General features: G+C 39.9%; 4 protein-coding genes across 10 annotated transcripts; 2 read left to right on the forward strand and 2 right to left on the reverse strand.

Moving 5' to 3' along the window:
• Nucleotides 1–10368: 10368 nt before the first annotated feature.
• Nucleotides 10369–15474, reverse strand: LOC138739210 (4-galactosyl-N-acetylglucosaminide 3-alpha-L-fucosyltransferase 9-like). The gene has a single exon (XM_069890807.1). It carries the CDS (start codon nucleotides 15403–15405, stop codon nucleotides 14134–14136), a length of 1272 nt encoding a protein of 423 aa, XP_069746908.1. The 5' UTR covers nucleotides 15406–15474; the 3' UTR covers nucleotides 10369–14133.
• Nucleotides 15475–38526: 23052 nt separating this feature from the next.
• Nucleotides 38527–50162, reverse strand: ankrd49 (ankyrin repeat domain 49). Of its 5 annotated transcripts, none has more exons than XM_069890811.1 (4): nucleotides 50124–50162; nucleotides 46951–47072; nucleotides 44709–45061; nucleotides 38527–39891 (listed from the first exon to the last, which is right to left on the reverse strand). In XM_069890811.1, the coding sequence occupies exons 3-4, from the start codon at nucleotides 45030–45032 to the stop codon at nucleotides 39427–39429; spliced, it is 789 nt and encodes a 262-aa protein (XP_069746912.1). In that variant the 5' UTR covers nucleotides 45033–45061; nucleotides 46951–47072; nucleotides 50124–50162; the 3' UTR covers nucleotides 38527–39426. The 5 variants fall into 5 exon arrangements, 4 of the variants coding, with proteins under 4 accessions (XP_069746912.1, XP_069746914.1, XP_069746915.1 ...); XM_069890813.1 differs by lacking the exon at nucleotides 50124–50162 and adding an exon at nucleotides 48959–50116; XM_069890814.1 differs by lacking the exon at nucleotides 50124–50162 and adding an exon at nucleotides 47190–48209.
• A 25-nt stretch (nucleotides 50163–50187) lies between these two features.
• Nucleotides 50188–140679, forward strand: mre11a (MRE11 homolog A, double strand break repair nuclease). Of its 3 annotated transcripts, none has more exons than XM_069890808.1 (19): nucleotides 50188–50426; nucleotides 50871–51003; nucleotides 55366–55526; nucleotides 87970–88057; nucleotides 88908–89049; nucleotides 91802–91916; nucleotides 94838–95023; nucleotides 96308–96479; nucleotides 100196–100276; nucleotides 101547–101673; nucleotides 105143–105243; nucleotides 114468–114641; nucleotides 123030–123092; nucleotides 124167–124380; nucleotides 126087–126191; nucleotides 126862–126908; nucleotides 132208–132272; nucleotides 134321–134405; nucleotides 140331–140679. In XM_069890808.1, exons 1-19 carry the CDS (start codon nucleotides 50407–50409, stop codon nucleotides 140382–140384), a joined length of 2133 nt encoding a protein of 710 aa, XP_069746909.1. In that variant the 5' UTR covers nucleotides 50188–50406; the 3' UTR covers nucleotides 140385–140679. The 3 variants fall into 3 exon arrangements, with proteins under 3 accessions (XP_069746909.1, XP_069746910.1, XP_069746911.1); XM_069890809.1 differs by lacking the exon at nucleotides 140331–140679 and adding an exon at nucleotides 137214–137445; XM_069890810.1 differs by lacking the exons at nucleotides 50188–50426; nucleotides 50871–51003 and adding an exon at nucleotides 55164–55259.
• Nucleotides 140680–172020: 31341 nt separating this feature from the next.
• Nucleotides 172021–180672, forward strand: LOC138740001 (G-protein coupled receptor 83-like). The gene is made up of 4 exons (XM_069892453.1): nucleotides 172021–172680; nucleotides 174162–174287; nucleotides 176210–176343; nucleotides 179776–180672. Exons 1-4 carry the CDS (start codon nucleotides 172099–172101, stop codon nucleotides 180398–180400), a joined length of 1467 nt encoding a protein of 488 aa, XP_069748554.1. The 5' UTR covers nucleotides 172021–172098; the 3' UTR covers nucleotides 180401–180672.
• Nucleotides 180673–288358: the final 107686 nt, after the last annotated feature.

Genomic DNA, 288358 nt, shown 5'->3' on the forward strand with positions numbered 1-288358 from the left:
TGACACAATTTTTTTCTGTTGTGTTTTTCTATTGTTTATTTTTTCTTCTTTCTCTCTTTCATTTTTTGTTTCAAGTTATAGGGAGTGGGGAGGGTGGGGGAAGGGGGGAAAATGAAAATATCACTGTGTATATTTTAATGCTGAATATTTGTATATATTGTTATTAACATGGTTCATGATAAAGTATTAAATAAAAAATATTCTCATAATTTTGCATGCATTTATTTCAATTAGAACTGTCAAAATATTATTTAATCAAAACTTTGTTTAATTTGAAGATTTACAAGGCCAAAATTACTTTAGCTAAAAACAATTTCAGCATTTTGTCTGTGACTATGCAGATTATCCTGATGTGAACAGTTAAATACATTAATCTTTTCCAAATAAAACTCTGAGCAACACTTTTGGAAGAAATGCAAACCTTTTGCAGAACATTCTGTACAGGATACACACCCGTTGATTAAACTGTCAATATTAATCTAAGAATTTCAAGTTTCAATATTTTTGCTCAAAGTTTGCTTTGTGCTTTCTTAAAGTTTTATAGCTCATTTGTTTGTTGAATTTTTATCAGAGTAAAGTAATTAACTTATTCACTTACATAATATTGACAACATTGTATAATAGGTGCAAATCAGAATTGTTGGATTTGTATGTTATTATGACAGAAGATTGGCCAATATAATCAATCTTTACTCTGTGAAAATGGAATGTCGAACTCCACCTTCCAGATGACCACAACTTCTATGTTGGGCAGTTGGCTGGAAGTAATTCATATCATGTTGTCTCTTTTTATTGCAACCAGGAAAGTTTTATTTCAACATCTTGTTCTAAAAGCAGAAGTGGTTTCCTCAAAAGACAATTTTAAAGTTGTTATAATAAGATTACATAGCTTTATCGTAGGGAGTCCTTTGGCCCTATCCCAATATATTTTCCAGCATTTTCTTGGTCACGTTTCAACATTCATTAACTATGACAGAATTGTCTGAATGTTCTATGTCATGTTCCATTGCAAGTGGTTTTTCTTTGGCAAATAAGTCTCAACTTCAGCCAGGTTTCCAGGGTATCTAATAACTCCTAGTGTTGCAATGTAATCCTCTGAAGCTTGGACCTTTAAACTGAACACAGTTCATATGTTACTTTCTCTTCAAGCTGGGGCCAGTGACATCATGTCCAACTGTATTATTAATTACACAATTGTGATTAGTGATTAAGCATATGAAGACTCGGCTACCCTTTTCCCTCATATATGGATGATGTTAATCCAGTATCCACTGTATTGGGCCAGATTAAGGGCCAATGCAGTTTTGGGAAAACTCTCCTGTTCCTGATAAGTCAGAGGTAATTTCACATTTCAAAACATCTGAAATTAAAGAAAAAAACATCATTTTTGGTGTTGAAAGGAAATAAACTATATAAAATAGTTTTGCCATACAAAGTAGGATGAGATAGAATAAGGAATCAGAAAGTGGATGCGAGTTTGGAAGCACTTTTAATACTCTTTGTATGTGTATGGCTGGCCCACTCCTTGATTCCCCTAATAAAGGTGGCAATGCCATAACTCCTCCCCCAGAACAAGCTCTGATCTCAGGTCAGCAACATGAGATGACCCTTCTGTTTATTGTAATAAAAGACTATCAGTCAGGTAACTTCTAGTCTGTTGTTATTGATAGCACATCAATGGTATTACCTTAATTTGTTTTTTGGAGTGAACAAGTTGCTGAGACCAGAGAGGCTGGAAATCGACCCGCGATCACCAGAGCATCTGACAAGTTCGAACTCTGGCTAGTCTGCTTCAATGTGTTTCTGCAGGCCTCCACCATGATCGTTGAATCTGGTGCAGACAAGCTGCTCTTACTGTTCTCACGGGTCAGGCACCACGTTTTCTCAATGGTCAGAGATTGCAAAACATTCACCAAAGCAATGGATATTCTGAAAGGCCAGTAACTGGCCCGGGTAAATGGAGTCTATGCTAGGCACATCCTAGCCACGCCTACGCAGCATCCTGGGGAGTCAATCGATGATTACCTTCGGGTCCAGCGAGACCTTGGATGGGCCTGTGCCTGCAAGGCCGTATCAGCAGAAGAGTACACGGAGGAGCTGATCCGAGATGCCTGTCCAGCAGGCATCAGATCAGATTATATTCACCAGTGACTGCTAGAACAGGGTGAGGTGAAGCTGCAGAAAACCATAGAACTGGTTATAACTCTGGAAGTAGTCCTCTGCAACATGGATTCTTTCTCGACTGATAACACGACTGCATGGGGAATGTGGCTGCTGCCATCTTGGGACATGGGATTGCATGTCCCATGCCCTGTGTCCCAATCAAACTACTGCTGCCGTCACGCTAGCGAGCACCTGAAGAAGCATCCCAGGAGGCCTTGCCTGGCAAAGGATGTGGTATGTTCCGGCTGTGGGAAGAAGGGACACTACGTAAAGGTAAGCAAATCAAAGCAACCTTCTAATCCAAGCAGTGGGGGCTGCTGTCATCTTGGATGATGTCACTTCTGATGAAGAACAACAGCACCGCATGCGTGCCATAGGGTGCATCATCTTGGATGCCACCATCTTACCAGACCATGAGGCAGTCCAGCGAATCAGCCAGCAATGCTTCTCTGGCTTCAGTAATGCTCGACCAAAGCAGCCCTCATCAGCTCGCCAGGTCAATGATGGACATAGAGGTAAATGGGTGCAAGACAAGCTGCCTGTTCGATAGCGGGAGCACAGAGAGCTTCATCCACCCCGACATGGTGCAGTGTTACTCCCTCTTGGTGAAACCAGTGAATTACAGAGTCTCCATGGCCTCTAAGTCCCACCCGACAGAGATCCGCAGCAGCTCCTTAGTGACACAGATTGTTTGTGGCGCAGAGTGCAAAAACTTTAAACTCCTTGTGATGCTACAGTATTATACACCTGTACTACTAGGGTTGGACTTTTAGCATTGCCTTAAGAGCATCTCCATGGAATATGATGGGCCCCATTCTCCTCCCCCCCACCCCGCCATGGTCTACAACCAACAGTTTTTTTTAAACTGCCAGTCCTTCCCTCCGAATGTGTCCAACCAGCAATCCATGATCCATCCATTGTGTGCAACCAGCGGGCACTCCACCTTCCGGATTTTCTCCCACCTCTGTTCACCAACCTCACCCCTGACTGTAAGCCCATCGCCACCAAGAACAGGCATTACAGTGCAGGGAACAGGACATTTATCAAATCAGAGGTGAGACGGCTTCTGACCGAGGGAATCATTGAAGAGCCAGCACCAATCACCACTACCTGAGGTCTCCAGGGACTAAGAGTGGGGACAAACACCAAATGGTTATCGACTACAGTCAGACCATTAACAGGTTTAAGCAACTTGACGCTACCTCTTCCCCCAAAAATCACCCAATATCGGGTATTTTCCACCATTGATTTAAATTCAGCATACCAGCAGCTCCCTATCTCCCTGGGGGACTGCCAGTATACTGCGTTCGAGGCAGGTGGCTGCCTCTACCACTTTCTGAGGGACCCCTCAGAGTCACCAGTGGAGTCTCTGTCTTCCAGAGGAAGATAGACTGAATTGTGGATGAACACAGGCTACTGGCCACATTCCCCTACTCGAAAATGTCACTATCTGTGGCCGTGATCTGCAGGACCATGATACCAACCTCCAGAAATTCCTCTAGACAGCCAAAAGCCTTAACCTCACCTACAACAAAGATAAATGTGTCTTCCACACATAATGCCTGGTTATACTCAGCTGCGTCGTGGAGTTATTGGCAATGATCCTGACCACATGCACCCCTGTTGGACCTCCCACTTCCCCACAGCCTCAAGGCCCTGAAAAGGTGCCTGGGGTTTTTCTCCTATTATGCCCAATAAGTCCCCAACTATGTGGTTAAGGCCTGCCTCTCGTAAAAGCCACCTCCTTTCCTTTGTCAGCAGAGGCTCATAAGGCCTTCAGCCACATCAAAGGTGATATTGCCAAGGTTGTCATCCACGCTGTGGACAAATCCACCCCATTCCAGGTGGGGAGTGATGCATCTGACTTTTCCCTGGCCGCCATACTTAACCAGTATTTTTCTCCTGCACCCTCCGGCACTCCTCCATCAAGAAAGAGGCCCAGGCCAACGATGAGGCGGTACAGCACTGAAGCCACTATTTTACTGGCAAACGATTTACCCTGCTGACTGGCCAACGTGCAGTCGCTTTCATGTTCAATAACAAGCAGTGGTGTAAAATCAAGAACAACAAGATTAAGAGCTGGACATAAACTGTTTACAAGCCTTCCATTATGATCTCTTCCACCCCAGGGTCACCAGGTTCTTCCATTTTGTCAAAGCCCACAACCTCCCCATTCAGTTGAAGATATCAGAACGATGACCAGAAACTGCCAGGTCTGTGCGGAGTGCAAACCATTCTTCTACCAGCCACTCAAGTCACACCTGATTAAGGCCAGCCACACCTCTGAGCACCTGAGCATGGATTTCAAGGGGCTCCTGGCCTCTTTGAACCACAACGTGTACTTCGTCGACATTATTGATGTGTACTCACGTTTCCCCCTTGCCATTCCCCGCCTGAACATGACCACTGCCACCGTCATTAAGGCCTTGTGCAACCTCTTCACCCTGTTTGGATACCCCTGCTATATTCAAAGCAACCAGGGTTCCTCCTTCATGAGTGATAAGCTGTACCAATATCTGCTAGGAGCAGGACCACCAGCTACAACCCCCGAGGGAATGACCAGGTGGAAAGGAGAATGCTATCATCAGGAAGAGGTCCTCCCTGAAGCGGTCCACATAATCTGGTCCCTCCTGAGCATCATCACCAATGCCACCCCACATGAATGGTTGTTTGCCTTACACAGGAAGTCCGCATCAGGGACCACATTGCCATCCTGGTTGATGTCCCTAGGGCCAGTCTTTCTCTGAAAGCATGTGAGAAGCCATAAGTCCAACCCACTGGTTGAATGGCAGACATGGTGTGCGCAGGAGACCTGGAACTCCGGCTGACTAACCAGTACATCCACCCACCATGATCATCCACTTTATTTCATGTGACCCTACCCCTGCCCCAACTGTCTCAGTTCAGTTGCCAGGCACCCCACCCACCGACCACGACCAGACCATTCAGGAGTCAACAGCTGAGCCACAGACAGAGCTACGATGGTCACAATGGTGAACAAGACCACCGGACAGACTGAATTTGTTATGGACATGGAACTCACTACCCCACTGGACTTCTTTTCAAATAGTGGATGAATGTGGTGAAACCATTGTTAATACTGTTTGTATGTGTATGGTTGGATCACCATAACCCCTCCCCCAGAACAAGCTCGGGTCTTGGGTCAACAACATGAGACATGCCTTCTGTTTATGGTAATAAAAGCCAGGTAACTTCTAATCTTTGGAGCTATTGATTGAGCCTCAAAGAGATCTTGTCCTTATACCCTTGTTCTTTTCCTTTCACAGAACAGAAAAAAATGTTTGGTGATTTTCATGACACTCCTGCCATTTTCTTGCAATTTACAGCTGGCAAACAAGGTTTGTAATAAGGACCCATCACAATCCTCATTTAATCTCTGGGATGAGATGGCACACTTGTTACCAATTTTCAAGCATTCTGCAATTTTGGACCCGTTTTTTCCAGCCACTGAGATTAATGAATTATTAACACAATTGTATTCAAGAACACAATGAATTTGAAATGGGATTTTAGTTTTTTGCAATCAAACCTTCTATCAGTTACAGCGCAATTCTAAGTGTAAAATCTGTAATCACTTGTCCTCAACACTAGGAAACTATGTTAGCCACATCAGTCAGCATTAAATAATCTTTTGTAACATTAGCATCTAGTATCTAGAAATTATAACTGATGGTAGTAACAGAATTAAATTAAAATGCATTAAATTTCAATGGAATACAAAACCCAAAGCAGATGAAGCTTGAGGCTTTTTTTAAATATTTGCACTTGCATTATTAATTTTGTGAGTCGTGTGCAATTACATCTGTTGACTGTGTGGGTGTGCTAATTTTGAATATTATGATGTACTGTATATTTGAGCCCTCTTATCCAAACAAGATCAAGAACATCACTTGGGTGTTGAGGATATCTTTTGTCATGGTGTTCAGCAATGTAAGCAAACAGATTAAGAATATCTGGAACAGAAGCATTCTCTCACTCTCTAATTAACTTCATACCAGCAGATCAATTCTAGTTGGATATAGAAAACAGAAACAGGCATACCTGAATCGAACAAACCTACTTTAGGCATCTGTTCTTGCAATAATATGTATACAATTGAAATAAACTTTTTAATCATTTCACCAATCATAATTTTTTCCAATTTTTTAAAAATTTTTTTAAATTTTTCACACCATAAACCACATTAACCATGATACACACTTTTTCCTTTTCAAACATATACAGTGCCATTTTCTCCCCCCCTCCCTCCTCCCATCCCACCCTCCCTACCTCCCCTCTCCCGTCCATTTAAAGTACAAAATCTAGGATACATTAAACCAGTCAAACAATGTTGTCATTCAATAAAAATACACAAGAAATTCCACTGAGTCAATTCTTTTCATTTCCTTCTCCTTCCGTTAATTTAGGTAGTGAATGTCCCCGGTAGGTTTTCGCTATTGTGTTTCATGTAAGGCTCCCATATTTGTTCAAATATTTCAATATTATTTCTTAAACTATATGTTATTTTTTCTAATGGAATACATTTATTCATTTCTATATACCATTGTTGTATTTTCAAATGATCTTCCAATTTCCAGGTTGACATAATACATTTTTTTGCTACGGCTAGAGCTATCTTAACAAATCTTTTTTGTGCATCCTCCAAATCAATTCCAAATTCTTTGTTTTTTATGTTACTTAGGAGGAAGATCTCTGGATTCTTTCTTTCTTTTTCAATCTTTTTATTATTATTATAATTTATAAACACATACAGTTCAAAGAGATATAAAAAAATACATAGTAAGGAATGAATTAATACAGAGATATTAAACAATAATATTACAGAATAAAAATATATCATAAAAAAATTTTTTTTGATCAGTTTAGGGTGTGAACTATCTCTAAAAAAAAGATATAATTAATAACAATATATGAAAAAAGAGAAAAAAAACCCCAAAAAAGAAGAAAAAACAAATCTGAATTAAAAAAAACTTTTAAAAAAACTTTTAAAAAAACTTACAGATATAGCTAAACCATGCCGATCACTCCGATCTCATCTTACAGCCCAATTATCATACATAATCATAGAAAGAAAACAGAGCCAGATCAACTCACCACAAATGAAAATATTGAATAAATGGTCGCCAGGTTAACTCAAACTTAGAAGGGGATTCATAGACAGAGTTTCTAATTTTCTCTAAATTTAAACATAGTATAGTTTGGGTAAACCATTGGAAAGCAGTGGGAGGATTTACCTCTTTCCAATTTAATAGTATAGATCTTCTAGCCATTAGTGTAAGAAAAGCAATCATACGATCCGCAGGAAGAGATAAATAAGTCAAATCTATCATAGGTAATCCAAAAATTGCAGTAATGGGATGTGGTTGTAAATCAATATTCAAAACAGTAGATATAATGGAAAAAATTTCCTTCCAATAATTCTGTAAAGAGGGACAGGACCAAAACATATGTGTAAGGGAAGCTATTTCCAATTGACATTTATCACATATAGGATTGATATGAGAATAAAAGCGATGGAGTTTATCTTTAGACATATGAGCTCTATGAACAACTTTAAACTGTATTAGTGAATGTTTTGCACATAGAGAAGAAGAGTTTACCAGTCACAGAATTTTATTCCAATTTTCATTAGAAATATGAAGGTTGAGTTCTCTTTCCCAATCATTTTTAAACTTTTCAAAAGTCCCAGAATTTATTTTTGTAATTATATTATATAATTTAGATATCACACCTTTTGGAGGGAATTTTGAATATAGTATATCCTCTAAAACAGTCGTAGTCTCCCGATTGGGAAAAGAGGGTAAAGTCGAAACTAAGAAACTCCTAATCTGCAAATATCGAAAGAAATGAGATCGAGGTAAATCATATTTCATGGATAATTGTTCAAATGACATGAAAGAGTTATCCAAGAATAAATCTGAAAAGCATGTTATACCTTTAACTTTCCAGAGTAAATAAGCTTGATCAATTAGAGAGGGATGAAAAAGGAAATTTAGTACAATAGGAGTTTCCAAGATAAAATGACTTAGGCCAAAAAATCTCCGGAATTGAAACCATATACGTAGTGTATGTTTAGCCATTGGATTATCAATTTGTTTATATAATTTAGTAAGAGTAAAAGGGAGAGCAGCTCCCAAAATAGAGCTAATTGAAAAATTTTGTATCGGTTTAATTTCTAAATTTACCCAATGGGGATTTAGAGATGATTCTGAATAATTCAACCAATACCTTAAGTAACTAATATTAATTGCCCAGTAATAAATTCTAAAGTTGGGTAATGCCAACCCTCCCTCTAGTTTAGATTTCTGTAAATATTTTTTCCCCAATCTAGGATTCTTGTTTTGCCAGATATACGAGGACAATTTAGAATCGACCTTATCAAAAAAAGATTTAGGAACAAAAATAGGTATAGCTTGGAATATATATAAAAATTTAGGTAAGATCATCATCTTAATAGCATTAATTCGGCCTATCATGGATAGGGATAATGGTGACCAATTGGTAAGTAAACTGCCGATCAGGTCCAATAGAGGGAAAAAATTAGTCCTAAACAAATCTTTATGTTTTTTAGTAATCTTAATCCCTATGGATTCTTTGGTATATTGTTTTCTGTAATTTTATTTAATATCTGATTTAGATCTTCCCAAAATTTTTCTACTTTCTCACATGTCCAGATTGCATGAATTGTTGTTCCCATTTCTTTTTTACATCGAAAACATCTATCAGATACTGTTGGGTCCCATTTATTTAACTTTTGAGGTGTAATGTATAGCCTGTGTATCCAGTTATATTGTATCATACGTAACCTCGTATTTATTGTATTTCTCATCGTTCCAGAACATAACTTCTACCATGTTTCCTTTTTTATCTTTATATTTAAATCTTGTTCCCATTTTTGTTTAGTTTTACCATTTGTTTCCTCATTCTCCTTAATATACATATTTGTTATAAATCTTTTGATTATCATTGTATCTGTAATCACATATTCAAAGTTACTTCCCTCTGGCAAACTCAGACTGCTTCCCAATTTGTCCTTCAAGTAGGATCTCAAATTTGATAAATCTTTTTCATGTAAAGTGACACTAATGAAAATGAGCTTTTATATAGCCTATTTATAATGGAAATATCAAAACCATAACACAGAGACAGAGGTACTTGTTCTCAAATTAGGGCAAACCTCTATTGCTCTGTCTATTACATTCAGGTAATGGTACAAGTATGAAGTTAAGACTCTTGAAGGAATAGTTACCACATATCTGATGCACACAGCTTCAAATTAATTAATTTGGAGGGATTTGTACTTCTAATACTCAATTATCACCATCAGTGATTTCTGGTGACTACAGGCAGTATAATCAGAAGCAAAAAACAAACTATTGGAGGACCTCAGTATCAGGCACCATCTGTGGAAGCAGAAGGATGGTCAAAATTTTAGATCATGACCCTGCATTTAATTATTGTGACTGCAGTATGTGCTATTAAGGCTCTACACCATAGCAGTTTAATACTGCCACCCATCAATATTCAGGTCAACGGTGGCTGCCGGCCTTTGTTGGCCTCTGGGGTTCTACATGCTGGGCTGCTTGTTGCAGTTACTGGGGTACCCTTCTCCACCCCTGAAATACCACCACTGAAAAAGCCAAAGGTATATCCTCATGAGAATACCATCTCCAGGTTAGTAACCATTATGTTGCAGACAAGCATCATCCTTCAACCATCATTACCAGGTTAAAATCCTGGAACATATATTGTGGGAACTCCATAATCAGGATCAGAATTCTTATAGCAAATTCAAAAAAAACTTTATTTATTTGTATGTGAGCCTGGAGAATGTGCTCAATCAAGGTAATCAACCATATGGTCTCTGGATTGAATTTCACTGTTGAACTCGATCTTTGCTTTATCCAGATGCGCAAATCTGTTGGTCTGAGCCTGTGGGATGTGCAGTGAGAAATTAGCCCACCCAATCTGTATACATGGGTTAATTCAGTTAGTGATTGGATGGTTAGCAATTTATATTATCTTTACCCTGCCTTCACTGAATGTGAAAGCATTTCTTTTGGTTCATTTTTTTCTTTATCCCGCTCCATCACTGAAATTAGTCAATTCCGAACAATTTGTCTTTTCCGCAGTGGATCACAATTTAAGTAAATTAAAACAAAGAAAACCTCAAAAAATACAATGTCTTTGGGAAAGGTGTTTATTTGATAGTTAAAACCATGAAAAAAGTACAAAAGTATGAATTCTTACATCAAAATATCTTGCAATGACACAGAACATTCAATCCATCAATTCCATGCTGGCTCCCAAGGAGGAAATCCTATTCGTCAATATCACCTCACCTTATTTCGCTTTACTCCAAATCTCTATCGCACATGCCCATCAACTGCACTTTGATAATTTTTTTTTACAATAATGTATCATCACATCTTTGGAAACCAGAGCACACAGAGAAAATTACCCAGTTACTGAGAGAACTCTGTGTAGATAACACCTGAGGTTCAGAATGAACAGAGACAAAAGTAAGCTTCAGCTAAAATGTTAATAAATATTTATTTTCTAAATTAACTAGGTGGCTTCACAAACATTACCATTTCATTTTTTAGCTACTTTCTCTACAGTAATCCTCTTTAACTATTTACTTTATTTTGAAGCTTGTAAATATATTCTGCAGCATTCAAGATATCCTAACAAATGCTGTAAGATCTGCAGGCAGTTTAAAGGAATTTTTTTCTTAGTATTCTACAGTGGGTAAACAACACTGAGTATAATTAATAAAGCATTACTTCCATTTAGCATGGTAAGAAAATGACCATAGCATATTCAATGGGATAACTCTCATCACAAATATTTTCATGGAACTTTTCTTGACCCTCAAATTATACGTAATTTTCTCTAATGGAGTTTGCGGAGGAGCTAGTGGAGTTGTTCAAGTGAACCGATACAGACTTGAAGGACCGACATGGCCTGTTTCTGTGCTGTAAACGGTTATATGGTTATAAATGGAATACAACTTTGAACTTCAGCATGCCACCTTTCTAAAGTTAGTGAGATGTTAGATTGCCTTGTTACAGTGACATATTTCCCTGCTATTACTAAAGCCAACTTAACAAATTTAAATTCAGAATATGATAACCACAATTCAGGGGGCGACACTTTCAAAGTTACCAAACAAGAATAATTCAGGATTTAGAGGAAAATCCAATCCCCATTATCTGTTGTAAAAGTTTCTGAATAGAAACGCCAAAATAGATTGACCATTGTACAAGACCACGTAGAATTTTAAAAAGTTCCGATTTCTGTTCCACATCTAAAACATTGATCTGATAAATTCGATTTCCAACTATTTAATTTCTGAGGAGTAATATACAATTGACGCAAACAATTATAATGAAGTATCTATATTGTACGTTAATAGTATTTGTCATAACTTCTTTACACAAATTTTGCCTATCTTGTTGTTTTATGGTGATATCTAAATCTCGTTCCCATTCTTCTTTTGAATTGAACAAACCTACTTTAGGCATCTGTTCTTGCAGATAATATGTATACAATTGAAATAAACTTTTTAATCATTTCACCAATCATAATTTTTTCCAAATTTGATAACTCTTTTAAAATCATTTTTCTGGTCCTAATTTCTCTCTTAAATAAGCCCTCAACTGAAAATAACAAAATAATGTATTAATTAAGCATTAATTGATCAATCTATTATTGTCATAATGATCTCCCAATTTGGAAATTCCCTTATGATACCATATTTTTTTTTTAAAAAAGCATTGTATTCCATTAGAGAAAAATACATATAATTTGAGGAACAAATATTTTTATTTTTCCAAATTTGGGGTCTGTAAACTGGATTTATGAAATTAAAATTATAAAATTTATTTTCATATTGTTCCTATTCCATGGTTTTCCCTGAAGAAATAATATAATGATTTTGTGATGTCTTTGAGGTCTCTGAGTATCAGCTGATCCAATCCAAATTAATTAATTGTGATTTTTTAAAAATGAAATATTTTGTATTTTAGTTCTGAGATTATAATAGGTTTTTTTTGGGGGGAGAGGGTGGAAGAGGTTTTAGTTTTAGTTTTTTTTTAGTTTTTAGATTTTTTATATCGTTTCAAAATATATTTGTTAACATTCTGTTATGTAATTTTGTATATTATTCTCAATTATTTGATCTTATATATGTTGATTAAATAAAATATTTTTTAAAAACTTTTTTTGAATTACCAGTCTGTGTTTTAAGTGCCAGGTCAACTGTTTATTCAGCTTTCAGCAATGAATGGAACAAGTAACACCTAGATTTTAGAACGTTCAAGTGGTCAGTCACAATTTCATTTACAAAATTCTATGTCTAACATTTTAGTTTTTTAAATTGTCTATACTGCCACAAATAAAAAGGGCATTTCTTTCAAGGATGGTTAGCAAATTCTAGATTTTACTTCATCATAAGAAATGAAAACTATGTAGGAATGATATAAAGGCAACATTCTTTTTATTACAAGAACTAAATGCATTATAAAACCAAAATGCTAAACTCTAATCAAATTAACATTTGATTTAAAAACATTTTATAGGGAGGGACATCTTTGAAAAAGAAACATTACAAACATGTGAGCTAGTAAAACTGCATTGAAATCAGGCCTCAAAAGTCTCAAGGGTGTAATAAATAACTGTTTATATTAGTATTTCTACAAGGGATGAAATCTATTCTTAGTGCAACTCTACTTAAAAATCTTGTTCAGACCAATTGTCCCAATACAATATTAATCTGAAACTGTTTTCCCAGTGACTGGCACAGGTTACCTAATCTAAAGTAGACTGCAATTCATTTACTTCACAACATGAAATGCCGATAAATATCCTAATGTTATAAAATAACAGAAAGCAGTATGTTTTTTTAGCACCAGTAATCAAAACACTTTTATAATATTATCATTTTATAATAATCACCGGAGTGTCATTAAGCCAACAGATATAATTAATTTGAAGAGTAGTTTTTTTTTTCTTCACGCACTTGCTCAAGTTGGAAAGCAACACTTTTTACAATGCAAAGCTGTCGCACCCTCAATAATTGGTGAAAATAGTAAAAGGATGTCGCCTTTGGATGTTTTAATTGTCTTGACAAAATAAATAACTAACATGATCTGTAATTACATGAATTACTTCCCAGCTTTAAGTGGCTGAAATGGAATAATTCTATTAATTTCATGATTTACTAAGTTCAATCCAGAATCACAGGAAAAAAAAATACTGGATGAAGCATGATTTGTGGCAAAGCTGCACATATCATCTTGTAATTTGCAGAAACCCATGGGGCAGTGTATGTAAACCACAAGTTCCTATTTTATAAATTAATAATAGAGAATACAGTTGGTGCAGTACCTTTATGACACATATGTCAAACAATATCCATGAGGATAGAAATTGTAGCAAAATGCAAGCTTCTACAGCTCCTGGCTGTATATGAAATTCAGAAATGCTCCCAAGTTTATTTTTAAACAAAATTAGTGTCCGGCAGCAGCAATGCATGGCAACACAATACTTGCAGCTTGCATTTGAGCTGCACCCTGCCAAACCTGTGGCAAATGGAGGGGTGGGAAGAAATTCCCGAAATTTTCCTCTGCAGTGAACTAGACAGACCTGCTCACGCCAATTCATTTCATCAAGGACCTTACTGGATATTAACAACATGATGTATCTTCGTTGTGAAGTCAATATTTTGTGGTCATTTTTCAGCAATCATTTCTAGTTTTAAAAAAAAAATAAACGTTGGCCTTAACTTCAGTACTTCATTAGTCTTCTTCATAATTAAATAATGTGAACTGAAAGAACTATGGTCTTTGGGAAGAAACATCCATAAGTTTGGTTCAGCAATACCAGTGCATATTGACAATGAACAGTACTACCCGCCATCAGAAAGATGCCACCTGCCCAGCACAATCACTGAAACCAAGCGTCCAGATTTGAGATGACCTTGTGTTGCTTCCCAGCCCTTTGGACCGCCTCGCAGACTTTGCAGTACTGCTCGCCCCAAAACTTTGTCAGGTGCACATTGTAGTGCCTTTTCCACTGGAAATATTGTTCATATCGTGCCCTGTTTTCATCCAAATACATCAAATACTTGGCCAGCTTCCTGGGAGTGGAAAAATCCTCGACATGAATGAAAGAATCGGCCGGGATGAACAGCTCATAGTTGGCTCTGCTGGGTCCCAAAACCACGGGCACGGCGCCGGATAAAAAAGCGTTCCTCCAGAGTTTTTCGGTAATGTAATCCACATGCTGCGAATTTTCGAAAGCCAGATAAAACTTATACGGCGAGACGGTTTGGACCACGTTGTCGTTTTTCAGATCCAGCCCAGACCTTCCATACACGTCAATGTCCACATACTTCTTGAGCTGGTTGTAATATTTAACCCGTGCGTGCTCATCATTCCAGTTGCTCAGGACCCAGGCGACCAGTTTCGTTTTCTTGGGCACCACGACCCTGCGGCTCTTCTCTCTGGGATAGAGGTACCCGTAAGGAATGAAGAGGTCAGACCCACGTCTGTAAGTCATGGTCCAGTTGAAGATGCCGTCCAGTCCCTCGAGCCGGGAAGAGTGAGTGGGAGACTCGAAATTCATCCACACCCATCTCTGAGAAAGAAGTCTCCGTCCCGAGGGCAGGGCATGGAGGTTACGTTCCAAATCTCGGTGATGGATGATCACCGCCTGCGAAACCGGGTACAGCCGCCGGTCTGTGGTCAAGTGGCAGCCGTTGATGTTGGAGAGAGCCTCGCAATTGGCGAACTTGGGTTCCCTGCCGAACGGAGGCCACCAGATGAGCACCGTCACCCTCGGCGCAGAGCTTCGAGCCCCGACTCCTTCCTGCCAGCCGTACGTCCGACTCACTCGAAAGAACTCCCGCACAGTCAAGTACGTGGTGAACATGACACTAACGGAAGCAGCTAAGGAGAGCCGTCGGCACCAACTTCGGCGCATCGTGTGGCCGCATAATCTAAACCTTGGGGCGACAGCAAATCTCAAACGCGCTCCGTCAAAGAATGGGGAAAGCAGGTCCTCTTGGAAGGGCTGCGATCCGCAGCGCCGGGGGAATCGGCCTGCCCGGCGCCCTCGCCAACCGTTCGGTTCACATAGGAGATAAAGGTCGCAGTTTCCCCGACAAGTTCCTGACGTGGCACCACCCATCGGAGAAGAGGGAGGTGGTGTTGACATTCACTCACAGGTTTAGGATTACTTCAAGGTGGCTGCGAGGAGTAAATGCGTCCAGGATGCATTCCCCGACCCCCCTCCCTCCCACAATAAAACCGGGAGCGCTTTACTGTCTCGATGCGATTCTCCTGAGATATTTAAGGGACACCAATGAATGTTACAATGTGGCCAGTGCTTTGGTAGCGGACTTTTGGGAGGCGGGCGCTGGGAAGCCGTCGAATTCGTTGCAGCTCCTGACCGAGAGACGTGATAATAAAATGCTCTTTTCGTCTATTTATCAGAAAGTGTTGCCATTTCTTCTGCTCAGAAAGTGGGTGGGTGCAACCCTCAAATTGGGACGCCTTTTAAAAACGCCTACATTCCGAATGCTCATTTCTGCCTCAGGCCGACTTCCAACAATAAAACGGCAAGCGCTGGAATCTGAAACAAAGTCCGTGACTCCCTAGTCCTCGCCTTCCTTCCCACCAATTGCCCCCTTGATACCTCCCCCTGTAACCACAAGAAATGCTACACTTTTGCCCACACCCCCTCCCTCACTGCCACTCCTCCCTCAGTTATTCCAAGTGAAGCAACACTTCACTTGTGAATCTGCAGGAGTCATCTTCTGCATCCAGTGCTCCCTTCTACATCGGAGACACTGGTGGTGGACTCGGAGATCGCTTCATTGAGCACCTTGGCTACATCTGCTGCAATAGTGGAGATCTCCCTGTAAAGGTTTAAAACCTTGTGTTTTTACTTCTTTGTTAATTTTATGTCTGTCCCTTTAAGAAAAATTGTTCATTGTACTGTAATCATAGTTACTATGACCTCATATGTTGTAATATCTGGGCATATGGGGCATTTGCTTTCATTCTTCGAAGAACCATGCCATCAAAATACTTTGAATTCATCTTAATTATCTATTAATTATATCTTATTATCATTTTATATCATTATGTCTTTAAATATATTTAAATGCTTTGTTTATTCATCGTTATGAAAAATCTTGATACAAAGTTATGGAAAATGTTTATCCATTTATAATCAACAAATTAAAGCTACTTAGAGCTGTAATTATGAAGTTTGTTTTATTGGATTAATAAGATAGTAATTTAGAATATTGTCACTTACATTTCTGTGAAGATGATATGTTTTGAAATGAGAGAGATTGTAAAGTGTCGTCTACATTCTTATTCAAAGAAATGTAAAATTGTGAACTTTGTTTGGAAAAAAAGAAATGTAGAAATTTGCTGAGAGAATTTACAACCAGATTTAAAATTGAGTAGTCTGTAAGAAAATGTCTACCAGCTGATGTCTGACTGCAGACACCTGTGGCCTTGGGAAGATAAGATAGGACCAAAGCCATTGCTCAGAGCCAGAGAATTGGCAGGAAGCGCAGAAAATGTTTTGAAAACAACCAGAGATATGGAAGCCAGTTTTGGAAGAATGCAAAGACTTCAGTGAGAGAAATCCTCTTAAAGGGACCACACAAGATACAAATTTGTTTACAGTTCCGAGGAATCAGGAAAAGACAGGCTGCAGTGTGAAGAGCTGAAAATGGATAAGACGTCTCATTGGGCTAGAGACCTCAAACAAACAGCTCCTCTCAAAAAACTGTTTGATCGTGAGTTGAGCCAGAATGACGGATTGACAAGGCTTGGCAGGAGATTGGAGCCAGCCACCACTGAAGAAGTGGCTTCAACTACCAAGCAAGAAGAAGACTCCAATAAGGCACTGCAGACCTTATTAGCTGGTTTACAGGTTAGTGGAACTGAAACAGATGAACGTACATTGCAAAGCCACATTGGTGCTGTAATGAGCAAAATGCTGAAAACAGAGACTCAATCAGTGGTATCTGAAAGTTCAGATGTTAATCCTGATGATCGTATTTCTAAGGTTATGAGCACAGAAGATCATCAAAGGTATCTAGAGTAAGTACAGCTTCGCGTGCTTCAAGCTTATCAGCAATGCATGCTAAGACACAAGCAGACTTGGCTAATATGTGCACAATGTAAGTGGTTTCAGAAAAGACATGCTTTAGAAGATAAGGAAGCTGAAATGATGAATCAGCAAATGAAGCTAGAGAAGAACAAAAAAGATTATTGAATACACAAAAGAAAAGACGAGAGCTTGAACAACAAGGCCAAAGTAAAAGCATTATCTTAGGCTTCTGCAAAATCTATCACTCAAAGTGAAATACCCAAAGGGGAATTGTGTAACATTCCAGCAGGTCAATGGGTACCGCGGCCACAAGAATCAAGTCTACTCGAGCAAGGAACCGTGGGTTGAGCAGCTAGTGCTCGAATGTCAATGACAAACCCGATGGAAACGGCTACCGACATTCAATCTTTTCCAAGCGCACAATTTATGAATCTTCCTGAAAGGAGAGCATTTCAACCAAGTTCAACCATGTGAGTTGATCATACTCAACAACTGATGTCTCTTCGTGTTGCTGAAGAACCAGCGAGAAGTCAAAAATCTCCACCAATGCCATCATTTACATACCAAGGAACCCCATCAATGCCATCCCTTACATATCACGGTGCAACACCTATGACATCAGTTCAAGTTCAGCCAGCTCCATCCACAACAAGATGACCAGTCCAAAGCCATGGTGGACAAGATTAATATATTATCACTCAAAGCAAAACAAAATTAAATTTCTACTATGTTAGCACAGCAACAAGAGGGAAATTCCAGTTTTTAAATGGAGATCCATTACAATATCTTACGTTCATAAATTCCTTTGAATATCACTTTGAAAGTAATACTAAAAATGCCAAAGATCATTTGTATTACCTGGAACAGTATACTGGAGGACAGGCGAAGGAATTCGTCAAAAGTTGCCAATATATGGATCCAGACCAAGGTTTTAAAAGGGCAAAGAAATGATTGCATCATCATTATGGCGACAAACATAAAATCGCAAGGGTCCACATCGACAAGATTCTTTCTTGGTCATCAATAAAATCAGAGGATGCAAAGGATTTACAAGTATTTGCACTTTTTCTGAGAGGATGTTGTAACACAATGGGAAGTAGGGTATATTTGCAAGAGCTGAATTTGCTTGCTAATTTATCAATTATTGTCAACAAATTATCTTATAAGCTGAAGGACTTATGGAGGACCAAAGTTGCAGAACTTAAAATGTTTCTGGAAGGGATGCCACTTTTGAGGATGTTGTACAATTTTTGGAATGGCATATGTATGTTTACGTCATACCAGCAGATAGAAGTATTAAAGATGATTCAATAGCTCCTAAAGATGTAAAGAAGTCTAAATCATCATCTCAACAGAAACCAAAGTACCTTTGTTAGCACAAGAAAGAAGAAGGAAACAATGGAAAAAGATCAGACTGTTCAAGAAAGTAGTTTATTTTGCAAAGATAAACACGCTTTAGAAAAATGTTCCCGATTGGAGAAAAAGTTGTATGGTGATAAATTAACCTTTTTAACGTAGAATGGAATATGTTTCAGTTGCTTGTGTAAAGGACACATTAGTAAAACTTGTAATAAGTGACTCGGTTGTGATATATGCAGTTTAAAACATCCCAAGTTACAGCATACTCAACGAAGTAAAGTTGAGAAGGATGTCAAACTATCTGAATTCAAGACTAAAGACACAGTCAAAGAGGATGCTTCAGCTTTGGTTCAGACAAACTGTCTTACTGCAGCTGGTGACAAAGCTCTCTCAATAGTTTCTGTACAGGCCAAAGCTAAAAAAGGAAGCTTCATACGGAAGACTTATGCAATCCTTGATCCAGGAAGTACCGCATCATTTTGTGCTGTTGAATTGATAAACAAAATTAATCTTCATGATAAAAGATCACAGATCTTGTTGAAGACAATGAATGATGAAAAGAAAATTGAAACTAATATAGTTTCTGGTTTACAGATTGGTGGATTGAATAGCAATGAATTTTGCGATCTTCCAAGTGTATATACTTAGAAGACTATGCCTGTGAATAAGGAAAATATTCCATATCAGTATGATATCAAACAGTGGGATCATCTAAAAGATGTTTGCTTACCCAAGATTGATGCTAAGATTAAGATGTTAATTTGATTAGATGTACCAGAAGCTCTCGAACCTCTAGAAGTAATAAGGAGTTAAAATGATGGAACTTATGCCGTGAGAATGTTGCTTGAATGGACAATTAATGGACCATTAAGATGAAAAATGAATAATGATCAGGAGTTATCCAATGTAAATTTCAACAGAATTTCAGTTGTGAAACTAATGATCTGTGGGAACAACAGTTTTCCCTGAATGTCGCAAAGATATTCAAAAACCTTCGAAGGAGGACAAACAGTTTCTGGATTTAGTTTCAATTCTGTTAAACATGTTGATGGTCATACTGTATAGCATTAGCTTTGAAGAAAAATGAAATTTGTATGCCAGACACTAAAATAATTGCAGAATAAGTGCATGCTGACTTTGAAAAGAAAATTCAAGAGAAATTCTTCCTTTCATTTGGAATATACCAATGTCATGTCAGATAATGATAACCAAGGGTTATGTGGAAAAGGTATCAGAAGAGGTATCATGGAGTTAAACATTCACAAAAGGAAAAAAAAACTACGTGATTGTAGAGCATCATTTCAAGGAGTTTCATTGAATTCTCAACTTTTACAAGGTCCAGACTTAACCAGTACTTCAATAGGCATTCTGATAAGAGTTTGTAAAGAGCCTATTTCAATTGCTGCAGATATTGAAGCGATGTTTCATCAAGTGAAAGTACTATCAGAAGATCGTGATTTTCTACAATTGTTATAGTGGCCTAATGGCAATTACAGTAATTTTATTCAATATTCTAAACAATAATCGATAACATTGTTAACTTTATGAATCAATATAAAACTGCGGGAGGAACTCAGGAGGTAGTTTGTCTTTTGATCGAGATTTCAGCATCCGCAATCTTATGGCTCCATTCAACTTCCTTATTTTCTTGCAGGATCAGGCATCCTAGTCTTTTGTACATCAAGCACTAACATGTATAGATCCCAAAGATTTACATTTTCTTAATGCTTAGTTAATTGTTCAACACCATTATTCCCTGAGTATTGGTCAACAAGCTCCAAACCCTGGATTTCTGCATCTGACATGCTCACGTCACTTCCGGTAGGTGGCGGATATGTCAATAGATAAATAATAAAGTCAGTTTTTGGTTCACCCTCAAACTGTGTGGACGTCTCATCATTTTGTAGCTGCGCGGCAGTCGCTACAGTGGTGACCCTGACAGTTCCAATGTCTTGGAACCCGCATCAAAAGCATCAGAATGCAAGAATCCTCTACTACTATAATCACAACAGCTGCAGCCGGGGGCGTGGCAAGATGGCGTAGAGTCTAGACGTGTAATCTTGACCTCTCTGGCCAGACTTTTAAGAACCCGTTTTTAACTCTGTTTCCAAATTTAAACTTTTTTAAAAACTTAGTTTAAAGTATTAAGGAACCGTTATGGCCACTAATGGTAAAAACCTCAAGTGCAGAAGAAACTACATTTTCGGAGTGTTGAAGATTTAGGGTCTAAACAGCCTGCTACAGCTTCAGGTTTAATTTCTTCCGTGCCTAGATTGCCTGTGGGAGCTGGAAAATAAATGACTACTACTCACCAGGAGAAGGATATCGCTGGAATTACTTGTTCTCAGGAGGAAGGTGCGTGTTCCCAAGAAGTGGACCCTGATTCTGGCAGCCTGCCAACTCTAACAGAGGGAGCACGTAGGAAAATGACTCTATTATTTGAAACCACTCAGGCAGTACTCCAACCTGAAGAGCTCAGTCTTATCCGTGAGTTCTTGAAACAACAGCGAGTTGTGGGGGGAGACCAGCATCAATCTCCTGAGGAGGTCAGGGTGCCGTCGCTGGGAGTTCAGACTCGCAGTAAGACTGTTAAAATGCCTGCTGTTGAGCTGCAGCAGGAGCTGCAGTTACCTGGTTCTGTCACTACGTTAAAGAAAGCAGGGTTGAGTCTTTCTGAATTACAATTTAATCTGTTAAATACTGTCACTCAGCCGATAATGCAAGAGTTACCTCAAATGAAAGATAGTATGAGGTCAGAATTCACTACAGTTAATGCATGTGTGGAAGCATTTTCTGAAGATTTAAAAAAATTTCAGTCTGCTTTTTTGGAATGTAAACAGCAAGTGGCCTCTAATACAGAAAAAGTGATGGAGGTGGAAAAATCCGTTAAAGAATTGTGAGAATGTGAGAAGAAGTTAGAGAGGAAAGTAGACTATTTGGAGAATCAAAGCAGAAGGAATAATGTGAAGATTGTTGGTTTTCCGGAAGGTATGGAAGAACAAGATCCTCTTTGTTTTTTTACAGAATGGATCCCACAAATATTGGGGAAAGAATTTTTCTCTGGAGGCTTGGTATTGGAAAGAGCTCATAGAGCCTTAAGAAGAAGACCTCTGCCTGGTCAATCACTAAGACCCGTGATAATTCGATGCTTGAATTATTTGGACAGAGAAACAATACTTCGTCTAGCAGTGCAAAATGCGAGACAACGACAAGCTCCGTTAAAGATTCAGAATAGTAGAGTTTTTTTTAATCCCGATTTGAGTCAAGAGGTTATTCAGCATCGGCATCGATTTAATCCAGTTAAAGAAGTTTTGTGGCGTAAAAGCTATAAGTTTACTTTTTGTTATCCGGCAGTGTTGAAGGTGTTTTGTGGACACTTTCAATCTCGTTTTTTTAAGAATGAGCGTGAAGCAATGATTTTTGCTGATTCGTTGCCAGATGTAAGAGGACAAAGATGTAGTCCACCATTGTCTCCTAAAGAAAAATCTGGTTGTTCTGGAAATGGGAGAAATGGGAGAAATGGGAATGGAAAGAGTCCAACTTCTCTTGAAATGGGGTCGCTGAGTTTGGAATCTCTTGGATGAATAGAAGAACTTTCTTATTCTTACTTTATTTTTATGTCATTATGATATCTTGTTGTTATTCTTTGTTTGGCTGGGGAGGGAAAGATTTGCTCTATCCTCTATTAGGCATCAGCCACTGGTGGGTGATCCACACTCAAGTTTGGTTTAGGGATTACTACCTTTTGGTAGTTTTTTGGGGTTTTTTTTTTACTTTATCTTTTTTTCTATTTTTTTCATTTTCATTTTATTTAGTCTTTAATTTGTGGTTTCTTTTTCTCCTATTGGAGGGCCTATTTGCGTTGATTTGAGTTTTTATATATCAATATTATTAGTTCTTAGTAATATTAGTAGATATGTCAAAGTTGAGGTTTGCTACTTTTAATGTTCGAGGTTTAAACAGTCCGATTAAGCGTAAACACATTTTGGCATATATTAAGAAAATGAAAATTGATGTCACTTTTTTTACAAGAAACACATCTGAATGTCAAGGAAAGTATGAAATTGAAGAGGGATTGGGTAGAGCATGTATATTCTTCTTCATTTAACTCTAGAGCTAAAAGTGTAGCAATTTTGAGACATAAGAATTTATCTTTTGAATTACAATCAATGGAGGAAAAGGCAGGATGTATTCTTAAATTAAATTGTAAGATTTTTAGTGAACTTTGGACTTTGCTTAATATTTATGCCCCAAATGAAGATGATGAAACATTTATTTCTGATGCATTTTTATATCTGGGTCAGGCTAATGAGAATGTTTTAGTAAAGGTCTGGGATTACATAAATTTCAACTTGCTTTTGTATATTTAGCATTATCTGTAGCGAAAAAATGCATTGCTAGTACTTGGAAAGATACGAATATGATTGATATTAATATATGGCATAAGATGAACTATTGTTTAATAATGGAAAAAAATCACATATGTTTCGCATGATAACTATAGTTTTTTTATTAATAAGTGTTATATTCAGAATATTTACATTTTGATTTACATTGATTAGATCTTAATATGTATGCTTAATTTTTCTTTAATTTTTTTTCTCTTTATGGCTCTCCTTAGGAGAGTTGGCTGAAAGGGGGGGGGGGGGGTTCCTTTTTGTTCTCTTTTTTTCTTTCTTTTTTCTTTTATATATATAAAATATATCATTCATGCTTAGTTTATTGTTATATATGTTACTTATTATCTGTATTTTGAACGAATAAATAAAGTTTAAAAAAAAAACAACAGCTGCGGCCAACGCGGTGGGCATGTATTTAGTGCCCTTCTGGGCAAACCAACCCAGGAACTGGCCGAGTCCCAGTTCCAAATCAAGGGAATGGTCTCAGACAACACCAAGTTCTGGCACGTCGGCAGTGCTCTGGACACCACCACTGCTGCCAAAGTATACTCCTTCGTGGAGAACCCACCAATGGAGCATAAGTACAAGCAGTTCCGGCTGCTCCTCCCCGACTCCCTAGAACTCAGTCAGCATGAGCGTGCCGATTGGATCTTAAATATGTAGGGCCTGGGCAACAGGAATCCCTCCAAGCTCATGCATGAGATGGTGGCCAGAGCAGATGGGCGTACAGACGGTTTCCTCTTCAAGCCGCTGGTACACGTTTCCTTGTCAGTTTCGGATATGGATTTCAGCGGCTCGCACCCCACAGCAGAGCTTCCTCCATGTGCAGCCATCTACAATGCCGGCGGCACCATCGTGACCAGCCTGCCAGAAACCACAACAGTGGCTGTGGCACAGCAGCAACGTGACGGGCACACAGAGAAGCACCATATGGAGTGGGGATGCCCGCAGGCTGTTTGAATAGCGGACGATCCATATGTGAATACTTTCTGCCACTGCCAATGGGGCCAGAACGCCCGGTGGTGCACCCCCCCCCCCCATGCTCATACCCCACTACCAAACCTAACATGGCGATGGGAAATGAGCAAGCTGGCTGCCGATAGTGGCCTCAGTGGTTGGCACTCTGAAAGGCGTACTCTACCTCAGAGACCAACGGACGAAGAGGGTCTTCCTAGTTGACACGGGCGCAGATATCAGCCTCATCCCACTGACGTATTTCGAGGCCAAACACAACCCCAAGGGCCTTCCCCTGCAAATGGCTAAAGGATCCTCCATCCTGAGCTATGGAACCCGTCTGGTCACCATCCATGTCGTAGACCCAGTCTTCGAGTGGGAGTGCACAATCACGGCCATGGGACAGGCACTACTCGGAGTGGACTTCCTATGGGCACACAAACTGCTGGTGGACATAACGAGATGCTGGTTAGTGAATGCTACCACGTTCCAGTCTTTTCTCCCTCACCTTGCGGCAACATTCTTTCCTGCTGTTAGGGATCCATGCCCTGGACTGAGATGAGTACGTCTGCCTACTGGCCAGCTACCCAGCTTTACTGGCCCCAATCTTCCATGACTCTAACCTGTCACATGGCGTGGAGCACCACATAGAGTCTGCCGGGCCCCCAGTGCATGCACGGGCCCGGCTTCTGCTGCAAGACAAGCTCCTACAAGCCAAGGTCGAGTTTGCCACCATGGAGGAGCTGGGGATCGTCCGCTATTCAAACAGCCTGCGGGCCTCCCCACTCCATATGGTGCAGAAGAGCTCTGGCGGTTGGCACCCAGAAAGATACCCCATCCCACACGTCCAGGACCGCCATGAGGCCCTAAGGCTGTAGAGTTTTCTCCGAGGTGGACCTCATCAAAGGATACCACCAGATCCCGGTACACCCCAGCGACATTCCGAAAACGGAAATCGTCACACCCTTCATCCTCCAAGTTCCTGCGGATGCCCTTCGGACTAAAAAACGTGGCCCAGTCATACCAGTGATTAATGGACGTGGTCAGCAGGGAAGTCGATTTCATCTTCATCAACTTAGACAACATTTTCATTGCCAGCCCCATCGCCAGCACTCACAGGATGCATCTGACCCTGCTGTTCAACAGACTGCAGCAGTTCAAGCACACGGTGAACCTGGCCAAGTGCCAATTTGGCTTAGAGACAATAGACTTTTTGGGGCATCGCATCACCCCAGAGGAAGCCATGCCACTGCCCGACAAGGCAGAGGCCATTCAAAATTTCCCCAAACTCTCCAGGAGTTCCTGGGGATGATTAACCTCTACCATCACTTCCTACTGGGAACGGCCACCTTCATGAAGCCCCTGTTCGACCTTGTCAAGCTCGGCAACAAGATGCTCCAGTGGATGTTGGACGCCACAGAAGCCTTCCACGCCACAAAAACAGCACTGGCAAAGGCCACAGTGCTGGCGCACTCAGATTCGACCCCCCCCCCCCCGGCACTGACAACAGATGCGTCAGACAGAGCAGTGGGCGCAGTGCTGGAACGATAGGTCAATGAGCACTGGCGCCCCTTTGCTTTCTTCATTAAGCACCTCCGGATGCCAGAGCTAAAATACAGTGCGCTCGACCACAAACTGTTGGCCCTGTAGAGGGAGGGGGTTTTCACTGCCTACACAGGCCACAAGCCACTAACCTACGCACTCAGCAAGGTCTTGGACCCGTGGTTGGTGAGACAACAGCGGCACCTCTCCTACATCTCAGAGTATACCATGGACATTCACCACAGCGCAGGCAAGTCTAACATGGTGGGTGACGCAATGTCCAGACCCACGACCGCCGCAACCTCAGAAGGGCTCAACATCGCCATCTTGCCAAGGACCAGACGGAGGATGCAGACCTCCAGGTCTACTGGACGGCCATCACTAGCCTTAAGGTCAGTGATTTCTGCCCTTCACCAGGAGGCCTGCCCCTGCTGTGCGACATCGCCACAGGTTTTCCCAGACCTATCCTACCTGCAACCTGGCAACAGCAGGTTTTTGACCAGATCCATGGCCTAACCCATCCTCCTCTCTAACAAGTTCATGTAGCATGGCCTCCACCAAGATGTGACCCTGTGGGCCCGAACCTGCTTACAGTGCCAGCGCCCAAAGGTAAAAGCCCCACTCCAGATCTACGAGCCAGCACAACGTTGGTTTGAGCATATCCACGTCAGCCCGCTCCCTGTGAGCCAGAGAATGCAGCATTTGTTCACAATGATTGACTATTTTACCCGCTGGACGGATGCAAAACCTGTGCCTGCATGCGACACGGAGGCATATACCAGGGCTTTCCTATCCACCTGGTTACCAAGCGAGACCATGTGAAAAGACTTGCTGAAGTTCATGTGAATTTTTGTCCAATAGTTTCCTACTGCTGACGGAAGGTACACTGGCCTGTAGTTTACTGGCTTATGCCTACTGCCCTTCTTGAATAGGAAAACAATTTTTTTCCCCTCAGAGATCCTCCAATTTTCTCCCTTGTTTCCCATACAACAGTTTTCAAGAGATGCTGGGGACTTCATCACTTTGTGCTTCAATATTTCTAATGCTCTTTCCTGATAAAATATGTTAAAAAAAATTGCATAAACTTCCCTTAGCTCTCCATCCTTCTCCCTGGTAAATATTGACGTAAAATATTAATTTAGGAAACTGGCCAGGGCCATTTTATGATTAAACCACATGCTATTTTTTTTTTTAACTTTCAAGATTGGAAGTAGCGTGCAGCAAAGAGATAGTAGTTCTGGAGGGATTGGAGATGAGGAGAAAAAAAAAGCACTGTCAGGATTTGTTAGCAATACTGAACAAATAACATGACAAGCAAATTAATGATAAGATGTCATGTATGCACTTATACAATGAGAACTCGGAGACATGGTACTTTTCTCATTCTTTAATACCTTCAGACTAACATGGCTACTGACATACAGAGATATATATATGGAGGGGTGACATCATGACGTGGACATCATGATGGACAGCAGGGCGGGCTTATACACAACACTCTCCTTCCCCCCCCCCCCCCCCACTCCCCACCATGCGATAAATGCTGTTTGGGCCCATGACTACTAGTGAGAATTAGGGTATATATACTAAGTGATTATAATATGGAAAGGAACTTAATAATAATTATAGAACATAGTCGTTAAAGTGCTCAGGTGGTCTCCTTTCTCTTTTGGAACGCCTCAGTGTGGTATTTGTTCAGGGCTGTTCTGGATGGGACCCCTAGATATTCAGGTTGATGATGACTGCCGGCCTTCGCTGGCCTCCGGGGTTCTATGTGCTGGGCTGCTTGTCGCAGTTACTGGGCTACCCATCTCTGCCCCTCTTTCACTCGGCCCAAGGGGTTGGATTGACGTAGCAAACCACAGCAGGTCTGTTTCTACCTCCTCCAGGTCGTGAGGTAGTTTGTGGACTTTGGTGTCAGACAATGGTCGCAATTGGTCAATGTGTCATTTCATAGTCTGTCTCCCACTAGAACAGATTATGAGCAGGGATTCAACTTTTGTAGGATCACCCCTACCACCCATGGGTCTTTGTATTGTCTGTAATCTTGTGTCAGTACTCTCTCGCCCACCTCCAGTACTCTAGGTAAATGTGGTGATGTGTATTTTTCTAAACGGAGGCACAGGTCAGGGTAAACTGTGGATAGTCTCATCCGCAGGTTGTAGCCAAACATCATTTCTGCTGGGATGTGTTCTGTGGTAGAATGCAATGTGTTTCTGTACCCGAGTAGGAAATCTGCAATTTTGTAAGTCCAGGAGGCATTTAGAAGTTTCTTAGTTTTCATCGCCTTTTTGAATGTTTGAACAAAGCGTTCTGCCTCCCCATTAATATTTGGGTGATAGGGTGCTGACAAAATATGTTTGGTATTGTTGTGGCACACAAATGTCTTAAAAGGTTCTGATGTAAACTGGGGTCCATTGTCCGTGACCAATTTGTGAGGTAATCCATATGTGACAAACATGGCCCGTAGACATTCAATTGTAGAATCGGTTTTGGTGTTTTTTCATATGTGACACAACTGGCCATTTGGAATGTGGAAGACTGTGGAAAGTCTCTCCCATGAATGGCCCCGCGAAGTCTACGTAAATCCGATACCAGGGTCTGGAAGGCCATTTCCATGAGTTGGCCTCGGCCCTGTGGCATTTTTGGCTGCATTGACTGACATATTTTGCATTCTCCCACAGTTGTTTCAATGTCTCTGTGTATTGATGGCCATCAAGCATACATCCGGGCCAGCACTTTAATTCGTACTATTCCTGGATGGCTGTGGTACAGCTCTGATAATATGGTAGTTTGCCATTTGGCCGGGATAATTGCACAAGTACCCCTAAATATCCTTCTTCAACTGATAGTTCATGGCGGTTTGTGAAGTAAGTTTTCAGGTCTTCTGGTATGACCTCAGATTCGGGTCATCCATTAAGGGTGAAGTATAAGACCTTGCTTTATGTTGCCTCCTTTTGGGTTTCTTTGCCGATCATCTGAGCTGTAATGGGCAGTTGTGTAGTTGATTTTGGTTGATAGCTGCTGCTTCTGATGTCCATTTAATAATTTCTTCTTTTTGTTCAGTTTCAGGTAGTGGTAAGCGTGATAAGGCATCCACATAGCTGTTGAGTATTCCCGGTTTATAATTTAACTTGTATGTGGCTAGTAGCATGGCCCATCTTTGAATGCTGGCTGCAGCTAATAATGGTATCTCTTTGTAGGGGCCCAGAAGCAAACTTTGAAGCTTGTTGTCAGTGATGAGGGTGAAATTTCTTCCGCAGAGATATTGGTGGAGTATTTTTACACCAAAAATTATTGCTAATCCTTCCTTTTCCAGTTGTGTGTAATTGTATTTATTCACTTGCAGTTAATGCGCACAAAGCGTACGCCATTTGTTGTTCACCCTTCTCTGTGATTTTGGACAATATTGCTCCCAGCTTTACTGGTGAAGCATCAACGGCTGGAGTCACTTCCTTGATTTGGTCGTAGTGGAACAGAACCTCATTTGTTGACGCTACTATTTCCTTTAGTTGATCGACTGTGTTTTTAGTTTCCGTATCCCAGTACCATTTTTGATCTTTCTTGAGTAAGCGGTTTAGGGGGCTGCATAGTATAGACATGTTAGGGATATATTTCTCGTAGTGATCTATGTGCCCTACAAAGGACTGTAATTCTGACTTGTTGGTTGGACATGGGGCTTTGTGAACAGCTTCTGCGGCTCCATTCAAACCCCATCCTTGTCGATTGTAAATTCCAAGCATGTCACCGAAGGCAGCATGAAGACCACTTTTCCCGTCGTAATCATACTTTGGCCTGTTTAGTCTGCTTAGGACCTTTTCAAGGTTTTGTAAGTGTTCCTTGTTGTTTTGGTTATGATGATGATATCATAAAGGTAACATTGTAGCTTGAATAATCACAGATGCTATTGAAATTCCGTATTGCATGCATGTATAGGTGAACAGTCCCAGGTGGGTATTGATTGTTACATATTTTCTTGATTCTTTGTCCAACTCTATTTGTTGGTATGCCTGTGACAAATCCAATTTTGTGTGCTTGGAATAGTTTTTCTGCTTTGGGCATGGGGTGTTCGGGTATTTGAATGATGGATTGATGGTAACTTTGTAATCGCCGCAAATGCAAATCTCATCGTTTGCTTTGCATACAGGTACGATGGGTGCTGCCGAATCATTGTATTCATTTAGTTCTAATATGCCTTCATCTTTTAATCTATTTAACTCAGCTTCAATTTTACCTTTCATTGCAAATGGAACTGTTCTGACTTTGATGAACTTTGGCTCCACATTCTCTTTTAATTGCAGTTTGGCTTGAACCCCTTTGATCTTTCCCAACCCTGTTGGAAGACCATGGCATGGCCATTGAGGATCTGGTTGAGTTCTGGCTGGGTGTTGTCTTCATGGTTTACGGTCAGTATTTAACCGATCTCCAACCAGTCTAGGGGAATGTGTTGTAGCCAGTTTCTTCTGAAAAGTGCTGGTCCCTGGGTATCTACGATGTAGAGAGGAAATGATTTTGGTTGTTGTTGCTTGTATTGTACCTTGACTGTACATTTTCCAAACACTTTGATTTTTGTCTCCCGTAACAGATCTCATTGTTTTCACTGGAAGGTGTAGGAGCAAATGTTACTTTAAATGTAATGGCATTAGAGTCACTGCAGCCTCTATGTCGAGCTCCAGTTTCAGAGGTACATTTTTTTTTATTTTCAACTAAACACAAAATGCTGTGCCTTTTTCGGATGTGTAAGACTGCAGCTATTGTTTTGTCATCTTCAGAGCTGTTGCTATGCTCATTGCTAGGGCTGCTCTCTCTCTCCCGCTCTCTCTTAGTGATTTGACCTCAGTTGGGTGGTTATCAGCATTTTAACATTTTGAATCCAGCAGCATTTTACTGGTTCTTTAATTGGACATCACGCTTTGATATGTCCTTTTTTTTGTTGCAATGGTGGAATTTGGAATTTTTGAAGAAACAGCTTTCTGGGTGATGGTTGCATTTTCCACAATGGAAGCACTGTTGGCAGGAAAAAACTCCTGACCAGAAGGTCTTGTTGGCCCAATCCAAACTTTTGTCTGCCATTTCTGAGCTGCAGGCAGTTCTATAAGGGATCTTGTGAGTTACTTCATCGTCCATTGCCAGTAATTTCTGCTTTTCATGGCGATCTGCCAACCCCATCACTAATCTATCTCGAAGTGACAGTGCTAGGACAGTTTATGCAATGCTGGCAGGCATTCACTTACTGCTGTCTCCCCCTGCATTTGTCTCCTTTCATAAAATCATTGCCTTTCTGCCATAACTGGTGGTCTGGGGCTTAAGTAGTTCCCCAGTGCTGTGCATAACTCAATGTATGTCTGAGTCCCGGGTCTTCTGGGGACAGCAAAATTTTAAGGAGATCACATGTTTTGCTGCCCATTATACTGAGGAATAAGGCATGTTTTCAGCTTACCAGGGTTTCATTAATATTATGGGTTATGCAACAGTAGTTAAATTGTTCTACATAATTACCCCAATTTTCATCTGCTTCGTTGAATTCTCCAAACATTCCCTCCCAACATCTTGGCGCACTTTCGCTTTGATTTGATGGCGGGAACTCGTGGAGTTTGTTAGGAAGTCACCTTTTACTTTTATCCTTGTGCTTCCTTCCCCCAGTTGGTGCATGGAGCACGCGTAGGGTTCGCTTTGTTCCTCATCGCCGCTGTTGTGTATGCACCTACACAATGAGGATTCGGAGACGTGGTACTTTTTTCATTCTTTAATACCATCAGATTAACATGGCTACTGACTATACCGATATATATACATATATGGATGGAGGGGTGACATCATGATGTGGGCATCATGATGGACAGCAGGTCGGGCTTATACACAACAAAGAGAGCAAACTTTAAAATTATGGAAACTTCCAGCACAAAGAAACTAAATTGCAGTACAGTCTCAACAACTCAATAAAGTATCATGACCAATCCTTTGCTTGATAAACATATACCCAGAGATACCTTAGAGGAGAAGAGTTCAACCTTCCAAATAATTCACTGAACTAATGTCATCAGCTAACGTTCCCATTTTTAAATTTTTTTTTTAATGTCTTTCCCATTCATGGTATTCCTCTAAGAGCACTGGAAACTGATCAGTCTTGGTATCCTCGTGTGCTGTGTAGAAATACAACAGAGAACGAGGCTGCTTGTTGCTGAATTTCTGCATTGGCAGGATCTCATTTAATCCAGCAAAATCAAAAATGTGCAAACTGCGTATATGATGGCGCTGACTGGAGAAACACAGTCCATTCAAACTGGCTATCGGCAGATTCGCTAATAGCTTCCGCACACTAGCATTAGAATAAAGGCAGAGGCACCGTCAGTTCATATCCTGGTCATAACCTTGATGTTCTCCATGCCCTTCAGCTTGGGCCTGGCATCAACCCAATGGATAACCGTTCTTTGGCTACTCACTGGATGCACCATGCCCACACAATTTCTGCCTTGATGTCGACTCTTCATCCTCAGCTTCATATGCCATTGCACATATGGCTGCCTCCCCATCCTGTTGCCATGGCGATGCATAAAGCAAGCAACAGTCTCCATAGCATCCAGAGAGAATGTCATACTCCATCCAGCGTGGAAGAAGCCTGATTGCTACATGAACGCAGCCTCCAATGCGGGATTTATCAAATAGATCTAATGCAGCGGTCAGGTGGAAGATACTAAAGTGGAAGCTGGTGCCGACTGGCACCCAACAAACCTACACCACATATAGGGAGCATTTACTTAAATATTTAGTATACTCAGATGGCCCACAATAACCAAATGTGTTCTCCTCCCTAAGGAGTTTCTCAGGATTGGGAAGGGCAGTTACATTCCAGTCACTGGATGAGCCTACTGCATTAAAACCCTTAATAAAAGCCTTATACATGTCCACCACTCTGTCTTCGTTTTGTCACCTCCTGGAAAAACTTGAGACTAGTGAGCTGCCTCTTATAAATCCATGCTGGATTTATATTCCAAATAAGACTATGCTTCTTCTAAACAATCTCCATATTTCTGCTGTGCATTTCCCTGAGAACATCTGTTCCCAATTAACATTCCCAAGTTCCTGCCTAATACAATTATAATTAGTCCTCCACCAATTAGTTTTCCATATGCACATGGCTATGCTAAAGGTCGGGTAGTTGTACTTACTATCTCCGAAATGCTTCCTTACCGAGAGGTCTGTCACTTGACCATTGGCTAGTACAGTTCCAGTATGACTCTCTCATCTACATATTGTGTCAGGAATCCTTCTTGGATACACTTCATAAATTCTGGCCCATCTAACCATTTTACACTAATCAATACTAGGGAAGCTGAAGTCACCAATGACGACAAGCTTGCTATTTTTGCTTCTTTCCAAAATCTGTCTACTTATCTGCTCCTCAGTGAGCTGGTGGCTATTTGGGTGGGTGGGTGGGTGGGTGGGGAGGGGGGGTAGGGTGGCTACAGATTACTCCCAGTAAAGTGATTGCTCCTTTATTTTCTGATTTCCATCTACACTAATTTAGTGGACAATCTCTCCACAACATTCTCCCTTTCTGCAGTTGTGATGGTATTCCTGATTAGCAATGCCACTCCCTCTTTTAGCTTCCTATCCCTTCTGAAACATCTAAATCCCAGAACATCAAACAGGCAATCCTGCCTTTATGATAGGCAAGTCTGTGTAATGGTCACAAAATTGTAATTCCATGCACTGATCTATGTTATAGTTCATCACCTTTATTTTTTTAATACTTTATTTTGGATTTTTTATATAAATTCAAACAAACAATACAATCTATTTCAACCCCAACATGACAGAGTCCGATTTTATTCCCTTTACCCAATCCCCCCCCACCACCCTTGCCACAATACAACTGAGAATAAAGTCATATAAATTATACAGATACAAGAAAAAACACAAATACTGGTTGGGTCAACAACCCTACAGAAACCTAGGAAAAAACAATCTTGGTACATCCCCCTTATTTTTAATACTTCTCACAATAAACAGAGTTCAACCATCCAAAAGCATTTATGCCCTAACTACTGCCTGTCCTTCCTCCCTGTCTCATTGCATATTATACCTACCTTTACACTAACTGCTCCATCACCTGATCTAATACTCTGGTTTCCAACCCTGTCACCTAGTTTAAACCCTTTCCAACAGCTAACTAAACCTACCTGAAAGGATATTCTCTCTAAAGTTTAGGGTTAACTACTCCCTTTTGAACAGTTCATACCTTCTGCAGAATAAATCCCAATGATACACAAATTTTAAACCATGCCTCTTGCCATCAGCTCTGCAGTCACACATTCATCTTCCATATTATCCTATTCTCACTCTCATTGGCATGTGGTGGAGGGAGCAGTGATTATTATCATTAAGGAGCTGCTTTTTAGCTTACTTCCTAACTCCCAATATTCACTCTTCAGGACCTCATACATTTTCTAATCCAGACAGCCAGCACCATTTTTTTCCCCATGGTGGGAGTATCAAACACCAGAGGACATCTGAACAAAGTGAAGAGAGGAAGTTTTAGGGGAGCCTTCAAGGGCAAGTTTTTTTGTTTTTTTTACACAAAGTTGTGGGTGCCTGGAATGCATTGCCAGGGTTGGTGGTGGAGGCTGGAACAATAGGAGCATTTAAGAGACACTTAGACAGGCAAATGGATGAAAGAAAAAGAGGGTTAAGGGATGGTTTTGATTTATTTTAAAGCACAATATTGTGGGCCAAAGGGCTTGTACTGTGGTGTAATGTTCTATATACATTGTTGGTACCAATGTGTAGCGTGACTTCCATCTGCACACCTTCTGTTGTGTGTGGAGGAGGCATGGCCTCCCTGACTGTAGTTGGTCATGTGTTCTCCCAATTAAAACTTATTTGGAAGTCACATCACCCGTCGGTATGTTGTGAACTTTCTGTTTCTTTCAAAGTTAAAATTTATAGATTCAAAGTTATGGCTGGCAGGTGGAGTATCAATTAAGGCCACTAATTTGTAAACACCTTGCCATTGGTTAATTCAAATCACCTAGTATGGTCTCTGCCTCATGGTGATAGCCCTGGACTCTATTCCATGCCAGGTCGAGAACACAAAAAACAACTACCACAAATTCATATATGGGTTCCAGACCTTAACAAAAAAAAGGATAATTATGACGTAAGTTATACATTATCTTTTCCAAAGGGATACAGGACTGAATTTCCAAATGCCACCCCTAAATACTTAAATCAGTTTCATTTTTCCAAGTAATTGCCAAACATTTTCTTGACACAGTTAACGCCGATCTCAAAAAAGTTATTTGAAATTTCTAATTTCAATTCCAAACTCAATTATTTAATAATAACCATACAAAAATACCAAGGGATTGAACGCAATTTTAATTTTAAATAAACCCTCCAAAAATTCCTGAATCCAATTCCAAAAAGGTTTCACTGTCTCACACAACCAAGTAGAATGTAAAAAAGAGCCAACTTGTTTGTGGCATCTAAAACATAAATAAGAAGAGATAAATTTATATTTCTTTAGCTTCTCAGGAGTTAAGTATAACTGATATATAAAATTATAATGAACTAATCTATATCTTACTTTCACTAATTTAGCCATACATATAGTCATCCAATCATCCTGAGAAATAAATATAGACAAATCTTTTTCCCCACATAGACTTAGATTTATAAAGATCTGGTTTAAGCATATTATACTGTAGCAAAGCAAACATCTCAGATATAAATCCCTTCTTACTCCCTTCAGTAAGTAAACTTTCAAATCTAGACTACACGGGCAACCATAACATACGTCCAAAATGATCTAATAATGCTCGAATCCGATAATGTAAACAAGTTGTTCGACAAAGTCCCATATTTTTCCTTCATTCTCTGAAACAAAATGAAATACCCTGCTTCATAACAATCCTCCACCAACTTAATACCTTTCTGTTCCCACACTTTCAAAAGCTGATTAGACAATGAAAAAGAAAAAAAGTTTATTCTGATACAAAGGAGTTTTAGCTGAAAATTTACATTCGGTACCTATAATTAAATTTTTCTTACTCCATAAATCCATTAAATGTTTCAACACTGGTAAATTATAACTCTGTAGAAGCTGAGAATTCCATTTATAAATAAAATGATCCATTTTCTTCTCATTAATCTGAGAATTCAATCTTAGCCCAAACTAAGGGTTTATCTACTTCAAACATTCAGTTAATAAACTTCAACTGTGCAGATTCATAATAATGTTGAAAATCAGGAAGTTATAACCCTCTCAAAGCATATTTCCAAGTCAATTTTTGTAACCACACCCTTTCCATTTTGCCTTTCCATAAAAAAATCCTCACCAAAGCATTCAAATCTTTAAAATCTTCTGTTAATTGTTGTGTAAATAAGTTTTGTGATTACAAACCCTTGTGTCCAAACTCCTCTCTCTGTGAACCCACCAAACCAGTGACACTCTTCGCAACACAACAGCTTACCTCTCAAAAATTCTGGGATTCAATCAGAGACATCTCAGTCTCAGCACCTATCAGACAACAGTCTCCAGGAATCTCAATCTCTTGCCTGGTCCCCTAACAAATTCCCTATCACTAATGTTCTCCACTTCTTTCTCTTATCTTCTGAACCTCAAAGCCAGACTTAGTGCCAGAAAAGGTTGTGCAGCTTTCCCGATAGGTCCTGTCCCCAAAGCAACACCCTACTGACTGCCTATTTCATTTCTTTTTCCTATTAGTAACCCAGCTAACTGTCTCCTGCATCCTAATTTTGACTGCCTCTCTGTAATTCCTTTTCTGAACCTCTCAGCCTCCCAAATTAACTGGTGTTCATCCAGCTCGAATTTCCTTATGCAGGCTGTGAGGAGCTGCAACCAGATGCACTTCTCTGGAGAAGTGATGAGGAGATATTCCTGATTTCTCATATCCTGCAAGTGGAACATACCATCACCCTGAATGACATTCCCACTACTTGATTGTACAATAAGAAAGAGACCTTACCTAACCTCACTTTAATCTCCATTCACCATAGAGTCCCAAACCAAAGCCTCAACACTTCTCTCCCCCAGGGCCCCTGGTTCCCAGTCAGTTTCATGGTCAGTGAAACTTACCAACAGTTCCCAAGATCTAACTCCTTTGTATTTGTGGTTTTTTTCCTGCATAATTTACAGAATTCATTCAGGCTAGACTTCAAGACTTCATCTACTTTTCCTTAGGCTTTTAGGCTAGCACATAGAAGATAGGAGCAGGAGTAGGTCATTCGACCCTTCGAGCCTGCTCCGCCATTCAACGAGATCATGGCTGATCTTAAAGTTCAGTATCCCGTCCCCACCTTCTCTCCGTATACCCTTATACTGAAGAAATATATCTAATTCCCTCTTAAATATATTTAATGAATTAAATATATTTAATTCCCTCTTAAATATATTTAATGAACCTGCCTCTACTGCCCTCTGTGGCAGTGAATTCCACAGATTCACCACTCTCTGGGTAAAGAAATTCCTCCTCAAATCATGTACTAGAATTCTCTAGTAAGTGCAGGCATTCATAGATTGCTCTCTTGTGGTAGTATACCTTTCAAATATGATGCTAGCACCTGCTTGCACAGATATTTATCTACCTCTAGTCTCAAAGGCCAACTTTCCCCTTCTGGAAAATACTAGTGACCAACTTCATTTAGTTTCATTTGACCTTCCTACTGTAAGCATTCTGCCTCTCCTTGCACTTCATGGCAAAACCCATTCTTAAAGTCGTCAAGTCACCTTTTTTTTGTCATTCATACTGTGCATTGCATGTTAAAAAATGAAATGGTGTTTCTCCAGGACCACAGAGCAGATTTGCATGTTAAAGTATTAAGGCCTATACAATAGCAGCACTGTTCTGGAGCTGGACAAGTGTTATGTGCATTGTGCCTACAATGCTGACTCCTGCTGTTACAGCTGTCCAGTTGAATGCCAGCAGTTATAAGATTTTGCAGTAATTCAAAAGAATAGAACTTTTTGTAGTACTGCGCAGGAAATCTTCACAATGTTTTTCTGGGAACCTTGCATTAAAAGATCATAAAGTTTCTGAGAGTTTAATGAAAAAGTGTTTGGTAAAACTTAATGATGTATGAGTGGCAGTAAACAAGAGGAATCACCTCTGATTTTAATGCTTTTGGTCAAAATACCAAAATATCCAGATTAAAGTTTCTATTTTGGCAAAGAACAAAGTGCTGGAGAAACTCAGCTGTTTGATCAGCAGTTGTTGGGGGAAACAGAATTGTTGATGTCCCGGGCTGAAGCCCTTCATCCACCCTTTTGATCCGAGACAGTGACAAGTTATTTTTTCTGATGTGCTGTTCAACTTGCCAGGTTCCTCCAGCACATTTTTTTGGCTCCAGATTAAAGCAGTTGAAATCTCGTCTTCTTGTATCATAGCAAACAGGCTTGTGAGCAAATTGTTTCAGTACAGTAATGAACAATGCACCACTTATTCATAGAATTTTCTTTGGATATTAGAGACTCAAAGGGATAGGAAAAGGGCAGGCAAATGGCCTGAACTGAAAGATCAACCATGTTCTTAGTAAAAACACAAGGCTGGAGCAACTCAGCAGGTCAAACAGTGCTCTTTATATGGCAAAGATGAAAATACAAAACTGGCATTTTGGTCTTGAATCGTCCAAGGTATGAAAAATGTCAGCCAATCTTCTTAAAAAGACAAAGCTGTGATGATGGGGCAAATGGTTTTACTATTGTTGCTTTTTAAAAAATGTTATTAGATACAATGACTAAGAAATTCTTTCCCACACCACTGAAAGAAGTGCTGTGCATTTGAAAACAGACCTAATCTGCAGGAGAGCAAAATCACACCCATTTGTGAACCTCTTTCGTTAACATTGGAACATTTGATTAATGGCTTTCAACAACTATTTTGAAGAGTTGAGAAAATGATATGGCATAACAATGCAACAATAAATATTTGTCTCAAATGTAATTTTATTATATTCTCATGTCCAATGTATCTTATTAGGTATGCAATAAAAACAAACAATTTTTCTTATTACTTTACCAGGAAAAAGAGAAATTCCCAGCTGTCAACAATGTCAGAACATAGAAATTAAGATCAGTAAATCTGCAATGGCAACTTAATGTTTTGTAAAGCAGATGGAGGGTCTAATACCTCAGTATGAAGCCAAGGATTCAGATCAGAGTAATATTCAAGATAATATAAAGTATTGAGTTCATTTTCCTCCACTCTTTAGAGCAAAAAAAAATACTGAATGCAAAAAGGAATATTTACAGTTTTTCCACCAAGAATAATGACACGTTTTCAATAATAAGTAAAAATACCAAAATGTTAGAAAACTCAGCAAGTCTCACTGTGTCCATAAGGTAAAGATATATAACCAATGTTTTGGGCTTGAGCCCTTCTTCAAGGTATGAGCAAAAGATAGAGCAGGCATCTGAATAAAAAGGCTGGGGGAGAAAGGAAGAAAGAGCAGGGGAGGAGCACAGGCCAACAGGTGATAATTGGACATGGATAGGAGGACAGGAAAAGTGAGAACTGATCGGGGGAGGGTTGACTCTGTGCATTCACAGAGTCAGCAGAGAGGGAGTGAGAGAGAATGGGAGAGAAAGGGAAAAAGGCATAGGGAAAGGGGAGAGGTGGCTAACAGAAACAGGAGAAGTTGATATTAACATGTTTTTGAGAACTGATTAACAAAACCAATGTTTAGGTAAATTAAGTACCTGATTCTTTTTATATTAACAATGAAACAGTTTATAAATAGATATTTAACTTTAGAAGGTGTACCTAACTTCCACCCAATAAAAATGACCATAGGTTTGGTGTTTAGGCAACTACTACATAAAAGTAAATCATTTTGGTTCAGGTACTGAATTTGTGGAGTGTTCTGTAATTTCAAAGAGATAATAGTGAACATTCGTTCGACAAGCAATATCGTATGCTGTCTCACCCAAGTTATTTTTTAGATCTGATTTGATGTAGCGATTCATTAACAACAATTCAATGGCTTCCTTGGTGTCTTTACTTCCTGAAGCAAGATGTAATGCTGTATGCAGACCATTAGTCTGGGCATTGATGTCTGCATCATGCTGGAGAAGAAATGAAGCTATTTCTGCATTGTTCCACTTACAAGCACTGTGCAAAGGTGTCCAACCATCTATGGTACGAGCGTGCACATCTGCTCCTTGAGCTATCAGCTTGCGAACAATTGCAATATGACCACTGTAGGCAGCCCTATGGAGTGGTGTGTAGTGGTCCTCATCTTTAACATTAACAAGACCTGGGTCTTCTGAGAGAAGTCTACATACAATTGAAACCTACAGCATGAAAATAAGAAAAAGTCAATAATACAATTATTAATACACATGGATAAACTAGATAATAATGGCAACACGAGGGAGTGGTCCCTACAGAAGACCGAGAGGGGTGGAGAGGGGAAGATGTGCGGTGGGATTATGTTGTAGATGGCAGAAATTGTGGAAGATAATACGTTGGATGTAGAAGCTGGTTGGGTGGCTGGCAAGGACTAGGGAATCTTGAACTTGATGCAATTAGGAGTAGAGAGGGCCAGGGCAGCTGTGTGGGAAATAAAAGAGATGCTGGTCAGGGCTGAGTTGAATGCAGTAGAGGAGAAGCCATGCTTTTTGAAGACAGAGGACATCTCAGATGATCTGCAATGGAAGACCTCATCCTGGGAGTAGATGTGATGGAGACGGAATTTCGAGAAAGCAACAGAATCCTTACAGGGGATAGGGGTGAACATTGTCTATTAAAATATTAATTAAAAATGAAAATAGCAGGGGGAAACTGGGGGAAAAAAAAACAACAAAATCCTCCCACAATACAACTTTTACTCTATTGATAAGCCTGATTATTAATATTCATATCAAGAAATGCCTGGCAAAGGTTTCTGGACAACATTAAGACGCGAGAATCCTAATTTATATTTATTTGTATTGTTGTTCATAGTCTATAAAAACAATTAGATTACTTTAGTTAAGGGGTAGATGTACGATTAACTGTCAAAGTAAGAGCTGTTGTCACATACAAAATGAAATACCTTTCACAAATATCTTTACTGGAATAAATGGTGTTGCTGCCAGTCTCTCTTTTGTTTCTCATTCTCTTATTGTTAGGGGTGCTGGGCAATGCTCATGGCAACTCTGTTTGCCTTCTGACAAATAAAAGTTGAAGTATATCATATATATTACATTTTTGTGTATGATTACATGACAATAATAGGAACCTTAATCTTGAATGCTCTAATGAATGTCAGAAAATTTCTAGACTTCTATCATAGTCTACACTTGCTAAATATATGTGGGACTAGAACAAAGTCTCCGAAGTGGTTGATAATGAACCCTGGGGGGGGTCAATAAATGCCAGGAGATCAGGGGGTGGGGGTGGTCAATAAACAGTGGTTGTGGTCCAAAGCAGGGGCGTGTCTACAGAAAATAGCGCCAAAGGTAGGGTGGCTAACCTCTCGCGAGAGCTGGCCTTGGTGGTCGCCATGTTGTATTTGGTTTCTGGTTTTGGCCTCTTAATAAGTAGAGAGCAAAGGACTAATGGAGTGAAGGAGGTATGTGTCCAACACCTCCCCTACCCCAATCTGCCGCCACCCTCTTCCCCCCATCCAGTCTGGCGCCACCACCCTCTCTCCCTTCCCTCCCCACCCGGCGCCGCCAAACACCCAGGGATTCCATGCCTTGGGGTCAGGGGTCGATGAGGGATCAAGGATTCCATGAAGGAGTCAATGATCTAAAAAGTTTGGGGACCCCGGACTCTAAGATAAAAACCTTTTAATCTAGTGTTAATTATCATCAATCTATGCCTTTGGTGGCAGAGCGTGTAGCATCCCATGTCTTAAATCTAACTCCCTTCATTCTCCCCACTCATTCCACTGACCACTGCTTCAAACCCTGCTAAGTCTACACTATCCCCTCCGACCTTCCCCTCTCTGAAATTGAATACTCTCATCAGTAGAAACCTTGTCTTTGTCTCCTTTTGCCCACATCTCAACAACTTCTGCATTTGCCAGGTCTCCACCTTCTTTGTGCTTGCTTCTTCAACTAGGACTCTCCAGCCACCCACTGAGGACCCCTTTTCCCACCTTTAGCCTTCTTCCTCTCGGTCATCTTGTTCTGGCCTTCTGCCCATTCTGGACCTTTTCATTTCCATCTGCTGCCAAAACATTAAACATCTTGACTTCACCACTCCACTCAGCTATTTTAATCTTACACTCCTCAGAACACATTACCCGACAGGTAGATGGATGGGAGGGGTATGGAGGGCAATGGACTGGGTGCAGGTCATTGAGACTAGGCAGTTTGGTTTGTCACAGATTAGAAGGGCCAAAGGGCCTGTTTCTGTGCTGTAATGTTCTATGGTTATACAATTCTAGCTCCTAAGATTTACAAACCCAATTTCCCCAGTAGACCCACTGTTTTCATGTGTTCCTGCCCCACAAAACATCATACCTCGACCCCATTTTGTCCCCCTTGGTCCAGTCCCTTACCTGTTACATCTGGGATACATCACATGAATTATTTCAACAACCTTCAGTTCCTTGGGCTGGACCACCTCATTTTCACCATGGATATCAAGTCCCTTTACACTTCGATTCTCTATAAAGAAAGACTCCAGGCTCTCCATTGCCTTAATTACTGAGTAACCAGTTTCCCTCCACCACCATATTCCTCCTCTCAATAACTCCTCCTTCAGCTCATCCCATTTTTTTCCAAGTCCAAGGAGTAGTCATGGGTTCTCGCATGAGTCCCCACTATGCCTGCTATTTTTTGTTGGGTATGTGGAGTATTCCATGCTGCAAGCCTACACAAGTAAGGCTCCTCAATTCTTTGTCCACCTCATTGATGACTACATTGTTGCTGCCTCCTGCACCCATAATGAGCTGGTTAACATTATACACTTTGCTGCCAACTTTCACCTTGACCTCAACTTCACTTGGTCCATTTCCAGCAGCGCTCCCCCCTTTCTCAAACTCTGTCTCCTTCACAGGAGATAAACTATCTACACACATCTTCTATAAGCCTACTAACTCCCACAGTTCTACCTCTTTCCATCCTATCTCCTGTTAGCATTCTATTCCTTTCTCTCAATTCCTCATCTCCACTGGATCTGCTACCAGGATGAAGTCATCCAGTTTAGGACATCTGAGATGTCACATTTTAGAAAACGTGGCCACCCACTCTTCTGCCATTAACTCAGCCCTCACCTGCACTTATTCTATTTCCCATTCCAGCATTGGCCCCTACCCCTCCAAGATGTAACAAGAAGAGTGTTCCCCTTGTCCTCACCTACCAGCCCAACAGTTTCTGCATCCAACATATTTTCTTTCATAATATTCACCACCTACAATAGGATCCCACCACCAGACATACCTTCCCCTCTCTGTAGGGATCGTTCTCTCCGTGACACCCTCGTTCACCTATTTCCCCCCCCCCCCACAGTAATCACCCCCTTGGCACCTATTCCTGTAACCGCAAGAAGCACTACACTCGCACTTCCTCCCTCACTACTATTCTGGGCCCTAAACAAAACTTCACTTGTGACTCTGTAGGGATCAATTGTTGTATCTGGGCCTTCCAAAATGGATGCAGGCAAGAAAATTGTTTTGTTGAGCACCTTTGCTCTGTCTGCTGCAATAGCAAAGGACCTCTCACTGGCCAAATATTTTAATGCCACACACAACTGTCATACTGACATGCCTCATATACTGCCAAACTGAGCCCACCTACTAATTGGAGGAACATTCTCCAACAAAGACAGGTTCAATATCAATCTCTAATGTCCATGAACTCTCTTCCCCCTAGTGTCTCTCTTTCCCAGCTCCTGTCTTCTTTCCAGCTCTCCACCCCTTCCCTTCCTTCACCTATCATTCAACTACCCTTCTTAGCCTTTTCCCCTCTACCCTATTACTTCTTAGCTTCTTCCTTTGCTATCCTCATACCTGTATCCACCTATCTTACCTGTTAGTCTGTGCTGCTCTCCTTCCTCCCCTCCCCCTTTTATATTCAGGTGCCTACCTAATTTTCCAGATTCCTGACAAAGGGCTCAGGCCTTTCTTCCTATGAATGCTGCATGACGTGCTGAGTCTCTCCAGCATTTTTTTGTATTGTACTCAAGCCAAGCATCTACAGATTTATTGTTTAACTCTAGCATTTGAACAATGTTTTGGAAGATTTTAAAGAAAATCAATTTAAAAAAAAAAACAATATTTTTTTCTTGTTCTTTTAAAATATCCATTATTTCTGGTCCTTTTACCATTTACTTGTTTAATTTAATCATTATTTTCCTTCCAGTGCAGTACTTACTTTACAATCCTAGATTATTTGATTCATTTAATTTCCTAGCACCATTATCATATTGTACTCTTCAGCAATTTGGTGGAGAATATTTTTTGAGACCAAGGGTACAAAAAACAGCTTAAATAAAGACAAGTGGTTAATTGAATTGTTACTGCCAAAACCATTCTTGTAAATTAAGTTGAAAACCCACAGCAAGCATCTCTGGAAAGAAACATAGAAGACCCTTGAAACAGATTTAGCAAAGTTAAAAGCCAAGATATTCCTGCTAAGCATCAAAAGAATAATTTGCATACTGAGCCATTTAAAAACCAAATGGAATATAAACCATTGTTCCATCATGGAGAGGAGCAGAAATGAAATATATGTAAAGAACTGTTCTTCTAACTTAACCAGGGAATTAGTTTTAATGATACTGGAGATGCTACCTAACTCCTGCAGCCACCTGGGTTCAATCCTAATCTCTTTTGCTATCTTTGTGGTGTTTGCAGTTTCTCCACATGATCATATGGGTTTCCTTTTGATGCTCCAGTTTTCTCCAGCACCCCAAAGTCAAGATAATTAGACACTATCAATTGCCACAGGTGCAAGGTGGATCTGGGGAGAGTCAATAGGAACACGAGGAGAACGAAATGGGGTCAGAGTAGGATTAATGTAAATGGGCGCTTCATGATTAATGTTGATTTGAAAGGCTGAAGGGCCTGTTTCCATGGTGTAAAACTACACCAAGTGATTATTATTGAAATATTTGGATCCGATGATTCCAAATATTTCAAAAATGATGCACATGGACAATCCAGTCATGAACCTACCTGGTTTTTCTCTGATGCCCAAAGTAATAGATTTGCTGGGTCATTTTCCAACTCTTTCTCTTTCATTTTAAAATAAGCATCATTTTCAGCTTCTTCTTCATCATCAGACTCTGTCTGCCACATACTGTGCGTCCCCACAGGTATAAGATGCCCATGTGTCTCCAATAAATCAAGTTGATTGAAGTAGTTTGTGAGATGGGCAATTCCTTCACTGTTGCATGCTCCATTCTCATGTTCTTCAGGTATTTGATTTTCATCGGAAGAATTTGCAACCAGTGATACTTCTTTTTTCACCCTGGGGCTGTTTTTCACTTGCCCATTCATCTTCCTCTGAATTACCTAGATTTTCATTACTTGAAAGCACAAATTCAGATTCAACATTGTGGCTGAACAAGATACACTGTGAAGAAAGTTTAAAAAAAATACAATCTGCCCTGAGATTGTGCCAAATTCTATACAAACCAGTAAAATGTCTCATGGGAAGGATACTTAACCATTTTAAAGATGCTTATATATTGGAGAATACAACATATAATACAAAACGAAACTAGTTTTTTGTAAGTTGTGCTTAAAGATGATAGAAGTTGGTCAGGAGTGGAAATTACAACTTTTTAATGCATTCAAGATGGGTAAAATGGATTATGTATCAATATAATATGCATATAGCATGCAGTAGCTGGCATTTATAACAATAATGAATTCATACACTTAAAGACAATGTAAATATGCACCAAAATTATATGTATTAAATGACTCCAGTATGGAAGGAAATAATATAAAAGAAAGCTCAATGTTCCAAGCTTCCATTGCTATAGACGAGATAGAACAGGGGGGATGAAAGGGGGAGGAGTGGTATTACTCGTCAAGGTAAATATCATAGCTGTGCTCAGGCAGGACAGTCTATGGGGCTCATCTATGGAGGCAATATGGGTGAGATGTGGAACGGGAAAGGTATGATGACACTTATGTATTATAGACCACCAATAGTCAACGAGAATAGGAAACATAAACTTTTCATAGTAGGGGATTTTAATTTTTCCACATATTGACTGGGACATCCATACTGTAAAAGGGCTGGATGGCTTGGAGTTCATCAAATGTGTTCAAGAAAGTTTTCTAAATCAATATATAGAGGTACCACTTAGAGAGAATGGAATACTGGATCTTCTTTTAGGAAACAAGTCAGGACAAGTGACAGAAGTATGTGTCGGAGAACATTTTGAGTCCAGTGATCATAATGCCATTAGTTTCAGAATAGGATAGGTCTGGGCCTCGGACTGAGATTCTAAATTGGAGAAAGGCTAATTTTGAGGAAATGAGAAAGGATCTAGAAGTCTGAATTAGGATAAGTTGTTTTTGTTGGGTATAAGCCCGCCCTCTGCTGGACATCATGAAGCCCATGTCATGATGTCACCCTTCCATACATAGGAAACCTGAAAAGAGGCAACATTAAGCAAGATCCAAAACTTCATTCTTCATGGGAGGCCTGAATCTGAAGTCATCCCAGAGATCTAAAACCTTACCATGCACGTCGCCATGAACTAACAGTTGAAGAAGGATGTATACTATGGGGCACCCAATACAATTATTCCAGCCAAATGGCCAACTACCATGTTATCAGAACTGCACCACAACCATCCGGGAATAGTATGAATGAAGGCACTGGCCCAGATGTATGTCTGGTGGCCTTCCATACACAGAGACATTGAAATGACAGTAAGAGAATTCAAAATATGTCAGTCAATGCAGCCAAAATTGCCACAGATTTCCTATTGGGGTACAGAAATATGCCAAATTCTACCACAAAACACATCCCACCAGAACTAATGTTTGGCCGCAATCTGCGGATGAGGCTGTCCACAGTTCATCCAGATCTGGGTCTCAGATTGCAAAAACCAGCATTGCCACAAACCTCACCTAGAACATTGGAAGTGGGTGAGAGAGTTCTGGTACAAGATTATAGACAGTATAAAGACCCATGGGTGGTAGGAATAATCTTACAAAAATTGAGCCCATGCTCATACTCTGTTCTAGTGGGGTACAGATTGTGGAAGCGACACATTGACCAATTACAACCATTGACTGACACTAAAGTCCATGAACTGTCTCATGAACTGGAAGACGTTGAACCAGACCTGCTGTCGCCTTCCCCGACCATCCCACCTCTCAGGCTAAATGAGGTTGGGGGGGGGGGGGGGGGGAGGGCAGGCAGATATGGTCATGGAGCCGAGGAGTCCAGTACCTGAGATGCGCAGCCAGGAGGGCAGCGAAGACGGGCAATCGCCACCAAAGGTCAGCTAAGGTGGGCCAACCTGACCATCTACAGGTCCCGAGCAAAGACAGGCACAGCAAACCACGCCAAGGCTGTCCAAAAGAGAAAGAAGACCATCTGAACACTTAAAGGATTATGTGTCTTGATTATTATTAAATACATTCCCTTTTATAATTATAATTACTCATGAGATATATTCTAATTCTCACTTGTAGTCCTGGGCCCTACAGCCACTCCGGAGCTGAGCACAGGAGCAGGGTGTCTGGAGAACTGCAAACGCATTGCTTTTAACTGCCGTTACACCGGTGGTGACTGGATGCTGCCCCTCTCGCACTAAGGCTGGGCCAAAGCGGCCTGTCTGCAGAGCCATGAAGAGCAGCCTATACCTGAACTTCCTTTCTCAACATGGAATAATTCTGCCTGGCTTCAGTGTGAAACAGAACATGAAATTCTGACTCTGACTCTCCCCTTATTTTGCAAGAGTCCACTGCAGGTCATGTATTACACAAGGGGTCTCCCGGTGAAGATAAACAATGGGCAAGTCAGGTGCAGGTTTTTTTTTGTCCCCCCACTCCTCGCACATCTCTCCCCTTGTACTTTGCAGGATTAGAACATAAACGTTGCTGCCACTTTAGGTGAAATAAAGTCTTATCTGCGATGTTCTAAGGGTCACCAGCACCCCCTCTGAGATCTGGTTCACCTAAAGGTAGCACTTGCTGCTTTGGCACCTCACTGGGCCAGCATCTCATTGGGCTGCTCTAGCACCTTGCTCAATGTGGGATCAATGGGCAAAATGGTCATCTTCCTCACCCATAATCCCCCGCACAGCTGGAACCACTATGTTTCCCTGGTATTAGCAGAACAGTTCCAGAGCAAGGAGCCCGAGTTGCCCTAAAGCAGCTCACTGGAGTGGCCTGCTGAGGTGCCAGAGCAGCACTCTGGGCTCTCAAGTGAGCCCTGGCAGCTCTGGAATCCTGGGATGGAGATTCATTGTTGGGCTAGGGACTCGAATATTGGGAAGGCAATGCGAGGACAATGGTGCCTTTCCCCCCCCACCCTGTAAGTGGCATCCAGGGCATGTGCCCTAGATGCCATACCCTTGATATGCCTATGTATTTGGCATGTCACCAGCATCCCTTAATGACTTTGGCAGATGCATCATTGAAAGCATCTTATGAGGATGCATCATTGCACGGTATGGGCACTACACCATCCAAAACCACAAGAAACTGCAGAGGGCTGTGAATATGGCTCAAGTCATCAAACGTATCCCTCATATCCTTCTCCCCCCCCCCCCCCCCCACCCCACACACACTTCCACTGACTCTATCTATAACCCCTGCTGCCTTGGAAAAGCAAGCAACATGGACCATCCTCTTTCCCCACTCCCATCAGGAATGAAGATTCATGAGTATGAGATCATTATACCACAAGATTCAATGAGTTTCTATCCTGTTATTATCAGACTCATGAATGTACCCAAAAAGAGTAAAATTATGTTGTTTTGCTCTGTGGCAACTGATCTCTCCGCAAGTTAAAAATTAGCTTGTGTTCCTAGACCCTGTATATAAATCTGATGATAAATATCAGTATGGGATGAGATTTAGACTGAAAGGCGAGCCCCATCTTATCCTGACAACAAACGACCTGCCAAAAACTTTGATAACAATGTCACCACTGATTTAGTGGTGCTCGACTTCTCCAAAGCATTCAATGTCATTCCCCAACAAAGATTACTTAAGAAGCTCGACTACTACTGTATTCGCTCCAACACTAAAAGATGGATTTCCAAATTTTTGACGAAACGTCTCCTGCGGGTACGCATGAATGGAAAAAAAGGTCTGAATGGTGTCCAGTGTTAAGTGGTACAACCCAAGACACAGTGTTAGGCCCACATTTGTTTTTACTCTACATCAATGACATTCACGGAAAAGTCACAAGCACCACGAGACTATTCACAGATGACTGTTTGGTTTACCTTCCAATTAAGTCAGCTGATGATAAGGATGCTCTCCAAAAAGATCTTCAGAGCTTAGTCACAAAAAAATGTGCCATGCAGTTTAATCCTTCCAAATACAAAACTATGCATGTCACCAGGAACAGAAAACCAGACAAAATGTATTACAAAATCCTGGGTGTCACCCTTGATGAAACCAAACAGACCAAATACCTTGGCATCAAAATCTAGAACAACCTGCATTGGAATCATAAGGCAACAGGAGTCCTAAATTTTCTGAGACAAAACTTCCATCACTGTTTAACTTGTGTCAAGGAGAAATTGTACCTCAGCCTCGTCAGACTACATTTGGAATACGCAGTAGCTGCATGGGACTCATACACAAACAAAAGCTCTACTACCATCAAACGAGTCCAGAGACAGGCAGTCCGATTTGTCACCTATAAATATGTAAGAGAAGCGAGTGTTACAAAGCTCTTGGATTCATTAAAGTGGAGCTCTCTCCAAGACAGACACGAAGCACACTGCCTGATCTGTTTTTACAAAATGCTAAATTGCCATCTTGATATAGACTACCAATTCTACACCAAATCCAAACCTGCTAGGACCAGACAAGGGCACCTAATCCATCTTCCAAGACTGATGTGTACAATTCCTTCTTTCCCTGTACAATTAAAGCATGGAATAACCTTCACCCTACCGTACTCACACAACCAGACCCAATTAAATTGAAGACAGCCTTTCTTCAAAAATCTCCTCCTTAAACGCACCCTCCCTCTCCTCCAGTTTAAATTCCATATGGAATATTCTGGAGGATCAAGAACAACATTCAACGAACTTGAACAATTTTATTTTGAACTCTTTTGTATGAAAAAAAAAGTCTTATTTAACTTGGAACCAGAATTGGACGCTCTGGATAAAGGAAAAGGTAAAAGAGTAGTTATATCTGCATTTGACGTAGAAAAAGAGCTGATGTAGGGCACTATTGAATAGGGGAAGCAAAATGCTGCAGAAAGCTGTCTGGTGGTGGCATCAGGGAGGAACTGATGGCCAGCTGAATAAAGAGACTGATGCAAGGGAACATTAGGACAAGTTGAACACCGTCGTGGAAGAGGGTTGAAAACAAAAATGCAACTGGCAAATTTGAGGTGTCAGCCATTCGCCCGAATGACAGTTCATTACTCACTGCGCCCGCTCCCCATCCCTTCGCTTGGGTTTCCGGTTTGAACCGGAAGTTCAGGTCCAGGCGCAGTTGATCGTGAGTCTGGCGGTTCGTGTGCAGCAGTTTTACGAGTCCGGGCATTTCAACCCCTCGGATCTCAGAGCAGGCCAGGTGAGGCTGCAGTCGTTGCGGGCTGCGCCGTAGTTGGATGAAGCCTGTTGATGTGGACCAGCACATCATCCCAACCCCACGCCAGGTTTCCAAGCCGAAGTGAACCTGTGGAAGTCGAGCTGAACCGTCTGTGGAGATGAGTGCTGGAAACACCCCGTAAGTTATATACAAGGCCCGCTGAAGGAAGTTACTGGGTCCGAATGAGGTTTGATCAATATTTTTCCAAAATGGTAATGAATACTGTATAATCGCTCTAATACCTTCGGAAACAAACTCTCACCCTATTACAAATATTCCCTTTGAAATATCCATCCCTCCTGCCACCTTCTCTGAAATAAAATAAACTTTTTTTTACGTTCTTTCCAGATTCTCTCCCTTGAAATTGTAAATGTCTTTCTGTGCACTTTTTGAGCATTTGTAGCATTTTCTGTTTTAATTTCAGATTTCCGGTATCTGCAGTTTTATTATTTTCGAAAAAAATAACTTTTTGTGTACTGCATGCTGAATTGTTCTCAATAGCAGACGAGTTAAGTGAACTATTTAGTTAAAGTATCCTTGTTCTCAAATGTTAACTGTCTGAATGTTTAATAATTATTACAGAGATGAGAAGGACACGTTGAAAATTTTGATTGCAACTGACATTCATCTTGGTTATTTGGAAAAGGATGCCATCAGGGGAGGTGATACGCTTGTAACTTTTGATGAGATTTTAAGATGTGCACAAGATAATGCGGTGAGTTACCAATAGCAGCAGTAAAGTCGCAGATGTGTGGTTTGCTTTGATTCTTGCTCTATAAATGAATGCAATACTCTGTATAAAAAAAAATTATTTTATTGTGTTGCCATATTTCAATCTCACTGCTGCAGTCAGAGGTTTAACCGACTTCAAAGGACATCGCCGTGTCCAGGAAGAACAGACTGAGCTGTCTCATCAACTATCACTATGTCGCACTCACATCTACTGTGACAAAATGCTTTGAGAGGTTGGTCATGGCCAGAATTACACATAGTTAAGTAAAACTCTGGACCCATTGCAATTCAACCACCACAACAATTGCTCCATAGCAGATGCAATATCACTGGCTCTCCACTCAGCTCTGGATCATATAAACAATAGCAACTTGTACATACTTTTCATCAACTACAGTTCAGCTTTCAACACCATAATCCCCTCTATGCTGGTGAATATGTGGTTTGACCATGACCACTTTTTTGCATCGTCCTCTTGTTTCAGGGTGCCATAATGTTTGGAACATTTGACTTCACAGATGTTTGTGAGTACTCAGGTAGGTTTAATTGCTTCACTGGTGCAGGAATAAGAGAGCTTGGCTTACTTTGGAGTCTGTAGTTGCCATTTTTTTAAACGTGAGGACCAGAGTTGTGCCAATGAAAGTCAAATAAGCAAAAAACAAGAATAAAACAGAAGAGTCCTCACCCAAACTGTAGGATTTCCAAAATTAACAGTTGGGAATATCATTAAGAAAGAGCGTACTGGTGAGCTCAATAATCACAAATGGACTGATATTCCAAGGAAGATCTCCACTGCTGATGAAAGAAGAATTCACATAATGAAGAAAAATCCCCAAACATATGTCCAACTGCTCAGAAGCACTCTTCAGGAGGCCAGTGTGGATATGTCAATGACTACTGTCCACAGGAGATTTCTTGAATAGAAATTCGGAGGCTACGCTGCAAGATGCAAACCATGGCAAAGGTAGTATGCTTTGATTCTGGGCAGTTCCTTTACACCTCCACACTTTGCTTTTGCCATCACTGTGATACAGGTTAATCTTGGTCTCATTTGTCCCGAGACCTTTTTCCAGAACTTTGCAGCCTCTTAAATTCTGTGGGCAAACCATAACCTGGCCATCCTTTCCATGGCTAACTAGTGGCTTGCATCTTATAGTGTACCCTATGTATTTCTGTCCATGAAGTCTTGTTGTGAGCAGTGGTCATTGGCATATCCACACCTGCCTCCTGAAGAGTTTCTGATCTGTCAGACATACGTTTGGGGATTTTTCTTCATTATGCTGAGAATTCTGTCTTCAGCGGTGGAGGTCTTCTTTAGGATACCAGTCCTTCAGCAATTACTGAGCTCACCAGTACGCTCTTTCTTCTTAATTATGTTCCAAACTGTTGAGCTTGGTAATCCTGAAGTTTGGCTGATGTTTCTTACTGTTTTATTCTTGTTTTTCAGCCTCATAATGGCTTTTTTGACTTTCATTGGTATAACTCTGGTCCTTGTAGAAAAATGACAATTAAAAGCTTATAAGTAAGCTTAGCTCTCTTAAACCTGCATCAATGAAGCAATTAAACATATCTGAATAATCACAAATATCTGTGAAGTCAAATGTTCCAACCATCATGATGTCCTGAAATGAGGGGACAATGTATAAAAAGTGCTGTAATTTCAACATTGTCAAACCAAAATGTATGCAAATAACATTGAATAAACTCAGGGATGTGCTCTTTAATTATGTGATTTATTTGATTACAAATTTAAAACTATGGAGCATTGGGGCCAAATAGAGGAAAAAAATGCCTTTGTCCCAAACATTATGGAGGGAACTGTATAAAGGTGATGCCGCAAAACAATGGATTTTGAGACAATAAATTCTAATTCTACTTATGGTAAATTATACATGCAATTTTATATGTAAAATATGGATGAAATAATTGGATATTGGCTTTATCACCTGATGCCACTCTTACAGGAAAGTTGAAATGTACCAGAACTAAGCCATTCCATCCCCATTTGTGTGAATTTTTATTAAAAAAACAGAAACTAATCTCACTCTGCAGCATTAGGCCTATTGCTTGAAGGTCAGAATTCTTCATAAATATAAGATAAAACTTTATAAATGTGAGCAGAATTTCTGATTATATCATGCTTTCATGAGATCCAGACTATTATTACTCTTTGAATTTTCTCCCATATTCATTTTAATCATAATTCCAGTTTTGTCTCTGGAATTTTGATGTCTTTACTAAGGTATCTAAGTCCTCATTCGCTGTATCCCTTCACCATTGTATGCACCCATTAAGTCTCTCCTCGTTCTCCATTTATTTTAAAAAAATCCAATCTTACATAACATTTCCAGTTAGCCATATCTCTAAATCTGCACCTGCTCCAGTTTAGTCACATTTTTTTGCAGAACTACCGGTATATGCAACTTTGAAACTGTAATCAAACCGGGGTTGTGATTCAGCTGTAACAGTCTCTGCTCTTAGATTCAACTCTTCAAGCTAACAAAAGAAAGTAATTTTAACCACTTTATTAACCTGCCTCACTTCCTTTAAGGATCTGTTGTTGTGACAGAATTGTGTTATCAATCTTTAATTTTATATATTTTTTTTAGTATAGTTATTTTTGTGGGTTTGTGAACACAGGGACACACAGACACACAATTACACACTTAAAGAATCTTTTGAAATGGCAGCTGGCAGATCTCAGAGACCCTTTATCTCCTTAGTCATTGTTCTGCTGGAGAAGCCTGTTTGCTTGAAGAGACAGTGTGACTACTAATTCAAAGCTGTAAACAGTCACAAATGTCTTGTGACTGTTCTCCATTGAAAACTCAAAACAATGGGTGTACATGCACAGCCATTCTGCTGGCTGGTCTCGGCAAACAATTTGGAGTCCTATCCACTCATACCTTTAGAAGAGAAAACTTCAAAAGACAACAATGATGTCATGCCACATCGTTAAAGACATTTTCAGAGAACACGTTACTGAAACAGACGTTTTGAAGCCAGAAGAAGGTGCTTAACCATCCTATAAGTCAGACAGGATTGAAATGCAGTAGCAATCCTTTAGAGAAGGAAGGCTGCTTGTGTTCTCCTTATGAAAAGGAAGAACGCCATAAAAGTAGCTTTGAAAAAATTAGCCACTTCACCTGTCTCTTTGAAAAGAGGACAAATTCAATGTGACCATTTCTACATGGTCACTTCATGAAACCCGTGCCTGGGTTTGTGAAATTATTATGGAAGCAAAACGAGTTCTGAAATTTCCATGCAAGAAAGGAAATCATTCGTATGAAGAAACAATTCTTTGAAAACAACTCTACAAGAAATTCATGAGTTTTGAGAAGTCTGATGCCTCACACTTACTGCATATTGCTGTTGAACAGCAGTAAAGACTGAGTTTCAACACAAAATCTTTCTGAGAGTGAACTGTAATGGTTTGAGTTTTGTCCACACACACACACACACACACACACACACACACACACACACACACACACACACACACACACACACACACACTTGGGTTAAGTTAGAGTTAAGTAAAAAATGTTGTTAATAAAAAAAAATTGATTTTGAAAATACCATTGTCCTGGCAAATTCCTATTGCTGCTGGTCTAGTTCGTAACATGGCATCCATTCCAATCCCACCTCAACATAACTCACAATCCAGCCAAAGTGCATTTATCTTGCACTTCTCTGGATTAAATTCAATCTACTACTTTTCTGCACAGTTGACAAGATTGCCAAAATCTTCCAGCAGTCTAAAGCTTTTCACTGTCATCCAGATTGGTAAATTTTGTGTATTGTAAACTTTGCTGTCATGCTCTCGACATTTAGATTTAAATCACTGATAAATGTTACACTGTATACTGTACCTGGAAGAATCCTAGAAAGTGAATTTGCCATGATGCAGTACAAACAAGCTTTAATAACCTTCATGCTTAATTATACAGATACAACAAATTTTAATCTGCCAAAACTGGATGGTTGTAATGAGAAGCTATTTTGTTTTCTTTGATTGCTATCAGGGAATAATTGTTTATCCTCACAGGTATTGCTTTGAAATTAACTGTCAAATGCAGCTATGCAAACTTGGTTTTAAAATTCTACTCTGAAAATCCATAGATCCATACTCAGATGTTGAAATGGAAAATCACGTTGTCATGGCACAGTTTGGGAATTGGGGACAAAAAGTGATTGCCCTGTGCAACTGATGCATCTCTGTTATTTAACTGATTTTTAGTAAGATTTAACTTCATATTAGCTCTGAAAAAGTGGATTTTATTTGCTTTTGAGTGTGGTTGATAGAAGATTAAACAAAATTATTTTTTTAATTTCCTTCTCTTAGGTTGATTTTATACTCTTGGGTGGTGATCTGTTTCATGATAACAAACCTTCCCGAAAGACTTTACATACCTGTCTGGAGTTGATGAGGAAATACTGCATGGGTGACACTCCAATACAGTTTGAAATATTAAGTGACCAGTCAGTTAATTTTGGTTTTAGTAAGTAAGTACAATTTTAAATATGACTATTTACTACAGATTATTTTTATAATATTTAAAGTCCAGTAAACTCTCAGCAAAGGGATGATGGAGGGAGATTCTGAGTCACAAACAGAAAAACGTTGCTATTCAATGAACGTTTTAAATATGCATGATAATTTTATTACTTAATTGAATCTCAAATTTCAGGAGATGGAATGAATGAGTTTGTTTGAAATAGGAAACAAAACTTGCATGAATACTATTGTTTTTCATAGCCATGGATCTTTATTATAGCATCCTGCAGTCAATTAATTTTGATGCATAGCCAAATAATATAGAATATTCAATATCTTTGCATACAATAAGGTCCCATGGTGCAATAATTCTTTAAAAAAAAATTATACCTACAACATGGTAACAGGCCTTTCTGATCCACAAACCTGTGCTGCCCAAATACCCCTGTACGCATTTGGAAGGTAGGAAGAAACTGAGCACCGAAAGGAAACCTATGCAGACATTGGGAGAGCGTACAAATTCCTTACAGACAAAACTAGATTTGAACTCAGGTTGCTGGTGCTATAGTACTGTTGCACTAGCCACTAAGGTAACCATGCCACTCTAATGACAAGGAAATCTGTTTTGCGATGTTGATAGAACCATAGAACACAACACAAAAACAGGCCAAATTATTTATTATGCCCAGTCCCATCAACTTGCACCTGCATCATAGCCCTTCATACATATATCTGTCTAAACTTTTAAATGTTGAAATAGACCCTTTCATGGCAGCTCATTCCGCACTCTTTTCACCCTTAACTCGTGCAATCTAGTTGTTGTTTCACACAACCTCAATGGAAATAGCTAGTTTGCATTGACCCTATTTCTAACCCTCATAATTTTGTAGACCTCTATCAATCCTCCACTCGTTCTCCAGGGAATGAGGTCCTCACCTATTCAACCTTTCCCTGTAACTCAGTTATTCAAGTTCCAGCAACATCCTTGTAAATATTCTCTATATTCTTTCAAACTTGTTGATATGTTTCCTCAAGGAAGGTGACCAAAACTGCAGACAATACCCCATATTTGGCCTCAGCAATTGCTTGTACAACTTCAACCTAAACAACCCAACTCCTACACTCGATACTTTGATTTATGTAGAGTTTGTAGCCTAACGTGCACAAAAGCTTTCATTACAACCCTATCTTCCTGTGACACTTCTTTCAATGAATTGTTATCTGTATTCCAAGATCCTTCTGTTTTACATTTTGCAATTCCTCACCATTTACCATGCAAGTCCTACAATAATTCATCCTCCCAAAGAGTAACACCCCATGCATTAAATTAAATCTGCCATTTTACAGCATTTGTTTGGAGCTGGTCTAGATCCCACGAAGTGGATTGAAAGCCTTCCTCGCTGTCCACCACAACTTCAAACTTAGTATCTTACAAATTTGCTGATCCAATTTACTTGCCTAATTAGAATTTATTGTCATTATGAAATTTGTTGTTTTTCTTTACAGGTGAAAATATTGCTATAGATCACATTTTTAATAAATAAATAATTTCAAATTGAAGAGAAAGTGAAGTAGTGTTCTGTGGTTCATTGTCTATTCAGAAATGTGATGGCAGAGGGGAATAAGCTGTTTTTGTAATACTGGATGTTCATCAGGGTTCTGTACCTCCTTCCCGATAGTAGTAATGTTAACAGGGCATGGCCTGAGTGGTGAGGGTCCTTGAGGATAGAGGCAGCTTTCTTGTTGATGTCTTCGATGGAGTGAAGACTGATGCCCATGATGCTTCTGGCTGAGTTTGCAACTGTAGTCTTTTCTTGGCACCTCCATACCAGACAGTGATGCAACCAGTGAGAATGCTCTCCACAGTACACATGGAGAAATTTGCAAGAGTCTTTGGTGATGTGCCAAATCTCCTCAAACTCCTCACAAAGTATAACTGCTGGCACACTTTCTTTGTGATTGCATTGACATAGAGGCTCCAAGACATCTTACAGGGATGTTGATACCCAGGAATTTGAAGTTCTTTTATCTTTCCACTGCTGACCCCTCAATGAGGACTGGCTCGTGTTCTCCTGGTTTTCCCCTTCCTGAATTACACAAATCTTTTCCTTAGTTTTGCTAAAGTTGAATGACACCAATCTATCTCCCTTCTGTATGCTTCCTCAATGCCATCTGCTTCTGCCAACGACCGTGGTGTCATCGGCAAATTTGTAGATGGCATTTGAATTTTGCCTAGCCACACACTCATAGGGCTAAGAACACATCCTTGAGATGCACCTGTGTTGATTGTAAATGAGGAGATGTTTATGATTCACACTGACTGTGGTATTCCAATGAGGAAGTCGAGGATCCAGTTGTAGAGGCACAAGTTTTGGAGCTTGTTGAGCAGTTCAGAGGAGATGCTGATTCTGAAAGCTGACCTGTAGTTGATGACAAGTGGTCTGTCATAAATGTGGTTGTTTGGATGATCCAGGGATGAGTGGAGAGCCAGAGAGATTGCAACTGCTGTGGAGAAATTGTGACAGTACACGAATTGATGTGGGTCTAGATCTTGGGTACGAGTTAATTCTGGCCATGACCAACCTTTAAAAGCATTTCATCACAGTAGATGTGAATGATCCTAAGCGATAATCATTGAAGCAGTTCATTCTGCTCTTCTTGGGCACTGTTATGATTAATTCCCTTTTGAAGCAGGTGGGAACCTCTGACTGCAGCAATGAAAGACTGAAAATGTCCGTGAACACCGGTTAGTTGGATGGCACAGATTTTCAGTACCCTGCCAGGAACACTATCAGGGCCTGACAAGAGGGTTCATCCTCTTGAAGGGTTCATCCTCTTGAAGGGTTCATCCTCTTGAAGGGTTCATCCTCTTGAAGGGTTCATCCTCTTGAAGGGTTCATCCTCTTGAAGGGTTCATCCTCTTGAAGGGTTCATCCTCTTGAAGGGTTCATCCTCTTGAAGGGTTCATCCTCTTGAAGGGTTCATCCTCTTGAAGGGTTCATCCTCTTGAAGGGTTCATCCTCTTGAAGGGTTCATCCTCTTGAAGGGTTCATCCTCTTGAAGGGTTCATCCTCTTGAAGGGTTCATCCTCTTGAAGGGTTCATCCTCTTGAAGGGTTCATCCTCTTGAAGGGTTCATCCTCTTGAAGGGTTCATCCTCTTGAAGGGTTCATCCTCTTGAAGGGTTCATCCTCTTGAAGGGTTCATCCTCTTGAAGGGTTCATCCTCTTGAAGGGTTCATCCTCTTGAAGGGTTCATCCTCTTGAAGGGTTCATCCTCTTGAAGGGTTCATCCTCTTGAAGGGTTCATCCTCTTGAAGGGTTCATCCTCTTGAAGGGTTCATCCTCTTGAAGGGTTCATCCTCTTGAAGGGTTCATCCTCTTGAAGGGTTCATCCTCTTGAAGGGTTCATCCTCTTGAAGGGTTCATCCTCTTGAAGGGTTCATCCTCTTGAAGGGTTCATCCTCTTGAAGGGTTCATCCTCTTGAAGGGTTCATCCTCTTGAAGGGTTCATCCTCTTGAAGGGTTCATCCTCTTGAAGGGTTCATCCTCTTGAAGGGTTCATCCTCTTGAAGGGTTCATCCTCTTGAAGGGTTCATCCTCTTGAAGGGTTCATCCTCTTGAAGGGTTCATCCTCTTGAAGGGTTCATCCTCTTGAAGGGTTCATCCTCTTGAAGGGTTCATCCTCTTGAAGGGTTCATCCTCTTGAAGGGTTCATCCTCTTGAAGGGTTCATCCTCTTGAAGGGTTCATCCTCTTGAAGGGTTCATCCTCTTGAAGGGTTCATCCTCTTGAAGGGTTCATCCTCTTGAAGGGTTCATCCTCTTGAAGGGTTCATCCTCTTGAAGGGTTCATCCTCTTGAAGGGTTCATCCTCTTGAAGGGTTCATCCTCTTGAAGGGTTCATCCTCTTGAAGGGTTCATCCTCTTGAAGGGTTCATCCTCTTGAAGGGTTCATCCTCTTGAAGGGTTCATCCTCTTGAAGGGTTCATCCTCTTGAAGGGTTCATCCTCTTGAAGGGTTCATCCTCTTGAAGGGTTCATCCTCTTGAAGGGTTCATCCTCTTGAAGGGTTCATCCTCTTGAAGGGTTCATCCTCTTGAAGGGTTCATCCTCTTGAAGGGTTCATCCTCTTGAAGGGTTCATCCTCTTGAAGGGTTCATCCTCTTGAAGGGTTCATCCTCTTGAAGGGTTCATCCTCTTGAAGGGTGTTCTGATATAGGCCTCAGAGACATATCATGGGGTCGCCAGCATCTTCAAGGATTTTCATTGGTACCATTGAATTATCCTTTTCAAAATGAGCCTGAAAGGTGTTCAGCTCATCAGAACATGATGCATTACAGCCATTTATGATGGTCGGGTATGCCTTGTCGGATGTGATAGCCTGCAATCCCTGCCATCGTTGGGGAGTGTCGAGCAAAATTAAAGCTCTCACAACTGGAGGGAGAACAAACACTTTTAATAGCTTATAACTGTGGGTAGGGTTTCACAGTAGTCTTTGGAAAAGATCTGGGTTTAGGTGGGAAACCAGGGTTATATGATGGGTGTAGAGCCGGGAGGTGGAGCCAGCCATCAGCACAAAATACTACCAGTGAATGTTATTTCACTGCATTCACACCTTCCTATTGAATTTGGGGTCTGTGAATAAAGACACAGAATATGGGTTCAGAAAAAAGAAAGAAAAATATACACTTATTTACACATTTAAACAGTCTGAGGGTCTGGAGATCCTGGTGGAGTGCCTTAGCACTGGGGGGCCTTAGACTCCTTGCGTTTCCTGGTCCCTTTGTGAGGGAGGAGAGGCAGGCTGGGTCTCCAGTTCAACAGTGGATGGGGATGCACTTTCCTCTTAAACCAGATCCCTTGAGGCCTTGACTGGGGATGGTGAGAATAAGCTCCTTGGGTCACAAGGCACATGGCAATGGACCCTCTGGTTCTGGTGGGTGCTAGGTCCCTGATGAAGATAGTGTCCTTCTGCCACCCGAGTACTCTCGATAGGTATATGTGGGATTGGCATGGAGCAATTTCACCCTTTACACCAGCGGGTCGGTCTTGCTTCTCCTCAAGTGCTTCCTGAGAAGGACTGGACCAGGAGTGATGAGTCAGATTGGGAATGTAGTTCCTGATGCTGACCTTCTTTCAAAATTGTACAGCAGCTCGTGAGGAGTAGCGACCGGATGGAATGGAGTGCCATAGGGAGGACTTCCTGCCAGCGTGAGTATGGAAGGCCTTTTGACTTTATGGCCAGTTTGATCACCTTCCAGACCCTGGTGTTCTTTTCAACCTGCCCATTCCCCCGGGAGTTGTAACTAGTAGTCCTGCTGGATGTGATGCCCCTCACCAGCAGGTACTGATGTAGCTCATCACTCATAAAGGATGAGCCTTGGTCACTATAAATATAGCTGGAGATACCCAAACAGGGCAAAAATGGAATCTTGGGCCTTTATGACTGACAAAGTGGACGTGTCTGGACATGAATGGCAAATGGGAGGCGGGAGTATTCATCAGTGATAGAGAGGAAGAAAGTGTTCCTGTTCATGGAGGGGAGGGGAGAGGTCCCTTAAAATCAACACAGCGTTTTGAAGTGCCTTTGTGAGGTGGTAGAAGTGCAGCTTGCACTCTGCACAGACCTGGAAGATGTGGTCATTTCCCTGACGTCTTCCATGGAGTAGGGCAGATTGCGAGCCTTGACAAAATGAGCCATGCAGGTAACCCCTGGATGGCAGAGCTCCTTATGCTGAGACCACAGTTGGCTAGTGTGTGCTTCCTCTGGATATTAAGAGCTCCTGGCCAATAGGCAATGTCATAATTGTAGGTGGAGAGCTTGATCCTCCACCTAACAATCTTGTCATTCTTGATTTTTCCCCTCTCAACATTATTAAACATTAATGTGACTGAGCGCTGATCAGTGAGGAGTGTAAATTTCCTACCAGCCAGGTAGTGTCTCCAGTGCCTCGTGGCTTCTACAATGGCTTGAGCTTCCTTTTCCACAGATACTTTCCGGAGCCTGTGGCCTTGTAATGTCCGAGGGGTGGTGGGGGGATTGCAACTGGCCTGCCCACCTGATTGAGGGTGGTGGCCATGACTACATCTGAAGCATCACTTTCCACTTGGAAAGGTACATTCTCATCCACCGTGTGCATGGCGTCTTTCGCAATGTGATTTTGGAGGTAGTCACCAGCTGTTTGGGCTTCAGCCGAGAGGGGGATATTAATGGCTTTTAAGAGAGGGCGAACCTTATCAGCGTATTGAGGGATCCACCTGGTGTAATATGAAAATACCCCAGGCATCTCCTAAAAGCCTTTGTGGTCCTAGGAACAGGAAGCTCTAACAGGGGGAGCATCTTATCAGGATCGGAGCCAATGATGCCATTCTCCACCAAGTAGCTAAGGATAGCCAGACGTTTAGTCCTGAACACACATTTGTTAGTTATATGCGAGGTTCAGGGCTTTTGCCGCATGGAGAAAACTCTGGAGGTTGGTGTCATGGTCTTCCAAGGTGTGGCCACAAATGGTGACATTATCGAGGTAGGGGAAGGTCGCCTTCAACCCATACTCGTCCACTATTCTGTCCATCTGCCTCTGGAAGATAGAAACCCTGTTAGTGATACTGAAAGGGACCCTCTGGAATTGATAGAAATGACCATTAACGTTAAATGCTGTATATGGACGGTCCTCGGAACAGATTGACAGCTTCCAGGTCGATGGTCAAATAGACCTGATACTGCGCAATATCATTCACCATGTTCGAAATTCGAGGGAGGGGGTATGCATCCAAGAGTGTGTACTGATTAATAGCTTGGCTATAGTCAATTACTACCCTGGAGTTGTTTTTCCCTTTTACCACTATCACTTGCACTCTCCATGTGCTGGTCCTAAGTTCGATGATAACTTTGTTGAGCGGACGTTGTGTCTCAGACTTTATGAACTCGGTCTGCTGTGCTGTACCTCCTGCTCTTGGTAGCAGTAGGTTTGCAGTCAGAGGACAGATTCGGATAAAGGGTGGGTGGGATCGGTAAAGGGGGGGGGGAGATTGCTATTCAGTGTTGAGAGGCTGCATGTGGGTTCTGATTTTAGGGGCCCTCCGTTTTGAAGCGTTACAGGGAGGAGGGGACCAGAATACTCCAAGGTCACGCTTTTAAGGTGACACAGGAAGTCCAGACCCAACAACACCGGAGCACACAATTTATCAAGTATATACAAGTAAAATCTACAGAATTCTTCCCCCCCCCCCCCGCCCCCCAACTTCAAACAACAGATGTACTATGCAATGTTGCTGAATATGCGTAGAATGTGAATGGGATGCAAGGAATGTGTGATAATTGGAAGGATACATCTTTAGGTTGTACTCTTGCACAGTCTGAGTCTATGAAGCTTTCAGTAGAGCATGTGTCGATCAGACATTTAGTGGAATGTCCGTTTACCTTCACAGTCACTATGGAGTTGTTGAGCTGGTGAGGTCTGTCCTAGTCTAGGACCATTGAGGTTAGGACCCCAGACACTTTATACTCCTCTGTCGACTGGCCCCCACCGCCCTGGGTTGCCTTGCATAGGTAAGATGGTGTCGACCTCATGGCGTGGCAAGATGGCTGCCTTCATTCCTCCTATGACAATGATGGTGCCGAGTTTGAATTCGGGTCGTAGCAAGATGGCCGCCAAGCCTTTTTTGCGCCATTTCCTCACTGCCACTGCCACCCTCTGTCGGCGTGTAGTGCAGCAAGTGGGCTCAGGTGAATTCGGGGAGGATGGCTTGTGGCTAGAATCGGATCCAGGAGCGGTGCAGGCCGCAGACTTCCCCAGGCTTCTCCTCGTGTGAAAAACCCTCACCCAATGCCCTTTCTTGCCACAGCTGGAACACACTGAGTCTTTAACCAGGCATTGAGATTGGTGATGCTGGCTCTTGCCGCAGAAAAAGCACTCCCTAGAATGGGAAGCAACAGCTGTTAGGCCTGGGGTAGCAGGAACAGCCTGTCCTTGGAAGGGGTCACCTGGGTGAGCAAGCTCACTGGCTTCGTGGTCGTTGTTCTCAAACTTTGCCTGTTCCAACTATTTGGCCAATTCATTGTGGCTAGCCAGATCCTTCTTTCCTGACTCGAGCAGTCATTGCCTCATGTACCTTGAGTGGACCCCAGCGACTAGAGAGTCCTGGATCTGTTCTTCCTTACAAACGTGGCCTGTAGCCGCTTCATACCTACATTTCTTGGCAAGCATCCACAGATCCAGCAGGTAGTCATCGATGGTCCCTCTTGGCTGTTTGCAATGTAGAGTGAGTCATTGCCTCGCTAGGATCATGTTTTGCGACTTCAGGTACCTAGCCTTCAGCGCCTTGATGGCAATGTCATATGTAGCACAGTCCCTGATGACTACGTACCCCTTCGTTCCTACCCTTGAAATGAATGTGGACCTCCTGAGTTCATCTGTGTCGATGACGTCTCTGGTCGTGTTCAGGTAGGTCTGGCAGCAGTCTAGCCAGTGTGTGAACTCCTCAACCATGTCAAGGGACAGAGGGTCTATCAGCTGCTTACCAGGCTTGAGAAGTGGTTCCATCGTTTAAGGAATAAGCTAATAAAATTGTAGCACGAATAAAAGCTCTCACAACTGGAGGGAGAACAAACAATTTTATTTGCTTATAACTATGGGTAGGGTTTCACAGTATCCTTCAGAAGGATTCTGGGTTTAGGTGAGAAACCAAGGTTATATGTGAGCAGATAAGGGTGGAGCCAGCCATCAGCATAACACACTACCAGTGAATCCCAGTGCAGGGAGTATCTGACTCCATTTCTTGTTTCCCTCAGAATTGCTTCTTTGCTGTTCAGGTATCCTTCCCTAGACTGTACTTGTGCTTCCTGTAGAGATCGGAATCACTGGTGTTAAAAACCATCACTCTCAGCAGGTTGCAAACCTTTTGATTCAACTAAGGCTTTTGGATAGGGTTCTGACGGTTGTGGACATGGGCATACATTCATCCACGCACGTCTTGATGATGTCGGTGACAGGCATGGCATATTCATTCAAGTTTGAAGATGTCCATATAACCATATAACAATTACAGCACGGAAACAGGCCAATTTGGCCCTTCTAGTCCTCACTGATCCAAGTACCCTCCACTTACCAGCACTCTGCCCATATCCCTCCATCCCCCTCCCATCCATATACCCATCCAACTCTTTCTTAAATGACAAAATTGACTCTGCCTCCACCACCTTTCCCAGAAGCCCATTCCACACAGTAACCACTCTCTGAGTAAAGAATTTCCCCCTCATGTTACTCCTGAACCTTTGCCTGTCAACTCTCAACCCATGACCTCTTGTATCCATCTCTCTCCTACTCTTAATGGGAAAAGCCTTTCCACATCAACTCTATCTATCTCTCTCATTATCTTAAACACCTCTATCAAACCCCCTCTCAGCCTTCTATGTTCTAAGGAATAAAGACCTAATTTGCTCAATCTCTCCTTGTATTCCAGATGCTGAAACCCAGGCAACATTTTTGTAAATCTTCTCTGTACTCTCTCTCTCTATCTTGTTAATATCCTTCCGATAAATCGGTGACCAGAACTGCACACAGTACTCTAAATTTGGCCTCACCAATGCCTTGTACAGTTTCATCATTACTTCCCAATTCCTATATTCTATGCACTGATTTATATAGGCAAGCATACTAGAGGCCGCCTTCACCACCCTATCCACATATGCTCCTACCTTCAGGGAACAATGCACCATTATTCCTAGATCTTTCTGCTCCACTACATTCTTCAATGCACTCCCATTTACCACATGTCTTGCTTTGATTATTCTTTCCAAAATGAAGCACCCCACACTTATCAACATTAAACTCCATCTGTCATCTTTCTGCCCACTCCTCTAAGCAGTTTAAATTCCTCTGCGATCTTTGAAAACCCTCTTCAGCATCCACAATTCCCCCTATTTTAGTATCATCTGCATATTTACTAATCCAATTTACTGCCCCATCCTCCAGATCATTAATATATATGACAAACAGCAACGGTCCCTATACCGAACCTTGAGGTACACCACTTGTTACTGGCCTCCATCCTGACAAACATTTATCTACTACTATTCTCTGGCACCTTCCTTCTAGCCACTGTTGAATCCATTTGACTATCTCCAAATTAATACCCAAGAACTTAGCCTTCCTACTAACCTCCCTTGCGGAACCTTATCAAAGGCCTTACTGAAGTCCATATAGACAACATCCACTGCTCTACCCTCATCAACATTCCTAGTCACCTTTTCAAAAAATTCAGCAAGGTTGGTCAAACACGACCTTCCACGCACAAATCCGTGTTGAGTGTCCCTGATCAGACCCTGTCCCTCCATATACTTATATACTATCTCTAAGAATCCTTTCCATCAATTTACCTACCACAGACGTCAAATTTGCAGGCCGATAATTGCTAGGCTTGCTCCTCAAACCCTTTTTAAACAAAGGAACCACACGCGCAACATGCCAATCCTCCGGCACTATACCTGTCTCTAATGACATTTGAAAAATCACTGCCAGAGCCTCCACTATTTCCTCACTAACTTCTCTCAAGGTCCTGGGGAAAATGCTGTCAGGACCTGGAGACTTATCCACCTTTATATGTTTCAAAAGCTCCAGTACTACCTTTTTCTTAATCACTATAGTCTCCATATTTACCCCTTTGCTTCCTTTACCACACACAGTTCAATATCCTTCTCAATAAATACTGAGGAAAATAAATTGTTCAAGACCTCCCCCATTTCTTTTGGCTCCACACACATTTGTCCTTTCTGATTCTCTATTGGATCAATTTTGTCTCTCACTTTCCTTTTGCTATTTACATATTTGTAGAAACCCTTTGGATGTATTTTCACCCTGCTTGCTATAGCCACCTCATACCTTTTAGTTTTTCTAATTTCTTTATTAAGATTCTTTTTACATTCAATATAGTACCCAAACATCTTTTTTTCCCTGTTTCTTATATTTATTGTAGTACTCACTCTTTTTTCAAACCAAGTTTCCAATATCCCTAGAGAACCATGACTCTCTCAAACTTTTGACCTGACCATTCAACCTAACAGGTTTATAAAGATTTTGTACTCTTAAAACCTCTCCTTTAAAAGACCCTCCATTTCTCTATTACATCCTTCCCAGAAAACAAATTGTCCCAATCCACCCCTTGTAAATCCTTTTGCATCTCCTCAAACCTAGCTTTTCCCGACTCAAAATCCTCAACTCTGGGCCCAGATCTATCCTTTTCCATAATTACCTTGAAGCCAATGGCACTATCATCACGGGATCCGAAGTGCTCCCCCACACATACCTCTGTCACCTGACCCATCTCATTCCCCAACGTAAATCCAACATAGCTCCCTCTCTAGTTGGTACCTCCACGTATTGATGTAAAAAGCTATCCACACATTTTACAAACTCCAATCCATCCAGTCCTTTCACGGAATGGGTTTCCCAATCAATATTCAGAAAATTAAAATCCCTCACTATCACTACCCTGTGCTTATTACAAATATCTGCTATCTCCCTACTGATTTGTTCCTCTAATTCGCATTCCCCATTCGGTGGTCTATAATACACCCCTATATTTGTAACTTCCCCTTTCCCATTCCTCAATTCCACCCAAATAGCCTCCCTGGATGAGCCTTCTATTCTATCGCACCCAAGAACCACTGTAATATTTTCTCTAACAAGTCGTGCAACCCCACCCTCCCTTGCGCCCCCCCCCCCCCCCCACCCGGTTCTATCGCACCTAGAGCAACTAAATTCAGGAATATTTAGCTGCCAGTCACATCCCTCCTGTAACTATGTTTCACTAATCACTACCACGTCATATTTCCAAGTGTACTAACTATTAATTCTTCACTAACTATTAATTCTTCACTCTTTATTATGGGGGTGGGGAGGGGGGGGTTTAGGGGTTAAAAATAGTTTCTTTTCTTTTAGTCTTAGTTTTTAGTTGTCGGGAGATTTTGAGATTGGTATTGTATTAATTATGTTACTTTGTATTTGTATTACTTCGTTTTGTATTTTTTTTGTATGTGAATTACTGACTTTTTTTATATGTTAAAATTAATAAACAAAGTTTAAAAAAAAATACTTCCAAGTGTCAATCCATACTTTCAGCTCATCCACCTTCCTTACAATGCTCCTAGCATTAAAATAAATGCATTTTAGAGATTTCCCACTTTTTACTTCCTGTAGGCCCCGATCTTTACCAACAGCTCTCTTATGATCTTTTGCACTCAACCTCTGTCCATCTTCGTATAGAGCATCCCCCTTTTCTATCACCTGCCATTCCCCCCCTCAAACACTGTCTACAAGCTTTCTCTGATTGCACTCTAACCTTTTCCTTGCTGTTCTCCTTCATTTGGTTCCCTCCCTCCCCCAGCCATTCTAGTTTAAAGTCTCCCGAGTAACCCTAGCAAAAGTCCCTGCCTGAATCCTGGTTCCCCCTGGGGTTCAAATGCAACCTGTCCTTTTTGTACAGGTCACACCTACCCCAAAAATGGTCCCAGTGATCCACAAACTTGAATTCCTTCCCTTTGCTCCACCCCTTCAGCCACATGTCCTCCAATATGGTCCGGTTCACCAATTTTTAATGCAGTCCTGCTGGTGCTCCTCAGCCTCCCTGGACCAGACCTTCTTCATCTTTATCACTGGTGCTGTAGTTCTCAAACTTGAAATGTCGGGTTGGAATGGTGTTCTTGATGGTGGTATGGCAATGGTCAAATGCGTTGGCTTTTCTTGTTGTGCAGGTAATGTGATGGTTTGTTAGAGACTTTTTCAGGTTGGCCTGGTTGAAGTCCCCTACAATGATCATCTACATTGTTGATATCGATGACAAACAACGATAAACTCATCACTGAGGTACATAATTAGTCACAGCCCTCTGTCCGGTTAGAGAGGCAGTCCTCTATTACACTCTGACTTCTCCCACAAAGCTGATGTCTTATCCAATTTATTACCTCATCCTGGAAGCAACTGAACCTTGACTAAGTTCCCCTGCAGGACCTTGTCAAAGACCTCACTAAAATCCATGTAAGCAACTTTCACAGCATTTTTTTCCTGGTAACCTTAAAAAACAAATTCTATAAGATTGGTTAGACATGATATTTTACATACAAAACCATCATGACTATCCTAATCAGCCCCTGTCTATCCTAGTACAGGTATCCCATATCTGAAACTAGACATTGTTCAGTTTTTGGGTGTTTTCAGAACAAAACCGATAAAACCCAAAAACAGCACAGTAGCATCAACGGAATACTTGTATCAGCGGTTAAACAAGTGGATGCTACAAGTGGAAAATTCACATGAAATAATGTTTAATATGTATCAGTGTCATCTGCCTCATTAACAATTTTTTTTCTTGTGCCTGTCACCTCACCGTTGCAGTCGGTACCTGACACCTCCACACCACTGCCGCCCACTGGTCCCTGCTCCTGCCTGGGTGCCCGAGGTGATTTCTTTGCAGACGGCACCGCACCCGATATAAATAGTTAGTTTATTCATCTTAATTTGGAAAACTTTCTTGATTGCCATTCTTCCATTGGTGAGATCATGTCATAGACTCTGCTTCTTATGGTGATTAAATAAACCAATTCTTAAAACTTTAGTGCAAAGATGCTTAAATCACAGATTATCATGATGTCACAATGCTGGGGGAAAAAATCTGGGCAGGCTGACCAAGGAGAACAACAGAATTTCCGTCACAAGAATTATTTCGCACATTTATGTGAAAGCATGGTCTCAACAAGAATTTCAACTGGTACTCTCTCATGTTCCATAGCTATATATAATTCAGAAGGGAAACACATTTTCCGCCACTAGTCCTTGACTACAGTTCCTGCTCCTGCCCGGGACCCCAGGCCACCTCTTCGATGTGAATGGCACTGCATCCAATGTAAATGGAGTAGGTTCATTTATCTTAATCTGGAAAACTTGGTTATTTGGCATTTTTCCATTGACAGGATGATAGATAGCCACTCATCAGACTTTGGTGAGATCATGTCATAGAATGTGTTCTGCCTGTGACTAAATAAGCCAATTTGGGAATGGAGCCCCTGACTCTGGCTGCAGGCAATGCTTCAGACCTGGACCCAGCTCCGTTTGGCATCTACCTGGCCAGAAGCAAAGATTTTGTTTTTATTTTACTGTTGTTGTAATCAAACTGGCAACAACAAAGTGTCAGAGCCCCACATGGGCAAGCTAGATATTTAACTTTTTTTCCCCCACTTGTGATGTCATGTTGGCACTAAAAAAAGTTTGGTTTTTAGATCTTTTCAGAACTTCATATACAGGGTACTTGACCTTTACTTGTATATCTGGTCTCTTTGGATACCTTCCAACAATTTTTGATGTTCATTCATTATACAATTATAAAGAACAACTAGATGAGATGGAGTTCTTTAGTCCTCATTGTAAAAATAAACCATGGAAACATCAACATAGCACATACATTTACAAGCAACTTACAGTGTATGCAGTACATATACAAAAAGCAATAAATATTGTTAAATAATAGTAGATTCTCAGAGGGATTGTATGAGTGGTTCATCAGATCTTCAGCAGTCTCACTGCCTGTGGGAAGAAGCTGATTCTCAGCTTGGTGGTTCTGGCTCTGGTACTTCTGAATCTCTTTCCTATGGGAGTAGCTGGAAAATGTTTGGGATAGTAGCGGTCCTTAACTATTGCAAACCCTCTTAAGACAAGGATTCTGATAGATCCATCACTGAAGGGGAGGGAGATCCCTGTGATCCTTATCTGCCACTCTCATGGTCCTCCGATTAATTTCCAATCCAATGCTCTACATTAACCGTACTACGCTGTTATGTAGCCAGCCAGGATGCTCTCGATAGAGCTCCTGTAGAAAGTTCTCAGGATGGTGGCCTTCCCTGCCTCAGTCTTTCAGGAAGTGAAGTTGAGGTTTCGCCTTCCTGACAAGTGAGGAGATGTGTCACTGCTTGAGTGGGTTCCATGGAAATTGGTGCTCTCTACTCTCTTCGCTACTAAGTCATTAATGTATAGTGGAGTGTGGTCATCCCTAGACCTCATGAAATCCACAATGATCTCATTTGTCTTATCCACATTGAGATTCAGATTGATATTCTCACAGCATAATTCTAGATTTTTTACCTCTTCTCTGTCGTGCAGCTTGTTGCTGATGAGGCCAACTACTATAGTGCCATCTACAAACTGGATGACTGTTGGAGCTGGATCTGGTGGTATAGTCGCAGGTCAGTGAACAGGAGCAGGCTGAGCACATATCCTGGAACAGCACCAGTGCTCAATATAACAGTGTTCGATATTCTGCAACCGACCTGGTCTCTTTATTGGCAAGTTCAGAATCCAGTTATATTGAGAGAGCTGTTGAGTCCCAATGAGGACAGCTTCTTCACCATCCTCCAGAGAATGATCGTATTAAATGCTGAGCTGAATTCGATGAATAACAGCCTGGCGTATGAGGCATCTTTCTCCAGGTGGATCAAGACAGAGTGGAGGGACAAGGCTTTAGCATCATCAGTGGAATGGTACCCTCTGAAGGAAAATTGAAATGGGTCCAGTGTCTCTGGGAGGTGTGCTATGATGCATTCCATCGCCAGACACCTGAAACATTTCATAATGGTGGAGGTCAATGCACAGGCTAATAGTCACTGAGGCCTGTTTCTGTTGCCCTCTGGTACCGGGATGATGGTGGCTGTCTTGAAACCCATGGGGACGATGGACTACTGTAGTGACATGTTGAAGATGTCTTTAAGGACCTCTGTCAGTTGGTCTGCACACTCATTCAGTACCCAACCAGGTTTGTTGTCTGTTCCCGCTGTCTTGTGTGGGTTTATCAAGTATACTACCAGGTACATAATCTGGTCTTGTGTGGATGTCAGACTCATCAAGGGAATATCTTGTCAAACCCTGGGTATTTATCCATCCCTATTTGTATTGACAACAAGCATCTCCTCCTTTTGAATCTGTATTGGGTACATGCCTCATTTCTATAGACTTTGTCTATCTGTGGAAAAGCAGATGCAAAAAAAAAACTAATTTAAGATCTCCCATATCTTTTTTTGGCTCTGTACAGAGCTGAGTTTCAAAAGGACCAATTTTGGACCTGGTTTTTTTTATAGTCCTTGAGATTTTCTTTCTCCTTTACTGCCAGATTGTCCATGTGCCTTCTTGGTCCTCGTGTCTTTTTATTTAGCCCTCCTGATCTTGTGTGTTTTCTTGAATTTCTTTTACCTCTTGTTTGTTCCTTGCTATCTATACTTGCTATGCACCACCTACTTATCCAGGGCTTCAATATCTTTTGAAAACCAAGTTTCCTTACCCCTGTCAGTTTTGATTTTAATTCTAAAAGGAGCATGCACACTCTGTACTCTCAAGATTTCTTTTTGAATGCCCCCCACTTACCAAGCACACCTTTCCAAGAAAACAACCTGTCTAAATCCACACTTGCCTGAAACTTAAATTGGCATTTCTCCATTTTAAAATCTCAACTCGAAGATCAGATGTATCACTTTCCAAATTATCTTAAAACTAATGGTGTTATGATCACTAGATCTAAAGTGTTTCCTTAACCGTACTTGTATCACCTGTCGTGTCTCATTTGCTTTTAGGAGATTCAGTATTGCATTCTCTCTTTCTTGAACTGATTTCACAAATTAACCCATCCAGCTCTTTTGCAGTATGAGAGTTGCATTCACTATGTAGGAAATTAAAATGACCTATGATCATAACCTCTGTTTCTTGCACCTATCTTCAATCTCTCTGTAAATATACTCTTCATATTCCTGCTAACTATTTGATGGTCTACGTATCCCATTAAAATGATCATTCCTTTCTCATTCTTCAACTTCAGCCATATAGCATCTGTAGATGAGTGAAAGATAAAATTGGTTGGGAAACTGGAAACAGCTTCCTTGTATTTTTTTTTCAAAATGCCCTCTGGGACCAATTCTATCTATGAGAGAAATGTAATATCTATTCTGAAAGATGGCACCTTCACCTGTGCAGTACTGGATCTTGAAATATTTTTTCTGGTTTGGGGATTGCTGTAAATTGACTGCTGGCTAATTCCAGTGATTCAGAATAGTGATCAATTTCTGCACTTCACATTATTTTGGGGAATAAATCATAATTCATGCATTGAGCAAAGTTATGCACTTAAAATCAACTCCTCCAAAGTTTATTCGCAGAATTGCTGAAAAGGCAAACAGTTCAGTGGATTTCTCTCACCTCTTTGGCACATATTGGTGATCCAGTGCTATTAGTTACTGGATATTTTGAACTATAATCTTGATATACTTTGAAGTTTATTTGTCACATTACCTTGTACATGAAAGAGATTCTTCCATGAGCAGTCCAACAGGTCAATTCTAACATTTGTACAGCCATAGAAAGTAGAAGATCAAGAGCAGAATTACAAAGCATGGATATAATGGAAAAAAAAACAATTAGTACAAAGCATGGGCAGCACTAGTGTACGGTTCATTCAGTCTGATAACTGTGGGGAAGAAACTGTCTTTCCGTCTGTTGGTGTGCACTTGCACTCTCCTCACCTTTCTCCCCAATGGGAGAAGAGCATGTGACTGGGGTGTAATGGGTCCTTCAGTATGTTGGGAGCCTTTCCTAGATAGTAGGAGATGGAGTTCATAGGGAGTGAAATCTAAATGATGTTCTGAGCTGTATTTACTGCCTTCTCCAGCTTCTTACAATCTTGAGTAGAGCAGCTTCCATAACATGCTGAGATGCATTCAGCAAGTAGATTTTCCATGGTGCACTTGTAGAAGTTGATGAAAGGCATATTGATCTTCCTTTATCTTCTAAGAAAGTAGAGGTGTTGATGTGTTTTCTTGACCATTGAGTCAGCATGGTTGGTTTGCGTCAGGTAACTGGAACTGTTTAGCCTTTAAGAACTTCAAGCTATCTGCTCATTCACTTTCGAGCCATTGATGTGGACTTGGATGTGTCTCTGCTGCCCATCCTGAAGTCATTGATTATTTCTCTCCTTTTATTGTGCAGTATTTTAATTTCAGACCATTTAAAATTTATTTTGGGAAGAGTTCAGTTTCGATTTCCATTTTGCACTGTTTTAGCCACAGGTATTATCACAGTGGACACGACAAAATAACCACACAAGGCATTTTTAGAGTGAATCAAATGGATTTACTCTTCATAACTCATGCAACCTTTTAAAAGCCAGAATCATGCGCTGATATCATCATGCCTGACGCGTCACACAACCATTTTGATGCCTTCTTGGAGTTTTAGTGCTGCCAGAGCGCCACTACTTGGTGCCCCCCCCACCTCCACCCCAGAACTTGCAGAAAGGTTTGTCTGTCTTTTAGGTGGTCAACCTCTGCGACGGACTGTTGGCTTCTGCAGTGGGGAAAGACTTGTCCACATGAGCTAGTTTAAGCCTGTCAATAGTGAAAGACTGTGGCTTCCCTCCAATGTCCAAAATACAGGTCAACCTAGTTTGTCTGAGTATCTTAAGGTCCATCATACGGACAAAGACATATTCACAATTTATGATGTCTTCAGTTACAAAAGAAGAGTGTTCTTCATGCGAAGATGGTGGTATAGGGGTCAAATTTTCTACAGTTTCCCTTAGCCTGCTCAACAGTTCCTTAGGATCATCACTGGTGTTGGAATGGTAGGGGATGAACTCTCCTGGGGCCACCAACAGTGCGCAGTACACGAGCTCTGCAGATAAAGCTTGGAGGTTCTCCTTTGGAGTTGTTCTAATGCCCATCAATACCCAGGGCAGCTCATCAACCCAGTTCAGGCCCTCTAACCTAGCCATCAAGGCCCACATGAGATGTCTATGAAATCTTTCCACTATTCCATTAACCTGAGGATGATAGGCATTCATATAATGAATTGTTGCACTGAGTAAGTGAGACAAGGCTGTCCACAGCATGGAAGTAAATTGTAGTCCTCTATCTGAAGTAACATGCCCTGGTAAACCAAAACGAGACACCCAGGAACTGAGGAATGCCTGAGGACAAGTGTCTGCAGTAGCATCTACCATATGCTCGACCTCGGGCCATCACGTAAACTCTTCTGTTACTAAAAGAAGATAATGGTATCCTCTTGAAACAGGAAGTGGACCAACAATGTCCATGTGTATATGAGCAAAATGACAAATAACTGCTGGGAAAGACTTCAGTGGTGCCTTAGTATGCCGCTGAACCTTTACTTTCCTGCAGGCAATGAAGGACCTCGCCATTTGTGTAGCATCTTTTTTTTAAGACCGTGCCACACAAACCTGTCGGAAACCAACAAATGGTTGAGCTAATCAATGGATGTGAGGGACCATGGACTGAGTTAAATACTCAACATTTCCATGATGCCGGAACTACTGGGCGTGGGTGTCCTGTTGATATATCACATAGGAGTAGTTTGCCACGAACTCCAAAATGGACATCCTTCGATTGCAGGTTTGTGATTGCAGACCGATAACCATTCGTTTCATGGCCATGTTCTTAGGCCGTGGCCAAAGCTGTGTAGTCAATACAATACAGTCGAAACCTTCAGTGGAGCAGAGCAGGTCAGTGCATTAGCTACTGCATTGTCTTTTCTGGAAATATGTAGTATTTTTGTGGAAATTTCTGAAATGATTGATAATTGGCATTGTTGTCGCGCTGACCAGGGTTCTACGACCTTGAAAAATGCAAATATTAAAGGCTTGTGGTCGGTGTACGTAGTAAAATCTCTACCTTCCAAAAAATAACAGAAATGTCGAATAGACAAGTAAATGGCCAAAAGCTCCTTGTCAAAAGCACTGTATTTCTTCTCTGCTTCACAAAGATGGCGGCTGAAGAATGCTAACGGCTTCCATTTCATGTTGACATATTGATGAAGTGCGCCTCCTACAGGCATACTGGAAGCATCTGTAGAAAGGGCAGTGGCTGCATTTAAAACTGGGTAGCTGAACACAGTGGCATGAGTCAGCAAATATTTCATCTTCAAGAAGGCATTCTTTCCCTCTTCAGTCCAATGGATGGTTCTGGCATTTCCGGACAGTAAATCTAAAAGAGGCTTCATGGTATGAGTTGCTTCTGGAAGAAAATGTCGGTAAAAATGTACCATTCCCAAGAATTTCTACAGGCTTTTAACTGTAGCAAGTTTTGAATATTTGGTAATGGCCTCAACTTTGGATGGCAGTGGGGTCACACCTTCCTGAGTAATCCTGTGCCCCAAGAATCAATCATTTCTTGTACCAAAATGCATTTATCTGGATTGATGGTCAGTCCAGATTCTTGAAGACGAATAAGATGTGTACAAAGATGTTCCAAATGTTCTTCTTTGTTCGCACTCGCCACTAAAATGTTATACCACATTCTAAAGCATCCATCACCCATTGAAAAGATTGAGCAGCATTCTTTAATTTAAATAGTATTCATAAAAATGTGATAAACCCAAACAGGGTAATTATTGCTGTTTAAGAATCCATTCTGACTCTACCAGTACTTGGTGATAGCGATGCACCAAGTTTATTTTCGAGAAGATCTTTGCTCCATGCATATTAGCCGAGAAAGCCTGAATATGAGGTATCAGATAACAATCCAGAATGGTGGTGTCATTAACCCATCTGTAATCTCCACGTGGTCACTAACCTCCATTGTGTTTCGGAACTACATGTAATGGAGATGCCCAGTAACTGTCGGACTTGCGAATTATGCCTATTCTTTCATCTTGACAAATTCATCCTTAGCTAAATGCAGCTTCACTGGAGACAAACAATGGGGGTTTAGCAGGATAAGCATGCCCTTAGTACAAATGCGGTGAGTAATACCAAGCTTTGTATTGGAGGCAGAAAATTGTGAGCAATAATCTCAGGAAAATCTTCCAACATCTTGGAGAATTCATCTACTGGTTTACTTAATGTTTGGAGGTGCAGAGCAGGGGTATAGGCATCTGCCAGAGGAATGGTCTGAAATGTAGTTCCATCTATTAGCCAATGCTGTTTTAAGTCAATGAGGAATGAATGATCCTGAAGAAAATCTGCATCAAGCAAAGGTCGGTGTAAAGGTTAAACCCTTGTGTTTTTTTAACTCTGTTAATTTTGTGACTCTCTTTCAGAGAACTATTGTTTGTAGTGTTACCATAGTGACTGATGTAATATGCTGTAATATCCACCCTGGCAGACTAATGGCTTGTTCATTATTCAACCAGGTATGAAGGAAGCATGGGCACGAGAAAATTTTCTTTGAATTTTTCTGTGTACTCATTAAATATTATGTATCTTTTAAAATTTGAGCTTCTTTATATACTTTTTATATATATATATATATATATATATAGTACAGTAAATACTTTGTTATTCATCGTTATGAAAGTTTTCATGTGAAGCTATGCAAAATGTTTATCTGTTTTATCAACAAATTAAAGCTACATAAAGTAACAGCCACAGAGATTGATTTGTTGGATTAAAGAGATTGAAATTCAGAATATTATAGCTCATGCTTTTGGAAGATAATACTTTGAAATTAAGATTTATTAGAATAAAGTTTTGTCTATATTTTGAATCAAAGAAAAATGTAATTGTGAACTTTGGAAGAAAGGCTCGTAAAATTTGTCTAAAAGAATTAACAGCTTGATTTAAAGTCAAGAGACATCTATGCTGTAATAATAGAATATTCCAGAAATCATGAGAACCTGTCTTTGAATTGTGCAGTTTCAAATTGAGCCAAAAGCTGGCCAGGCACTTGTGTCTTTGAAAAGATAAACCAGAGCTTCAGCAGCAGAATTAGCAGGAGGCCCAGAATGTCATCTTATAAACTGTAAATATAAGATAAGAAAGCTTGTGTGCAGCCAAACAGAGACAATTCAGCCAGCCAGCAGCAACTCTCTTAAAGGGGCCAATATACAACATTTGTTTACAGTTCCTAGGAACCAGGAGAAGCCAGATTGCAGTGTGAAGAACCCAAGATGGAAAAGAAGTCTCGTTGGGCTGAAGACCTCGAGCAAACAGCTTCTCTCAACGTACTGTTTGGTTGTGAGTTGAGCCAGCAAGGTGGACTGACAATGCTTGGCAGGAAGTTGGAGCCCGTAGCCAAAGAAGAAATGGTTTCAACTACCAAACAAGAAGAGGACTCTGTCAAGGCACTGCAGGCCTCATTAGCTGGCTTAAAGCTTATTGGAACTAGAACAGATGTATGCTGCAAAGTCCCACTCGTGTTGTACCAAGCAAAACACTCAATCAGTGGTATCTGAAAGTTCAGATGTGAATCCTGATGATAGTATTTCCAAGGTTATGAGCACAAGAAGATCTTCAGAGTTTTCAAAGGCATCTAGAGCAAGATTAGCTTTGCGTGCTTCAAGCATATCAGCTATACATGCTAAGGTACAAGCAGACTTCGCTACTGTCTGTGCACAACAACAGTGGTTGGAGAAAATATATTTTCTAGATGATGGGGAGGTTCAAATTAAGAATCAGCAACTGAAGTTACAAATGGCTAGTGAAGAACAAAATAGATTACTGAATAGAGAAAAGAAAAAAAACTAGAGCTTGAGGAACAACATGCTATGATTGTGGCCAAAGTGAAAGCATTGGCTCAGGCTTCTGCAAGATTTGTCACTCAAAGTGACATACCCAGAGGACTAGCACCTAACCTTCCAGCAGAGCAATGGGTAATGCAGTCACAAGAAACAAATATACTCGAGCAAGGAGCCACTGGTGTTACTATTAGTGCTCAAATGCCAATGACGAATCCTATGGAAAGAACTCGCGACATTCAGTCTCTCCAAAGCGCAAAATAGAAGGATCTTCCCAAAAGGAGCGTATTTCAAAAAAATGTTCAACCATACGAGTTGATCATACTCAACTATTGATGTCTCTTCATGTTGCTGGAGAACCAGCTACAAGTCGAGGATCTCCACCAATGCAATCGCTTACATCCCAAGGATTCCCATCAATGCCATCAGTTACAACTCAAGTTCCATTTGCTTCAGTCACAAGACAACCAGTCACAAACTATGGAGGACAAGACAAAATAATATCACTCATAACAAAACAAAATAAAATTTCTGCTATGTTAGTGCAGCAATAAGGTTCATATTGTTGACCTAAGAAGGAAATTCCATTTTTTAATGGAGATCCATTACAATATCTGATGTTCATTAAATCTTTTGAACATCGCATTGAAAGTAATACTAAAAATGCTAAAGATTGTCTGTATTACTTGGAACAGTATACTGGAGGACAGGTGAAGCAGTAGGTCAGAAGTTGCCAATATATGAATCCAGACCAAGGTTTGAAAAGGGCAAAAGAATTATTGCATCATCATTGAACATAAAATCGCAAGGACCCACATAGACAAGATTCTTTCTTGGTCACCAATGAAATCAGAGGACAAAGGCATGACAAGCATATACACTCTTCCTGAGAGGATGTTGTAACACATTGGGAAATAGTGTATATTTGCAAGAGCAGAATTTGCTTGTCAATTTGTCGATTATTATTTTAAAAATTGCCTTATAAGCTGAAAGATTTATGGAGAACCAAAGTTGCAGAGCTTAAGATTCTTCCTGGAAGGGATGCCACTTTTGAGGGCGTTGTGTAGCCAACCGCTACGAAGAAACACGCATGCACGCACACATCACCCCCCCCCCCCCCCCACCCGCCAGCTGGAAAGGATGCTTTTATACTGTTCAAGTTCCTACCGTTTTTACTGATTGCCTGAGTCAGCCATATGAATATCAATAGCGGGCGGGAACATCCATGCATATGAATGCCCTTCTTCTCCAGCCCGTTTCTGCTGAGTTAGCTGAGCAGCTTGACCAATGCCATTTTAGGGCTGCTGGTCTGATGCTGCCCCAGCTTCTACCCCTGCTGGTTAGTTGACCTGGGAGTTGCTTTAGCGATCTCTGTCCGCGCCTGCTACCGCACAATGTGCCGGCCCGATTTCTGCAATTGCGGGCCGCCACATGACGTCCCAGAACCGGCATTACAGTCTATAGTGTCCATAGGTATAGTCCCCAAAGTCTTTTGTGGTCTGCCTCTGGGTTGAGGTGTTGGTGTCTTCACGGGTTCTGCTGGGTCTGTGTGGGCAGGCTTGAGTCTATCTGTAGAGAAGACCTTTGGTTTACCACCGATCTCCAGCTCGAAGGTGGCTCCGTTCTTCTGGATAACTTGAAAGGGACCTTCGTATGTCTTCTGCAGTGGTGAACGGTGGGGTCCTCTGCGTACTCACAGTCCTTGAGTTCTTTGGGGATGTTGGACTTGGCTTGTCCGTGTCTGGAGGGTGGAATCAGAGCCAGTTTACCAACCCTATTCGTGCAGCCTATCCAGGAAGGTGGTTGTCTCCTCCTGCTGTCCTCTGGCCTGTGGAATGAAATCCCTGGGAGCCGTGAGTGGGGCTCCGTAGACAAGTTCAGCGGAGGATGTGTGGAGGTCTTATTTTGCCGTTGTTCGGATGCCCATTAGTGCCCATGGTAGCTCATCCACCCAGTTGGGGCCCTTGAGTCTGGTCATGAGAGCGGTCTTGAGGTGCCTGTAGAAAAGCTTCACCATGCCTTTGGCTTGCGGGTGGTATGCTGTCATATGGTGTAGCTGAGCGCCCCACAGGTTGGCAATATCAGTCCACAAACTGGAGGTGAACTGTGTGCCTCGGTCAGAAGTGATGTGCTGTGGCAGTTCAAATCTTGCAATCCAGGACGAGAGGAGTACTTTGGCACAGGACCTGATGGATGTGTCGGCCAGGGGTATTGCTTCTGGCCACCTGGTGAAGCAATCGACCACTAAACGGGTAACGGAAACCCTGAGAGACTGTGAATGTGGTCAAACCTGCGTTCTGTTTCCTCGAAAGGCTGTGGGGGGACCTTGGTGTGTGGCTGCACTTTGACTATTTGGCACTGCGTACACGCCTTGGCCCACCCCTGGACTTGTTTCTTCAATCCATGCCAAACGTACATGCTGGCCACCAACCGGACCGTTGTCCTGATGGATGAGTGTGCCAGCCTGTGGATGGAGTCAAAAACTCGTCGCTTCCATGCCTTTGGGACAATAGGTTGAACCTGCCCAGTTGCCACGTCGCACAGGAGGGTGGTAGTACCTGTGCCGACAGGAATGACCTGTAGCTGAAGGCCTGCAACAGTGGTCCTGAACTGCGGGATCTTGTTGTCCTGCTGCTGTGCCTTGCTTGGAACTGCTTTGGTCTGATAGTGGGACTTTTCGAGCCCCACGGTAGCCGAGCACTTCTGTTGCTGCGACTTTCTGGGGCTCGGTGAAATTCGCATCTGCCAGGAGCAGTTGGATGTCTTTAGGCATCTGTTCCAGGAAAGCCTACTCGAACATGATGCCGGGCTGCTCATCTCCCATGAGGGCCAGCATCTCGTTTATGAGTGCCGACGGAGATCTGTCTCCTAGCTCATCTATGGAGCAAGTGTGCTCCTCACTCTCGCCACGAGTGTCCGAACGTCTCTGTTAATGGCTCTTTGAAGTCATTGCAAGTGCCTTCCGATGATGGTCTGTGGATTTGGCCACTCTGTCTGCAGTCTGCGGATCCAGGGCACTGACCACATGGTAGTACCGGTCTGCTATGATGACCCGAATCTGGAACTGAGCCTCCACTTGGTCGAACCACGCGCCGGGTCGAACCGTCTAGAAGGTCGGGAGCTTCAGGCTGACTGTTGCTTCATTCTCCATCGCTAGGTTTAGATTCCTTCTAAACCATCGGGGTCACCAATTATAGGCGACCGCTACAAAGAAACACATACATACAGTGTGGCAGGTTAAGCTCACACACAGGTTAAGCTGGAAGGGCTGCTTTTATACTGTTCGCTGTTTTTGCTGATTGCCTGAGTCAGCCGTATGAATAACAATAGCGGGTGGGAACATCCATGCATATGAATGCCCTTCTTCCCCAGCCTGTTTCTGCTGAGTTAGCTGGGCAGCTTGACCAATGCCATTTTAGGGCTGTTGGTCTGATGCTACCCCAGCTTCTACCCCCGCTGGTTCATTGTCCTGGGAGTCGCTTTAGCGATCTCTCTCCACGCCTGCTGTCAGGCAATGTGCCAGCCAGAACTCTGCAATTGCGGGCCGCCACAGTTGTATAATTTTTGGAATGGCACATGCATGTGAACACTGCACCAGTTTTTGGAAATATTAGGGATACTTCAATAGTTCCTAAAGATGTGAAGAATTCTAAGTCATTGTCACAACAGAAACCAAAGGGAAGCGCCTTTGTTACTGCTGTGTCAGATACAAGCACAGGAAAGAACAAAGAAACAAAAAGAAGAAAGATCAGACTGCTCAGGAAAGCTGTTTGTATTGCAAAGATGAGCATGCTTTAGAAAGATGTTCATGATAGTGGGGAAAAAAAGTTGCATGTTGAGAAATTAACCTTTTTAAAGAAGAATGGAATATGTTTTGGTTGCTTGTGAGAAGGACACCAGTAAAACTTGTAATAAGTGACTCAGTTGTGATATATGTAGTTTAAAACATCCCAAGTTACTGCATACTCAACGAAGCAAAGTTGAGAAGTAAGTCAAATGATCTGAATCCAAGACTAAAGACACAGTCAGCTTCAGTTCATACAAACAGTCTTACTGCGGCTGGTGACAATAGTTCCTGTGCAGGTTAAAGGTAAAAGGGGAGATTCATACTGAAGACTTACACATTTCTTGATCCAGGAAGTACCGCATCATTTTGAATAAACTTAATCTTAATGGTAAAAGATCACAGATCTTATTAAAGACAATGAATGATGAAAAGAACATTGAAATTAATATTGTTTTGGGTTTACAGATTGCTGGGTTGAATAGCGTTCTTCCAAGTGCATATACTCAGAAGACTATGCCTGTGAATAAGGAAAATATTCCATATTAGGATGATATCAGACAGTAGACTCATCTAAAAGATGTTTGTTGACCTAAGATTGATGCCAAGATCAAGATGTTAATTGGATTAGATGTACCAAAATGACAGACCTTATGCTGTGGGACCATTGCTTGGATGGACAATTAGGAGGAATAATCTATAATGATCAGGAGACGTTGAAAGTGAATGTCAACAGAATTTCAGTTGTGAAACTTGATCTGTGGGAACAACAGTTTAAAATTGATTTTATGTATGTCTCAAATATATTCAAGAATCTTCAAAGGATGTTTCTGGATTTAGTTTCAAATTCGTTTAAACATGTTGATGGTCATGACTATATAGCATTACCTTTGAAGATAAAGGAAATTTGTATATCAGATAATAAAATAATTGCAGAACAGTGCATGCTGAATTTGAAAAGAAAATTCAAGAGAAATTCTTCCTTTCATTTGGAATATACAAATATGTTGGACATGATAGCCAAGGGTTATGTGGAAAAGGTATCAGAAGATGTCTTGGAACATGAAGATGGTAAAAAATGTAATTTATCTCATCATGGAGTTATACATCCACAAAAGAAACTACGCGTAGTATTTGATTGTGGAACATCATTTCAAGGAGTTTCATTAAATTCTTAACTTTTACAAGGTCCAGGCTTAACCAGTACTTTAATAGGTGTTCTGAGAAGATTTTGTAAAGAGCCTATTGTAATTGCTGCAGATATTGAAGCGATGCTTCATCAAGTAAACATACCAACAGAAGATCATGATTTTTTTTTACAATTGTAATGGTGGCATAATGGAGATTACAGTAAAGACTTGATTGAATACAGAATGACAGTTCATCTATTTGGAGCAACTTCATCACCAAGTTGTGCAAATTTTGCTCTCAGGAAACGTGCTGAAGATAATGAAGAGGAATTTAGATCTCAACCTATAAGCTTCATAAGAAATAATTTCTGTGTTGATGATTGTCTTACTTCCATGGTTTCAGAAAAAGAACCAATAGATCTTTATCAAGAGTTAAAGGAGATCTGTAATAAAGGAGGTTTCTTCCTTATGAAATGGATTAGCAACAGTCGAGATGTGTTGGCTATTATTCCGAAGGCAGAAAGAGCAAAGGAGTTAAAACATCTTGATTTGGATTGTGATGTTCTACTTGTTTAAAGAATTCTAGGAGTACAAAGGTATGTTCAATCTGACGTTATCAAATTCAAAATTGTTTTGAAAGAATAGCCCTTAACAAGAAGAGGTATTCGGTAGATTGTAAGTTCAATATACAATCCTTTGGGAATATTGGCACCAGTATTATTAATAACCAAGAAAATTCTGCAAGAATTTTGCATAAGAAAATTTGGATGGGATAAAACTATACCAGATTCCATTGCACAAGATTGGATGAATTGGATTGAGAGTTTTAACATGTTAGAAAATTTTGAAGTCTACAGATGTTTTAAACCAACAGACTTTGGAAGTGCCATATTTGCTCAGTTACACTACTTTGTTGATGCAAGGGAAGGTGGTTTTGGTACCGTCAGTTATTTAGTACTATGAAATAACCAAGAGCGAGTATATTGTGGATTTGTAATGGGAAAATCCAGAGTGGCTCCATTAAAGCCAGTCACCATACCTTGAATGGACTTGACTGCTGCTACTAAGGCAAGCAAAATGGACACTGTTAAGAGAATTACAGATGGAGTTAGTAGACTCTATGTTTTGGACTAATAGTACATCAGTGCTTAAGTACATTAATAACAAAACCACAAGGTGTTGTACTTTTACGACCAACAGAGTTAATGAAATTGAGAAGGTTTTGCATGCTAATCAATGGAGATAAGTTAAAACGGTGGATAATCCAGCTGATATGGCTTCATGTGGATCAAAAGTTCAATCTTTTCTGAAAAGAACCAACACATGGGTGTCCAGTCCTCAATTTCTTTTGCGATCTCAAGATTGACCTCAAAATCTAGAAGAGTTAAAAGAAATTTTAATGGAGGATCCTGAAATCCAAAACACTAATGTAAATACTATTCAAATATCTAATGAAAATGATCCAATCACTCAATTAACTTGCTATCACTCTTTATGGTTTCATTTGAAAAAGGCTGTAGCATGGATTCTTAAGTTTAAAAGCTATGCTTTTAAATCATATCAAGAAAGAGAATCTGAAGACTCAAAAGAGCTGTTGCCTTACAGTTAGTGAGTTGGTGAATGCTGAATTGGAAATAATTTGTTTTTGTCAGAAAACAGTGTTTGATAATGAGATATCAAAATTGAAGAAGAAATCTGAATGTTACAACCTGAAATTTCTTGTCAATGATGTATTGAAAGTAGGAGGAAGATTGAAAAAAGCAATAATGTCAAAAGAATATTAGCTAAGATAAAAAGCAAGAATGTCAGAAGAAGAATATTAGCTAAGGAATTTCATTTTTCTGATTTGATTATTCGACATATGCATGAGAAAACAGGTCATGGTTATAATTAAGTGTTATCAGAACTGCGCCAGAAATATTGGATACTTGGTGTTTCAACATTGATCAAAAGAATTATATCAAAATGAGTTAATTGTCGATGTGCAAATGCTAAACCTGGACAACAAGAAATGGCAGATTTGCCACAGTACAGAGTTTCACCTGATGAACCCATGTTTGCAGATTTATTTTGGAGAAGATGAATTAAAGAATATATTTGATTATTACAAGAACAACAAAAATGGTCTTAAGCTAAATGCAGTTTTGTATGCAGAGACATTGTGATTATCATGGACGATTCTGCAAGAAATTCTTGGTTGCTGCGGAAAATTGTGGATACAGTTCCAATCAAGTAGGGTTTTGTTTGGCAAGTGCGGATTAAAACCAAGACTGGTTACTTAAGTTACTTAAGAAGACCTATTACTACAATCTGTCTTTTACAAGAAGCTGAAAGTTTTGATTTTTAATCTTATACTTACTATATTTACATTGTGTATCTGTAATAGTAATTATTATATATTAGCCATTAATATCTATTATAATAATTAGGGACCAGAATGTAAAGGTTAAAACCTTGTTTTTTAACTCTTAGTTAATTTTGTGCCTGTCTCTTTAAGATAACTATTGTTTGTAGTGTTACCACAGTGGCTATGATGTAATATCTCATAATATCCACCCAGGTAGACTAACAGCTTGCTCATTATTCAACCAGATCTGAAAGGATCGTAAGCATGAGAAATTTTTCTGTGTATCTCTTTAAATATCATTATGTATCTCTTTAAAGTTTGAGCTTTATATATGTTCCTCTACCGGCATCACCTACGGCTCCTAGAACGCTTCCACCAGCGTTGTCTCCGCTCCATCCTCAACATTCATTGGAGCGCCTTCATCCCTAACATCGAAGTACTCGAGATGGCAGAGGCCAACAGCATCGAGTCCACGCTGCTGAAGATCCAGCTGCGCTGGGTGGGTCACGTCTCCAGAATGGAGGACCATCGCCTTCCCAAGATTGTGTTATATGGCGAGCTCTCCACTGGCCACCGTGACAGAGGTGCACCAAAGAAGAGGTACAAGGACTGCCTAAAGAAATCTCTTGGTGCCTGCCACATTGACCACCGCCAGTGGGCTGATATCGCCTCAAACCGTACATCTTGGCGCCTCACAGTTCGGCGGGCAGCAACCTCCTTTGAAGACCGCAGAGCCCACCTGACTGACAAAAGACAAAGGAGGAAAAACCCAACACCCAACCCCAACCCACTAATTTTCCCCTGCAACCGCTGCAACCATGTCTGCCTGTCCCGCATCGGACTTGTCAGCCACAAACGAGCCTGCAGCTGACGTGGACATTTACCCCTCCATAAATCTTTGTCTGCGAAGCCAAGCCAAAGAGAAGATATCTTTATCATACAGTAAATACTGTTATTCATCGTTATGAAAGTCTTAATGAGAAGCTATGCAAAATATTTATCCATTTTATCAACGAATTAAAGTTACATAAATTAACAGCCACAGAATTTGATTTAATGGATTAAAGAGATTGAAATTTGAAATATCATAGCTTATGCCTTTGGAAGATGATACTTTGAAATTAGTCTATATTAGAATAAGGAAAATGGCGACTATAGTTGGGATACTGCTGCTATAATAAATGGCCAAGTGTAAAAATGATTCTTGAACTTGCCATTCATCTTCCTGGTGCCAAAGGTCAGAATGTTGGAACTGTTAACTGCTTGTAGTTGCAGGTCCGGGTAGGATGGCGTGTGTCAAAACCGATGGGTGGAAATAAACTAACTTCCGAACCAGTGTTCACCAGAAATTTTTGCTGGAACAACTGGTTCCATACGTACAATAAGCTTGCATGTTTCTGGCCATATGCCGCAGCCCTTACTGGTGGTTGGCCTGGGCGTTTCCCGCAAATGAGCAGAGTGGAAGGCACTTGCGTGCATTTACTCCCCAATGCCAGTGATAATAACACCAAGATGAGTTGTCCACTAGCTGGTTGCTTGTTTTGGGTGTTGCCTTCTTATAGGGAGTGATGTGCTAAGAGCACTAGAGTGTGACACGGGGTCAATATCGGAGGGGTTGGTTGCACAGACTTGTCTTTCCTTGCATTGCTTTTTAGCCAGCCATGGAATGTCTGCCTCTGCCACTACAGCCCTTTGGTCTTCAAATGAACACTGATAACAAGATACTAATATCTGGCATTCACTCTAAAAAGAACTGCTCGAATAACATATTGAGACTTTCGCCGGATGCCAGGAACAGCATTTCATCCATTAGTTCAGAAGGGGTGTGATCTCCCAGCCCATTGAGATGTAGTAGTTTGGCTGCTTTTCCCTGTGGAAAATGTATATCTGTAATAAAAGTGCTTTTAAAGCGTCATACTTGCTGATACATGGTGGATCCCGTAGAAAGTCACTGACTCTCTTAGTGACGGCCTGGTCCAAGGCATGACAAGTTGGTAATAACGAGTTGTGTCCAATTCGACTTTGCGGAGGTGAAATTGTGCTTCAGCCTTTTAGAACCACAGTTCAGGCTCAGTCGTCCAGAAAGGTGGCAGCTTCACACCAACAACTGCAGCTTCTATGTCCAAAAATACGTTTTTGGACTCATCAGGATCACAATTGTGGCCACTGGAGTCACACTGGACATGACAAAATAATCACACAGTGTTTTTAGAGTGAATCAAACAGATTTACTCTTCATAACCCATGCAACCTTTTAAAAGCCAGAATCATGTTCTTGACATGTGCTGAATTCATTACGCACTGATTTCACATAGCTGGTGTGATGCCTTCTGGGAGTTGTAGTGCCGCCATAGCGCTGCTACACGATGTTAACTAATCTCTAGCTGGACTGTTCAATGAACTACAGTTGAGTTTAATGTTCTGGACTGCTTATAACATTTCTATTAGAAATGCTTTTGTATGGAAGAATTAGGTGAGTTTAGAGTTGTGTTTACTTGTGATATTTTTATGTTTAAATATTTTCTAACTAGTCTCAGTCACTAATGGAAATTGACTGAAATGCTGGGAAAAGTCTTGTTAGAATACCATTGAGGCACAAATAGTTTGAGTAAGGGAGGGGAATAGACTTCTTGAATATAAAACTGCAGCATTGTATTTCTCAAATTATAATCCTTGGTCTTTGTATTTTTCTTCAGGTTTCCCTGGGTAAACTATCAAGATGGAAATTTAAACATCTCTATTCCTGTTTTCAGTATTCATGGCAACCACGATGACCCTACAGGAGTAAGATTTGTATTTTTAATTATTGTACACATTAATGTTTAAATATCCAACCAGTTCTTGTGAGTGACCTTACTTCATTAAATTTGTACATCAGGTGCAACCTACCAGCACATAGTTAAATTACTTCTATTAGTGGGCCTGTCCAATAAAAAAGGGCTAGATTACATCATCAGTTGGTAGCAGCAAATAAGAGTCATTTCATCTTTTAAAATCTTGGAAGGATAAACCAAATGTTCTGTGAATAGAATTGCAGAAGAATTTGTTCTTGGCATATGTAATACATTAGTAGTACCTAGTGAATGGGCTTCAGCTAAGGTTGCAAGGAATTAAAGGAAATAATTGTTCAAATGAAAAGTTATCTAAGCAGGTGCTACAGAACCTACTGAGCATTTCCAGCTTCTTGTTTTTTTTTAAATTATAGACTGTTAGTCTCATGAGCATTTTTTAAAATGCCAATCAACATGCTGGGAATAGATATCCTGCCATCCACTTCCACTTGGAAGATTAGAACAAGATACCTTATACATTTATAAGTTCTGTTGATTTGGCATTCCTTCCCACCTCCCTCCTTCTCAATCTACCCTACCAATACAATTTCAGAATTCCTATGCCATGCATTTTGAATGAATAATCACAAAGTTTGAGGAGGCAGACTTAGATTTCTTCTTTAAACATACTTTTAAACTCTGAATTTTGTTTTATTAAACTTCTGGAACATTTAACCTAACGATGGGATTCATAGAAATTAAAACAGGAAAGAGATTATTTGTCTTTCATTTTTTTTTTGCTAAGGCTTATATTTGCTGTTTGTGTACTGTTTTAATTTTGCTGTATTTCATTTCTGTTATAGGCTGATGCGCTGTGTGCATTGGATCTTTTGAGCTGTGCTGGGTTAATAAACCATTTTGGTCGCTCTATGTCAGTTGAGAAGATTGACATTAGCCCTATTCTGATTCAAAAAGGAGATACTAGACTGGCCCTCTATGGGTTAGGTAAGTCTCGAGCTATTGACCTATTTAAATGGGTGTATTTGTTTTAATGTATTATGGACTGAAAGTTTGCTCTTGTACTCTGCAAGTAGAAAGTACTTTAGAGTTTCATAATGGTCCACCAGGAATTATTTTTGAAGTATAGACCAACAGAGCAGCCAGTTTACCATAAATGGTAAATGAGATAAAGAACATGCAAGCATAACTCTAAATGTGTTGCAGTGAAAATGATAGGCAGTGGAACAACTTTTCATTCTCTTCAGAAGAAGCAGTGGAAATGAGTGTTAAATATTAATCTTATTTGTATTGCACACAATCATAATTTTTTTTAAAGTTTCCCATGATTAAAATCAGGCAGAATTTTTAATCCTTTTATAATGATGAAGAAAAAGGGAACACATCTTTCTTTTTGACTTTAACCACTGTAAAGATGCCCCCCCCCCCCCACCATATCAATTCCTTTTGCTGTTGACCAGAGGTTTAAAAAGAACATCTTTTCAACACAATGGTTATTGGACCACGGCTGAAACTTGTTTAAGTGAAAAGAATAGAAGCTGAAGTTTGTAACACTAGATGCAAGCTTGGAGCCCTACAATGCACTTTCAATGTAGTAACTTCACAAATGCACCTTCCTCTTGGGACCTCCTGCATCAAGAATTTTTTTAAAAAGCACAATGGACAATCTTAAGAATCCTTCATGCCCATTATCTCATTCCATCATCATTAAGTCAATATTTTTATATTATTAACAAAATAGCTGGAACACCTTTACCACATAAATTCAAAGAGAAAACCCGTCACCATTTTTTTTTGATGTCTCTCGAATTGCCTCCATCCTGCATACAATTAGTAATTTTGCAAGCTGGATTACATATACTGGAGATGGTGCAGAGCGGGATATTGTGAGGGGTAGAGAATTTGATTGTGGCAATTAGTACAGGAATGAAGCTCTATTTTAAACAAAGATATTAAACTAGAATAGATAAACTGCAGATGCTGAAATTCTGAAACAAAACCAAAAATGCTGCAAACATGTAGCAGGTCACTCAGCTATTGTTCAAATAAAAGTAATTGATGTTTCAGATAATAAACTTGTTTATTTCTCCCTGAACTGCAAACCTTGTAGTTGAGAGGAGATCTCCTGGGTCAGTCATTGTCACTTTGGCCAGAGTTCTCAATGGAATGTGACTGTGATTCCAGATGACTTTCTCCTCATTGAATGTCCTTTCCCAACCACTTCATCAGCATGACTGAATTTGGAAATTAGTATGAAGAAAAAGGTGATTATCCTCATTCAACATGGTGGCTAATTTTGAAACTTTCTGTCCCACTGTTCAAAATGTGTTTACTACTAATTTTGAGGTAACAAAATTTTAAAATTGGAGGCAAATTTTAATTTACTTTTTCAGTGCAAGTTCTGAATATGATTGAGGTTGAATGATATGCTTATTGGAAAATATTAGAATAGCATACTGTGACAGATTTTAGATACGTTTTTGGGAGATAGATTGAGGCAGTTTTTTAAGTGTAGGTAACATTCAAACACTTCAAAACTGATCTCATATAAAATACTGGAGCTCTGTTCAAGCTAGATGGTCTAGCTGCAAGAGCCTTTGCAAAGGTTTTGGCGAGTGCCCAAGAGATTTCACTAATGGATTTTTGTTTTGAAAAGCAATAGATGAAAGAACTCGGAGGAGTAGGTTCGGAGCTGCAGGCTGTCTGGGAGTGCTGTTTGCTGTTTAAGAAGGTCATGTGTTTTTTTTTACAAGCAGAGCGGGAGTCAAACAGGCTTTTCTCTGAGAGAGAGATCAGTTCTGCAGTTTTACAGTCAGCAGCAATGACTGGAACAGGATAAGCTGGCAAGCTTGTGGAAAAACCCCATTTGGAAGATGGGTTGTGAGTGCTTAGTTCAGCCTGGTCAAAGCCCTTGTGGTTCATACAAGAGGAGAGAACTGGCTGTCTAATGTTTCACTTGAAATAAAAGAAACAAAAAGGAACTCTGTGTTGATCGAAAAGAAAGAGGTTATCATCTGGAAAACCCTGATGGGGCAAGTTTCTTTGGCAAGTTACTGAAGTGGCTGATTAAAAGGAATCAGTTGTGGGTGTTCAACAAACAACAAATCTCTCTTTGAAAACCATTAAGAACCTTTCTGAGCAATAACCATTTACATTTCAAGCACCAAAGCTATGTGAACTTCATAAATGTTAAATTCTGTGCATAGTATAAGAATTGCCTGCAACCAGTAAACTTGGAGGTATGAGAAGTGAGATTAGACTGTGAATCAAATAACTTTTCGAAACTTGCATACACTTTACATGTGTGCTAAAAATTAGAAGGGGATTAAGTTAGGTTAGTTAAGTTAATAGTGATAAGATAAAGTTTGATCCTGTTTTCATGTTTAAAGATAATTAAAAGCAACTTTTGTTTAAGTAACCATTTGTCTTGTGTTTTGGCGTCCTCTGGGCTCGTAACACTGCCAATTTAAGATGAGAATTGGGACAAATTATCAATATTTAGCAACAAGGTTTTAAAAAAAAAGCATATACCAGCAACAAAAATGTTATTTGTGATTTCATCCTTTTGAGACTTGTATAACTTAAGATGTTAAGGATAATATTTAATAATGCATTATATGGAAAGAAGGCTTGTCATGCCAGTGAAATTCTTGAGATTGTCATTTAGTAAAATACCCAAGATTGAACAGGAAATCTGTTGGCAGTTTGGTGAAGTACTTTGTGCTTTAATAATTCACAGGAGCCATTCCAGATGAACGTCTCTATCGAATGTTTATAAATAAACAAGTCACAATGCTGAGACCTAAGGAAGAAGAAGACAGCTGGTTTAACATGTTTGTCATTCATCAAAATAGGCAAGAAAGCAATTAATTATTCTGATTGGTGGAAAGTAACATTTTAAGTATATAACCAAATAATTAGATGCAGAGGGCAGCCAGTAAATAGATGGATAAATACCAAGAGAGGGAAGGAGAGAAGATAGACAAAACGGGTTCTCCTGTGGCCGTTCCCCTCATGAACAGGTATACTGCCAGGAGGAATGACCCTTCAGGACCTAGCAGCAGCAGTCAGGTCAATGACACTGACTAGCTCTGAGGCTTGGAAGATAAAGTTGCAGGCAGGCCGATGGTGATAGGAGACTTGCTAGTCAGGGGGATAGACAGAAGATTCCACAACTGCAGTGGGGCAGACGGGAGGTTCTCTGGCCGCAGAAGAATCGTTGGGATTGTGTGTTGCCTTCCGAATCAACAATGGCACTGAGTGGCTAGAAGACATTCTTGAGGGGGTGGGTGATCAGCTAAAAGTTACTGAACACATCGATACAGATAACATAGGTGGAGAAAGGGATGAGATTCTTAACAATGACCATCAGCAGATGGGTAAGAGATTGAGAAGCAGGATCTTGAGGGGAATGACCTCACAGTTGCTACTATTGTAACCCTGAGATCATTCCCTTTAAAAGCTCAGAAATGGGAGGAGAGGCCAGATGAATTTGTGGCTGAGGGACTGGGGAAAGGATTAATGTTTTTGGATCATTGGAATCGCTTTTGGGGAGAAGCAACCTGTTCTTAAACCAGAGAGGGGCCAGCATCCTGGCAGGCAGTTCTGCTAGTGCTACATGGGTGGGTTTAAACTAAATTGGCATTGGAGTGAGATCCTATGCAAGACAAAGGTTATATGGAGAGTGATGAGAGTAAATTTAATGGGCAGGAGAATGGTTGAGATCAAGGAAGGAATGTTGGTTTAAATTGCACCTCTTTTAATGGTAGAGGTTTGTCGGGCAAGGCGGATAAACTTGAGGGATATATAAACGTGTGATTGGGACATGATATCTATTATAGAAACCTGGTTAAGAGAGGGGCAGGACTGGCAGTTCAACATTCCAGGGTCAGATGCTTCAGGTGAGGGGGAAAGAGAAGGGGGGGAGGGGTTGCATTGTTGGTTAAGGTGGATGTCATGATAATGGTCAGAGGAGACATGTGTCTGGAGTTGAGGAACAAGAAACCTCTGATCATGTCGGGATTGTATCACAGGACCCCAAATAGTCAACAGGAATAAGAGGAGCAAATATGCCAGATTGCTGCCATCTGTAGGTCAAATTTGATTGTCATAGTAGAGGATTTTAAGTACAGGCAGTCCCCAATTTGCGCATGTGCATAATTGTGCCCCAATTTGCATATGCGTATAAATGCACATTGTGCGGCTAATTGGCACGTGCGCATAATATTACTTCACGAACGCTAAATAAGAACTACAAGTACCTGTTCCGTTCCGCCTTGCTTACAAATTCGGCTTATGGACAGACCCAGATAGCAGAACTCGCTTTTAACCGAGGGACTGAATACAGATATTGACTGGGAAAGTCATAGTGTGAAAAGTTTAGATGGGTGGAATTTGTCAAATGTGTTCAGGAAAATTTCCTCCAGCAATATGGTCCCATATGGGAGAGGGCAACACTTGATCTAGTCTTGGGAAATTGGGAAGGACAGGTGTATGAGGTGATTGTGGAATGGATTGGTGTTTGGAGACCAATGACCATTGTTCTATTAGGTTTAAGATAGTTATGGAGAGAGACAGGGAAAAACTATGAGTTAAAATTCAGAATTGGGGCAAGGTTGAATTTGAAGGAACAAGACAAGAAGTAGCTCGTTAATTGGAAAAGATTGAAGGAAATGGGATGTTTTTAAAAGTGTGTTGACAAGCGTGCAGGGCTGTACAACCCTATTAGACTGAAGGGTCAGATATGCAAGAGTAGGGAAGTTTAGATGACTAGAAAAATTGAACCTCTGATCAAGATAAAGTAGGAAATATTGGCAGGTATAAGCAAATGTATTGAGGAGAGTTTCAGGAACAGATGAGCAAATTTTAAAAACAAAGAAATCGGAGGGCAAAAAGGGGACAAGAGAGATTAAGAGGAACTTGAACTTGAGGGGTAACTTTTTTTAAGCAGAGACTGGTAAGTGTATGGAACAGGCTGCCGGAGGAGGTGGTCTGTGATTAGTAAGGAATTACTTAAGGTGGTATGAAAGTTAGGGGGGGGTTGGGGGGAGGTTGAGAACCACAGTTTAGAGTGATATGGGCCAAACTGTAGCAAAATGGGACTAGCATGGATGGGATATTTTTGTTGGTGTGGGCAAGTTGGGTAGAATGGCCTGTTTTCATGTTGTATGACTCCAACTGAATAAATGTTTTTTTTTCTTTAATGAAGATTCATTTATGTGCAGAATATGAAATCCAAAATACTGTTTGTATTGAGATTTTCAGTAAAATTGTCAACCAAAAGAATTCAATCCCTGAATTGTTCCATACATGTAATAATATACAAAATATTGAATGGAATTTATTCAATGGGTCCATCTTCTATATGAATGTGTACCTTGGGAATTTTTGAGGTACCTTATATGGGTAAGATTTGGAGATGTGGAGTAGCATTTAATACAGAGGATTATACTGTATTATGAAATATGATGCAAAAAATTTTTGAATCCTTTTACTACTACTCTTGTTGATACAATTTCAAACTTAGTTTCTTAATTGTTTGAAAGGAAGCTGTCTCTGTGATGAAATTCATAATGAAGTCTTCTTAAATTCTACAATGGCCAGTCATTATTTGTTATTTTTAAAGTTGTAGAATCATTTTACTTCTATCAATAGTTATCTTTGATTCTAAAGAAGTGAATTAGTTTAATGTTTAAATTGAGGTGAGCATTGTGCTTTGAAATCTCTCCATAACTGAATCTAATATAATTTAATTTATTGTGTTTTTTACAAACAGGAGCAAGCATGGAGCTACCAATTACATTCCAGAGCAATTTTTGGATGACTTCCTAGACCTGGTCATTTGGGGACATGAACATGAATGTAAAATAGCTCCAACAAGAAATGAACAGCAGCTGTTCTATGTTTCACAGCCCGGAAGCTCTGTTGTCACTTCCCTTTCTCTAGGAGAAGCTGTAAAAAAGTGTGCATTTTGTTTTGACTTGCTGTATTTTTTCTAGTATAGAGTGAAGAGTTAATTACTGCTAGTTATTTCCTCCAGTTTAACAATCTTTTTAAGAATTTGATTTGGAATTGTCATTTTTATAGCTCATTCCTAATTGCTTTAAAATGAAGTTTCAAGCTGTCATCTTCTCCTGCAGAGCTTGTGTTGATACAGTTAAGTGAGATATTCCAGGATGTTTAGTTGACACCAATGAAGGAATAGCATGGAGATGATATTTCCATGGCCTGATTAATTCCTATCTTATCTGAATGTATGCCAATGAGATATTGGTAAATTAGCTTGGGTAGCAACCTATTATATTATTAGGAAAAATTGACAAATAACATTTAAATATATACTGTGGACCATTTGCAATGCAAAATGTCTCCCATAATAATTATAATTCTTATCAAACTCTGAGTTATGAATAAACCTTGGTTCATTAAAAATATTGTAAATTCAATGAATGAATGAATAAAATAAACTAAGGCAGTTCCTCAAGATCAGGAATAACTTGCTTCCATTTCAATTCTGTGGATTCTAAGGTTGTTGTTTAGGCCTGTTTGGAAAATGCAAAATCTTGCTAAGATGGGCAAAAGATGGCTGAAAAAGCAGGTGGATGGGTAGTTTATTTGCTACACTCCCTCTAATACTTCTGCAGAGGTTCTCTCTGTTCTTCATGCATGGACTTGAAGCTGACGATACCATCTCTGAGCAGTCATGGGCCAGAGTTCCCAGAACCACTGGAGACGTTCTTTTTCTCCAGCTGCAGTCAAGGAAGCTGTTTGTGGGCAACTTGAACCTAGTATTACTGAGGAAATAACCACCTATGAATTCCATTCCTGATTCATTTTCATTGTCTGTGTCTTCATATTATTGGGTTCATCCACTGGTTACAAAATACTTATCTGGGATACTGCAAATTTCCCCATCTTAAACATCCAATTGTTACCCAAGACCAAAATTCATGTTGAATCTGGAGTCAATAAATTTTCTTAAATTTGGTGTAGATGTAATTTGGCTGCAAAAGTCATCATGCCAAATCCAATCACATGCATTGACTTTTTTTGCTAAATTATTGTTATCCATACCAGCTGTATAGTTTGTATTAACTCTAATATTGTAATGACTCTAACTGTGTAATATTTAAGGCCAGTCATCAGGTTACTTTGATATGGAATAATATTTGGCTGTCAGTAAAATTGTTACTATTTCTGAACATTTTGCTATTGATAATTATGACAGTTTATTCCTCTCATATAGACATATTGGATTGCTCCGAATCAAAGGAAAGAAAATGAATATGCAGAAAATTCCCTTGCAAACAGTTCGTCAGTTCTTTATTGAGGATATTGTTCTAGCAGATCATCCTGATATATTTAACTCTGATCACCCCAAAGTCACACTGAAAATAGAGGCCTTTTGTAAAGAAAAGGTAAGTCAGTGGAATAGAGCGGAAGTTGCTTAATCTTTGCCATTCATTAGATCAGGCGCATGCACCAAAAATGGTGCATTGGATGATTAGAAGTGGTGCTTTGCACCCCAGTTATAAATATATAAAAGTAAGCCTACTCATGCAAAAAGTATTAACAGTTAATAGTTTTTAACAACACTATCTGATATCTAGTATATGGGATACTGTAGTGTACCTGTAAACTTTTCATTTGTAAGTAAGGATCAAGTGTGGGGACTGACGTGGGACTGTGGGGAGAGAACAGGTCATTGTGGGGACCAACACAGGGCTGGAGGGAGGGAGTGGGGCAGTGGGATCAGTGTGGAGACTGACACAGGGCTGTGGGGAGAGAGCAGGTATTATAGACCTTGGACAATTTTTTTTTGACTGAGGAGAGGACTGAATCTACTGTGGGGGAATTGACAACTGCTAGGTGTTATAGTAGCGCTGGGCTACTGCTAGGAAACTTTGACAGGTGTCAGGACTGAACCTACTGCAGGGGATTTGATAGCTGCTAGGAACTATAATGTGCGCTACTACTAAGGAACTTTGTCAGCAGTCAAAGCACGGGAACCACGCACTGGAAGTCCATGGGCTCGCAGAGGATCGAGATTGCGGCTGTTAACTTCTCTCCACTAATGGGGAGAGCTGGAGGCACACGTTGGGCAGTTTAAAAAGCTCAGCATGCTCGTTTGGAAAAGGTTAGTCGGTGGATTGGATTGCAGACAGACAGTCTGTCTGACTGCATGCTTATCTGCCAGGTTTGGCAAGCTACACGGCTGAGTTGCTTTGTTCACAGGTGCTAGCACTGCCGTCTGGAGCTGTACATCAGTGTGCTCACCCAGTAGTTTCAGGGGGAAAAGGAAGACTGAGCTACTTTGTCCATGGGTGCCAGCACTGTCGTTCTACAGCAGTTTGGGGAGCTCTGATAACCAGAGTGTGTGTGGGACTGACCAGTACCTCTCCTGTCCCCTTTAAAGAGGAGAACTTTGTGTGACAGGAGTCACAGGACCACTCAAGCCAGGCTGTCCAAAGGAGAGGACTTGCATGACAGAAGGTCACTTGTTAACCCTAAAGATGGCTTTGAAAGACTTGTGTGACAGAGGTCACTTAGTAACTCTAAAGAGGACTTTGGAGGAGTGAACCTCATGTGGTGACCAGGGGGTCACTGTAAATTCCCAGGTGGTCTGTGATTAGTAAGGAATTACTTAAGGTGGTATGAAAGTTAGGGGGGGTTGGGGGGAGGTTGAGAACCACAGTTTAGAGTGATATGGGCCAAACTGTAGCAAAATGGGACTAGCATGGATGGGATATTTTTGTTGGTGTGGGCAAGTTGGGTAGAATGGCCTGTTTTCATGTTGTATGACTCCAACTAGCAGGGCAGTGAGATCAGTGTGGGCACTGATAAAGGGCTGTGGGGAGAGAGCAGGATAGTCGGATCAGTTTGGATATACCAAATCCAATTTCCTATAGCTAGCGATTGCTTTTTTCTAAATTGCTGCAGACTTGTTTGTGGTAACTGAATAATTATGGAACCATGGAACCATGGACATGTATGCGGTTGGACATTAGCGGCGCATACCTGTATATGCATCTGAACTTGTGCTTGAAAAAAGAAATTGATGCATGGAATGTAAAAGGTTGGCCACCCCTGCATTTGAGGATGAAGAATTTGTACCAAAAACTTCCCAAGACTAAATTGAGGGGGAGATGAAGTTCTTTGCACAGTTGCTGCATACAATATGTCTTGGTTTAGGCTTTTTTTTAACATGGAGAGAGTAAATCAACTTGAAAAGTCCACTATCATGAGAAATGAACTGGAAAGGTTAGCAAGCCACCTTCCAAAAGAATAGCAAGCATTGAGTGGGGTGCAGGTTCTGTTTCAGAAATGTGTTTATCTTGCAAACTTGAAGCTTTTCTGTTTAAAGAATTTGAGTAACAATGTACAAATAGAAATGTCAGGTTTTTTTGTTATCTATTCATTTATTTTGTGGCATACAATTTTGATCACAAAATAAGGGGAAGATTTTAACAATTTTAATAACTTTTTTTGAATACTTTATTACATTCAAGTAAGATAAATCATATAAAAGATACATGTGATGTGTTTATATTTTATATATACATAATTCCCCCAAACCCCCACCCCCTTTCCCACCCTACTACCCCTCCTCCCACTCCATACTAACCCAAACCCCGAAGAAAGAAGGAGATTCAAACCATCAATAACTTAACTAAATGTCACGGATTAGAGTAACACCACCACAACGTGCCTAGAAAGTTCAAATTTTTAAACCCATATAATCCAAATAAGGGCTCCAGACTTTCTGATTGGAAAAAAAAGATCACGTAGATTAAAAATACGTTATTTTTTCAATGGAATACATGATCTCAATTCCATATGCCATCTTTGAAAACTTAAATCAATCTCATTTTTCCAAGCAATTGCTATACATTTTCTTGCTACAGCCAATGCTAATCTTAAAAACACAATTTGGTACCCATTTAATTTCATTTTCAAACTCAACATTTTAATATTACCCAAATAAAAATATTGTTGGAACCATTGACAATTTAATCTTAAAAAATTTCTCTATAAATTCCTTAAATTGTATCCAAAAAAGTTTGACAATATCACATAACCAAGTAAATTATAAAAAAGAACCTACTTCCTTATGACATCTAAAACATAAATCTGAAGAAATTAAGTCATATCTAATTTTTCAGAAGTTAAATATAACTGATGTATAAAATAATAACTGAAACCAAGTGTATCTCGTGGCATACATAAAGTGGTGAATTAATTAACACTCTGGGAATAGTGCAAGGAAAGACATTAAGCTACCAGGAGGGAAGTATTATGATAGCACAAACCAAAAACAGATGTTATGCTATCACTGAGAGTCACAAAAAATTCCAGATGCAGAATTTAATTCCTTAAAATGGAAAGGATTGCCTAGTTCCCAGCTATCATGTTGCATTAGTGGAGGGAATGGATGTTTATTGCTGAGGAACCAATCGATGAGGCTTCTTTGACCTGGATGGTGTCATGGTTCTGGAGAACTGTGGGCATTGCAGTTATCTGGGCAAATGGGTGCCATTCCATCACACTTCTGACTTGTAGATGGTGAAGAGGTCTCTGAGTGCCTCATCCAGGATACTGAGCTTCCGACTGGTCTTGGGCAGTGGTGACTCCTGGGATATGGTGATGGTAATACAGCGTGGCTCTGTTATAACGTGATCATTTGGCTCCATAAAGTCTCATCGCGATAAAAGCAGGATTGTGCTAAATTGGGGTTTCAGTAAATCGTTGTTGTTGCAGTTGAAATTAAAACACAAATTAGTTTTTAGTAAACCAGAAATGGCAGTTTCACTGACAGGAAACAAATAAAGTGTGTGACGCTGAATGCTCACAGTTTAATGCCTCTGTTCTTGCTGGGAGCCTGAGGTCCCTGCTTCAGCCCAGGAGCATGATGCTCGAGTCCAATCAATCATTGTGTTATATCCAAATTAATGTTAAATCGCGGCACATAAAATCAGGGTTTCACTGCAACATTGTACTTGAAGGATAAATGGTTAGGCTTGTGTGTAAGTATTTAGAGAATATGTTAAATGGTTAGAAGTTATTTAATCTGAATCTTTTATTTTGGATCAGTAATCAGTCTTCATTTTGTCCATCTGTTGTATTTATTCTTTAGGTGGAAGAATTGTTGGAAATTGCTGAAAGAGAACGTATTGGAAATCCACGTCAGCCAGAAAAGCCTCTAATAAGATTAAGGGTCAGTTTGTTTTACTGGTTTAGTTTTATTCAAAATATAATTTGAAAATAGTCATAAAGACTTCTGAAGAGTTAAGGTACTAAAGGATTCTTCACCTTTGATAAAATATTAAGTGAAGGAGATGCCCAATAAATGCTGTAACACATAAATGCTCACCACTCATCTAAACCTTAATTGAAGGCAACTGGGAGTTAGAGTTCATATTGTCATGAAATTTCTATAGCAGCTTTCTGACACTAATGGAAATGAGCCTGGGAAAGGAAATGTGAATGTTATTCCCACAAGGCCTGTTTTATTATTATGATCATTTCAAATTCTGTTTTCATGAGAAACTAAGTCAGAGTAAAGGTATAGAGGATGCCCACCACCTAAAGGGCATCAATTTACCAGGATGAGGGATTTGGGGCTTTAAATTTAGTGCATGTTGCATAAAGTGTGAAGAGATTTGCCAAAAAGAAATAAAATGGATTTGAATGGGTCAACTTCTTTAGACAAGTTAATCTAGATATATGGAGCAGGGAACACAAGCACAAATTAGAGAGTCCAAAATAAGATTTGGTGCTAAAAGGTTCTTCATTCTGTGTGTTGAGAAGAATTTGAAAGCCTTTCCTAGATCAATTAATTTTGATAATCTTTAGATCAACCATGATCTTAATGATTGGGAGACTAGACTCACGTGGTCCGTTCTTCTGACATTTTTTTCATAGTAAAATGAAGGAGAATACTGGTGCAGAACTTGCATCTTGTCAGAGTAGGACAGAATTGATCTTGTACATGTCAGCCAAATTAGTCGATATTTTTCTACATTTCAACAATGATTGTACTTCGTGTTTTTTGTAATTATATAATTTTTTGTCGTATCTTCAGGTGATTAAAAAGCAGCATTTAATTGCACATCTTTTCTAAAGCTTGGTCCGTTTGAAAATTAATGAATTATAATGGTTTATAATAAAATGTCATTTTAATGTTAGGATTTGTAATAAAATAATCAGTGCTCTGTTTCTCTGAATAGAGTTTGATTGAAAATTCGAATTCATAATTTTGTTTTGTACAAAATGTACAGATGTTGTCACAGTATTGGTTGACAAACACATATTGGCAGAGCTGTAGTATGCAACATCCAATATTTAGTTTGTTCTAAGCAATTATTGAAATTCTAAACAAACCTATATAAAACTCAGAATACAAAATAATGACTATTCAAAATGTTCTAAACAGTTCATCAGATAAGATGCTGAATTTTGCAATTCTTTGTTTCGATGTGGTTTAGGTGGATTACAGTGGTGGATTTGAACCCTTCAATACTCTTCGATTTAGTCAGCGATTTGTTGAGCAAGTGGCAAACCCCAAAGATATCATTCATTTTTTCCGACATAGAGCACATAAAGAGAAAAGAGGTAAGCCTGCATTCTGTAGTTAATTTAATGACAAACATTTTTACATATGTGTATAAATGTAATATGTATGTTACCGTGCATCTTGGCGCCTCACAGTTCGGCGGGCAGCAACCTCCTTTGAAGAAGACCGCAGAGCCCACCTCACTGACAAAAGACAAAGGAGGAAAAACCCAACCCCAACCCACCAATTTTCCCCTGCAACCGCTGCAACCGTGTCTGCCTGTCCCGCATCAGACTTGTCAGCCACAAACGAGCCTGCAGCTGACATGGACATTACCCCTCCATTAATCTTCGTCCGCGATGCCAAGCCAAAGAAACAATAATGGAGAGGACTTGCATGATCAAGATAAGCAATCTCGTCAGATTCCAGAATACTCACTGAGATATTTAGGAGTAGCTTTGATGTATGTGAATGGAGGAGTTTGGAAATAGAGTTTTAAATGATATAAAAGAATCATTATTATTGCAAAATTGTCATCAATCTGCTGACACTATTTAACCCAAATGAATTGGGTTTTGTGTCATAATCTCTTTTTGGCAATGTCAGTTGTTCACTAAAACAATATTAAAAGGATTTTTTATGATTTCATTGAGGAGTTGGTTTTCTTGACTTTTTTTGATCACTGCAATAAAACTAAGGTGACAACAATGGCATTTTACTGGGAGTGATGACATGATGGACAAATGTGGCAACAAATAGAGACACAAGAGATTGCAGTTGCTGGAATCTTTAAAAATTCTAGAAGTACTCAGCCGGTCAAGCAGCTTCTATAGTACAAAAAGAATTGTCGACATTTTAGATCAAGATGCTGTATCAATACCAAGAGTGTAGAAGAAAGATAGCTAGTATAAAGAAAGAAGGGGTGAGACTTGAGCCAGTAGGTAATAAATGAACCAAGGAGGGGTAAAGGATGCTGGGCAGGTGGAGCCAGGTCAGAGTGGGATGGAGTTGGGAATCTGAGGCAAGTAGGTTACAGGTAGAAAGGAGAAAAAAGCCAGTGTCAAGTGGTGTGAGGGGAAGTTGAAGGTGGAGACCACTGGTTGGAGCTAAGTGGTGACATAAATGTGCTGGGATCTGATAAAGGAAATCAAAAAGGGCAGATAGAGCCAGATGGTGGGAGGGATCTGATGGGGAAATGTATGAGTGCTGGGTGAATGGAACCAGCAGTGGAATGAAAATGGGTGATGTGGTATATGAAAAGGGACAAAAATTGGAGGACTGGAGAAAAGAGAAAGAGCTCCATCTGCCACTTTCCACAATTCTGCATCCTATCTGTATCCTATTGTAACCTACAACTACTTTCTACACTATTCACAACTCATGTCATCTGCAAACATATTGACTCATCCCTCTACCTTTTCATTTAGGTTATTTATAAAATTCACAGGAGTCCCAGAATAGATGCCTGTGGAATTCTACTAGTCACTGACCTCTAGGCAGAATACGTTCCATCTACTACTATTACTACTGCTGTCTGCTATTTGCAGGCAAGTAAATTCTGAATCCACGTAGCCAAGGTTCCATGGATTCCATGCCTCATGATTTTCTCAATGAGTCTGCCATGCCTTACTAAAATCCATATACTCCACATCTATTGCCCAATTTTCCTCAATTTCTTCCTCAAAAAACTCAATTAGGCTTGTGAGGGACAACCTGTCCCTCACAAAGCCATATTGACTATCACTGAGAAGACAATACTTCTCTAAATTCTCATAAATCCTGTACCTGAGAATCCTCTCCAGTAGTGTGCCCACCACTGATGAAAGACTCACTGCTCTATAATTTCCAGGATTCTCCCTAATATCACATTTAAACAAGGAGAGCACATTTTCAATTTTTCAATCCTGTACTTCCCCTGTAGTCATGGAGGACGCAAAGATCATTGCCAACATCCCAACAGTTTTTTCCCTCACTTCCTGCAGTAACCTGGGGTACATCTCATCTTGACCTGGGGACTTGTAAATCCTAATATTTTTAAGAAGATCTAGCACTTTCTCTTTCTTAACCTCAACAATAGACGCTTGTTCTATTCTGACCTTGCACTGATGAACATTGAAGCAAAGTACTCATTTAGAACCTTGCCTGTTTCCTCTGCCTACAGGCACATGTTGCCTCCTTCATCCTTAAGCAGCCCTACCTCACCTTCGTCCTTCTGACTTTCACATATGCATAGAATGCCTTAGGGTTTTCCTTCATCCAATTTACTAAGGCTTTCTCATGTTCTGTTCTAGTTCTCCTAAGTAATTTCTTAAGTTCCTTCCTGGTTACCACATAATTCTCATGAGCCTTTCCTGTCTTTTGCTTCCTAAACCTTATATATGCTTCACCTACTTTGTCAACTATGGTTCCCTTATCCTACCATCATTTTCTTGTCTTCATGGGGAAAACTCTGCGTGTGGTCTCCGAACATCCTCCATATTATGCTTTCAACCCCCCCCCCCCAGAACATCTGTTCCTAATTTACTCTCCCCAGTTCCTGCTTAATCCCAACATAATTAGCCCTTCCCTACTTAAACACATTACCATTTTATCCACTCCTATCCTTGTCCATAGCTATGCTAAAGGTCACCTAAATGCTCCCCCAGCCAAGAGATCTGTCACCTGACTAGAATCTTTATCCAGTACCAGATCCAGTATGACCTCTCCTCGTGCTGTGTCAGGAATCTTCTTGGACACACCTGACAAATTCTGCCCCATTGATCCTTCTTGCAGTGTGTAGATGCCAGACGATATTTGGGAAGTTGAAGTTCCCTTTAACAACCCCTGTTATTTCTGCAGCACTCCAAAATTTCCCTACTATTTGCTCCTCAGTGGCCTGAAGGCTATTTGTGAGCCTATAGCCGACTCCTAATACATTGATCGCTCCCTTCCTGTGGCTGACTTCCATAATGTCCTGCCTTTCTGCGGCTGTTATACAATCCTTCAGAGAGTAGCAGCAATCATCAAGGATCCGTGCCACATAGGACATGCTCTGCTCTTGTTGCTTCTATCAGGAAGGAGGTACAGGTGCCTCAGGACTCGTACCTACAGGTTTAGGAATAGTTGCTACCCCTCAACCATTCAGATTCTTGAACCACAGACTCATTCAGAGTCTAATTTAAGGACTTATTTTGCTCATTTTTTATTACTGAATACTTACTGTTTATTTCTTTACTTGCACAGTCAGTTCATTACATTTCTTTCATTTATATACATTTCTTTCTTGTGTACAGATTACAGTTACTGGTAATTTAGAAATTCTGCCTGGCTTGTAGGGAAAAAAGCATCTCAGGATTGTATGTGATGTCGTGTATGTACTCTGACAGTAAATTTGAACTTTCAATGTTTAACTAATCTTGATAAAGAGTTTTGGCTTAAAATGTAGACCATTTTTTCTCCCACTGATGCTACTTGACCTGTTTAGTCCCTACTGCTGATTGTGTTTAATTAATGCAGTGTTTCACAGTCTTTCTTTTGACCTTGTTGCAGATACAGATATTAATTTTGAAAAAATTGAAAATAGATCTTCAGAAGGGTTCACATTAAGGGTGGAGGATCTTGTCAAAGAATATTTTGAGACAGCAGAGAAAGTAAGTTGATCCCTCTTTGATTACTATAAAGCAAAATTTATAATTAATGATTGTAAAATACCAAATGAAACATTTTTGATTTTTTTTTTAGTGAATCCTTTGGGCTTGGTTTTCCTCATTGGCTTGAAAATATTGGTCTAGTTTAAAATCAATCAAATTAATCCTAATATTAAATTAATAATTTGTGTTGGTTTCCTTTTGTGGTTAATGCCATAGAAATTGGTTTTGCTTAATTTCTTTCAAATGCATTTAAAAATGATAAAGAATTGACTGAAAAGAAAAAGAATAATGTAAATACAACTACTATAGGCTGCTTTCTATCAGATTCTTCTAATTCTATTAGCATGTAGGCTCCACTATACAGAATTTTCCCCCATGTAGCAGAAATGTCAATGTTGCTATCAGCGATTTAGCATATTTTCACGGGATACAATTTGCCACTTTTTCTACCTTCAGCAATCAAGTTAATATTAGTAGAATTGTCTTGACTTTTGGACATTTATGAATTGTTTGCTGTAAAATATCCTAAGGATCTTAGTTTTTGTTATATGTTCCATTGGTCAGCATTTGAAATCGTCCCCTTTGGCTTTGTGGATTCAGAATTGACATACACAGAAGGTTGGGTAGTAGTAAAGAAGCATAATCTGACTGGAGAACAAGGATCTTTTTGGGAACTCCTATTCTTTATCATTTTTATAAATGACTTGGTCAAAAAAGTGAAAGAGTAGGTCAGTAAGTTTGCATATGACACAAAGGTTGGAAAAGTTGTAGTTAGTGTAGAAGTTTGTCATGGGTTACAATGGAATCTAGGTAGGATTTAGAGTTGGGAAGAGAAGTGGCAGATGGAGTTCAGTCTGGTAGTAGTGTGGAGGAACAGAAAGATCTTAGGGTCCATAGATCACTTGACGTTGCCACATAATTTGATTGGGTAGTTAAAGAGTATGGTGTACTGGCCTTCATTAGTCAGGGAATTATGTTGAGCTATTACATCAGCCATTGAAGGCGTCAAGTTTTGGTTTCTTTGTTACTTCTCTCCTATGGACTACATAAAAATATAAAATATTTTTGTTACATGAGGTGAAAAGAAAGCAAGGCTTTTACTTAAATATGCTGTATCTTCCGGGGGCCATAGGGCCCCCATTGAGAAAGGCTGGGTTATACCACGCTTAGAATATTGTGTTCCGTTCTGGCTGCCTCAGTATGGGAAGAAAGTGGAAGCTTTAGAGAGGGTACAAAGGAGATACACCAGAATACTGTTCAGATTGGAGAACGTCTTGTGATGGAAGGTTGAGTGAGCTGGGTTTTTTCTCTTTGGAGCACCAGAAGATGAAAGGCAAATTAATAGAGCTATATAAGATTTAGAAAGGCAGAGTTAGCACCTTTTCACATAGTGTGGCAATGGGCAAAACCAGAGTAGTATTTTTACACAGATATAGGTGCCAGGAATGCATTGCTGGGGTGGTGGTAGATGCTTGTCCAGTAAGGATATTGGATCGGTTCATGGATGTGAGGAAAATGGAAGGTTATGGACTATGAGGAAGGTTATGGACTATGAGGAAGGTTATGGACTATGAGGAAGGTTATGGACTATGAGGAAGGTTATGGACTATGAGGAAGGTTATGGACTATGAGGAAGGTTATGGACTATGAGGAAGGTTATGGACTATGAGGAAGGTTATGGACTATGAGGAAGGTTATGGACTATGAGGAAGGTTATGGACTATGAGGAAGGTTATGGACTATGAGGAAGGTTATGGACTATGAGGAAGGTTATGGACTATGAGGAAGGTTATGGACTATGAGGAAGGTTATGGACTATGAGGAAGGTTATGGACTATGAGGAAGGTTATGGACTATGAGGAAGGTTATGGACTATGAGGAAGGTTATGGACTATGAGGAAGGTTATGGACTATGAGGAAGGTTATGGACTATGAGGAAGGTTATGGACTATGAGGAAGGTTATGGACTATGAGGAAGGTTATGGACTATGAGGAAGGTTATGGACTATGAGGAAGGTTATGGACTATGAGGAAGGTTATGGACTATGAGGAAGGTTATGGACTATGAGGAAGGTTATGGACTATGAGGAAGGTTATGGACTATGAGGAAGGTTATGGACTATGAGGAAGGTTATGGACTATGAGGAAGGTTATGGACTATGAGGAAGGTTATGGACTATGAGGAAGGTTATGGACTATGAGGAAGGTTATGGACTATGAGGAAGGGACCGGTTAGATTGATGTGGAGTAGGTTCATGTAGCTCAGCTTAACATCATCAGCCAAAGGGTCCATACTATTTTGGTTTCTTTTGGTGGTAAACCAAGCAATTATTACAATTTATAATGTTGTCCTCAAAAGCTCATTTTATGTATGTGCATCATATTTTTTTGCACATTAATACTGTATTAAAAAAAGTTTTACATATTTTAAACTTTTAACATGTATGTTCCTCATTATTAAATTATTATAAGAGTAGTAACCATCATGTCCTTTCCATGGGCATAATTTTTTTTAGAATAATGGGAATGTTGCCACCTCTTCCCAGACACCCCAACCCCATTGTCTTTAATGATGGTAATTTTGGTGGGGAGAAAAAATGAGTCAAAGCATTTGGGCTACAAATTTTGGTGTTAAAAAGACCTCTAGCATTCTAGGGAGCTCTCATTTTCCCTCAGTTCTAGTCATGTGATTGGGTATGACCAGAATCACCCGTGCATTCATAGCTTAAACGTATGCATGTCAATCGGTAAAAGAGATGAGCAACTCAAAATGAATCAGATCAATTTACTGAATACAGAAGCTTTACTTCAGCTGCCTTGACAAACATATGATCTGCAATTTTACATTTCTCTTATTTAATAGAAATTTTTAACAGTTCAACATCATATCAATTTTGTCTGCTAAGTTGCAGTCGTACATCAAATCTTTAACAAAAGCACAAAAATTTAATTTCCTTCAGCAATATTTTTGTATGCAATGCAATGAGGTACTTGGTATGGTTGCAGCTCGTATGTCTAAGGGGGATATTGATCCTTTTATTGATAAGGTATGTGGGTATGCTTATTAATGTGGGTATCCAGTACGTCAATTTGTGCACAATACATGTTTTGACTTGTGTAAATTGCAATGTGCAATCAATACACAAAAAATGGCATGGGATTTGCACACAGAAGTGTGCTTTAGTAGGCTGAGGACTGCATCGGCATTATTTAAAGGTACTCTTTCTTCTGGACCACTGCTGGAGAGTTTGAAATATCCATCACTGTTCCACCATTTACTCCATGACTGATTCCTTCTTGCTTCACTTCATCCCTTTTCGTTCTTGCCCTCATTCATCCACCTGATATCCCTACACCTCTTATACTCTGTTCATCATGATTGTTTCTGGGTCATGCACCTATGGTCTTCTAGCTTTTTCCTATTTACTTTTTTCCTCCCTTTTTAGTTATGTCTGTCTTTCCTTTTCCCCATCTCTTTGCCCTACCCCCATGATCCACTTGTTCCCCTTGTGTCCCTTATCTTCACCTACCACCACCCTTACATTTCTAATGCATATAATGTAGACGAAGGCTATTCAATGTTCTAACTACCTAGCAAAAGAATATCATTAATCTCATTTGCTCTCTTCAGATTTCCCTGTAATCTTACAGTTTATTTGCTCTCTTGTGTCCATCAGATCCTCCATTCTTTTTGCCTCGAATCTACATTAATTGTTAACTTGGAGTAGACGGTCTACAAGCATATTTTTAGAAAATGGGAGGAAAATAGAGTACCTGACAGGTTCTCTCAGTCACAGGAACAACTTACAAACTCTATAGCTATCACAAAGGTCAGAATTGAACTTGGGTTCTGAGACCTTTGAGGTAATAAACTTGATCTGCTGCACAAGAGTGTCTGTGGTATCCCTTATCTGCAGTGGTTCAAGATTATGGATGAAAGAGCAAATTTCTTCAAGACTTGTTTTGCTGCAAGTAACAACCTGGGACTCTTTATTAGAATATCATTGTGGAACGCTCACAAAACTGCCTCAGACACAGTACACTGAGAAGTTAATTTGTTGACTTTTGTTTCTCAAAAAAGCCATAAGATGAAGAATGTGACACTTCTATTGAAACTATTGAAGACAAATATGATAATTTTCAGTAATGCTGGTTTCATTCAACCTCCTAGCTTGTATTTCCCTGACTGAAGGTGATATTTGTGGCTCCGGCTTCTCCTTGCCTGCATAACCACAAGCTGGTAGAATACGTCTTATTGCAGTCCTCTAAGACAGGCACAAAGTCATGAGCATTGCTGGGAAAAGACCATTTCTGGAAGCGGTGTTAACTTGAGCATTCAAGGCTTCTCTGAATTTTTGTTGCCACCTTTATCAACAGGAGAGCCTGACTATCTCCAAGACTTTTTTTTATATGCTTTGCTATTCAGTATTTGGAGCAGACTTTCTTCTTCAACTCCTGAAGTATTTGTGCTGCTTGGTCCATGGAGTACAATCTTGCTGATTTCTGTGAGTTTAAGATAAGTAATGCTAAACACTTTGTGGCTTCTTTCCCATTCTTTAATCTTTCACCTCTTTTGGTGTATTTCCAGAAGTTCACACATTTTGTGCACTTTCATTTGTATGTGCAGTATTTCCCTCTATCTCATTTCAGCAATCCTTTGGACCAAGAACAAGACCTAAGCAGACTGGCAGAATGACCCATCATCTGTCTCAAAGAAAGACAAGTTTAAACATATGCAGTCCAACGTACAGGTGAAACTGCGAGAAATGAGGGACAAGTGGTGGCAGAGAAAGGCTGAGCAAGTGGAACACAATGCAGACATCCACGCAAACAGAGTTTTTCAATGCCATAAAAATCAGTTTATGATCCTTCTAAATCAGGATGCTCCCCATTGCTGTCATCTGACAGGTCAAGCCTGATTAAAGTCCAGGAAGGAGTGAAAAACTGCTGGGCTGAACACTTTTCCAACTTACTCAGTAGGCTATCCACAGTTGACACTGTTCCCTCAGCAGCCAGCCCTGGATGACCTAGACTTGTCACTCTCTACTCTGTGATTTGCAGATAAATTCAAATAAAGCAAAAGGGCAGGATGGCATTCCTGCCAAGATCTACAAAGCTCTAAGCCCAAATGCATGACAGCGTTTCAAGACACCCTGGAAGACCCAAGGAGATGCCTGACAATTTCAGTGATGCCCTCATCGTGGCTCTCTACAAAAATAAGGGCAGCAAATCAAACTGTGGATACTACAGGGGTACCTCACTGCTGTCCATCTGAGGCAAGATTTCCACCCGCATCCTCCTGATTTCCGCCCACATCCTCCTGAACAGACTTGTCACTGTCTCGGAAAGGAATCTTCTGGAGGTGCAGTGTGGCTTTTGGCCAGAATGGAGTACAGTGGACATGATCATTGCCTTGAGGCAAGTTCAGGAGAAGTGCATCGAGCAGAATAAGCATCTTTACTCTGTCTTCATTGACCTGTCAAAGACATTTGACACTAAATAGGGAGGTTCTCTGGATCACCCTGAGACATTACAGATGCCCAAGGGAATTCATAAAGTTGGTTCAGCCACACCATGACGGGATGATAGGACAGATCCTTCTGCAGTTGTCACATGCTGTCCAAAGTCTGGAGGAGGGAGTGTACATCAGGTACTGACTGTACGTCTTTCTCTTTGACCTTCACTGCTTGAACACACGGATGAAGTGCCTCTACACAGTCATTCAAGAAACCCTTTTTGCTGATGACCATGCACTCTTGGCATACAAAGACAATGATTTACAGTTAATGGTGAACATATTCTCAGATGCTGCTGCGCTCTTTGGCCTGACCATCAACCTGAACAAGACTGAAGTACTCCATCAGTCCATGCCAAACACCAAGCTGACAAATGTAAACAGCTTCAAATACTTGGGGAGCATCATCTCGAGTGATGGGTCTTTAGTCAAAGAAATTGACTCTAGGATCAGCAAAGCCAGCCAGGCTCTGGAGAGGCTGCATATCAAAGTGCTCAATCAACACAACGACAGCATCTCCACAAAGCTGAAAGTCTACAGAGCTGTGGTCATCCTTTCTCTCTTGTATGGATGTGAGACCTGGACTCCATACCAATGTCACATCAAACAACTGGAGAAATTCCACATGTGTGCTACCTGTTCCATCCTTGGCATCCGTTGGCAAGACAGTGTCTCCAATGTGGGGGTCTTAGGTCACGCAAAGTCCACCAACATTGAATCTCTGATCATCAGAGCCCAGATGCGGTGGGTGGGTGGGACACGTCAGCTGTTCTGTGGTGAACTGGAGACCGGAACGAGACCTCAAGGTCTTCCACACAAGCGCTATAATGACATTGCAAAGGAAATCCTATGCTACTGTGACATCCAGCTAAAAGAACTAGAAGCTGCAGCTGCTGACTGAACTGACTGGCAAGCTCTATGCTATGAAGCCAACTCCAGTTTTGAAGCCAGGCATGGAAAACCATGAATGGCGTCACAAAGCAGCGGCCACCGTTGTTACAACAACAGACTTCCAGTGCCCCCATTGTGCTAGACTCTGTTTCCACACCGGGACTACAGAGACACCTTCATGTCCACAATGTGTCTCCTTCGATTTGAATGACTACTAATAAATTTCCCTATCTTAGTACTAATTCTATTAACGGCAATATTGTCACAAACGTATCCTTGTATAAGTGTTTTCCCCAACAAATGCAGCAGGTTGGAGGAGGAGTCACGTGATGGAGTAGTGGCCGGACGGTGAACTCCAGCCCTCTCCAGAAAAGTCGGGAAAAACAAAGAAAAACACAAAGGCACAGAAATAAAAGTTACAGAAAAGTGAGTATAAAGGTGGAAAGAAGATGGCGACAAAAAAAGAAAAATCAAAAGCAACGGTAAGAAGAGAGGAAGAGAAGACAAAGGAGGAAAAAGGTGAAGGCCTTACCTGTCCGAAGAGGCCCGCTGCGGAGAGAGAAACCCGCTCCCTCAGGTCGGTAAATAATGGACTACAAAAATGGCTCGCTGAGCCGAGTAAAAGTGCGCAACCGCGCGTGCGCGATGCGAATGAAAAAAAACACACCGACGGGAGGGGGGACCAGCTGGGGAGTCGATCTCCACAGCCGGCAACGACAGCTGCAGAACACCTGCAGCAAGAAGAGACCACAGAAGACAATAGAAACAAGAAAGAAGAGGAGGAAAGGGCACCAAAGAAACAACAGATGGCCAACCCAGAGGAAGAAGAAGAGGAAGAGTACAGAGAAATAGAAGAAGAAAAGAAAGGCAAGGTAAAGGATATACTTGCTCTTATTAAAGGATACATGGAGTCATTTAAAGAATGGCAAACACAGGAATTTAAGGATTTAAGAAAAAGAATAAACAACACAGAAGAGAAAATAAATAAAATGGAGATGACCTTAACAGAAATGGGAAAGAAAATGGACAAGATGGAAGAGCGGGCAGTAGCAGCAGAAATGGAGGTAGAAGACTTAAAAAAGAAATTGGAGAAATCTAATAAAAAAACTAAAGAGACACAAGAACTACTAGCTCAAAAAATAGATACAATGAAAAACCATAACAGAAGAAATAACATAAAGATAGTGGGCCTTAAGGAAGATGAAGAAGGCAAGAATATGAGGGAGTTTATAAAAGAGTGGATCCCTAAGACCCTAGGATGTCCAGAACTACAGCATGAAATGGAAATAGAATGGGCACGTAGAGTATTGGCCTCTAAACCACAACCACAACAAAAACCAAGATCTATTGTAGTAAAATTCCTAAGATATACTACAAGAGAAAAGGTACTGGAGAAGACAATGGAAAAAGTAAGAGAGGGCAACAAACCACTGGAGTATAAAGGGCAAAAAATCTTCATTTATCCAGATATAAGTTTTGAACTCCTAAAGAAGAGAAAAGAGTTCAATACAGCAAAGGCGATTTTATGGAAGAAAGGGTATAAATTTATACTAAAGCATCCAGCGGTATTGAAAATATTTATTCCAGGACAACAAAACAGACTATTCTCGGATCCAGAAGAAGCACGAAAATTTGCAGAACAATTACAAAAATAGACTGAGGGAGGAAGACGGGTAATGAGAGTTAAAATGATCACGATTGATATGTATGTGGGTAAAGACAAAAATAGACTGAGGGATGAAGACGGGTAATGAGAGTAAAAATGATCACGATTGATATGTATGCGGGTAAAGAGGTATAAGAGTGAATAGAGACAATGAGCATACATAAATGTATCTGTACTTAGAGGAAAATATAGATAGTATAGACAAGAATTAATAAGGGAAGGTAATGGAATAGAGAGAATAAGGAGGGAATTAAAAGAGTGTGACATATGAAAAGTGAAATCTTTTCTGGGGGAGGCGGGGTGGGGGGAAATAGCGGTCACTGCAAAATCAGTTGACGCTTGCGAGTGGATTCGCAAATCCAAATGGAGAGGGGAGATGTGGTTGTCCGACAAGGGATAAAGGACAACTCAGGAGGTGAAGGGGAGATTGGGGATAAATAAGATAGAAATAGGAGAATAAGGAAAATGTTGGATGTTGTAGGAATGTTGTCTTATAAAGAGTTGAAAATAAGAAAACAGAAATGGAAAAGGAGGAAAGGTAATGATGGAAAAACAGAAAGAGAAGATAAACAAAATATAAAAGGGCTACGCTGAACTATATGTCTTTAAATATTAATGGAATACATAACCAAATTAAAAGGAAGAAACTACTAAATTTAAATGAATAAATGTATTCCATTAGAAAAAATAACAGATAGGTTAAGAAATAATATTGAAATATTCGAGCAAGTATAGGAGCCTTACATTAAATACAATAGCGAAAACCTACCGGGGACAAACAGTACCTAAGTTGATGGAAGGAGAAGGAAAGAAAAGAATGGACTCAGTAGAATTTCTGGTGTAATTTTGTTGAATGACAACATTGTCTGACTGGCTTAATGCAACCTAGATTGTATACCTAAAATGGATGAGGGGGGGGGGGGGGTGGGGGGGTGGTTTGGGAGGAAAGTGGGGGGGAGAAAAAGTCACTGTATATGTGTGAAAAAGAAATAGTGTATATCATGGCTAATGTGATTTATGGTGTGAAAAATAAAAAATTTTAAAAAAAAACAAATGCAGCAGGTTTACACCATGAATAGATGTCCCATCCTGTGCTGTTTTTAATGTGAAATATATTTAGATTAAATTAACAAAAATGTTTTTTCTCTTCAGAGTATCCAATTGTCACTGCTGACTGAAAGGGGGATGGGAGAAGCTGTGCAAGAATTCGTTGACAAAGAAGAAAAAGATGCCATTGATGAACTGGTAAAATTTCAATTGGAAAAGACACAGCAGTTTTTGAAAGAGAAACACATTGATAGCATTGAGGACAAGATTGACGAAGAGGTAAGTAATCCCGATGGTTATCTTTTTCAGGAAATTCTATCTTGCATTGGTTTTTGCAACTAATTTAACTGAGAAAAATACCTGTTTAAATGACCACTTGTATTTTGGTTTCAATAGAGTAGCTCCTCAATGCAATTATTAAATTATGTATTAATTGACAGGAAAAACTGCCAAATAATTTCATCCAGTTGAATTTGTACTGAAAATTCCAGCAGATTGTTAAATGTGTGTCTTTCTCTGGCTAACCTTACTCCAGATGCCTATTCACTGTCTTGGTAAGAGTCAATTTATGTAAGGATATTGCACAATCTCCTTCAGTGATTAATCATCACATGAGTTTCGAGAGTGCTGCTAAGTTTTTGATGACAGTGTTGTGAGCAAGCTGACTGAGTGAATGAATGAGACCAGCAGTTGGTGGGCTTGTCAGAACTAGCGAACTTTATTATGGCTAGCGCTGCCATTTCAAGGCATTCCAAGCTCCCGCCACCCCACCCCTCCCCACCCCGACGCACCGGAAATCGTGACATAAGTGTGCTGCATGCGGGCCCTGAGTTTCTGCTGGAAAAAAAGACCGCGCAGCGCCATCTCTGATGCAGCTGCTCTGCTGACACATACATAACACATGGAGCCGGTTTGCCTGTTCATCAATTATGTGCGTCACCACATAACATCCCCCCTCCAAGAACTGGCGCTAGTCTGCATTGTGCAAGGTTTGCAGAGTCTTCATTTTAGCAAGTTTAACCCTGCGCTAGACCGGCTGTAGTGAAGCCAGCTGGTTTAGGTCCAGGTGTGCCAGTTTCAAACCGTTATTGGTGAAAAGCTCCTCCTTTTCCCCCAATGTCCAGAGTGAAAGTAAAGCTGTTATTGTATATTACTTTGTAAGGGCCCTCGTAAGGTTGTTGGAGGGACGACTGATACATGCCCCTGCGAACGAACACAAACTTGGAGTGCTTCAAGTCTTTGGGGATGGAGGAGGAGGATTGTCCATGATGGGTCTGTGGTTTTGGTGTAAGGTTACTTAGTTTCTCACTGAGTTGCTGTAGCACTATGGTATTTTTGGGCACCTGGTTGCATGTGGCCAGCAGAAACTTGCCAAGAACATTCAGGGGTGCGCTGTATACCATCTCAGCTAATAGTGCCTGTAGGTCTTCCTTCGGGGCCATGCAGATCCCGAGAAGGACCCAAGGTAGCTCATCCACCCAGTTGGGGCTAGTCAACCTGGCCAGGAGAGCTAATTTGAGTGCCTGTGAAAGCGTTCAACCAGACCGTTGGATTGGGGATGCTAGGCGGCTGTGGTGTGATGTAGCTGTGTGCCGAGTAAGCTGGCTCATTCTGACCAAAGGGCAGAAGTGAACTGGGCACCTCTGTCTGTGGTTAAATGTGCTGGGATGCCGAAATGGAATACCCACATGGACAGCAGGGCTCTGGCACAGGAGTAAGCTGTGGGTTTAGTGATTGGAACAGCCATGGGCCAACTGGTGAACCAGTTGACGATGATGAGGAGGTAACGGTAGCCTCGCAAGATTGGTAGGGGCTTCATAATGTCAGCGTGTATATTGGCAAATCTGCGGGTTGGAGTTTCGAACTGCTGAAGGGGAATTTAGTGTGCCTGTGGGCTTGGCAGTCTGACAGTGCATATCCGTGCCGGTTCACTGATCTGTTTTTGCAAGTCGTGCCATATGAAACAAGAGGAAAGCATGTGGACTGTGGTTCTGATGGACGGTGTGAAAGGCTGTGAATTGAGTTGAATGCCCTCCTCCACAGAGCAGGAATGACGGGTCGGGGGTGGCCTATGGACATGATATAGAGCAGTGTCCTGTCACCTTGGCCAAGTGTTATGTCCTGCAGCTGTAAGCCAGTGATCACGGTGCAGAAGGTGCGAGTCTTGGCATCCACCTGTTGGGCCTGTGCAAGCTCTGAGTCATCGAGACCCTGTGACAACATCTGAAGTGTGGGCCTAGAAAGGGCATTTGCCACTACATTGTCTCTCCCTGAGAGGTGTCGGATGGTCGTTGTGAACTCGGAGATGTAGGCGAGGTGCCGTTGTTGATGGGCTGACCAGGGTTCTGAAACTTTTGAAAAACCGAAAGTTAAAGGCTTATGGTCCGTGAAAACTGTGAATGGCCTCCCCTCCGGGAAGTATCAAAAATGCCGTATTGCAAGGGAAAGTGCTAACAGCTCCCCGTTGAAAGAGCTGTATTTCAGCTCTGGTGGTCATAAGTGTCTGCTGAAAAATGCCAGGGGTCTCCAGTGGCCATCCACGAGTTGCTCAAGTACTCCCCCAATTGTGGTGCTCGAAGCATCGACGGTTAGGGCAGTGGGAACATCTGTCCTCAGGTGTTCAAGCAACGTGGTATTGGCTAGGGCATCTTTGGTATGTTGGAAAGCTGCTACAGTGTCGTCATCCCATGCCAGGTCTGTCTTCATTGCGGTCACCATGGTGAAAAACAGGCGCATGATGCTGGCCGTCGCTGGGATGAAACAGTTGTAAAAATTAACCATACCCACGAATTTATCCAGACTTTTTACTCAATTGCAAGGGCATATAGTATCTGCTGAATATAAAAGTAGAGCATTGTCAGATCATTCCCTTTTGTTAATATCACATATAGGTTCTGAAAAAAATGGATATTACATTGCCAATATTTTATGGGTTCTCTCCCTAATTCATAATATTTTTGTATGGCTCTTTGTAATAACTTCTCCATTTTACGTCTGTAATGAATTATAATGCAATTTTTATTTATTAATTGTATCTTTTTGATCTCCATTAAATCCTTTTATATATCTTTTTCTAAATTCTCTATCTCTTTCTCTAATATATCAACTTCACTACAGTACTGTTTCTTAATTTTAGTTGAAAAGCTATTAATTTGTCCTCTTAAATATGCTTTTAATGCATCCCACAAAATAAATTTACTATCAACCAAATCTGTATTTATTTTCAAATATCAAGAAAAATAGAGATCTGTTAAATACCGAATCTTATAGATCCATTTCTTTGTTAAATGTTGATTCTAAAATTGTAGCTAAGGTTTTAGCAAATAGATCGAAGAAATATTTACCAAAGTTGATTCATTTGGACAAGGCTGGATTTAATAAAAATCTTTACTCTGCGGATAATATTGCAAAATTAATTAGTTTGATTCATATTTCTCAGAAGAAATCCAACTCACCAATGGTCTTATCATTAGATGCTGAAAAGGCATTCAATAGGTTAAAGTGGAGTTTTTTATTTAAAATATTGGAAAAATTTAGGTTCCAATCAATATTTATTAGTTGGATTGAATCTTTATATAAAAATCCTTCTGCCAGAGTGGTGACAAACGGCTAAATATAATCATGGTTTTTATTAAAGAGATCTACTAGACAAGGATGCCCTTTGTCCCCAGCATTATTTGCATTAGCTATTGAACGTTTAGCACAATTGATAAGACAGGACAGTAAAGGTATTAGAATTAATTCTGAAGAATTTAAGATTAATTTATTTGCCAATGATGTTTTGGTTTATTTAACAGAATCACAAAATGCATTAAAAATCATTATATGAAAGATTGAAACAATATGGAGAAATATCAGGTTATAAAATTAATGGGATAAAAGTGAGATTGTGCCATATATTGATGGTGATCATACTCATGGTTAGAAAATTGTTCAATTTAAATAGATCAAATTAAATATTTAGATATTAGAATTGATAAGGATTTAGATCATTTATATTAATTAAATTATTTACCTTTATTTCATAAAATGAAAGAAGACTTAAATAGATGGAAAGAGTTACCTATAACATTAATAGATAGAGTTAATTGTATTAAGATGAATTTTTTTTTCTAGAATTCAATATCGTTTTCAATATTTCTTGTAAAGTTCCTCAAAATTTTTCAAAAGATTTAAATTCTATAATTGGGAAATTTTTGTGGAAAGGTAAAATGGTTAGAGTATCCTTACAATAATTAATTTGGAAGTATGAATTGGGAGGTCTACAACTCCAGAACTTTCAAAATTATTATAAAGCAGCACAACTGAGGTATATTATTGGAATATTTGATTTGGATAATTTGTTAATATAGGCTAATATTGAATTAATTAAAATTGAGGAAAATATGGCACAATTTATTTATAAATGGAATACAAAGCTAATAATTATTAATAAATAATCCACCTATTTTGAGGCATTTAATTGAATTATGGAATAGGATAAATGATGAGATAAATACACAGGGGAAATTTTCAAGTTAAAAACACCCTTCTATCAGAATAAACTTTTTCCCTTTACTTTTAATAATCATTTTTTTTTTAATATGGAACCAGAAAGGAATTAAAACTGTACAAGATTGTTATGAGGCTGGTTATTTTATTTCTTTTCAAAGAATGAATGGAAAAGAAGAAATTCCACACAATACTTTTTTTGTTATTATCAAGTTAAGGTTTTATTATTGGATAATTTTGGACATAGTTTAAGATTACGAAGACGATCAAAATTTTGAAATGTTGCTTATGGAAGGTGGTAAAAAAATTGTCTCTGAAATTATTATTGCAGAGTAAGATGCCCAAATTAGATATTCGTAAGTCAAGATTAAAATGGGGAAAGGATTTGAGAATATCAATTGATCAAGATGATTGGTGAACTCTATGTAAGGATAGTATGACTAAGATTGTTAATGTGAGATATAGGTTAGTTCATTATAATTTTATACATCAGTTGTATTTAACCATATAACCATTACAATATGGAAACAGGCCATCTTGGCCCCTCAAAAATTAGAGATATAATTTAATCTCTTCAGATATATGCTTTAGATGTTGTAAGGAAGTAGGTTATTTTTTACATTCGATTTAGCTAGGTGATAGTGTTAAATCCTTTTGCATATGACTTAAGGAATTTTTAGAGAAAATTTTAAAATTTCAATCACTGATGGATCCAACATTATTTTTATTAGGCAATGTTGAGGTTGACTATATATCAAATTGTGGTTTTTAAGACCAGCAATGGCTAGAGCAAGAAAGTTTTTAGCCATTACTTGGAAAAATAAGATTGATTTGGGTTTGCAAAGATGGCATATGTAATTGAAATCATGTATTCCTTTGGAGAAAATAACGTATCATTTAAGTGATAATTATCTTTTTTTTCACAAAATATGGAACCCTTGGATTATATGGGTTTAAAATGTTGAATTCCCTGTGCCGTGTGGTGGTGGTATCACTCTGATCCATGGTGTTTGATTGTGTTAGTGATGTTTTAAATCTCCCGCTTTCTTCTTTCTTTGGGGTTTTTTGGGTGTGGAGGGAGGGGGATGGAGGGGGGATTAGGTTATATTACCTCATGTATTTTATATATAATACATTATTAATTGACTCTATTGTGGCTTTAAAATTTTTAATTTTTTTTTAAACTATGATTGTCCAGTATACACCAGTCTCTAAGATTTTGTATGTAATTACAGCCCTGAGGTTTGCCTCGGGTAAAATTCTGAACCAACCAAACATGGTTTCTGGTTGTTGGTAAATATGTAAGCTATTAAGTTACAGTGAGAATGTCTGCACATCTAATAAAAGTAGATGTGCAGCAACATATTTAAGGTTCAGTTCAATAGATTTTTACATAAAAAGGAACTTGGGGGTTATGGGAAAAAGGCAGGTAGTGCCAATGATTGATCAGCCATGATCTTATTGAATGGCTGGATAGCCTACTCCTGCTTTTCCTTATGTTAACCCCTGCTGCATTTTAACATGCGCAGACATTAGGTGATGATATGGCCTCATTTGATTTGAAATTCTTTGCAATTTAGTTTGTCAGTCTGCTTTCAGAATCTAGCCATCCAAGTGAAAAATGACTCTTCTGCCAAATGCTGAAGATGCCACGCTGGTAGATTTCATATGTGATGTGTGGTTGACATTGGAGTTCTTAACAGGGAAAATTGTGGGGGGTGGGTGGTGGTGGGGGAAAAGTTTTATGGTTTTTCTTTTTCTCATGATTTGAAAGGCTGCCAATTTTGTTTATGTAAACATCATTCCTACCCCTCATCTTCTGGAATTGGTCTCCACTCTATGAAAGAATAAGTTATATGAACATGCTTAATAAAGGGTTAATGGATTAGATAAGGATACAGTAGCTGTTTGTGCAAACCAGGGACTATAATTGCCTTAACATCTGTGCCATGGTAAGATGATAGTTATCTCCACAAGTATGTCAATAAACCTTGAGTTCAAGATGCTCTGACTTTCACAGAACATTTATAGACATTACAAGGTAACGTGTAATAGTAAACAAAATGTAGGTGCGTGAAACTTGTAAGGGTCTTGTGCAGACCCCTGCCCAAATTGTGTATAAATATATGTTGAACATTCCGATGATTTCATTGTATGGGGCTCAGTGTAGAGAATAAGCCACTGAACTCTTTCTTGAATCCCCTCACTCCTGCTAGCATTACCAAGGGTTAAATAAAGAAGCTGTACTTTCATTTCGTTCTGCTGTTTGTTTTCTTACACCACGGGCTGACTTTAACATTCTGACTGATGTACCCTTTCTTAGGTTTCTCATTATCTTCCCCTCCTACAAACTATTCCTTGATCCTCCTAATCTTTTCATTAGTCCCTTTCAAATTGCAACTCTTGGGTAGCCCTCCTGGCACACTGGTGCGATTACTGGGGCAAAGGTGCTGGGGATCTACCCATTAAATTGCCAATCCGGCAATTTAAGGGGACCCTGCCACTGTGTTGATGCGGTAAGTGACACATCATACACTCACAGGAACTATCGCCCATCAGTCTTTCTCTCCCCCTCCCCCTCTGGACGTCAGTAGCCCCACCAGCCGTCGGTAGCCCACCCCCCCCCCCCCCACCGGTCGGTTGCCCTCTCCATATCGTCAATCACCACCCACCGCATCAGTCGTTTCACCACCACTCACCCTCAAGTGATGTGCTGCTGGGAACTGGGGTGGGGGGTGGTTGCTGCCACAATGTGCTGCTCCGGTTCACGGTGATGGCTCAATGCAGGAGCAATGGCCATCTTCTTTACCCATAATCCCCCACTCTGCTAGAACCACACTGCCGCGAACTGGAGTGGCATTCACAGCAGCAGAACATCGCGGTTCCCCCCCCCCCCCCAATTTTTGGCAGCGACCTCTTCCCCACCTCCAATTCTGGTACCCTATTCTCGCCCCAATCGCCAAGGTTTCCCTGTGATGAAAGCTCTGATGTCACCAGACTAACTGGGTCAGCTATTTCCCCTTTCAAACCACTGGACCAGGACGACTAGGTAAGTTTTATTGTGTTCCCTGAAAGGGCCTTCTAACAACCTGATCTTGTCACCATAGCTGAAGAATGGATTTTGGTTTCAAGTGCTGATTGCATTCCATGCTCCTGTTATAATAGAGCTTTAAGGACCACTAAACTGGTATGAACAAATGTGCAGTGCCTCTTCAGTGAGTGAGAACATCTGTATTTGGTGTGATAGTTTAGAAATGTATTAAGATAACTAGTTTGTTGTCATACATGTAAATACAATGTATAGAAGCACCAAAATTCTTGCATGCTGCAGCCAAACAGGTATTTTTGTAAAACAAAAGTACTATAATAGTATACATTAAATTACTCCACTACAGAAAAATGATCAATATAGGTAAATAAGTATTTACAGTTACAGCTATTGCAAGAAAAAAATAGTTGCACCATTTGTGCAAATGGCTATTTTTGGGTGCTCGAGTAGTTTAAGGTTAGGCAAATAAGGGGAGGTTCAAGAGATTGATAACCATTGGATATAAACTGTTCTTGAACTTAGAGATGCTGGATTTCAGTAGGTTATGACCAGAATAATGGGGTATATAATGATGTTGGCTGCCTTCTTGAGGCAGTGCCTCACAGAGATGTCTTTAATAGATTGGAGGTCTGAGCCCATGATGGACTTAGTCTGTTACTTTCTGCAGCCTTCTGCATTCCTGGGCATTCATTCTTATCACATAGGTCGTGATGCAACCAGTTTGTAATATGTTCCAAAGTAAATTTGTTGAAGTTCAATAGAGTATTCAATATGCCAAAACTTAAACTCTTAGAAAGTAAAAGCATTCATGTGTCTTCCTCATAATTGCATCAGTGAGCTGGGTCCAATGTGTAGGACTAACGTACTAAGCTGCTTCTCCACCACCATCCTATCAGTACATGCTTAGTCCCTTGGCCTCCCCTTTTTATACTCCAGAATAGGCTCCTTGGTCTTTTTCATGTTGTGAAAATTGTGTTTTCTCAGAAATTACAAGATTAAGATGACCTTCTCTTAACTGTCTGGTTAATGTTTGACTGGTATAATGATGAGAGAACATCATAGACAGAAATTAGTTCACTTTTGGAACGTTACCCTGACTGATGATCTCTGATCATTTTAACTTTCAGGTACGGCAATTTCGTGAAATGCGGGAAAAAAACCGAGCAGAAGAAGATGAAGAGGTTAATGAAGTATGTATTTTTTTTGTTTTACATATTTTAAATTATTATAAACTTCCTCTGGCCTTTAAATAACAAAATTCGGGCACTACTTTCATGCCTGCTTCTGAACATGAGCAGTGATGTGACTGCACACACCGGAGTGATTTTTCTCTTTATAAGCTGCAACATGTGATCAGATTTTACAATGATGACATTTAGCTGCCCTATGAACCTATGGGTGCATGTCTAATCTCTGTAGACCCAAAGCTTTCTATAGTAATTCATTTTATTGTAAGATGAGATGATTGTTCATGCTACCTGAATTTTCAGTGGTGCATATACATATATTATTCCTTGGGCCTAGAGTACAGCATTGAAATGTGCTGTCCATTGTACTTATGGCCATCTTCATTTGTGCACATAGGTTCAGTCTTTTATGCCTGGGCAATTTGAGTACTTGTCTGGGATGTTTCTAAAGTGTCGTGAGAATATATGCCTCCACCACCTCTTCAGGCAGCGCATTCCAGACCACCTCTATGGGGGAAAAATTCACCTTCTACCTCTCACCTTTAACATAGCCCCTCTTTTTTTTTAGACACCCCCACTTCTTTTGCATTGCATAAACATTTCTATATTCTTCAGTCAACAGATTTTTAAAATGAGTGAATCTTCAGTGCACCATTCAAATGTTTTGTGTTCTTTGTTGGATTTATAATGTCATCATTTTTTTTGCTGAAACTGCTTATTTTGGAAATACTGTATAATATGTTTTTGAAACATAAGGCAGCAATCTCTTTTGAGTGTCTTGGGATACTTTCTAAATCAAGGCAGTAATAACTATAAGAATTTATTTGACTTTCTGTAACTTAATCACTTGGGTTAAATTTATTACAATGTTAAAAATTATTTAAATGGTGATAAAGATTGATTTTACATTAATTGGAAATGTCCTATGATCGCATTGATATGTTAGACCTTTTAAGCTATTTTTAAATTGAATTAAATGCAAAATGAATGGTCATTGTATACTTGATCACTAGTTGCTTTATGTAACTGCAAACAATATTTTTTCTGACCAACTGTTTTTGTTTCCATTAATGAAAGGCGATAACTCGAGCCAGGGCACATAGGGCTGAAGGAAAAGGAATTTCATCATTCATTAGTGATGATGAGATGGATTATATGGATAGTATCGAAGGAAAAGTTACAGACTCTGATGAAAATGCATCACTACCTACCAAGGGGCGAGGAAGAGGCTGTAGAAGGGGCAACCTTTCCACTTTTTCCACTGGAAGAGGAGGATCCAGAAGAGGGAGCAGTAAGAATGGTTTATATTTCTGCAAATTGACAGAATAAGCTAGCTGGTTCATCGAGACAGACCCAACAGTACGTTGGCGGAGCCATCACTGTCAACACTATCCCTGCAGTCATATTAGTGAAAATATACTGAGAAAGTGCTTTCCTCATCCAGATACCGCCCTCCTGTTGGCATTGGGGGGGAACACAAGAAACTGAAGGTGCCGGAGTCTTTAGCAAGCTGGAGGATCTCCGTGGGCGAGGCAGCCAGTGGGGAGAGATGGACAGTCAGTGTTAACAACCTTTTCCGAGGCATCCTGAAACGTTGACCAACCTCCTCTCCCCCCCGGTGCCGCTTCGCCCGCTGAGTCCCTCCAGCTACTCCATCTCATCCTTTGGCCAATGGCCTGCATCGAGGCTGGATTGCCCCCACTCCGGGTTGAGGGATGGGATTTGCCCGAGTTCCAAATGTGGGGTAAGAATCGACCCAAGGAACTCCTCACACAAACCATCTGAGACTCTCATATTCATGAATCAATATTTTTTTGTATAGATAATATACTTTTATTGCATTGCATCATTTGTCTATTTGTTTGTTATGTTTTTGGCACAGACTAGAAGGGCCAAAGGGGCCTGTTTCTGTGCTGTAATGCTCTCACCTGATTCGATCTTGAAACCAAAATCACTCCAGGTAATCAACTGGACTAACTATTATTTATTTTAAAAAAGAGAAAAATTTTACACTTTCATGCCATAAAGTAGCACAACCGACTTTCTGTCTTCCTTACGGTAGACAAAAATACTACATTCTAAATGCAGTATTATGTGAGAATAATTGAATCTTTACCTTTACTATATGCCTGTACACCAGAGAAAAATACTTGTCCAAATATAAACCACATTGCAAATTTAAGAATTAAGAATAAAATTCCACGGCAGCTCAGATAACCAGGAATGGGTTGAATATGGTTCGACAATTAATTGGATAGTTGAACAGATTTGTATCTGCATAGTTTTTAGAATTGTAGGGGAATCCTACTTTCTCAGTGGTGATTTGATCCATATATTATTTGAAGGCCAGCAGTGTGTTGGTATACATTGTACATTACCATTGGTGTTAGCTCTTACCTTATTAGCTTCAAATGGTGCCTAGATCTGAAATCTACCATTCTTTCCTCCTCCTTCTCCTCTGCCTCCCCCTTGTTACCTTCAATTAAATTATCCAATTTTTATAGTACATCCTTAAGAGTGTGAATGATCACTAATAAAGAATATTATCTATTTCATTTCTTTATAATATAAATAGATTTATTTCTACCCCTTAAAAGCACTGTGAGTAATATTCTATAGAGACTGCACACTATCCTGTGGCAAAAGTGCTGTAGATATCCCAGGTAAACAGTAATTCCTGAAACAAACATCTGACAACCTCCTCTCCCATGTAGCACTATCGATCTCAGGCTCCCTGCCTTGAAATGTAATCCTTGATGTGTTTTGTATTTTCTAATATCTATATTTTTTCAATGAGTTAGCAAAGCAATTTGTTCACGTTTTAAAAAAAAAGCTTGATTCAGATATAATTTGATATAATAATGCCACTAAATATTTCTTGCAATCATTTTGCAGGTGGTGTTAAATAATTTGGGGATACTCTGAGGTTATCACATTTTTTGTGAATATGCTATAATGGTCTGACATATAAGCTCAAATCTTTTTTTGATTCATGAGGGAGCAGTGGAAGAGAAACTGGCAAAGAGCCAAAGGCTCCCAGCAGCACCAGGGCATACAAGACTCCAGTAGTTACACAAGTAAAGAATAAATCAATCATGGAAGGTAAGCCAATCTGCATGTCAGACAAGTAAAGACCTCAAACATAAAACATTTATTTGCAGTAAAAATAATGAATTACTTTATGCCTTTTTTTGATTTTCATTGTTTTTCAATGCAATTATTTTTATTGTGCAATATTTGATTAAATGAAAGTAAAATTTAGTAAAGATAAGTTTCTTCCTCTTTGGGTTCCACTCTTTCTCACACAAGATCAATTTTTCTGCTCTACTAAAGTTTTGAGTTGTCTTGTGCTTTAATACAGTATATTCCCCATTAATCTATATGAATTTAACTTTTTGTGTCAATGGCAACTCTGTTGTCTGCATGATGTTGGAGAATATCTATTTAATGTCTTCCTCCCAATTCAGCCACTATCATCAATTATTGTGCCTGATGTGCTTTGAATGAGTGCCAATTCTACCTGTGAAGTTATTTGGACAACTACTGAATGGACACTTTATTTTTAATATTTTAATAAACATTGTAATAACATTTATTTATTTAAATCTGATCATTTTGAGTAGTCCCACAGAAGTAATTCTAAACTATACATTTTAGTTTTGTTTAAATAATTGTTTTGGAACTGTTTGTTTACTCATTGCTATTCCAAAATACAGTTTTCACCTTTCTAATTATCAAAAACATGACTGATAACCTAATTTTATTTTACCAGCTTTTAAAGCACCAAGCCAGCAGCAAACAGAAAACTCATGCATAGAGGTATAATTAGTTCTTTATTAAACATTCAGTATCATTATTTTCCATATAATTTTGTACATTATGGCTGGGAAACAAGACAATGAACAGCAATTCTAGTCAGAGGGATAACAGCAGTGATTCATCTGGAATCAGCCAGGCAAAGGAATGGAGTGAAGCAGAATACAAAATGAAGACAGAGTGGGAAGAGGGATCATGGGGGAAAATGTGTTGATTCAATTCAGCTATCTATACTGAAGCTCAGCCCTGTTATTTACCTGCAGTCTTAGATTTTTCTCTTTATGTGGATGACTCCTCCAATTCTGCAATTCTCATCTTTAATGTAATTTGTGGGAAGGAATGAAGTCAAAAGAGTATATCGCTTCACGTTCTTAGGAGTAAATATCTCCTGTGACCTGGGACAAGAACATTGATGCAGCCATCAAGAAAGTGCACCTATGCCTCTACTTCCTTAGAAGACAAAGGAAGTTCAACGTATGTCTCCTGATCTTGATAACTTTTATAGGTGCACCATTGAAAGCATACTTTCTGTATGCATCATGGAGTAGTTAATTTATTTTTGTTAACTTTAGAAATTCAGCATGGTAACAGGCCCTTCTGGGCCTTGATGCCCAAATACACCCAATTAACCTACTAAACCTATACTTTTGAATGTGGGATAAAACCAGAGCACCCAGAGGAAATCCATGTAGAAACATGGAGAACATATAAACACTTTGCAGATAGCACCAGATTTGAACCCCAGGTCGCTGGTGGTATAATAGTATTGTGATAACCACTGCGCCAACTGTGCTGCCGTGGTATGGGAACTACTCTGCCTAAGGTCAGAAGAAGCTACAGATGTAGTGAATGCAGCTCAGAGCATAATGCAAACTTACCTCCCTCCATGAATTCCATCTATATCTCCTGTGACAGACTATATAGAAGTGTTTGGGAGATAAATTAGGAAAGGTTTGTTAGAGCAAGTCACACACACACTTTAAAACAGAATTTTTGCAGGAGCTTTTGCAAGTGTCTTCAGACTCGTGATGGACTGTTTGTAAAGTAACAAATGTAACAACAGGCAGTAGCTGCTTTGTCTGGAAAACAGAACTTACTGTCTGGAGGGTCATGTGATCTTTGCAGGCAGAGAGCAGGAAAAAAAGCAGGCTTTGCTCTCATTGAGGAGGGAGTGAGAGAGAGAGGAGAGAGACACAGACATCAGTTCCAAAGGGACAAGCTGGCAAGCTTTGGAAAGCAGCCTGGTCAAAGGCGAGGACTGGCTGTCCGGTGTTTCCCTTGGACTAGGAGAAACAGAAAAGAACTGTGGTGACCTGAAACAAGAAAAACTTTCTCTCTCTGAAAACCTACAAGAACCTTTCTGAGTGGTAACCATTTACCTGTTAAGCACCAAAGCCTGGTGAACTTTATTAATGTTAACTTCTGTGCAACAGTACAAGAATTGCCTGCAACCAGTGAGATTGGACTTGGAACCAAAGAACTTTGCTGAACTTACATACACATTACATGCACATATGCTTAGCATTAGAAGGGGGTTAAGTGAGTCAATAGAGATAAGTTAAAGTGTGATTCTGTTTTCATGTTTAAAGATAATTAAAAGCAACTTTTGTTTAAGTAACCCTTTGTCATGGTGCAAATCTATTGCTGCTGGGTGTTGCGGTCCTCTGGACTCGTAACACTCCTGCTGCTTGACAAAGCACCAACATACTGAAAAATCATCACATCCCAGATGCACTCTCTTCTCCCTCCTTAAGGGAGCCATCAGGCTCCTGAATGAACCCCGTAACAGTACTTTAACACTGCTCTTGCTTGGTGTTAATTGATCTTCCTTTTCATTGGATCCTATGCTTCGTAAATTGTGCTCTGCATGACAATACAAATGTAAGAGATAATCTGTTCATGTATTTGCAGAGGAACCCTTCTCTCTACGCTAGGTATTTTGTGACAAATAAACTTTTGATTTCTTGTTTATTTATTTAAATCTGATCATTTTGAGTAGTCCCACAGAAGTAATTCTAAACCCACATGCTGGTGGGTTAAATGAACTTCTTGGATAGGTGGACAAATGTAGAAGAGTTCGATTCGTTCCATTCTCTATTTGACAGCTGTAAAAAGATTTAAGTTATAGAGCCTTGCTGGAATATTATGTGTAAGATTTCTTCCCATGCTTATTAAACAATATGTTGGCAATGGAGGGAGTGCATCCTCACCAGATTAGTTCCTGAAACAGGAGAATTGACCAATGGGGATAAATGAAGCAGACGGGGTCTTTGAGATCAACTCTTACTTTCCATTGAAAAGTATAGGGTTTGACAAGTAAATACTGAAATATTGTTTTTCATGTCTGGGAAGTCAAGAACAAGAGTTCACAGGCTCAAAATAAAGCCTCAAGAAGAGGCTTTGTTACTGAGAAGAGAATATTTTTTTTACATCAGGAAGAAATTATTCTTTAGAATTCTCTACCCAAATTGGTTATGAAAACTTGGTTGCATGTTCAAGGCTGGCAGATTTTGAGGTATTTGAAGGAATGGGCCAAGATAGAAGATGAGCAAAGAGGCAAATGAGCACGCTGGAAAGGAAAAAGAGGGGAAAGGTGAAGAAAATTAGAATCGGGATTTATTGTCATGAAATTTGGTGTTTTGTGACAGCATCATAGTGCAAGCATACATATTATAACCATCTTATGACATTACTATAAAAAGTAATGCACAAAATGTAAGGCAGTGTCTTTGGTTCATTGATTATTCAGGAATCTGATGGCAGTGGGGAAGAAGCTGTCCTTGTGCCACTGAGTGATCATCTTTATGTTTCTGTACATTTTTTGTGATGGTAGCAGAGTGAAGAGGGCATGGTCTGTGTGGTGGGGGTGTTTGAGAATCGAGGCTGCTTTTTTTTTTTAAGACTCAGCCTCATGTAGATGTCCCCAATGGAGTGAAGTCTGATGCCTGTAATGTCGCAGGCCAAGTTAACAACCCCCTCTGGAGTTTATTCTTGTCTTGAGAGTTGATACCTCCATACCAGGCAGTGATGCAACCAGCCAGAATGCTCTCCATGATACATCTGTAGAGGTTTACACCAGTCTTTGAAGACATACTGAATGGCCTCAGATACCTCACAAAGTATAGCCGGTGGAAAGCCTTATTTGTGATTACATCAACATGGAGGCTCCAGGATAGATCCTCGGAGATGTTGATACCCAGGAATTTGAAGTTCTTGATTCTCTCCACTACTGAGCATATGATGAGGACTGGGTCATGTTCCTCTGACCCTCCTGAAGTCCACAATCTTTGTTTTGCTGGCTTTAAGCGCAATGTTGTTGTCATTATACCATTCAATGAGCTGAACTATCTCTTCCCATACGCTTCCTCATTGCCTTCTGTGATTTTTGCCCACAATTGTGGTGTCATCAGCAAACTTTTAGATCGTATTGGAATTGTGCCTGGCCACACAGTCAAAGGTGTATAATGAGTAAAGCAGTGGACTAAGCACACATCCTTGGAGTGTGCCTTGGATCATGTTCAGTGAGGAGGAGTCATTGCTTGCAATTTGTACTGACTGTGGTCTTCCAATGAGAAAGTCAAGGATCCAGTTGCAGAGTTTGTCGCTTCTTGACCAGCACTGAGGGAATAATGGTATTGAAGGCTGAGCTGTAGTCTCTGAAGAGCAGCCAAATGTATGAAATGCTGTTTTCAAGGTGATCCAGAGCTGAGTGGAGAGCCAGCGATACTGCATTTGCTGCGGAGTGATTGTGAGGATAGGCAAATTGCAGTGGGTCCAGATCTTAGGTACGTGTTAATCCTGGCCAGGACCAGCCTCTTGAAGCATTCATCGCATGAGAAGTTGAGGCAGCCCACGCTAATTTTCTGGGGAACCGGGATGATTGATACCGTTTTGAAGCTGGTGGGATCCTCTGACTGCCACAGTGAGAGGTTAAAAATGTCTGTGAACACTCCAGCGAGTTGGTTGACACAGATTTTCAGTACCCTGCCAGGAACACCATCAGGGCCTGACACCTTGCGAGGGTTCACCCTCTTGAATGATGTTCTGATGTCGCCCTCAGAGACAGGTATCACAGGGTCCTCAGCCTTTTCTGGTTGGCATTGTTTGGTTCTTTTTCAAAGCAGGCATAGGTGTTCAGCTCATTAGGTGGTGAAGCATCGCTTTGTAGGCTGTAATGGCCTGCACTCCCTGCCATAACTGGAGTGTACCTGTCTAGTTTCCTCCGGAATTGCCACTTTGCTTCGGAGATGGCCTTCCGCAGGTTGTATTTCTTGTAAAAATCTTGATCCCCAACCTTAAACGTCCTTGTTCTTGTCTTCAGCAGGTTGCAAATTCTCTGATTCACAAAGGGCTTCTAGTTCAGAACACTAGGCATTTGTGTGTGGGCACACACTTATCCTCGCAGGTCTTGAAGTTGGCGACACCTGTTGCAAATTCATTCAAGTCAATGGATGAGTTCTTGAATATGTTTTAGTCCACTGATCCAAAGCTGTCCTGCAAATGCTCCTCCGGCTCCCTCAACCATCGCCGTCTTCACCACTGGTGCAGTGGTCTTCAGTCTTTGCTTGTACACCAGGATTAGAAGTACAGCCAAGTGATCAGTCTTGCCGAAGTGGTTTGGTATGCATTTTTCATGGTGGTGCAGCTGTGGTCTAGTGTGTTGGTTCCCCTGGTCTCGCATGTGGCGTGTTGGTGGTAGTTTGTCAGAGATTTCTTCAGGTTGGCCTGATTAGTGAAGTCTCCCACAATGATTGAGAATTCATCTGAATGTGTGGTCCCATGGCTGTTTATCACAGTGCTCAGTGAAATTATCATTCAAGATTGAGAAAGGTGAAGTACACATGGAGAAAAGTGTGAAGAAAGGCTAGAAAACAATTTCAAAGACTGGTTTCTTAGGAATATCACAGGAATAATAACTTGGCTGACATGGAAATTAAAAGCAACGTAAGGGTTTGAAAATCCTGGCTATAATTTCATTTATCTCAGCTGAGGAATTCTCCTTAGTTGTGATGGGTAATGTTAACCACAGGTTTCTTAAGTATTGCCATAGTATCACCAGTTTCCTTGTGAAGTGAAATTGCATAATAATTCATTATAAGGGTAACATTCTATAATATTCAACTTTGAATTTTGCAATCTAATCAGATTTTATTAGAATTATGTCTTAAGGCAAATGTTCTGAAAAAGCATTTTGGCCACGAAAATTAGACTTCAAATCAAATGTAAATTATGTCAGGAGTACTAATTATATTAAAAAATAATTTATTTAGTTATATGGTATTTTTAATTTTGCACATTACAGATTATAAGTAGTGATGATTCGGATATAGAAGGAAGTTTATCCAGTTCTGCAAAACGTTATCAAAGGTATGTATGTGTTGCAAGTCAGCAAAAAATTTGGGAACGTACTCTTATTAAATATATCACTGGATGTGATATAGTAGCTTTGAATACTGATTTGGGTATATTAAAATTGTAATATTGACATAAGAACAATTGTCAAATTCTGCAGGAAGAATTAATGCTGAATTAGTAAATACAAAATATTCTATGCAATTTAGATGTTGCATATTTATTACTAGAGACTTTCTTGTATGAACACAAGAAGTAGGAGCCTTCTGAACTATCAAAACTTCTGCCTTAAATAAGATCATAGCTGATCTGGCCAATCAACTCCACCTACCTGTCTTTCCCCCAAAATACTTAATTCTCCTATGCAAAAATTTATCCAACTGTGTCTTAAGTAGAGAATGAGGCATTTTCTACTGTTTACTTGGGCAGAGAATTCCACAGATTCACTGCTCTTGGAAAACCAGTTCCTCTTCATTTCTGCCCTCAATCACGAGGCCATATATCCAAATTCAAGTCTTGCCTACCAATGGAAACAATTTGCCTGTCTCTTTCCCCTCTACCCCTTCCTTAATTTTATGTTGCTATAAGATCCCCTCATTATTTTGAATTCTGAGTATAGTCCCAGCCGACTAACTCATAGGTTAGCACCTCATCTCCAGAGTCAAGCTGGTGAACCTCGTCTGCACGACTTCAAGACCAGTTTATCTCTTTCTTAATTATAGAGACCAGAACTGCACCCAGTACTCCAGGTGTAGCCTCACCAGTACCCTGTACATTTACAGCAGAATGTCCCTGCTCTTGAACTCAATCCCTCTACCAATGAAGGCCAACATTCTATTTGCCTTCTTGATTGCTTGATGGGCAGCACAGTTAGAATAGGAATTTGTTTGACGCTGTTCCAGCCAGCGACCCAGGTTTGAATCTGGCACTGTCTGGAAGGAGTTTGTACGTTCTCCTTCCTGTTGCTCTGGTTTCCTCTCACCATTCAAAATATACGGGATTGTTGGTTAATTTGGGTGTAATTGGATGGCACAGGTTTAAATAGGTGGAATTGGCTTTTACTGTGCTGTAAATAAAATTTTACAAATTTTTTAATTTAAAAATGTAATTTAAATTTACCTGTTGCACTGGCAAACTTAACTTCTGCAATTCATGCACAAGCACTCCCAAGTTCCTCTGTGCAACAGTGTGCTGCAAACATTTACCATGTAAATAATAACTGATCTACTATTTTTTCTTCCAAAATGGATGACCTTTCATTTGCAAGGATTATAATCCATCTGGCAGACCCTTGCCCACTCACTCTATCTACATTTCTCTGCATCCTCTGCAGGGATTTTTTATTTATTTTTGCTCTAGTGGCTTCCAAAAATTCCAATAAATTTCTGTATTTCCCTTGAGCTGAATTCTGTCATTTTTTTAACATATTACAAAATGGTATCATGTTTTTACATATCAAAAACTGAAAATCTGTCATCCTGTTGTTTAAAATGCTTGAAAATTGGGTTATGAATCTGCTCCAGTTTCAAACGTGATTCATGATACACTGGTCTTTTTCACAGAAACTTGAGTAGAAATGATAGAACTAATTATTCTGTTAAATACCTCCATTCTCATGCAACTCTTGTGCTTCACTGACGGAAGCTGGACTAATTTTTCATGAGATCACAAGGACATTTAGAAGCAATTTTTTGTTAAATTTCCTATAATAACACAAAACTTGTATTTCTTGACTGTTTTCATTCTTGCAGCTTTTTTCACTTGTTAATTTATCACCAGTGTATTTCTACAGACTAATGGAATTGGTCAGTAGTCAGTTTGTGTTTTGACAGCAACAAACAGCATTTTTTTTTTTAAAAGTAAAATCTGCCTCGGGCGCATTTATTGAAAGCATGCAGTTATATCCAATTAGGTCTTTATTCTGTTCTATATGGCTGGTAGTTAAAACTAACATTCAAGCCCTGATGGATATCTAAGTTGATAAGCAGCCTCTTTTGAATGAAATGTTTAGGAAATTTAATTGCGGTTGGTAACTTGTGTTCTTATTTTCTTTATTTGAAAAGGACTAGTAGTGCCTCGGCATCTTTCAGTAAGAGAGCGCCCCAAAGCTATTCCAAAGGAGTGTCATTTTTTGATGATGATGATGAGGTAATTTTATTTATCTTGTCTGTAAACTAACCGGGGTGGGGGGCTGAGTATATAACCAAGGGGATGGGTGGATGTGGATGTGAATGTATACACACACATTTTTATCCTTCTTTTGCATCTAATTGGAAGTCAGTGTCTTCCATCCTAAAAATTCCAAAAAACCTTTGCCTTCTCTGCTCGCATCTGACCTACAGACCTGTCTTTAGCCTCTCTTTTCATCGCCAAATCCTTTAAATTCTAGTGAACCTCTTTGAATCCTCTTCAACGTTGGCACATAATTTCTTAAATTAGGAGCTCAAACTGCTCACAGTACTCTGTGAGATCTCACCAGCAACTTGTAAAGCCTCAACATCACATCCCTGCTCTGGTATTCTATTCCTCTTGAAATGAATACCAGCATTACATTTGCCTTCTTCACCACCATCTTAACATGCAAGTGTACCTTCAACCTATCCTGCACAAGAATTCCCAAGTCTCTTCACATCTGGGTATTTTTGATTTTCTCCTCACGTAAAAAATAGTCTGCCCATTTATTTTTTTTCTTCTACCAAAGTGCATGACTCTACACTTTCTGTCATTCAGTCACATGGTTGAAATAAAAATAGGAGGTTATAATTATGAGATAGGAAGGATTTAGACTTTTTTGATGGGAATATATATATTAACCCATCATCGAGGGCCATATGGCCTGTACTGTACTGTGTTCTATTATTTAATTTCCTACTTCTCTGCCCATTCTCATCTGTCCAAGTCCTTTTGTAGTCTCTCTATTTTCTTTTCATTTGTTTTTAATTCAGACTTGCAGCACAGTAACAGGCCATTTCGGCCCACAAGCTCATGCCACCCAATTACACTTGATTGACCTACAACCCCCAGTACGGGAGAAAGCCAGAGCTCCCGGAGGAAACCCACGCAGACACAGGAGAAAGTACAAACTCTTTACAACATGGGATTCGAACTCCGGTCCCAATTGCTGGCATTGTAAGAGCATTGCACTAACCATTACGCTAACTACTTCTCCGCCTACCTTGGTATCATCTGCAAACTTGGCCACAAATCCATTCATTCAATAATCCATGTCATAAATATACAACATAAAAAGAAACGGCCCCAACATTGACCCCTGTGGAACACTACTCGCAACTGGCAGCCAATCGGAATATAATCCCTGTATTCCAGCTCCCTGCTTCCTGCCAATCAGCCAATGCTCTATCCATGCTGTATATTTCCTTTAATACCATGGGCTCTTGTTAAGTAGCCTCTCGTGTGGCACCTTGTCAAATGCCCTCTGAAAATCCAAATGCGCAACATCCACTACATTTCATTATTCAGCCGCCTTGTCACTTCCTCAAAGAATTCCAATAGGTTTGTCAAGCAAGATTTTCCCTTGAGGAAACCATACTGGTTTTGGCCTAAACTGTCATGTGCCTCTAAGTACTCTGTAACCTTTATAATCGACTGTAACATCTTCCCAACCACTAACGTTAGGCTAACCAGTCTATAATTTCCTTCATGCTACCTCACTCCCTTCTTGAATAATGGAGACCATGCCAGAATCTATTGATTCCTGAAGAATTATTACCAATGTTTCCACAGTCTTTACCACTACCTCTTTCAGGACCTGAAGGTGCAATCCATCTTATCCAAGAGACTTATCTACCCTTAGACCATTCAGCTTTCTGATCACCTCTCTTTAAATAGTAACTGCATTCACTTCCCTTCCCTGATATGCTGGGATATTCACCCCATCTTCTTGACTCCCATTATTATTTCACTGGCATAATTTTCTAGTAGTCCTATATCTACTCTCACCTCTTTGATTCTTTATATACTTGAATATGCTTTTTTGTATTCTCTTTGATATTGTGTACTAGCCAACTTTCATACTTCATATTTTCCCTCATTATGATTTATTTTAGTTACCTTCTCTAAGTCTTTAAAAACTTCCCAATCCTCTATCTTTCCATGAATTTTTGCTTCCTTGTATGTCCACTTTTTTGCTTTCATATTCCCGAGGTGATATTTTTATATTTGAATATTTCCTCTTTTTTGGTATGTATTTCTCTTGCACCTTCCACAATTTCATCTCTCATGCCACTGTAATTTCCTTTACTCCTCTGAAATACTGACGTATTTTACTTTATTTTCTCCTTGGTAAATCTCAAATTGAACTCAATCATATTGTGATCACAGCCCCCCTAATTGTTCCTTCACTCTATAATCACCTTGGGTGCTTTACAAAATACCTAATCCAGTACAACTAGTGGGCTCATCAACAAACTGTTCAAAAAAGCCATCTCATAGGCTTTATGTTAAATCTCCTTCTTGAGATCCAGTCCCAGCCTGGTTTTCCCAATCTACTTACATATTAAAGTCCCCCATGACTACCATAACATTGCCCTTCTAAAGCTTCTTTTCTATCTGCTATTGCAAATTTTTGTCCATGTCACAGCTACTGTTTGGAGATCTGTATATAACAGCCAACAGTGTCTTTTTACCCTTGCCTTTTCTTAACTCGACCCACAGTGATTCTGTATCTTCTGATCATATGTAATCTCTTTCTAACAATTTAATCTTGTTCCTTCCCAACAGAACCACCCTACCCCCCCCCCCCCCCCCTCTGCCTACCTGCATATCCATTCAATACACAGCTCCCAAAGACATTCATCCTTTAACCAGGTCTCCGTGATGCCCATTACATTATGGCTACCAAGTCGTCAACTTTATTTCTTGTGTTGCATGCATTTAAATACAAAACAATTAGTACTTTATTTATTACATTTGATCTGTGTCCCTGTTGCATTGCAGTACATCCTCATGGCTGCAATTTTGCCCCACCTACCTGTCCTTCCTTAAAGTCTCATCCAAAGAATGCACCTCTAACAGTGCAGTACTTCAATGCTGTGACAGAGTGAGTGTCAGCCCAGATTTGTGCTCTACTATCAGGTGTGCTATTAGTGTTTGCCATTCACAACCTTCTGATTTTGATCAGCATGCTACTGTTAGTCAGAACTATGATGTTTTTCTTGGCCCAGCTATTATTACCAAACGTGATATTGATTCACTCTTTTGGTTACTCTGCCCTCAGGGGAAGCTTTTAAAGTATCATTAAGTAACCTTAATGAACAAAATTTCTAGGACATAGCCTATAATTTTTATAAATGAGTTTCACTTCTGTTTCTAAACATCAGTATCAAAGAAAACTCCGTTTGAAGGTTCAAAGTTTGATTTTAAAAAAAAAGAGAATTTAAATCGCACATAACAAACAAACCCAGATTTTAAATTAATATATGGACAAGCAAGCATATCATTATAATAACATAATAATCTCTGCTGTTTTGTTCAGGAAATTTATACATTAGTTAAATTGTTTTAATAGCTACTGAATGCTACAATAAACACAACAGAACTATTTAAATTGTATTTTTGTCCATGGCAACTGATTTTTAAAGTAATCTTGAGCATCATAAAAGTAGTCCCTTATCTTACCTGCGGGCTAAGAATATGAAATCTAACATCTTTTTTGGCATGTTGGCTATTAATGCAGTTTTAGTATTTGGCATGTAAATGTCAGCTCTATATAATCTCCCTTCCACTGTTGAATCACATTAGTTATTTAATGCAAATCATAACATTTAAATTCTGGCAACACATGGTAATTGAGGGGGAAAAACAATGCTTCTATGATAATCATTTGTATTTCTTTATATTTAAAAATATGATTGGGACAAGGATCACATTTATTCTTGTGTATGAAGAGTCAAATGTTTATATCTAACGTTTCAACTTAATTTTAGACTGATTAGTTTGAAGTGTTGATAACAATTGCTTTAAGTAAACCTCTAAGATTATGGTTGGAACTATATTGTCAATTAAGCCTTTGTATGTGAGTTTGATGGATTAAAAGTACCAATAAATGTTGGTGGTAATTTTCAACAAACCTGGATGAGAAGACAAGTGTGCATCGTTTGTCACCCATTGTCACTTTACCTCTGCTGACCCTGGGCCAGGGTCAACAAAGATTCAATGTAATAGGAAGATCTAGGATTTGTTGCTCCCTCTTAATGAAAAAATATGAGTTTAGAAAGAAATAAACACATATCATTGTCAGATAACAATGTTGGAGAAATGGTTGTAACAATTTTAACTGGTCTGAAACATCAACTCTATCTGAAAATGGTGCACTGGGTGTGGTTTATTCTCTGTCCGTTCATATGGTCCTGGTAAACCAAAATTGTTAAATATATACTTGAATTGTGCAACCAGATTGAGTCATCTTTATTGGTTATATGTCTGCCTATGGGGAAAGGAAATGGGTATCCACTGAGGACACAAAAAAGCAGGTAATACTAAAGGGGAGGTGGCCTGTGGCTGAAGAGAGATTTGAACAATGATTCAGATTGGGCAAAACTGTTCCCTCAAGTGCTGTCCCAAACAGCAGGAGAGGGGAGGGAGAGATGTCGTTTTTACCTCTCCTTACAAGAGGGAGAGACGTACTAAGCAATATGCCAACAGTAATTTTCGTTTTCAGCTTGGATGGAAGGAGTGTACACTCTTTCTTTACAGCCTGTCTGATATTCCTGTTTTTTTGGCTTCTGCCCCCACTCCAGAGACCTGGGTATGAAATTTCAGCTTAACAATACACTTGGATTGAGAAAAATATACATTATCAGTAATTCCATCTTTTTAGTTGAAATGTTAAAAAGAAATCCTTCAAATATTTCTAATGTGCTATTTCCCCAAGATCTGGTGAGTTCTTCGTCATCCCTATGTCCACATTTTAAATAGACACACCAGAAATACTTGTTCAATTGTGCAATACTTGAGAACCTCATCACAATAAATATTTCTGACATAAGGTATTCTCTATGAAACCAATTTATTTGGTCATGGTTTTTGTCATTGATTCTAATCTATCCTTCTCTACCTTTGCAGTTACTTTATTGGCTCCTATGAACATTTTGGATTGTAATTTTTCTATATTAAAACATGATAAAAATGCAAATTGTAATGACATGCCATCAATTCATTTTTTTTTTTAATTTGTAGCTATATGAGGAAGACAGCAGTCAGTTATTAATTGATTCAATTAATTTCAAGTATTCTCTTTAAATTTATGTATTATAATTAGAACTTGTTGGACCTAATCAACAGATTTCCAAAGTGATTTTAGACTTTGCTGGGTGCTGTGCATCTAATATCTAATAGTTTTAATCAATGTTTTGACAGTTTTGGAAATTTACACCTGTAGTTAACTTGCTATGAATAAAGTAAGTTAACTGCAACAGCAGTCTTCTTGAAAAGAGTCCTTTGCATCTCAGGACTTTGGACTATTTCTCTCTAATTGTTTTAATTATTTTGGAGCAGATTCAGTTTTTCCATGAAGCTATCGCCTTAGTTACCCTACCAGGACCTGCTCTGTTCTCACTGCTTTCATTAGGAAAGAGGTATAGGTGCCATCAGCTTCAGGAACATTTGCTACCCCTCCCAACAAATTCAATCAAAGACCCATTTAAGGACTCTTACTTTGCACATTTTTTAGAATGGAATATTTATTTTTATTTTGCACAGTCAGTTTGTTTGCACTTCTTTGTTTTACATTTCTCTTTTTTATATACGTGTCTTTTCTTGAGTACAGTTTTTTTGCACTTCCATGAAGTAGAAATTCTGCCTGGCCTGCAGGATAAAGAATCTTAGGGTTGTATGTGATGTCAATAAATTTGAACTTTGAACCTTGAACATTTTGACAATGCACCATGCATATAGATACACAAGTTTAAATTAATTGTTTAAAATACAACTAGCTCATGAATATTAATTTTAAGCTTTGGATATCACCTTACTGATATTAACTGATTTCTGTTTCTTATCGTGTAAGACTCCAAAAAGTGTATCTAATTGTATCTGGATTATGTTTGTTCCCAGGATAAATATGATCCTTTTAAAAGTTCTACAAGCTCAAGAAGAGGCAGAAGATGACTTGTCAAGCTCCTATAGTCTGCTGACTTCATGTTCGGAATCAATTTTCTTGTTTAATAATTGATTCATTTTCAGTATTATAATAATGTTGAACCAATTGTCTTTTTTCAAAATTTTCCCAATAGAATGTAAGAAAATAAAGTCTCAACACAATGTCTCTAAAACAGCCTCTCCAGCTATGCTGCAATTTTATTTTAAAATTCACTGGAGGCCCATGAACCTCATTGGTTAATACTAATCATTATTATAATTAAAATAAAATTGCACTGAGATTTGTGCACATGATGAAGGCCTATTTCTTTGAGTCTTTCATTAACTTTACATATTGATCCTTTATTTTGAAAAGCACATGCATCACCTTTAATTTTGTTTTCAAACTGAGACTTTAAATAGGCATTATTGTGGGAGAAAATTGTATTTGCTCAAACTGATTTATTAGGGAAGAAACAATTGGTTTAAAAAAAAAATGTGACCACAATTAATTTGTTGTAAATCAACTAAATTTGTTGAATACACTAACACCCTTTGACACAATGTTTTATAGCATTCAGATTGTATTTTTGATCAAAAGAAACGATCTTGATTAAAAAAAATAAATAAATATTTTCTGAAAAGATTGGTGCAATTCAATGTAACTATATCATTGATGACCCAGCAGACAATTTTGATGATTCACACCCACTCTGGGCCAATGGATCCCAAAGATTCACTATCATCAGAGAGGAAATTGCTTGTTTTAAATGACTGGCCCTTTATTTTGTAGCCTTGTTCTCTCATTTGTAACACACTGTCCTTATTTCTCATTTCCAACCCCTTCACAATAAAGGTCAACATGTAAATTTCTTGTTGGATTTTGCTACTAACTTTTTGGTGTACTAGAACTCCAAGATCCCTCGAATCACTAATTTGCATTTATTTTCCATTTATAAAATCCACCTCTTACAAAGTGTATGAACTCACATTTCCCCTATTAAATTCTATTTCTAGGTCCTTGTATAAATAGAACCTATTAATTCCAATTCTTAAATGAGACCGTCAGATATGCCAATTCTTATGTGACAGTCATTTTTCAATTTATGCTCACGCACTCCATTCCCCTGTGTTCATAATTTATGTATTGGCCTCCTAGGCCTTATCAAATTGCTTTTGGAAATCTAAATATACAGTACATCTACAGTTCCCATCTATGCTCTCTCTTTGATGCATCCTTAGAGCTTGGGTAAATTTGTCAAACATGATTTACCTTAAAATCCTGTTGATTTGGTTTGATTGTCAAGCTTTCCAAAATGATTAGTTATTTTCTTTTTGATTTTTGACTCCTGGATCTTGCTTATAATAGATGTTAAACTACCCAATCTATAATTCCTGTCTTTTGTCTTCTTCCCTTCTTGAACAAGTGAGTCATGTTTGCTGTTTTATAATCTTCTAGTACCTTCCTTGATTTAGTGACTTTTGAAAAGTTTCAGTCTGAGTCCACCATCTCTGCAATCATTTCCTTTAAAATTGTTGAGAGTGAGTCATCAGGTCTTGGTGCCTTGTTTTTAATCCCATGAGATTCTCCGAAAACCTCCCTAATGATTGGGATTTTTTTTATGAATTCTTCCAAGTTATTTGAAGTTTACTATTATTTTGATATTTGTATTATCCTCCACAGTGAAGGCTGATGCAAGCTATTGATTTAATGTATCTGTCAGTTTGTTTCCAGTTATAATCCACAGGCCACATTCTCTCAAGATTCTTCACCTACCTTAGCCAACCTCTTACTTATGTCTAGAAACTTGCAGTTCATTTTGATATTACATATGTTTTTCTTCTCAATATCAATTTTCTTCCTTATGTCCTTGAGAGTAAAGAGCATGAATAATCTTGTTAGTCACCATCCAATTTCCTATCAAAGGATCTACCAGACATCAACTACCATGGCATAGCCAAATTGCAGAGCATGTAGATGTTCGAAGGCTAGCTGTGTATATGATACCAGATGAAAATGACCTTCCTTGTGCACTTATCAATATAAGAATGCCCCCTTGCTTGCTGATCTTACTCTTTCCATTGGTGTGAAGAATCATGAGTGAAAACACACTCCTATAGGCTTAAAGGCAGCTTCTTCAAGATTTATTTATTGTCATGTTGTGGCAGGTCACTAGAGTTATAGCTCGAGGTTATAACAAGAAAGAAGACACACGAAGGGAGTGTAGTTGACACAGAGTTTATTGAGATGCAGCTCTATGTTATATTGGCAGTTGGCCATGTCACCACTGGGGTGTGGCTTGATTGGAGCCGACTCTGATCGGCTGCGTCGGATCCGCAGGCCCAGATTGGACCCCCTGCGATCCACTGACAGCGATTAATTGATTTGACCGCTATTTCTCCCATCCCGCATTCTGCTTGCTCAATCCCCACATTCGACGACCATTTCCTGGGTTGCTACATGACTTCTCTTCTCCCCCCCCAGGAGAACCAGTGAGCGGAATTTTGTCTTTTGGATATGTGCCGTGGGGTCAGGTGATTAACCAGCTGGTTAATGTCAAAATGGGCCAATTTCAGCGAGTTGACTGAAGTTCTCCCAGCCGCCAATGTCCAACAAGCAGGTGGAACCGTTGTGTCTGACGATGCGATATGGCCTTTCATAAGGTGACTGGTGAGCCTGCATCAGACAAATACATAGTGAGAGTCTGCAAATATCTTTTGAACAAAGGTGCTGACTTGACCGTGGGCTCGGTTTTAACTGGGGCCAATGTGCCCAGGTGTTCGTGCAGTCGAAACAAGGTGGCTGCCAGGAGCTCCCCCATATCCTCAAAAGCACCCATGAATTCACCTGGGATGACTAAAGGCATGTCATAGACCAACTCAGCAGAGGATGCCTCGAGATATTCTTTTGGGGCAGTACGAATGCCGAGAAGGACCCAAGGGAGTTCATTGATCCAGTGTATCAGGCCATAAGAGCTGTTTTCAGGTGCCTATGGAATGTCTCCACCAACCTGTTGGCCTGTGGGTGGTATGGTGGTGTTGGGTGCCCAGAGCGTTTGCTAAGGTGGTCCACAGGCTTGAAGTGAATTGGGCCCCTCTGTCAGATGTTAAATGTTCAGAATCTCCAAATTGTGCCACCCAGGTGATCTGTAATGCTCGTGCATTACTGAGCACATGGATAGAGATTTCAGCCAGTGGCATTGCCTCTGGCCATCTGGTCAGTCTATCAACCATGGTCAACAGATAATGTGCACCCTTAGATATAGGTAAGGGGCCCAGAACGTCTATATGCACGTGGCTGAACTGATGCTGTGCTGGTTCAAAGGGCTGTGGAGAGGCCTTAATGTGGGTCTGGACCTTGGATGCTTGGCACTGAGTACATGATTTGGCCCCTGAGTAACCTCTTTATGGAGGTCAGCCAGACATACCTATTGGCCACCATTTTAACTGTAGTCCTGATAGCGGGGTGAGCTAAATTGTGGACAAAATTGAAAACTCTCCTCCATGTGGTCAGAATGACAGGATGTGGTATGCCAGTTGAGGTATCACAGAGCAGCTTACGGTTACCTGAGGCAATCTGGACATCCTCTAGTTAGAGGCCAGTGAGTGCTGTCTGGTATGCTTTTATGTCAGGGTCTGCTTGCTGCACTTCAGCCAAGGCCAGTTCTCCACTAGAATAGCTGGACAGGATAGAGCATCAGCTACCATATTGGACTTGCCAGCGATATGTTCAGTGTCCGTTGAGAATTCAGAAATGTAGGAGAGGTGCCGCTGTTGCCTGGCTGACCACAGGTCTGAAACCTTGCTGAAACCAAAGGTGAGTGGCTTGTGGTCTGTGTGGATTTTGAACTTCCTACCCTCCAGGAAGTAACGGAAATGCCGAATTGCCAGGCATAAGGCTCCATATCAAAAACACTGTACTTGAGCTCTGGTGGCCTGAGGTGTTTACTGAAAAAGGCCAGCAGCTGCCACTGCCTGTTGACCAGTTGCTTAAGTAGACCCCTGACCGCTGTGTTGGAAACGTCTACCATGAGGGCAGTCGGGGCATTTGTCCTCGGGTGCATAAGGAGGGTGGCATTGGCAAGGGCATCTTTTGTTGCTTGGAAAGCCTTATTCACCTCCTGTGTCCATTGAATGTCTTTCCTGGGCTCTGACATGAGGGGGAATAAAGGGCTCATGATGCGGGGCTGCTACAAGTATGAAGTGATGTTAAAAATTGACCATATCTATGAACTCTTGCATTCCTTCACGGTCAATGGTCTGGGGAAGGATTGAATGGCATCCACTTATGCAAGCAACGGCCTCGCCCCATGTTGGTCAATGCAATGACCCAGGAAATCAATTGTCTCTCAGCCACTTTGGCACTTGGCTTGATTGATGGTTAAACTGAACTCACTTAGGCTGGAGAACAATAGACTTAAGTGAGTGGCATGCTCGGTGCAAGTGTAGTTGGCTATTAAAATGTCATCGAGGTAGACAAAGGTGAAGTGTGGATCCCGGCCCATTGGGTCCATTAAACTCTGGAAAGTCTGAGCCAGTTTTTTGCCCGAATGGCATGCAGAGGAATCCAAACAATCCAAAGGGGGTTATGATGGCACTTTTTGGAATGTCATCAGTGTGGACTGGCATCTGATGATAACCCCTGATAAGGTCCACCTTGGAAAATAGCTGACCCCTTGGAGGTTAACGGTGAAGTCCAGGATATGAGGCAAGGGATACCTGTCAGACCTGATGGCCTCATTTAGGTGGTGGTAGTCACCACACAGCCTCCAACCTCCTGCTACCTTTGGTACCATATAGAAGGGGAAGGCCCATGGGCTATCAGAGCGCCACACAATGTTGAGTTCCTCCATCTTTCAAAACCCTTCTCTAGCCAGGTTGAGTTTCTCGGGTTTGGAGGGGAGGGCCTTCTGTAATAATCTGGTGTCTCACCCTGTGTTTAGGCTCCGCCAAGTTGAAATGAGGCGTAGTGACGGAGGAGAAATCTGCTAAGACTCAAGAAAATTCATTGGCGGCAGTGGTCACCGAGTGGAGGTCAATAAGTTCAGTACCCTTGAGCGTTTGAAAAGTCCAGGTGTGTACCACCTGACGCCCCTTAATGTCCACCAGTAATGAGTTGGCCCTAAGGAAAATGGCACCAGGTAACGGTTGATGTACAGCCGCCACCGTGAACTTCCAAGTGAATTGTGTGTCCCCAAAGCAAAGGGAGATTGTACAGGTGCCGAATGTCTAAATCATTTGGAAAACGTTTATGGGGAAAGTTTCTTCAGCAAGACACTGAAGTGACTGATCATAGGGAATCAGTTTGTGTGTGTCCAAAGAGCAACAAATCTCTATCTGAAACCAACAAAAACCTTCCTGAGTGGTAACCAATTACCTTTAAGCAACAAAGCTTGGTAAAAATTCATAAATGTTAAATTCTGTGCACAGAATAAGAATTTCCTGATACTGGTGAACTTGGAGGAGTGAGAAGTGAGATTGGGCTGTGAATCAAATAACTTTTCTGAACTTACATTACATGCACGTGTGCTTAGAATTAGAAGGGGGTTAAGTTAGGATAAGTTAAAGTTTGATCCTGCTTTTATGTTTAAAGAAAATTGAAAATGACTTTTGTTTAAGTAACCATTTGTCTTGGTGAATATCTATTGCTGCTGGTTTTTGGGGTCCTCTGGGCTTGTAACATTTGGGGGGCTCTCGGTGCCTGCATGACTCACTTTCAGCAAAGCTGTTGCATTTTAAATGAGATCTGTTTTGTGAAGTGTTTGTATTTGTTTCCTACACTACCCCCACAATCTATCTCTTTCAAAAACATATAAAATATGATATAATCTGTCACAATGGCCACGTACTTCGCTTGCTCAGGGGACAGCTGGAGGAAGTTAATGATGCAGGCTGTGGTGTCCTGATCGAGGGTGTTGACTACATGGTAGTAGCTCGTGTTGGCAGCGGAGATTTGATGAATGGCAAACTGCACCTCGGCCTGCTGGAACCACACTCATGGTTGTGACATCTAGAAGTCCAGCAGCTTCAATGCTACGGCATTGGTTGTAGGTTGATATTTCACCGTTGGGTCCAAAGGACTGTTTGCACCATTCGAGGTCACCACTGTAGCAGGTCGCTACAGTTATAGCTCGAGGTATGGCATAGTTACAGCTCAAGGTTATAACAAGAAAGAAGACTCACATGAAGGGAGTGTAGTCGACACTGAGTTTATTGAGATGCAGCTCTGCCTTTTATAGACAGCTGGCTGCATCACCACCAGGACGTGGCTTGAGCAGAGCTGGCTGCTGATTGGCTGCCTTGGATCTGTAGGCCAGGATTGGACCCCCTGTGATCTACTGATGGTGACTGGTTGATTCGGCTGCTATTACGGCAGACCATAGGAGGGGGTCTCCCATCCTACATGCTGCTTCTCGATATCCGCATTCTACAGCCATTTCCTGTGTCAACAGTGGGCCACAGGCTGCTGCAATGTAATAATAACAGTGCAATATAAAATGGAATTTGCTTTCATCTGCCGAAAGAGACAGGTTTTCCATTGGCAGAAATTTCCTGAAGTGAGTCTTACAGTCATAAAAAGAGAATCCCCTCAGAGTCTCTGAGTGTCCATCGATTTTCCTCCAGCGCTGCCGCTTCCCCTGCAGCCATAGAGTCAAATACAAACCATCAGCAGCCCAAGCTCCAGATCGGAATCTCCAACATGATCAGGAAGTTTTCCACACCTGTGGCACCCTCTCGCATCCCGGTTCCAATTGCTGGTATCCCTTCAGCCAGTCTCCAGCAGTCTGCTGCCTGGTGTGAATCCCATTACCGCGGTTGCCAGCAGCCTGCAGTCTGTGTGGGTTCTTCACTTTAAGTCACCAACAGTCCACCACCGATGATTTCTTCAGTCGTAGAGCCCCTCATTGATCCATCACTGTTCCGTGGTTTGTCTCCTCTGCTTCTCCTTAAATGAGAGGTGGACTCCTTGCTTCCTGGTGTCCTGTGCCAGTCCTCTTCTTCCTTGGAGTCAGCGACCCCTTGTGGCTGCTACTGATTATAGGCCCCACCATCTTGGGCATAGCCCCCACAGTCACAGGATTCTTAAATAAAACCACTGCCAACTCCATTAACAGACTGTTTAAAACCTGTAGAGAGCTGATGTCAATTGGACTGCCCAGTTCCACTCCCTGCTCTCCACAGGTCAGTACCAACAGCAGCAATGCCACTCCAGCAGCACTGCCAATAATGAAGAGGTTCCCTGCAGTCATCAATCTGAGTGAACCCCAATCAGTGCTTTCATGCTGCCCTTACTTTATCATCTCTTTTTCATTATAGTACTCTTGTTTTTCTACATTATACAGATTTATGAGCATGAGAGTTAACCTGTTAGACTGCTCACAGAATAACCTCTTGCTGTATAAGTATAAATCAGCATAAACTTAAAATTGCTCCTCCAATAAATGAAATTTTAAAAACTTTTAATATGTCTGGAAAACCCATCAAAATATTCTAATAATGCTCCGGTAATTGTGGAAATTGCAAACCTCAGCTTGGATTTATCCAATGCATAATTTTTTTAAATTAAAAAAATTATATTTAAAAAGTACCAATTAAATGGCATGCTTATGTGCAATTCTTTCACAGCAGTTGCAGGAATTGGCAATTGGCTGAGAACCAATTGCTGTCTGTATGACTAGGTTAATATTGATCAGACAATTAATTTGATCATTCTGCATCAATTAGTGTATACTCATACATAAACTATACATAGTTCTTTCTTTCTTTCTTTCTTTGGCTTGGCTTCGTGGACGAAGATTTATGGAGGGGTATGTCCACGTCTGCTGCAGGCTCGTTGGTGACTGACAAGTCCGATGCGGGACAGGCAGACATGGTTGCAGTGGTGGCAAGGGAAAATTTGTGGGTTGTGGTTGGGTGTTGGGTTTTTCCTCCTTTGTCTTTTGTCAGTGAGGTGGGCTCTGTGGTCTTCTTCAAAGGAGGTTGCTGCCCGCTGAACTGTGAAGCGCCAAGATGCACGGTTGGAAGCGATATCAGCCCACTGGCGGTGGTCAATGTGGCAGGCACCAAGAGATTTCTTTAGGCAGTCCTTGTACCTCTTCTTTGTGCACCTCTGTCTTGGTGGCCAGTGGAGAGCTCACCATAGAACACGATCTTGGGAAGGCGATGGTCCTCCATTCTGGAGACGTGACCCACCCAGCGCAGTTGGATCTTCAACAGCGTGGATTTGATGCTTGCGGACTCTGCCAACTCGAGTACTTCAATGTTGGTGACGAAGTCACTCCAATGAATGTTGAGGATGGAGCGGAGACAGCGCTGATGGAAGCATTCTAGGAGCCGTAGGTGATGCACGTAGAGGACCCATGATTCAGAGCTGAACAGGAGCGTGGGTATGACAACGGCTTTGTAGATGCTGATCTTTGTGCGGTTTTTCAGTTGGTTGTTTTTCCAGACTCTTTTGTGTAGTCTTCCAAAGGCACTATTTGTCTTGGTGAGTCTGTTGTCTATCTTGTTGTTGATCCTTGCATCAGATGAAATGGTGCAGCCAAGGTAGGTAAACTGGCTGACTGTTTTGAGTTCTGTGTGCCCGATGGAGATGTGGGGGGGCTGGTAGTCATGGCGGGGAGCTAGCTGATGGAGGACCTCAGTTTTCTTCAGGCTGACTTCCAGACCAAACATTTTGGCAGTTTCCGCAAAACAGGACGTCATGAGCTGAAGAGCTGGCTCTGAATGGGCAACTAAAGCGGCATCGTTTGCAAAGAGTAGTTCATGGTCAAGTTGCTCTTGTGTCTTTGTGTGAGCTTGAAGCCGCCTCAGATTGAAAAGACTGCCATCCGTGGAGTACCGGATGTAAACAACATCTTCATTGTTGAGGTCTTTCATGGCTTCATTCAGCATCATGCTAAAGAAGATAGTAAAGAGGTTTGGTGCGAGGATGCAGCCTTGCTTCACACTGTTGTCAATGGAGAAGGGTTCGGAGAGCTCATTGCTGTATCTGACCCAACCTTGTTGGTTTTCATGCAGTTGGATAACCATGTTGAGGAACTTGGGGGAGCTTCCGAGGCACTCTAGTATTTGCCAAAGCCCTTTCCCGCTCACGGTGTCGAAAGCTTTGGTGAGGTCAACAAAGATGATGTAGAGTCCTTTGTTTTGTTCTTTGCACTTTTCTTGGAGCTGTCTGAGGGCAAAGACCATGTCAGTAGTTCCTCTGTTTGCGCGAAAGCCACACTGTGATTCTGGGAGGACATTTTCGGCGACACTAGGTAGTAGGCTATTAAGGAAAATCCTAGCAAAGATTTTGCCTGCAATGGAGAGCAGCGTGATTCCCCTGTAGTTTGAGCAGTCTGATTTCTCGCCTTTGTTTTTGTGCAGGGTGATGATGATGGCATCACGAAGGTCCTGAGGCAGCTTTCCTTGGACCCAGCAGAGCATGAAAAACTCATCCAGTTTGCCAGGCAAAGTTTTGCCGTCAGCCTTCCAGACCTCTGGGGGGGATTCCATCTATACCTGCTGCTTTGCCACTTTTCAGTTGTTCAATTGCCTTATATGTCTCTTCCTGGGTAAGGACCTCATCCAGCTCTAGACTCAAGGGCTGTTGAGGGAGCTGGAGCAGGGCAGATTCTTGGACTGAGCAGTTGGCACTGAAAAGAGATTGGAAGTCTTCTGACCATCGATTGAGGATGGAGATCTTGTCGCTGAGGAGGACTTCGCCGTCTGAGCTGCGCAGAGGGCTTTGGACTTGGGGTGAGGGGCCGTACACAGCCTTTAGTGTCTCATAAAAACCCCTGAAGTCACCAATGTCGGCGCTAAGCTGGGTTCGTTTGGCGAGGCTAGTCCACCACTCATTTTGGATCTCCCAGAATTTGCGCTGAAGATGGCTGCATGCGAGATGGAAGGCTCATTTTTTTCTCTGGCCAGGAAGGCTTTGCAAGGTGAGCCTGGTGGGCAGATCGCTTCTTTGCCAGCAGCTCCTGTATTTCCTGGTTGTTTTCGTCAAACCAGTCCTTGTTTTTCCTGGAGGAGAAGCCCAGTACCTCTTCAGTGGATTGCAGTATGGCCATTTTCAGCTGATCCCAGAGGGTTTCAGGAGACGTGTCCGTGAGGTAGTTTGCATCCTCGAGCTTTGCTTGGAGGTTTGCCTGGAAGTTTCCTCTCACTTCGTCTGACTGCAAGTTTCCAACATTGAACCTCTTTCTGGGGGCTCCACTGTTCTTGAACTATGGCTTGAAGTGAAGGCTGAGCTTGAAGCGAACAAGCCGGTGGTCAGTGTGGCATTCCGCGCTGGGCATGACCCTGGTGTGGAGCTCATCTCGTTTGTCTCTTCCTCGCACCAGAACGTAGTCCAGGAGGTGCCAGTGTTTGGATCGGGGATGCATCCAGGTAGTCTTCAGGCTGTCTCTCTGCTGGAAAAGGGTGTTAGTAATGACAAGCTGCTGTTCTGCGCAGAGCTCCAACAGGAGGCGCCCATTGTCATTGCACTTGCTGACACCATGCTTGCCAAGGATACCTGGCCAGGTATACCTGGCCGACGCAAACGTTGAAGTCGCCAAGGATGACAACCTTGTCGGCTGTAGGGGTGTGTTGGATCAGTGTAGAACTTGTCCTTTTCTGCTGGTTCCGCCTGAAGGGTTGGAGCATAGACACTGATGAGGGTGATGCGTCGCTTGTTTTGAAGGGGGAGTCACATGGGCATGATCCGGTCAGAGTGGCCTGTCGGGAGGTTTTCGAGTTTGGAGGCAATGGAGTTCTTGACCATGAAGCCAACACCAGATAGACGTCGTTCAGCCTGAGGCTTGCCAAACCAGTAGAGTGTATAGACCGCACCGTGTTCTTGGAGGCTGCCTACATCTGCAAGGCGGACTTCGCTGAGAGCTGCTATGAAGTGCATAGTACTGCCTTGGTTAACCCCATATGTCATGAAATCCTATGGTATACAACTGCCAACCTTCAAGAAAAAAGTAACCATCTTTATCTTGACAAATTGCCAGATCAATTTTTTTTTTTTTAAACTCACTTAATCCCAAGAAATGCATATTCACATTCAATTATCAATTTTCTTGCAGGTTGTGCTAAAACTGCACCTCCTTTTGCTCAGGAAAATTTATCTTTTATTTTCAGATGACATACCCTAGATAATCCTTTATCTAAGCAATTGGAGAGGCAAGATTAAAATAAATGGGGAAAATAACAAAAGTTTTAAACAAATTCATTTTATGAATTCAAGTTTAGCATCATGTCCAATTAATTTCAATGTTAATATTATAATTAAGATCATAATGTCAGTATAGGGTGACATGGTTACAGTGCCAATAATCAGGACCGGGGTTTGAATCCCATGCTGTCTGTAAGGAGTTTGTGCATTCTTCCCATGTCTGTGTGGGTTTTCCCCAGGAGCTCTAGATTCCTCTCACCATTCAAAACATACCAGGGGTGTAGGTCAATTGGGTGTAATTGGCCGAAACGGCCTGTTACTGTACTATATATCTAAAAATTTTAAAAAGCAAAAAAATTAAATCTAGCATTTTCATTAATTAGTGCATTTGCCCTACAATTCAATGAACACAGCTATAGGCATAAATCACAGAAGGAATTTTAATGAAATGTATAATGGACACATTTGTCTCAGCCATTGAATTTTAAACCAAATCATATGGGAGTTTGGCTCTCAATAAAATTGGTCAATAATCACTAGTCACCCACAGTTAATGGGTACCAGATACTCACTGTCTATATGGGTCAATACATACAGCCACTCTCTGATATGTTCATTGTTATCAATCACTCTGTGAAATGGGTCAATTGGTATCAGCCATTTCTCTATATTTTGGGACAATGGGCACCAGACAGACTCTTCTATGGGTCAATAGTACTGGGCATTCACTCTGGAAATGATCAACAAGCACCACCTCTGGTATAGGTTAGTGGGTTCAACTCACTCTTATCATGTGCACCAACAGGTAACAAACACTCTTTGTGGCAAAGATCAAGAGGTAAAGGCCATACTCAATAATGCTGTTCATTTGATACAGGATACACTCTGTGTTAATGACATTTTTATTGGTATGTGTCAACAGGTACAATGCTATTTATGGTATTGATTGACAGGTTCTAGCCTCTGTGTGATGTAGGTCTTAAAATACCAGCTATTTTTTGTGGTATGCATAAACAATTACTACTCACGATGATAAAGGATCCAGACTTACCACCCATTATAAGGGTCAAAATTAGTATAAATTTTATTTGTTTGAACACCTTCAGGACAAATAATTTGCAATTCATTCATTCAAGTGCCTTGCCATTCAGTGAGGGCGATCATGTCTCTCCATCCATCACAGTCTCTGACCTTCTAAATTATAGTTGTTGCCTCCTGCTTCTAACCATGATGTTAATCCATCTATCATTTTCATTCTCTTTTGGCTTCTGCTTATTTTTCCTTCCAGCTTTCCAATTGTAACTAAATCTTCTAATGTATCTCTTCACATGATGTGTCCAAAGAATTTTGATTGCTGTTTTCTGATTCTTTTAAGTAATGTATGTTTTGTTTTTGTTCTTTTTAGAACTTCTTTGTTTGTTATCCTGTCCGGATATGATACGACGTAGTACATAGTAGTTTATTTATATAGCGCATTTATCACAACACATGTTGATCCAAAGTACTGAACATACTATTAGGAATAAATTAGTTACTATCTAAATGATGACAAGCAGCCAAAATACATTGGTACAACCACCTTTTTACAGTTCACTTAGAAAATTAATTATTTGAACCCTAACCCGTTCCTCCTGATCACAGTAATGGACAACTTCTCAATTTTAAATGACAGGGCTGCAAACATCAGATTTCAAAGAATAAGCAGTGAACACAAATAAACCTAGTTACAATTCTGTTGAAATGTTACAAAAAGTCTAATCGCAGCCATCTTGGGGCTGGTTTACTGGCATCGGCAAGACTTAGATGTTAAAGTCTGCCAGCTTCAAGGGGAAACTACCAACCAAGTCACAGGTTCTCAAGGCGGTAGAGCAACAGTCCACCTTAAAGTCCCCCAACTTTGGACCATCTGAATGCCTGGAGGCCTTGTGCCTCAGGTCAACATCAACCACAACCAACACATCCTTTGAGATTTCTCGGGGTTAACACTGCTCTACCACTCCAATTGTATCGGGACCCCAGCTCCATCTCCACCATGTTGCACCATTTCCATGACCATCGAAGCAGGCACCATTGGAAGGCCGAGCCACATCCCCATTCTACCCCACAGCTTGGTCTCTTTGGTAGGCCTCACTCCACGACTATCTAGCTGTAAACCTTGTGGCTTCAACTTTGCAACTTGTTCGTGTTTGGAGACATAAGTTGCAGTTCCGGACTCACTGCATTTCACCGAAAACTATGGTTGAAACCAAGTTTGTGCATGGCGTGTCTACTTGTTAGTTACAGCAGTACTTGAATCTGGATTGGCTGCTGCTGTGACTGCAGTCACACCACCATCTTAACTCTGCAAAGCATTCTTCTGAGAAACCACATCTCTCTTGTATTGATTCACTTTTATATTGCATTTGTTTTTGTGAATATTTTATTGTTGATTTTTTTCAAAAATATACATAAAATATCTTCAAAATCACATTATATTAAACTTGTTCCTACATCCAACAATAAATAACAAAAACAACAGTCCTTCCCTCCCTCTCTCCCCCTTCCATACATACAGATCCGCACACTGTCAGAGCTTATATACTTTTTAAATATATAGAATACAATTGGGGAAATCACATTGGGTATGTATTATAATAATAGCATTTATAGTCCTATGGGACCCCACTTGTCACATCCTGCCATCCAGAAAATGACCCGTTTATCCCAACCCTTTGTTTCCAATTTCTCAACCAATTATCTATCCATGACAGCACCCTACCCCCGATACCATGCTCCTTGATTTTGCAAACTTTCCTCCTGTGTGGGACTTTATTGAAGGCTTTCTGAAAGTCCAAGTACAACATCAGCAATTCTCCAGTCTGCAGCCATTTCCCTCAAATCTAAAGAACTTTGGAAAATGTCAACTAATGCTTCTACAATTTCCAGAGCAACCTCTCTAAGCACCTTGGGATGCAGCCCATCAGGCCCAGGGTATGTATCAGGCCTCAGTTCTAACAATTTGCTCACAACCACCTGCTTCTTGATCTGAATATCCATCAAATTCTCTGTTTCCTTCGGTAATTTCACCAGGTCCCTAGATACTGCTTGACCCCTACCCCTATTCACCCCTTGGTGAAAACAGATGCAAAGTAATTCTTAAATTTCCCAGCCATCTTTATGTCCCCATTGATAATTTCACCTTTCTCCATTTTCAAGGGCCCAATTTTGGCCCTAACCAATTTCTTCCTTTTAACATATCTGAAGAAGCTTTTGCTATCCCATTTTATATTACTTGCCAATTTGCCCTCGTACTTCATTTTCCCCTCCTGAATTACTTTCTTAATTTCTCTCTGTTGGTTTTTAAAGGCCTCCCAATCCTCTAACCTCCCACTGTGCTTTGCCATGTTACACTTATTTCTTTTAGACCTGATACTGCACTTGATCTCCTTTGTCAGTCACAGCTGCCATTTGCTCTTCATAGAGTATTTCCTCCTCTTTGGGATGAATCTATTCTGAATCCTGTGAAAAATGTCTAGAAATACCTGCCATTTTTGTCAAGTTGTCCTCCCAGCTAGAATGTCCTTCCATGTTATTTTTGTTAGTTCCTCCCTCATTGCTGTATAGTCACCCTTATTTAGTTGTAGCACTAATGTTTCAGACTTCCTTCTCTTCTCCCTTTCCATTTGCAGATTAAAAGTAATCATATTATGATCACTATTACCTAATGGCACCCCTACCTCAAGGTCCCTTATTAACTCCACGTCGTTGCACAGTATCAAGTCCAGAATCGACTTCCCCCTGGTAGGTTCCATCACAAGCTGTTCCAAGAATGTATCTCGGAGACATTCAATAAACTCATTCTCTAGCTTTCCCACACCTACTTGATTTTCCCAGTACACTTGCAAGTTGAAGTCACCCATAACTACTGTATCACTACCACTCTGACATGTCATTTTTAATTCTTTATTTATACTGATTCCCACATCTGAGCCACTGTTCGGAGGTCTGTATATAACCCCCATTATGGTTCTTTTGCCTTTGCAATTTCTCAACTCTATCCAAACAGTCTCTACTCCACCTGATTCAATGACTTTCCTTTCCATCACCTGAATTTCATTCTTCACCAACAGAGCCACTCCACCTCCTCTACCTAACTTTCTATCTTTTTGATAGATCGTATATCCTGGACCATTAATTTCCCAATCCTGTCCCTCTTGCATCCTTGTCTCTGTTACTCCGATAACATCATATCCTCCAATGTCCATTTGCACCTCAAGCTCATCCATTTTATTCCTTATACTCCGTGCATTCATATACAATACCTTGAAACTGTACCACCCTGCTCTCTCCAATTTGCTACCTGACACCCTCTCTGAAACTCTCCTATCCCTCTTTGCTCCCTCTGGCTTTGAGGTTTCACCGACTATTGGAACTACTCCTATGTTCTCCTTCCTATCCATTTCCCTATCAGTCTGGTTCCCCTCCCCCTGCCAATTCAGTTTAAAACATATCCAACAGCATTATTAAACCTTGTTGCAAGTATATTTGCCCCCTTTGGATTTAGGTGTAACCCATCCTTTCTGTAGAGATCATGTCTCCCCCAGAAGAGATCCCAATGATCCATGAACCTGAAACCTTGTACCCTGCACCAATCCTCAACCATGCATTTAACTTTCTGATTTTTTTTTCATTTTTGCCCCTTCCCGCATGCAGCACGGGTAGCAACCTTGAGATTAATACCTTGGAGGTCCTGCTTTTTCATCTCTGTCCTAGCTCATGGTACTCCCTCTTCAGGATCTCCTCTCTTAATTTGTCAATGTCATTGGTACCCATGCATACCAGGACGTCTGGCAGCTGGCAGCTCACACATTCCTCTCGGAATACCACGAACCCTGTCCGAGATATCCCACACTCTGGCTCCTGGAAGGCAACATACCATGCAGGAATACTTGTCAGGTGCGCAGAACCTTCTGTCTGTTCCCCCGATGATGGAGTCCCCAATGACCACCTTGTCCTTCTTCCTTTCATTCTGCACCGCTGGCTCCCTTGATCCAAACTCAGCCTGGCCATCTTCCCCAACATCATCCAAAACAATATATTTGTTGCTAAGAGGAGTAGCCACTGGAATGCTCTCCACTGACTGATCAACCTTCCTCCCACCCTTGACAGTAGTCCGCTTACCTGACTCCCTCAGTCTGGGGGATAACCACCTGCTTGAAAGTCATGTCAATAACTTCCTCACTTTCCCTAATAAGCCTGAGATCATCAAGTTACAACTCCAGTTCCTTAATTTTATCCTTTAATAGTTGTGTCCCAGTACACCCCTTGCATGCATGCACTCTGGGGAGGGGAAAGGTCCTCTCATTTGCCTCCTCACTTTCCCTCATGAGCTGTTGGTCCTCAAACTGGAGCTGCAGATCACAAACCTGGTTTCTAAGAAACTTCACCTCGTTGCACTTGGCACAGACATGGCCACTTGGGAGGGAGGAACTCTCCCATGGTTCCCACATCTGGCAACTTGAGCAGAGTATTAACCCCATAGGCATGTCTCAGCTCTTTAATTGAAACCTGACCTATGAAGGGTAAGTAAGAAAGCCCACCTTTCTCCAAAATCTGCAAGTCCCACTCCTTCACTGGGCCACTACTCACCTGGGCCACTACTCACCTGGGCCACTACTCACCTGGGCCACTACTCACCTGGGCCACTACTCACCTGGGCCACTACTCACCTGGGCCACTACTCACCTGGGCCACTACTCACCTGGGCCACTACTCACCTGGGCCACTACTCACCTGGGCCACTACTCACCTGGGCCACTACTCACCTGGGCCACTACTCACCTGGGCCACTACTCACCTGGGCCACTACTCACTGGCTGCTTCCTAATATCTACTCTCCTTTTATTGGCCCTTGACCAATTGACCTATTAACCAATTAATTAAATAAACCTGCCCCAGTAAAAGCCCTTAGAATAATACCTCTTACCTGCTCACCTCTTCCTTCCTTTGCTCCCTCGAGTGTTATTTTTATAAATGAGATATGATATTTATTCAATTTATTGCTTATTTCCATAAAATGACCTAATAGATATAGCTCCGGATTGCCTGTGAAGACCACTCCTGGTTAATTTTTCTGTGACGTCTTGCCAAAATGGCATCACCTTCACGAACGACCACGTGCCATGTAGAAAAGTTCCTGTCTCAGTCCCACATCTGAAACACATCTCTGATGTTTCTGCTTTTGATCTATGTAACTTCTGTGTGGTTAGATATCATTAGTGTATAAAAGTAATATTGAACCAATCCATATCTTGCATTTATAATTGATGTTATACTGTCCTTACACCAATCTGATCAGCTTCTTTCTAAAATCACCACACCCAAGTCCAATTCCATCTTTCCCTTGACCTCTATAACCCTGGTTTTGCAGTTTCACTCAGGAGAGAAGAGTACATTTTTGTTATAAATTTGGGTGTATTCCCCATCCAGACCATTTGTTCAGTTTCACTCATTTCAGGTGGGGTCAATGTTGGTCCCCATCTTTCTCTTAAGAAGGATCTACATTGAAGAAAACAAAAAAAAGTCCCAATGGCCACTCCATATTTGTGTTTTAATTCTTCAAAAGACATGAGTTCCTTCCGCATCGCAATCTTTGATATATCATATGTCTTTGTCATACCACAAATTTAATATTCTATTGCCTAAGTTCATGGGCAATAACATGTTTTTACACAATGGTGTTTTATTTTATTTTTTAACTTTACTTATTCATTCAAAATACAGATAATAAGTAACATACATAACAATAAACAAACATTAATGATATATTTTATATATATCTTTGGCTTGGCTTCGCGGACGAAGATTTATGGAGGGGGTAAAAGTCCACGTCAGCTGCAGGCTCGATTGTGGCTGACAAGTCCTATGCAGGACAGGCAGACACGGTGGCAGCGGTTGCAGGGGAAAATTGGTTGGTTGGGGTTGGGTGTTGGGTTTTTCCTCCTTTGTCTTTTGTCAGTGAGGTGGGCTCTGTGATCTTCTTCAAAGGAGGTTGCTGCCCGCCGAACTGTGTGGCGCCAAGTTGCACGGTTTGAGGCGATATCAGCCCACTGGCGGTGGTCAATGTGGCAGGCACCAAGAGATTTCTTTAGGCAGTCCTTGTACCTCTTCTTTGGTGCACCTCTGTCACGGTAGCCAGTGGAGAGCTTGCCATATAGCACGATCTTGGGAAGGCGATGGTCCTCCATTCTGGAGACGTGACCCACCCAGCGCATATACACACACACACACACACACACACACACACACACACACACACACACACACACACACACACACACACACACACACACACACACACACACACACACACACACATATATATATATAGCAAAATCTTAGCTAGGATTATCCTAAATAGAATAATACCTAGTGTCGCCGAGAATGTTCTCCCAGAATCACAGTGCGGCTTTCACGCAAACTGAGGAACTACTGACATGGTCTTTGCCCTCAGACAGCTCCAAGAAAAGTGCAGAGAACAAAACAAAGCACTCTACATCACCTTTGTTGACCTCACCAAAGCCTTCAACACTGTGAGCAGGAAAGGGCTTTGGCAAATACTAGAGCGCCTTGGATGCCCCCAAAGTTCCTCAACATGGTTATCCAACTGCACGCAAACCAACAAGGTCGGGTCAGATACAGCAATGAGCTCTCTGAACCCTTCTCCATTAACAATGGCGTGAAGCAAGGCTGCGTTTTCGCACCAACCCTCTTTTCAATCTTCTTCAGCATGATGCTGAACCAAGCCATGAAAGACCTCAACAATGAAGATGCTGTTTACATCCGGTACCGCACGGATGGCAGTCTCTTCAATCAGAGGCGCATGAAAGCTCACACCAAGACACAAGAGCAACTTGTCCGTGAACTACTCTTTGCAGACGATGCCGCTTTAGTTGGCCATTCAGAGCCATTCAGAGCCAGCTCTTCAGCGCTTGACATCCTGTTTGGCAGAAACTGCCAAAATGTTTGGCCTGGAAGTCAGCCTGAAGAAAACTGAGGTCCTCCATCAGCCAGCTCCCCACCATGACTACCAGCCCCCCCACATCTCCATCGGGCACACAAAACTCAAAACGGTCAACCAGTTTACCTATCTCGGCTGCACCATTTCATCGGATGCAAGGATCGACAACGAGATAGACAACAAACTCGCCAAAGCAAATAGCGCCTTTGGAAGACTACACAAAAGAGTCTGGAAAAACAACCAACTGAAAAACTGCCGTTGTATTACCCACACTCCTGTTCGGCTCTGAATCATGGGTCCTCTACCGGCATCACCTACGGCTCCTAGAACGTTTCCACCAGCGTTGTCTCCACTCCATCCTCAACATTCATTGGAGCGACTTCATCCCTAACATCGAAGTACTCGAGATAGCAGAGGCCGACAGCATCGAATCCATGCTGCTGAAGATCCAACTGTGCTGGGTAGGTCACGTCTCCAGAATGGAGGACCATCGCCTTCCCAAGATCGTGTTATATGGTGAGCTCTCCACTGGCCACCGAGACAGAGGTGCACCAAAGAAGAGGTACAAGGACTGCCTAAAGAAATCTCTTGGTGCCTGCCAAATTGACCACCGCCAGTGGGCTGATAACGCCTCAAACCGTGCATCTTGGCGCCTCACAGTTTGGCGGGCAGCAACCTCCTTTGAAGAAGACTGCAGAGCCCACCTCACTGACAAAAGACAAAGGAGGAAAATCCCAACACCCAACCACAACCAACCAATTTTCCCTTGCAACCGCTGCAACCGTGTCTGCCTGTCCCGCGTTGGACTTGTCAGCCACAAACGAGCCTGCAGCTGATGTGGACATTTACCCCTCCATAAATCTTCGTCTGCGAAGCCAAGCCAAAGATAACATGAAAAAGAAAGAAAAGAAAAGAAAAAGAGAAGAAGAAAAAAAAGAGAACCCCCCCCCCCTCTTTCAGCCAACTCTCCTAAGGAGAGCCATAAAAAAAGAAAAAAAAAGAAAGAAAAATTAAGCATACATTTTAAGATCTAATCAATGTAAATCAAAATGTAAATATTCTGAATATAACAACCACTTATTAATAAAAAAACTATAATTATCACGCAAAACATATGTGATTTTTTTCATTATTAAACAATATTTCATCTCATTATGCCATCTATTAATATCAATCATATTTGAATCTTTCCATGTACTAGTAATACATTTTTTCACTACAGATAATGCTAAATATACAAAAGCAAGTTGAAATTTATATCCTGTAATATTTAATACATAACTGAAATATAACCCTTCAGGTAAAATCATACCTCTATCAAACACATGCTTTACCAACAATCGAATTTGATAATAAAGAAACAAAGAATTCTTATCAATACCATAACTGTTCCTCATCTGATCAAAAGATAAATAATTTACCTTCTTTAAAACAATCTCCCAAATTTTCCACACCTTTAAATCTCCAATGTAATAAACTTCGATTATGTTTTGAGAAAGAAATAAGTTGCTTATTGTACAACAGAGTCAAGGCCGACAATTCACCACTAATATCTATCATTTTATTTTTCTTTGCCCATAACTTCATTAAATGTTTTAATATAGGCACATTATATTGCTGTAACAAATTTACATTCCATCTAAACAAAAATTGATGTATTTAAACCTCGAACATTAAAAGTAGCAAACCTCAACTTTGACATGTCTACTAATATTACTAAGAACTAATAATATCTATATATAAAAACTCAAAAAAACATAAATAGGCCCTCCAATAGGAGAAAAAGGAACCACAAATTAAAGGCTAAATAAAATAAAAATGAAAAAAAAAAGTAAAAATAACTCCCCCAAAAAAAGCTACCAAAAGGTAGTAATTCCTAAACCAATCTTGGGTGTGGATCACCCACCAGTGGCTGATGACTAATAGAACATAGAGCAAATCTCTCCCTCTCCAGCCAAACAAAGAATAACAACAAAATATCCTAATAACATTTAAAAAAACGTAAGAATAAGAAAGTTCTTCTATTCATCCAAGAGATTCCAAACTCAGCGACCCCATTTCAGGAGAAATTGGACTCTTTCCATTCCCATTTCTCCCATTTCTACCATTTCTTCCATTTTCAGAACAACTAGATTTTTCTTTAGGAGACAATGGTGGACTACGTCTTTGTCCTCGTACATCTGGCAACGAATCAGCAAAAATCATCGCTTCATGCTCATTCTCAAAAAACCAAGATTGAAAGTCTCCACAAAACACCTTCAACACTTTCGGATAGCGAAAAGTAGACTTATAGCCTTTGCGCCACAAAACTTCTTTAACTAAATTAAATTGATGCCGACGCTGAATAACCTCTTGACTCAAATCTGGATTTTAAAAAACTCTACTATTCTGAATCATTAACGGAGCTTGTCGTTGTCTCGCATTTTGTACTGCTAGACGAAGTATTGTTTCTCTGTCCAAATAATTCAAGCATCAAATTATCATGGGTCTTGGTGATTAACCAGGCAGAGGCCTTCTTCTTAAGGTTCTATGAGCTCTTTCCAATACCAAACCTCCAGAGAAAAATTCTTGCCCCAATATTTGTGGGATCCATTCTGTAAAAAACGAAGAGGATCTTGTTCTTCCATACTTTCCGGAAAACCAACAATCTTCACATTGTTCCTTCTACTTTGATTCTCCAAATAGTCTACTTTCCTCTCTAACTCCTTCTCATGTTCTCTCAATTCTTTAACAGATTTTTCCACCTCCATCACTTTTTCTGTATTAGAGGCCACTTGCTGTTTATATTCCAAAAAAGCAGACTGACATTTTTTTAAATCTTCAGAAAAAACTTCCACACGTGTATTAACTGTAATGAATTCTGACCTCATACTATCTTTCATTTGAGCTAATTCTTGCATAATTGGCTGAGTAACAGTACTTAACAGGTTAAATTGTAATTCAGAAAGACTCAACCCTGTTTTCTTTAACGGAGTGTCAGAACCAGATAACTGCAGCTCCTGCTGCAGCTCAACAGCAGGCATTCCAACAGATTTTTTAACAGATTTAATTCGAGTTTGAACTCCCAGTGATGGCACCCCGGCCTCCTCAGGAGGTTGATGCTGATCTCCCCCCACAAATCGCAGTTGTTTCAAGAACTCTCGGACAAGTTTAATGTCTTCAGGTTGGAGTACTGCCTGAGTGGTTTCAAACAATGGAGTCATTTTCCTACAAATTCTCTCTGTTAAAGTTGGCAGGCTGCCAGAATCAGAATCCACCTCTTGGGAACATGCACCTTCCTCCTGAGAATTAGTAATTCCAGCGATATCCTTCTCCTGATGAGTAGTAGTCATTTTTTTCCAGCTCCTACAGGCAATAAATCTGAAGCTGTAGCAGGTTTTTTAGGCTTTAAATCTTCAACACTCTGAAAATGTAATTTCTTCTGCACTTGAAGTTTAATCTTTTTACCATTAATGGCCATAACAGTTCCTTGATACTTTAAACTAAGTTTTTTAAAAGTTTAAACTTAAAAACAAAAAGTTAAAAATGGGTTCTTAAAAGTCTGGCCAGAGAGGTCAAGATCACACGTCTAGACTCTACGCCATCCTGCCACGCACCCCTCAATGGTGCTTTTATTGATATCCCTACTTTTTTTCCTATACATTCATTAATTTCTTGCCATCTTTTGATCATATATATTAGTATGGGATTATCTGTCTTTTTTCCCATAGAGATTTTACACTACATTTATTGATAAAAATCCTTTGCTTCCCCCATCCCATTGAGTGCATTCCCATCTGAATCCAAGAGTGGGGGTGTCCCCAACAAAGAAGGCTGCAAGAAATCTAGCCTGTGCACCTAGGTAGTTTTTTTTTTAATCTGGAAGTCTAAGTCCTCCCAGCCCATATTCAAATGTCAGCTTTTCCAGTGTGATTCTTGGTACCTTATTATTCCATAGCAACTGTCTAATATGATCATTTAATAATTTAAATACATTTTAGGTAACCGAATGGGCAGTGATTGAAAAAGATACTGCAGACTTGGCATTACTTTCACTTTGACACAATTAACTCTTCCCACTAGAGTAATCAGTAAGTCTCTCCATTTCTATAAGTTCTCTTCTATCCTCCCCAAAAGAGGAACGTAATTTAGTTTATACATATTTTGCAAGATATTTTATTCCATTCATCTTCCATTTCCTTTTTGGCATCTTCCATATTCAAAATGTGTCAATGCCATTATCTCACTTTTGTCCATATTTATTTTATAATTAGATATTGTTCCATTTTTTTAGTGTTTCTTGCAATTTTTTTCAAAGATTTAGCCAAGTCTGATAGGTATAGTAACACATCATTGGAAAATAGACTGATTTTGTGTTCTTCTTGTCCAACTTTGAAACCCTTTATATCCAGATCCCTTCTTATTATCTCTGCCAGTGGTTCAATCACTAAAATAAAAAGCACTGGGGACAGGGGGAATCCCTGTCTGCTAGATCTTATTATTTGTTATTGTTTTAGCTTGTGGTTTATAGTATAAAGTTTTTTATCCAGTTTATAAATGTTCTGCTCATGCCAATTTTTTTTCCAGTGTTTTCTGTCAAATGCTTTTTTTCTACATCTAGGGAGACTGTAATACTTTGATTCTGTTTGAAGTTAGCCAATAATCTTCCAAGACTATTTGAGGAAAGTCTTCCTTTAATAAATCCTACCTGGTCTGTATGTATTATTTTGGGTAGATATTGTCCTAATCAATTAGCCAGTGCATTTAACAGAGAGATTGGTCTAGATGATGAAGTTTTTAATGCGTCTCTTTTTTTTTGGTAACACTGTAATAATCATGGTTGTGAATGGTTCCAGGAGGTTCTGTGTTTCTACTGCTTGGTCCAGAACATCCATTAACAGGGGCATTAATAATTAGTTGAATTGTCTGACAAACTCAGGTGGGAATCCATCTTCCCCTGGTGATTCATTAGGCTATAGGGTACCCAAGGCTTTTCAATTTCTTCTCTTGTAAAGGGAGTATCTTTCTTCTAGTTTTGGAAGTTCAACATTCATCAAAAATTCTTCCATTTCATTCTTGTCTCCTAGTAATTCTGATTTATATAATTTTGTGCAATATTGTCTAAAGATGTCATTGATTGTTTATAATCTAGAATGTCTGTCTCTATTTTTATAGCATTTATCTTTCAAGATGACTCCTCTTCTTTAATTTTCCAAGATAAGACTTTGTGTCCATTCACCTAACTCATAATAGTGTTGTTTAGTTTTTAATATAGCTTTTTCTGTTGTATATGTTTGTATTGTATTATAACTTAGCTTTTTATTCTTCACTTGTCTATATTCTTATTGTAGTCCTGTTCTTATTTTTTTTTTCTAGTTCTATAATATCTTCCTCCAAACTGTTTACTTCTGCCATATATTTTCTCTTAATATTCTTTGTATAGGATATAATTTGTCCCCTTAAATATGCTTTGAGCATGTCCCATATCAAAAAACTATTATTAGTAGATAGTTTACTTGTTTCACAAAATATTTCTATCTGTCTCTTTATAAACTCACAGAAGTCTGTTCCTTTAAGTAGCGTGATATTGAGATGCTATCTGAATATATTTTCTTGCTTTTTCATTATTGCAATAGTTAATGTTAGTAGTGAGTGATCTGATAGAAGCCTCACTAAGTATTTTGTTTTTATCACTCTCCTTTTTTTGAACTTTGCATTTTTGATGGTCTCTGACATCAATATAGGAAGAATGTAGCAACTGAGCATTCTTAGGCAGATGTCAATTTCTTTTTTTTTGTTCGTTAGGATGTTTCTCATTTCTATAAATGCTGTTCTTGATATTGCTTATTGTAGGGATTATAATATGTTTTACGCTTGTATTTGTCTGAAAGTAATTTTTGTTGACATATTTCATGCTGTCTCCTAGTAACTGCCAGCGTTGAAGTTATAGCTAGCTCTCTGAATGTTTAAGATAAAAGCAGTTTAGTTTTGAATTTTCCTTTGCTCTGCGAAGATGGAGGGTCTTGGAGTACACTAAAAACTTACATTTCTCATTTTAAATATCCTTTTAAGCATCATTTAATCGTAAGACAAAGTTGTAATAATGTAGTAACCCATATAAGGTTTAATAAACCTTGGAAAACTCAATTCAACTTTGGTATGGATCTTTTTTTAATGAGTCACAAACAACAAAATTCCAGTCTCTCCAGGTGACTATAAAGGAAGATAGTCATGACAATTAGTCAATAATTATTGACTGATTAGTCAATAAAAGAGGAACTATTGACCCATTAGTCAATAGAAAGTTGGAAATTGGATTTGGAATTCAGACTGGATCGATTTAGCTCTGTTTAGAACATTTCAAACAAGAAGGCATGGTCATCAGCACCATCACCAAGCCCACTGAAGAATGGTAAGCCTTAATAAAGAATTCCTTCTGTGTGTTTATTGCAAGTTAGAACACAGTTTGGAGAAAATGCCATTTGTCTTTTGAGGGCTGTTTTGGTTTTGGAGTTATTGTTGTTAATGTCTGATGTCTGAGTGAAATGGTTGGCTGAATGGATAACATGGCAGCAGCTGCTGAAGCTGCTATATCTAAAGAGCTATGTGTTGAGAAGATGAAAAAAAAGGAACTTACAGAAGAACTGCAAAGGTGGCAATTAGAGACAAGTGGAAATAAAGCAACTCTTTAAGCAATACAAAGTGAAGAAATAGAAAAGCAGAAGTTTACATCTGATGGGGATACAGATCCCACAGAATTGCTGCAAAAATATAAACTAAGATCAGCCACAAGGAAATGGCTGAAACTGTGCCACAAGATGGTAGCGTGGAGGATGGGCAATCCAAAATGGAGAAAAGAGTTAAATATTAAAGTAACATCTGACTTATAGGATGAAATAGGACCTGAGGATAGTGTGTCAAATTCTGAAAGCAGGAAAAATAAGAAGAGTTCTAGATCAGGCTCCAGTGTTTCAAGTACCGCATCTACTCACGTAAAGATTAGGGCCAATGTGGCAGCTCTTGAATCAAAAATAAAAATTCCTTCCAGATAAATTTGTCTTAGAAGAACAAATAAAGCAGTTAAAGAAACAAAAGGAGCAGCAATTGCTTCATGTTAGATATGTTTTGAAGTGCAGGAGGAGCAGTTGAAGAGGCAGCTAAAGAAGCAAAAGGAGGCAACAGAAGCTGCTGGATCTCGACTCAGAAATTGCTGTTAATCAGCACAGGTTGAAGACAGTGGTACCTGGTGCTCAAAATAAATGATCTAAAGTGACATGTTTTGAGGAAGGACAACAGAAAAAGAAAGCCAGTGTTGTGATGACAAGATGTGCTTGGCCAGGAACTAGGCAGGTGAAGGCACTGTGCTGAGCCAGTGCTATGGTCACAAGAAGTGCTTGGTCCTGAACTAGACAGGGATGGTGGTGCCAGATCTAAAACCCCAAAAATGACCCCATTGGTCAGAGATGTGAGCTTACCACCTAGAGAATACCACCTGCTCCTGGCAGGTAATAGAAATCTGGGCAAACAAAGAAGCGAATGCCCAGGCATAACAAGACAAGATGAAATGACTGCAATATTAATTCAGGTACCTGCCCAAGAGAAAGTTTCCAATTATTGATGATGACCCACTTGAATTCCAAATGTTTATGAAAAGCTTTGAGTGCAGCATTGAAATTAAATGTCAAAACTTGTAGGATTGTTTATAATATTTGCAGCAATTCACAAGTGGATCATCACGAGATCTTGAAAAGCGTTGTCAACATATGGCTCTGAATGAAGGACTCAAACAGCCTAAGTCATTATCAATGAAGCATTTTGGCAACAAATATAAAATTTCCACAGCTTATGTACAAAAGGCTCAATAAGACCAGATGACGAGCATGGTTTACAATCTTATGCCCTCTTTCTAAGAGGATGTTGCAATGTCTTTTGTTACCTCCTCTGAAATTAATTAGGTTCATGAGGTATGACCTTTCCTTCACAAAGCCATGCTGACTATCCCTGAGTAGATTGTACTTCTCCAAAGATCCTATCTTTGATAGATCCTATCCTTAAGAATCCTCTCCAAAAGTTTTCACACCACTGATGTAAGACTCACTGGTCTATAATTTTCAGGATTCTACCTATTACCTTTTTTAAACAAGGGGACTACATTTGCCATTCTCCAATCCTCCGGCACCTCAACTATAGCCAAAGAGGACTTTAACATCATAGCTACTGCTCCAACAATCTCTTCTCTCACTTCCCACAGCAACCTGGGATATATTGTGTTCAGCCCCAGAGAAGTATTAATCTTGATGTTTTTACGAAGATCCAGCACTTCCTCTTCCTTAATCTCCACATTGTCCAGCACACAGGCCTGTTCTATTCTGATCTCGCCCTGAACGAGGTCCTTTTCTCTTGTGAATACTGAAGCAAAGTATTCATTTGTGACCACCCCAACCCCTTCCATCTCCAGGCACATGTTGCTCCTTTATCGTTTTGTGGCGCCACCTTCATTCTCATCATCCTTCTGTTCTTCACATACGCATACAACACCTTGAGGTTCTCCTTTATCCTACATGCCAAGGCCTTCTCATGCCCCCTTTGAGCTCTCCTTAGTCCTTTCTTAAGCTCCTTCCTGGTTATCATACACTTCTTCTGAGTCCTTCCTATTTCCTGCATCCTATATCTAATGTCTGCTTCCTTCTTCCTCTTGACTAGCTGCTTCACCTGCTTTGTAAACTACAGTCCCCTTTTCCTACCATCCAAGTCTCTGTAATGGCCACAACATCATAGTTCCACATACTGATCCCTGCTCTAAGTTCATCCCCTTTATTCCTAATACTCCTAGCATTGAAATAGATGGATTTCAACCACTCTAACTGGCTACATTTATATCTGCCCTTCCTCACAAACTCAGAATACATATTATTATGCTTTTGAACTTCTGCCCTATTCTCTGTACTCACATTCTGGTTCCCACCCCCCCTGTCAAACTAAGTTAAACCCTCCCCATTAGCTCTAGCAAATCTGTAGGATATTGCTCCTTTTACAGTTCAGCTGCAGCCCGTCCTTTTTGTATAGGTCAGACCTTCCCCAGAAGAGATCCCAATAATCGACAGATCTGAACCCTTGCAGCAAATCTTCAACCACATTGATCCTGCATGAATCCCATTTTCTTATTCTCTCCACATTCCCATCAACTGTTCTTAGATTTTACCATTCACCCACACACTAGATGCAATTTACAGTGGCTAATTGCTTGCATATTTAGTTTAAATTTATTAGTCACAAAATATCTACTACTATGAGAAAGGTACTTCTGCAAGCAGACTGACAGATTATCTCAAACACTCATACAGCTAAGAAAAGAGCACAAGTTACAGGACTGCAATATAAAGAAAGATCAATTAGCATTAAACAAGGGCAACATGATAGTATTGTTGTGCAATTCAGTTCAGGAGCCTGTGAGCTGCGGGGAACAAATTGTCTGAATAGCATGTAGACTGTCTTTCCTAGTCAGTGGGAGATGTGGATGAATTTGATGGAGGGGAAGGATGCTTGTTTTATGTTCTGAGCTGCATTCACTACCTAATGCAGCTTCTTCTGATCTTGAGCAGAGAAGCTCCCATACCATGCTGTGATGCATCCAACATGTGTCCCTTTGTTAGTGCACTGGTCGAAGTTGTTAAGGGACAGGAGGACAAGTCAAGCTTCTTTTACATTCTATGTACTTTCTTGATTGTCGAGTTAACATGTTTGTTCCAGGTCATATTAATACTACAGTATTCCTAGTAAAAAATATAATCTGGAACAAACATGTTAACTCAACAGTCAAGAACCTATCTACTTTTTCGACTTCAGCACTATCAATATGGACAGGAGCATGGACTCTGCTTTTTCTCCTTAAGGAATATCTTTGGGATGCGGGAATAAACAGGAACACCTGGAGAGAATCCATGCTGACACAGGGTGAACAGGCAAACTCCAAGCAGACTGCAGTGAAGATTGAGCCAGGGTCTCTAGAGTGACAAGTCAGCAGTGTCACTGTTCCACCAATATGAGGTCCTAAAATGTAGAAAATTCAAGTTCAATTTTTATTGTCAGAGTACATATGTAACATCACCTACAACCCTGAGCAGATTTTCTACTTATCGGTAGTTAACTGTACTCAAGAAAAGTATGCATATTCAGTGATAAATACTGTGCAAAGTATGAGTCCTTAAATGAGTCTCTGATTGAGTCTGTTGTTTAGGAGTCTGATAGTGGGATAGCAACAGATCTTGAACCTGGCAGTACGAGTCTTGTGGCACCTATACCTCTTTCCTGATGACAGAATCGAGAACAGTGCATGCCCTGGGTGGTGTGAATCCTTAATGATTGCTGCTGCTCTTCTACAGCAGTATTCCGCATAGATTTTCTCGATGGTGGGTAGAGTTTTGCCTGTGGTGTACTGGGCTGTGACCACTCCAAAAAAGAAGATAAAGTTACCACAAGTTCTCTCAAATTTTTCTCCAAAGTTTGCTAGGAAATAAAATAAATAAAGTTCTGTTGAGAAAAACCTTTCACTGAGTCAATCAAAAGAGCAGCAATGAAGCTTCATTGTTTATTGACAGCTTGTCACACCCTGGCTCTTATCTGATTTCTGCTCTATCTCTGCACAGTTTTGATGGTAAGGTTCAAGGAAAATCTGTGTCTGAAATTAAATTCAAAAGCACAATTACATTTGTTTCAAATCGACAAACTGTATTTTTTTTTGATTCTCACAATTGTTATCTGATGCCCTGAGGAAAATCAAAGTTTGATGGATTTTCAATTCACTTACTTGACCTTTTTTGGTGCATTTAACACCATCTTATTGCAAAGCCCACTCAATTCCCAGGATTAAGAACTCCTAATGAAAGCATGGCAATATATTACTAAATCAGAATGGTATGATGCTTGAGATTTTATAAGTTACTGTTTTCTAACTACAATATTTGTAATCGCTTAGATGGTAGAGTTCATGGACCTGGAAGTGAGCTTGTTTATTCTGCAGAACACACTCTTCGTGAAAAGTGTGCTGAGTAATGATGGAGTTGTGACCATTTAGCTATATTCAACAGAAGTTATTTCACCATACCTATCTTGGATTTTTACCACAAACTGCATGTGATGGTTATTTAATAAAGAATTAAGTAAGACCACCAGAATGTTTAAGGCAGAAACATTGCAGCTTTCAGCATCATCTAATTTGGCAATTCAAGTGGAATTGTTAACATTCAAGTGAATGTTAAAGTGGACCTGAAGTTGCTTGAAAACAAATACCTCTGTGAACATTTTAAATTCACTTTGCCAACCATTAGAACTCCATTACAGCAAGATGCACTGCCACAATCAGCTCGTCTCGCTCCAAGACAGTCTGCCTTGTGGCTTACAAGTCCCATATTTATACAACAAAACTTCCTGTCTTTGAGAACATTCAGACATCTCCATATAAGTATTTGTTTCTCCCAGTCCCACTGTTTTAATCGTACCTAATTGACTCGTTTCATAACTCCGAAGAATAATGGGCCAATGATCATTTTTGTCAAGCAAAATATTTCAGTAAAATTGGGTCTCGAGCAGTGGTTCTCAACCTTCCCTTCCCACTCGCATACCACCTGAAGCAATCCCTTACTAATCACAGAGCACTAATGGCATGGGGATTGCCTAAGATGGAATGTGAGGTAAGGGGGCAGTTTGAAAACCACCAAAATGTCCTATAATCCACTCTTCACAAATGCCCACCAGTGAATTACTTGATCAATTTGTTTTTGCTCCAGATTCCAGCAACTGCAGTCTCTTGACTCTTCACACATGCGCTGACGTCTGAACTCCTCAATTAGATCTTCATAGTACAGTATTCTGAAACGATAACGTAATTGTGAAGAAATCCCTCATAATCCTAGGCAAAAGATAGGAATGCATTAATGAACTGAGGATACTTGCCTGCTGGACAAGCAAGCTGGAAACACGAATTCGAAATACTCCCGGGTTTTATAATGAATTGGGGTTTTTTTTCATCCAGGGCAAGTCAATCGCGATTTGAATGAAAAGGGGTTTATATTTGAAAATTCCGTCGCCCGTATGCCACAGAAAACCGAATGGAGTTGAAAAATATTTCTCAGCTAAACTTGAATAACAACTTTAAGTACAGATATGACGAATGATTCAGATGGGACAAAAAAGAAACAGAGAAGGGAAATTATGGGCTGCTCTGCTGTATTTTTTAAAAAAGTTGCCGACTTGATAGGGCCTGGAGAGGAATGCAAAGATAATTCTGCTTGTTGCATTTGCAAGATGACTGTGTTTTTGAGCGCTTTAATGAAGGAATGACATTTAAAGCATGAAAGGGGTGGGGGAATAGAAAGAAATAAAGATCATTCTCTGCTCAAAAGAGTGCAAGACCTGCATGGCACTGTGGAAGAAATAAAGCACAGGGTGATGCTATGCAGATCTTCAGCCAAAAAAAAGCATGGTGACGAGGTAAATACGTCACTGTGTTAAAGCATCAATTGGTTACAGGACGTGCCACCCTGTGCGTGGGTTTCCGCTGTGTTTCTATATAAAGAGCTCGCACAACAATTCCTGGGCGGCAGCACGATGTTAGCTCAATGCGACCAAAAACACACTCCAACATCTTACAAATTGAACCCGCACTCTCTAAAAGCGCAGCCAACGGAGTGATTTGCAAATCGGTTCCTTATTTTAAGACCAAACAGTGCGGATGGCGGCATCGATGCAACTTTTCAGAAAGCAACTTTGCCAAGATTTGTCGTGTTTATAAATCCAGAGACCTGTACTTTTGCACAATAATGACCCATTACTTGAGTCTCTCTCTTCCTTACTTGACCAAAGCTTTTCAAAGATCAAACGACTTACTTAACACCAGTTTCTCGGGATTGCCCTTAATGTCTAACAGGTCGACTTTCTTTCCTTGGGGCAACTTTACTCTGGACGATTGGGAGAGCTTTGTTGGGTCGGCAAAATACGAGGCCGAATCCCAAAATACAACCGTCAAGGCTTTGCTTATCGTGGCCTATTCGGTTATTATAGTGATTTCCCTCTTCGGAAATGTGCTTGTGTGCCAGGTCGTGATAAAGAACAAACGGATGCATTCTGCCACCAGCCTGTTCATTGTTAATCTCGCCGTATCGGACGTCATGATAACTCTCCTTAATACTCCTTTTACACTGGTAAGGTTAAAGTATATATTAGCGGGCGGGTGCAATGTTTACATTTCATCTCTTTCATTGTTCGAATCCACTGAGAATTTACATAAAATCATCAACTCAAAACACGTCAATGGGTATTTATTTATAAAGCGCGTCATCTGTAGTTAAATATCTATTAAAATATTGTAAATAGTTTAATGGAGTTGGCAGATATTGCGTCCATTCCATCACTTGCATCCCCTGAAGGTTTCGGCTTTTTGCTTCAACATGACATATGCAAGCATGAAACATCCAATAACAGGCGTGGTTTCTTTTTAAGCACTTTACAACAAACTGACATGCAGGTGAATAACATATGTAAAGCAAAAGCTATAGCAAGTACATGTGAGTACAGATGCACGTAAGATCAACCCAACCGCGTCTCCGGCATGTAGCTAAAGCAATATCTTGAGAACAACTTTCACCCAGCAAGGATATAGGCATCCACTTCCTTGTCCATCTGGGCTTGGCCCAAGTAACACAGACACCCTGCTTTTATTATTTCCTCGACGTTTTCGGACCAGTTTACTTGTCAAAGGGTCTCAAAACCACGAGGAAATACTGCTGACAAGTTCTGACCGTGTTCAAAAACATTCACATCCTGCAGTACACCCCGCCTGGAAACCTACTGATCCAATTCAACTCGCAACCTTTAAAAAGATAGCGATGTGGCATAACTTTTAATCATTCGTGTATTTGAAATGCCCAAAATAAAGCTTTGTATGTGTTGCTTTAACATAACTATTTATAGATATCAAGCGCCCAATGACGGGTGCTCTTTCCTCTTCCAACAAAGCCTGATGTAAGCTTGAGGGAGAATCCCTGATCTTCGTTCTCGATATATTGCAACTCAGATATCGGATCCAGCTATTTCAGTAATGCAGCCTTTTGTGCTTTGTGGATTGTGTCAGAGGTTCACCATCTGTAGGGTCAATTCATTTTCACTCTCTCTTCCCACACTGCCTGATATTTGGGTATTTCCAGCATTCTCCAGGGTCCGTCGTGTTCCACCTCTCATCGTTCCAGTGTGGTTTGTTTTAAACATCAGTCCACTTTTATCCATCTGTTGAGATGATCCAGCGGACGGCGCATTGTGTCACCTCGATAACCTCGGTGTCCGCCCGAACACAGACATCCCCTTCAGCTCCCTCAACACTCCCCGCTCCACACACCTCAAAAGAGGCTTATCTATCCCGCTTTCCCTGTTCCGATGAAGGCCAGTAACCGGAAGCGTTAACTCTGCTCGTCTTTTCTCAGCACCAGCTTCACCTGCTAAGTGTTATCAGAACTTGCTGTTTTTAATTTTAAACTATACATTTTTCCCTTATTGGCATACAGTGCATCTGGTGGGCACCGCGTCAAGGTGTACGTTGTCTCTCATGTGGAGTACATATGGGTCAGTTTACATATCGTTTACTGCTTGTGAAGTATATGAATAATCGTCTTCTATTTTTGATCGACAGGTCCGGTTTGTTAACAGCACTTGGGTTTTCGGGACAGTTATGTGCCACATCAGCCGCTTTGCTCAGTACTGTTCTTTGCACGTCTCCACTCTCACCTTAACAACCATTGCTCTAGACAGGCACCAGGTAGCTCACAAAATTGTGTCATTTGAATGTCCTTACGGTTCGCAGTCACTAAGAATAATACTGCTTGTTGGTTTGAATAAAGTAAAATTCAGAGGGTTCAGACTGGAAATGTCACAACAAACTTGAAAATAAGGTAACGTTTAAAGTGAGCGATTTAACTCACTGTTGGTGCTGACTTATGTTTTATGTTTCATTTAGCTGCCCCATCACTACGCCTGTACCCCCTCTCCTCCCCCCCCCCAAAAAAAAATACAGGGCCGAGAATTACTTAACTGAGGGAAAAGTAAAAACACAATATTTTATATAGCAAAGATAGAAAACCAAACGTTTCGGGATCGTTTGACCAGGTGATTTTCTGCAGCGTTGGGTTTTTGCTTCCACCACGGTGTCTGGAGACTTACTTCTTAGCTGAGGGTTGTGGAGGTCTTTCTAAAACAATAATAATACGATACAAAAACATACAGATCAGGCTGCAGCTGCGGGAAAAAAAACTGACTCCCTTCCCGCAGTCGGCTGTCCGTCTGAGTGTTTCCAACATTTTCTGTTGCAATTTTAGATCTCCACCACCTCTAAAATAATAAGTGGTCAAGTTCCCCAAACTGAATTCAAAGAGTAACCAGGAGAGATCAGTAGAAACCCCGGAAATGGAAGCTGAAATCAACAAGATTACACATTCAGAGAAGGAAGACGGCTTTGCATTGGTATAGCCACCTTTTAGTTCACCGTTGCCGCGCATCTCATCGAACGCACGTTCTGCACAGTGCAGTGGACCGCGGGGGTGAGAGACATGCTCAGAACCAGGACCACACATGACGAGCCCAGTGCCCAATGCCTTTGAATTGGCATTGTTCGCGATAAGGTCACGCTCAATCCCTCTCGGTGCAGAATTATACTGAGATCGTGAGCTGGAACAGATTTGAGGGGGGGCGCAGTTACAAATATCCATGAATTCCGCAATGACATAGAACGGTGGGTCGGTCCACCGCAGATCAGATTTCCGCAGCCACCCATTTTAATTTATTCGAACCACTTGTGACCAAGCTTAAAGCAAAGGAAAAAAATATTCTTTTCACTAGATAATTTATTCCGAACTGATGGTGAACGCCCGCGCGGCTCTGATCGACCTCCCTAGAAGAGCTCTCCGTTCGAGCCTTGATCACCCAGATTCAACTCACTGTGGAATATTTGTCTGTTCATTGAATCGATGGTAACTATTACCAGTAAAATGTTACTTTAACACCAATCGGCGATCGTAGCATGTTTCTTGATTTGAAATTCCTGACTCGTACCCCTTTCTATTAGTGTTCATTTCCACGCTTTATTTTCTGTCATCCAAACAAAGAATTGGTTTCGGGAGGCCATCCAATTAAATGCAGCAGCCCAGTGGTCACTTAAAGGGGCTCTGCAGATTCTACGACATTTTGTCGGATGATATGTCATTTCTGTTTCCTGATTGCAAATCAAACGGTGCCGCAGCCGAGACCAGCCCTAGAATCGGATACAGCTCAGCAGAATGCGGGGGAGCTTCGCGCCACGCTTGCCTTCCTGCCGCCCACTCGAGATCATGACATCAACTCCGTCCACTGCATAATGCGAGTGATTTTAAATCTCTCGAGTTTTCCATGGGATATCCTTTCTGAATTTTCTTCAGACCGGCAATTAAATTAACAATGAAAAGAAAGTCCTGTGCTACTTAAGGAACGATGTCATCCACCTTTACTCTGTGAGTGGTGGCATTGAGTTAATTTGTGCTGTGAAACAGTTGGAAATTCGACCAAAATCTTTAATGTTTGTAACTTACCTCTTGACATTATTGATAAATTATACGAGCAGTTGCAAAGAAGGGAGGTTTTTATTGGGCAGCAAAAACAGTGCGCACTTTTACCACCCGTTTTAGAATTTAATGACTGTATCTTGTTTAGGTTATAATGCATCCTTTAAAACCACGTATGTCAACAGCCAAGGGTGTACTTTATATCACTGCCATCTGGTTTATGGCGAGCTGTTTCTCTCTTCCGCATGCCATCTATCAGAAGCTCTTCAAATTTGAATACAGGTATAGAATCAGTAATAATTCTTCTTTCTTTACCTTCTGTATTAAGTATTCCTTTGAATGAGAATATATTTCTGTATGAAATTAGATTTGAATCACTGGTAGCTCACTGACTACTTATTGTACAATGTACATTTGCACCGAAATTATTAATGCATCTGAACAGATACTTTGTAAAACAAAACTACTAAAAACCTATTACAATAGTATATTTAATTGAATTCAAAATATATAAATACAAATCCTTTTTGTGGTGTAGGAGCAGTCCATGATTAGGTTCAAGAGCCTGATAGCTGTTGGAAATAAACTGTTCTTGAACCTAGAGGTGCCGGTCTTTGGGCTCCTGCCTGAAGTTAGCAGTGAGAAGATGTTGTGACCAGAGTGATAAGGGTCCTCTATGATATTGGCTGCCTTCTTGAGGTAGTGTCCACCATGGATACCTTCAATGACCAGGAAGTTGGAGCCCATGATGCACCAGGCTATGTTTGTTTGGCTTGGCATTGGAATGACCATATCAGGCTGTGATGCAACCACTCAGTATACTTTCCACAGTGCACTTGTTTGACAGAGTGGCTGACAACGTGCTAAATTTCATTCAAAGTAGAGGTGTTGGTGTGCATTTTTCATGGTTGCCTCAATGTGCTAGCTCCAGGAGAGGTCTTCTGAATATGGACTCCCAGGAGCTGGACTCTCTCCACCTCTGTCCCTTTGTCAATATTTTTATTGTTTTCCATAATAATAAACAAGTAAAAGCCTTTAAACAGAGCAAGCATGTAGAAAGGAATATACAGTGTAAAAGTTATTATATATAAACAAAGTACTTTAACAGACTAAAAGACAAAAGAAGTATATTATGCCCTTAAACAAATATAAAATGACTATTTGAAAAAGACAAAAAAGATGACTATTCTACAAATTCTACCCCTTCCAAAGTTGTTGGTAGTTGCATATCATCTACTATCATATAGGGAAGACTAAATTCTGAAAACAGTTGATAAAAGGGGCCCATAATTTTTTTTTTTAATTCAAATCTGTTACACTGGTAGAGCATCTGATTTTTTTTCCAAAGTTTAACATGCCATCATAGCGGATAGCCATTGTGTATGAGGAGGAGGGACAGCATCTTTCCACATCATCAGATTTGAATGTCCAGCAATAAGGGAAGTAAAGGAAATTGCATGGAATTGAGAGAGCTAAATTTAAGTCTTTTATCTTAGTTAATCCAAATAAGGCAATTAAGGGATCTTCCACCTCCATCCCATCATTGTGGAAGGTATGTGGTCCCTCAGCCTCTCTTTCCTAAAATCAACAATAAGCATCTAGGTCTTGGTGAAATTGAGAACAGGATTGTTGATTTGAAGCTATCTAACCAGATTCTTGATCTCCATTCTGACCCATTATTTCCAGTTATTTGGCCACTGATGTCATCAGTGAATTTGTAGACTGACCTTATTTAATTTTAAATTAGATGTGCACAGCTCAAGCCACCCAAATACATCAATCAATCTATGACCCAAATACATTTTGAAGTGGGGGGGGGGGCGAGGACACTGGAGCACCTGGAGGAAACCCACACAGCCACAGGGAAAATGTACAAATTCCTTACAGAGAGTGCTGGATTTGAACCTGGGTCGCTGGTGCGTAATAGCGTGGTGCTAACTGCTATGCTAACCGTGTCACCCTAAATATGAATAAGTTGAGGCATTTTTACATTTGGTTTGTGTTGGTGAGAAACAAGTGAACAGAAATCAAGTGTAACAATGATCAAATCCATTATTGTTGCCTCACTGCAGCGGAGGATGTTGGTTAACGAATCAGTTGTTTACCCAATGGAATCACAAAATCACAGGTTTAAAACCTACTATCCACACTGTCACCTCAGTACCATACTGATTAGACTTGCTCTTTTTCAAATAAGACTTAAAAATGAGGCCTCAGCCTCTCTGTGCTGATTATAGTAAAATATCTTGCATTACTATTCAGAAATAAAAACAGAGATGACCTAGTGCATTGATCAATACCTCTCAACTGATGAGTCAGCAAATGGATTATCTGATCACACCAATCTGTGCCACTGGTGGAATCCTGCTGTATGAAAATTGGCTGCTGTGTTTCTGTGCACTTGCAGATTATGGCTACTCTTCCTCTGTCTTTTACTGCTCATGAAGCTTCTGGGATGAGTGAGATTCAGAAAAATGATATATAAAATTTCTATCCCACTTTAGTTATATTTAATCCAATGTAAGATTAACTTTAAAACCTTAACAAAATTACCAGAGATTTCACATTTTTTTATGGTGAACATTAATCAAACTCGACATTTGGTTTGTAGCCCAGATTGACTAATCGCTGTATTTTGGACATTTTCTTTACTTTACTTACAGTATTGTCAAATGAATTGTTCATCCAATTCAGCTATGCTTTTTTATAACAATGCAAAAATCTTTTCCATTATCATGAAATGTAGCGAGAAGGATTTCTTTAAAGAATTAGAGTTAATGCTAATGGGTGCAGTGCTAAATTTTTAGGTGTCGAAGCTCACCAAAAATGACCACAAGGAGGTGCCTGGAGCCACCCCGTGACGTGCCCGAAGTGGCCCCCTGAGGTGCCAGAGTGGTCCTCCGGTGAGCTCCAGCAGCAATGCACCTCTGAGTGCTGACACTGGACAACAAAGATTTTGCTTCCTGAATACTTGTGGGTATATTTGATAGATTTTGGGCTGATGATCATGAAAATCACCTTCAAATTTTCCTATAACCTACCATTTAAAAAAATATATAACCTATTTTTCTGATTTCCTGTCACATTTTAAGTCTACATCAAGCATACAAAACATTAAAGAGTAAAAGGTCATTAAAAATGTATTTTCTTAATTTGCACTTGGACTTCTTCCCTGCTGATCTTGGTGCAGTCAATGATGAACATGGTCAAAGATTTTTACTAGGACATTGTGACCATGGAAAATCAGTATCAGGACACCCAGAATCTATCAATGCTGGCTGATTATTGTTGGACGCTGAGCAGAGAGGCATCAGATGCTGATTACAAATGAAAATCAGCAGCAAAACATTTTTAGATCAGTTGATATGTCAGTATCATTATGTGATTAAATATGCTAAATTCAATAAAAGTTAATTTAATGTTTCTCCAATTTCCAAAGTTATACATCAAATCTGAAATCACCTTTGTGTTCGGCTTGAAGTTGTCTATCATGATCCACAATTTATTTTCAGGAAGCAAACCTTTTGAAGAAAAATTGTCCAGTGAAATCAAACTATTCACTTCAGGCTATTGTGGAAAATTGAAAGAAAAAAAACACATAAAATATCCAAAACATCATTGCAAGTTCCACAATTCAATTGACATAAATTAAATTGAATTAATTGGTTATCATAACCATTGATTCCATTGATCCTCTTCTGTTTTCAATTGCAGTAAAGAAAAAATTCGGAGCTTGTGTGTCCCAAACTTTCCAGAGCCAGCAGATCTGTTCTGGAAGTACCTGGATTTGGCCACATTTATCATGTTGTATGTGCTCCCCCTTTTAATCATTACTATCACATACACCACTGTTGCCAAGAAGTTATGGCTTCGCAATGCAATAGGTGACGTGACAACAGAGCAATATTTTGCACACCGACGGAAAAAGAAAAAGACAATTAAAATGTTGATGCTGGTTGTGGTAGTATTTGCTGTTTGTTGGTTTCCACTGAACTGTTATGTTGTCCTCATATCTAGTCAAATAATTCGTACAAATAATGGTCTCTATTTTGCTTTCCACTGGTTTGCCCTGAGTAGCACTTGCTATAACCCATTTATCTATTGCTGGTTGAATGAGAATTTTCGTTCCGAGCTTAAATCTCTATTGAATATATTCAAAAGAGAACATGAAGTGCAAGAACATGTTCTTCCTTCTATGGCCCCTTCTTACAGATTAGCTTGGCCTGAACAGAATAATGACAAGAGGAGACTAGATCCTCAGAGCGTTCGCTCAAACAGTAACATCCAGTCTGGAAAGACTGACATTTCATCAGTGGAGCCGATAGTAGGTATGAGTTAGAAATGAGAGATCTGTCAATGTCTATCATTATCCTGTGTGATAATGGGATAATATTAGACTTTAAGCAGATGGTCCATCACAGTGAGAAGATAGAACTGTTGAAAGTAATAATTTATCTACTATATTATATTAAATACAATAACATTCATTTCTCCAATACATCTATCATTGAGCACATGAAGAAAAATGAGCTTCTTATTCCCAGGGATGAGGATGGGGAATATGACACTCTTACCATCCAGTCAACCTACACAGAAGAGGATGTATGTTAAGTGGAGACTAGTGAAGACTAGGACAGAAGTTATTGTTGTTAATACCATTTGGTGAGCAGTTAGTGCCTTGACTGCACAACTCTACTGATGTCAGTTCAGTTCTGACATCATCTGCTGTCTGGGTTGAGTTTTCATACTCCCTCCCCTGCACCCCCCATCCCCACCCCACCCAGTACTCCAGTTTCTCCTGCGTGTTCTCATTTCCTTCTGACCCAAAAAGATGAGCTGGTAAGTTAATTGGCCACTCTAAATCACTCCAGTATAGGTAAGGGGCAAAAAATATCAAAGGGAAATTGAGAGGCATCTGAGAATGTAAATGGCAGAGTTATGATGAAAAAAGAAGAGCGGTAATGGAAATTATGGAATTGCATTGTTAGGAGTTGACATGGATTGATCGGTCAATAATCTTGTTCCATCCTGTATCAAAGCAAGTTGAATGAAATGAATTTAGATGTAAGAGGGGACAGAGAGTAATGTATCGAAGTTTGCTGATGACACTAAATTGATTTTGCTAAAATCTATGGAATAGCCAGTGCCTTCGAAGTTGAATAAGTAATTATTTAAGAAGAATAAGACAACGAATTAATTGATTTGAGCTGTAAATAAATCTATCTATAGAATAGCTTTTAATGGAGTCTTGTTAACATAATAGGAAGTAATGTAAAGCTGATAGATTGTATTGTCATTAATAGATAAGAGACCATGCAATCAGAAAAAGGAACAGACACTTGAATTATTTAATGTGAAGCCAAATTACTTTAGTTTTAAGCTGGCCACTCTAACATTGTGGATAGACTTTACGAACTGGTGAGGATTGCATATCAGAAGCTCAAACTGAGAATTCAGGCACAGATGTCAACAGGTCTCATTGTATTTTCCATCAATTCATTCTAATAGTTTGAAAACCCTAAGAAACCAGTTGAGCTCTGAAAGTTAAATACTGTCCTGGTCTTAATCTGTGAACATGAAGAATCTACCCACAGAAGCATCACGTCTTATACGTGGGTACTTGTATTTGATCACTGAGGCAAGCTGCAAAAGATCTATCCTGTTTTATTATCAGTTTATCATATCTAAGTTCAACTTCTTTCAGGTATGGAATTTTTGTTCGTAGATATTTTAATAATTTAGACATCTAAAAATAAATGTTATGTTGTCCACACTTGAAATACAAATTCTGATCAGATGCACATGGTGGAAAAGAGTTAAAACAACTCATTAAATACTGGTACTTTTGGAATTATATGTGTGATGACAGAGGACAATTGTTAACTGGTATTAAAATTGTGATTGGTTAATATGGTACCACAATGATTAACCTTTTAAAATTGTTATTGATTATTTGCCTTTTGCCAAATTATAATGTTAATTCCTTGCATAAATATTCTGTTTTGTAATCAGTTTTCTGTTAAGCAATTAAAAAGTAATGTACCTTCTGTTTAGCTGTTTAAAGTTGGTATTGAATCATCATGCATAAGTTTACTCTTGGAGTTTTTCATGAAACATATATGTCTTTACTACCTTCAGATGTGTCCATTCTGAGGTACTTCTGGCTTGCCTACAATCTTACAATCTATAAAATCAACACTCAACTGACTACATCCTCATTTGCATCCTATCCTATTTAGCCATTACCACTACTTTCATTGATGATATTAACCTTTAATTTAATTACATATCTATTTTAAAATTCTAATTCTTACAAATGTTTCCATGGGATTGTCTTTCCTTATGTTTGTAACTGTTCCCCTTAGCTTACAGCCTCCTGAGATCATTGTCCTCCAATCTTGGCCTTGCAGGTATCTCAGATTTTGTTCTGGCATTGAAAATGGGCTTTTAGCAAGCAGAGTCATGGGCCTTTAGGCCCATCTTGTCCATGCTGACCAAGTCAGAATTCTGGATTAGTCCCATTTACCTGCATTAGGTCCATGTCCTTCTAAGCCCTTCCTGTCCATAAATATGTTCAAATTTCTTTTCATTGTTTTACATTTTATAATGGAACAAATTATTATATAAATTGAAGGAAATGGAGCATTTGTTGTGCAAATGCAATAAAGATTTTGAAGTCTGAATGACATTAATAACAGCAGAAATGTTATTGTTAAACCTCATCTTATCTGAATCTTTTCACAGAAATTCCAGCTAATGTTCTGAATGGAAACAAATCTCTTTTGCAGAGTAATTTGTTACAGGACTTTTCTAAGGCTTGATTGACAGCAGTTTGCTTGGAATCATCTTAAGTTGAACAGTGTTCTGCAGGTTGAATGAAATAATTCATGTTATATAATTCCAAATCAGTTCATAACAGCAATTTTCATAATGTGCCAATAAAGTTGCTGATCACAATACTGTTCATTAGCTGTTAAATAATAGTAATGAGTTTATTGTGAAATACATTGTACAATGTACAGAAGCACCAAAATCCTTACTTGAAGCAGCCAAACAGGTACTTTGTGAAAAAAAATGACAATACCATATATTAAATTAAAAGAGGTAATAAGTACAAGAGATAGATAGAAAATATATTTTCCATAATGCCATAATACAATAAAAGTGGTTTTACAATAGTGTAGACAGTTCATTTGTGGTATCCATGATTAGTGTAACAAAGGGATGTTCAAGATCCTGATAGACTTTGCTTAATTAGGTGTGAAAAGTGCTATTTAAAAGCTGGCCTCTTCTTCCTCTGTCATTTTTGTATTGCTTTCTTTTGCTTTTATATCTTACAATAAATGCACCTAGTTCTCTATCCTGATTTGTACACTTTGACAGTGGGGTCTTGCATCCATAGATGCCATTCTATTTGACGTCTGAGTTACCACAGATAAAATAAATGTTTGTAATCTGAGAGTAAGCTAAACTCAACAACTGTACGCACAAATTTATAAGCACCTAAGGCAAGGGTTTGCCTATGGATGATGGTGCCTATGGATGATTGTGACATTTGCTATAGGTTGAAAGGAAGGAATCTATTTGTGCAGTTCATGCGAACTAAATTTATGTTTTGAAATTCTTGATAATGACATCATCTCAAGTTTGAACATGGAAAAGATGCATTATTCAATTAATAATTCAGATATAAGATTCCAGAAGTTATGTGGGTCATTTATGACTCACTATCTTACTTTATAATTTTACTCAAATGTACCTAAATTGTCTGACTTGTATCTTTTCCATGTTCCTTATATTATTTTTTTTAAACCTTTGTTTTTCTTTTAATACTCGTCATATATTGCATCTAGCAACACAGTTAGGTAAGGGGTTTGAGTTGTTCTCCTCTACTATTTTCTTCTTTCCTCCTTTTTTTGTTATTAGAGATATTTATTTCTAAGAAAGGTATATACTATTTAGAATATGAATTATTAGATATGATTCACAATTTATGTATGTTAATGATATATGGAATATCTTATTTAGTGTATGTATCTGTCCATACTATTTTATTAAATTGTACCCTTTTTGTTTGTGTAAGTTCTTTATTAAAATCAATAAAAATATTTTAAAAAGAAAGAAATTCTTGATAAAAGTTTTGAAAGATGCTCTCTAACTCCACCTGAGCAGAAAGTGGTTGAGTCTTAACTGGAAATAATTTGCTAACATCCCTGGTAACTTAAGGTGTCCTTACAACCCCTCCTATGTTAGTACAGTATGTCATCACTGGGTATGATATATTTTAAGGACATCTGGCACAACTATTGAAAGATCCCTTTTAAATTCTGTACATAAATTAATCCCGTATGCAAATATTTTCTAATATAGGGAAATCTTTCACTTCACAGCAAAATTGTTCAATCAGTGGTGAGTGGGGTGCTAAGGGTCAATGCTGGGCCTGCCACTGTTCATGGTGTACATTAATGATCTGGAACAGGGGACAGAGTGTAATGTATCAAAGTTTGCTGATGACACTAAATTGAGCGGAAAAGCAAAGTGTGCAGAGGATACGGAGAGTCCACAGAGAGATATAGATAGGTTAAATAAAAGGGCATGGGTCTGGCAGATGGAGTACAATTTTGTTAAATGTGAGGTTATCCACTTTGGAAAGAAAAATGGGAGATCGGATTATTATTTAAATGGCAAGCGATTGCCGCATGCTGCCATGCAGAAGGAATTGGGAGCCCTTGAATTGTTTGTCCATGGATCGCAAAAGGTCAGGCTGCAAGTACTGCAGGTGATCAAGAAGATAAATGGAATGTTGGCCTTCATTGCTGGAGGGACTGAATTTTGGAGGAGGGAGGTTATGCTGCAAATGTACAAAGTACTGATTAGGCTGTATCTGGACTACTGCGTGCTGTTCTGGTATCCTTATTTGAAGAGGGAGACCATGCAGAAGAGGTTTAACAGGTTGATTCCAAAGCGGAGTGGGTTAGCTTGTGAGGAGACATTGAGTTGCCTTGTACTGTACATGCTAAAATTTAGAAGAATGAGAGAGATACTTATTGAAATGTATAAAATTATGAAAGGCATAGGTAAGATATAGGTAGGTAAGTTGTTCCCATTGGTGAGGGATACTAGATCTAAGAGACATAGCCTCAAGATTCAAGGTAGTAAATTTAGGACAGAGATGAAGAGGAACTGCTTTTCCCAGAGGGTAATGAATTGATGGAATTCACTGCCCTTTGTCACAGTAAAGGCTACCTCAGTAAATATATTTACAACAAGATTGGATAGATTTTTACATCGTAAGGGTAATAAGGGATATGGAGAAAAGGTGTGTAGGTGATCATGAGCCTATCATCAGATCTGCCATAATCTAATTTAATAGCAGAGCAGACTCAACAGGCCGGATGCCTACTCCTGCTTCTGATATTCTTAATTTCTTATTTCTAACCCATAAAATATCCTTGAAACAGCATTTTGACAAATTTAGCGTGTGCTGATATACACATATCAAGTAGAGAGAAATTAGAAATTAATTTTATAAGTATTGCACTTACAATTATCAGTACTTAGATTTTCATTTGTGATCTAAATAGAAAAGCGTGGATTAGTGCCAAATAATTAAAGCATTGGCTAAATTTTTGCACAGTGAATGTAACTAATCTCCTTATTTTCCTCAATAAATAGCTGTACCTTATGCCTGTAGAATAAAATGGGCATAAATCCCAGATATTTTTCACTATTTTATTGATGAAGTGCAACTCAGTGTTGCACAGTTGGAGAAGACAGAGAATGATAAAGATATCTGGGGATGACATTTCTCAGAATATTCTCAATATAATTTAGGGCCACCTCTTGAACAGCAATCATACATTGTTCCCACCTCACTGTGGGCCTGGCATTGATATATCCATCATCTCTGTTCAAGCTTGGAAGTAGACTGGTTAATAGTGACCATCAGACAGTGAAGGCCGATGCAGGCACTAATGCACTGAGCTTCACCTTTTGCTTGTGACAGCTGTGTACACCTTTTTCCAGGTCAAGGAGAGGTTTTTTTGTATAAAAGCCTCTCCCAGAATATTTACAGCACATACTAAGTCAGCAAATTACTTTGGGCAATTACATGAATTGGTTTTGAATCAATTGTTGAAAAACGTGGATTGATTCCTCAAGACTCTTTCGAGAAACCATTGAAGCTGTCATTGAATTATGCAGTGCCATTAAATCTCAATTACTCACCAAAATTACACTAATCTATTTTTAAATTAGATTTTGTTGACCAAACCAATCAGGAAATGTTCCTATACAAATTGTTAATTTAGTTGTAGCGGCTGCTGTACACACAGAAACACACCACCGGACATGGTGGAGATTTCAGTTGAACTGTTTATTTGAATTTCACACGTGTCCCTTTAAGGCCAACAGGAGTTCTGCCCGGCGCGGCGGTGACATCATCGTGTTGCCCAAGGGGCGTGAGCTGTGGCCTAGGCTACGAGGTAATGAGCAGTGCCATCTTCCTGCCTTCGCTAAAAGAGATGTGCACCACCATATGGTGCAGAATCCATACAGATGGCATAAGATGCGCCCAATGTAGCTGAGTAGATTTATGTGGATAAGGGTATTGAACAAAAGGCAGTCTTTTATGGGGTGTGTTAAGCTTTTACAATGGATAGAGATTCAAACCAAACTGATCTATATGAGCTGTGTCTGTTTCTTCAGTGAAATGCTGATTAATTCATTTTTCATTCATGCACTGGTCACCTGAAATGCATTACACATTCGGGCCGGAAAATAACTGTGATTCAAATATTATTAACTAATGCAGTCCTTATCCCCTTCAAAAGATTTGTTATTCTGAATGTTAAAACCCTTTGCATATGATACGAATGCAACAACCTTAATGTTCGCCTGATATTGCTGAATAGAGTCAGTGAATCTGAAGCTGGAAACAAGTAAACAAGAATGTTGAAACACCCATCCTCTTCTGTGACACACAGGCAGTGTTCAATGGGAAATTAATTCAGGAAACTGGCCCCTTCGTAATTTGTTTCCAACAAACCAGCAGACCTATGTTAAAAATAAATAGTTTGAAAAATGCATTCAGAAAGTGATTCTGTCTAATAAATCTCCACAGAGTAATTCAGGCAGCTGAACATTTGGTCAAAACAAATTTCATAATTCAAAACGGCATGGCCAAAAGAATCATGGGCATTTTGGTGCTGTGTACTCTGCAGAGTATGGTGCCTTATTTATTCTATGTCCTTTGTGGAGTATCCCAAAAAGTCAAAGCATTTCAGGAAAAAAATAGTAAATTGAATGCCCGTAAATCAAGAAGATGTTCTATGTATATCAATAGATATCATTGTTCCACATGCTCTATTATGACCTTTATTTGAATTAATTGTAATAATCATGCTTTCATTCTGGGATTCTGAATCCCTAACAGATGTGATATTTATGTTGTTACCAGAATATTTAACTGAATCATATTCATTTTATTGAAATATAAGATCATGGGTGAAGCAAATGGCAAACATTATCTTCACCCACTCTACACTTTTCTTTAGGTTTGTTACTGATTATCTTTGAATGAATGAAAGATAAAAAGATAATTATAGAAAAATATAAGATAAAACATAATTATAGAAAAATATTGTATGAAATCTTTCCCTCGACACAGAATGGATTTCCACTGACATTACAGTTACGGGAGTGGTAGCTAAAGTTTTGATTAGAACCAGGCCACAATTCATTTTATGTTTATAATTTATCATTTATAATGTATAGTTTCTGTCTAAAGCTGTGGTTTTCCTGCCTGGCAGAGATTTCATTGTTAATCCTAATAATTACCATTTGAATTTTGAGCTTGTATGATGAATTCTCTAGCCTCATGTTTCTCAACAACTGGTCTCTGGACCTGTCGGTCTGGAGCAGCATCTTCACTGGTCTGTGTGATTATACGATCAAAAAATATATATTTATAAATGTTCTTGAAAAAAACAACATCAATCTCTTTGTATCTGAGCTGAGCAGAATGTCACCAATTCCCAAACAGCTCATAGTAAATTTATATATTTCACTTGCATCATTTTATAATTTTTAAATTCATTTATTGAGCCTAACTGCAGATCAACATGTATCATGTCCTGTTGCATTATTTAAGTAATTACCCATCAAAAGTTATGGCCTCAATATATACCTCTGGGGAACTCCACCTGTTACACTCTGCAATCAGAGAATGCCTTTTAATACCCTGTCCTCCTTCAAACCAATGTCAACCTGTAGTACAATGTTACTTCCCACACTGACTTGTCGGTCCATGACCTCATGTACCACCAGGTTAACATGACATGTTAATTGGATGAACAACAGCTTTTTTTCCGTTTTGGCATTCTGCAACCAGACAGCATCAATATTGACATCTCCACTTTCCAGCTACCTTCTCCCTCCTTTCTCTTTTTTTCCTTCTTGCATTCCCACATCCCTCTAACTCTTTCCCCTGCCTGTTATCTACACCTTCCTTCCTTCATCTCCCCCTCCCTCCCCTTCCTTTATTATCCTACAGAGAATCTTTCTCAGCCCTCTGCCTCCTCCCTCTATCACCTCATATTCTTTCCTTTCTTCCCTATCTCATCGGCATTCACCTATCTCCTGTAGTCCTGTGGTCCTCCCCATCCTCTCTCCCAACACCCCCCCCCCCACACTAATTATTCAAACACTTGCCCAATTTTGGCGTTCCTGAAGAAGCACTCAAGCCTCAAACATCAACTGCCTATTTCTCTCCATGGTTTGCTGCATGACCTGCTGAAGTAATGAGCAGGACAGGCAAAGGAGAATCAGTGGATGTTGTTTCCCTTGGATTTTTAGAAAGTCCTTGATAAGGTGCCACACATGAGACTGGTAAACAAGATAAGAGGGTTTCATATTACAGGAAGGGTACTAGTCTGGATAGAAGATTGGCTGACTGGCAGAAGGCAACGAGAGGGCATACCCTTTTTGGCCCACTGCCAGTCACTATCATAAGGGCTCAATGTTTGTAACAACTGATTCTTTGAAGGTTTGCAACCTCCAAATTATTTATTCTCAGCTTGCTTTATCATTTTTTATTTTATTTCAAATTATTTTTCACAAACAAATCAGGGTTTTACACCTTCTTTCAACATTAACTGTTGAACAAATTCCTAAAATGCCCCTGAAGGAAATTATTTTGGTTTCACCTTATTTTATCATTTGCTTTCAAGTACCCTGAAACCTCATCCTTAATAACGGACTCTAGAAGCTTGCCAACCACTGAAGTTTGGCTTCCTGACCTATAATTACATGTCTTTTGCCCCTCTCCCTTCTTAAAGAGTGGGGTGACTTGCAATTTTTCTCTCCTCTGAAACCATCCCAATTCTAGTGATTCCTGCAAGATCTCTCCTAAGTATTTACAATCACTTCAGCTACCTCATTCTGAACCCTGGGATATTAGTCTGTCCAGTCCAGGTAACTTCAGCTCCTTCAGCTTCCAAACACTGTCTCTTCAGTAATATGTGGTGTCTCCTTACCATAGCACTGAGCACAGTGCTGTTACAGTGCCATCGATCGGGACCAGGATTCAAATCCTGTGTTGTCTGTAAGGATTTTGCATGTCCTCCCCACGTCTGCATGGGTTTTCCCCAGGGGATCCCATTTCCTCCCACTGTTCAAAACCTACCAGGGGTTGTAGGTCAATTGGGTGTAATCGGAGGTCAATTGGGTGTAATCGGGTGGCACAGGTTTAAATGGACTACTCAACTGCTCCCTGACTCTCTCACATTTCTGGCATGTCACTATTGTCTTTCATAGTGAAAACTTATTCAGTTAATCTGCCATATCTTTGTTTCCCTTTACCACTTTTCCAGTGCTATTTTACAGAAATCTTATGTCCATGCTTGACTCTCTTTTCCTCTTTCTATATCGGAAAAATATTATGGTGTCCTCGTTTATATTATTAGCAATACTTTTTTATTTCATCTTTCCTCCCTTGATGCTTTTTTTGTTACTTTCTTTTGGTTTTTAAAAGCAACCGAATCCTCTGGCTTCCTGCTACTCTTTGCAATACTGAATGTCCTCACTTATGCTTTTATGTTGTTCTTGTCAGCCATGGTTGCCTCACTTTCCCTTTGGAATTCTGCTTCTTCTTTGGTATTAAATAATCCTGCACTTTTCAAATGCTTCCCAGAAACTCCTGCCCTTGCTGATCTACCATCTTCCCTGCTAGGCTGGATGGCCCTACCCCTGCTCCTGTTTCTTTTGTCCTTATGATGCATAAAGCAACACTAAAAATTAAAGTAGTAAACTTAAGTTTTTCAAAATTAGGCTGGAATTGGCAAAATAGGGGAACCAAAGGAAGGTTTCCAGACAAGTGTTTAGTGGCTAAATGGAAGTTTCTAATAGTGGAATTATAGAATGAAAGCTGAAGTTAGAAAAAGAAAGGATAAGTAAATAGATATAGAGGTGAGAGAACATATTAACTATGTTGACATGTTCAGTTACAACTCAACTTCTTCAAAAGAAGATAATTTGTACACTAACAACATATGAACCAATGGATCTTAAGGAATACAGGATCTTATGTAAGTGAGCACAAATAGTAATATTTTCCCTGTATGTTGCAGAATCTCAGGCTATCTAAATGGCTTTGTGTGTGTGTGTGTGTGTGTGTGTGTGTGTGTGTGTGTGTGTGTGTGTGTGTGTGTGTGTGTGTGTGTGTGTGTGTGTGTGTGTGTGTGTGTGTGTGTGTGTGTGTGTGTGTGTGTGTGTGTGTGTGTGCGCGTTAAAGCACACTAACAACTCAATTGTCAGTTAAGATGAGTCTAAAGAGAGAAGGACTTTGATAGCTGTTTTGGTGAGATAGTGGCAGAGAAGACTAACTTGCAGAGGTCAGAGAATGTCATCAGTAATAAAACTCATGCATAAGTAACATACCACAACTCATTGAGTGATACCCCAAGAAGCTGGTAGCAGCAAACCTCAAGATAATTTTGCTTTTGCTGATATCTTTGACATCTTTTTATCCGACACTTTGGTCAACCTAGTCTTAATTTCATAAAGGCTATCGAGAGCCTAGCAATGGTCCATAAAAAAGAAAAATGGACTGATGAACATCATTGCAAGAAAATTGAAGTAATAAATATAAATAGGTTTTACTACAGCTGTACAGGATTTGGTGAGACTGCACATGGAGTCCTGTACTGTGTACAATTTATGTCTCTTTATTTGAGGAAGGTGATGGACTACATTGATTCCTGGATGAAGTATTTATCTTATGATGAAAGATTAAATAGCTTGAGCTAACACTGTTGGAGTTTTGAAAGCGAGAGATAACCTTCTTAAATTTGTAAGAATCAGTGGACCTTTTGGGACAGATGAATATTGTTTGAGAACTAAGTACCAAGACTAAGAGAGATTTCTTCTTTCTGTGAGTTAATGACTCTTTGTAAATCTTAACTCCAGCAAAAAATGAAATTTGAGCTTGACTTTTAGACTGCAAATGATTAAATAGATCAGATGAACAAGAGGAGCCGAGGCCCACCGTCAAATGAGCTGCATTCTTATTGAAAGGCAGAGCAGATTCAAGTATTCCAGTGAATTAATTGTGTTCTGATTTATTATGTTCTTATTATGAGAGCTAGGAATTTGTTGCAATAAAGATTTGGATTTCATGAATGAGTGCCTGATATGATCCTGTGGTGAATCATAAAAAATGAAAATATCTGTTTTCTAGTTTTGTCAATTTAGTTAATAAGTGAGGATATCAAACTACCATTAGCACATTTGAAAATAAGAAGTAATATTGTTGAAGTGAAGGTAAGTTCCAGGCCTTGTGGGGATTGAACTCTATAGAAGAAAAGTCAGATTAACATTGAAGTTACATAATGTTCCTCTAAATATTTCCTAAATGACTACTCAAAGATAAATATTCAGTTTGAGATTTAGTTAACTGATGTCTACCACTTAAAAATAACGAGCAGAACAGACATAGTTTGATATCTTGACATTAACCCCAACTTAGGGAGACTGATATTTTAATTTTGAGTGATTCACAACAGAATCATATTTTCCTAATATGAGTTATTCTGCAGGAATCAGTCAAAAAGTGGGCCTAAATATTTAAACTATTTCAAAGATTATTGATTGGTGAGAAGGCGTCATCTGGAAAGAGTTTGGCAATATTCATTTCCCTTCCTCATTTTTAAAAATATTTTACTTTAACAGTTTTAAACCACAATTACATTTTCAATTAATAATGAACTATATATATAAAAAAGCAATACATGTGGTATATATAACCCTAATCCCTCTCCCCCAACTCTTTTTTTGAACTTAAAAATTCTGAGCTGGCATTTCAATTATTTAGTAGTCAGACAAATGGGTGTTTTTACATTTTGTTCTTCCATTTCTTTCATGAGGGTTACCTAAATTCTGAGAACACTAAGTATTTAATCAAAACACTGGCATTTATAGAGATGTGGGAAATTTATCAGTGTTCCCTAAGATTCTGGAGAGCTATCTTACATTGATTGGATGTCTTCCTGAAATCTGCATAAGCCTGAAATAATTGGCATTGATTGTCTAGACCAGTGGTTCTCAACCTTTTTCTTTTCACTCACATACCACTTTAAGTATTTCCTATGCCATAGGTGCTCTGTGATTAGTAAGGGACAGTTCACATTCAACAATTTGTCAGGGAGGATGGGCAGTGAAGCAGAATAGGCTGATATCAATGTGGGTATTGAGGCAGGGAACTGAGTTCGATCCACTGTTCATCACAAAGAGATGTAATTTCAAGTAGGTACATACAGTATATTTGGACACTGCCACAGCAATAATCAAACATTCAGATTGTGGGAAAATAACTAATTTTTCAATCAGATCTTTTGCAAATGAAACTTGGCAGTTTTGTCATTCTAAATTATACCTGAGGACACACCCACAGGCAAGGGTGAATCACACCAGTCTCGGCTGTTCAGTGACAGGTCGGGTTTGACATCCATGTCCCAAGAATGGATTGAAATAATAGGGAAAGGGAACTGATTTCAAAGCTTGCATTCAATTTTTGGAAAATTATGCTAAATTCACAGTGATCCAAATAGACACCACACAAATTTCAATACTGATGCTGACACTAATTGATAATTATGAACGGTGATGTCATTTGAGAATTAACACTCCCAGATTTCAAAAAATATTTTTGGGCAACTCTATTAATGTTTGTCACCTCCCTCTAATGGAGGAGACAAGTCTTCATGTGTAAAATTGGAGATGCGTAAAGTTAGTGAGATGATAGCAGAAAACCTTGTATATAAATAAAATTCTAAATTATTATCTGGCCCTAAACAAGTCCCCCTATTAAAGCATATAATTACAATATGGAATAAAATTAATGGTCAAAATGGAGATGGGGTGGAGGGGTCTTTCACCTAAAACACCCCTGGCTCAAAATATGTTAATTCCATTAATGATTGATAACAAAATCCTGGACACTTGGTCCCAGAGAGAGGTCAAGGGTATTGAGGATTATTATGAGCAGGGGAAATTGATGACATTTGAGCAAATTAGGAATAAATATGGAGTTTTAAATACATCTTTTTTTCTGCTATTTTCAGTTCAGATCCAGCACTAACAGTGTTGCAAAATAGAGACTCTGGTTTGAAAGAGGAGCACAAAAAATTTATTTCAAAAATGTATTCTTTACTTCAGGTGGGGCCCCCTCAAGAAGAGCTTGATAAATCAAGACAAGGTGAAAGTCAGATATGGGTATAGAAATTGATCCATTTTGCTGGTCAGACTTATGTTGGAACAACATGATCAACACAATTAATGTAAGGGATCGGCTGGTGCAATATAACTTCTTTCATCAGTTATACCTTACTCCACAAACATTACATAAATTGAAATGATAAGTATCAGACCGATGTTTTCGATGTGGTCAAGAAATACATACTTTCCTGCATTCAACCTGATCATGCCGAAAGCAGTGCTTCTCAACATTTTTCTTTCCACTCACATACCACTTTCAGTATTCCCTATGCTGCAGGTGTTCTGGGATTAGTAAGGGATTGTTTAAGGTGGTTTGTGGGTGGAAAGAAAAAGTATGAAAACCATCATTTTAATTGTACCTAATAGACTCATTATGTGCATGTTTCATAACTCCAAAGGAGGTGGGCCAATGACAATTTTTCTTTAGCAAAATATTTCAGTAACAATTGGGACTAGAGCAGCGATTCTCGACCTTCCCTTCCCACTCACCTTAAGCAATCCCTTACTAATCACAGAGCACTAATGCCATAGGGATTACTTAAAGTGGTATGTGAGTGGAAAGAAAAAGGTTGAGAACCACTGCTCTTCAATGAAGCCTTTCTGTGAAGATTTCAGTAATCTTCTGGGGTGAAAAATTACTGAAATTCGATACCCTCATGTAGTTGAATTATTTTTATTGGGGAATTTAGAAGACACAAGAGGACCCGAGGTAAGTCAAGTCCTTTATGGTAGTGGGGTTTATCCTGGGTGAAGCCAATCTTTTTGTCTTATTATTCTCTCTTTTCTTACTTTTTCTTCCTTTCTTCTTTCTTCTTGTTTCTTGGGGCTGTGGGAGGGTTCCTCTTATTTTGTTCTTCTTTCTCTCTATTCTCTTTTATCACCCTTTGGTTCAACATGGACATTGAATTTGCATTTTTGTAGTATTACTGTAATTTTTCTTTCTTTATAATAATTAAATCACATGTTGACCTTTTTACTCACTTTTTAAAGATCAACATGTGGGTCGATATTTGTATAATTTTGTTAATATTATGAATATCGATGTTTTACTTTTTGATTGTTTTTCATTTTTACTGCATGTTGATTGAAAATATTCAAAATAAAGGAAAACAGGCAGCATGCTGGTATCAAATGACATCAAATCACCCTAGGGATTGACGGCCTCTACCCCTACTCACACCCCCGGCATCAGCTGATGTTGGCGTGCTGATTAAACCAATGGAAAAAAGACAACTTCCATCCATTCGATTCCATTCAAAAGTATTCTCTCCAATCCCCAGGGATGAGTTGTGTTCAGTGGAAAAGCAGTCAGTGTCTCGGTTAAAGGTGGTCCAGTGGAAACAGTACAAATGGCTCCTTATCTTGGACAATTCATGGCCAATTAACTAAGATACCAGCAGAATGAAAGTGAAGGCATAGTAAAAAAAAAAGCAGGTAGTATCTTGTTCTCCATTGTAAAAGGTTTTGAGTAATGGAGCAAAAACTAAGAAGCTTTCAAGAGACATGGAATATTACGAGCAATGTTGTCCTCCTTATCTAAGAAGACATGACTTACCCACAGAGGAAATGCAGCAAAGGGTCACTATACTGACTCTTGAGATCACAGCACTGGTCGTATGAGGAAAGATTGAGCCAATTAGGTCTGTATTCTCTAGAGTTTAGAAGAGTAACATTGAAACATACAGAGTTAAGTGTTCAGGATGGAGTAAAGATGCTACCATTTATCTGAAACAAGGGACTACATTCTTGGAATACAGTAAGGTATTTAGAATTAAATGACAGAAATTTCTTGTTTGGAGTTTGGTGAACCTGCAGAGTTCTCTACTACAAAGGGCCGTGGAGACCAAGCCACTAATTAACTCAGGAAAGAGATAAACTATTTACAGATGTAAAAAGGTACCAAAGGGGTGATGGGAGAGAGTAGAAACATGAGATTGGATCTGCCATGATCATAATGAATGTCCGAATAGGCTTAAAGTGCTGAATAGCCAGAACCTTTCCCTTCTTGTCTATATTTCTGTAATATAATGAGGAACCCTACAGACACACCCTATTTCACCTTCCTGAGTCCTCCTATTTTAATTGTTGATCAATCAAATGGAATTTGAACAGAAGACATCCCATTACTAAGGTTCCATACACCCATGTTCAATGTTTTCAAAAATGTATTGGCAATATGTCAATTTAAATATTCAAGCCCAACTCTAATATTACTGATCTCCAGACATTATGTTTTTATTTTGCCTTATGTTTTTCTTTTGATAATTAATTCATAGGGTGAACACATAACTGCAGATACTACATTTATTGCCCAACCCTCACTTCCCCCTCAACTAAGTAGCTTGTCAGGCCATTTCAGTTAGGAATCACTGTGGTAGGTTTTCATCTATTTACAAGTCAGAATGGATAACACAGATTTATTTCCTTGTGAATTTTTGCTGAACCAAATGGTTCAATGGCAATTCAAATATTTCACTGATATTAGGTTTATGATACATACTTCTTGTGTATTTACTTTTTTTTAGAAATATTTTTTGATTTTAATAAATAATGTGTACAAACAAAAAGGGTACAATTCAATAAGATAGAATGGACATAAGCTAAATAAGATATTCTGCATCTCACTAACATACATAGACTGTAAATCAAATCCATAATTCATATTCCAAATTGTATGTATATACCTTTTTTTAGAAAAAAAACTCTATAATACAAAAAAAGAGGAAAGAAGAAAATAGTAGAGAAGAGAAACTCAAACTCCTCACCTAACAGCATTGCTAGATGCTATATTGACTGGTATTAAAAAGAAAAATGAAGGTTTAAAAAAATATAGGAAATGTGGAAAAGGTATAAGTCAAACATTGGAGTAAAATTATAAAGTAAGATCTTCTTCTTCTTTGGCTTGGCTTCGCGGACGAAGATTTATGGAGGGGGTAAAAAGTCCACGTCAGCTGCAGGCTCGTTTGTGGCTGACCAGTCCGATGCGGGACAGGCAGACACGATTGCAGCGGTTGCAAGGGAAAATTGGTTGGTTGGGGTTGGGTGTTGGGTTTTTCCTCCTTTGCCTTTTGTCAGTGAGGTGGGCTCTGCGGTCTTCTTCAAAGGAGGTTGCTGCCCGCCAAACTGTGAGGCGCCAAGATGCACGGTTTGAGGCGTTATCAGCCCACTGGCGGTGGTCAATGTGGCAGGCACCAAGAGATTTCTTTAGGCAGTCCTTGTACCTTTTCTTTGGTGCACCTCTGTCACGGTGGCCAGTGGAGAGCTCGCCATATAATACGATCTTGGGAAGGCGATGGTCCTCCATTCTGGAGACGTGACCCATCCAGCGCAGCTGGATCTTCAGCAGCGTGGACTCGATGCTGTCGACCTCTGCCATCTCGAGTACCTCGACGTTAGGGGTGTGAGCGCTCCAATGGATGTTGAGGATGGAGCGGAGACAACGCTGGTGGAAGCGTTCTAGGAGCCGTAGGTGGTGCCGGTAGAGGACCCATGATTCGGAGCCGAACAGGAGTGTGGGTATGACAACGGCTCTGTATACGCTTATCTTTGTGAGGTTTTTCAGTTGGTTGTTTTTCCAGACTCTTTTGTGTAGTCTTCCAAAGGCGCTATTTGCCTTGGCGAGTCTGTTGTCTATCTCATTGTCGATCCTTGCATCTGATGAAATGGTGCAGCCGAGATAGGTAAACTGGTTGACCGTTTTGAGTTTTGTGTGCCCGATGGAGATGTGGGGGGGCTGGTAGTCATGGTGGGGAGCTGGCTGATGGAGGACCTCAGTTTTCTTCAGGCTGACTTCCAGGCCAAAGTGGCAAAGCAGCAGGTATGGATGGAATCCCCCCAGAAGTCTGGAAGGCTGGCGGCAAAACTCTGCATGCCAAACTGCATGAGTTTTTCAAGCTTTGTTGGGACCAAGGTAAACTGCCTCAGGATCTTCGTGATGCCACCATCATCACCCTGTACAAAAACAAAGGCGAGAAATCAGACTGCTCAAATAAAGTAAGATAGTGAGTCATAAATGACCCACATAACTTCTGGAATCTTATGTCCAAATTATCAATTGAATAACAAATCTTTTCCATATTCACACAGGACATGATGTCACGCCACCACTGATCATGAGTAGATGGGGCAGCATCCTTCCATTGGCGGTGTATTTACTAAAGAGGATCTGATTCTATACTGGATGATTAGTTCAGCTAACTGACTTGCTCATATCCAACATATCCATCAGTCTATCCCAATAGGAAATCCCTAACATATGGTGTTCTTTCTACCTAAATTTCTGTCTCTGAAAATGCACAAAAATCAGATCACAGAGCACACATTTGCAGTCATGGTAACAACCTTGTATATTATTTCCATGGTTACAAGCTCCAGTCCCAATTGGAGTATGATTCATCCTTAGGTATTGTGCTCTATCAGATGAATTATTAAAATCCTTGGCCACCTGTTTGATGCGTCAGGTTATTGATTTCAAACTGCCAGTCCTGAAGTGGAATGCTGGAAGGGAATTACTCTCCCCATACCTGGTTGGCTAAGACATTACTTCAAATTACTTGCTACTAGAGCATTTTATCACTTTTTTCAAAATTCCAGATTTGACATTTGTTGCTCTTGATGCAAAAATATTGTGAATTAAGCCTAACCCTGAACCCATGTTCATTGGAACTGACAGATCAAAGTATTACTCAAGAAATGTTAGTTGATGGATGTTTACAGTCCTAAGGCAAAATGTGAAAAAGACTAGAATGTTCTGGAGTCAGACAAGAGCATAATAAATATCAATTCTTTCACCATGGGGTGGGGGGGGGGTGGTAATTTGTTCATCACATTTCGTTGCTTTTGCTTAAAGAAATATTTACAGGACAGAAAAGCCAGCTAAGTTTCATTGTGTAAGCGTGAACCTCCTGACTTGATGTACCTCCACATCTCTCACCCAGTGAATCATTTAACTTTCAAACAAAAACCAGGAAAATCTGCCTTTGAATTTGAAAATTTTGGAGATATTTAGAAAGGTGAGAAGAAGTGCAATAAAAATCCAACTCATTTTCCTTACTTCTGCAAGTTTTATTTTTGAATGAAAGTATAGAGACTGAAGTCTACAATAACCATCAAAATAATCACACCCTTTCTGAACCATTTTAGTTCAATTCTGTCAAATGTTATTGTATTTGGAATTGGATTCAAGAAATTGTTTTTGTGAGCTGTTGCTTCTATTCAAAAAGTGTATTGAATTTTAACCACCTCCTGAGGTATGGATCCAGAATACAAAAGATGTTACTTTTACCTCACTATTGTGAGAAGATGGATTCAGTCACAGTCTGTAAATTTGGTTAGCACATTTAATGATATTCAGTAAGTCCTTGACACTATTTGGACTACACATTAACTGAGGACTCCAAGACTAGCTGTCATTCGCTGTGGTCCTGAGGAAGCCACTCAATGATACAAAGCTTTTTGATCCAAAATGAGATTTAAGCGAAAGCCCGACCTGTCTGTTCTGTGAGTTTGAATAGAGACAAATTATTTCTTGATGCCTTTTAGTGAGAAAGTCACTAAAACATTACTAAAATAATTCATTACATAAAACAATGAGATATTTTCATATGGTAAAATATTAGATTAGTACAAGTATAATTGTTTTGACTATTTTAATCATAGAGAGGAGGAGCAAAAATAATTTATTGTATTTTTGTAAATCCTTTTCAAAAAATAACTCTTGAGATGTTAATAATTCATCTCAAATAACAATTAACAATGACAAAATTTAACTATATTTCTATATCTCTGCCACATATTGGTCTCCGCAATTTATCCAGTTCCACCTTACCACTACTTTTCTTGATCTTTCTATTTACATGGTGGTTTCAATCCTTTTTCTTGTCAACACTTTCACAAATTCCTTGTCGATTCTTGCAACTATGGTTTATTCCAAATTATGGCGGTACAGTTAGTGTTGTGGTTACCATAATGCTGTTAGAGCTCCAGCGATCAGGACGGAGGATTAAATCCCATGCTGTCTATAAAGAGCTTTTATATTCTCCCTGTGTCTGCTTGGGTTCCCTCTGGGGCCCCAGTTCCCTTCCACCATTCAAACGTATGGGGGTTGTAAGTCAATTGGGTGTAATTGGGCAACATGGGCTTGTGGACTGAAAGGGCCTTTTACCTTGCTGTATGTACATCATGTTATTTCTTATCTCCAGGCACCTGTCAGTTAGGCTGGCTTCTGTGCAGGCATCAGGTTTAATGAACTCATATTATGAAACTACCCAGCTTGCAGGGAAACCCATCACTCTTTCCCTCAATCCTTTCTTACTCAACTTGATAAAAAGAGAAGGCAAAAAACCATATCAAATCATCATATTGCACATCATACACAAGAGACTGTAATTGAGGAGGCTTATCAATATTGAATGTAACAGAAAATTAAGCTTTCATCTCAGTAAGCGGTAAGTGAAATGTAATAAAACAAATTATTTTGCCTAATCTCAGAATACTGGTCATGTCTTGAAGAGTTTCTATATGTACAATTGAAGGAACCAGTCAAATAAAATCTTTCCTCAAATAAGGAAACCAAAATTGTTCTTTTCTCTCTTGATGTGATCTCACTACTGCTGTGCACATTTGCAATAAAATTGGCTTACTTTTACATACTAATTCCCTTGAAATAAGGGCTAACATTCCACTATTCATCTTTATTATCTGCTGCATATAAATGCTTGCTTTCTGTTTTTAGATTCCAAACTAAATTTATAAATCAAAGCATACCAAACTAAAGGGAAATGTTAATTAATCAACTTTATTATTTTCTGTCTACGTGCAATGGTACTTTTGTTGCTGCAACACAAATGCTGGGATCGTTGTTGAATTTCTGTGCAGGAGACTGTACCCAAGATTTGGACGATGACCTCCAGCAACTCAAGGCCAAGAAGGCAGAGAAACAGAGTGCACCATCTTTAGCAAAGCTGTCTGGAGATGAGCTTGTGTGTGATATTCAGCCAGCTGGTTCCTGCACATGATTTGCTCACTCCCCAGTGGCAAGTTCTTCCTGCTTATTATCTCACCATCTACAAATTCCACTTCCAGCCTAGCCACTAAATTGTGCAGATCCACAATTTCAGAATTAGCAGTTGCAAATGTAAAATCAATGTTGATGTTTATTCATTGACATCACATTTGGCCAATGATTCCCATGCAAACAGGGGTAAAAATAAGTAGCACATGCTTACATCATCTACATTTGTTAAGTCAGTGAGTGTGGAATATGTGAAGGAGTATTAGGTTGAAGGATACTCTCATCTTCTCCCACTTCAACTTTGCAGCTGACCATGAAATCGCCAACAACAGCTCCAATGATACCAACAGTCACCTCCACAGGTTAATGTCATGGATGTGACTTGACCCTTATGTGTAGCTCCTAAAATGCTGGTTGTGAATTATCATGTTCTGCATGAAAGAGAGAAATATACCAGCAAATATCATGCAATGTTCAAAGAATGTGGTTGATATGGCATTATAATGAGGGCCACTTAAACCACTAGTATCTTCAGTGCAAGAACTGTTCAGCTCCTTATTTTATATGAAAAGTGTTTAAGTCATTTGTAATCAAAAAAAAATAAACGCCATTATTCCAGTGCCCAAGGAAACCAACGTAACCCTCAATGACTATCATGCGGTGGCACTTATGTCCACCCTGATGGTGCTTTGAGAGGTAGATTATGGAGTAAATCAACTCCGGTCCCAGAAAGGATGTGGACCCTCTTCAATTCACCTTTCATCACAAAAGGTCAATGGAAGACACCACCTTGATGGGCCTCCACTCTATGTTAGATCACCAACATCAAGAACACCAATGTCAAGCTGTTCATTGACAACGGCTTGATGCTCACACCATCATATCAACAAAACTCACGACCAAACTAAGGAATTTGGGACTCTGTTCATCCCTCTGTAAATGGATAATTGGTACATACTATCAGTGCAAAGTGGCAACATCACCTGCTCCTTGCTGACCATTAACACATGGACACCCAAGGCTGTGTATTCAGTCTCCTGCTCTATTCCCTGTACTTTCATGATTGCAAAGCCAGGTTTGTCTTGAACTCAATCTATAAATTCACTAACAACATCACTGCTGTTGGCCAAATAACTGGAAACACTGAGTTAAAATACAGAATAGAGATCAAGAAGCTTGTTTTAGATAGGGGAGGCCAAGAGACCTTGCACCTGTCTGCATTGGGAGAGAAGTAGAGAAGGTTAGTAACTTCAAGTTCCTGGGAGATCATATATCAGAAACCTCTACTGGAGCAAGCACATCAAGGCAACCATGAAAAAAGTATACCAAAACCTACACTTTCTAAGGAGATTTGACATGTTGTCATCTACTCTGTCAAACATCTACAGGTACATTGTAGAGAGTATACTGACTGGTTTCATTATAGTCTGGTTTTGTAATGATTGCCCAGAAATGCAGAAGATAGTAAACAAAGCCAGGTACATCTCGGGCTCTGACATATCAACCATTGAAGTCATCTATAGGAGACACTGCTTCAAGAAGACAGCCAACATCACATTGGTCACAATCTTACTGCTGCCTTCAGACAGAAGGTATAGAAACCTGAAGATGAGTATCTCTAGGTTCAAAATAGTTTCATTCCAATGGGCTATCTGGCTCTTGAACTCCCCATGTCACATTACCATGGACAGATCCAACAGGACAAAATGAACTATTGTAATGCCACTTCTTTTTCTCTGCACTTTGGTAAGAGGGAATATTTATTATTTTTTGCACTTTTATCTCTTAATTTAATTTAAGGTATACTGTTTTAATTGTTTTTTTTTAAATGAAATACCTGTTCAGCTGCCTCAAGCAAGAATATCAGTATATCTGTACATTGTACAATGTATATGACAATAAACTCATTATCATATATTCAGAGTGACTTTCCACTTCTGTATTAAGGGTTGCAAAGACCTTTAAATAGTGGAAGACAGCTTTCAGCAAAGCTAATAGTTCACAATATTGAATGCTCTGATGAATCACACTGCTTTACAACAGCATGAATAGTGTATGTTTAATTAAAATCTTTTCAATTAACAAGCAGAAAAATTTTGTCTAGTATTGTCTGTATTGCTAATAATCAATTCAGATTAACTGCACGTGGTAATTTCTATTATAATCTCAAAGATACTGTTACAGGGTTATACTATATTTTGTATTATATATTAATATATCTTTAAAAGAGATAGATTGTGGGGGCTTAGTGTAGGTCACCATAAACAGACTAACACTTCACATCTCATTAAAATGCAAGAGCTTGGCTGAAGCCAGTCCTCCAGGCACCAGTGGGTTTGCAAAAGACAATGGGATTGTTTTGGAAGGAATTTTTAAAAGCATTTGCAAATAAAAGTATTGATAAAGATCTTTCAAGGATTGGGTTAGCACTGCAAGAGGTTATGTCTGTTTTTTACAAGCAGAGAGAGAGAGGAAAAGGCCAAACAAGTTTTCTCTGAGAGAGAGTGAGAGAGAGAGAGAGAGAGAGAGAGAGAGAGAGAGAGAGAGAGAGAGAGAGAGAGAGCTGCAACATGACAAGTTGGCAGCTTGTTGAAAACCCCATTTTGAAGACAGATTATGAGTTCTGTGTTCAGCCTGTTGAAAACCCTTGTGGTCCTTACAAGATGAAATGGCTGGCTAGAGTGTTTCTCCTGAAATAAGGGAAACAAGAGGAATTCTGTGGTAACCCGGAAGAAGAGATTATCATTTGGAAAATCCATGATGGGGAAAGTTTCTTTGGTAAGACACTGAAGTGACTGATCGTGGGAGATCAATTTGTGGATATCCAATGAGCAACAAATCTCTCTTTAAAACCAATTAGAGCCTTCCTGAGTGGTAACCATTTACTTTTAAGCAAAACCTTGTGAAACATCATAAATGTTCAATTCTGTGCACAGTATAAGAATTGCCTAATACCGGTTAACTTGGAGGAGTGAGAATGGACTGTGAATCAAAGTACTTTTCTGAACATACACGTGACATACACGTGCACTTAGAATTAGAAGGGGGTTAAGTTAAGATAATAGTAATAAGTTAAAGTTTGATCCTGTTTTTATATTTGAAGAAAATTAAAAGCGACTTTCATTTAAATAACCATTTGTCTTGGTGAATTTTTATTGCTGCTTGGTTTTGGGGCCTCTGGGCTCGTAACAATACCCAAGTTAACTCTTGGATTTCAAGGGATGATGAAAAGGATGGAGATCTGTGTGGAAGTCAGCGCAGGGAACATTGCCAAAAGCCATTGAAAAGGCTTAACAATCTCAGGTTTAATATCTGCTGTCATGATGAGATTTCACCTTGAATGTCATGTTCTTTTAAGTGTACGACTCTCCCTATCAACTCTTTAGTTCTCAAAAATGTCAATAAACAATCATCACTACCAATCTTTCCACAACCTGGAATCTTGCTCTTACACTCGAATTATTGCTTTAAGTTTCACATGCATGTCTAACGTGCAAATAGGCAAAATTTCAACCAAGATAGCACAGCAAATATAAAGCAGATATTGGCACATAACAAGAGGCAACAGGAAGGAAATAAAGAAGAAATCTTCTGCAAGTTTGAAACACTAGAGAAAAGCCCTTTGAGGGAAGAAGCATCATTGAATCCTTCTTCACAGATGAGCTGATAAGGTGAATAATAAAAGTTTCCACTTAATCCTCCTTTTCTTTCAACTTTGATTCACAAACTGCAGAATGTCTAAGTAGGCACTCCTTACTTATTTCTACTCCTCTACCATGACAAAGAAAAAGAGCTACTGAAAGAATTCAGCAGGTCAGGCAGCGTAGAGAATGGTTGACATTTTGTGCCAAGTTATTACTTCTGTTCCTGCATTTTGTGAACCATCCCTTTGCCTCCGTAAATGCACCCTGACCCCCACTGAGTTCCTCTCGCAGCTCGTTTCTTTACTCTAGATTCCAGTCCCTGCTGTCTCTTGTGTCCACCACAAGATTATCCTTGCCACTTTTTCATGTCAATTACAAAAGAAGTGGAATCTTCCTTAACAGTAGAAGAGGAAAATACAGTGAAGCAGATGAGATATACTCACTCAATATTACTCACCTGCCCCACCAGCATCATATTTTATAGAGTAATCTGAAGGAAAAGCTATCATGGTCAATTACTGGGCATAAGTCTGCAGATGCTATGATGAGTTGGGAAAAAAGCAAAGGTAGCAAAGATGGATTGCATACTTGTTGATTAGTTCAGTTGCAGAGGAATCAAGGGAGTATTCTGATGAGCGAGGCTGAATGATAGGTGTTTATTATCAAATTGCCTAGCAAATTACAAAGGTACTAGTATGATACATGATTTCCAACCTGAAAATTGTGATCAGTTCCGCCAGTACACCTGTGGAATCCACTACAATACAGTCTCTTATACCCATTGCTGTACAAGCAGCTTCCACTGGACTAAAGGATCAGTCTGCCAAAGGGATGATTTCTGCAGTATAATCTAAGACTGCTGTGATATCTGGAAGCACCTCTTCAAGGGGGCTGTCAGGGGTGCCAAAGCTGTTTTCTACTCGTCAATAAGGTTGCTGGGGGTGTAGAGTGATGGCATAGGTGGGAGTCGTGGAAAGACGCCTCTCCTGGCAGAATTAATTAAAATTTGAACATAATTATTTTTTAAAGTGAATGACTTTAAAGTTCTTCTAAATATCTCTAACAATGGCTACAAAACGGTAAAGAAAACGACTACTACAGATGCAACTGTGATTGAAGAAACTGGGCCTACCTTAAGAGTTCAACCATCGGCCTTGATTCCTCTCCAGCCTTGATCTCCTTTTCTTTCTTTCTTAGTGGGTAGTTGTACGGGAATGAGGGTGGGAATTAATGGGGAGGGAGAGCAAGGTTGTTGGGGGGGGGGGGTGGGGCGGTTTGTTATACTTCATACATTTTTTTGGTAAATGAATTTTATTAGAATTTAATGTAATTGTGGTTTTAACGTTTTGAAATAAATCCTCCTCTTGCTTTTGCAGCCTCATCTATTCCCTCCCCGTTGCTCTGATATTGCTCATTGCTGACATTATTTATTAACTTAAAACATAGGAAGAAAAAAGACTAATTGCATTATTACCTTCACTTTGTACCCCTCTCAGTTCCACTTCCTCCTCCTCCCTCTTCTTGTTCTTCCACCTCTCCTGATAGGAAATGGTAGACTTTGCTCCTTCTAGGATTGATCTGGCTCTTTAAAGACCAGATTGATCAAGATGTTGCATACTAGAGGAATGCTGGCAACCTCACCAAATCATTGCCCATGCAGAGGAGATAAATCATGTGGGAGCATAAATCATGTCTAAACCTACTGAGTAAGGATCTCAGAGCAGACCTGAACCATAGTAGAGCCATTCCAGTACATAGAGATGGGCTTTTTTTAACAGTGGATCAAAATAGGAACGAAAATTCAAACAGGAACATGGAAAAAGGCAGAAATGTGAAAGGTAAAAGCCAAGATCTTCGTGACTGGCAGAGGAAATGTTTCCTTTGCCCTGAGGTGAAATTGGGGTTGCAACAGTGTGCAGACTTTAGTCACTCTCTTCTGAAGCAACTCTACCGCATCCACTACACTCAATGTAAGAGAATTGCTGAAGACATGTCGAGAGCATGGACTTTTCCTGAGAGCCCCTCTTTCCCTCAAAATACTCACATTTCAAGCATCTCCTAGTCAACAAATCCTACAAGCAATTATCTACAAACTTTTCAATCAACAGAAAATACTGTCTCAGCAACTTAATAGAAACCACTATTTCAGCAACTTAATCGTCCTTTTAAAGCTTTCACCAAACAGGGACATGCTCCAAAAGCAGGTGCAATTGCAAATGTAATCAGAGGTAAATTCATAACTTGGCTCCACAAATGAAGATTTAGGAAGGGGGCTGTCCACATCTGCTGCAGGTTCCCTGATGGCTGACAAGGCCAATGCAGAATTGACTGCCCGGCCTCAGCAGATACAAGGGAAATTTTGTTCTGGGTATGGTGCTGCTGTGTCATAGTTCTTCCACCATATCCTTTTGACCTCAAGGCCAGCCCAGAATGCGTTCTTGAAGGAGGAATTAGACTGGTGAATGGTGTGTTGCCAGGCCACATGATCAGAGGCTAGAGCAGACCACTGGTGAAGGTCAATGTGACAGGCACCAAAGGATTTTTTCAGACAGTCCTTGTATCTCTTTATTCAGAGCCCCTCAGTCATGGTGGCTAGTGGAGAGTTTGCCATACAGCACAATCTTGGGCAGGCAATGATCCTCCGTCCTAGAGATGTGTCCTGCCCAGCATAGCTGCATCTTCAGAAGTATGGTCTCGATGCTGGTAATCTCCACCTGTTCAAGGACTTCAATGTTGGTGACGAAATCACTTCTGTGGATGTAAACTAATATATAATGAATTCACAATACTTACTGGGACTGCTGATGGGATCCTTCTATTGTTTAAATGTCCAAATCTAAAAGCCAAGCCTGTCATTCCTGAGTTCAAGCAACTCAAACTTACAAAAATAAATGTATAATTCACAGAAAAACAATTACAGAGTGTGATGTTGAGAATGACAGCACTTAGTTTTAAATCACAGTTGGTCTATGGCTGATTTCATTCTCTGCCAGCTGCAATTGGGTATGTAGGAGCAAATCTAAGGACAAAAGAAAAATGAGCTCCCTTCTAACCAGCTTCACGGCACACCTGATGATGCCCAATCTTCTAACTCAATTTCATCTGTCCAGATTTTTCTTATCTTTCTTGTTTCCTTCTAGTGCAAAAAGCTTTCATTGTTTTCCTTGATTCTACTCATTAACTGAATGTCCTCAACTCTCAGAGATGGCCAATTCAATAGATTCATAGCCTGTTGAGTGAAGATTTATCTCCATCACAATCGGAGCCCCTCTTTCTGTAATCCTAAATTTTAGACTCCTGAGGAAGGGAAAACATTCTCCCAACAGCTTCCAGATCAAGAGTTTACATGTAAATAGATCACCACTCTGATGTGAGTTATATATAGGCCACGAAATAGCAGCCAGGATGCAAAGAGAAAATGACAACAGGAGTTATAGAAACCATGTAAAAATTACATGAGGGACTTCAATATGCAGGCAGACTGGGAAAATCGTGTTAGGGCTGGATCCCAAGCAAATGAATCCATGGACTGTCTATGAGATGGCATTTTAGAACAGCTTGTGATTGAGTCCAACAAGGTATAGGCAATTTTGGGTTTGGTGCTGTGGAATAAATAGGATTCGATTATAGAGCTTCATATTAAAAAAAAAACCATTAGGAATCAGTGATCACAATACAATAAAAATCACTGTGCAGTTTGAGGAAGAGAAAAATTGCAAGTTACCCCACTCTTTAAGAAGGGAGAGGGGCAAAAGACATGTAATTATAGGCCAGGAAGCCAAACTTCAGTGGTTGGCAAGATTCTAGAGTCCGTTATTAAGGATGAGGTTTCAGATAGATAAAATAAGATAAAATAAGCTGAAGTCAACATTGATATGTTTGTGAACAAAATTTGAAATAAAATAAAAAATGATAAAGCAAGCTGGGAATAAATAATTTGGAGGTTTCATACCTTCAAGGAATCAGTTGTTACAAACATTGATCCCTTATGATAGTGACAGGCAGTGGGCCAGAAATGGCATTCCCTCTCATTGCCTTCTGTCAGTCAGCCAATCTTCTATAGTACCCTTCCTGTAATATGAAACCCTCTTATCTTGTTTACCAGTCTCATGTGTGGCACCTTATCAAGGACCTTCTAAAAATCCAAGGGAAACAACATCCACCGACTCGCCTTTGCCTGTCCTGCTCATTACTTCAGCAGGTCATGCAGCAACCATGGAGAGAAATAGGCAGTTGATGTTTCAGGCTTGAGTGCTTCTTCAGGAATGCCAAAATTGGGCAAGTGTTTGAATAATTAGTAGGGAGGGTTGGCAGAGAGAATGGGGAGGACCACAGGCCTATAGGAGATAGGTGAATGCCGATGAGATAGGGAAGAAAGGAAATATTATGAGGAGATAGAGGGAAGAGGCAGAGGGCTGAGAATGATCCTCTGTATGATAATAAAGGAAGGGGAGGGAGGGGGAGATGAAGGAAGGAAGGTGTGGATAACAGGCAGGGGAAAGAGTTAGAGGGATGTGGAAATGCAAGGAGGAAAAAAGAGAAAGGAGGGAGAAGGTAGCTGGAAAATTGTGATGTTGATATTGATGCTGTCTGGTTGCAGAATGCCAAAACGGAAAAAAAGCTGTTGTTCCTCCAATTAACATGTGGTGTCAAGCTGGTGGTACATGAGGTCATGGACAGACAAGTCAGTGTGGGAAGTAACATTGTACTACAGGTTGACATTGGTTTGAAAGAGGACAGGGTATTAAAAGGCATTCTCTGATTGCAGGGTGTAATAGATGGAGTTCCCCAGAGGTATATATTGAGGCCATAACTTTTGATGGGTAATTACTTAAATAATGCAGCAGGACATGATACATGTTGATCTGCAGTTAGGCTCAATAAATGAATTTTAAAATTATAAAATGATGCAAGTGAAATATATAAATTTACTATGAGTTGTTTGGGAATTGGTGACATTCTGCTCAGCTCAGATACAAAGAGATTGATGTTGTTTTTTTCAAGAACATTTAAATATATATATTTTTTGATCCAATATCACACAGACCAGTGAAGATGCTGCTCCAGACCGACAGGTCCAGAGACCAGTTGTTGAGAAACATGAAGCTAGAGAATTCATCATACAAGCTCAAAATTCAAATGGTAATTATTAGGATTAACAATGAAATCTCTGCCAGGCAGGAAAACCACAGCTTTAGACAGAAACTATACATTATAAATGATAAATTATAAACATAAAATGAATTGTGACCTGGTTCTAATCAAAACTTTAGCTACCACTCCCGCAACTGTAATGTCAGTGGAAATCCATTCTATGTGTCGAGGGAAAGATTTCATACAATATTTTTCTATAATTATGTTTTATCTTATATTTTTCTATAATTATCTTTTTATCTTTCATTCATTCAAAGATAATCAGTAACAAACCTAAAGAAAAGTGTAGAGTGGGTGAAAATAACGTTTTCCATTTGCTTCACCCATGATCTTATATTTCAATCAAATGAATATGATTCAGTTAAATATTCTGGTAACATAAATATCACATCTGTTAGGGATTCAGAATCCCAGAATGAAAGCATGATTATTACAATTAATTCAAATAAAGGTCATAATTGAGCATGTGGAACAATGATATCTATTGATATACATAGAACATCTTCTTGATTTACGGGCATTCAATTTACTATTTTTTTCCTGAAATGCTTTGACTTTTTGGGATACTCCACAAAGGACATAGAATAAATAAGGCACCATACTCTGCAGAGTACACAGCACCAAAATGCCCATGATTCTTTTGGCCATGCCCTTTTGAATTATGAAATTTGTTTTGACCAAATGTTCAGCTGCCTGAATTACTCTGTGGAGATTTATTAGACAGAATCACCTTCTGAATGCATTTTTCAAACTATTTATTTTTAACATAGGTCTGCTGGTTTGTTGGAAACAAATTACGAAGGGGCCAGTTTCCTGAATTAATTTCCCATTGAACACTGCCTGTGTGTCACAGAAGAGGATGGGTGTTTCAACATTCTTGTTTACTTGTTTCCAGCTTCAGATTCACTGACTACCATTTTTCCCCTCAAAATTCTATTCAGCAATATCAGGCGCACATTAAGGTTGTTGCATTCGTATCATATGCAAAGGGTTTTAACATTCAGAATAACAAATCCTTTGAAGGGGATAAGGACTGCATTAGTTAATAATATTTGAATCACAGTTACTTTCCGGCCCGAATGTGTAATGCATTTCAGGTGACCAGTGCATGAATGAAAAATGAATTAATCAGCATTTCACTGAAGAAACAGACACAGCTCATATAGATCAGTTTGGTTTGAATCTCCATCCATTGTAACAGCTTAAAACACACCATAAAAACTGCCTTTTGTTCAATACCCTTGTCCACATAAATCTACTCAGCTACATTGGGCGCATCTTATGCCATCTGTATGGATTCTGCACTAAATGAATAATTGATTGATTTGGTCAACAAAATCTAATTTTAAAATAGATTAATGTAATTTTGGTGAGTAATTGAGATTTAATGGCACTGCATAATTAGATTCATAATTCAATGACAGCTTCAATGGTTTCTCGAAAGAGTCTTGAGGAATCAATCCACATTTTTCAACAAATGATTCAAAACCAATTGATGTAATTGCCTTAAGTCATTAGCTGACTTAGTATGTACTGTAAATATTCTGGGAGAGACTTTTTTAAGGTGCACACAACTCTCACAAGCAAAAGGTGAAGCTCAGTGCATTAATGCTTGCATCAGCCTTCACTGTCTGATGGTCACTATTAACCAGAATATTTCCAAGCTTGAACACAGATGATGGATATATCAATGTCAGGCCCACAGTGGGGTTGGAACAATGTATGATTGCTGTTCAAGAGGTGGCCCTAAATTATATTAAGAATATTCTGAGAAAAATAATATGTCATCCCCAGATATCTTTATCATTCTCTGTCTTCTCCAACTGTGCAGCACTGAGTTACATTTGTTACAGAGTTCTGTGTTGTGTATTGGCCTAGGTGTTGTGTGGTTTTATGTTAAAAGTGACAGTTTGCCTTAGAGAGCCAAGGTGAAGGTGGACTGCTGAGAGAGTGAGAGACGGACTGATCATGTGCAGAAAATGATCTAAAAATTTCTGGACTTGGATGATAAACCACCACTGGGTGGTGCTGTGGAGTGCAAGAAGGCCCAGTGCATGAGTCATGGTCTGGGGACAGTTTAGAATGTTGGGATTTCAAAAAGGATTAACATTCCAAAGGCAGCCAGAAGGATCCCGACCAAGCCCGTTGTTCCTCTCTCTACAAGCAACACAAGAAGACAACTTTGAATTTTGTGCTCTCTCTCTCCCTCTCAAAGATCTTTTGGCTTCAGTTTACCAAACAAACTGAATTTTGTTTATGATCTTTGCTTCGGTTGAAATCAAAGTTTTGTGAGTCTTGTGTGTTTTGTGATTGTTTTGTGTCTAAGTTTTTCTGTGGGCTGGCTGGAAATATAACTTAGACTTTAATTGCATGTTATATTTAGGCTGGGGAATTTATTAGTTTTACATTGTTATAGAGATTTGCATAGTAACCAGTGGGCATTGTTATTTTTAATTGAAGTTTGAAGGTGAATTTTTTTGTTAATAAAGTAATTGTTCATCTTTACCCCTGTGTGATTTGCCTTCTTTGTGTTTGCTAGTTTGATCTTGTAACACACTTTATCAACAAAATAATGAAATATATCTGGGATTTATGCCCATTTTATTCTGCAGGCATAAGGTACAGCTATTTATTGAGGAAAATAAGCAGATTAGTTACATTCACTGTGCAACAATTTAGCCAATGCTTTAATTATTTGGCACTAATCCACATTTTTCTGTTTAGATCACAATTGAAAATCCAAGTACTGCTATAAAATTAATTTCTCATTTCTCTCTACTTGATAAATGTATATCAGCACATGCTAAATATGTTAAAATGCTGTTTCAAGGACACTTTAAGTTAGAAATTGTGGTGTAATGTTATTAGTTTGGCCTGTTGATGATGTCATGGATCCATCTTGGCGATGGAGCTGAATGAGGTGCCCCACATGGAAAGTGTACTGTGGAGTTATTTTCAGTAAATGATCTGAATGCCAACCTCAAAGTGGTATTTATTGTGTGCATATGAACCCAACTCAACATGATTTCAGAAGTGGAGCTGCTTATAGTCACAAACCGGAGGACAGACATCCTGCTAAAAAAAAACCTGCATCATGGAGAATGAGCCAGGACACATGGATGTGCCCCAACTGTGAATTACAGCACCTCCGATGGTGACTTTCACCATTAAACCTCCGGAACCCTTTGGTCTGCTCTAGCCTCTGATCATGTGGCTTGGCAAGAACGCATTCCGGACTGGGCTGGGCTGGCCTTGAGGTCAAAAGGATATTTTAGAAGAACTATGACACAGCAGCACCATACCCAGAACAAAATTTCCCTTGTATCTGCTGAGGCCGGGCAGTCAATTCTGCATTGGCCTTGTCAGCCACCAGGGAACCACCAGGAACCCTTTGAGTGGGAGAAGTGGATTAGGAGATTTAAGCATTTCAAACTGGCGAGTAACTTGAACAATTTCACAGAAACTAACCAAGTGAATACATTGGTATACTGCATGGGAGACAAGGCTGATGACGTGCTACGAGGGCTGGATTTAATGAGCGAGCAGTGCCAGCATTAAAATGCAGTAAGAAAATGTTTCGATACCTATTTCGTTCCAAAGAAAATGTGATATGAACGGGTCAAGTTTAACAAGAGAGTACAGCAGCCTACGGAAGCAGTGGACTCATTGTCACAGCATTTTATATACTGTCAGAGAACTGTGAGTATGGAGATCTGCATGATGAACTTTTGAGAGACAGAATAGTAGCGGGTTTAGAGATTCATCACTGTCAGAGAGGATACAACTTGATAAAGACCTCACCCTCAAAAAAGCTATCACAATGGTTCAACAGTCAGAGGAAATAAAATGGCAACAGACTAACTTGAGAGGATAAATGGGTACTAGTAAAGTAGTAATGGATGCAGTGCACATGAAGAGGAGAAAACAGCACAAGTACAAAGCCAAGGAACAAACACAGGGACAACCAAAATTTAAGAAAACAGCGCAGAGCAGGATGGACCACAAAGCATGTCCCAAATGTGGTAAATCACCTTTCCATTTCAGTCCCCAGCCAAGAGTGCAGAATGCTACAACTGTGGTAAACAAGGACATTATGGAAAAGTCTGTAGGTCAACCAGCACAGTGAATGATGTTGAGGTGAATGTGGATGGACTGTTTCTAGAAGAGGGGTAGTAAAGTGCAGGGAACGTGCCAGACAGATAGTGTTGTGTCCTAGAATAAGCAGTCAGATAAGTGAGCTTGTCCTTAAATGCAGAGAATGTATTAAGGAAAGGTTAAATTCAAAACAGCGAAACTTCCAGGCAGGCCCTGACACGTGCAGATCTATTCACTCTCAGAAATGGTACCTATTTGGTAGTGATGGACTATTTCTCTAAATATATAGAAATAGTGCAGCTCAGTCCAACAAGGTCCACAGATGGAATTGTTTATCTGAAATCTATACTCGCACAACATGACATTCCAGAGAGATTCATAAGTGACAATGGGCCACAATTCTCTGGACACAAAATTAAGGACTTTGCTGTAGATTATGGCTTTGAGCATGTAACCAGTAGTCCTAAATATCCCCAGACTAATGGCGAGGCAGAATTCTCTGTTCAAACAGTTAAAAACTTGGTTAAAAAGGCCAGAGATTCGCATTGTGCCTTATTGGCCTACAGAGCGACACCTCTGAGCAAAAGCTACAGCCCTGCCCAATTACTCATTGGACATGGTCTTTGTTCCACATTGTCTACCCTTCCAGAGAGGTTGCAGCCGACTCTCCCAGACCTGCTACATCTCCATCACAAGGAGAGGGAGAAAAGATGGTTGGATGTAAAACATTTCAATAAGAGGCACAGAACAAGTTACCTTGCAAAACCATCACCTGGAGACCATGTTTGGATCTCAGATCCAAGAGCACAAGGCACAGTGACATCCATACACCACAGCCCATGAGCATACCTGGTTAATGGACCATAAGGAACACTGAGGAGGAATTGTTACCATCTCATGTCTATACCAGTGCCAGTGTCTCAGGGCGAGAATCTACAGGAGCACCTGCTGGAAGTGGACAGTTCTGCAGAAGCAGGTTCAGGGACTTTGTCACCAGCATGAAAATCTCAGAGTATGCCTGGCATCATGAGAACAATGTTAGGTAGAGAAGTTATAAAACCACAGAGACTCAATCTGCGAGAGACTGAAAAAGAGTTCAAAGGAAATGTGTATTGTGAATGTTCTTCATGTTAATTGAAGTGAGCAGAATCCACAACTAAGGTTAACTTTGAACTTAAACTAAGGGGGATGTGGTGCAATGCTATTAGTTTGGCATTTGACCTGTTGATGATGTCATGGGGCGGGCTTCAGTATTGTGTTTGTCCAGGTCCGTCTCGGTGATGGAGTTGAAGGAGGAGCCCCACATGAAAAGTGTACTATAGGGTTGTTTTCAATAAAGGTTCTGAACGCTAAGCTTAAAGTTGTATTTATTGTGTGTATGTGAACAAATAAGAATATAAGAAACAGAAGCAGGAGTAGGTCATCCAGCCTGTTGAGCCCGCTCTCCCATTAAATGAGATTTTGGAGGCTCACGCCCACCTACAAGCCTTTTCCCCATATCCCTTAATTCCCCCAAGATATAAAATTCTATCCAATCTTGTCTTTAAATATATTTACTGAGGTTGCCTCTGTTGCTTCAATGGGCAACAAATTCCATAGATTCACCACCCTTTGGGAAAAGGAGTTCCTCCTCATCTTTGTTCTAAATTTACTACCATGAATCTTAAGGGTATGTCCTCTAGTTCTGGTCTCCCCTGCCAATGGAAACAACCTACCACCTACTTCAAACTATGCCTTTCATAATTTTATATGTTTCCATAAGTTCCTCTCTCATTCTTCTAATTTCCAGCGAGTACATTCCCAGACAACTCAATCTCTACTCATAGGCCAACCCCTTCATCCCTGGAATCAACCCGGTGAACTTCTTCTGCACCAGCTCCAAAGCCAGTACATCCTTCCTCAAGTAAGGAGACCAAAACTGCAGGCAGTACTCCAGATGTGGTCTCACCAGTACTTTGTACATTTACAGCATAACCTCACTTTCTTAAATTCAGTTCCTCTAGCAATGAAGGCCATCATTTCATTTATCTTCTTGATAGCCTGCTGCACCTGCAAACCAACCTTTTATGATTTATGTACCAGTATTCCTGTCCTTCTGCATGTCAGCATGCTGCAATTTCTTGCCCTTTAAATAATATTCTGATCTTCCATTCTTCCTTCCAAAGTGGATAATCTCACATTTGCAAACATTTATTTTAGATATATAGTTCATGTTGCCCAATTAACCTACACCCCCCCAGTACATTTCTAACAGTGGGAAGAAACTGGAGCTCCTGGGGAAAACCCACGCATTCACAGGGAGAACGTACAAACTCCTTACTGAAAGCATGGGATTCGATCCCTGGTCTTGATTGCTGGCACAGTAAAAGCATGTGCTAACCACTACACCAACCATGCTACCCTATCTCTCTGCAAACTCTCCATATCCTCTGCATAATTTGCTCTTCCGCTGAATTTAGTGTCATCAGCAAATGTAGATACATTAGACTCTCACCCCTCTTCCAGATTGTTTGTGTATACTGTGAAAAGCACCGACCCCTGTGGCAGCGCACTCACCACCAATTGCCAACCAGAAAAACAACCCTGCAACCCACCTCTTTGCTTTCTATTAATCCATGCTAAGATATCACCCCCAATTCCATGCATTCTTATCTTCTGTATGTCTTTTATATAGCACTTTATCGAACGCATTCTGGAAATCCAGATAAACAATGTCCACCTCCTCCCCTCCAAATATCACACTCATTATATCCTCGGAGAAGTCCAGTAAATTTGTCAGACAGGCCCCATGTTTACTGAATCCACCCTGTGCCTATCCGATAAATCCATTTCACTCCAGATGCCTTGCAATTTCTTCTTTTTTAATGATAGCTTTAAACGTTTTTTCCAACAGATGTTAAGCCATCTGGCTTATAGTTCCCTGCCTTTTGCCTATATCCTTTTTTGAATAGAGGCATGACATTTGCCATCTTCTATTCCAGAGAATTTTGGTAAATTATCAAATCTTCAACAAAACTTCTGCCATATCTTTCAATTCCCTGGGATGCATTCCATCAGGACCAGGGGACTTATCTATCTATAGACACTCAAGCTTTCTATGTACAACCTCTTTTGTGATAGCCATTTCATCCAGTTCCTCACCTCCCATCACATCTATAACACCTGTCTTTGGCATAGTAGATGTGTCCTCCACTCTGCTGACACAAAACAGCCATTCAAAGCCTCAGGCATTTCCTTATTATCTAATATCAATTCTTCCTTCTCATCTTCTATGGGTCCAACCTTTATTTTAACCACCCTTCGGCATTTTAGTCAATTATAAAAACTTTTACTGTCTATTTTTATATCTTGTGCTAACCTTTTCTCATAATCTACCTTCCCTTTTGCATTCCTTGCTTCATGTTTTTTTTTTGCTTTTTAAAGGTTTCCCAATCTTCTGGTTTACCACTACTCTTGGTGACTTCGAATGCATGAGTTTTTATTTTGATACCTTCCTTAGCTTCCCAAGGCTGGCTCCCCCACCCTTACTATTCTTGCTTTTAACTGGAATGATATGTTTCTGCTTCCACCAGCGTTGTCTCCGCTCCATCCTCAACATTCATTGGAGCGACTTCATCCCTAACATCGAAGTACTCGAGATGGCAGAGGCCGACAGCATCGAATCCACGCTGTTGAAGATCCAACTGCGCTGAGTAGGTCACATCTCCAGAATGGAGGACCATCGCCTCCCCAAGATCGTGTTATATGGTGAGCTCTCCACTGGCCATCGTGTTAGAGGTGCACTAAAGAAGAGGTACAAGGACTGCCTAAAGAAATCTCTTGGTGCCTGCCACATTGACCACCACCAGTGGGCTGATATCGCCTCAAACCGTGCATCTTGGCGCCTCACAGTTCGGCGGGCAGCAACCTCCTTTGAAGAAGACCGCAGAGCCCACCTCACTGACAAAAGACAAAGGAGGAAAAACCCAACACCCAACCCCAACCCACCAATTTTCCCCTGCAACTGCTGCAACCGTGTCTGCCTGTCCCGCATCGGACTTGTCAGCTACAAACGAGCCTGCAGCTGACATGGACATTTACCCCTCCATAAATCTTCGTCTGCGAAGCCAAGCCAAATAAGATGTTTATTGAGCACCATTAAAAAAACTCATTGAAAGTTCTCCATTATTCCTGAACTGTCACTCCATATAGTCTGCATTTCCAGTCTACCCTAGCCAACTCCTCTCATCCCCTTGTAGTTTCCCCTGTTTAAGCATAACACAATTGTTTTAGACCAAACTATTGTACCCCCATTTGTAAGATAATCATACTGTGATCACTCTTTCCAAGAGGATCCCTAACTACTAAATTTACCTGTCTCATTGCATAGGACCAGATCCAAGATAACATGTTCCCTTGTAGGTTCAGTAACATGCTGTTCAAGAAAGCCATCATGTATGAATTCTCTCAACCTGTATCCGTGTTTCTGTAATGGCCACCATATCATACCCCTTTGTACTGACTTGTGGCACAAGTTCAATGACCTTGTTGCAAAGATTATAGGCAGTCAGATAAAGTGCCCCTATACCCCTTGTGCTTTAAAAATCTGGTAATCTTTGCCTCTTTCACTTGACTTTTATTGCCTCTACTTTTATTTTTCTCTTTTTAAACTTTTGCTTTTACTTTTTCTCTTTTACTTCATCCACCCCTCTCCAGTCTGTTGAACTTACCTCTCTACTATTTAGTTTAAAGCCCTCTCCTGAGTCCTAATTGTGCAATTTGGCACGATCCAGGTCCCATCATGCTTTAGATAGAGTCTGTCCCCTTTGAACAGTTCCTTCCTTACCCAATACTGTTGTCAATTTCCCATGAATTGGAACCCACTTCTGCTATATAAATCCTTGGGCCACACATTTGACTCTAATCTTCTGGACCCTATGCCAATTTGCACTTCAAATAACAACGCTTTTTACTCTTTTTTTTTGCATTTAGTGAAGCAAAGAAGTCTGCAGATACTGTAAGTGTAGTCAAAACACAGAAATGCTCCAGGAACTCAACCGGTCATGCAGTGGCTATTGGAAGTAAAAATACATTACCGACATTTTGGACCTCAACATTTCCTCAAGGCATTTGCCCAGTTTTTATTGCTTTACTTTCTGTACATATGTGCATTGATGAAATGAAGTGGCAGCTCTGATATGGGTCCATAGAAGCTTGGCTGCACCCAAATTCAGTTGCAGCCAAGACAAGTTGTGAATATACATCTGTGATTTGAATCGTTAGTAGCTATACATCATCGCTGCTTCTTCAGCAAAATGTTAAAGCTTCCAAGGAATGAAATTGATTTGTAATAGTTGTCACATTCTGTAAAGGTAAGTTGTTGGGTATTTTTAGGCACTACTCCATACAAAATGTTTAAAAAGCAAAAAACTAAGCAACTTTGACTTTGTTTGTTTCGCAAATTGGCACCTAACCAATTATCAGACTTGTATCTAGTGAGATTGAGGGCCTTATCTAAACATTATTTAAACTACAAAGGTATTTTTCTTCAAGTGGGAATAAATATTTTGTAGTCTATTCACAAAAACTATGCAGAACCAGATTAGAACAAGACTTTCACAAAGCTCAGGCATTGTTTTGATTTTTAAGGCTGACAAGCTTGCAATGTAATGAATATAGACACATGTGATTGCCTTTTGATTTAAGCAAGAGCAGTCTCTGCTGTAATGATTGCTCCCAACCTAGCAAAGGTCATACAAGAGTAGATATGATTTACAATTATGTATGTTAGTGATATACAGAATATCTTAGTTTATGTAACTTTGTTTTCATGTTGTTTATGTATTTATGCCCTCAGACAGCTCCAAGAAAAGTGCAGAGAACAAAACAAAGGACTCTACATCACCTTTGTTGACCTCACCAAAGCCTTTGACACCGTGAGCAGGAAAGGGCTTTGGCAAATACTAGAGCGCATCGGATGTCCCCCAAAGTTCCTCAACATGATTATCCAACTGCACGAAAACCAACAAGGTCGGGTCAGATACAGCAATGAGCTCTCTGAACCCTTCTCCATTAACAATGGCGTGAAGCAAGGCTGTGTTCTCGCACCAACCCTCTTTTCAATCTTCTTCAGCATGATGCTGAACCAAGCCATGAAAGACCCCAACAATGAAGACGCTGTTTACATCCGGTACCGCACGGATGGCAGTCTCTTCAATCTGAGGCGCCTGCAAGCTCACACCAAGACACAAGAGAAACTTGTCCATGAACTACTCTTTGCAGATGATGCCGCTTCAGTTGCCCATTCAGAGCCAGCTCTTCAGCGCTTGACGTCCTGCTTTGCGGAAACTGCCAAAATGTTTGGCCTGGAAGTCAGCCTGAAGAAAACTGAGGTCCTCCATCAGCCAGCTCCCCACCATGACTACCAGCCCCCCCACATCTCCATCGGGCACACAAAACTCAAAACGGTCAACCAGTTTACCTATCTCGGCTGCACCATTTCATCAGATGCAAGGATCGACAATGAGATAGACAACAGACTCACCAAGGCAAATAGTGCCTTTGGAAGACTACACAAAAGAGTCTGGAAAAACAACCAACTGAAAAACCTCACAAAGATAAGCGTATACAGAGCCGTTGTCATACCCACACTCCTGTTCGGCTCCGAATCATGGGTCCTCTACCGGCACCACCTACGGCTCCTAGAACGCTTCCACCAGCGTTGTCTCCGCTCCATCCTCAACATCCATTGGAGCGCTCACACCCCTAACGTCGAGGTACTCGAGATGGCAGAGGTCGACAGCATCGAGTCCACGCTGCTGAAGATCCAGCTGCGCTGGATGGGTCACGTCTCCAGAATGGAGGACCATCGCCTTCCCAAGATCGTATTATATGGCGAGCTCTCCACTGGCCACCGTGACAGAGGTGCACCAAAGAAAAGGTACAAGGACTGCCTAAAGAAATCTCTTGGTGCCTGCCACATTGACCACCGCCAGTGGGCTGATAACGCCTCAAACCGTGCATCTTGGCGCCTCACAGTTTGGCGGGCAGCAACCTCCTTTGAAGAAGACCGCAGAGCCCACCTCACTGACAAAAGGCAAAGGAGGAAAAACCCAACACCCAACCCCAACCAACCAATTTTCCCTTGCAACCGCTGCAATCGTGTCTGCCTGTCCCGCATCAGACTTGTCAGCTACAAACGAGCCTGCAGCTGACGTGGACTTTTTACCCCCTCCATAAATCTTCGTCCGCGAAGCCAAGCCAAAGAATTGATATTTCTTAAATGTCAAAAGACACATACTGTTGAGGTTGGAAATCTGAGAGAAAAACAGGAATTACTCTGTAGATTGAGCATCATTCACAAAGAAGTTAACATTTGAGGTTGATGACCTATCAAGGACATAAAGATAATAAGCCCTTCTGCCATCATTGTGTCAGAAGGGCTGGGTATTATAATTCCTCTTTAGCATAAAACCACCAAAAGGGAAACTCGATAGATTGTATTTGCAAGTCAAATTCTCCCCGCACTATGATTATCTTTGAATTTCAAGGCTTTGATGTCAATCCTATCGTAAGTAAGACTCTATAATTTTATAGTAATGTTTCCTGTGATGTCTGAAAAATGTATACATTAATGAATGTAATCTTGCATCGGTTCACATATCTAGATTTAGAGTAAAGTCAATTCTCTCCAAATACATTGCTGAAAAGAGCGAATCAAATTTATGATAGAAACAATGAATTCTCCCAAAAAAAAGCAGAGTAATTTCTCAATTAAAAAAAAAATTGAGTGGAGGTTAGATACATACACAATTATTGGGATAGGATCAAATCTCAGTCATATCACTGAGATATCAAACAATTGACATTAGAAAATCAAATCTAAAATAAAGTAAATGTTCATTTTAGCTGGCAGTAACATTTGCATCTTTCTTTGCTTTTTAAAGCATTTTTATTGATTTTAATAAAGAGTATACAAACAATAAGCTAGTATGGACAGTTACATAAACTAATAAGATATTCCATATATCATTAACATACCTAAATTGTAAATCATATCTATAATTCATATTCTAAATAGAATATACCTCTTTTAGAAAAAAAAACCCTCTAATAATACAAAAAAGGAGGAATGTGGAAAAGATACAAGTCAGACAATTTAATTACATTGGAGTGACATTATAAAGTAAGATAATGAGTTATAAATGACCCCCATAACTAATGGAATCTTGTATCTGAATTATTAATTATCTGTATCTAATATACAGTGCCCTCCATAATGTTTGGGGCAAAGTCACTTTCATTTTCCTTTATTTGCCCCTGTGCTCCACAGTTGTAAATTTATCAAACAATTCACATGTGATTAAAGTGCACATTCCTGATTTTATTCAAGGTTATTTGTGTACATCTTGCTTTTACCATGTAGAAATCACCCCACTTTTTATATGCAATCCCCTCATTTCAGGGCTCCATAATATATGGAACATAGCAATGGTACGTATATTAAAGTAGTTATGTTTAGGACTTTTGTGCATATTCCTTGCATACAATGACTGCTTTCGCTCTTTGATTCATAGACATCACCAGGTGCTAAATAACTTCTATGGTGATGCTCTGTCAATCCTCTACTGCAGCCATAATCAGCTTCTGCCTGTTTTGGGGGCTTTCCCCATAAGATTTCTCTTCAGCATATGAAAGAGATGCCTAATTTGTATTTAGATAGGGTGACTGTCTTGGTCATTCAAGAATTTTCCAGTATTTATCTTTGAAAACTCCTTTGTTACTTTAATAGTATTCTCGGGATCATGGTCTTGCTGTAGGATGAAGTGCCATCGAATGAGTTTGGTGGCATTTGCTCAAGCTTGAACATCTAAATTCATTTTGCTACTGCCATCTGCAGTTACATCATCAATGAAGATAAGTGTGGCAGCTGTAACACCACCACCAAACATGTTTCACAGATGAGGTGGTATGCTTTGGATCTTGGGCAATTCCTTTACGCCTCCACACTTTGCTCTTGCAATCACTCTGCAGGTTTCATCTGTCCACAAGACCTTTTTCCAGAATCCTACAGGCTCTGTTAAATATTTCTTGGCAAATTGCAATAGGGTCATCCTGTTTTTTGTGGCTCACTGGTGATTTTCATCTTGCAGTGTAGCCTCTGTATTTCTGTTCATGAAGTCTTCTGTGGACAGTATTCACTGACACATCCACGACTGCCTCCTAAAGAGTGATTCTGATCTGTTAGACAGACGTTTGGGATTTTTCTTCATTATGATGAGAACTCTCTGCCATCAGCAGTTGAGGTCTTCCTTGGCCTACCAATGTTTGGTGATTATTGAGCTCACCAGTACGCTCTTTCTTCTTAGTCATGTTCCAAACAGTTGACTTTGGTTTTCCTTAGGTTTGAGTAATGTCTCTTACTGTTTTATTCTTGTTTTTTTTTAGCCTCATAATGGCTTCTTTGACTTTCATTGGCACAATTCTGTTCTCATGTAATAAAATTGGAATTACAGACTCCAAATGTGATCAAAAGCTTAGAAGCAAGCTTAGTTCTCTTACACATACACCAATGAAGTAATTAAACATAACTGAGTACACACAAACTCCTGTGAAACCAAATGTTCCAAACATTATGGTGCTCTGAAATGGGGGAACTATGTATAAAGTAATTTCCACATGGTCAAACCATAATGTATACATTTCACCTTGAATGAAATCTGGAATGTGCACTTTAATCACATGTCAATTGACTGATTACAAATTTAAAACTCTGCATAGGGCAAAAAATGGAAAAAATGTTTTTGGCCCATACATTATGGAGGGCATTGTATATCTATGATTTAAAAGAAAATGTACATGGCATGATTAGCAAGTTTGAAGTTAATACTTAAATGCCTGGTATCGTAGATAGTGAAGAGAGATTACAAAAATTGTAGCATGATCTTGATCGGATTGGGAGAAGGACAGAGCAATGGATGATGGAGTTGTGATGTCTAACATGGGTAGGGCCTACACAGTGAATGGTAGGGATCTGGTGTGGAATAGCGAGATCTAGATGTGCATAGTACCTTGAAAATGGCACCATAGGGTAGTCAGGAAGCCATGTAGCATATTGACGTTTATCAGTAAAGAGTACTGAGTATAGATGTTGGGAGGTCATGTTACTGTTATATAAGACATTGGTAAGGCCCCATTTAGAGTATTGTGTTCAGTTTTGGTCACTGCTGCTGGAAAAATGTTGTCAAGCTGTAGACGATGCAAAGGGTACCGAAAAGATTTACAAATATTTTGGTCTGAGTTATAGGGAGAGGTTGAGCAGGCTAGGCCTTTGTTTCTTATAGAGATGAAAAATGAGTGGTGATCTCATAGAGGTGTTCAAAATCATGAGAGAAATTGATTGGGTTAACACAGAGAGTCATTTGCCCAGAGAGGTAGACTCGGTAACCAGAGGACGTAGGTTGAAAGTGAGGGAGAAGAGATTTAGTAGAAACTTGAGAGGTAATCTCATCAGGGTTTTTGAGAGTGGGCTGTAGAGGAGTAGAGAAGCATTTAAAAAGCAGCAGAAGGAATAGGTGCTTGTTTCAATCCCATTGGGGACTGAGAGAATGAGCTGTATAGGAGCAAAGAAGCCTTTAAAAAGCAATGTGTGAGATAGATGCTCATTTCAATCCCTCCATTGGCCAATTAGCCGTAGCCAATAAAAAGAAGGGAAGCTCAAGCAGAGCAGCCAATATAGAGTGCCCACTGTGTAAGTGGTCCAGTATAGCAATGTTGAGACTCTGTCTCAAGAAGTTTTGGTGACCAGAGACCAAGGATGTACAATAGGTAAGGTCTGAAAAGATCTTGCGATTGTAAAACGTAGGTAGTGAGATGGCAATATGGGCACTGGAATGCTCTAATTGCTGGATGTGGGATATCTGGGATATCCTAATGACTACACCTGCAAGATATATGTCCAGCCTCAACTTCTTACTGACTGTGATAAGGAAATGGAGCTGGATGAACTCTGGATCATTCGGAAGGCTGAGAGAGTGATAGACAGAAGCTACAGGGAGACAGTCACACCCAAAAGGCAGGAGCCAGGTGACTTAAGAGAGGGAATTTTATTTTAAACATAAATCACGGTAACAAGCCATTTCGGCCCATGAGCCCATGTGGCCCAATTAACCTACACCCCTAGTATTTTTACCAAATGGTGGGAGAAAACCGGAGCCCCTGGGAAAATCCATGCAGACACAAGGAGAACATTCAAATTCCTTATAGAGAGCATGGGATTCAAACTCTGGTCCTGATAGCTGGCACTGTAAAGGTGCTATGAAGGGACATAAGCAGTCAGTGCAGAGCATGTGGCCATTCCCCTGAACAATAAGTTTACCATTTTTGGACACTGTTTGGGGGGGGGCAGAAATTATCTACTGGGGACAAATCATAGTGAGCAGGTCTCTACACAGAGTCTGGGCTGTTGGCTAAGAAGGAAAGGGAGGAGAAGAGGAGAGCTATAGTGATTGAGGATAGATTCGATAGTTAGATGAATAGGTAGTTCTGTGAACAATATTGTGGCTCCAAGATGGCATGTTGTCTCCTAGGTGCCAGGGTCAAGGATGTCTCTGACGGAGTACTTAACATTCTCAAGTGGGAGCCAGAGCAGCCAGATGTCATGGTGCACGTTGGGATGAGATTCTGAAGATGGGAGTTAGGAAGAAAACTGAGAAGCAGGACCTCAACGGTGGTAATCTTGGGATTGCTGCATCTGCCAAGTGCCAGTGAGGTTAAGAAGTTGTATCAGATAAATACATGGCTGAAGAGTTGGTGTAGGGGGCAGGGGTTCAGATTTGTGGATCACTGGGATCACTTCTAGGAAAGGTCTGACTTGTACAAAAATATGGGCTGCACCTGAACTGGAGAAGGACAAATATCCTGGTGGGCAGGTTTGCTAGAACTGTTGGGGAGTGTTTAAACTAGTTTGTTAGGGGAATAGGAACCAGAACGTTAGGACAGAGAATAGAGCAGAAGGTGGAAAGTATGATGCAATGTGCTGTGGGTTTGAGAGGAAAGATAGGCAGGGAGGAAGCATAAATGTAGTCAATTGGATGGTTTGAAATGTGTCTATTTCAATTCAAGGAGTATTATGAATAAAGGAGATGAACTTGGAGCTTGGATCAGTATGTGGATTTACGATGTTGTGGCCATTACATAGACATGACCAACGCAAGGAAAGGATTGCCTGATGCAAGTATTAGGGTTTAGATCAGTGGTTCTCAAACTTCTTCTTCCCAATCACATATCAATTTAAGTATTCTCTATGCCACAGATGCTCTGTAATTAGTAAGGGATTGCTTAGGGCAAAATGTGGGTGGAAAGAAAAAGGTTGAAAACTACTGTTTTAATTGCACCTAATTGACTCATTATGTGCATGGCTTCATAACTCCAAAGGAAATGAGCCAATAACAATTTTCGCAAGCAAAATATTTCAGTAACAATTGGGCTAGAGCAGTGGTTCTCAACCTTCCCTTCCCACTAACCTTAAGCTATCCCTTACTAATCACAGAGTACCAATGGCATAGGGATTACATATGTGGAAAGAAAACTGTTTTAGATGTTTTAAAAGGGATCGGATGGGAAGTAAAAGAGGATAGTATCACGATTGCAAAAAGGAAGGATACTTTGGAGGGAGTGTTTATTGAGTTGGTGTGGGTGGAAGTCAGAAATAGGAAGGGAGCAATCACTTTATTTAGAGTAAAATACAATGGTGTAGAAACTCAGCAAGGTCAAACAGTATTCTTTATATAGCAAAGATAAAGATACAAACCAATCTTTCAGGCTTGAGTCCTTACTGATATTAATATTGTTAAGTCTGTGACTAGTTGCACTGTGTTGTATGATTGAGAATACTCGCTTGTGATATCCCTGTTGCGATGTCCTTATGTGTGTTTCAATAAATAATATTTCTGCATTCAACCTGTGTCCCAACTCACTATTCTTTGAACCCACTGAACTTTTCCCTTCTGACACATCAACCAGTTTATTCTCCTTAAATTTGTATTTTAGAATAATTGCCTGAGAATCTAGAAAATCAGAAAATCCGGACTGACCCAATCTCCAAGCAGTCTGGATTTTAGGGCTTTTACTGTACTTTGCTTTGGTATTCACCAGTGAAAAGGACCTTGGTCAAAGTATTTTTGGTATATATATACTGTATGGGTCAGAACAACATCATGGACCAAAGGGCTTGTACTGTGTTGTAATGTTTTATGTTCTAATTTCCCCCCCCCCCCCCCCACAGGTAGTGGGTGTATGGAATGGTCTGTGGAGGAGATGGGTGATTAAAAACTTTGGTAGATATATGGATTGGATAGATTTGAAGGGATATTGGTCCAAACTCATGCAGGTAGGATTATTGTGGGGGACAGTTTGGTTGGGGTTGGTGTTGGCAAATTGGGTTGAAGGGCCTGTTACAGTGCAATATGGTTCTTTTCAGCATGGTTCATGCCAAATCTATATACTTCCTATATACTTCTAATGTGTTTGTGTGCAACATTGGCTGATCAGCCAGGCTGGTAAAAATAAATTTGCAATTAAATAGAAATAATTTGGTAGTTTTAGTGATAAATAGAAAGGGAATATGAAAATCCAATATGTTGATCTATATTCAAGGTATATTTCTGAATTTCTTTTGCATGTGTTCTGTACACAATAAATCCATGACCCATTTTGTCAGTTTATTAAGATCCTTATTAGTAGACAATCTGATCACAAATAAAAATATATTCAGCCATTATGACCTTTAATTATTTTTGAAGCACTGAAGTTTTCCTTGTGTTTAAGGAATAAGACAGGAATTGAACATTACAGTTTTACAATGATGAATAGAGTATTGAAACCAGTGAGCTCCGAATCCAATCTCCTGAGCCTTGGGATTGCAAAGGCTGCTGTATCACCGAAGCTAGCTATTTTGATGGCAGGCAACTCAGGAATCAAATCTTTATCTTTGATTTGTCATGTGTTTAAAAGAAAAACTAGAGAAAGATAATTAAAGTTTGCTTTGAACTATTAAAATCACAACTTTTAATAGGGATAAGCAATGTTAATTCACCAAAGAGCCCTAATCAATTCTAGTTGGTAATCTCCATTTGAAATGTGCAACTTTTTGGCACTTTATCCCACTTCAGAAGTTCCCAAATGCTTTTTCATTAATTAAGGTTTCCTATAAAGTGTGGAAAAGATGTCACAATGTTCCAGTATGGTTTTAATAAAATTGTGTTTAAAGATTTATTTCTGCATGATCAAACTCAAACATTCAGGCCACCTGAGATAGCGTTGCCAATAATTGTCATGAAACTTAAAACTACATTCAGGCTTAACATCAGTTTACAGCTGAAGGCAAAACATCTCAAATTTCCCTGCTGAACACAGAACATTACAGCACAGTACAGGCCATTTGGCCCATATTGTGCTGACCTATATATACCTACCAAAATAAAACTAAACCCTCATAACCCTCTATTTTTCTTTCATTCCTGTGTCTGAGTCTCTTAAATGCCGCTATTGTTCCAGCTGCCACCATCACACCAGACAACGCATTCCAGGAACCTAATCTCATACCATGCAGCAATAGTCCATTGCGCATACTCAGAAATGGCCCTCTCTTGCCAGTCCTTGTAACTGGTTTCTGTCTGGTGAGCCTTCCATGCAGTATTTCATGATCTGCGCACACACACACACACTGTCAGCTCATAGTTGCTCTCTGAATTCTGTCAGGTATCTGTTACTCGTTGGGAGGTTTTCCATCACCATCTCGATGCAAATATTAATGTTCTCTGCTTCCTCATTAACCATGAGGGTTGACCTTACAGACTTTTCTGCAGTGTCCTCATTTGCCGCTGTTGTGGCATTCTGCACTCCTGGCTCTGCTTCGAGATGCTGAGTGGAACGGTAGTTTCCTGCACCCGGGGCATGTTTTGCACTCTATTTTGCTCTGAGTCATCATCTTAACTTTTTGCTGTTCTGGCTCTTTGCCTCTCAACCTCTACTGTCTTCTTCTTTCAAGTTGCACTGTGTCTACTGCTAGTTTGATTGCACACATTTCTCACAAGTTGGTTTGCTGCTGCTTTATCTCCTCTGACCGTCTAGCCATTGTGACTGCTTTCAAGAGGTGAGGTCTTTGTGGCGTTTCATCCTCTCCGACAGTGATGAATCTCTTAGACCCACTGTTAGTCTGTCCTGTAAAAGTTTGTTGTCCAGATTCCCATATTCTCAGGTCTCTGCCAGAGCATACAAGGCTGTTGCACTCTCTTGTTAATTTTTTTCCCATTCGTAAATTACATTCTTCTTAGGCATGAAATAATAATCAAATCCTCTCCATACTGCACTGTACTGCTGCTGCTGCAGGCCTGTTAAGTATAGGCCTTGTAGCACGTCATCAGCCTCGTTCCCCATGCAGTATACAAGCGTATTTACCTGGTTAGCTTCAGAGGAATTATTTAAATTATTTGCCAGTTTGAAGCGCTCAAATCTTCTTATCCACTTCTCCCACTCCTGTGGCTTTGAGAAGTTGAAGGGTGTTGGTCAGGTTATACCTTCTCTCAATTTGAAAGTGAGAGGTGTTGCTATTTTGATTATGAAAAAGTTGCATTTTAAATTAGAAACAGTTATTAATGGGTAGATTACTGTTGATTTTTAAAAAAAAGAGAAGTCGAAGGGTTCTGGAGGTTTTCACTTCAAAGTCGCCGTTGGAGGTGCCACCGCTCCTCATCGGGGAGCCTCCATATGTTAAGGCCTTCTTCATCTTAGCTCCTGTCTTTCACTTTTACTCTTTTGCAGCCCATCCTTCTCTCTGTGGCTCAAAGCTCCACTCCTGACACCATGTCGTGTTAGGTTCAAACACAATTGTAATAAAAACTACCTTGATCCCTGAGTTGTATTCATAACTTGCTTTATTTTAACATACCCTTGGTGAATATCTACATGCGCAGGCATCACCTACTGCTCCCGAGCCCGCCAGATGCATAACTCTCCTGGATGCTGAAGTCCCACCCCATGATGTCATTGGTCCGCTCAATGCCCTGCTAATAGTGTTACACCACAGCACCCACAGCATTCTACGTCAAAAAAAACTTACCCTTGATGTCTCTCCTAGAAATTTCTTCCTTCATTTTGAACAGGTGTTCTCTGGTTCTTGCTACTCCTGCCCTGGAAAAAAGGTGCTGGCTATCTACTCATTATCTTGTAGACCTCTATTAAGACACCTATCTTTCTTCTTCGTCCCAAAGAAAAAGAAGCAAATCTATTTTCTGCTTGGAAAAGTCTATGTTATTTAGCACCAGGCTGTAGAAGTTCATCCTTTTCATGAGCATTTTTGGTTTTCCTTTCAGATTTTTTACATTTGCAGAATTTTCCATTTGTGGTGTTATTGGACTGCAGATGTATGAGGAAAAAGGAGAAAATGGAGAACGCATCAGAAAAAGAGAGAGTTTGCAAACTGGACAGCCCCTCTCTTTCTGAACTCTAATTGAATGAATAATTGATAAGTGAAACTAGTTTGGTCTGGCTACTGCTAAACTTTAGATATGAAAATGTATCCTTTTAAACCCTTGTCACAATGGCCTTCAGCTGTGAATTCTTGTTTCCATTCTCTCCATTTTACTGCAGTTTGTCCTCTGTGTGGCCTCTGCTTATTCATCAACTTGTGTTGTATTCCAAATGTGAAATTCTTGAAGTTTGCAAAATGTTTTCCAAGACTTTGCATCTTGAAACCACTATGAAAGGTACCAAACTCTTGGTGTATTGCACCAACAGCCAGAAGAAATCAGGGCACATTTACGAAACCGAGACCCTCTCCCATGGGAACTTCCCGCAGTGGTCTCATCCAATTGGTTTCTGGCTTATTAGGTCTGGGTTCCTGCTCCCTGGGAAATGAATCAAAGGGTTCTGCCCTTTCTTCCTGAAGAGTCTCACGCTGTTCTGAATTAAAGTTACCTCTCTCTCCTGTCAACAGAGGTGGTAATCGAGTGCTTTGTGAGCAAGTTATCATACCACTCCTGCTCTCTTCTCTCTTCTCTAGTGGTGGGGGAGGTGGGGAAGGTGCAGAAGGGTAGGTCATAGGAGGGGAAGGAAAGATAGGAGCTGGCATAGGAGGAACATAAGGTGGAGGGAGGGAATGTAACACATCCCAACCCTGTGATTCAGGGACAAAAGGTTCCTCCTCTCTCTTATCCCTGAATTCTTTCTCATTCAAAACCAGTTGTTCAATGGGTCCCTTGAGCCAGCAGGCTGCATATTCCCTGCTCTCAACATTGTCTTTCTGGTTTTGATAGAGCCATAGGTTCAAAGCTTGACACATCCATTCATCCTCGGATCCGAATTTTGGCCAGTACACGGAGCTCCCTTTAACCGGGTATTTAACCCATTCAATACAACAATACCTGACCATTTTCAGTTTTTCTTTACCACGGGTCTTTCCTGTGCCCCACTCAGATAACATCAACCCAAGCGGGCTGTACGTAGCTATCTGGTGTTCACATCCTGAACCAGGACTCTCCTCCTTGCTACCCATTATTCCCATGCTTATAAACAAGTAAAATTACTCTTACTGAGTTCCAGTAGTAATGCTCTAGTGCGCTTCCTTCCGTCGTTTGTTCTCAATGCCTCTTCTCAGATATCACTCGCTTCTTCCACTGACCAGCCACCCGTCGCCCGTGAGTCCAGCTGAATCAGCCGGGGTGCACCTACTCTCGTCGTCGGGGTACTCTGTCAGTGGAGGGAGTGTGATCCCGGACGAGCCCCCATTTGTTAGAAATTAAAGTACCTTTAAAGAAATTGCCCGAGACAAAAATTGAGAACAAAGAACATTTGTTACAACAACAATGCAAAGTTGGGTGCTTCCCCTTACCCTGGGAATACACACACATACTGGGGCTCACCCAACTTTTATACAGTCAATTTCAGTATCAGAGTGCCCTCCCCCTTACATTCTTCTGCCCCCTGGATGGGTTTGGCATAGGTAATCCTTCCTGCCTACGTGCAGTTTCAGTACACTTGGAGGACCAGGGGGTATCCTGTGGGTGTCCCATCATGTCATTGTCCTTATTCACACCTTCCTGATTCTCGGGGCTACAATCTCTTGGTATGCGGAGTTGACTCATTCTATCTAGGGTTGGCTAATTTCATATGTATAAATCTGTGTATGGTTAGCTAATTAGATATGTAGGACTTGGTACTTCTGTCCAGGGCTAGGAGACCTTTATCTGATCCAGACTACCTCAACTTCCTACATTCTATTGTACCTTACCTTTCCTTTTCTTAGTCTTATGGTCTTGTCACAAAGACTAGAAGATTCTTATGTTAATCGTGCTGACTCTGCTTTCCTGCATCCTAACCCCCAAGCTTATCCTGTTTGTACTGGTTACAGCCATTAACTGATGAACTTTAGTTTCTTCCATGTTCATAATTTTAGATCAATTTTCCCATCTCTCACAATTATATAGCTTTAAATTTAAGAAATCAACCATTATGTAGCTTTAAACTTACAAAATCAGGCCCTTCCTCCAGATGAACATGTGAGAGATGAGAGAAACTGACATTGTAATATGAACATGAAGAAATGAAGAAAATAAAATTGATACATAAGTAAATGAATGAAGCCAGTGCAAACAACATGAGACATGGATATTAGAAGGCAGGAAGCTGACACTGTCTGAGTAAGATAAGAATCTCCTACACCAGCAAGTTCACTGAATGAAGGAGAGAAGGACAGACAATTGAGAATAGAAGTAGAGTTAGTCTGAATGAGATGAGGGGTCGCCAAGCCCCAGATAGAATTAGCAAGGCTTGCATAAATAATTAGAAGACCTTAGATAGTATTAGCAAGTTATACATATATAATTAGTAAGCCATACAACAGATTTTTCAAGTATGCATATTTAACTAGTAAACCCTAGACAAGATTAACGAACCCTGCAGATGAAGGGACTGTAGCCCTGAGAGTCGGGAAGGTGTGAATGGGGACAAGGGCTAGGATGTGAATAAGGACAATGGGAATAGTGGCATAAGAAGACACCGACAGGATACCCCCTGGTCCTCCAAGTCTACTGAAACTGCACGTAGGCAGGAAAGATTGCCTCTGCCAAACCCATCCAGGGGGCAGAAGAATGTAAGGGGGAGGGTATTCTGATGCTGAAATTTACTGTATAAAAGTTGGGTGAGCCCCAGTGTATGTGTGTATTCCCAGGGTAAGGGGAAGCACCCAACTTTGCATTGTTGTTGTAATAAATGTTCTTTGTTCTCAATTTTTGTCTCGAGCAATTTCTTTAAAGGTACTTCTATTTCTAACAAACACAATTTAAGAAAGTAGATTGGGTGGAACACAGCACTTCCTACAGTAACACTGAGCTACATTCAGCATTGTACAGTGACCAAAATCATTGTCTGGACACTTTGCATTAGTTGTGTATACAAAGGCCTTCTTCAACATACCAGTCAGTATGTTCCTCTCAGTCATAAGCAATGAACATGAGGCTCTATCCGATTACCCATGTCAAGAAGCAGCAATCTTTATCACAAATCATCTACATATGTGATCTCTTTAATAAGCCTAGATGGATGGTGTTTTGTGCTAGTTCATGGAATATTCAACTCTGGGAGGATGAGAGAGAGCAGTGAGTGGAATCAGGAACTCCTGAGTGGAAATTCTGGAGCTGAATCAACATTGCAGTCAGATTGTTACCATGAACATGCATAGGCTCTGCATGCCACCTGTAATTCTTGGGTATGCATGCACAAAAAATAGCAAACAAACCTTAAAGTCTGTGGTCTATCATCCTTTAGTATATTGTCATAGATTCTACATTTTTTGCATTGGATATCTTGCAATATCTAAACAGTGACTGCAACAAACCCCAGATTCATTAAATTGACCCCAAACTTTATATATCGTATGAATTAAAATGCATTAGTAGTTACCTCAAAACTGTTTTGAAAGCTCTTTTAACAAAAATCGTAACAATTGTTAGTATTATATCCAAAACAATAGCAACAGTCTCCCTTTTCAGGCACAGCTTTCAGGAAAGCTTTTCTTAACTTCTCCAGAATGACTGAGAGCTGTGAGGTGTCAGATGTAGCACACGTCATCAGGGGCAGAATGCAAGAATTCTGAAGCAACATTCTGAAAATGAGGGTGATCTTTATTTTGACTTTGACAGTGATGCAGGTTCTAGTAATTTGTTTGCAACTTCAGATTGCTACAGCAACAAATACAACAGCCTTTTATTGCTCTAACGGTCAAGGAAGGGTCACTTTACCCCTCCTACACTTTGCACTCAGTCTGAGCTGAGAGTGGCCACAAGTGAGTTACACTAACTAGGGACTGCTCTGACATCTCAAAAGATTGTCTACACTATTCAAAGTTCAATTTTGAACTAGGATCATTGTGAATATTAATTATCTATCTATTTTTCTATTTAGTGTAATGGTTCTCAACCTCTTTCTTTCCACTCACATACCACTTTAAGTATTCCCTATGCCATAGGTGCTCTGTGATTAGTAAGGGATTACTTAAGGTGGTATGCAGGTGAAAAGAAAAAGGTTGAAAACCACTGTTTTAATTGTACCTAATTGGCTCGTTATGTGCACGGTTTCATAACTCCAAAGGAAATGGGCCAATGACAATTTTTCTCAAGCAAAATATTTCAGTAACAATTGGGTCTAGAGCAGTGTTTCTCAACTTTTTTCCCCACTCACATCCCACCTTAAGCAATCCCTTACTAATCACAGAGCACCGATGGCATAGGGATTATTTGAAGTGGGATGTGAGTAGAAAGAAAAAGGTTGAGAATCACTGGTTTAGTGTCTCTTTTTAATTTAATTGTATGATTGTAGCTATTTTTAGCTTGGTGGTTGATTTTTTACAATGCATGTGTTCTTTGCAGGTAAGAATTTCAGAGCATATGTACATTGTGCAATGTATATGACAATAAACTCTATTTATTATTGATATAGTGACACTGATACCACCTGCTATGCTGACCATAAAAATTGGAAAATATCTCAGTGTTTAGAAATTTAAACTATTTTGATGGATTATGTCAAATTAGCAGCAACAAACAAATTTGCTCCATGAATATAAATTCTTTTTTTTTGCTGCAGTAGAGTGATGTTTATAATTAATCGATGACCACAGACAAATTTTAGAGAATTACATCCCAATGTTCATCATAATTGGTGCACTAAAAAAAATCACATTTGTATGACTGAAATAAATAACATCATTTTAAGTTATGAAATGTCAAAATTATGTAATCAAAATATTTTAGACCATATCAATGTGCATTAAGAAGCATTATCTGTGATTTTCTGAGAAGCAAAATACTCAACTATAGGAAAGGGCAATCTGCAAAGATGAATCATGTAGCTAGATCTGAGCAATGTTGTCAATACAACACGTTAGTCATAACAGCTGACCTCCATTGGAAGTCTTCTGTGAATAACTGAAGCTCATGTTTATCTTTGAATTTTCTTCATTGGAGTGATGCCAGCCTCCAGATTAAGGCTTCATAAATTACGATCTACACATTTTTAAAAAAAGCCATGACAATAATGCAATGGTGTTTTCTGTCCAAACACAATAAAACAACATTTCTCCACCACTTCTTTCTCTTTTTTAATTTTTTTAAAATTTTTCACACTATGCACCATACTGACCAAAATACACATAAAAATTTCCCTCTTGAATATACACAGTGTCATTTTCTCCCCTTTTCCCCCCTCCCTTCCCTCCCTCCTTCACACCTCCCCCCTCCCCATTCACTCAATGTTCAACCTATATGATACATTAAACCCATTAAACAATGTCATCACACAATGAAAATAAACGAGAAATGTGTGTCTTCTACTTTTACATACTGGGTCAGTTCATTTTGTTTTCTTCTCCTTCTTTCATTTTAGGCGGTGAAGGTCACAATTACTTCTTTCTCTTGAATGCAATCTTTCATTTCCACACTACGTTCCTATTTTATGTTTTTTGACATAGAATCTTTGTTCTCTTAAGTTATATTTTATTCTCAGTACTCCAACTATTAAGCCCCAGCTCTTCTGTTTCCCTTGTGCCATTATCAGTTTGTACTTTGAACAACCTTAAGTACACAAATACGAATTATGCATCAGCAGGTACATCAGATGCTCTGCTCGAGCAAGGCCAGGCTTAGTGGCCTCCTTCTGTTCCTTCATCTTGAGTCAACTAATCAACAAGTCCTTATATCCAATTTTTTTAACCTTTCAATGTAAATGGTGTGTGTATGTGTACATTTGATGAACAGTACTGCTTTTTTTATTCTACAGTAATTTCTTTCAATACAAATAGAGTATGCTTCTACTAGATCCAAGATGTCTTCATTTATGTGTATGTGATCAGCATTATCCAGTATTTGAAAACTTCATGTAAACTACTTCATTAAGTTTTCTTTTCTATGAAATCCCTGTATGAATAATTTAAAATGGCCTAAAATATATATAGATCCATAGAGATTTTTACCTTGTTTACAGCAGTTTTAAAACATGAGTGAACACTCCTTTCATTAAAATCATAATGACTCAAAAACTTCACCGGAATGCCTCAAACTATTATCTTCTCTTCAGCAACAATGAAGGAAAACATTTGATTGGTAATTTGAATTCCATGTTCATTATTAATTAATAAAGGCTATTCACTAAATTGTAAATAATCTTCAATTTTTTTCCATTGACTTTTCAATAAGAGACTAGTAATTGTTATATCCGTTATTCAAATTGTTGGAGTAGGTTAATCAACAAGTTGCTTTCTCAATTTTGGAATGATAATTATGCTGGAACAATAATCACCAAGACTAAGCAGCCAATTGTTAATTTTAGTAAGGGACCACACACCTGTCTGCATTGAGAGTTCAAACCTGCAAGCTCCTGGGAGTCTATATTTCAGTAGGCCTCTCCGGGAGCCAGCATATTGAGGCAAACATGAAGAAGGCACAGCAATGCCTCTACTTCCTAAGGAGCCCGAGGAGATTTGCATGTCATCAGATACTCTTATCAAATTTTTACAGATGCAGTGTACTGGTTGGTTGCATTATGGACTAATTTGGGAAATTTACCACCCAGGAATACAGATGGCTGTAGAAGGTATTCAACCTAGTTAGGTTCATTGCAGGCTCTGACCTTCCATGCACTGCAAATGCATGTGAGGAGCTACTTCAAGAAGGCAGCCAGCATTATAAAGGACCCCCATCACCCTAGTCACAACCTCTTCTCATTACTACCTTTAGGAAGAAAGAGCAGACACCTAAAGACAAGCACCTCTAGATTCGAGAACAATTTCTTTCCAACAGGACTGTCTGCACTTTGCAATTCACTTTTAATTCAATTTAAGAAGTTTACTGTTATAGTCTTTCTTTATAAATAAGTGTTCAGCTGCAGCAAGCACAAATATACATTGTACAATGTGTATGGTAATCAACTCATTATTATATACCATGATCGCTAATACCTCTCATGATCAAGCAGAAACCATGCAAATATAGAGTTACCAGTAACATCCTGCATGAATTTCCATGTTAAACAGGATGGAAACAGGCCCTTCAACCCAACTCATTCATGCTCACCAAGGTAATCTAGCTGAGCTCCAATTTGCCTGCATTTAGACCATAACCCTCTGATCTTTTCCTCTCCATGCTCCTCTCCAAATGTCTTAAACATTGTAATGGACTTTTCTCTACCATTTCTACTGGCATCTCATTGTATATACCTACCTGGCTTTGTATGAAAAACCTACTCCTCAGGCCCTCTTTATTTCCTCTCTCACCTTAAACCTATGACTTTTAGTTTTAAACAGCCTTAAAACTTGGTGAATGACTGTACCCATCCACCTGATCCATGCCATTCATGATTTTGTGCGTTTCTGTAAGGTCACCCCTTAGCTTCCTATGATCCAGGGAAAGTATGTCCCAGTTTATCCAGCCTCTCCTTGTAGCTCAAGCCCTACAGTACCAATATTACTTTTATGAATCCTGTACACTTTCCTGCTTAATGACATCCATCCTAGAACTGTGTGAACAGAACTGCACAAAACGGAGTATGGTGATGTATTACAAATGTCTTAACTGTATGACATTAAGCTCATGTCTGTCCATGGCCTTTCACACTACCCCACCCCGACCACCCGCAGTTTGGAGGAACACCTCATTTTTCATCTGGGAACTCTCCAACCCCAGGACATGAACATTGAGTTCACTGCATTCCACCTATCAGGTTGCTTTTTCCCCCTCCACCACCACCCCTTAACTAGTTATTCCAGTTCCCACTCTTTCTTTCTCCACCTAACCTAGACTCCTCTCCCCTCCCTGCAGTGTTTCTCCCCCCTTTCCATCTATCATCTCCCACCCTCACCACCCCCACCCCCTTCCCCCTTTTGTTCAGACATCTCTCATGTTCCCTCACACCTTGTTGAAGGGCTCAAGCCCGAAACTTTGGTAATGTATTTTCACCTTTACTACATAAAGGCACTGTTTGACCTGCTGAGTTTCTCCAGCATTTGTGTTTTTTCAACCTCTCATGTTATATCAACTACTGTTTCCTTTTCTGACCTTTTTTTCCCCGTCTCAGTGGGACATCCTGAACCCAACACAAATGGTTCCTAAACATCTTCCATATCTATGCTTTGTCCCATGAACATCTGTTCCCAATATACTCTCCCTAGTTCCTGCCTCATCCCATCTTAATTAGCCCTACACAAATTAAACACTTTCTGATTTTGTCTGCTTTAGTTCTCGTTCCACATCTCTGCTAAAGCTCAGGGAATTATGGTCGCTATCACTGGTAATGCTCCCCTGCCAAGAGGTCTGTCAAGTTCATTACCCAGTACTAGATCCAGTATGGTCTCTTCTCCAGTCAGCTGGTCCACATATTGTGTCAGGAATCTTTCTTGGACACACCTGATAAATTCAGCTCTTTCTATCCTTGTTGTAGACAGGAAATGCAAGTCAATATTAGTGAAGTTGGTCTCCCAAACAACAACAAATTTCTGCATCATTCCAAAATCTGCCTATTTATCTGTTCCTTGGTGTCCCAAGGGCTATTTAGGGGCTGATACACTACACCCAGTACAGTGATAGCTCCCTTCCTATTTCTGACTTCCACCCTTGCTGACACTAATTTTACAGTGACCTCCCTTTCTGCAGCTGTGATACTATCCCTGACCAGTAATGCTTCTCCCTCCCCTTCTCTTACCTCCCATTCTATTCCTTTTAAAACACCTAAACCCCAGTACCTGCATCAGCCAGTCCTGTCCTTCTGGCAGCCAAGTCTTTGTAACGGACACATCATAATTACACATACTGAGCCATGCTCTAAATTCATCTCCTTTATTCCTAAAGGCACTATCTCATTGGCGGAGATGTCGCTGCGACTGCCGCGACTGATTAATCGTGGCAACTCGGGTGACTTGGGAGACCAAAAAATGGCATGCGCTCTCACCAAGGCATCGTGGCGACGTCTCTGAGACGTCTTCTCAGTTGCGGCAACATCTCTGGCAGTTGCTGCGACGTCACCGATAGGTCGCCATGACTTCTCCCTGTCTATATATACCTAGATCTACAACTAGAACTATCATTCGCTTTTCAGACATCAGACAGTCAAGAATTCTCACCATGGACATCTGCAATGAGGCTGTTATGCTGTTGGAGCAGGATCCCTACCTGGAGGATGAGCAGAAGGAGGTCTTGGCCCTCGTGCTGATAGCTCTGGCCGTGAACAAGGCAAAGGCCAGGGCTAGGGATAGGGCCAGAAAGGGTGTCACGAAGGCAAAGACAGTGTGGGTACGTGAGTGGCTCCTACAATGGCAAACCCCTTGGCTGGTATGAGAAGCTGATGAAACACCTGGAAGAAGGGGATGTGAGGTCCTTCAAGAATTTCCTGAGGGTGGATTCAGAGATGTTCATGAAGCTGGTGGCTCACCTTACTCCCAGGATCCAGAAGCAAGACACTAACCAGGAAGGCCCTGTCCCCTGGTTTGAAGGTTGCCATCACTCTGAGGTTCCTTGCTACAGGAAACTCCTACAAGAGCCTGTCCTATGGCTTCTGTGTGGCTCCAAACACCATTGTCAGTATTGTCCCAGAGGTGTGCCAAGCTGTCTATGATGAGTATCATGAGGAGGCCATCAAGTGTCCATCTACACCAGAGGAGTGAAAGGAAGTGGCCAAGGATTTTCTGAGAAGTGTAACTTCCATCACATCTGTGGTGCACTGGATGGGAAGTATGTTAGAATTCTTGAACTTCCAGGGTCAGGCAGTGTCTACCACAACTACAAAGGCTACTTTTCCATCATCATGCTGGCATTGATAGATGCTGACTATAAGTTCATGTACCTCAACATGGGGACTCCTGGGGCTGACTCAGATGCTGGCATCTTCAGGGACTGCAGTTTGTTCAAGGCACTTGCTGAAGGTTAAGCCAACTTGCCACCTCCTGAACCTTCTATTCAAAGGCAGTGAAATGCTGGAACATTTCATAAATTACTGGAGGGTCAAATCGTAAGGAAGCTCTAGATAAGTTTGGATGATACACATGACAGAGATTCTGGGTGGTGGTTGGAGAATGGATGAAAGCAGATGGTTTTTAGATGAAGATTGGAGGTAATAGGCACTTTGCTGCCTTTATCTGGGATTCTTGGTAGTCATGCCCAATTCCCACCCTACTCTTATTCCAGAAACTTCATTGGAGCTTGGGTCTACTCTTCTATCTTTTCCTGACGAAAGAAGGTTCAAATATCATTTATTTTTTGTGAAATCACAATATTTACAGCACAGGAGACCATTCAGCCCACCATGTCCATTTTATTATAAAACATTGAATCCAAGAGTGTTTCACACACAGAGCTGGGATTACAGTACTCATGAACTTATAAAGGAATAAATAAAGGGCTAAATCCATGAGGTAACTAACTTTCCAACAAATCTTAGGACAGAAGGAGCAGATGTTTCATCCCAAAGTTGCTGCAAATACTCGGTTGGTCAAGTAGCATCTGTAGAGTGAGAACCACAGTGAGCATTTGAGGTTGGTGACCTTTCATAATTTTTCTTTCATTCCTCCATGACCTCTCTCAAAGTCTTCAAATTGCAATATTAAAGTATTGCTGTCTAAAGGTTACTAGATATCAGGTGTCATTAAATTTGAATTCCACTTGAAAGTAGAACTTCAGTTAAGATCCAGAAGATTTTTTGGGACATCCTCAAACCACTGACCCTTAGCCCACAGTAATCATCCTCATTCACCTGCAAAACAGAATTTGCATCAAAGTTAAAATTCAAGGCAAGTGATCTACATATTTGTGAGGAGCTCAGTGAAGCTTCAATGCATGAGGCCAAATTTGATACTCCTTTAAGCATAAGCCATTGTGAAAAGTGAATTATGATTTTTTTAGAGGAGGATGAAGAATATGCTGGAGGCTATGGGAAAATTATGCTGGGTATTACCTGGTCTATTGATTGAAGATGTAGAAACATGTGATATCCTGGGGCTTGGGAGTTAGCAGTTAATGCAAAGGGATGCTCCTTCTGAAGTGAATGGAAATGAAAAGATTTAATGGGTTTTTCATTCCATCAGCCAGTTAGTTTTACTCCTTGAATGTGTATTTGGATTTGGTTTAATCAAAATTCTTTGAGTCTGACAAGCTGACTCAAAATAAATTATTTCTCAGCATTATTATCGTCACACTCACAGCATGACCTTTCCAAAAATATTTCTGGCAGCCACGGACGCAGTTGATAGTAACTTACAATGGTAAATGCGCAACTTCTCACTGTTCAATGTCTGTAATGTGCAAGGCTTTTATCAGCAGAGAAGTGTTTAATGCAGCCAGAAAGAACATATAAACTCTTGCAGACAGTGCTGGATTCAAACTTGAGTCGCTGGCACTGTAATCTTTGGCTTGGCTTCGCGGACGAAGATTTATGGAGGAGGTAAAAGTCCACGTCAGCTGCAGGCTCGTTTGTGGCTGACAAGTCCGATGCGGGACAGGCAGACATGGTTGCAGCGGCTGCAGGGGAAAATTGGTTGGTTGGGGTTGGGTGTTGGGTTTTTCCTCCTTTGCCTTTTGTCAGTGAGGTGGGCTCTGCGGTCTTCTTCAAAGGAGGTTGGTGCCCGCAATGCACACTGTAATAATGTTATGCCAACTACTATTCTAACTGTAGCAAATATTTTTCTTTATATGTTCTTCCTGTGACCTGTGTGAGTTCCCCCCAAGTGCTCTAGTTTCTCCCACCCTCCAAATAAAAATATATGTACCAGGTTTTGAGGTTAGTTGGTGTATTTGGGTGACATGGGTCACAAGGGCCTGTTACTGTGCAACATCTCTAAAATATAAAAAAATGTGTCCCTCTCTGGAACCAATCATTTAATGATATTTTGTTATAATTTTTGTCTTCAATTATATTCTCCACATTACATTGCACTAGTGAACTTCCATTGACCAGCAACTTTGACAGCATTAAGCACTTCTCTGCTGGAAAAGCCTTGCACATTATAGGCATTGAACAATGAGGAGCTCCCTTTGAAAAGGCAGCATTTACCATTGTAAGTTACTATCCACTGCGTCCACAGCTGCCAGAATCCAGCACTGTGTTTAATGCTGTCAAAGTTGCTATGTATAAAAAGTTCTGTAGATTCTACATGATCAAACCAAATGTATACAAATGACCTTGAATAAAATCTAAAATATGTGCTTTAATCACATGTATTGTTTGACTACAAATTTGAAACTGTGGAGCTCAGAGACAAATAAAGGTAAAAAAAATGTGTCTTTGTCCCAAACACCATGGAGTGCACTGTAGCTCTGAACCTGATCTTTACTGCTCTTTGGCTGTTCAAAAACATCAACATGCTAATACAGTTTCATTTTTATTTTATTTTCCATATTTTGTCTATTTTTTTGTTTCACATTCACCTCGTAAAAAATGTAATTAACTAGAATTTTTTAGGTAGATATAAATGCTTTGATGAGCATGGTACAGACAAATTAGAATAATCTGTCATTTGTTTAAAATTATGAAAACATTTCCCTTCTAAAGCAGATGAATAATAGAAAGAGTTTTCTTTGTACATTCAATCTCCTCGGCAAAATCTGTGTCTGTGCGTCATATCCACTCTCATGAGGGACAAGTGGGATAAACTTGCTCTAATGCATTATTAAATTTAACCAACAATCCTCTGGTGAATATCAGTGAAGTGTGAAATGGAGAGGGGCATGCATAGTAGGAATCTTTAGTGTTCACTGCATACTGGTATCAATTGTATTTTACTTTATTTACAACTTACAATGCAAATATATTAGGCAAAATAAGATTTAATTTTTTTATATTTCTCCAATGAATGATTAAAAATCACAAATTGCCAATAAGGCATGTTTCTTTTGCAGATTAGTATGTGTCCCTTGGGTATAATGTATGCATAAGTAGCAAAGTGTTTTATATTAGGTTCTTGGAAAAAAGAATCTGAAGTTCTTCAGGAAATAATAAGATTGCAAAGTTACAATTGGATCTTTGGTGATCTAAGACATTGTTACAGGGCACCAATATGATTACCTATCAAAAAATATCATCGTTGGTTAAAACAGAAATGCAAAACTGTTAGCATCTTTCAACCCAGATGAATCCGTACTGGTTCTGATGAGCTGAAGGTTGTTAACGCATCTACTAACACTTCAATGCACAGCCATCATGGAAATGTTCCAGCCTTAAGAGCCACATTCTCCTTAGAGGCAATTTTGCTCCAGGACACCAATTGATCAGAGGGAGAGAGATAGGATAGATAGTCACATTTTATTTTCCACAATGTAGAGAAATATGGAGAACAAGAAGGGATCATTTTAAGAAAGATTTAAAGGGAAGCTGAGAGGTACATTTTTTCACATAGAGGCTGATAGGTAAATGGAACAAGCTGCCAGAAGGGGTGGTAGAGGTGACCACAATTGTAATATTTAAAAGACTTTCCTCTCCCTCTACCTGTCCAAATATTTTTAAAATGCTGTAATTTTACCTAATTGCAGGCAAATGAGATTGGTTCATTGGCACCTTGATTGGCATGAGTGAGTTGGGCTTTTTTTTTCAGACTATAGAGCTCCATGGCTCAGCAGTGCTGCATACGAGAGAGGGTGCTCCCAGAATGTCATTGAGAGTGACTGAAGTTCTCCTCATCAAGCTACAATCAAATGACACCTGAATGCTCTGTTCATTAACAATGTTTGCTTAGGTTTCATCCATTCCATTTGTATAGATCAACTTGTATTGCTATCCATGCTTCTGCATCGTTGTCCAACTGTTTAAGGCATAACTTATGTGTGCACTTCTGTTTTATGGTGCCTATATCTTTCTGAGGAGAGTCTACTGTTCCTTGCCCTCTAACCCACCCCACAACACCCAGACACAGCAAACAGCAGGAGTACAACAAAGACCAAATGGAACATGAAGAGATAGATGAACTGAACTGAAGGGACACATACTAATCTACAAAAGAAACATGCCTTATTGGCAATTTGTGATTTTTAATCATTCATTGGAGAAATATTAAAAAATTAAGTCTTATTTTACATAATATATTTGCATTGTAAGTTGTAAATAAAGTGAAATGGCAATGGGAGAGGACAATGGTAATGAGGATAATGGGCTCACTGGTTTTTTTAATGCTGGAGAGCCCATACTAGTACCTCAGAAACTGCAATGCCAACATGACAAAAGTAGATTAGGGAGTGCAGCAGGAATTCACCAGACTGGCTCCAAGGATGGCTGGTCTGCCCGCCAATTAAAGATTAAGACTATATTCTCCGATCTTTGGAAGAAAAAAAGGTAATTATTTTAATATGCAGAATTTCTCACAGGGCTCAGCAAGAAAGTTGCAAAGAGGATGCCTTCTCCGGCTGAAAAGTTTTGAAAAAAGGTTCATGGTCTTGAAATAAGAGATTGGCCACTTAGGACTTAATTGGGGATAATATTTTGCATGCATCCCTTGGAATTCTCTGCCCTGGAGGGTATGAAGGTTCAGTCATTGAGTTCATTCAAAACAAAGAATTTTATATCTCTGTATATTAAGGGAATCAAGTGATATAGGAATAGTTGTAGTCAAAGATCAGTGTGATCTTGAGAAATGGAAGAGGAGGCCTGAAAGCCCAAATAAGCCAATGTCTGCACCTATTGCTGATTTCTTGTTCTTAACCAGGACTCAAGTAGTTTCCAGTTTGCAAGCACTTCTTAGAGTAAGGCACTGCTTTTGAATTGGATTAGGCATGCTTGCTTCTCTAATCCAAGTGTTTATGGAGCCTTTGACATCAGCTAGCTTTGCAAACACTGGAATCATCCCTGGCAGTGTTGGCATAGATAGACTCTTTGTCCTTTCTATTCCTCCCCTTGATTTTAAAATAATGGATGCCACTGGACTTGCTGAGTCTTTCCAGCATCTTCTATTGTTGTTCCTGTTTTCCAGCATCTATATGATTCTCATATTCTCAATGATCTCCACCGATAGATCATTCCAAGCATAAGCAGTGGGGATGAAGGTTGCAGTCATCAGCTGCTACAGCCTTTGAAAGTATAAACCTGAAACACATTTCTCATTGAAGAGCTCGAAATGTTAACTTTTGTCTCAAAATTGTCTTTGGCAATATGAATAATTAAAGCAAATCATAATTAGTGGACAGTCTACTTATAGTCTCTCCATGCGATGTTTCTGTGCATTCTGCCCCAGTGTCCAACCTTCCATTGAATTAGGTACTTCAATAATTCCTCCTTGCAAGATGGAACACACCAAAGCCTCAAGGTACTTTTCAGTAGCCCACAGTTTCTCCTGAAATTGTTTTGTAAGGATTCTTAATGATGACTGAGTCATTATCATAATTAAATTGGAGCACCAAGTTATGTGCTTCTTATTCTCTTGTCAGTGTTCAACAACTGTTGTTATTTTGGAGATTTTATCTTCAATTAATGCCACAGGAGATTGAAATGAATGTTGAGCAATTATTGATGCCATTATGTAAGTGATTGACAGTAAATCAACATGGATTGTAACTGGAAATGCTCAGTCAGAAATGAATACTGATGCCACTATTCCAGGAAATTGATTTGGGATCATGTAATGGTGAAAGAAACAATTTTTAGGCAAAGGTAGTTATCACTTCTTTGAGTCTATTCAACTTTTCTTATTTAGACATCTTGAGTATTGTTGAGGGGATGTTCAAATCCAAAGGGCCATCTAATTGGACCATACATCTGAAGATGCTCACACATCGTGGTCTTAGGATTATTGTCTAGATCCAATATCAAACTGGATAGCAAGTAAGATTTCAAGCAGAGAGGAGCAAAAAGTGAACATATGTCTAGAGTATTTTTTGAATGAAATTGAAAAATATTTTACTAATCAGTTGGTGTTGAATTGAGTGAATGAGTTAATAACTCAGATATGTAAAGCACCAATGTCTGTTTAGGTGACACCCTGCACTCTACTCCAATCTGACAAATTGAGGTTTCCTGGTCCATGCTTAATGTTACGTGCAGTACAGTGAAAGAGCTCTCCAGATCTGTAGTACTTTACAATTTAAAATATTCTGGTGTAAGGCATGACTGGTTCTCTGACAGCTTCCACTGGGAATTACAAAAGACCGCAAGAATGAAGAGAGGCCACTGACAGTGAGATAAGCAGCTGAAAGAGTGGAGAGGAGCAGGGGATTATGCTCCCAGCACAAGACTATTTTTATAGATGGTCTTTGGAGAACAATTCCTTTACCAATATAAAGAAAAAAAAATTGTTTTACCAAGGAAATGGTCACTGAAATGTGCCAACTGCTGAAATAGCTGAATCCAGTTGTCAGCAGTATCTAATTGTTTGTGGCTTTGTATTTTTGTATCTCTGCTTGCTTTTGGACAAGTACTGGAGATTTAAGCAATTGTCTTTAATAATATGCAGTATAATGAATGGATGGTGGGAGGTCACAGATATTCTCCACTCAATGAGGAACAATTGCAGCATATTACCTGTTGCCAAGAAAAAGCAAGGATGTGAGCATGAATTGTGGAAGAGTTGCAAGCTTTCCACAGTGGCACAATTGCTTAAAATACACAATAAACCTACTGCTCTCTATTCACCATGGCCATTTTCATCAACATCAATTATTTTAGCCCATCTTTGGAGTGTGTCAATCAGTGCATACACATAGGTGAATACCCAAACAAAATCATGTACCCACATCTTGATTCCACATCAGTTACATATGCTATAAAACTAGAAAAACTCTGGGTAACAAGATTCACACACTTCGTTCATTGGTCAATTTACCATGATGGCAGCAAGCCTACAAAGAGATCCATGCTGTGATAAGGAGCTTCATCAAACAAATTGAAGTGGTCCTCTACATAACATTTGAAATGTATTCATAAGACCATTACATCACAGTGGAATTAGGCTATTTGGCCCATCAAGTCTGCTCTGCCATTTTATCATGTCTAATTGACAACACTTTTCAACCCTATTCCCCTTTTTTTCCCTGTAATACTTGATTCTCCACCTCCCCCTTAAATATATCCAATGACTTGGCCTCCACATACATCCATGGCAACTAATTCTATTGATTCACCACCCTCTAGGTAAATAAATTCCTCATCTCTGTTCTAAAGGGACATTGTGTGCCCACAAAAGTGCTGGAGGAACTCAGCAGGTCACATAACATTTATAGGAAGTAAAGGATACAAATACTTTGGGCCTGAGCCCTTCATCAAGGTATGATCAAAAAGCAAGGAGGCAGATGAATAAAAATATTGGGGAGAGAGGAAAGGAGGGAGGAAGGGGCAGGGGAGGATTGCAGATGAACAGATAGCAGATCTTAGGTCAATATGGATGGGAGGGCAGCAGTGGAAAAAAAAGCTGAGATGATAGGGGAGGGGTAGCTCTCTAAATGGAGAGGAAAGAGGGTGGGGAGCTAGAGAAAAGGAGACAGAGGGTTAGTTAAAGAGAGAGAGAGAGAGAGAGAGAGAGAGAGAGAGAGAGAGAGACTCAGGAAGGGGTTTAATGGAAACTAGATAAATTGATGTTAATGTCGTCCAGTTGGAGAGTGGAATACTGTGTTGTTCTTCCAATTTGTGGGTAGTCTTGGTTTGGCAGCGTATGAGACCATGGTAAACATGTTGGTGTGGGAATGGTGTGTGGGATTAAAATGGGTACCACTGGGAGGCCATTGTTACAGCAGTAGACAGAGCAAAGATGCTCAATAACAAGGACCTCCCAGTGGCCAACCATTTTAATTCCACATTCTAGATAATGAGCCCAAAACTGCACACAATTCTCCAAGTGTTATGAATTATGAATTTTATATTTTACTTCCATTGAACTTCATTCACAAATAGCAAAGTGTTAAATTTTAGTCAATTGAACAGACAATTTTAAAAAATGTATCAGGTTCAATATCCTCAGCAGTAAACCATAATTGCATTAGGAAATTTAGGCACAATGAAATTGTAAGTTGCACCAACAGACCATGAATAGGACATTAAATTATTTTAATTGATTTCATTACTTCTGACAAAGTGTTCACAAGGATCTATTCATACCATTAAAATAACAGAGAAATTATGGGCCAGGAATGGATGAAAGTAACATGTAAATTGATTATCACTGACATTTATTCAAGTTAGTAACCAGAAATTGATTTTAAATGATATAATTTCAATATTTTGTACTTGTGGAAAAATAGACCTTTAAATTAAACACTACTCAATGTCTCCAAGTTTTTCTAATGCAGAATACTGACAGAATGTACAAATTGCAGAAGAATCTGAACAAAGAGTTATTCAAAACTGAAAGCAACACAAACGAAACGGAAAGCAACATGCTCAACGTAAGAAGGTTAAAATCTGAAGGAAACACTTTTCAAGAGTCTTAAAATAGAATGTATTTGAAAGATGCTGATGGACACCTGATGAATCATTGCCAGTTTCCACTCCTGCTGAAGATCTGCCTTATTAACTTACCTGGCATCTTTCTCAAGAACAGATTCTATTCCCTCAACAAATAATTGACTAGATTACAGGAAGCACATCGTATCCTAATCATTCTGTGTTACCACTCTCTGCTGTCTTTATTCCAATCAAGCTACCAAATTACATCCCCTGGCTATTGGACATGGTCTTGTGATATTTTAAAATATAGCAAATAAAGTACATACTGTTTCACTCCCAGACTATTTGCATATGACAAGGTTCCACAAATGCTAATATTGTTGATAGATAGACAAAGATTAACCCAGGGATAGAAGAAAAATTCCAGAATTTTTCAAAATGCTGCCCATAGATTCATTGCAAATACTTGTAGACATGGTAGTGTTTTAATGTCATCCCTCTCCCTCTTTCAGTTCTACACAGGAGCAATTGATTTGTTCTCAAACCCTAGGGATGGGCATCATCTATTATCTTAGGAGCCATCATACTACCAGCTAACTTTCAGCTGATAACACATACACATACATAACACATACATTGCCTCCAAAGAGAGGAATACAAGCATATAGAACAATGTTGGACAATCAAAAGGTGTTTGCTTGCATTTCTTCTGGAAAGTTCTTGAGCACAGCCTTTAGGGAATATCAAGTTTTGGTTTTATGATTTAGATGTTGTCTTTACCAAGGAATGGATAGCATCAGGTACAGAGGGTGCCACAGGGAGAAAGAAGAGTTAGAGGATTACAAGATGGTGGCACATGAGGTTGTAGCAACCACTTTGGCTGCTCACACTAACCATTATGTGTACAAACTCTCATTTGTACTAACTCTCATGTGTACAAAACATTATCTATCTATTTATTTATTTATAGGTATAATGCTTGTCCTGCATATGTGTTAATTGTCTGTGTGTTATGTCTGGTTCTATGTCTGCATGTTTTTGCACCGAAGACTGGAGAATGCTGATTGATCGGGTTGTACTTGTACAATCAGATGACTTGACTTGAGAATGCCATCAGCAGTCCAAGATCTCATAGTCCCACTAATGGAGAGGACTTCATCCAACCATGCTCCATTCACAGATTGTCCCACCTCATTTACCTTATCAGATTTTTAAAAAAACTATTTTATTTTGAGAATTTTCAATCAACATACGCACAAAATGGAGAATAATCAGAAAGAAAAACATAAATATCCATAATATTAACAAAATAATACAAATATCGATCCACATGTTAAAATTTTTAAAAGTGAGAAAAAAAAGAAAAGTCAACATACGATTTGATTATTATAAATAAATAAAAATTATTCCTACAAAAATGCAAATTCAATGTCCATGTTGAATCAAAGTGAGAAAAAGATAATAGAAAGAAGAACAAAATAAGAGGAACAATCCCACCCCCTCCCAAGAAACAAGAAGAAAGACAAAATAAAGAAAAAGTAAGAAAAGGGAAAGAATAATAAAAAGAAAAGATTGGTTTCACCCTCAATAAACTCCACTCCCATCAAGGGACAAATGACCTGTCTTATCTATGGTCCTCAGTGCTGGGGGAAGAGACAGATGGGGGGGGGGGGGAGGGGGGATCATTAATGTACCATAGGTATGAAATCCATATTCTTGAAAATACATCATACTTGTTTCTGAGGTTATAGGTGATCTTCTCCAGGGGAACACAATTATGTATTTCTATCTTCCAGTGGGCTAAACCTAGTTGGGAAGCAGATTTCCAAGTAACTGCTATACATTTCCTGGCCACTGCTAAAATGAGCTTAACGAATTTTAATTGATATTTTGATAGACTCATTTTAGGTCTTGCGTCTTCTAAATTCACCAATAAAAATAACTCAGGTGCCTAATGGTATCGAATTCCAGTAATTACTTTTTTTTCCCAGGAGAGTACCCAAATCTTCCCAGAAAGGTCTCACTTTGGGCATGAGCAGGTTGAATGCAAGGAAGTACCTTTTTTTTTAACCACATCAAAAACATAGGTCTGATATTTCCAATTTCAATTTGTGTAACTTTTGTGGAGTAAATATAACTGATGCATTAATCATGTTAATCATTCTGTTCTGGCATAAGTCTGACCAGCAAAGTGGATCAATTTCTCTACCCAAATCTGATCTCCACCTTGGTCTTGATCTGTCAAGCCCATGATTAGGGCTTATCAGAAATTCTTCTTACACTTTAAGTTTAATGGTCTCATTACTTACCTTACTATGCCTAATACTAAAGGTGGATTAAAAAATGCATAAAAATAATTAATGTATTGACATAATGATGAATCACTCATGTACAAAGTGCCCATTCTATTTGCTTGATTTCCTTTTCTGCTTGCCTGATTGGTATAAGCTTGAGCTTGAAGGTTATTGATGATGCTTGTGCATGGTAAGTTTGAGCAGCTCTCGGTCACAGATTGTATCATGACAGAGTGGGCTGCATCAGTCTAGCCATCCTATTGAGTAGGACAAGTGAAGGATCTGGCACAGCGAGCAGGTCAGCAAACGTACCTGCCATGGAGCCAAGAATGTTTTTCAGGGGCTGTGGCAACTGCTCCCATTGTTGGTGTTTCCTCAGATCCTCCGACATGGTCATCCATTGATTAACTACTGGGGAAGAATTGGAGGCCATATGTTAATATAATCCTTCTGTTAGTTGTTCAAGTCTTTAAGATCTGGTCATGCCAGATTCTTTAGCAATTTTCACAACATATCAAAACAGTAATTAGTGTATTTGAAATGTTTTGACATGAAGTGAGGGAATGCACAGTAGGATATAAAAAAAATAAACAAATGCAATTGCTTTTATTTTAGAAATGAATGTTACTAGTTTCTGTGCATTACTTGAAAGTAAACCACAAAAAGTGAGAGTGGTGAAAGTTGTAAAATGACAGCAATGGCTTTGTTACGGAGTTTAAGTACCCTCAGGTTCCTAAAGCACCAACGATGTTTTATTGGTTGGACGTACAGAGGGCACCCAAGTCTTTTTATATCTTCATTAAAGAATGCCAAATGAATTTGACCCCAGAGGTTGCTGGGATTGTGTCACAAAAGAGATTTGGCAGTAAAGATAGCATTTGCTCCAAAATCAATATGTCATCAAAAAGTAAACATTCAGCAGTTTCACAGATGTAGCTGAGCCAGTAAGGCATGACTCAGATTTATAATAAACAAAAATCCACAAGATCTTCAAATCTTTAAATTAAGTTGCTTTAATGCAATTAATTGCATTTTAAATCTAAGAATAAGCTGAATGCAAAATTATCACAATGGCAAGAAGCAAAGCTCAATGGTTGAAGTATGTTTCAGTGAATAAAGTTCCTCAGTTGCCTTGTTCAGGGTGACTTACTTTTCATGGTATATAAGAAGTTTGCAGATTTAACCAAACCTGGCCATATGTTAGATTGTGAGAAACAGCACAGTATACTGCAATAAGATATCAATGGACTGGTCAGGTAGACAGAGAAGTGCACAAATAGTATTCAGTCCAGCAAATGGTGAAATAATGCACTTGGGAAGGGCAACTCAAACAAAGGAATACACAATATATGCTGGAGTATAGAGAAATGAAAAGAGCAGAGGGATCCTGCAGTGTATGCTCACAGATCCTTAAAGGTAAAGACAGGTTGATAAGAAAATTAATAGGATATTTCCCTTTATTAGCTGAACCATAAAATATGTGCAGAGATTTATGCCATAAATTTATGAAGCTATTGTTTCCAATTCATACTGACTGTGGTCTTCCAATGAGGAAGTCAAGGACCCAGTTGCAAAGTGGGGTGCAGAGTCCCAAGTTTTGGAGCTTGTTGACCAGCACTGGGTGCCAATTGAGTGGACTGCCCTTGTTTTTAAAAAACATTTAGACATACAGCATGGTAACAAGCCATTTTGGATCACAAACCTGTGCCGCCCAATTACACACAATTAACCTACAACCCCGATACATTTTGAACAGAGGGAGGAAACAGGAGCCCCCACGGAAAACCTACATTGACACGGAGAGAACATACAAACTCCTTACAGACAGCGTGAGATTCGAATCCCAATCGCTGGGGCTGTAACAACCTTGTGCTCAGCACCCCTTATTAATGGATAAGCCTAAGTAAAGGTTATTAATAACTCTTGTATATACTGTTGATAGGGTTACCACCAGCATTAGTGCAAATACGAGTTATTTTTATTTTAATAGGCAAATTGTTTCTCCTTGTTGATAATTTCTTAATAAAATAATTTTCTCAAACAATGATAAGATCAGAAACAACATAGGCCACTAAACTCTAGAGAAGGTGTAGAGGGAATTGATAAGGAGAACTTCCATTTGGGTTGTTTTGTTTGAGATCATGGGGAGAGGTGGCAAAAATAAGTGAAACAAGAAAGAAGGAATTACTCTCCTTAGCAGATAAATGAATAACCAATTCCTTTAGAAGATTGGGATGACCTTATTCAAATGTATAAAATCCTTAGAGAGATTGACAAGAAGGATATTGAGATCTTTTCACTAGTAGGAGAACCATGAACAAGGGTGATATATTTACAAAATAAAGAGCTACTTACTTAAAACTGAGTTGTATAGAAATGTCCTCTCTTGGAGAGTAGTAAACATCTGGAATTCTCTATCTCTGAGGGTAGTAGAAGGCCCATCATTATATATTTTTAAGGTGGAGATAAATATTTGAACAATTGGGGATTTTGAGAAACTGGGACAGGTAGAATTGAAGCCAACATAGGTCAACCATGATCATACTGAATGGAGGGGTCACCTTGAAAGTCCTGGTGGCTACCTACCCCTCCCTATTTTCTGGAGTCTTTGAAATGTATTGGTTTCAAGTCATTGGTGGAAGGATTTGAGGGAAATTGGGAAGAAACTTTGTTTCCAAAGAAGATCACTATGGAATTCCAGAATTTAGGATGACCAGTGACCCAATAATTAAGTATCATAAAGCCAGAAATATTTATCAATTAAAGGGATTGAAGAGATTATAGAGATCGGGGGGGGGGGGAGGGGGGGTGGGAGGTGGGGGGAAGTAAAAGTTTGGCAAGATTTTAAACAACCATGAGCATTTTAATAAGTAATTAATACAATATGGGAACAATTGAGTGATAAGATATGAGAAAGTATAAAAATTAGGATGTGGGCAGATTGAGTTTAGAGTAGAATAGTGAATGTGGGCCAGGAGAGCAATAAATTTAGGCATGAATTAAAGTTTCAGCAACATAATTTCCCTGGCAGAGTAAGTGATATGTAGGATCTGTGTGGTGGCATGGTCATGTGGCATAATTTAATAGTCCAGGATGAAACCAACATATCAGACAACCTGATTTACTTACAAATTGTTGCTGAACAGTAGGATAAGGTAGGTGCAATTGTCTTCAGTGTTCCTAAAATTTAGTTTGATCAAATATCTACTCACTAGAACTGAATATTGGTTAAACAATTTCAGAAGTGGAGGAGTTAAATGAGATGGTGAAATTGACCTGAGCTAACAAGTGTAACTGGAAACTGATGCTCTTTCAAATGGTTATTGCCAAGGAGTGGCAAGAGTAAAATTTTCAAAAATTTAAAATTTAACCTGAAGCATTAATGCTTTTTCTAATTTGAACTTGATTTGCTTAGCACTTTTATCATTTTTGGGTTTAATTTTAGAGTTTTAGCATTTACAAAAAAAAAAATTAGTTTTGTGCCATTTTCAAGGACTTGAAAGGAATAGGAACTTGGTAATGAGGTAGAGATGGATGGATGGAGTGAGGAGGAATGGAGTCCCCTCAATTTTAAGAGAACTAGGTGATAACAGCAGATTTGCATCTAAGCCATGAAGAGAAAGGTGAGCAATGATACGAGACCTGAAGGAGATGTAAGTGAAGAACCAAATCAATGTTTAGCCGATTGGGCCAGGAAAAGGTAGCAAACTGGCAGAGATGGCTGGCTAGATTGCCTCAGGTCTGGAGTGAACAATTTACAGTTTCAGAGCACTGTTGGGTTCTGGAGGCAAAATATCGTCTTCACACGTTAAAGTCACCTGGATGAGCACTTGAGGAGCCATGAAGAACAAAGCTATTGACTGAAAACAAGGATGGGTGATTTAATACCTCAACATTTAGCCAATCCTCTTGTTGTTGAAAATGAAAGAAACAGAAGATTGGATATGAAGATGATTTGCTTTAGAGAAAAGAAGCTGGGATTTCTTTATGTTCCAAAATAATCCTGGATACTGAACAATTTTCATAGATGAGAAGAAAGGACAATATTGCTTTAATGAGACCAGTTCCTTAAACTTGGGCAAATGTTGAAGTACACCACTACTTCACATTTTCCTTTAATATCACATCTCTCAGATTTTTTTTAAAAGCTCAATTTGTCCAGTCATGATGGAATTAATCCTTTGGGCAGTTAAAATGCCTTTCTTTTACCAATTCTAATGCTGCTGCTGAGTGTAATCTATGGTTCAGTATCAGGAATAGGTTGGCAGCTTCTGTGTTCTCAAACAAATTGAGCTGACTCACCACTCTTGACATTTTCTTTTCATGGGAAAGATCATTAGGAGTGAACATTATCCACTGAATTTCTGTCTTGGTCAAAGACAACAATATATGTCAGGAAGTGTTCCTTCTTCAGGAGCTGTATTAAGTTCTTGTATGGAGAAGGCCCTGGATATACTCAGCTACATCTTCACTGAGGACATGCTGCAGGTTCATATAACACAGTTGTATACTCCAAAAGTGAAGAAGCTTCATTGACATTGCCTCAAATGAGGACTATGCACAATGCAGAGGAATTATTATTGGTTCTGCCCAGCTCCAACAACCTGGGTTTCATCTTGACCTTGGTGTCTCTCTGTGCTTGGAAGCTCCAATCCCCAAGTAAAAACTAGTTGCCAGGTTTGATGGCCTGAGGAACTAGGTGCATAGCAGGAGAATCTAGTCAATACATGAACATAAGAAATAGCAGTAGGAGAAGGCTATCTGCTCCATCAAGACTACTTCATCATTTAATAAGATCATGGCATTTCCTTCTTATTTCCTCCTAATTGTACTCCCCATCATCTTGAGGCTATGTGTCCTGGTTCTATTCTCACCAACCAGTGGAAACAATTTTTCTGTCTCTTATTTATCCCTTTCATAATTTTTAGATATTTCCATAAGATCCCCTCTTATTTATCTGAATTTGTTAGTATATTCCCAGAGGACTCGATCCCTCCTCATAGGAACTCCCCCATATCTCTGGAATCAACCTGCTCAACCTCCTCTGTGCCATCTCTAAAGCTAGTATATCCTTTCTCAAGTAAGTAGGCCAGAACTGCTCATAGTATTTCAGATGCAGCCTCAACAGTACCCTATACAGATGCAACAGAAAATTCCTGTTCTTGAATTCAATCCCTCCAGCAATGAAGGCCAACATTCCATTTGCCTCTTGGATTAGCTGTTGCAAACAAACCTTTTACAATTCACGCATAAACACTCCTAAATCTCTCTGCACAGCAGACCATTCACCATTTAAATAATAATCTGATCACTATTTCCCTTACAAAGTGGATAATCTCACATTGACCAACATTGTACCCCTTTTGCCAGACACTTCCCGACTCACTTAAACTATCTATATCACTCTGCAAATTCTCTTCATCCACTGCACAATTTGCTTTTACATTCACTTTAGTGGCATCAGCTCACTAAGATATGCCACATGGAGTCCTCTCTTCCAAATCATTAATGTATATCATGAACATTTGTGGGTCCAGCAGCACTGACCTCTGCAGCACTCAGCTCACCACTAATTGCCATCAGAGGAGCACCCATTTATCCCAACTCTGCCTTCTGCTCATTAACTAATCCTTTACCCATGCTAATGCATTACTCCCAACTTGATGCATCATTATCTTACGAATGTCTTTTATGTGGCACCGTATCAAGCACCTTCTGAGAATCCTAGTATACAACATCCTCTTGTTCCACTTTATCCACTTTATCCCATTATATCCTCAGAGAACACCAGTAAATTTGTCAAACATGACATGCCTTTCCCGAATCAATGCCTGATGGGATCATTTTTATCCAGATGTCTCGTTACTACTTTCTAATGATAGCTTCAAGCACTTATCTGACTATAGATGTTAAGCTGACTGGTCTGTAGTTATCTTCCTTCTTCCTTCATCTTTTTTTTTAAAACAGTGGCCTGATATTTGTTGTCTTTCAATCTGCCAGGACTTGCGCAGAATCCAGAGAATTGTAACAAATTACCACAAATAACTTTCACCATTTTTTTTCAATACCTTGGGATATATTTCATCAGGGTCAGGGACTTACCTACCAATTAGACTAAATAATTTGCTCAGCGCTACTTCTTTTGTGTTAGCGATTATATTGAGGTCCTTGCCTCACATTGCATTCTAAACATTATTCTTATGATGTATGAGAGAAGGGATAGGTTACAGGAAATACATTAGATGAATACTCTTGGAGCTAGTATAGAAGTGGGCTGAATGTCTCATGATTTGTGATGCCTATTGCAGACAGGGTAGGACATCAACTATTACATACTGAGAAGTAAAACCTTAGTGGTGAATAAATCTGTTTCTGGGATAATACTGCAGGCCTCTTTGATTTAGATCCAAGCCAGGATCTAAATCTTCTAGCAGCCTCTCTTTCTCCCTTGGGACAAATGTAATGGCTTTGCATAAGTGCTCTTAAATCAAAATATAGGACATCAATATTCTTTTTACAACAGTGGCAAGTTTGTGTGAAGCATTGTGGGGGTTGAATCAATGCTAGCACTTATTTGGTGGTTGATTTTGTGAGCTGGTTATGATGGTTTATTTAAAAATGTAATCTTGCTATTGACCTTGATGGGACTGGATGGATTTGGTCTCCAGTTGCAGTGGATAAACCAAACATCCATCATATTGATCACAACCATCACTTGATTCCAAGACTAGAAAATATTCTAATAGAATTGCAGGGTCAGCTTTGGAAATCAAAGTTCATCAAAAGCTGAATTTGAAGGAGAGGTCAAAGTTAGAATACAAAACTCTTAAATGAAATAAAAGTACATGAGAGATCAAAATGCAGTAAATCAGAAGACAATCCTCAAGTCTTGATTGCGATCATAAACAAGGAGCCATTCCTTCATATTCCACTGGGAATATCTGCCTTTTGGGTGCCAAAAACAAAGAAAGGTGACAAGTTCAAATAGAAAGTCTTGCACATATTTCAAATCTACCATTGCACCATATGTTGTTCTTTGAGCTTCCTTTCATGGAATACAAGAATTAGTATGTGGAAGAAGGTGATAACCTTCATTTTAATTTGAGTCTGATTCAAACTGAATTCATGGAGAAATTATATTTTAGTGGCTCACACACAGAAGTCAAGTTTCACCATAGAACACCACAGCCCTGAAATAGGCTGTTTCATCGCTTCTAGTCTGTGCTGAATCATTTTCTTTGCCTAGTTCCTCTGACCTGCACCCAGTCCTTAGCCCTCCATACCTCTCCCATCCATATGCTTGACCAAATTCTTCTTAAATGTTAAAATTGATCTTGCATTCAACACTTTCGCTGGTAGCTCATTCCACATTCCCACCACTCTGAATGTTCCTCCTAAACTTTTCCCTTTCACTTTTAACCCACATCCTCTAGTTTCTATCTCACCTACCCTCAGTGGAAAAAAGTCAACCTGCATTCACTCTGTCTGTCCCCCTCATAATTTTAAATACCTCTATCAAATCTCCCCTCCTTCTACGCTCAAGGGAATAAAATCCCAAACTGTGTAACCTTTCCCTGTAACTCAGTTCCTGAAGTCCAGGCAACATCCTTGAACATCTTCTCTGCAATATTTCTATTTTATTGATATTTTTCCTGTAATCAGGTGACCAAAACTCTACATAATTCTCTAAATTTGGTCTCACCAATGTCTTATACAACTTTAACGGTAAAGGTTCCATTATTGTCACTTAATACTACATTTAGATGGTAACATACATGAAATTCTTAAACTTTGTCTACTATAAGGGAGACAGAGTATTTACTTTGTCCAGCATCTCTCACAGAAATGAAATGAGGCCCAAACAAGTTCACAACCTTTAGTTTACTAGACCAGTGCTTTAACCACTGAGCTATCAGAACCTCTCTGAAACCATAACATCCCAACTTCTATACCCAATACTTTGATTTATAATGCCAGAAGATCTCTTTACACCTATCCACCTGTGTTTCCATTTTCAGGGAATAATGTAGCTGTATTTCCAAATCCCTTTGCTCTACCGCACACGTTAGTGCCCTACCATTTACCGTGTATGTCCTTTCTTGGTAACACTAAAATGTAACACCTCACATTTGTTTGCATTAAATTCCACGTGTCTTTTTTCAGCTCGTCCAAATCCTTCTGCAAGCTTTGAAAACTTTATTCGCTGTCAACAACACATCCAATCTTGCTGATTCAATTTACCACATTATCATCCAGATCATTGAAATAGATGACAAACAATTATGGTCCCAGCATCAATCACTGAGGCACATCACTAGTTACAGACCTCCAGTCTGAGAAGCAATCATCCACTACCACCCTCTGGCTTCTCTTGTATAGCAATTGTTGAATCCAGTTTACTACCTCAACATGAATACCAAGTATCTGAATCTTCCTGACTAACCTCCCATGTGGGACCTTGTCAAAGGCCTTTCTAAAGTCCATGTGGACAACATCCATAACCTTTTTTTCATCAGCTTTCCTGGTAACCTCCTTGAAAACCTCCTCTCTTAAAACACCTTCCAATAATTTACTTACTACTGATGTCAGACTAAACAGCCTGTAATTTCCAGGATTACTTTTGGAGCCTTTTTTTAAACAATGGAACAACATGAGCTCCTATCCAATTCTCCAGCACCTCACCAGTTGCTAAGAACATTTAAATATTTCTGCCAGAGCCCTTGCAATTTCTACACTGGTCTCCCTCAAGGGCTGAGGGAATATCTTGTCAGGCACTGGGGATTTATCCAACCTCATTTGCTTTAAGACAGCAGGCACTTCCTCCTCTTTAATCTGTATTCTGATAACTGTAAGGATTCTAATACATTCTCCTTGTTTCCCTGCCTCCATTGCCTCTGTTTTGGTGAGAATGCCTCATTTGACATCAACCTAAATGATCAATAGCCAGGCTGACATTTACTGCAGTTATTCCCATTGAGATAGTAGGTAGGATCTTTTCGTCCAGTAACATTGAAGAAGCAATTATATATTTTGAAATCAAGGCACTGTTTGACTGGTAAATGCACCTGCAGATGATCACTTACATTTGGCAACAAGCCTTGCCCTGACAGGAAATTGTTGAATTCAATATGCCTCGTTATAAGATGAGATCATGGGATTCAGAGGTATAGATGAATTTGCAGTGAACTGGGATTCACTGGTAGTGTGTTGTGCTGTTGGCTGGCTCTGCCCCCATCTGCTCACATATAACCCTGGTTTCCTGCCTAAACCCAGAACCCTTCCGAAGACTACTGTGAAACCCTACCCATAGTTATAAGCTAATAAAGCATTTGTTGTTCCTCCAGTCATGAAAGCTTTTATTCTTGCTACAGAAGCCTAGAGGAGATGTTGCTGATAAACTAATGCAATTGTTTCCCTGGTGGTACAGAGAGTGAAAATTTACATGGTTGTAGTATTATCAAATTGCTTCATTATGAATGGTTATAGAATGATAATCATAGAGGTGTGAAATGGGACTTTTGACTGCCAGATGCATGATTACTTTTGTATTTGTCTCTACTGGACTCATTTATACATATTTGGTTCTTAGTCATCTGTACCTTGGCAAATCAAGTGCTCATCTAGATCCTCCAACACCTGATGTTCAGCTTCTTCAATTTCATTGTAAATGTTCTTATCCAAACAAGTATGGAGCTTTCCTTACAACCCTGTTTGAGGCTTTGTGAATGTTGGGAAAGATGTGAAGAATTGAGATGTGAATCACTCTCCGCAAAATATTCAGTTACTGACCTGCTTTCATACACATTGACGTCACTGGTTCAATTAATATTCTGGTCACTGGCAAATTCCAGGATATTGCTGGTGAGGAATCTCATTGATTATAATGTTAATTCAGGCAGAAATGGCTGAATTTGTTGAAGTTTGCCATTATCTGACATTTGCGTGCAGAATACTCTGCCACTTATCTTGACCCTGCATATTGTTGAGATATTCATTCCTTGAGCAAAGCATTGCACAACAATTAATCCCCACTTTTGCTTTTATGATGGAGGGAAGTTCATTGGTGAAGAGTTGAAGATGGTTGCATAGGTTTGAGATTGGTCGCAGAAACTCAAAACCATCTTATTTATACAAGATAGAAATCCTGTCAATTGCAAGTTTTCACTTGGTATATAGGCATCTGTTTTTACATGGATGCCTGATATCAGACATGGTCAAATTGTGACATGACATCAAAGGTAGTCACCCTTACTGCATTGCATAGATCTCTAGAGAGGCTGTGGAGATCAGGACAGCTAGAAGGTGGTTACAGGAGGCTGAAGAATGGTTACAGGATGGAGTTCAAGACTCAGCTGAGTATCTGAATGATTAAACCAGGGATGTCACAGGCTTTATAAAAATAGCTGTGGATGATTGTCTCCCCACCAAATCATTCAGGGTTATCCCCAACCAGAAGAGCAATGAAATTCAGTACCTGCTGAGAGCCAGATCCTCAACATTTAAGTCCGAAGATCAGATCAATACAGAAGGAGTAGGTATGACCTGTGAAAAGCTATCTCCAGGGTGAAATGGAGATTTCAGATGAAAATTGAAACAAAAACTGTGGAGGACCTAAATCCCAGAATCTGTTACAAGACGAAATCTGGTGAAGTAGTAGAGAGCAAAGCTTTGCTCCCAGAGGCATTCAATGCCGTCTACGCTCAATTTGACAACAGTAAGAGTGAAGGACCACCACTCCACACCCCCACATTCCCTGATAATCCCATCCATCCATATCTGAGGCTGACATGCGTACTGTCTTCAGGTGATTGAATCTGAGGAAAGCATCCACCCCAAATGGAGAATCTGGTAAAGTATTAAAAATCTGTGCTGATCAATTTACCAATGTATTCACAGATATCTCACTCCAAGAGGATGTGGTACCCATCTGTTTCAAACAGGCGTCAATCCTACCAGAGCCCAAAAAGAGCATTAATGACTAATGACTAGCAGCTTTTACATCAACAGTGTTGAAGTGTTTTGATAGGCTGGTGTTGAAACACATCAGCTCCTGTCTGAGTGATGACATGGATATGTTCCAGTTTGCCTATTGTAGTAATAGATGAATACCATTTCACTGGCTCTTCACAAAGCCCTGGAGCACCTGGACAGTAAAGATGAATACATCAGGATTCTTTTTATTGACGAGAGTTAAGCATTTAACACCATCATCCTCTCAAAACTGATCAACAAACTCCAAGATCTGGGAGTTAGCACCCCACTGTATAATTGGATCATGGATTTCCTCACCTCCAGACCACAATCCGTGAGGATTGATAAGAACATCTCCTCCACAATCTCCATCAGTACCAGAGCACCTCTTTACCCACTTTACACCTACGACTGTGTGGCTCGGTTCAACAATAACAACATCTACAACTTTGTCAATGGTACAACGATAGTGGGTTGTACAAACTAAATGATGATGAGTCAGCATACAGGAGAGAGATTGAAAAATTGGCTGAATGATGCACCTAAACAACCTTGTACTCAATGTCACCAAAACCAAGGAGCTGATTGTTGACTTCAGGAAAGCCAGAGGTATACAATACAATGATAATTGGGGGATCAGAGGTGGAGAGGGTGAGCAGATTTAAGTTTGTGGCAATCACTATCTTAGAGGATGTTTCCTGGACCAAACACACTAATGGCATTATTAAGAAAGCATATCAGCACCTCTACTTCTTCAGGTGTTTGCAGAGGTTTGCTATGACATCGAAAACCATGAAAAATATCTACAGACATGTGGTGGAAAGTGTGCTGACTGGCTGCATCATGGTCTGGTATGGGGACACCAATACCCCTGAGCATAAAGCCCTCCAAAAGGTAGTGGACATAGCCCAGAATATCACAGGCAAAACCCTCTCCACTACTGTGAACATCTACAGGGACCTCTGCTGTCAAAGAGCAGCAGCAATCATCAGGGATCCACACCACTCAGTACATGTTCTGTTCTCACTGCTGCCATCAGGAAAGAGGTATAGGTGCCACAAGACTCACACCACTAAGTTCAGGAACAGCTGCTACCCCTTCACCATCAGAATCTTCAATAACAAACTCAATCAGAGACTCATTTAATGACTCTTGTGCACTTATTGATTTTTTTTTTTACTCTCTCTGTATTGCACAGTTTGTTCACATTTTTTATCTGCTTACAGTACTTTATTTGTTTACATGTTTATAAGGTACACAGTTTTTTTGCACTGCCAATTAGTGGTAATCCTGCCTTGCCCGCAGAATAAAATATCTCAGGGTTGTATGTGATGTGATTTATGTATTCTGGCAATAAATCTGAAATCTGAAATTTTGTCTATGTTTAGATCAAGACTGCAATGTCTGAAACTCAGAGAAGCTAAGAGATGGTACTGCATGAAGCTTGAGACCTAGGAGAACATCACGGACATATGGAGACTTTTGCAGGACTTGTATGTTATCATAGAGTACAAAGCAAAGTTGAGCAACCAAGATATAATAGTGCAACACTCCCAATGAGTTAAATATGTTCTACATTCATTTTGAACAGCTACTCAGCAGGGAGGCAATATCCACATCCATTATTACAAGGAATGTTGCACTCATGGTTATTGCTGCTGAGTTATACATTTTGAAAGAGGAAATAAACAGGCAAATTATTATTTGGATGGGAGAAAATTCATAATTCGTAAGTGCAAATGGACTTGGGGGTCCTCGTTAAGGTTAACCACCAGGTTGGATTAGCAATAAAGAAAATGAATGCTATGTTGGCATTCATTTCAAGAGGAATAGCGTATAAGAGTAAAGAGATATTGATGAGGCTCTATGGGGCACTGGTGAGACCTCATTTGGAATACTGTGTGCAGTTTTAAGTCCCTTATCTTAGAAAGGATGTAATAATGTTAGAGAGAGTACAGAGAAGGTTTTCCAGGATGATTCCTGGAATGCAAAGGCTACAAGTGAGGAACATTTAGAGGTCTTGGACTGTATTCATTGGAGTATAGAAGAATGAGAGAGGATCTTGTAGTACCATTTCAAATGCTAAAAGGATTGGACAGAATAGATATGAATAGAATGTTTCCCTTGGTGGGTGAATCCAGGACAAGAGGGTACTGTCTTAGAATTAGAAGGTACCCATTTAAAACAAAGATGAGGAGAAATGTCTTTACCCAGAGGGTCGTGGATTTGTGAAATTCATTACCATATTTAGCTGTGGAGGCTCAAAATTGGAAGAGTTTAAAGGGATGATTGATAGATATCTAATTAGTCAAGGTATCAAGGGATATGTAGCAAAGGTCAGAGTTTGGAACCAGAAGTGAGAACAGTATAGCTCAGAGTGGATTTGCGGAGCAGACTTAAAGGGCCGAATGGCCTACTTCTGTTTCTTTATCTTGTGATCTTGTGAAGTCAGGACAGTTTCCAATGAATGAACATATGGAAAGCAATTGGGAAAGATGGTGTCCTAGGTTATTTTCTGAGCACCTGCTGAGATCAACTGTTGGATATGTTTACATACATCTTTAAACTGTCTTCGTCAAATGGCCTCAGTTCCCATTTGCTTCAAAAAGACACCATCATACCAGTACCAATGAAAAATGAATTAATGAGTCTAAATGACTGTCAACAAGTAGCTTTGATATCCATGACATGAAGCCTTTGAGGGATTGGTCATGGCTTACATCAATTCCAGCCTCCCAGCCAGCACCTAATTTGCCTACTGTCCAAAGATATACATGCAGATGCCATCTCATTGGCTTTTCACTCAATCCTGGAACACCTGAATGCCAAATACAATGATGTAAGACTATTATTTATGGACTACAGTCCTACCTTCAATACCATAGATTCTAGCAACTCATTCCCAAACATGGATCTACGACTGCATCCTTGACTTACTGCCTAACAGACTGCAGGCTGTGAAGATGTGTAACAACATCTTCTCTATGATCACACTCAACACTGGTGGTCCTCAAGGATGGGTACTCAGTCCACTACTATATTTCCTTTACATCAATGACAGTATACTAGATACTATTCCAATTCCATCTTCAAATTTGCCTACGACACCACAGTGGGCTGGGTATCATATATCAATGAGATTGAAAACTGCAAAGATATTGAAAGTCTTGTGGTATGGTGCCAAGATAATAACCTCTCACTCAATGTTTGGATCAAGACTTAATAAGATAAAGAAAATGATCATTGACTTTAGGAGAAGGGGTAGAGGTCACACCACACTCTGCATCAATGGCACTGAAGTGGAAAGTGTCGATACCTTCAAGTCCTTAGGAATTAAAAATTTCCAGTGACCTGACCTGGGACAAGCCTATTGACACAATGGTCAAGAAAGCTCATCAATACCTCTACTTTCTCAGAAGACAAAAGAAATTCAGATTTATCCTCCTGTCCCTCATCAACTTCTACAAGTGCACCATCAAAAGCATTCTTGCTGGACGCATCATGGAGTGGTATGGGAGATACTTTGCTCAAGATTGGAAGAATCAATAGAAGGAAGTGAACACAGGTCAGAAAATAACCAAAACTTCCTCATGGACTCCATCACATCTCCCATTGCCTAGGAAAGTCTGCTAACATACTGAAGGGCCCATCACACCCTGGACACACTATTTTCTCCCTCCCCCATTGGAGAAGGCTCTAGATTATTATTTGGCCTGTTGATGCATGCTTTCATCATGTCTTTCCTGCATGGTCTCCTGAATGATCCGCATGTTGCATTTGCTTGCTACTAATTGATCTTTCTTTTCATCATAACTCTGTATTTCATGAATTGCACTCTTTACGCAGATGATGAATGTTAGAGATAACCTGTTAGACGGCTCACAAAAGAACCTGTCTTACTGTTCTTGGTATATTATGGCAAATAAATGGCTTAACAAACTTCATCTTTTGAGGCACAATTAATCAAGAAAATTTAGTCTTTAGCTTTGAATATTTTATGTCTAATTTATCTGAAACAGCATAGTCAATAGCTTGAGTTTGCATTTACAATATTTTTGCTGGCTGAAACTCTGCCAAGGTTCCATTTCATAACTAAACTGTATTTTATGTTGACTCTTGTTCCAACATATTCTGCCTTCTTTCTAATTTAGGCATTTTTTTTTCCTCTGTAATTCATGAGCTATTTAGATTACATGTTCTCATGAAATATAGTCCAGCACAAGTAATATGAGTGAAGCCAATTACAGCACCAAGCTTAGCCTCCATATCCTGTTAGTGAAGGCAAAATTCCAAGTATTGCAAGCAAACTGCAGAGAGGACATTTGAGACGGCGTTTCAGAGTTTGGATTGCTAATAGGAAATTTTGAAATGTCACCTACTCCCATCTCTCACCCTGACGTTCTCTGCCCCTCCCCACAAACACTCAATCACTATCTACTGTATGGAAACCTTTGCTTAGTGTTCTTCTGACCACTTAGACAGTAGGAAGCATGTATGACACACTTTTGACAGCAGTGAGGAAAGTCACACAATATGCAGCACCTCCATGTTTTTAGACCAGCAGAGATCTCCTGACAGAATTAGCAACACTCTTCTGTTGCAAAAATAAAAATCAATATTTGTTTGAAAACATCAAAGTCTCCACCATCCATATAGTAAGGAAAATGACACCATAGATTTTGAATGTTTAGAATTTCTCAAATCTAATATGCATTAAACCAAACACAATGTTTTTAAAAGTCCTCATTCTTGCTGATTATCTTGAGTGACTTTTGGATTATGGCTGTGATCTCTCACCCTCTTGGGTTGTTTACCTGAGGGGGTGGGGAGGAGTGTCATGTGGCCAAATTGTCATGTGGTTCATAGCCACCTCTCACCCTAAGGAAAGGTCCAAACTAAAAATAATCACTCAATATTTTGGTATCACCCATCTGATTAGTTTACATAACTAGCATGCACATAGACTGGTTGTTAGAATGTATCCAGGCAGAGGTAGTTTCCATCTGTGTTTAAATCCTGGATGAAATGGTTGCCTTATACCCATTAGGAGCTCTGCAATATTGAGAGGATTCATGAAAGAATGAACAGTACTGATGTAACCAGAGAGGGAAAAAGCAGATCAGAAAATGGGAGAAGGATTTTTTTAACTATCTGTCTCCACTCCGCACAACATATTGAAGTAGTTGTATTTCCAACTCCCTTACAGATTTTAATATTCCTGTTTCTGGCAGCACGTGAAGTGAGGAATCCTAAGCTACAAGTGTTGATTGTGGTCCTGTAGAGCAAATAGAATCCCAGTAAATTTTAACTGCAATGTGAGCCCGCAAGTCACTATTCACCAAGCAAAAATCTGCAAATGGTGGAAATCAGAAATAAAAACTGAAATTTTAGCTCAAGCAACATCTATGAAAAGAGAAACAGTTAATTCAAATCAGAATCAGAATTTATTGTCATGAACAAGTCACGAAATTCAGTGTATTGCAGCAGCGTCACAGTGCCAACACTCATATTATGAATCATATTACAACAGTAATATATGAAAAATAATAAAACAGTAGCGCACAAAAAGTAAGACAGTGTCTTTGGTTCATTGATTATTCAGGAATCTGATGGCAGTGGGGAAGAAGCTGTCCTTGTGCCGCTGAGTGCAACCAGCCAGGCTGCTCTCCGTTGCACACCTATAGAAATTTTTGAGAGTCTTTTGTGACATCCGAATCTCCTCAAGCACCTCACCAAGTGTAGCTACTGTCAGACCTTCTTCATGGTTGCATCAATATGGAGGCTCCAGGACAGATCCTCTGACATTTTGACACCCAAGAATTTGAAGTTCTTGACCCTCTCCACTACTGAGCCCTTGATGAGGACTAGGTTGTGGTCCCCTGACTCCCTCCTGAAGTCAACAATCATCTCCTTGGTTTCTCCAACATTGAACGCAAGGTTGTTGATGTGACACCACTCAAAGAGCTGATCTATCTCCCTCTTGTAGATTTCCTCATTGCAGTTTGTGATTCTCCTGGCAACTACGGTGACATCGGAAAACTTGTAGATAGTGATATGAGTCTGGAGGACCCAAAAACCCAACAGCAATAGAAATTCACCAAGACAAAGGGTTACTTAAACAAAAGCTGCTTTTAATTTTCTGTAAACATAAAAAGAAAATCAAACTTTAACTTACTACAATGAACTTAACGTAGCCTAACTTAACCCCCTTCTAATTCTAAGCGCACATGTACGTAATGTGGATATATTCAGGAAAGTTCCTTGACTCACAGTCCAATCTCACTTCTCACTCCTCCAAATTCTCCAGTATCAGGCAATTCTTATACTGTGCACAGAATTTAACATTTATGAATTTTCACCAGGCTCTGATGCTTAAATGGTTACCACTCAGGAAGGTTCCAGAGAGAGATTTGTTGCTCACACAAACTGATTCCCTCTGATCAGCCACTTCAGTGTCTTGCTGAAGAAACTTGCCCCATCATGGGTTTTCCAAATTATAACCTCTTCTTCCAGGTTACCACAGAGTTCCTCTTGTTTCCATTATTAGAGGAGAAAGACTCTAACCAGCCATTTCCTCTTGTATGGGCTACAAGGGTTTTTCAAGAGGCTGAACTCAGAACTCACAACCCATCTTCAAAATGGGGCTTTTTTTCTCTCTCTCTCTCCCCCTCCCTCCCTCCCTCCCTCCTGTTGATTCTTTCCTCTCTCTCTCTGCTTGTATAAACCAGAACTTCTCCCCAAGTCTCCAAAACCCAGTCTTTCAAATATCTTTATCAGCACTTTAACACTGTTCTGTTTATCTGCACCTACTTTTTAAAATTCTTTCCAAAGTAGTTTCATCGTCTTTGCAAAGGCACTCAGTGCCTGGAAGTCTGGCTTCAGCAAAGCACTGGCATTTTAAATGAGATGTGTTTTGTAAGTGTCTGTTTGTGAAGTGTCCTACATTAAACCCTGTCTTGGGTAAACTTATACCTCTCATTTTTTTCATTTTAGATTGGTCACAGTGTTTGAGCTACCGAAAGAAAATAGACACACACCCCGAGTGGGACCATGGCTTATATTATCCAAAAGTTGTTTACTTCAGATCTTATCTCTTTGAAAAAATGGTAATGGTTTAATTATCTTCAAAGTCTCCTGACACTCTGCGACCAACAAAGAAAACTGCATCTCTGGGCCTCATAAGTGTAAATTAGATAATGTCTTCCTATTCAACTGCATCCTGGGCCCCATGGTGGAATTTAGATGTGTCTACTAAATATGCATCCTGGGCCTCATAGTGTAAACCAGATGTGTCGACTAATTCTAGAAAAAGCAGGCAAGTTCTCAGCCTTGCAGAAGCAAAGACTGCAAAAGTAAGAAACACGGTTTAAATCTTCCATTACAAACCCCCCACAATCTATCTCTTTTAAAGAATAACAACATTCATTGGAGCGACTTCATCCCTAACATTGAAGTACTCGAGATGGCAGAGGCTGACAGCATTGAATCCACGCTGTTGAAGATCCAACTGTGCTGGGTAGGTCACGACTCCAGAATGGAGGACCATCGCCTTCCCAAGATCGTGTTATATGGCGAGCTCTCCACTGGCCATCGTGTCAGAGGTGCACCAAAGAAGAGGTACAAGGACTGCCTAAAGAAATCTTTTGGTGCCTGCCACATTGACCACCGCCAGTGGGCTGATATCGCCTCAAACCGTGCATTTTGGCGCCTCACAGTTCGGCGGGCAGCAACCTCCTTTGAAGAAGACCGCAGAGCCCACCTCACTGACAAAAGACAAAGGAGGAAAAACCCAACACCCAACCCCAACCCACCAATTTTTCCTTGCAACCGCTGCAACCGTGTCTGCCTGTCCCGCATCGGACTTGTCAGCCACAAACGAGCCTGCAGCTGACGTGGACATTTACCCCTCCATAAATCTTCATCCGCGAAGCCAAGCCAAAGAAGAAAGAAGAATATCAAATATAACCCAGAACAATAGCATTGGGATTGTGCATGGCTACACAGTCGTGGGTGTATAATGAGTAGAGCAGTGGGCTAAGCACTCATCCTGGGGTATGTCTGTGTTGATAATCAGTGATCAATGATAATCAGTAACCTGTATCAATGCTTCAGGTAAATGAAACATTAAGTGTGTTACAGCCCTCAGCTGTCAACATCGATTTGACAATTTCATGTAATGAAATTTGTTTCAGAACTGGCGATATACGAATAGAAGTTATTAACCTGAAAGTAAAATTCCACAACTCCTCCTATGTTTTAGGCCTGCCGGGTATTTCGAGCATTCTCTTTATTTGAGATTTTCACCAACTATATTGGTTTGTACACTAATTGGTTTCCACCAATGATGTGTGTTTGTGTTTATTTCTCTCTTTCTCCAACTGTAAACATGCTTGACACCAAGGTTTCCTATATTAATTAACTATTTAGCCAATTGTATAACCTCATTCATATGTATAAATAATTTAGCTGTTTTTAATGGCTTTATTTCTTATTTAAGATTGAAGTAATGTTTTATATTTCTGGTACTTTTAAAAACCTGTTTGTATCACATTTTACCCTGATACTGTACTATAGATGAGAATTGCTGCTTTCAGTAAAGTCTATTTTCATGCATTTGATGTGACATAAATGAATTCATAGGTTTTGGAGAAGTGAACCTACTATTTGGGAGAAATAGGTCCAGTAAAATAAAACCTTAACTATTGCATGAATTCAGTCAATCTCAGCCTATTTTTCACTACAAACTGTTCTCTGAAGTGCCCATGTAGCATGTAATGATTCACATGGATCATGTCTCCATGTGGGAGGCAAGCACATCTAATCTCACATCTTGTTCTGCTATTGTTGCTTTACATCAATAGTCTGCATAAATATAAATACATTGTGTTACACACTTTCTCCTCTTTCTTGTTTTGTGCTATTTGTAGGCACTAAACTGTCTGGCAGATTAATGGAGAATCTGATAATTCCTATACCTGCTGTTGAAATCATTAGATTTGGAATAATAGTGGATATCTTGAACTTAGAACAATCTCTATCTTTAAAAACTTTCTATCCATTTATCTTCTCTTTCACACTTCCTTATGCCCTGACTCTGCCTCATTGAAGTGACCTGATCTTTCCTCTTCCTTGCTGTTAGAAGACAAATCCTCTCTTCTGATTTTCCCCTTCTGGACAATTAACATGGCTTTCAATTCTGATATGACTGTTATCAGTCTGTCCTGCAGTGGTTGCGCTGCACAGGAGTAACAATAATTCCATGCTTGCTTTACCCTTCTTCAAAACTATGTAACCACCTCCATTTTGTTATGCAGCCCGTTCTCAATGCATTCAATTCAACCTGGACTTGATTCTGCCAATCCAGCAATCCCATCAATTATAAGGGTTTTATACTATTTCTCTTTTCTGGAACTCATTGACTTTATCATCTTAGCTATATGAATTAGTCTCACCTTACTTCAGCACCCTTGTTGAGCCTATTGGTTCTCACCTCAAGTAGGATTTCCTGGGCTTCAATGAGCTGAATCTCTTGTGCTGTTCACAGAGATTGCAATAATCTCCTTTAAACTATCTACCATTGAGGTTTGTGAATAGTCTTTTTCAAAATTACTTAGTGACTGTCGAATTTATGACTATGATTCAGGCCACTCATTATTTCTCCAGTGCCAGATTGAGAACATCTTTTCAACAGTAGAGCCTAACTTGGTTCAGTTCTCTGACCATCTCATTGGCTTTCTTTACCGATTTGTTCTGCAAGATTGTCTTCACAGGAGCTTCTCTAACATGTCCTGCTTTAGTATTTCACAGCCATCATAAAGGTAATGGTTCCATTATTGTCATGTTACACCACATTTAGAATGTAACATACATGAAATTCTTTAACTTTGTCCACCATATGGAAGGCAGAGAGTCGCCACTTTGTCCAGCACCTCTCACAGGAATGAAGCCCAAGTGAGAAATGAAATTTGGACCAGTGCTCTAACCACTGAGCTATCGAAGCCTCTGTAAGATAAGCAAGAAAAACAAGGAGCTACTGGGTAATGATCCAGGCAGCACCCATGAGTAGAAATGGTCAGATAGCATTTCAGGTTGGGTCCTTTTATTGAGAAAGTCTCTCACAGAATTCTCTCACTCTATCACTTCATTCCTTCAACTCTCCTAATCTTGCAGGTTTCTCCCTCTGGAGGCAGTGAATCACTGTTTACAATAGTTACCCTGTTTTGGCTGCTGTGTATGATCTGTTGATTGTCTTCTCGCTGGCAGCTCTAAAGTTCACTTTTTTCTACTCGTGTACCCTACTCCATCACCTTTATCATTCATATGAATCTCTGGTTCCCCTCGAATCTACTTGAAGCATCCACATTCATTTAAAAGACGTTTGGATGGGTACTTCAATAGGAAAGGTTTGGAGCTAAACGACCAAATGCAGACAAATGGAACTAGCTAAGAATGACAACCTGCTTGGCATGGACAGGTTGAACTGAAGACTTTCAGTCATATACATCTCTAATGATTCTATACTCTAATCCACATATAACATAACATAACAATTTACAGCACGGAAACAGGCCATTAGGCCCTTCTAGTCCGCACCGAACCAAACACCCCTCTCTAGTCCCACCTCCCTGCACAATGCCCATAACCCTCCATCTTCTTCTCATCCATATACCTGTCCAACCTTTTCTTAAATAATACAATTGACTCCGCCGCCACTATTTCTCCCAGAAGCTCATTCCACACGGCTACCACTCTCTGAGTAAAGAAGTTCCCCCTCATGTTACCTCTAAACCTCTGCCCCTTAATTCTTAACTCATGTCCTCTTGTTTTAATCTTTCCTCCTCTTAACGGAAATAGTCTATCCACATCCACTCTGTCTATCCCTTTCATAATCTTAAATACTTCTATCAAATCCCCTCTCAACCTTCTACGCTCCAAAGAATAAAGACCTAATCTGTCCAATCTCTCCCTATACTCTAGATGCTTAAACCCAGGTAACATTCTGGTAAACCTTCTCTGCACTCTCTCCACTCTGTTTATATCCTTCCTATAATTAGGCGACCAGAACTGCACACAGAACTCCAAATTAGGCCGCACCAACGTCTTATACAATCTCAACATCACCTCCCAACTCCTATATTCCATGCAATGATTGATAAAGGTCAGCATACTAAAAGCCTTCTTCACCACCCTATTCACGTGAGTTTCTACCTTTAGGGAACGATGTACCGTTACTCCTAAATCTTTCTGCTCTTCTGTATTCCTCAATGCTCTCCCATTTACCACGTATGTCCTGTTCTGATTCTTCTTACCAAAATGAAGCACCTCACACTTATCAGCATTAAATTCCATCTGCCATTTTTCAGCCCACTTTTCTAAGCAGCCCAAATCCCTCTGCAATCCTTGAAAACCTTCTTCATTATCCACTATTCCACCTATCTTAGTATCGTCTGCATATTTACTAATCCAATTTACCACCCCATCATCTAGATCATTAATGTATATAACGAACAACAATGGACCCAATACAGATCCTTGAGGCACACCACTGGTCACCGGCCTCCAACCTGACAGACAATTATCCACTACCATTCTCTGGCCTCTCCCTTTCAGCCAATGTTCAATCCATTTGACTATCTCAAAATTTATACCTAAAGACTGCACCTTCTTAACTAACCTTCCATGTGGTACCTTATCGAAGGCCTTACTGAAGTCCATATAGACAACATCCATTGCGCTACCCTCATCCACATTCCTAGTCACCTCTTCAAAAAATTCAATCAGATTGGTCAAACATGACCTTCCTCCCACAAATCCATGTTGAGTGCTCCTGATCAGACCCTGTCTATCCAGATGTTTATAAGTACTATCTCTAAGAATTTTCTCCATTAATTTACCTACCACAGACGTCAAACTTACAGGCCGATAGTTGCCAGGCTTCCTCCTTGAACCCTTTTTAAATAACGGAACCACATGCGCAATGCGCCAATCCTCCGGCACTATCCCCATATCTAATGTTTTTATGAGAATGAATGTCAAAGGTGGGGTATTTAATTAATAAATATAATGCAGAGGTTGGTGCTGTGGCTGCTTCTTTTTATGTGGTATATAAATTATATAAATGATTTGGATTATGGAATAGATGGTTTTATGACTGAATTTGTCATGATACCAACATAGTTGGTAGGTGGGTGGTGGTGAGGACACCAAAAGGCTGCAGAGAGACTTGGATAGATGAGGAGAATGGAAGATGATATACAATGTTGGAAAATGTACAGTCATGCATTTTGATAGAAAAAATTGAAAAGCATATTATTATTTAGATGGGGAGAAAAATTAAGATTTCAAGGTGCAAAAGGTCTTGGAAATCCTTGTGCAGTATACCATAAATGTTAACCTCCGTTGCGAATGCAATGTTGGTGTTCATTTGCAGTGGAATAGCTGTTGGCTCTTGGACTGTACTAGTTGGAGTACAAAAGCATTGAGGTGGGGGGGGGGGGTGGGGAGGGGGAAACCTCGTAGAGACATTTTGAAAGCTGAAAGGCCTGTACAGAGAAGATGTGGCAAGGATATTTCCCATGGTAGGGGAGTGTAGGACAAGAGGGCACAGCTTCAGGATACATTTAAAACAGAGACGTGGAAAAATTTCTCTACTTTAGAGGGTGTTCGGTCTGTGGAACTTGTTGGTGTGGAAGTGAGGTCACAGAATATATTTAAGACAGAGGTTGACAGGTATTTGACTAGTCAGGGCATTAAAGTTTACAGGATAAAGGCCAGGGAGTGTGACTGAGTGGGATAATGGATCAACTCGTGATTAGAATGCAGAGCAGACTCAATGGGCCTACTTCTGCTCCTATATCTTGTAATCTTGATACATAGCTAATTTATTGTTGCTGCATAGGTTTCATGGGGATCAATCTTTGAGTTCCCACAACTGTCACAATCATTCATTTAGGTGCCTTGCTGTTCGGTGTGGGCAATCATATCTCTCCATCCATCATGATCTCTGACCCTCTGAATTGTAGTTGTTGCCTCCCCTGTTTTCCTTCAAAGAAGGTTACATCTTTGATGTTGAGTTCATGCTTATACATGGGAAAAATAATGAAGTAATTTCCTGTTGCCTTCTTCAGTTGCAGAGTCCATACTGGACAGGTAACCCTGGTCATTGATCAGAAGATTCATCTGCCCAGCATTTTTAGCTTACAACTATAAATCTGCCTGTATATACCATCCACCATCTGCAATCTGTGGCTTCACGTGACCCTGATTGGGAGGCTAAACAGGTACCACACTTTGCCCAAAGATGATCTGTAGGCTATCAGATGAAAGGAGTGCCTTACACCTCCTTTTACTGAGTAATTGTGCAGCACCAACAATGGTGCTGTCACAATAACAGCCTTTATTACTAGTCCTCAACCTAAGCATCCTGGTCTGTAATCCCTTCGGCAATCCCTCCTTCAAATTCAGGTTTATTATCATCCGATTGTACAAGTACAACCCGATGCAACAGCATTTTTTGATCCTCAGTGCAAAAGCATGCAGACACACATCCAGGCAAAACACACCTACAGACAAACTGTACACATGCAGTACATGTATTAAAATAAATAAATATTGTTTGGTCCTCAGTGCAAAAGCATGCAGACCCACATCCAGGCAAAACACACCTACAGACAAACTGTACTCATGCAGTACATGTATTAAAATAAATAAATATTGTTTGGTCCTCAGTGCAAAAGCATGCAGACACACATCCAGTTAAAATACACCTAGACAAACTGTACATATGTAGTACATGTATTAAAATAAATAAATATTGTTTAATAAATAGTAGAGTCTTTGAAGGTTTGTATGATCAGTTCATTCAGTCATTCAGCCGTCTCACTGCCCATGGAAAGGAACTGTTTCTCAGCCTACAGTTCTGGCCCTGATACTCCTATAACTTTTTTTCTGATGAGAGCAGCTGAAAGTTCTGTTTGTGCAATGGTACAGATCCTCAAGGATTTTGAGAGCCATCTTCAAATAACGACCCCAGTAGATCATGTCAATGGTGGTGTGGGGGGGGGGGTGGATGTGCACGTGGGTTTACCCCAGTGATCCTCTCTGGCATTCGTAGGGTACTGTGCATTGACGTCCAATCCAATACTCTACAGCAACTGTACCACATTGTGATGCATCCGGCCTGGACGATCTTGATAGAGCTCATTATAAAGTTGACAGGTGGTGGCCGAAAGCCTTTCCTGCTTCAGTCTTCTCAGGAAGTGTAGTGATTATTGCACCCTCATGACAAGTGAGGAAATATTGTGTGTCCAGGATAGGTCACTTCTTAAGTGGACTTTGAGGAAGATCGTGCTCTCTACTCTCTCCACTAATGAGTTATTAATGTGTAGTGGAGGGTAATAATTCCTAGTTCTCCTGAAGATCACAAACATCTCCTTTGTCTTGTTTACATTGAGACTCAGGTTGTTATTCTCACACAATATCTCAAGATTTTCCACCTCTTGACTGTAATGCAAATAATTATTGTTGCTGATGAGGAGAACTACTTTTCTGATATCTACAAACTAGATGATTCTGTTGGAATTGGATCTGGCATTGCAGTAGTGGGTCAGTAGCATGATCATGAGCGGCTGAACACACAGTCTTGAGGAGCACTGGTGCTCAGCGGGACTGTGCTCGACGTTCTGCTGCTTACCTGGACAGACCGTGGTTTTTACATTAGGAAGTTCAAATTTCAGTTGACATGCCAGCATATCTATTTTGCTGGGTGCTGTTATGAAATATTGTAATGCAAAATATGAAATTCCTAATGACACTTCCAACATAATTATGCTGTATATTTACTTTTATATACAAAGTGATAGCTATCTGCAGTTATCTAGCCTACAGCTTGAATGGGTTAGGTTCTCAATTAAAGCTTTCAGATTCCCCTGAGCTCAAAACCTCTTTTGGTCAGCATCAAATTAACTTTATACAAAAACTTCCACCATACCATTTCTGAACATTTTGAACAGATACTTATTTTGGAAACAATTCTGAATGTGGCCACCATTATAAGACACATGTCTCTATACCTACCACTGCTTAATAATATTTAAAAACTTTTCCATGCACTTTGAGTGACAGACCTGTGATCCTCCGAGAGAGAAAAAAAAAGCACACATTTTAAACCAATGAGACCTAGTGGTCTATTCTTTGGCAAGAGGAAGCATCCATCCTCTCATGATCCCTATTTTACGTTTCAATCAAGTCCCCTTCTAAACTGCAGCAGATACAAACCTCCTTTTTCCGACCCTGTCTCTGAAGATAACCCGCCATACCTTCTCAGAACTGCTTATAACCATGTATGCCCTTCCTTCAATAAAGAAACTGTAGTCTATAACCTTCCGCCTAGCAATAAACTTTAGCTTTTCTATATATTTGCTTCACCAGCATACTAATATTTTGCGAATCGTGCACTCACAGTCAGATCCTTGTGAATTTTAAAGTTATACAATCTCTCACTATTTTTTCCACATTGGACTCCAGTAACTAGATCTTTACCCATTCATTAATCCGATCTAAATCTCTTCGTGGCCACATGTGGTCATCTTCCTGAAGGCGCTTTCCTCTCTAGCCCTAACCTAAATGCCACATGTCCTGACACGAGATTGTGCAATGTGGGATTGTCTGTACCCTTATTTCTTTGATAATTATGTAACTGCTCAATCTCTGCAAGTAGAGCTGCAACTCCATTGTCCACAAACAAAGCAGCATGTCCATTAACAAGCAAAATTAACTCTCCCACCACTAAAATTGTTTATAGATTAGAACAATCATATACTGTCACATGAAATCTCCATCTGTCTCCTCTGACCTTTCCTCTTCATTCTAAACTTTAATTAAAGCTATGAGGTGTTCTTAGAACTAGAACCTTACAGCACAGTACAGGGCCTTCAACACATTATGTTGTGGCAACCTATGGAAACCTAGTCCGCAACAATCTAATTTTTCATACCTCTACCCTTAACCCTCTATTTTTCTTACATCAATGTGCATATCTAAGAGGCATTTGAATGCCCCTACCATATCAACCTCCACCACACCCTCAGCAATGAATTCCAGTTGCCCACCACTCTCTGAATAAAACCCTACTGACCCTAAACCTTCATCCACTCACTTTAAACAGATGTCCTTTGATATCTGCTGTTGTTGACCCAGGAAAAAGTTGCTGGCTGTCCATGCTATCCAAGTCCCTCATAATCTTATATACCTCTATGAAGTCACCCCTCATCCTTCATTTCTCCAAAACAAAAGCCCCAGTTCTGTCAACCTTGTTTCTTATAACACGGTAAGAGTAGCAGTTAGTGCAATGCTATTACAGCACCAGCGATTCAGGTTCAAATCCAGCACCATCTGTATGTTCTCCCCATGTCAGCATGGATTTTCCAGAGTGCTCTGCTTTCCACCCACCCTCCAAAATATATGTGGTTGTAGGTTAATTTGGGTGGCGCAAGTTTAAATGGCCAGAAACGGTTTATAACTGTAAATAATTTTTTTTCAGATCCAGGAACATCCTAGTCAATCTCCTCTGCACTCTCTCCAACGTATCTATATCATTCTTGTAATAAGGAGACAAGAACTGAACGCAATATGCAAAGTGTGGTCTAAGCAGGGTTTTATAGAGCTACAACATTACGTCATGGCTCTTCAACTCAGTCCCCGATTAATGAAGCCCAACACACCATACACCTTCTTAATTATGCTTGCATGGAAACCTTTTGGGATCTATGGACCTGGACATCAAAATCCACACTATTCAGAATCCTGCAATTAATCACATAATCTTCCTTCAAGTTTGACCTTCCAAAGAGCATCATTTTACATTTTTCCAGATTGAACTCCAAACTTATCTCCAACCTGTCTATTTCCTACAACAACCTGCTACACTATCCACAACACTTCAAACCTTTGTATCATCTGTATATTTACTGACCCAGTCGTCCCCTTCATCATCCAAGTCATTTATTAAATCATAAAAAGCAAGAGTCCCAGAAAAGATCCCTGCAATATGTCACTAGTCACTGATCTCCAAGGAGAATATATTCTTGTACTCCTTTATTTCCAAACTCAAAGCCATTCCCTGGTTTGCCCTTGTAACTTCAGCCCTCTCAATTCCACATGTATTCATGACTTAGGCAGGCCCTCACTCAAAGCTTGAAACCCTTTGTTTTATTGGGTAAACCTTGCTGGCCTTGTGAATTCCATTGATATGAAGGGAAATAAATGTACATTCAATAAAGAACATTCAATATTTTGAAGAGTAACCACTGCCCCCCCCCCCACCCCACATTCAATCAAAAGATAAAATATCAAAAATCTCATTTGTCTATGTGGCTCCCAGGACTTCCAAACATTGAAAGCATAATTGTAGGAGTCTGCGTTTGGATCAGAGAATATATTTGATAAAGCAGAAGCATAAACGGGGAAGCAGTTATCCCCTGTGGCAAATCTTATGTGGGTAGAAATAATTATATTCTTCTTGTAGGTTACAGTAAGAAGGTTGTATACCAAGACTGAAAATTCAGAGAAGCTGGAAATAATTTGAGAGATAGAGAAAATTGGATTTCAGAAATCAATGGTTTGGAAAATGTTGACAACTTCTATTAAGAATTATGTCATTATGTATCCAGAGAAAATGGAGTCAGGTAGATTTTAAAAGACATGATTTTGTTTGGATTTTTTTATTTGACAAAGATCTATGGAAAATCTAACTCTCAGAATAGATAAGTGTGACTCTGTTGGTGCCGTCTATTGGACTATCAGAAGATCATCATTAAAAAGTCAAATATGGGATTGAGTATAATCTATTGGTGTGAACTCTTGTCATGTTAGCTTCAAGGAAAACACCATCTTCTCTAGACTATGCACATAACCAAACTTTCTCATCCCTATAATCACTTTAGTGGGTCTCTTATTCTCATTCCTCCAAAGTCCAATTTCCTTTAGTAATCAGGTAACAGTTCATATAATTGCTTCCACAATCAACACAAGTCGTGAATTCCAGGTTATTACCACTCACTGATTAAAGAAAATTATTTCTCATGCACTCTTTTTATTTAATGAACAAAATATTGAATTGGTGTCCTCTTGTTCTTTGTATTATCTACTAATAGGAACAGTTTTTCTTTGCCTACCTCACTTCAGCCTCTCATAATCTTGTACACCTTCTTGTTTGTCCTTGGCCTTCTTTACTACAGGAAGAACCCCCCCCCCCCCCCCACCCCCCAACCTTAGCTTCTCCAAACTAGCTTTATCCCACTATCCATTCTGGTAAATCTCCAGTCCCAAAATAAGACACTGACCATAATATGCATGGAACTTGGTTTTCTGCTGAAGCAGCAGACCAATAAACAGCTAGTGTTAGCTGAGCATTAAAATAATTTTAATTAGCATTCAACAAAAATCTGATGAACTTTATTCATCAGCGGTGAGAACTAAATGAGTTAAGTGTTCCCCAAACAGATTTTGGAGAATATTAAATGAAGCCCCTAGAACTTAGAGAGAGTTAAGTTTGATTTTCTTAACAAGTCCACCCAAGTGAGAAAATAAGCAAGATCCCTGAGCTGACTCACTATCTTACTTTATAATTTTACTCCAATGTAATTAAATTGTCTGTCTTGTATCTTTTCCATATTCCTTTTATAAATTTTTTAACCTTCATTTTAATTTTAATACCAGTCATTTATAGAATCTGGCAACGCAGTTAGGTAACGGGTTTGTTTTTTTCTCCTCTACTATTTTTTCTTTCCTTTTCTTTTATATCATTAGCCTTTTTCCAAAAAAGGTATATACTATTTAGAATAGAAATTATGGATATGATTTACAATTTATGTATGTTAGTGATACATGTGTGACAGATTATGTTATATTTTATATTATGTTTTAAAGGAGATAAATTGTGGGTGAGTGTCACAAACAAACACACACTTCACAACACAGATCTCATTTAAAATGCGGGAGCTCTTCTCAAGCCAGACAGTCCAGGCTCCCAGTGCCTTTATAAAGACAATGGAAACTGCTTTGGTGAAGGACATCACAAGTAGGTGTTAATTGGACATGCTGTGGAGTATTGGACTATTCTTTTGAAAAGCAACAAATGAACAGACTCAGAAGATTGGGTCCGGTGCTACAATCCATCTGAATGCAGTTTGCTGTTCTAAGAAGGTCATGTGGTTTTTCAAGCAGAGAGAACTAAATGTCTTTTCAGAGAGAGAGAGAGAGAGAGAGAGAGAGAGAGAGAGAGAGAGTCTGTTGGTTTTCTGCAATGGCTTTGGAAGCTTGTTTGAAACCCCATTTTGAAGACTGGTTGTGAGTTCTTAGTTCAGACTGTTCAAAGCCCTTGTGGTCCGTACAAGAGGAGATGGCTGTCTGTATAATGTTTTGCCTGAGATAAGGAACTCTGTGGTAAACTGAAAGAAAGAGGTTACCATCTGGAAAATCATGATGCGGCAAGTTTCTTCGGCAAGACACTAAAGTAGCTGATTGGAAGGAATCAGTTTGTGTGTCCAACAAGCAACCAATCTCTCTGAAAACCAATAAGAATCTTCCTGAGCTGTAACCATTAACCTTTCAAGAACAAAAGTCTGGTGAAGATTCATAAATGTCAAATTCTGTGTACAATATAAGAATTGCCTGATACTGGTGAACTTGGAGGAGTGAGAAGTGAGATTGGACTGTGAATCAAAAACTTTTCTGAACTTATACTTACATTACATACATGTGCGCTTAGAATTAAATGGGGGTTAAGTTAATAGTAATAAGTTAAAGTTTGATCCTGTTTTTCTGTTTAAATAAAATTGAAAGTAACTTTTGTTTAAGTTACCATTTGTCTTGGTGAATTTCTGTTGCTGCTAGGTTTTGGGGTCCTCTGGACCTGTCACATATTATCTTGTTGAATTGTACCATTTTTGTATGTTCTTCATTAAAATCAATAAAGAAAAAGAGATCCCCGAGCTGAGTGATGAAAGATAGTTGCGACTAAAATCATGAGAATTGTGCAAATAAATCAACGCTCAGAAAAACAAATATATATATGACGAGGATCTATCTCTATCTAGAGGTTCCAAGAAGGTTGCTTGGGGAAAAAAAAATAATTTTGAACCTTTTAAAAGGTGATTCACTGAAGATTCTGTGAGCTAATTTGGATGAGCCCCCCAAAACTGATGCAAGGATGGCAACATTTAAAAAACTCAGCATTGGTGATTATAGAGCTGGTCAAATGCAGCTTTCTAACTTATGATGATTTCCACATATAGCTAGTAAAATAATATGTAGTTGATTATCTGCATTCACCAACAATTATGTGAACTCCATTTGAAACTTAAAGCAAGACCCCCTAAACTAGATTTTCACCGTGATGGAGCAGCTGGTAAAAGTTGAGCAGGACCGGGAATCAGTGAAGGATGGTGGGTGTGGGAGAGAGTGGGTTCCAAGGTTTTCAGGCCCTGCACTGGAGTCCATGATAGAAACCAGGAGAAGTGTTTATAAACAGAGAAGACAAGGAGTTTTCCAAATACATGTTCAATATACAGTGAAAGCAGATAACCATGAAGGTCAATATCAGGACCCAATTTCCAAGGATCTGGATGCAATGCCACAAGAGGTTTAATGACATCTTCTGTAGAAATAATAATAGATTCTGCTCAGTTCACCGTTTTTGATCACTTACCCAGCAACAACCTCTCTCATTCAGGACTCACACCTAACATTCTTAGGTATTCACCTCATTCTCAAAATGTTAGTACTTTTGCAAGGGTTCACACCCACACTACATTTCATGCTATTTTCTATTGGTAATTCAACTACTATGTGATCCAAATACATTGCATGACTGTCACACTTGTTTTCTTTTGCAGGAGAAGGTAAAATAAAGTAATTGGATGGGTATACCTATAGGCACTGCCGTTAGATCCAATATACATGGAAGAGCTGTTGCCACCCACAGTTGGAATAAACATTGCTGTTACCATATCATTGATTTTCCTCTAGCATCTCACTTGTACATCATCCCACACTATTCTTTGATATACAAGATGTACCTCATCAGAAAAGAATTAGTGGAAGAACTCAGCAGGTCAGAGGGTATTTATGTGTGAAAATATTCCGTCACCATTTTGAGTCTGGACTCTTTATCAAGACTGCAGGGAAAGGGGTTATAGAAAGGAGAAAAGGCATGGGAAGGGCCCAGAAATAACAGGACAGAAGGTATGAAAGGTAGAGAGATAGATAGAGGGAAGGTCTACTGGGAGGAGGGGAAGAAAAGTTAGACAGAGATGGGAAACAAAAAGTACAGGAGTAGGTAAATAAGAAATTGAAGCAGTGGAACCAGATGGAGGTGAGGGTAACCTAAAATTAGAAAAATTAGTGTTCATCCCATTAGGTTTAAGGCTGTCTAAAAGGGAAACTGTGTGTTATTCCTTAAGTTTGTGTTTGGCTTCACCCTAACAATGGGTAAGGCCAAGGACAGATATTCCTGTGTTGGAATTGTTGGGTAAGTTAAAGAGGTTGGCTATAGGAAGCTCACATTTAGACCCACAAACATAGTGTATATCTTTAGTAAAGTGGTCACCCAATCTGCATTTGGTCTCGCCAATGTACAGGAGGCCACAGCTAGTACAACGAATGCAGTAGATTAGGTTAGATGATGTGCATGTAACTTTGTCTCATCTTTAGACACTTGGACAGGAAAACTTTGGAGGGATATGGGCCAAATACAAGCAAACAGAACTATTCAAATAAATAAATTGCTTGGCATGGAAATATTGGAATAAAGAGCCTGTTTTCTAGCTGTATAACTCTATGGCTCCATAAGAAATGGCAGGAGGAATATGCCACAAGTCCAACCAAGCCTGCACCGCCTTTGAATAAGATCATGCCTGATAGGTTTGATCTATCATTAGCTTCATTTTCTGGCATGTGTCACATGACCCTTGAGTTCTCAATAGACCAAAAATATGTTCACCCAGCCAGGGATATATTCAATGTCATAGACTTCACGGTTTTCTGTCGGAGAAAATTCCAAACATTCATAAATATCTGAGAAAGAAGCTTGTCTCATTTTATATCAGTTAACCTCTCACTCTAACCCAATACTCCAGGATTCAGGAATCCCTCTAAAAGCATCTACCCTTTAGAATCTATTCCGTTTTCCTAATGTTACTTCTCTTTTTAGCATAGTTCAGTGTTCAGCCTCCTTTATCTGGCAAGCCATTCATCTCAGGAATCAACTGAGTGAAAATTCTCTGAACATTATGCAAAGCAGGTATATTCTTTTTGAAGTGAAGAGACAATAGCTATGCTCAGTAATCCTGGTGTAGTCTCACTAGTGTTCAATGCAGTTGTAGCAAGATTACTTTACCTCATTCCATCCTCCCCTTTTAACAAAGGCCAACATTCCATTGCCTTTCTAATCCCTGGTAGTGTAAGATGAGTTTCATGTACTAAGGTACTAAATTATGTCTGGGCACCAATTTTACTGTGGGACAGCTGCCACAGAATTAGAAGATGCAATATGGGACCTTGGAATGGCAAAAACAGTTCAATGATCAGACCAAAGATTCTACTGAATCGTAAAGTAGAAACCAACCAAAAGCAGTTAAATATTGAAACTTTCCAGAGGGTTAGGCACAGGCGAAGGATCTTCTACCAATACAAGAAGATATCAGCTCTTTTTCCCAAAATATATTACTGTCTTGCACATGGGGACTCATGAATCAATGATGAGAAGTGCACAGAGAAAATAAATTCTCTCATGAGCTTGGAGGGAAATGCCAGTGAAAATGATGAAATCACTGACACTCCCTTTCAATAATGGGACAAAAACATTGGATGACAAGGAAGTGCATTTGTTAAAACTCTACTTTCTGATAAGTGGGTTAACAAAGGGATGGACAGACCTTCCATCCCTCAGGTATATACATTCAGCACACCATTAGCCTGCTTCAGCATGTTATAATAAAAACCTAATGGTCAACTATCACATTCCTTGGCTATCCAACAGTTTGACATCTATTCACTGGAGGTTCATGCCCATGATCCTTTTAAACACCCACTGGAGTTTTATTCCACACTCCCTTTAACCACAGTATCTTTTTGTGAGGAAAATTATTATACCTTGTGCTAAATATAGGAGAATTAAACCATGTTGATTTATTCATAGGAGTTGTGTCCAATTGTGCACGTTGTTCCATTGTGTAAAAAGGGTTCAAGGAGTAAGCTAAGCAATTATCGGCCTGTAAGTTTGATGTCAGGCATGGGCAAACTAATGGAAAATGTTCTTAGAGATGGTATATATAATTATTCGGATAGAAATGGTATGATTAGGAACAGTCAACATGGATTTGTGCGTGCAAGGTCATGTTTAACAAATCTTATTGAACTTTTTGAAGATGTTACCAGGAAAATTCATGAGGGTAAGGCTGTGGATGTTGTCTATATGGACTTCAGTAATGCCTTTAACAAGGACACACTTGGAAGGTTACTTAGGAAGGTTCAATTATTTGGTGTGAATATGGAAGTAGAAAAATGGATTCAACAGTTGCTGGATGGGAGATGCCAGAGTGGTGGTGGATAATTGTTTGTCGGGTTGGAGGCCAGTGGCTAGTGGTGTGCCTCCAGGACCTGTACTGGGTCCGTTGTTGTTTGTAATATACATTAATGATCTAGACGATAGGATAGCAAATTGGATTAGTAAGTATGCAGATGATAGCTGGCATTGTAGATAGTGAGGAAGGTTTTCAAATCTTGCAGAGAGATTTGGCCAAGTTAGAAGAGTGGGCTAAAAGTTGGTAAATGGAGTTTAATGCTGACAAGTGTGAAGTGATACATTTTGGTAGGACTAATTAAAATAGGACATACACAGTGAATGGTAGGGCATTAAAGAATGCAATTGAACAGAGAAATCTAGGAATAATGGAACACAGTTCCCTAAAAGTGAAATCTCAGGTGGATAGGGTAATGAAGGAGGCCCTTGAAATGCTGTCCTTTATAAATCAGAGCATAGAGTATAAGAGCTGGGAGGCAATGTTAAAATTGTACAAGGCATTGGTGAGGCCAAATTTGGAATATTGTGTTCCGTTCTGTTCACCAAATTATAGGAAGGATGTGAACAAAATAGAGAGAATACAGAGAAGATTCACTAGAATGTTACCTGGGTTTCAGCACCTAAGTTATGAGAAAGGTTAAACAAGTTGGGGCTTTATTCCTTGGAGCGTAGGGAGGATTTGATAGAGGTCTTTAAAATTTTGAGGGGGATAGATAGAGTAGATGTGGATAGACTTTTTCCATTGAGGATAGGGGAGATTCAGACAAGATGATATGAGCTGAGAGTTAGGAGGCAAAAGTTTAGGTGCAACACAAGGGAAAGCTACTTTGTGGTGTCTGTGGAATGAGCTTCCAGAGGAGGTGGTGGAGGCAGGTAAATTACTATCTTTAAAGAAAAAATTGGATTGGGATATGGATGTAAAAGGTATGGAGGGTTATAGGCAGAATGCAGGTCAGTGGAACTAGGGGAGTATAAGTGCTTTGGCATGGACAAGAAGGGCCATGATGGCCTGTTTCCAGGCTGAAATTGTTATATGGTTAATTGTCCAAAATATCTTCCTGTTCAGGACTACCATCATTCTGACAGTTTCCGATACTTCCTATGGGTCTCCTTAAATATGTTACAGGCTGTGGCTTTGCACAGCAGCTCCTGGCACAGTGGATATTAATTTAGAGGATAAGGAGGCTGGCATTTTACATTTGGTGGCATGGTTAGCGTAGCAGTTAGCACATTGTTGTTACAGCACCAGCGATTGGGACTGGGTTCCAATCCTGCACTGTCTGTAAGGAATTGGTATGTTCTCCCCGTGTCTGCATGGGTTTTCCCCGGGGGCTCTGGATTCCTCCCACCATTTGAAATGCACTGGGCGAGTAGGCTAATTTGGTTGTAAATGGGCAGCACAGATTAGTGGGCTGAAATGGGCCTGTAACGATGATACATGTCTAAATTTTAAATTTAATTTTTTTTTAAATGAAATAAGTAGCTTTTTGATCTGTCTATTCTGTTTAGATTTGGCAGAATTGGAAGTAAATGCACCTGTCCTCATCATTGCTAGATTTCTTGACACTCATCCTTGGTGATGTCTTTGGCTTTCAATTGCCCATTTATAAACATTTTACTTTTTACTTTTTCTAATGAATACAATCTACCACAAATATTTCTATGTAAAGGTTCCATTATTGTCATGTAACACTACATTTAGAATGTAACATACATGAAATTATTTTTAATTTTTGTCTACTGTAAGGCAGACAGAGAGTTGCCACTTTGTCCAGTGCCCCTCACAGAAACCTACAGCACCTGGTGTTCCTAAACAGTCTCCCCTTCAAGTACTGAAGGGGAGACTTAGCTTCCAAGATCAGACAATTTCAGGCATATTCAGACTATTAGATTTTGTTAGACAATCTCAGGTATATTCAGGAGACAATCTCAGGCATATTCCAAGCTAAATATCAAGGACCATAAATTTATTATATTCTGTCACATTATGTTGGACTAGGTTTAGCTAATAGGACTTACATGAGAGCACTATGGTTGTAATATTGCAGCTTAATTTATTTTAAAAATTGGCTAATATTGAGTGAAAACTCTGAAAGTCATCTGTTCCTGAAGGTTATCAGACAGAAACACCTCAGTTAATTTATAGTGAAGGTACAGAATCTAGGTTAACATGATTGGAGCAAACATAATTTATTCTTATAGAAGTTTATTTGTGTATGATCAACACAAAGAAAAATGGAGATGTGGTGAGCATTAAAGTTAACCACAATCTCTCTTGAAGAATTTTATAACTGACTAATATTGGTTCAGTATTTGTCATTGAAACTTGTCCGTGAACTACTCTTTGCAGACGACGCCGCTTTAGTTGCCCATTCAGAGCCAGCTCTTCAGTGCTTGACGTCCTGTTTTGCGGAAACTGCCAAAATGTTTGGCCTGGAAGTCAGCCTGAAGAAAACTGAGGTCCTCCATCAGCCAGCTCCGCACCATGACTACCAGCCCCCCCTCATCTCCATCGGGCACACAAAACTCAAAACGGTCAACCAGTTTACCTATCTCGGCTGCACCATTTCATCAGATGCAAGGATCGACAACGAGATAGACAACAGACTCGCCAAGGCAAATAGCGCCTTTGGAAGACTACACAAAAGAGTCTGGAAAAACAACCAACTGAAAAACCTCACAAAGATAAGCGTATACAGAGCCGTTGTCATACCCACACTCCTGTTCGGCTCCGAATCATGGGTCCTCTACCGGCATCACCTACGGCTCCTAGAACGCTTCCACCAGCGTTGTCTCCGCTCCATCCTCAACATTCATTGGAGCGCTTTCATCCCTAACGTCAAAGTACTCGAGATGGCAGAGATCGACAGCATCGAGTCCACGCTGCTGAAGATCCAGCTGC

The sequence above is a fragment of the Narcine bancroftii genome, chromosome 7 (assembly GCF_036971445.1).
Source record: "Narcine bancroftii isolate sNarBan1 chromosome 7, sNarBan1.hap1, whole genome shotgun sequence".
NCBI classification, from domain to species: Eukaryota; Metazoa; Chordata; class Chondrichthyes; order Torpediniformes; family Narcinidae; genus Narcine; species Narcine bancroftii.

Excerpts from the sequence above, each read along its gene's own strand:
- LOC138739210 (XM_069890807.1), bottom strand. The coding sequence starts at position 15,405 with ATGTCAACACCACCTCCCTCTTCTCCGATGGGTGGTGCCACGTCAGGA.
- LOC138740001 (XM_069892453.1), top strand. The coding sequence starts at position 172,099 with ATGCGACCAAAAACACACTCCAACATCTTACAAATTGAACCCGCACTC. Across the intron at positions 172,681-174,161 it reads TTAATACTCCTTTTACACTG|GTCCGGTTTGTTAACAGCAC; the intron begins GTAAGGTTAAAG and ends TTTGATCGACAG. Across the intron at positions 176,344-179,775 it reads CTCTTCAAATTTGAATACAG|TAAAGAAAAAATTCGGAGCT; the intron begins GTATAGAATCAG and ends TTTCAATTGCAG.
- mre11a (XM_069890808.1), top strand. The coding sequence starts at position 50,407 with ATGAGTGCTGGAAACACCCC. Across the intron at positions 50,427-50,870 it reads ATGAGTGCTGGAAACACCCC|AGATGAGAAGGACACGTTGA; the intron begins GTAAGTTATATA and ends TAATTATTACAG. Across the intron at positions 96,480-100,195 it reads AGGCCTTTTGTAAAGAAAAG|GTGGAAGAATTGTTGGAAAT; the intron begins GTAAGTCAGTGG and ends TTTATTCTTTAG.
- ankrd49 (XM_069890811.1), bottom strand. The coding sequence starts at position 45,032 with ATGAATGGGCAAGTGAAAAACAGCCCCAGGGTGAAAAAAGAAGTATCA. Across the intron at positions 39,892-44,708 it reads GGGCATCAGAGAAAAACCAG|GTTTCAATTGTATGTAGACT; the intron begins GTAGGTTCATGA and ends TTCATGCTGTAG.